Source organism: Oncorhynchus keta, chromosome 11 (genome assembly GCF_023373465.1).
Source record: "Oncorhynchus keta strain PuntledgeMale-10-30-2019 chromosome 11, Oket_V2, whole genome shotgun sequence".
NCBI lineage: Eukaryota > Metazoa > Chordata > Actinopteri > Salmoniformes > Salmonidae > Oncorhynchus > Oncorhynchus keta.
The window spans coordinates 51,396,540-51,684,897 of NC_068431.1; the positions used below are offsets into that span (position 1 = coordinate 51,396,540).

At 42.5% G+C, this 288,358-nt stretch overlaps 5 protein-coding genes, 2 long non-coding RNA genes and 1 pseudogene across 18 annotated transcripts; 4 read left to right on the forward strand and 4 right to left on the reverse strand.

Annotated features, from left to right (window-relative positions):
• Positions 1-1,369: 1,369 nt before the first annotated feature.
• LOC118390785 (uncharacterized) lies at positions 1,370-5,881 on the reverse strand. 2 transcript variants are annotated; one of them, XR_004826999.2, is made up of 3 exons: positions 4,749-4,887; positions 3,725-3,871; positions 1,370-2,560 (listed from the first exon to the last, which is right to left on the reverse strand). It is a non-coding gene; the product is annotated as an uncharacterized LOC118390785 (long non-coding RNA). The 2 variants fall into 2 exon arrangements; XR_004826998.2 differs by lacking the exon at positions 4,749-4,887 and adding an exon at positions 5,489-5,881 and having other exon boundaries at positions 1,371-2,560.
• Positions 5,882-6,357: 476 nt separating this feature from the next.
• Positions 6,358-114,125, reverse strand: LOC118390553 (bifunctional heparan sulfate N-deacetylase/N-sulfotransferase 1-like). Of its 4 annotated transcripts, none has more exons than XM_052457439.1 (16): positions 113,979-114,125; positions 79,858-80,026; positions 40,810-41,798; positions 35,821-36,306; positions 25,113-25,200; positions 24,634-24,788; positions 24,245-24,430; positions 21,156-21,284; positions 20,746-20,928; positions 19,413-19,509; positions 12,048-12,171; positions 11,246-11,420; positions 10,759-10,929; positions 10,381-10,490; positions 9,722-9,824; positions 6,358-9,012 (listed from the first exon to the last, which is right to left on the reverse strand). In XM_052457439.1, the coding sequence occupies exons 3-16, from the start codon at positions 41,362-41,364 to the stop codon at positions 8,893-8,895; spliced, it is 2,682 nt and encodes an 893-aa protein (XP_052313399.1). In that variant the 5' UTR covers positions 41,365-41,798; positions 79,858-80,026; positions 113,979-114,125; the 3' UTR covers positions 6,358-8,892. The 4 variants fall into 4 exon arrangements, with proteins under 4 accessions (XP_052313399.1, XP_052313400.1, XP_052313398.1 ...); XM_052457440.1 differs by lacking the exon at positions 113,979-114,125 and adding an exon at positions 112,568-112,585; XM_052457438.1 differs by lacking the exon at positions 113,979-114,125 and adding an exon at positions 112,181-112,560.
• Positions 114,126-114,171: 46 nt separating this feature from the next.
• On the forward strand, positions 114,172-120,367 carry LOC118390554 (pre-mRNA-splicing factor RBM22). 2 transcript variants are annotated; one of them, XM_035781230.2, is made up of 11 exons: positions 114,172-114,278; positions 114,652-114,705; positions 114,887-114,916; positions 115,187-115,319; positions 115,490-115,590; positions 116,671-116,843; positions 117,051-117,251; positions 117,388-117,552; positions 117,757-117,848; positions 118,082-118,207; positions 118,400-120,367. In XM_035781230.2, exons 1-11 carry the CDS (start codon positions 114,180-114,182, stop codon positions 118,540-118,542), a joined length of 1,317 nt encoding a protein of 438 aa, XP_035637123.1. In that variant the 5' UTR covers positions 114,172-114,179; the 3' UTR covers positions 118,543-120,367. The 2 variants fall into 2 exon arrangements, with proteins under 2 accessions (XP_035637123.1, XP_035637124.1); XM_035781231.2 differs by lacking the exon at positions 114,172-114,278 and adding an exon at positions 114,317-114,386.
• A 4,449-nt stretch (positions 120,368-124,816) lies between these two features.
• Positions 124,817-130,345, reverse strand: LOC118389730 (ADP-ribosylation factor-like protein 3; annotated as a pseudogene).
• Positions 130,346-137,499: 7,154 nt separating this feature from the next.
• Positions 137,500-164,665, forward strand: rgs14b (regulator of G protein signaling 14b). 3 transcript variants are annotated; one of them, XM_035781233.2, is made up of 16 exons: positions 137,500-137,733; positions 138,175-138,297; positions 139,099-139,120; positions 141,097-141,269; positions 150,768-150,860; positions 150,963-151,106; positions 151,290-151,490; positions 152,228-152,354; positions 152,471-152,541; positions 152,631-152,819; positions 154,054-154,130; positions 154,246-154,372; positions 154,470-154,551; positions 156,515-156,573; positions 163,271-163,385; positions 163,509-164,665. In XM_035781233.2, exons 1-16 carry the CDS (start codon positions 137,671-137,673, stop codon positions 163,889-163,891), a joined length of 2,049 nt encoding a protein of 682 aa, XP_035637126.1. In that variant the 5' UTR covers positions 137,500-137,670; the 3' UTR covers positions 163,892-164,665. The 3 variants fall into 3 exon arrangements, with proteins under 3 accessions (XP_035637126.1, XP_035637127.1, XP_035637125.1); XM_035781234.2 differs by lacking the exons at positions 137,500-137,733; positions 138,175-138,297 and adding an exon at positions 138,319-138,905 and having other exon boundaries at positions 152,634-152,819; XM_035781232.2 differs by lacking the exons at positions 137,500-137,733; positions 138,175-138,297 and adding an exon at positions 138,320-138,905.
• On the forward strand, positions 160,757-162,796 carry LOC118390557 (uncharacterized). Its single transcript, XR_004826961.2, has 2 exons — positions 160,757-160,921; positions 162,201-162,796. It is a non-coding gene; the product is annotated as an uncharacterized LOC118390557 (long non-coding RNA).
• A 70,766-nt stretch (positions 164,666-235,431) lies between the features above and the next one.
• On the reverse strand, positions 235,432-240,385 carry adra2db (adrenergic, alpha-2D-, receptor b). Its single transcript, XM_035781496.2, has one exon. The coding sequence runs from the start codon at positions 240,073-240,075 to the stop codon at positions 238,786-238,788; it is 1,290 nt and encodes a 429-aa protein (XP_035637389.1). The 5' UTR covers positions 240,076-240,385; the 3' UTR covers positions 235,432-238,785.
• Positions 240,386-271,294: 30,909 nt separating this feature from the next.
• On the forward strand, positions 271,295-284,364 carry cnot6a (CCR4-NOT transcription complex, subunit 6a). 5 transcript variants are annotated; one of them, XM_035781235.2, is made up of 13 exons: positions 271,295-271,343; positions 271,683-271,760; positions 275,646-275,767; positions 275,917-276,103; positions 277,340-277,425; positions 277,705-277,806; positions 278,036-278,104; positions 278,262-278,419; positions 278,634-278,788; positions 278,988-279,142; positions 279,251-279,484; positions 279,569-279,771; positions 279,972-284,364. In XM_035781235.2, the coding sequence occupies exons 3-13, from the start codon at positions 275,656-275,658 to the stop codon at positions 280,182-280,184; spliced, it is 1,674 nt and encodes a 557-aa protein (XP_035637128.1). In that variant the 5' UTR covers positions 271,295-271,343; positions 271,683-271,760; positions 275,646-275,655; the 3' UTR covers positions 280,185-284,364. The 5 variants fall into 5 exon arrangements, with proteins under 5 accessions (XP_035637128.1, XP_035637129.1, XP_035637130.1 ...); XM_035781236.2 differs by lacking the exon at positions 271,295-271,343 and adding an exon at positions 271,375-271,522; XM_052457442.1 differs by lacking the exon at positions 271,295-271,343 and adding an exon at positions 271,381-271,582.
• Positions 284,365-288,358: the final 3,994 nt, after the last annotated feature.

Genomic DNA, 288,358 nt, shown 5'->3' on the forward strand with positions numbered 1-288,358 from the left:
CACAAATGTACTTTTAACGAGATGGGTGTCCCTAAACCGGGATGGATGTTACTAACGTGCGCTAGAATGACGTTGAATACAACAGCCAACTTCCCAGGACATAGACATGTGTTATATGGGCAATTACGCTTAAATTCTTATTAATCTAACTGTACTGTCCAATTAATTAACAGTAGCTATTACAGTGAAAAAATACCATGCTGTTGTTTGAGGAGAGTGCACAACAACAAAAAACTTGTATCACTGGCTTGATACATTCACCTCTGAAGGTAAATAATGTACTTGCATTCAGTACTCTTGCTCTGGTTTGTCATCCTGAGGGTCCCAGAGATAAAATGTAGCATCATTTTGTTTTATAAAATCAATTTTTCATGTAGGAACTGGGGTCTACAGTTTGACCCCACTGCTGTCTCTTGCTCCACACCCACCACGACCGGCCATCGAGATGTGTGAAAGTTATTGTATAAGCTAATGTTCCATCATGTATGATATTCCTGGGAGTGTGTAAACTTAACTAGTTTATTACCATAGCATACCATATCATGTTTGTATGTGCTCTATAGTTATGTACTTGAAAATGTATGAATTGACCAATTCGGCACATTTGCGCAAACTCCTGGCAGACTTGATACAAAATATTGTGCAGTAATGTAATTCTTCACTGGATCAGTCTGAAACGTTGCACACACACTGTTGCCAATTGGTGGCCAACATCTAAATTACACCTAGACTCCTATCTGAAAGTATGGCCTTTCTCTTGCATTTCAAAGAAGATGAAAAATGTAAATAAATAAATAAACGCTTGTCTTATTATTTTGTATTTTCTTTTACCAGATCTAATGTGTTATATTCTCCTACATTCATTTCACATTTCCACAAACTTCAAAGTGTTTTCTTTCAAACGGTATCAAGAAAATGCATATCTTTGCTTCAGGTCCTGAGCTACAGGCAGTTAGATTTGGGTATGTTATTTTAGGCTAAAACTTTTAAAAAGGGTACAGTCCATAAGAGTCACACCTGTTAATTGAAATGCATTCCAGGTGACTACCTCATGAAACTGGTTGAGAGAGTGCCAAGCGTGTACAAAGCTGTCATCAAGGCAAAGAATATAATTCGATTTTTTAAACAGTTTTTTGTTTACCGCCATAAACAGTTTTTTGTTTACTGCATGATTCCATATGTGTTATTTCATAGTGGTGATGTCTTCACTATTATACTACAATGTCGAAAATAGTAAAAAAAAAAAAAGAAGAAAAACCCTGGAGTAAGTAGGTGTGTCCAAACTTTTGACTGGTACTGTATATATATACATACCTACTCATTCAAGGGTTTTTCTTTATTTTTACTATTTTATACGTTGCAGAAAAACAGTCTTTCCACTAAATGTTGGAACATTGCTGCAGGGAATTGCTTCCATTCAGCCACAAGAGCATTAGTGAGGTCGGATGTTGGGCGATTAGGCCTGGCTCACAGTCGACGTTCCTATTCATCCCAAAGGTGTTCGATGGGGTTGAGGTCAGGGCTCTGTGAAGGCCAGTCAAGTGCTTCCACACGATCTCGACAAAACATTTCTTTATGGACCTCGCTTTGTGCACGGGGCATTGTCATGTTTAAACAGGAAAGGGCCTTCCCCAAACTGTTTCCTCAACATTGGAAGCACATAATCATCTAAAATGTAATTGTATGCTGTCACGTTAAGATTTCCCTTCACTGGAAGTAAGGGTCCTAGCCCAAACCATGAAAAACAGCCCCAGACCATTATTCCTCCTCCACCAAACTTTACAGATCGCACTATGCATTCGGGCAGGTAGCGTTCTCCTAGCATCTGCCAAACCCAGATTTGTTCCAGCCGATGCTTGGTATTGCGCATGGTGATCTTAGGCTTATGTGTGGCTGCTTGGCCATGGAAACCCATTTCATGAATCTCCCGATGAGTTATTGTGCTGATGTTGCTTCCAGAGGTAGTTTGAAACTCGTTAGTGAATGTTGCAACCGAGGACAGATGATTTCTTACGCGTTACGCATTTCAGCCCTCGGCAGTCCCGTTCTGTAAGCTTGTGTTCTACCACTTCGCGGCTGAGACGTTGTAGATCCTAGATGTTTCCACTTCACAATAGCAACACTTACAGTTGACTGGGTCAGAAATGTGACGAACTGAGCTGTTGGAAATCTGGCATCCTATGACAGTGCCACATTGAAAGTCACTGAGCTCTTCAGTACGGGCCATTCTACTGCCAATATTTGTCTATGTAGATTGCATAGCAGCTCGATTTTATTTACCTGTCAGCAACGGGTGTGGCTGAAATAGGCGAATACATTAATTTGAAAGGGTTTCCACATTCTTTTGTAAATATAGTTTATGTAACAGGAACATTAATTTAGTGATACTTAGTAGTCATGGTAATAAAACGTTCGAATGAAACGACTCAAAACACTAAACACATTTAATCCAATTAATTCCATTTTTTGCTCCCATCACTTCTTAATTCAGCCATGTTATTGTTGTAAGCCATTCCCACGTGTCCATTTGTTGAACCAGGTAAGGACTTCATGACAGAATCTGTGGAGGGAATGCAACAAATCCAAGATAAATAGCACATAGAACAGTTAGGGGTTGGGTTAGGGGTCATACATGTTTTTTTCTGGTTGTTTTTTTCCAAAAGCTTATCAGATTCAGTTGAATAAGAAATCCTTGACCATTAATGCCCTATTTGCAATGATTAAATTAAGGGATAGTTTTTTTTACACCTTAAAGTCAGTAAGAGGGTTCCTTACCCTGAAAGTAGTCCATGGGCCAGGAGAAACTGTAATCCATGGTTCAAAGATTTTTAAATAGCCACTATTGACTTGAGGGGATTTAGCAATCTGACTATAAACTCAAAAAAAAAAAGTAAACTATCCCTTTAACATCTTAAATTTGTTGAATGGGGGAAAATAAAATAATCTCGAAATCAGTGTCTGGAAAAATATTCACCATTCTTTCTGCCATGAGTCATTTAGAAGTGATATTATATTTTAGAACAATATCATGACGATACCTGCACACTGTCAAATGCATATTTGTAATCGATGAAGAAAAAAACCTGCTCACCTGTTATTGTTAGCACTTTTTCAGGATCCAATCTCTTTTGTCTCCCATTTTAGCTTTACCACTTAGAATTGTTCAAAACAAATAAGTTCAATGTGTCATAATTAATGACACAGCCAAATATTTAAATTTGAGTTCGGTCTAAAGATAATGACTCTGGTTTAGCTGTACAACGCTACAAATAATACATACATATATATACATACTATACCACAGCCCCCACACCTCTCTGATTCAGAGGGGTTGGGTTAAATGCGGAAGACACATTTCAGTTGATTGCATTCAGTGGTACAACTGACTAGGTATCCCCCTTTCCCTTTCCATAGTCCCATAGAATTAGAATGAGTAAAATGGACATTCCCATCAGAAACAGTGTTGGTTTGCGTGAACAGCAACTAGCCTCTTTCACAGGCGATGTGCCTCCGGTTACCTGTTATCCTTAAATGTGCATTCTGAGATGGAAACCCCCCAAAAATGACCCAATGTGATTAGAACTTCTTCAAACTTGGAGATGAAATTCGACTGAGCCTGAACATGCTTCTCCATCACCTGCAAGGCCCAGCCCTTCCATGATCTAAGGGCCTTTGACCCTTATAGTCATTCTAATTCTACGGTCTATACGATCTCTGTACATACCTCTCAGGTTGCTCTTCAGCAACATGTCAACATCAAAAGCACCCAACAGCAGCTCTTGCCATGTCAATGTAACTGTTGGCCTAGTTGCATGACTGCCCTCTAGACGTTCTTTGGGACCGTAACGTTTGAGCCTGGGTGAATTTTGATCTGCAAAACATGAATAATTCAGTCAGATGCTGTAAAAGACTAGAACGTACAGTAAGTACAGTAACATAATACATTCTCTTTATTTAAAATAGTCATGCCAGCTAATACACTGACTTGTATTTAAAAATACACCATTATCTTAAGATTATATAAAAGTTAACAAACATGTACTGTTTCAATAACAATAAATACACATATAAGAAAGTCTGTTTTAACCTTTATAGCTAAATAAAAAATAAACAAAATCAGCCATCTCAATACTCAGCAAGCCTACAGTAGCACTAAGCTAATAGCAACCCTATAGAATTGACAGGCTAGTATTAGCGCAGTTAGCTTAGCGTTAGTGTATACCCTTTAAAAAAAAAAATACAACTCTGTAATATATAAAACTTGAAATCTGGAGATGTCAGGGCATAGAAAATATAAACGGAGTAGATAAACCACAATATTATCTCAGAGAAGCTATGAATCAATAAATTCAAACCAGAATATTAGCTGGCACCATTTCTTCATGTTATTCTTTGGGCTAGGCTAGCTTGGCCGCAAACCATCTCATCTCTATGTCAAGATCACTTACAGTTTTCACTCGATCAATTGACACATTTCAACTTCACAAGTTCAACATAAAAGGTAAATATCACTCAGAACACCATTTAGTCTCCAACATTTTCTATAAATAAATTGCTTGTGTACAGTAGCGATGCGTGGGTAAAATCACTGGGGAAGCTAAACCAGAAAAAAAGCCATATTACAACCTAGTATATGGGTTGTGATAATTGAGTTGTTAGCTCTGTTAGTTCATATGCCTTGACACCGTGAAAAATAGGCTTAAGGCCGAGACGATAAGAAGACAGTGGCAGAATAAATTCAACCACACCTTTGTTTCATCACAGAACTGAAATCAGAAGAGCAACCTCTGTCCGGTGAAGTCCACAAAGCACATTGCATGTAACAGGGAAGGGAGACTCTCATACCGCACCCCCTGCTGTTGGCAATATGCATAAACGATTCCCGATGGAAATTCTGGGAGGACTCAGTCCAAAATAATAGGTAATTACAACCCGACTGCAGTCATTAGTTAGAACCATAATATCTAAACCATGTTTTATAAATCCAATGTGATGCCATAAACTTATGGGCAGCCACAACTACAGTGTATGACAATAAACAGGTTTCTGTGCATTTTCAAAATGTACATAAATTATAAACCTACAATAGTTGTCTACCCAATCTCAATCTATTCTCAAAATGATGGCAAGTATCATCTACAGTAGCTACAAGAAACAAAGTAGTAATAATGTTGCCTAACATCAAATGCAATGACTAAATAATTAATCCCTACATGTGAGATTTATGTATGGTTTTTAAATATGCGATGTAAAAAAAAAACTTCCAAGGAAAACATTTCAGAGAAATAAATCCATTGAACAAAAAAATAATCCATGTACATTTTGCATGAGGAAAATAATAAAATATATTTTAAATTGTCTGTCACGTTCTTTGATATTTATGGGCATACATTACTTTCCACTATCCTGTTCCGTCAGGATTCAGCTCAAATTAAGCACTGGATTTACTGTTATATGACAGCTAAGAAGACTATTTACAGTCACTCACCGCGTTTCCATCCAGTTATGAAAGTAAAGTCATCTTATTTTGAAAAAAATCACGACAGCTGTGATAGAAACAGGTAATTTCGGTATAATTTTGATAAATGCCGACAGATAATTTGTTTGACATGGGATCTTTTTGCGTCGGTGAAATGAATTCACAGAAATTGTGGTGGAAACGCCCTTATGCGCAAATATTATATAATAACCATCAGATCGAAGTAAACTTGGAGTCAACGCGATGATACGGTGTGTGGTCCTCCCAATACGACTCAGGACAGACACCGTGCAGTTTATTAGGCTACAGATGAAGTTATGAACTTCACAGGATGGTGAAAGTGCACGATGATCTTGATGCTCCTTTCCCAAATATATCGAGGGTCTCATTCTGGTGACATGATTGATGCTTGCCTGCCGTTTGACAAATAAAACTATTCTCGCTCTTATCCATAAACAAGCCTACCCGGACTGTATCTGCGTGCGGTCGGCTAGAGTTAAAATGCCAGGGCCAGAGTATCTGTATTAGCTATTTAATGCATAACTCGGTAGAATTGACTCCGTAGAATTTAAAATGCGACGGAAACACATGTAACTTTTATTATTTGGTACATGAACATTTAAGGGGGAAAAAAATACATTTATGCACTGTCATCACGCACTGAGTTTTTTCCTCAACAAATCCGTTTGGAGCGAAAATGCGGATATTTTCTTGGTGATTTTTTAGAATATTAGCATGAAAATCTGTCGCCAGTTGGATGAAACCTCGTTTATGTGCCACATTGGTTTTCAGGTTGGGTCCCTGTCCTGCTCTTATCACATTACATATTCCAAGAGATCGTCATCAACTACATGTAAAATAAAAATGCATGACAAAAGTTTAAAAGACAGTGGTTTCTTTATTTGTAAATTAAAAATCACAAAAATATTAGCTACAAACAATAAAAAATATTAACAACAATTGGTTGATTGTACAGTCCAGATGATTATCATTTCCTTATAGTTAATGATCACTACTCAATGTCCAACATTATCATACAGAGTGAAATTCACTGGGACTCCTGCTGAGTGAGTGGGGGAGAGAAGGAACTGCCCAGACATGGGAACTCGCTCGGCCCATCTCCTGACCATAGTGTCTAGGCTCAAACAACACAACATCCTCCCTGATACTCTGAACCAGAACACTTGTACATTATATTGCATTGTAAAACAGCTCAAAAGCAAAAGGAAATGACAAGACAAAGGATTTGTGACTATATTACAGCTCCTTGAACAAATTGAAATGAGAGCAGCATTTGTGCATGCGTGGTGTGTCACCACACAAGGTGCATGATTTGGTACCTTAAATACAATTAATCTAGAATGGACCCATAAGACCACACTTCTTTACAAGGGCCCAAGTAATACAAAATGCTTAATGGACCCTCGTATTCTGGAGCACTGCAAAATCCCTCACACAAACAAGGACGGTTCTCTTTAACAGGAAAGTTCTACCAAAACCTTCTTCTTACACCGTGTTGAGAAATAAATACTGTGCTTCTAGGAGAGCATGGATTCAGAGTAGATCATGTATTTGTACATACCGGATTGTAATACAACAAAGAAACAACCTCCCAGATTATGTTCATATTATTCGTATATGCATCCATAGCAACTGACAGGAGATAAAATTGAGTTTACATTCCTATAACCTTGACTAATAAACTGAGAAAAGAAAAGGCTCTCAATGTCTCCTGTATAGAGCACCCCAGCTCCTCCAGAGGGTGGGATTAACAGTCTTGAATTTGCAGCTTCAAATCCAATTTCACCTCTTAATTTTCCCAAAGTCTTTGCAGAACACACCTGATTGGACACTATGAAAGTGGGCTAGGACTATAAGCTGCGTTGATGACGTGGGACAGTGTGAACCTTTAAGAGCCATCCAACAAGGAAGGATAAGGACCACTTCTTACAGGCTGCCATTTACACGACCAACTGATCCAGTGGGCTTGGGTTCAAAGGGCATACTACATCAACCGCTGCAGAGCTAGAGATATGTTGCTGTGACCTACGCTCCCCAGGTGTGTTGGTTTGACCACGTGGCAAAGCCATTCCAAGTGGAAGGGAAGACCGTGTTGTCTGTAACTGGAAACTAGGAGACAAGGGCTAGGGGTACCAGTATCCTTCCCCCATTGGAGCCGATCAAAGGATATCCTTCTATTCTGCACTCACCTATTGTACAGGCACAATAGGAGTAACAAATCAAATGACAGAATGAATAGGGAAGTGATTGAGCTCGAGTCAGTTGAGTTGGGAGAGACCGGGGAATCAACATCCTGTTCTCCTTTGCTCTATTAGCGGAAAATCAAGAGACGTGCTCGGTACAAGTTGGATGGCGACGAGGATGCCCGTCTCCTTGGAGTGAAATTGCAATATCCACTTTAAGGCCTTTAAAACATGCAGCTACATTTTTCATGTCACATTTACGTTCAGTTTGTAGTGTACTCTACAGACATGGTAGGGTCCAGCTGTATTTAGGAATGGGTTTTCAATATTTCATTATTAAGGCAGTTCCGACCAAGGACAACGTTCCACTGACCAAAACAAAGCAAGCTGGTCTCATTTGGAAATATTACCGTTTTCACTTTTTTTTAAATCCCACTGTACTGTGGATTCATTCAATTGAAGGTCTTAGAGACCCAAAGGTGATTTGACTTGATAAAGGTCAAGTATCAGTGTGGTCTGTAGGAGCAGTTCGTGGACTCCAGTTATGTTTTCAGATGAACACAGATTAAAAACATGGGACAGTTGAAAGGAACATACAATGCTCGAAAGAAACAGACATCCAGCAGTATATGAGTGTTAAATGATTCAAATATAAATTCAGAAATACTTTCAAATTAACAATCCACTCCGGCACTTGAATATCCATTATTGGCTAGTGTATTTTTCCATTACTGGCACAGAGAAACAAAGTCTTTCTCCGCCCTCTGCAAAGCGCACAGAGAGTGAGTGTGTCTGCCTGTCTGTGTGAGAGACCGAATAATAACATTGGTTCTCCTTGAGGAAATGATACATCTCTTTGATCCCTCCCTCCTCTCGCTTTGCCCCAGCGTTGCTGTGTGCATGTGCCCATGGTCAAGACGGGTACTTTGTCATTCTTTCGGGAGAAAGAAATAGAGCAATCCTAAACACAGTTCATGTCTCTCCTTCACCCCTGCCTCTTTCCCTTCTGGAGGCCCACACCCCAAACTGGGGTCATTGGGGGCCACTGGGTTGAGTGGGCATGGAGGGCCTGCTGTGTCTCTCCCGCTTCCTCAGCTCCTGGTCACCCCGCGTGGCGCTGGCTGGCTGGAGCGGAGGGGAGAGTGCACCCCCTATGTGTGGGCAGGCTGGGGTGGCGTCTCTGTCCTTGTGTCCCTGGCCATGCTGAGGCTACCTGGTGTGGATCAGCTCCTCCCTGAGCCAGCTGGGCAGAGGCTGGCCCATCTTATAGAGCAGCTTGGACAGCTCTATGTTGTGGTCCCTGTAATGCTCCCTAAGGAAGGCGCGAGACTGCCACAGGACGAGGGGGAGAGAGAGAGAGAGAGAGAGAGAGAGAGAGAGAGAGTCAAATATAGAGTGATATAGTTACACGAAAAATTTGAATAGACCAATACATCATTTATAGTTCCCACCCTGGATACGGTAATTGCCCATTTAAGGTGGTGTTCAAAATATATTAAAATATTAAAATGTTATCATGAATATCTAACTTTTATGCACAGGGAACAATACCACATTACATTGTCTATGATCTGTAGTTAACTTAGTGTGCAGAGATTTTTTTGCCCAGATACTGAGCAACTCAGGCAGCGGGCACTTGCAGCTCTGTGAGTCTCATGAGCCCTGCCATTCTGACTGCAGCAGAGAGAGAAAAATCACCCGCCATTACCCAGCTAATTACCACCGAGGTGTCTGTGCCAAAACAGTCAAGGTAACTTCAAGGACCTGAGCTGTGCCCACTGCCCACCCTGCCCCCCCTCACAACTCCACTCTATGTCTGCTCATTAGACACTCTGCCCGATCTGGTGGCTTTCCAAACCCAGCCTGAAAGGAGCGGAGTCTGTCACAGACAAGCAATGATAAAGCAGCACTGACTGTAGGAAATACACATTTTTTTCTTCTATAAAATCTAAAAATACTTGCTTTTCAAGGTGACAAAAGTGAAATAAGTGTGGAATAATTTAATCCACTTTTCTTGAGGGAAAGGTTCGTAACTTACATCTGTGTCCATCTCGGGGTATCGCCGTCCTTTACTCTTGCCCAAGCATTTGGTCTTCCCCCCATCTAACAACTGGCACCAGAACCCTTTTTTGGGATCAAACCTAGAACAGAGGAACACAGAACCATAAAACAGAGGAGGGGCCCAGTCAAAAATGATGAAAATAAATTCCCAACCTAATCAAAAATCCTGAACAGATGGTTTGCGGCTCTTCGTGTTTAGAGAAGAGATGCGGGACAAAGCATATCCATTGTCTACAGAGGATGTGGCTGACAGATGTGGCTGTTTACAAGGATGGCTGAGTGATTATGTGGTCAAGCATCAGAGGCAGAAACAGAGATATGGGGGGGGGGAGCTGGAGACCAGGGGGAGGCAGAAGAAAGGGAATAGGTTGGCAGAGAGATGTCAAAGCGATGGTAATCCCTCCAGAAGGGAACATTCTGAAAAATCACATCAAAGCTGTTTACAAAGCAAGCACCTCTGCTCTTAACAGGAAAGATAGGCTCCTGCACAACCACACGGGTGTTGGCCAGCTCAATGCATTAATACGCATAATGTTACATTCCACAACGGTTAGGGAAACAAAAGCCTTCATTTGCCACGTGTTGGCTCCAGCAAGTGGGTCTACAGTGGTTTCGAAGCCCGAATAAGACACTCACGCTAGGATCTTGTGGTAGTTCAGTGTGTTCGTCAGCCCAAGGAACTTCTGGATCTTGTCCATCAAAGCAAACGGCTCTGTTCTCAGCACCTGACCGTCCAGAACCAGAATCTGAAAAACCAGTCACAACAGCACAGTAGGTCAGATAGACTAGGTGAGCGGTCTTAAATTCAACACCGACAACCCGACAGCCTATACACACACGCACGCACACACACACACACGCACGCACGCACGCACGCACGCACACACACTGTACTAACCACGTTCACATAGTATATGCAGACTGAATAAATGTTTGTTTCCATTTAAGCACAATCACTGTAAAACACACATGAGTATAAGCATGCACACCTGGGACCCGGATGACCAAACATACCTGGCTGAGGGGGTAGTGGTTGAGCCAGCGGCCCAGATGGGTGGCGTACCAGCCCGGTACCAGACAGCGGTTCTGGAGCACCCTCAGCTTGATGGGGGCATTGCGGCCAGCAGTGATGACGTCGTGGAAAGTATACTTCAGGGCGACTGAGTCACCATGGGCACGTTGGTGCTGGGGCAGAACAGACAGATATGACGTCACAGTCAGCCCACCTTGCCAGATTCCTCCAGAGTGCTGTGTCCTTGCAGAGGGCATTCCAACTCATTTCACACTCCTACAAACCGGTACATCACCTATTTCTATACCAGGATATTAGATACTTTATTTGCAAGCTCAAGGGAAATCAGCAATGCGGCTGACCTGGAAAAGGAGTAAAGCTACCCTCAAGCCACCCACAGCATTTCACCCAATTGCTATCCCTATAATAAGAGTCTGGTGTTGGAAATGGAACGATGGGAAGTGTTTTTTCTCTGGGAGGGAGGCTCACCTGGTACCATGAGTAGGCCCTGTCTGCAGGGTTGATGAGGATGGTGATGATTTTGGCCTTGGGCAGGAGGGCGGCAGCCCGGCGTGCAGCCACCTCCGAGTCAAAGTAGTTGGCGCTCTTCTCAAAGTAGTAGTCTGAGCTGGTGTTGGAGGGTAGGGGAAAGTACTCCATGTACCTGTTCCAGCGAGGACAAACAGACAGAGCAGTTTGAAACGGATTAGATGAATCTGTCACCAAAAGACAATTCATTATCACCATTTAAAGTACAACAACAATTGCTTGACAAAAAAAGGATCAGAATGATTCAAGATAAACGTCATTCTTGTCCATATAACAAATAGCAACATCCTACGTAAACAACACAGACTAGTTTTATTTGTCATCAATAACTATGAAAATGATTAAATGTTCTGGATAAAGCATATGACTGCACCGGCAAAAACCAGTCACTAGCAGAAAGAGACCAATTTTCCACAACCGAGCCCACCACACATTAATACAATGGTCTGCTTTCTGTTAATCAATGATTGAGCTCAGAGGGGGATGAACCAAAGCCTCTCCCTTCGAAGGATGAAACATTCCTCTAAAGCCCAAAATACTAACTGGAATATGTCTCAAAACAGTTGGTTTAATACACTATGAAAAGCATGGCGGGTTAACATTAGCCATTTCTCTTTCCATTCTAACATGCTGACCCCAAAACACAACCAGGAATGTTGGAAATGTCTTGGAGGAAGAGGAATTAGTGCCGTAGTGGTGGCGGCAATGAAAATTATAAAGTAGAACAAGGGAAGTCACGTACCAGTCGATGCCTCTGTGGTAGTTGTGGCCATTGAAGAATTGGATCTCCTCAAAGGTCTCCTTGCTGGGGTAGTTACTGGTCAAATCAGGATGCATCCCCAGGAACAGATACAGGGCTGTGGTGCCTGCACAAAGACCAGCAGTTTTCATGAGTATTGCTGATACAAATATCCAATATAGATACTATTAGGCAATGTAAATACATGTTAGATATTAGACATAGTGCCTTCAGAAAGTATTCGCACCACTTCAGTTTTTCCAAATGTTGTTGTGTTACAAACTGGGATAAAATATATTTAATTATCATTTTTTTGGTCAACGATCTACACAAAATACTCTATAATGTCAAAGTGGAAGAACAATTCTTACATGTATTAAACATGAAAAATAGAACACTAATATATCTTGATTAGAGTAGTATTCAATGTCGTGATTAGTATTAGTATTCGTCTTGGCAAGAAACTCCAGTGTATATTTGGCCTTGTGTTTTAGGTTATTGTCCTGCTGAAAGGTGATTTCATCTCCCCGTGTCTGTTAGAAAGCAGACAGAACCACGTTTTCCTCTCTGATTTTGCCTAGTCTTTGCCGATAACAAGCATACCTCACAAAACGATGCAGCCACCAACATTCTTGGGGGGTTCCCAAAAATAACCCTTTGTATTCAGGACAAAACGTTTATTTGACACATTTTTAAATTTAGTACCTTGTTGCAAACAGGATGCATGTTTTGGAATATTTTATTCTGTACAGGCTTCCCTCTTTTTACTCTTGTCAGTTAACTTAGTATTGTGGAGTAATTACAATGTTGTTGATCCCATCCTCCGTTTTCTCCCATCACAGCCATTAAACTCTGTAATTGACTGGAAACCCTGAGTGGTTTCCTTCCTCTTTGGCAATAGAGTTAGTAGTAGTGACTGGGTGTATTGATACACCATCCAAAGCGTAATTAATAACCATGCTCAAAGGGATATTGTCTATTTATTTTTTTACCCATCTACCAATTGGTGCATTTCTTTACGAGGCATTGAAAAACCTCCTTGGTCTTTGTGGTTGAATCTGTGGTTGAAATTCACTACTCAATTGAGGGACCTTACAGATAATTGTATATGTGGGGATTGTGGAGATTAGCTAGTCATTTAAAAATCAGGTTAACCACAATTATTGAACACAGGGTCAATACAACTTATGAGTGGGTTGATTCACTGTTGTGGTCATCCTGTCTGGGTTGGCGCCCCCCCCCCCCCACTTGGGCTGTGCCGTGGCGGAGATCTTTGTGGGCTATACTCAGCCTTGTCTCAGGATGGTAAGTTGGTGGTTGAAGATATCCCTCTAGTGGTGTGGGGGCTGTGCTTTGGCAAAGTGGGTGGGGTTATATCCTTCCTGTTTGGCGCTGTCCGGGGTGTCCTCGGATGGGGCCACAGTGTCTCCTGTCCCCTCCTGTCTCAGCCTCCAGTATTTATGCTGCAGTAGTTTGTGTCGGGGGCTAGGGTCAGTTTGTTATATCTGGAGTACTTCTCCTGTCCTATTCGGTGTCCTGTGTGAATCTAAGTGTGCGTTCTCTAATTCTCTCCTTCTTTCTTTTCTCTCTCGGAGGACCTGAGCCCTAGGACAATGCCCCAGGACTACCTGATATGATGACTCCTTGCTGTCCCCAGTCCACCTGGCCATGCTGCTGCTCCAGTTTCAACTGTTCTGCCTTACTATTATTCGACCATGCTGGTCATTTATGAACATTTGAACATCTTGGCCATGTTCTGTTATAATCTCCACCCGGCACAGCCAGAAGAGGACGGGCCACCCCACATATGCTCTCTCTAATTCTCTCTTTCTTTCTTTCTCTCGGAGGACCTGAGCCCTAGGACCGTGCCCCAGAACTACCTGACATGATGACTCCTTGCTGTCCCCGGTCCACTTGACTGTGCTGCTGCTCCAGTTTCAACTGTTCTGCCTTGTTATTATTCGACCATGCTGGTCATTTATGAACATTTGAACATCTTGGCCATGTTCTGTTATAATCTCCACCCGGCACAGCCAGAAGAGGACTGGCCACCCCACATAGCCTGGTTCCTCTCTAGGTTTCTTCCTAGGTTTTGGCCTTTCTAGGGAGTTTTTCCTAGCCACCGTGCTTCTACACCTGCATTGCTTGCTGTTTGGGGTTTTAGGCTGGGTTTCTGTACAGCACTTTGAGATATCAGCTGATGTACGAAGGGCTATATAAATAAATTTGATTGGATTTGATGTGATTTGTTAAGCACATTTTTACTCCTGAACTTATGAAGGGGTTGAATACTTACCGACTCAAGAGATTTTAGATTATACATTTTTTATTGATTTCCAAAAAGTTCTACAAACATTATTCCACTTTGACATTATGGGGTATTGTGCGTAGATCAGTGACAAAACATCTAAATTTAATACATGTTAAATTCAGGCTGTAACTCAAGAAAATGTGGGGGGGGGGAAATCAAGTAGGTGAATATTTCTGAAGGAATTGTAAATGCCAGGGGTGTAAAGTATTTAAGTAAAACTACTTTAAAATGACTACTTAAGACATTTGAGGGTATCTGTAAATGTACTTTTTTATATTTGACAACTTTTACTTCACTACATCCCTAAAGACAATAATGTACTTTTTACTCCATACATTTGCCCTGACACCCAAAAGTACTCGTTACATTTTGACAGGAAAATGGTCCAATTTATGCACTTATCAAAGAGAACATCCCTGTGCTATAGCTTTAAATAGCAACAGGCCTACCTAGAGGCTGAGACCCCAAAACACTCAACTAAGTAAGAGATAAAGTGCCAGGTAAAGAGGAGCGGTGGATGTAAAGTTGACAGACAAGATGGCTGATGAGACTATAGTGAATGCTGGTGCAGTTTGGTAATTACAATGGTGAAATGTGGAAATTTACTCTCAGACCCAGCCCCCTAATCCGTTTTTATTGAAAAGATTAACATTGTCATTTTACAGCAGTCTCAGGAGGGCTATCGCTCCCTTAGGACATCTTTAAGAAGTTTAATTAGGCTACGCACTAAACCTGAAATTCCCTTTTAGTGGGAAGCAGTCAAGGTTACAATAAAACCCAATGACTGACTGCTTGACTGCCTCTGTGGTGATCCTATAAATTAAATAAAGTGTGTGACACTCCGTAAATGACTGCCCAGATGCCAATTATCCATCCCTTCTCTCCTTGCTGTCAATAAACAGAGGTTCAAGGCTGTTCCATGCCAGGCAGAGAAGCGGTTGTCCTTCTGGTGCAGTGGATCTAGTACAGTTAGCCATACCCTAGTGGTGTGTAGAGTAGACTATCTGAGACACAGTACATTATCTAGAACCCCCAGCTGCACCTGGAACGAGCTCAGGTCATGTCTATGGATGTACAGGTAACTGCCAAAATAAAGGAAACACTTGAGTAAATGGGGGATACAAAGTATATTGAAAGCAGGTGATTCCACATAGGTGTGGTTCCTGAGTTAATTAAGCAACTAACATCCAATCATGCTTAAGGTCATGTATAAAAATGCCCAGTTGCCCATTATTTTGGCTACCATGGCTAGAATAGGAGATCTCAGTGACTTTGAAAGAGGGGTCTCAAAGGAGTATAGGGGGTTTAAATGGTGTTTGTTTCTCAGTCACCAGATCTCAACCCAATTTAACACTTTTGGGAGATTATGGAGCAGTGACTGAGACAGCGTTTTCCACCACCATTGACCATACACCAAATGATGGAATTTCTCGTGGAAGAAAGGTGTCGCATCCCTGTAATAGAGTTCAAGACAATTGAAGAATCTATGCCATGGCGCATTGAAGTTGTTCAGGCGGCTCGTGGTGGCCCAACGCCCTATTAAGACACTATGTTGGTGTTTCCCTTATTTTGAAAGTTACCTGAATGTTAAAAGACTACCGCAGAGGACATTGCTGCCACTATTTCAATGTAATTTCCCGTCATGGAACCTAAATGTGCATTTCCTGCTCTACCTCTGGGGGATGACGAAGGCTTCTTATACATATTCACAAATTGGGAGATGGAATTTCGACGTGGCGTTGACAAACATCCACAAATAGGGCACTGACAGCTGTCAGCTAGCATGATTACCTTATCTAGATAGCTAGCCAGCCATCTTGCTAACCTTATCTGGAGCATATAGTGACTTTTAGTGGTCAAATCCTTTCTTCTTGGGGGGACGGGGCAAGCGGGTTTTGCAAAAATGCCATCCTATCACGCAATTAAACCATTTATAAAACGGTCAGATATATATTTATAACACAGAATAGCCAAAAAAATAAGTAAACATTTATTTTCTTTCTCCAATGGATTTGGATAATTTTTAAATGGTATAACAAAAGTGAAGGTGGCCAATAACTTTGCAGCTGTTTCTAATTAACAAACAATGCCATGCTGGTGGCTGGTAACAAAAACACCCCAAAAATATCAAATTTGGACTCCAGACCAAAGAAGGTGAAGGCCTGATTCAAACAGTCTCCTCTGAACAGCTGATGTTGAGATGTGTCTGTTACTTGAACTCTGAAGCATTTATTTGGGCAGCAATTTCGGAGGCTGGTAACTCTTATGGACTTATCCTCTGCAGCAGAAGTACTCTGGGTCTCCCTTTTCTGTTGTAGTACTCATGAGAGCCAGTTTCATCATAGCACATAATGAGCACATAATGGTTTTTGCGACTGCACTTGAAGAAGTTCTTGAAGTTTTCCACATTGACTGACCTTAATGCCTTCCAGTAATGATGGACTGTCATTTCACTTTCCTTATTTGAGCTGTTCTTGCCATAATATGGACTTGGTCTTTTACCAAATAGGGCCATCTTCTGTATACCACCCCTACCATGTCACAATACAACTGATTGGCTCAAACGCATTACAAGGATAGAAATGAAACAAAATGACCTTTTCCATGTTAATGAAATGCATTCCATGACTACCTCACCTCATGACTGAGAGAATCATTGCAAAGCTTTCATCAAGGGAAAGCGTGGCTACATTGAAGAATCTCAAATATCTGTATTTGTTTAACACTTTTTTGGTTACTACATGATTCCATATGTGTTATTTCATAGTTTTGATGACTATTATTAAACAATGAAGAAAATTGTACAAATATTTTTTTAAACCTTGAAAATCTAAACGTTTGACTGGTAGTATGTGTATATACATACACATATATATATATAAAAAATATATACATATAAATAAATATATACACATATATATATATAAAAAATATATATAAATAAATATAAATAAATATATATAAATAAATATATATAAATAAATATATATAAATAAATATATATAAATAAATATATATAAATAAATATATATATAAATATATATATATATATATAAATATATAAATAAATATAAATATATATAAATATATATATAAATATAAATATCTAATCCACTTCATGATTGTGTCCCACTTGTTGTTGATTCTTCACAAAAATACAGTTTTATATCTTTATGTTTGAAGCCTAAAATGTGGCAAAAGGTCGCAAAGTTCAAGGGGGCCGAATATAAGGCACTGTATATATAAATACATATATATAAATAAAATATAAAAATAAATAAATATAAAAATAAATAAATATATAAATAAACACACACACACACACACACACACACACACACACACACACACACACACACACACACACACACACACACACACACACACACAGTTGAAGTCAGAAGTTTACATACACCTTAGCCAAATACAATTAAACTCAGTTTTTCACAATTCCTGACATTTAATCCTAGTAAAAATTCCCTGTCTTAGGTCAGTTAGGATCATCACTTTATTTTAAGAATGTGAAATGTCAGAATAATTAGTAGAGGGAATGATTTATTTCAGCTTTTATTTCTTTCATCACATTCCCAGTGGGTCAGATGTTTACATACACTCAATTAGTATTTGGTAGCATAACTGATGGTATAACTGAGTCAGGTTTGTAGGCCTCCTTGCTCGAGCACGCTTTTTCAGTTCTGCCAACAAATTTAAGCCATTTTGCCACAACTTTGGAAGTATGATTGGGGTCATTGTACATTTGGACAATTTGGAAGAACCATTTACGACCAAGCTTTAACTTCCTGACTGATTTTCTGAGATGTTGCTTCAATATATCCACATAATTTCCCCTCCTCATTGAGCCATCTATTTTGTGAAGTGCACCAGTCCCTCCTGCAGCAAAGCACCCCCACAACATGATGCTGCCACCCCGTGTTTCACGGTTGGGATGGTGTTCTTCAGGTTACAACCCCCCCCCTTTTTTTTCATCCTCCAAACACAACAATGGTCATTATGGCCAAACAGTTCTATTTTTGTTTTTTGTTTCATCAGACCAGAGGACATTTCTCCAAAAAGGACGAGCTTTGTCCCCATGTGCAGTTGCAAACCGTAGTCTGGCTTTTTTTATGGCGGTTTTAGAGCAGTGGTTTCTTCCTTGCTGAGCTGCCTTTCAGATTATGTCGATATAAGACTCGTTTTTACTGTGGATATAGATATAGTACCTTCAGGTGTTTGGAAATTACTCCCAAGGATGAACCAGACTTGGAGTTTTTCTGAGGTCTTGGCTGATTTCTTTTAATTTTCCCATGATGTTAAGCAGGCACTGAGTTTGAAGGTAGGCCTTGAAATACATCCACAGGTACACCTCCAATTGACTCAAATGATGTCAATTAGCCTATCAGAAGCTTATAAAGCCATGACATAATTTTCTGGAATTCTAGCTGTTTAGAGGCATTCAACTTAGTGTATGTAAACTTTTAACCCACTGGAATTGTGATACAGTGAATTCTATAATTCTGACACAGTGAATTCTGTAAACAATTGTTGGAAAGATTACGTGTGTCATGCAAAGTAGATGTCCTAACCGACTTGCCAAAACTATAGTTTGTTAACAAGAAATTTGTGGAGTGGTTGAAAAACTAGTTTTAATGACTCCAACCTAAGTGCATGTAAACTTCCGCCTTCGAATCATATGTCCATGACCCACCAAACTGTGCTTCTTGACACCCGCCAGCTTAACCTGGAAGCCAGCCGCACCAACGTGTCTCAGGAAACGCAGTTCAACTGACAATCGAAGTCAGCCTGCAGGCGCCCGGCCCGCCACAAAGAGACGCGAGAGTGCGAAGAGCCAAGTAAAGCCCCCCCAGACAAACCATCCTATAACCTGGACCACGGTGGGTCAATTTTGTGCCGCTCTATGGGACTCGCCGGTCACAGCCGGTTGTAACACAACCTGGGATCGAACCTGTAGTGTCCCTAGTGACGCCTCAAGCACTGCGATGCAGTGCCTCATGAGATATCATATTGTACAAAAACAATATCTGTTGTTTACTGCTCACCTGTCTTCTGTGGTCCAATGATGAGCAACTTCGGGAATCGGTCACACGTCTTCTCTTTGGACCAAATGTCTTTGTGCCTTTTGTCCTCACAGGGGTCCTGTAGTGACAAAGTTAGATCACCTGGAAGTTCAGTTCAGTAAACGGTAAGGTGCCTCAGGATAAGTTGCCATGGATGTGACTCTCACACACACACACACACACACACACACACACACACACACACACACACACACACACACACACACACACACACACACACACACACACACACACACACACACACACACACACACACACACACACACACACACACACACACACAAGGCTCCAGTATCATATCTAGCGGCAGTCTGTTTGTAATTAAAGTCCACCACTGACCTAGCCAGGGGACTTCAGTGTTACGTGATTAAAGCCAGCCAAGAAAGCAGTGAGGGGGTGTACAAACATGCGGCACAATGGTTACAGGCAACCGTATCCACCCTGTGGGACCAACGATGCCTATCGGAGGACATGTAGCTTTTAATTCCGCTCAAATGAACCCAACCAGTCTAGTCCAACAGAGGTTTGAGGGAGCGGACTCAAACCTTTGGTTACTGATTCACCCCTTGATCAATTACGCTTGTACAAGAAAGGACTTGGGAGAGAACCCGTAGTCAGTATCAGGCAGGCTGCCTTTTCATTGGTCTTCCTGAGCGGTAAGTAGCCTTCAGTGGATCTGCGTGGAAAATAGTTCAGAGCCGCCCTGCGAGGCGAGCATCTTCATGTGCCTCGGGGTCAATCTGCATGTCAAGCGGACGCCAACTGCCTTCAATCTACCTGCCTCCTTCCCCTCAGTCCCCACTGACATCTATGAGGTGACCAGGATATCACATTAATCCCAAGACACTTAACACGGTGCTGTGATGAAGAAGCCTTTGGACCCAGGCAGGCACAAGTTTGCTCCAAACTTCAAAGGGAGCCGGCCGGCACACATTAACCTCTCCACTTTGTGAGAACTCAATATTGACAGTCAGTATGAGCAACTGCCAAGATGGCACTTGGACCTCTTCGGGAAGGAAACCTGTCTTCTCTCTGCGTTGATGGGAAACGGTGTCGGAGAGTGGTACTGTGGAAGCAGGAGCACCACAACACCACAGTTCAAAGAGCCAGCCTCTCCTAAGCTGTAGCTACCAAAATAAGATTTGCACTGTATGACGCAATGGAGTCAGAAGGCAACATCTCTTCTATCTAGCCTTCTCTTAAGTGACAGCCTGGTTTATGATAGTCCCGAGTTCCAAACACCCAGTGACCCCACAGCTCTCATGGCCTCTCACACAAACACACACACACACACCTGCCAGATGGGGTCCCTCTCCTCGGGGAAGATCTGGAAGTAGCGCTGGGCCAGCTGCACAGGCGCCAGGGTCTGCAGCCGCAGGTTGGTCCATGTCTGGAGGAACTTCACCAGGTTCCTAAAGGTGTACAGACCGAGACGGTCGTTCCCGTAGTTGGACAGGTGGGTCATAAAGATGCTGATCTGTGAGGATGGAATGGGAAAAAAAAAAAACATAAAAAAAGAGAACGACATTCAGAGGGGGAAAAAAAAGACCACGCAACGCACTGTCGTCTCCAACTACCCTAGCACAAAATGCATTTCAAAAAGGGGGGGGAGAAGAAATAAAAAGGTTTTCAAAACAGCACAATCCGTGATGGCGAAATGCATTTAACTCCTGATGCTAGTGGTGGAGGTGTGTCTGGTCTCACCGGGTTGAGGAGCACCGTGAGGAAGAGCTCCCCTCCGCTGATGAGTTTGTCCAGCTCCTTGGGTCCTCCAGGATACTCGTTGTAGAAGATGGTGTGAGTGAACAGGCCACACGTCTGCCTGGGCAGCACCTGCAGTGCATTAACACACACACACACACACACACACACACACACACACACACACACACACACACACACACACACACACACACAATCAATATTGCATAGCAACACATCTGCACAGTGGGGAGTGTACGAATAGAAGCAGACCCTGATACCCAGTGGATAACTAATCAAATACACAAAAGTCCAAACATGGCCACTCGGTCAGAAATGCTTGAGGACACTCTTTATTCCTCTGGGTTGTCTACACTTCCAGCTCAGGTGGTTCAATATCATTATCCCAATAAGCTAGAGTGGTCACACTGTCATTGTGGAGAATGAAATATGACGTAGCTCAATTTAGTCCGTCAGCGAACCCATTTCTCGATCCTAATACAAAGTCTCTGTCCTAACATAGTTAAAACACAACAACCCGCAAATCGGTTCGCATCTGAGCACACAATCACAGGAGCAGAACGACCTGAAAAAGCATCGCTCAGCCGAGGTGCACGGTGTATCAAGTCGTGCCCTGTCATAGCTGGGGCTTTTCTCTCTCTCTCTCTGATTTTTTAAAACACAGAGTGGCTAACGGCCCCGCGCTAACGGGAGCCACAGACTGCTGATTAAGGGGTAAAGAGGGAGTGGAAGAAAGAAGAGGAGGGAGAGAAAAATAAATAAATCTAGGTTTACACCTCAGAGGATCTCTGCCAACTACCCAGTGAATATTTCACAGGGACGTGTGGAGGTCGGAATTAACGTCTCCGTGACATCCTCGCACTCCTCCACCAGACAATGAATAAATAACTGAAAACGGCTGGTGCTAGAAAAGGGGCCTTCTAACAGGGATCAGAAGTTAACATCCTAAACACATTGTGTATAAAGAAAATACAAAAAGTCTTTCAGCTTTAAAATGTATGAGACATTTGAGTGTAAATATCTTACCCATGCCAAGCATATGGACAGAAAACGACACTTCGTAGAGATACCGTAAATAAATTGGCATGGACAGCGATATTACATTTGTCTGAAAACGACAACGTTTCTCGTCACTTCACAAGCCAAGCAGTTGTCTTTGTTGATTTTGGCAGGGGCTGTCATCGCCGGTGAGATTTGTCATGTAGAGAGAGCTTAACATAGCAATGTCCATTATGATCATTCACACGACTGTCTGTGTCAGCGGGCTTCATTTCCTGGGAAGGGGAGGGAGGGGTAAAACACTGATGGAGAAGGGGAGTGAATAGACCACGCCAGCCTCACGGCGTGGCAGCATGTCTACTTCGGCACGACTGCGTCTTCCCTTTCCTTCACGCTCCTCAGCGCCGTTACCACGAGATACACCAAACATGTTCAGACACACCGAAAACAAAGCTTTGTCCTCTGAAAGGCACATGCCTTTCAATATCAAGCACTTACCAGGAGCCAGAGATTTTATCGATTAACATAACTGGGCGACCTCTGAACCAGAGTTAAAAGAATCAAACAACCTCAATTTAATACTTCTCGTTAAATTATGGAACACAAAACCAAGTCTTTGACAACACAGATCATTTCAAGAACAGCTAGTTTATACAGTGGGGCAGAAAAGTATTTAGTCAGCCACCAATTGTGCAAGTTCTCCCACTTAAAAAGACGAGGCCTGTAATTTTCATCATAGGAACACTTCAACTATGCCAGACAAAATGAGAAAAATACATACAGAAAATCACATTGTAGGATTTTTAATGAATTTATTTGCAAATTGTGGTGGAAAATAAGTATTTGGTCACCTACAAACAAGCAAGATTTCTGGCTCTCACAGACCTGTAAGTTCTTACGGTGAGAACGGTGAGCAAAATCCCAGAACCACACGGGGGGACCTAGTGAATGACCTGCGGAGAGCTGGGACCAAAGTAACAAAGCCTACCATCAGTAACAACCTACGCCGCCAGGGACTCAAATCCTGCAGTGCCAGACGTGTCCCCCTGCTTAAGCCAGTACATGTCCAGGCCCGTCTGAAGTTTGCTCGAGTGCATTTGGATGATCCAGAAGAAGATAGGGAGAATGTCATATGAAACCAAAATATAACTTTTTGGTAAAAACTCAACCCGTCGTGTTTGGAGGACAAAGAATGCTGAGTTGCATCCAAAGAACACAATACCTACTGTGAAGCATGGGGTGGAAACATCATGCTTTGGGGCTGTTTTTCTGCAAAGGGACCAGGACGACTGATCAGTGTAAAGGAAAGAATGAATGGGGCCATGTATCGTGAGATTTTGAGTGGAAACCTCCTTCCATCAGCAAGGGCATTGAAGATTAAACGTGGCTGGGTCTTTCAGCATGACAATGATCCCAAACACACCGCCCGGGCAACGAAGGAGTGGCTTCGTAAGAAGCATTTCAAGGTCCTGGAGTGGCCTAGCCAGTCTCCAGATCTCAACCCCATAGAAAATCTTTGGATGGAGTTGAAAGTCCGTGTTGCCCAGCAACAGCCCCAAAACATCACTGCTCTAGAGGAGATCTGCATGGAGGAATGGGCCAAAATACCAGCAACAGTGTGTGAAAACCTTGTGAAGACTTACAGAAAACATTTGACCTCTGCCATTGTCAACAAAGGGTATATAAAGTATAGAGATAAACTCATTAAAAATCCTACACTGTCATTTTCTGGATTTTTTTCCCTCATTTTGTCTGTCATAGTTGAAATGTACCTATGATGAAAATTACAGGCCTCTCTCATCTTTTTAAGTGGGAGAACTTGCACAATTGGTGGCTGACTAAATACTTTTTTGCCCCATTGTTCATAGAACCTAGTGTGAGAGAGAGAGAGAGCGCGAGCGAGAGAGAGAGAGAGAGAGAGCGAGAGAGAGCGAGAGAGAGAGAGAGAGAGAGAGAGAGAGAGAGAGAGAGAGAGAGAGAGCGAGAGAGAGAGCGAGAGAGAGCGAGAGCGAGAGAGAGCGAGAGAGCGAGAGAGAGAATTAGGATAGGGGGTGATTGGGCCGAGTCCTTACACTGATGCCACTGTGGTAGAAGCCTCGTCTGAAGCGGGCAGGTTTGAGGTGGGGGTACTCCTCCGTGCTGGTTACCTTGATGCCCCACACCTTCTTCCAAGCGTCGTACAACTGGACGTGGACGGGGTACACCCCAGAGTGGTGGGGAGCCACAGCGTAGCCCATGTTGGTGGGGATGCCATGCTCCTGGGCGGAGAGAAGAGGTTGATCCAACACATTATCATTTAATTCACCCATGCTATTTTTCTACTTAAAAAAAAAAAAATCAACCCTAACAGGAACATGCATTTTTTAACAGCCACCCATCTCTCAGTATCAATATAACAAAACCCTCAGTGTGTAGAATATATAGAGTGTGTGTAAAGACTGCAGAGGCCACCCCAACCTACCTGCGCAAACCTCCTGTTGAGCAGCATCTGTTCGGCCAGCACGGATTGGTTGTGGAAAAGGTGGGGCTGCATGTGGCTCCACATGTGGGGGAACCACCAGAACTCTTTCCCATAGGAGAGGAGCAGGTCATCACCCAGGTCCTCCTCATCCGTACCTGGAGCATAGAGACAGAGAGAGACTGGGAGTTTAGTCTAGTCTACACATACGCAGGCATAGGTGTGTGGTGGTGATGAAAACCTAGCTATTAGCGCCGTGAAATTTGGAAGTTGATTCATTAATAAGCATAAAAATGTGCATTTTCTCCCCCTGTTGTTGACAATCGATTTATACATTTTCTTGGTGATATACCTCATGATGAATGGTATGCTCTGGAACATGCGAGGCTTGGATTGTCTGTCGTGAAACATTCTATTATAAGCTCTGCCCTGGGTTTGCCTATACAGTCATACAGTGGGTAACCAACTGCCTGTCCACTCACCAGTATGGAAGAACTTCCCAGAGAAGCCCAGGTTGAAGGTGAAGTTGGGGACGACGGTTCGGAGGTAATTCTGGGTCTCCAATAGGGCCTGGACAGAAGGGGACATGGATAACTGTTAGGAGTCATTCACATGCATTACATAAATTATACACACTGCCGTTTAAAAGTTTGGGGTCAATTGGAAATGTCCTTGTTTTTGAAAGAAAAGCACATATTTTGTCCATTACATTTTTTTTATTTCATCTTTATTTAACCAGGTAGGCTAGTTGAGAACAAGTTCTCATTTACAATTGCGACCTGGCCAAGATAAAGCAAACCAGTTCGACACATACAACAACAGAGTTACACATGGAGTAAAACAAACATACAGTCAATAATACAGTAGAAACAAGTCTATATACAATGTGAGAAAATGAGGTGAGATAAGAGAGGTAAAGGCAAAAAAAGCCATGGTGGCGAAGTAAATACAATATAGTGAGTAAAACACTGGAATGGTTGATTTGCAGTGGAAGAATGTGCAAGGTAGAGATAGAAATAATGGGGTGCAAAGGAGCAAAATAAATAAATAAATACAGTAGGGAAAGAGGTAGTTGTTTGCGCTAAATTATAGATGGGTTATGTACAGGTGCAGTAATCTGCTCTGACAGCTGGTGCTTAAAACTAGTGAGGGAGATAAGTGTTTACAGTTTCAGAGATTTTTGTAGTTCGTTCCAGTCATTGGCAGCAGAGAACTGGAAGGAGAGGCGGCCAAAGGAAGAATTGTTTTTGGGGGTGACCAGAGAGATATACCTGCTGGAGCGCGTGCTACAGGTGGGTGAAAAAAGTATAACATCAAATTGATCAGAAATACAGTGTCGACATTGTTAATGTTGTAATTGACTATTGTAGCTGGAAACGGCTGATGTTTTGTGGAATATCTACATAGGCGTAGAGGCCATTGTCAGCAACCATCACTCCTGTGTTCCAATGGCATGTTGTGTTAGCTGATCCAAGTTTATCGTTTAAAAAGGCTAATTGATCATTAGAAAACCCTTTAGCAATTATGTTAGAACAGCTGACAACTGCTGTGCTGATTAAAGAAGCAATAAACTGGCCTTCTTTAGACTAGTTGAGTATCTGGAGCATCAGCATCCGTGGGTTCGATTGCAGGCTCAAAATGGCCAGAAACAAAGAACTTTCTTCTGAAACTCGTCAGTCTATTCTTGATCTGCGAAATGAAGGCTATTCCTTATGAGAAATTGCCAAGAAACTGAAGATCTCGTTGATCTTCATTGTAAAGGGTTTAAACACTGTTTCCCATGCTTGTTCAATGAAACAAACAATTAATGAACATGCACCTGTGGAAAGGTCGTTAAGACACTAACAGCTTGCAGACAGATGGCAATTAAAGTCACAGTTATGAAAACATAGGACCCTATAAAGGCCTTTCTACTGACTCTGAAAAACACCAAAAGAAAGATGCCCAGGGTCCCTGCTCATCTGTGTGAACGTGCCTTAGGCATGCTGCAAGGAGGCATGAGGACTGCAGATGTGGCCAAATGCAATAAATTGCAATGTTCGTATTGTGAGATACCTAAGACAGCGCTACAGGGACACAGGAGAGACAGCTGATCGTCCTCGCAGTGGCAGTCCATGTGTAACAACACCTGCACAGGATCGGTACATCCGAACATCACACCTGCGGGACAGGTATAGGATGGCACCAACAACTGCCCGAATTACACCAGGAACGCACAATCCCTCCATCAGTGCTAAGACTGTCTGCAATAGGCTGCGGGAAGGTGTACTGAGGGCTTGTAGGCCTGTTGTAAGGCAGGTCCTCACCAGACATCACCGGCAACAACGTCACCTATGGGCACAAACCCACCGTCGCTGGACCAGACAGGACTGGCAAAAAGTGCCCTTCACTGACGAGTCGCGGTTTTGTCTCACTCGGGGTGATGGTTGGATTCGCGTTTATCGTCGAAGGAATCAACGTTACACCGAGGCCTGTACCCTGGAGCTGGATCGATTTTGGAGGTGGAGTATCCGTCATGGTCTGGGGCGGTGTGCCACAGTATCATCGGACTGAGCTTGTTGTCATTGGTGGCAATCTCAACATTGTGCGTTACAGGGAAGACATCCTCCTCCCTTGTGCCCTTCCTGCAGGCTCATCCTGACATGACCCTCCAGCATGACAATGCCACCAGCCATACTGCTCGTTCTGTGCGTGATTTCCTGCAAGACAGGAATGTCAGTGTTCTTCCATGACCAGCGAAGAGCCCGGATCTCAATCCCATTGAGCACGTCTGGGACCTGTTGGATCGGAGGGTGAGGGGGCCATTCCCCCGGGAACTTGCAGGTGCGTTGGTGGAAGAGTGGGGTAATATCTCACAGCAGGAACTGCCAAATCTGGTGCAGTCCATGAGGAGGAAATGCACTGCAGTACATAATGCAGCTGGTGGCCACACCAGATACTGGCTGTTACTTTCGAGTTTGACCCCCCTTTGTTCAGGGAAACATGATTCCATTTCTGTTAGTCACATGTCTGTGGAACTTGTTCAGTTTATGTCTCAGTTATTTCATCTTGTTATGCTCATACAAATATTTACATATTTACACACACACACACACACACACACACACACACACACACACACACACACACACACACACACACACACACACACACACACACACACACAAAAAAAATCAGTATTCAGAACCCTTGACCTTATCCACATTTTGTTACAGCCTTATTCCAAAATGGTTAAAATATGTTTTTTCCTCAATCTTCCTCAATCTCCACCCAATACCCCATCATGACAAAAACAGGTTTTTCAAAATGTTTGCAGGGAGGTGACCAATAACCCAATGGTCACTGACAGGGTTCCAGAGTTCCTCTGTGGAGATGAGAAAACATTCCAGAAGGAGAACCATCTCTGCAGCACTCCATCAATCAGGCCTTGATGGTAGAATGGCTGGACGGAAGCCACTCCTCAGTAAAAAGCAAATGACAGCCCACTTGGAGTTTGCCAAATGGCACCCAAAGGACTCAGACCTTTAGTTTTGGAATTGTTAGTTAGATTACTTGTTGGTTATTACTGCATTGTCGGAACTAGAAGCACAAGCATTTCGCTACACTCGCATTAACATCTGCTAACCATGTGTATGTGACAAATACAATTTGATTTGATTTGACCATGAGAAACAATAGTCTGGTTTGATGAAACCAAGATTGAACTCCTTAGCCTGATTGCCAAGCGTCACATCTGGAGGAAACATGGCACCATTCCTACGGTGAAGCATGCTGGTGGAAGAATCACGCTGTGGAGATCTTTCTCAGAAGCAGGGACTGGGAGATGAGTCAGGATCGAGGGAAATATGAACAGAGCAAAGTGCAGAGAGATTCTTGATGAAAACCTGCTTCAGAGCACTCAGGACCTCAGACTGGGGCGAAGGTTCACCTTCCAACAGGACAACGATCCTAAGCACACAGCCAAGACAACGCAGGAGTGGCTTTGGACAAGCCTCTGAATGTCCTTGAGTGGCCCAGCCAGAGCCTGGACTTGAACCTGATCGAACATCTCTGGAGAGACCTGAAAATAGCTGTGTAGCGACGCTCCCCATCCAACCTGACAGAGCTTGAGAGGACCTGCAGAGAAGAATGGGAGAAACTCCCCAAATATAGGTGTGCCAAGTAGCGTCATACTGTACCTAAGAAGACGAGGCCGTAATCACTGCCAAAGGTGCTTCAACAAAGTACTGAGTAAAGGGTCTGAATACTTATGTAAAGGTGTCATTTCAGTTTTTGCTTTGTCATTTTGGGGTATTGTGTGTAGATTGATGAGGGAAAAGACTATTTAATCCATTTTAGAATAAGGCTGTAAGGTAAGAAAAAAGTAAAAACGAAATACTTTCCGAATGCACTGTACATGAACTCTTTTGGATGTTTACTGGACAGAGATATTGGGGTGAAAGGTAGGCGAGAGATCTGAAAGAGCCTTTTGCTCTACATCTTCCATGTGACTTAGATCGCTAGACCACCCCAGGCCACCACATATGCATTCTTTATCGGTCAACCCAAGAAGCACTGTAGTTAGCAGTAGTATTTCAGTCCACACATTTTCCCACCGGCACAGACAGACACATGCACTCTCCCTCCCTCTCTGACAAACACACACTGATGTGAGTTGTTTATTGTGCCTCCAGCATCTGTCTCATCATCCCTCTATACTTCATTACCCTGTCCACATTCACTTTGCATCTGGGTCTATTTGCTTTTTTTGAGGTTTAGCCCCTCTCTGCGACAGCTCAAAGCCTGATTCATATTTAACACTGTGGTGGCAGACAAGACAACACTGCTTTGATTGTGTTTGTGTTTCATTCCCTGATCTCCCCCCCCCATTCACAGAAAAACAGTCCATTGCACCGGAATGGGCCTCTCAGACGAAGAATACGAGAGGAGAGATAAACAACACAAACGACGCAAAGCTGCGTCTGTATCAAATATTCATGCTGTAGGGCCAGTCTGCGGACGCCCCTTGAACAGTGACTCATCACAAAGCAAAGCCGAAGATGGTGGTTGAGCTGAGCTTCACACCCTGCTGCTGCTGCTGTGGCAGGGAGGGGGTGTTAAAAGGCCTGGACGGCTAAGAAAGGCTGGATGGACAAAGGCTGTCCTCTGGGTTGGAGGGAGAGAGAAAAAGATGTGGACAAACACTGGAGGGCGGTTCCTGACCTTCAGTTTGAAACAAGTGTTTGACTGGGGAGGAGGCTGTATGGGATTCCAGTCTCACAGTCTTATTAGACATAAGGTGATGGGTCAGGTAATAGGTTAGGTTTAAATGATAAAGTCAATATCAACGTGACTTGAATTTAAAAGAGATAGCGCCTAGACTGGTGCAAGGGATATGGTAGAACGGAACTCTTGCCAATGTTTACACCAATCCCATGCTTCAACTTTAGTGGGACATGTCAGAAGAATCAAGAACGGTTACCTTTATCTGAAAAAGGTTTCAGAGCAATCCTCTACGGGGCTTTGCTGTTATCGACCGACCACTGGAGGTTCACGGTTTGCTATTGCTTAAACTCGGAGTTCGCCCTTTGGCTAGGTCATCTACCTAGCGTATTTCTTCCCTTTTAGCTAGCTTGTGAGCAAGCAAGGTCCATTTCAAACCTCACCATTTCCTGACAGCATTTACCAGACAGATTCAGTGGCTTGAAACACCTCAAAGCATGAAAGCCCCATGAAGGTTTTGCACACAGTTTAGGAGAAAAAAAAAAAAACTAAAACTAACATAATTCACAATGGTTTTGTTTTGGAGTCAAAGATAGTTAATTATTTTATTTCAGTTTACTAAATAGTTTTTTTATGACTAGTTTTAGTCTTAGTTTACTATAATAACCTTGGCACTATCACACAGTAAAGCTTTCTGGGAATATGTATGCCAGCAATAGAAAAGGGCAGATTGATAGACAACAGATTAGTGATTGGCAGAGGTGTGGAGTCGAGACACAAATTTGATTACTTGAAACTCGAGTTGATAGGAGAAAGAAAACTTCAATTCATCAGTCTGAAGATTTATCTGACCAAGTTGAATAACCTTTTGCAACTCATTTTGTGGCACAGAGTCTCCGTGGATTAGGGTAATGTGGGGTAACAAGCCCCCCACACGTGAGAACAATGTCCAATTGCTGGCACAGTTTGGTATGTGGATGATGATCAGGCTTAGGCCAACAAACTATGAAGGGAAATAAGTGACTACAGTTTACACTTATTTAATTAAAGTTTTTTTTTTTTTTAGAAAATGGGCATTTTCCCCAAGTACCGAGGTAACTGCATCTTGAATGTTGACCAATGACCAGTCATTAGCATTAGTGACGGGCACACATTAGTGTTCAGAAAGCGCTCGTTTCACTTTCTCAGTTTTTCCCTGGCACAAAACAGTAGCCTACCTATATTAATATTATCTATATAAAGTACCATTTGGCAATCTGCCACAGACGCATCTTTGCCACAACAATAGGCGACAAATGGTGATTTCATTGATCATTTTCACATTTCAGATCGGCCTCGTTTGGGTGGGTTTTAATTCTATACCTCAGGTGGTGGTACCGGCTATATGTCTAAAGATGGCTGTAACGTCGCACTACCTTCAATACTTATGGGATGAAGAAGTAACTAGGGCTGTTACGGTGACCGTATTACCGCCACACTGTCAGTCACTCGTCATGACGACCGCAGTTAAATTCCACGTGACCGTTTAGTCACGGTAGCTAGGCTTCTCCAACCTCTGATGCTGCTGATGGTCAACATCCCGCAGATGGTCTATATTGCTCAACTTTCCTCATATTAAGCACATTGCTTATGTTTACAGCAGGAGGATAGCCTACCTGGCTGGCATGAAAATTAACCATGAGAAAAACATCCTCCATTCCCTATTTAAGTGCATTAGATGACATGTATTTTCCCCGTGCCCATGTTCTGAGACAGGTGCCTGATACTGGTCCATTTTAAATCAAAACTCATTTCAAAAAAATATTACGTAGTATATGTAAAGACGAGATTCAATTAAGAATAGTCTGATGGGTGACAATTACTAGCCTTTCACTCGTGAATGATGCCCAACTTGTGCGCAGTAAGGCAAGAAACAGTGCAGGCCCTTTGCGACTTTTTGAAATTGTAGTCACACACCTCATGTAGCCGAGCCCATAGGCCTATATGTTTTGATACGATTTGTATCACAACTAAAGTGGCCAAATAACGTCTTAAAATTAAAGCACATGAATCCACTTTACAACCAATGTAGTAGAGCTTAACTGGCATACATAGGCGGCGGCGCATGAGTTTCAAGTTTGAGGTCACGTTTGAGAACGGTGTTTTCCCACTACTGGATTGCATTTTGGAACATTCACGCGTATAGCCTAGTGCCGCGTGCGCATTGCTGCGCTTATTATGTGAAGAAATAGCCTAATAGTTTATCAACATTTTTAAACTTAATGTTCTGATGTGTTGCATCAGCCCCATTGCTTTTTTAAAAATGTGACGTGAGTGGTTGTATTAATTTGGGATCGATCGCATCCCACGACTGTCCGAGACGATGTTTGGAATTTATCTTTCTCGCAATAGAATAGGTCAACTTTTGGACTACGGGGGATAGTAGATTGACATAGGCTAGTTCTTTTGCTGTTCGTTAGGCCTACTCATCTTGTTGGCTAACAAAAAGTAAATGTGGACAGTTCTAACATCTTCAATTAATTCAATAAGGTTGAGCGCAGTTGCGTTCCCGATGTGTCTGTCTTCACTTGTAGTCTACTTCGGAGCTGAGATGCCTGTGAGAAGGACCCGATCACGTGACATTGGCTAATAATAATTGCGATATCTGAGAGAGCCATGTGAGTGAAAGGTTTTTCGGGGCAAGGCGATTGGCAGCCGGGAGAATGGAATTTTAATTATTATATTCAGACCAAGAGCACAATGGCCGCAAAAGGCATGGATGTTTTTAAGGGGCATTACGGCTACACGAGGGGGATGCCTCAGGGAAATTTGAGGCATAATCAAGTGCTTGTCAAATTGTGAATGAGAGACTGATGAAGTGTGTGCAGCCTGTGCAAGAAAAGCAGAGCTCATGCCTTTTAGGGAAGGTTTTTTTCGAATGACCATTGTAGACGCATCACACAGCCTTAGAATGAATAAAAAAAAATCTAAACATATAGCCCAATGTTTGTATGACAACTAAAGTTGCATAAGTAATTCAATATAAAGCATAGAGGAGGACCTGTTTCTTCGTTAACCGCTGAAGAGAATAGCCACATGCTCGCACTTCCTCAGATATCGTTCAGAGAAAATATCCTTTCCATTTTATTCCGCTATGTTGAATTGTATTCTTCAAACTACAAAATAATATAAAATAATGCCACGGAATTCTAAGCAAATCTTGTCTGCTAAATTAGCTAGTGTAGCCAACAGCCATGGCTCAGATCAGGGCCTACCATAAGGACACTCATAGTAAGGTATTATGTTCATCTGAAATAACTACATTTTCTTCATATCATATTTCTTTGGACCGGTCTAAAATAAATAACGGATTTACTGTGATGGCGTAGGCTACATTAATTGGATTTACTAGACGTTTTCAAAATGTAGATGTTCCAAAAGTCTTCATCGGTGGCTTGAAGGCTACGTATGCATGGAAGAAAGGAGATGCTACAGCTGTTGATGTTAATTAACGGTCAATTACCGTGAGACCGGCAGCTATTTGCTTGACAATCACCGGTCGATTCAATTTCCTGACAGCCACAGCCCTAGATAACATAAAATCGGTCTAATTAATAAGGATATTTGTACAGAAGAAAAAGGTCTACGAGACAGATCATGCTCTCCATCCGATCCCATAACCTCCACTGCATACAGGGAGGCCCGTATTATCCTGCTTGCTCTGGAGTCCAGATAAGTGAGAAGGTGACATGATATCCCTAGTTGATATTGACTGCTAACATGAATGACTTTTCAACAACAAAAAAAGAATATGCAGGTGTAAAAGCAATCTATTTCTGTATCTTCCATTTTGAAAATGCATGACCATTTATGGCTACAATGACAGGTTACAGTGCATTTGGAAAGTATTCAGACCACTTGATGTTTACAGCCTTATTCCAAAATGGATTCAATCTTTCTTTCCCCCTCATCAATCTACACACAATACCCCATAATGACAACGTGAAAACAGGTTTGGACATTTTTACAAATATATATATATAAAATTAAAATAAATGGAAATATGACAAGTATTCAGACCCTTTACTCAGTACTTTGTTGAAGCACAGTTGGAAGCAATTACAGTCTCGAGTCTTCTGTATGATGCTTCAAGCTTGGCACAAGCTCTGCAGATCATCTCTGCAGATCCTCTCAAGCTCTGTCAGGTTGGATGGGGAGCATTGCTGCACAGCTACTTTTGAGGTCTCTCCAGAGATGTTCGATCGAGTTCAAGTCCGGGCTCTGGCTGGTCCACTCAAGGACATTCAGAGACTTGTCCCGAAGCCACTCCCGCACGTTGTCTTGGCTGTGTTCTTAGAGTCGTTGTCCTGTTGGAAGGTGAACCTTTTCCCCAGTCTGAGGTCCTGAGCGTTCTGGAGCAGGTTTTCTTCAAGGATCACTCCGTTCATCTTTGCCTCAATCCGGAGTCTCCCAGTCCCTGCCGCTGAAAAACATCTCCACCGCATGATGCTGCCACCACTATGCTTCACCGTAGGGATGGTGCCAGGTTTCCTCCAGACGTGACACGTCGCATTCTGAGAGTCCTTTAGGTGCCTTTTGACAAACTCAAAGTGGGCGGTCATGTGCCTTTTACGGAGGAGTGGCTTCCATCTAGTCACTCTACTATAAAGGCCTGATTGGTGGAGTGGCGCAGAGATTGTTGTCCTTCTGGAAGGTTCTACCATTTCCACAGAGGAACTCTAGAACTCTTTCAGAGTGACCATCAGGTTTTTGGTCACCTCCCTGACCAAGGACCTTCTCTCCCGATCGCTCAGTTTGGCCAGGCAGCCAGCTCTAGGAAGAGTCTTGGTGGTTCCAAACTTCTTCCATTTAATAATGGAGGCCACAGTGTTCTTGGGGACCTTCCCCAGTTCTGTGCCTCGATTACAATCCTGTCTCGGAGCTCTACAGACAATTAATTAATTTGACCTCATGGCTTGGTTTTTGCTCTGACATGCACTGTCAACTGTGGGACATTATATAAACAGGTGTGTGCCTTTCCAAATCATGTCCAATCAACTGAATTTACCACATGTGGTAAGTTGTAGAAACATCTCAAGGATGATCAATGGAAACAGGGTGCTCCTAAGCTCAATTTCGAGTCTTATAGCAAAGGGTCTGAATACTTGTGTAAATTAGGTATTTCTGATGTATTTATTTTGAAATCATTTTAGAATAAGGCTGTAACGTAACAAAATGTGGAGGTCTGAAGCGGTCTGAATACTTTCCGAAGGCACTGTACATTTGCGCAGCGATTGTGCGTGCGTGTTCGCCCTGTGCACGCGCATGGGTCGCAAACTTTGAACCACTCCTTTTTGGGGGTCTCGGGTCAAAAAGTTTGAAAACCACTGAGCTAGTGAAGAAGTTGCTGATTTGCTTTACAGGTATAGGATCTGGAGCGGCGTAAAATACAAATTGTAGAGTGAGAGGATTGCCATAAATTAATAGCTCCAAAACCTTTTGGGTGATCAAGGATATGAACCATTACGAACCATTACCATTACCATACTAGAATAGACTTACTGGTCTTTGCATGTCAAAATGTATTGAAATGTATAATTTACATATGAAGCTTGCATTTGGAAATTATATGTATTATTACATAATCAAAATGTGTTGCAGACAAAATAATGAAAAGGGCCGTCTGGTAGCCTCAAACAGAACCATTTGTAATTTCCTGTACAGTTTTTAATAAAAAAAATAAAAAAAACTTGACTTATGACTCGACATGCTCTTAGAATGCACGACTTGGACTCGACTCGACCCATTCTACTTGAGACTCGGACCTTGTGACTTGAGACTCGAACAATAGTGACTTGGTCACACCTCTGGTGATTAGCCTACTTAATGAACTAAATGTAAATAGATACACAGTCATATCACGCACAGAAACACACTGCCATGAGTAAACACACTTCACAAACAAAACCCCCCTTTACAAAGACCAGTAAGTACACTGCGGATGCTTACCTTGACGTCTGAAACCTTCATGCGGGTGCCCTCCTTGCCCACGAAGATGTCATCGATGTCCACCAGCAGGTAGCGATCTAGAGCCAGAGACAGCCTCTTGCCCGTCAGGAAGGCCACAGCGTCCACAAACACCAGCTTGTGCAGCCAGAAGTTGAGGTTGTTGCCGAAGAGCACCCGCTGGATGCCGTCGTGGAGCCCCAGGTCCTGGACCACAGAAGCATGGAGGGGGGCGCCCACCCCCACCCCGGACGGGCCCAGGTCAGCCACCCGGGTCCTGGCTAGGAGAACAGGCTCGTAGGTGGAGTGGTTGGACTGGAAGACGGTCCAGTCGTCCCCGGGTAGGGGGCCTCGCTCCACCTCCCGGGCCTTAGTGATGAGGAGCAGGGGGGACTTGGGGTTGACGCTGCAGTCCCTCAGGCCCAGGTTGGAATGGAGGAAGAGAGGGAAGCCCTTCAACTGGGCACTGAGCAGGCTGTTCTCATTGGCCTGGGAGAGAAGAGAGGGGAGAGATGGAGCCAGGTCACAGCGGGCATTTCAGTTTACAGTTTCCTCCACAACTCGGTGGCCTCAAATTCTCTTCCAATGCTGAAAACATTGACCAAAAGAGTTACGGGCTTTGGCCATGTGTGGGTTGCGCAAATCTCTGTTTGTGTGAATTTGTGCAGGAGCGAAAGAAAAATGCAGGTGAAACCTCTGCCCCTTATTTGTTCATTTACATTCTGAGCAGGAGCCCCATAAAGCTTGTATCGATTGGTGATAAACAGCATTTGGTAATTCGACACAATCAGAGTCAACAGCCATAGCCGGTCCGAATCTACCAGACTCACATCCAAACCAAACTAGCAAATCATTCAGTGGCTTAGCAGATGCTGCTCTATTCTCAAGAGCCACTGGCAATATCTGACTTTGGAAAATAGGATTTACTATCCATCTATCTGGCTGGATATTGACTTAAGGAATTCAACACCATGCAATATATATGCCTGTAGCCACCCTTTACACAAGAGCCCCTCAGTCAGATGCAGAGACTTGGGTGGTTATCAGCTATTAGGCCGAGCTTTCAATGAGTCTTGGCCAGTGCTGGAAAAAGTACCCAAATTGTCAGTACTAAAGTACAGACACCTCGTAAAAAAAACAAGTAAAAAAAAAAAAAATACTTTGAAGTAATACTTTACGACACTGGTCATGGCAACATGGCTACTAGCCCAGGGACACTACGGGGTTGATTGGCCAAACGCCCACAGCAAGAAAAGGGGGCAGTTCTTAATATAGCCTAGCCCTGGGTGAATTATGAGGAGACCGACTCTAGTGCTAGTTCAGGAGGGGAGGATTTATTCCAATTACACAGCAACAACATGGATATAGGATTAAGCTCAAGGACTAATGGGACGACGAGAGGGGCTTAAAGCAGCCTCTATCCCTGCCTGGGTGTAATTAAAAGTGAGGGTGCTGGTTAGCAAATGGCCCGAGCTGGCCTTTCAGGTTGTGAAAACCCTGCTCTAGTGCTTGGACTAGACCCTGTCTGTCAGCTCTGGGACAAGGCGGGGCGAGGCCACTTAGCCCCAGTGTTGTGGTACTAACAGGAGGGGGTTTACTTCAGACCCAACCAAGGGGAATTAGGCAGGCCAATTTACTGTAGCAGCCAAGCAGCTGAGTGAGTCCCACTCCCACCCCTGGTGAATTTGCTGAGCCATGTTCCAGCAGGGCCATTATCAGCTAAGCTTCGGGCCTATGGTCGATGAGCCATGACAGGACCACTGCACTAGAGGAACGGCAGGGTAGCAACCAACCACAGGCAGAGACTCTGTTGATAGACCTGTGAGTGTGTGTGTGTGTACTGTATTATACTGTACGCACTGAACACAGAGGTAGACTTCCAGGTTAGACGACACCCTCAAGGCGGAACCTGCCCGCCTTTTACACAGTCGGGAGTCATTTAAAATCAACGAGCACACATTTCATTCAGACACTTTTATTGCAAACCACTAAATTCCCCCTCGGCTTCAGGGCGGACCGGAGAATTCTGCTGTCTCGCAGCTCACGGTCCACTTTTCTACTCATCCGACTATGTACTCACACAAACCAGTGTGTCCACTTTCTCTGACCTGACCTCCAACAATGCCTGCCTATCCCAGACTATGAGAGGATGCTTAGTGGTTAGGAGGACCTCTTCTCGTCTATATGGTGATTGTAGCCTGAAGCAGAAAGAGGGCCAGTGATCAAGTCAGGGTGAGGAGATTTTGAGTGGAGGCATGGTGATAAATCTGATTACTTTTTTTCAGCATGATGAACCAGGGATCAGATTGAACACAGAAAAGGTCTGACACAATCAGCACAAGTGCTCCTGCCCGGCGAATCAGTATAATTTCTATAGCGCTTCTTAGGACGCATTGTTTCTTTACACAGCTGGTTAAAGATACTTGAGATAGGTGTACATTGCTTAACAATCTTACCAGGCTGCAATCAGTGACTGGCTCTCACTTTAAACAACCCTATGATCCCCACTCCGTAGTCCACACAGTACTAACCTTAAACACTAGGCCAATGGCGCCTCCTTTGAACATCAACATTCTGCCAGTCAAATTAATAGATTTCATATATGCGATCGCAAAAATATTCATTTTGGTTGTGTTTATGAAGGTCTTCGCTATCAGGAAGAAAAAAAAACAATTTCATGAAGAACATAAATTGCATTTATTTGTTTATGTTACCCTAAAAACAAAAAAACAACACTAAAACCACGGCAGTTCAAGAGTTAAATCCATCACAAAAAAATATATTAAAATTTACTTAAGAAACATTATAGAAATAAGAAAAAGTACTTCAAAATAACATATTTTAATTGTGTTGAGCGATTAACTAACACTTTGGTTATTTTAAAACAACTAATTGAATTCCATATATTTATTCATTTTTTCCTGCGAGTTTCTCTAGAGATAAATCAGAGTAAGCCCGAACTGTGTGATGTAGTTGGGAGTTGTAGTTTCCAACAGGTCAATATTTGATATAGTTTAGTGCAGAAAACATAGTAATTAACTACAATGACCACGCCTACTTGTCCGGTCTGAGAAAATACACAGAAAAACGTGTGATCGAGAGGTATAGAGAGCAGTTTCTTCGTGAAGTACAGTGCCTTCAGAAAGTATTCACACCCCCTGACTTTTTCCACATTGTTGTGTTACAAAGTGGGATTAACATTTTTTTTAATGGTAATTTGTTGTCAATGATCTACACAAAATAATCTGTAATGTCAAAGTGTAAGAAAAACTAATCTGTAAGACATTTATGGAAAAAAAATACTAACATATCTTGATTATATAAGTATTCAACCCCCTGAGTCAATACATGTAAGAATCACCTTTGGCAGCAATTACAGCGGAGTCTTTCTGGGTAAGTCTCTAAGAGCTTTGCACACCTGGATCGTACAATATTTGCACATTATTATTACAATTCTTCAAAGCTCTGCCAAGTCTGTATAGCAATGACCAGCAACTGTCATTTGCAAGACTTGCCATTTATATAAGCCTATTTAAGTTAGAACTGTAACTAGGCCACTCTGGAATATTCAAGGTCTTGCTGGTAAGCAACTCCCGTATATATTTGGTCTTGTGTTTCATGTTATTGTACTGCTGAAAGGTGAATATGTCTCCCAGTGTCTGTTGGAAGGCAGTTTTCCTCTAGGATTTTGCCTGTGCTAAACTCTATTCCGTTTCTTTTTATCATAGAAAAAACTCCCTAGTTCTTGCCGATGATTAGCATACCCATAACATGATGCAGCCCCTACCGTGCTTGAAAATATGAAGAGTGGTACCCAGTGATCTGTCATTTAGGTTAGTATTGTGGAGTAACTACAATGTTGTTGATCCATCCTCAGTTTTCTATCACAGCCATTAAAACTAAATCTAGAATCGGCTTCCTATTTCGCAATAAAGCCTCCTTCACTCATGCTGCAAAACATACCCTCATAAAACTGACTATCCTACCGATCCTTGACTTCAGCGATGTCATGTACAAAATAGCCTCCAACACTACTCAGCAAATTGGATGCAGTCTATTATAGTGCCATCCGTTTTGTCACCAAAGCCCCATATACTACCCACCACTGCGACCTGTATGCTCTCGTTGGCTGGTGCTTACTACATATTCGTCACCAAACCAACTGACTCCAGGTCAAGTCGATGCTAGGTAAAGCCCCGCCTTATCTCCGCTCACTGGTCACCATAGCAGCACCCACCCGTAGCACGCGCTTCAGCAGGTATATTTCACTGGTCATTCCCAAAGCCAACACTTACTTTGGTCACCTTTCCTTCCAGTTCTCTGTTGCCAATGACTGGAACAAATTGAAAATATCACTGAAGCAGGAGTCCTTTATCTCCCTAACTTTAAGCATCAGCTGTCAGAGCAGCTCACCGATCACTGTACTTGTACACAGCCAATATGTACACAGCCAATATATGCACTCTCATCTACCTCATCCCCATATTGTTGCTTATCCTCCTGCTCTTTTGCACCCCAGTATCTCTACTTGCACATCATGATCTGCACATCTATCACTCCAGTGTTAATGCTAACTTGTAATTATTTCTTATTATTGCCTTACCTCCAGAATATTCTAGATTTTTCTATTGCGTTATTGACTGTACATTTGTTTGTGTGTAACTCTGTGTTGTTGTTTATTCACACTGCTCTGCTTCATCTTGGCCTGGTCGCAGTTGTAAAACGAGAACTTGTTCTCAACTGGTCTAACTGGCTAAATAAAGGTGAAATAAGAAAAATAAAAATAAGGGGGGAAATAAAATGACATGTCCAATTTAACGATAAGAGAAATTATGTTTGTGATATTAAGATTCTAACAACGACAGTCTGTTAAATGCACTTATTTAGGAACCGTGAAGGGGGGAGGGGCATTCATTAAAATGGCAGAGTAATTCAAAAAGTCAATTTGTTTTGAGTCACTATGAAGCTCATTACCACCCACACAGTACTGACCTTAAAGAAGCCTATGATGCCCACGCCGTACTCCACACAGTACTTGTCCAGCAGATCTCTGTTCCAGGCGTCCAGGTTGACGTACTTCAGGACGTTCTCGTAGATGACCAGCGTGAAACGGCCTCGGTCCTTGTCTGTCAGGGTGGGCATGTCCCCCTTCCCCGGGGCGATCTCGGTCCGGTAGCGGAAACGGCCGGACTCTAGGATTGCCACAATGTCCTGGCCCAACTGGGAGTACAGACTCTCCACAAACACCAGCACCACAGGGTCGGTGCGTGACGCGTCTGAGGGCCTGGCCGTGCGTGGAGGGAGAGCTCGGGAGGAGGTGGAGGGCGTGGTGGCCCGAGGGTCGTCCCAGTCGGCAGTGCCCTCCTCTGGCCCTCCTACGCCCCCCGCAGCAGGCTCCAGCTCCCGCTTGACTCCGTAGAGGAAGTAGGCGGAGACCAGAACGCTGACCATGCAGAAGAGGAAGAGGAGCAGCAGGCTGGTCTGGAGAGTGAGGGAGTGAGATTGACGGAAGAGCCGCCGGAGGCGACCGCATGACTGTAGCAACATCACCCTGCGCAGAATCAGTCACAGAGTTGAGGTGAAAGCAATCGGAATGCAGCAGTTGCTTCAGAGGTGGCAGAGAATCTTCTTCCAAAATACAATAGGCCCCTTCAAGTCACATACTCTCATGTCACCATTGCAGAGGGGTGGTGGGAGCAACATGGGCAGGGGACACCATCAGGGTGGGTGGGTGGCTCGCTGGCAGAAGGGATGTGTGCCTTTCCTCCATCCACCAGCCCAGGTCCCCTGCCCTCCCCACCCCCCCCCCCCCACCCCCACCCCGAGCTCCAACTGCTCACACTAAGTCTTTAGGCTTTCCGCAGCACTGACAGAGGGGCGAAGGTGGCGACGGGGTAAAGATGGTTCTCTGGGGTCAGATGGGTTGTCCAGCAAGGTGCTGCTCTTCCAGCAGTTCATCCCCAAAACATTCTCCTGGAGACCTGGAAGGCAAAGACAAACATACACACAGTTGAGAATAGGACTGTTCAGTGTTCCAGTTCTCTCCACCTTTTACTGAGCTCACCCTCCATCCCACTCTGCATTTCTTTATTGCATCTTTAATTCATTCTTTTTTTTAAATGTTGTTTAATGACATCCATTTTGAATAAACTAAAAGTCTCTCCTAAGCTTAGGCCACACTGATCAAAATGTGTTGGAATTGTGCCCGTGTTTACCTGATTGCTCAAGGAAAGTGTTCAACATGCTCCCAGGGACATCAACAAGCTAATATCAGATCCCTTAGAGTGGTGGTTCCCAAACTTTTTATAGTCCCGTACCCCTTCAAAAACATTCAACCTCCAGCTGTACCCCCTCTAGCACCAGGGTTAGCGCACTCTCAAATGTTGTTTTTTGCCATCATTGTAAGCCTGCCACACACACACACACACACACACACACACACACACACACACACACACACACACACACACAATATATTTATTAAACATAAGTATGAGTTTGTCACAACACGGCTGATGGGAAGTGAAAGAGAGCTCTTATAGGACAAGGGCACAAATAATAAATCAATAGTTTTGATTTATTTTGCACTTTTCATACAAAACTTTATTTGTTCATCAAATTGTGAACAACTCACCACATGTTAATGAGAAGGGTGTGCTTGAAACACACAATTGGGTTGGGTTGCAATGTTGGGTTGTATTGGAGTCTTAGAATCATTTCCCACACACAGTCTGTGCCTGTATTTAGATTTCATGGTAGTGAGGGCCAAGACTCCACTCTCACATAGGTACGTGGTTGCAAAGGGCATCAGTGTCTTAACAGTGCGATTTGCCAAGGCAGGATACTCTGAGCGCAGCCCAATCCAGAAATCTGGCAGTGGCATCTGATTAAATTCAATTTCAGAACCATTTGTTGCAATTTCGATGAGGCTCTCTTGTTCAGATATCGGTAAGTGGACTGGAGGCAGGGAATGAAAGGGATAATGAATCCAGTTGTTTGTGTCGTCCGTTTTGGGAAAGTAACCGAGTAATTGCGCACCCATCTCACTCAGGTGCTTCACTACATCACATTTGACGTTGTCCTTAAGCTCGAGTTCATTTGCACACTAAAAATCATACAATGATGGAAAGACCTGTGTTGTTGTCCTTGTTAATGCAGACAAAAAAAAGAAAGAAAAGAGTTTCAACTCCTTTAATCGTAGCCTCAATTTTATCCCGCACATTGAATAAAGTTGCAGAGAATCACGGTAATCCTAGAATCAAATCATTCAGGCGAGAAAAAACATCTCCCAGAAAGGCCAGTCGTGTGAGAAACTGGTAATCATGCAAGCGGTCAGACAAGTGAAAGTTATAGTCATTAAAAGAGAACTTTAAGCTCGTCTTTCAATTAAAAAAATGGTCAATACTTTGCCCCTTGATAACCAGCGCACCTATATGTTGTAAAAGCGTTAAATGGTCACTGCCCATATCATTGCATAGTGCTGCAAATACACGAGAGTTCAGGGGCCTTGCTTTAACAAAGTTAATCATTTTCACTGTAGTGTCCAAAACGTCTTTCAAGTAGTCAGGCATTCCTTTTGCAGCAAAAGCCTCTCGGTGATGCTGTAGTACAGTACACATAAACACATCTTGACCACCAAAGTCCATTTGAAGTCACAAAGATGTCCAGGGACTTTAAAAATATCCTCTCCTGTTGTCCTGGTTTCCAGAAGAGGATGTCCTCCTTAACTGACCCCCATAAACGTAACGGACATATACCAGGCCCTGGTCTGTTGACTCATCCAGCTGTAACGCATATAATTCACAGGCTTCTATGTAAAGCAGTAATTGTTTCAAAACATCTCCTGCCATGTCACTGATGCCTTTTCCTCCAGCATTGTCCCAGCTATATCCGCGGCAGTCCTTCACAATCGCATGGGACTTGCCTGTCCTAGCCACTCGGTAGCTCACCATATAAGATTCTTCTAGCCCCTTCTTATTCATGGTATCTGTTGCTGTTATACGTCTTACTACTCAAAAGTCGTCTTAATTCTCTCTCAAAAAACTCGAGGCTTATTTTTCAAAATGGCATGAGTTGTTTCTAAATGTCTGCGCAAGAGTAAAGGTTTCATTGAGTTGTGAGATAGTACTCCTGCACTTAACACACTGTGGGCTGTGGAAAGGCACTACTCCCAATATCAGTGAACCCCAAAATCATCATAGTTTCACCTCTTCGATGGTCCAACGTCCCCGTCTGTTGGTTGCTTTCCCGTGTAAATGGGGCAGTAGCTCTTCAGCTGCATCAAATTCACAACTGTCCGTATCCATGCTAGCTGGGCTAACAACATATGTAGAAGTACTGATGCTAGCATTGGATGTGCTCGTGGAAGCAGAACAACTTGTGTCGTCAACAGGTGCAGGTTTAGTACTGCTGGTAGAAGTGGTACTGGTATGTGTCTATGCATGTGGGCCTTACTTTAAAAAATGTTTATCAATTTACGAGCAAACAGAATGAGCAGCAGCTACGTTTGGCTGCATTCGGACCATTAGTGGAATTCCCGCGAGAGAGTAACGGTTAATGTGATTGGATGTTCATTATTTGACTAGGCTACCTGTATTTGACATTGTGTTATTTCGCTGAACACTAGATAGTTTAATTTTATTTTTGGCAGTGAAACAAGGCTATTCAGGCGAGAAAAAAACCTCACCCAAATGTGTAGCCCCGTTTGAAAACAAACAGAACTTTTGTGTTTTTTTGAATGTGAATCACATTTTTATACCCCAGACGGCATTGTGCGTGGGGGATTCTAGGGGATACCTGCCCTAGAAAGAGGCGCATTCCAACACGTACAGTAAGGTGATGATTCTGACTGGTGCTGCCCCATCATTTTTTTCATACCGTTTGACAAAGAGAAATGTATAATGGGTTTTTAAAAAGGAGAGCAGAAGACCCAGTCAGTGAATTAATGTGCTGATGTCACGAGATCCCGGCGTTCAGGCATTCCTCTCAGAGAATACCAAGAGGATCTGGGACAGGCCAATTCTGGATTACAGGGTAATGACAGCCGCTGGAATTGATTAGCAGGGGCTTTCACAAAATGATCCCTGCGCTCTTCAATTCACTTCAAAAAGGAACTTTTTTTCCCATCCGTAAAGTCAAAAACTAAAAACTTTAAGAAGCGAGTGTGGTACAAGTAAAAGAGAGGGGGTGGAGCAGAATATGAATGACCTCTAGTCTCTAGAAGCCTGCATCATTGCCAGGATGGACAGCCCCGTCCGCAATGTCTCCATCATGTCTCCGGAAACCAAGCACCCATCCAGGGTCATGTCATTGTATCATTTCAGCTGGAAATGTTTCAACGAGCCTAATCTGTTACGACATTCCGGTTTCAAATGAACCCCCAAAAAGGTCGAGCGAGTCTGTAGTGAAGCTAACAAACACAGATCTGAAAAACAGAACTTCTATTTACCCACCCCCAAAAATTCAAACACACAAAAACTAGTACATTTAACCTGCCTGGGCATGTTCTATAGGGTTGCTTGTTTAGAATGGCCGCACCTCATTTTTTTTTTGTCTTCCTCTACAAAGCAACAATTTTCAGAGGACAAATACACAAGCTTAAAACGAGAGCTTGTTCAAACTTTGGAAAGGGCTGAGGTGACAGGGGAGAAAACAAGATCCAGCGTGCCTGAGGTGAGATCCAGCCAGTCACCACAGATCCATTAATATATGGAAGGTGGGAGGGCGCATGGGAAAAGAGCATTGAACAAAGAATCAAAGCCTGGCAGGGGTTACGGGGATAAAAATGCATGAATAGCAAAGCAAAGCAAGAGCACAAAAAGTACATTTATAAAGATGAACACAGGCAAGGCCATGGAGAGGATAGGAGAGGAGGGCCAGGGAGAAAGCCATTTCATCACTTCAAAAGGGTGCTGGGAGCAGAGCATGTGAAAGACGCCCGAGTCGCCCTCCCTTCGGTGTGAGACGCAGCTGTTCGTGTTCGAGTCCGTTAAGCAGGATCCAATATCCCCATCGGAAAGTTTAGGGGCTAGTTTCAGGAAGCAACAAAGCAAGAGTAAATTCCAGAAGGGGTTCTAAGGATGACGTGCAGGCATTTGAGCCCTTTTTTTTTTTTTTTTTTTTTACCCCACTCCCTACCCCCTCCCCAGCCCCCACACCCAGAGTCTAAGCTCCAACCACAATACCTGTCACTTGGCTCCCATTGTGGCCCGAGAGAGTGACGTGAAGGTCTGTCACCATGTCATCTGGACCAGGATTTTTTTTTAAAGGGACAGGGGCTCTGCTATTCATACACAAGTTATTTAATATGCACCAGGCAGACGCCGCGACGGGAGTAGCCAACCCTTTTAAAATGTGTAAAGGATTATGAAAACCTCAGTATGATTCAGATGACACAATGCATTTGTCAAGTGAAACAAAAATGGGATACACCCCCCAAAAACAAAAAAAAATACATGGGAGTGCAACAGCTGCTCCTTCATAGACAGCAGGTTCTACTGTAGGACGGGTCTGGGCTACACAAGGTAGCTATAGCTAAAGCGCGTATAAAAAAAATGGAAAAGTATAAACGTAGAGCTGGGCGATATGGACAAAAATCCATATGGTGATAAATTGCCCGAATTCACGCGATAAATAAAAATATAAAAGTTTATAACAATCACCCGTATTAGCGAACTTATTTCACTTCAAAATGTCACATTTCACTAGCGCAGGCGACTTATCGTAATGATCGATACCAGCAAAATCCTGCAATGAAATACGTTGGTTTTTTGTTGTCACATGCGCCGAATACAATAGGAGTTGAAACGCTTATTTACAAGCCCTTAACCAACAATGCAGGTAAGAAAAATAAGTGTTAAGTAAAAAAAAATTGACGGGTAAAAGAATGACAAATAAGAGTAAGAAATAATTAAAGAGCAGCAGTGAAATAACAATAGCGAAGCTATATCCAGGGGGTACCGGTACACAGTCAATGTGCGGGGCACCAGTTAGTCGAGTCGCTCTGGATAAGAGCGTCTGCTAAATTACTTAAATGTAAATGTAATATGTACATGTAGGTAGAGTCAAAGTTACTAAGCATAGATAATAAACAGAGTAGCAGCAGTGTAAAAAAAAAAAAAGGGGGGCGCAATGCTAATAGTCTGGGTAGCCATTTGATTAGCTGTTCAGGAGTCTTATGTAGAAGCTGTTAAGAAACCTTTTGGACATAGACTTGGCACTCAGGTACCGCTTGCTGTGCGGTAGCAGAGAAAACAGTCTATGACTAGGGGGGCTGGAGACTGACAACTTTTAGGGCCTTCCTTTAACACCGTATAGAGGCCTTGGATGGCAGAAAGCTTGGCACCAGTGATGTACTGGGCCGTACGCACTACCCTCTGTAGTGCCTTGCGGTCGGAGGCCAAGCAGTTACCATACCAGGCAGTGATGCAACCAGTCAGGATGCTTTCGATGGTGCAGCTGTAGAGAACTTTTTGAAGATCTGAGGACCCATGACAAATCTTTTCAGTCTCCTGAGGGGGGAATAGGCTTTGTCGTGTCTTGGTGCGTTTGGACCATGATAGTTTGTTGGCGATGTGGACACCAAGGAACTTGAAGCTCTCAACCTGATCCACTACAGCCCTGTTGATGAGAATGGGGGGCGTGCTTGGTCCTCCTTTTCCTGTAGTCAACAATGATCACGTTGAGGGAGAGGTTGTCCTGGCAACACACGGCCAATAAGTGATTGGTATGGTCGGTTTATTGTCCCAGCTCTAGGATAAGGTTTGAATATCTGTGTCGTCTTGTTCTCTGGCAGTAGAGATACAGTGCCTTCAGAAAGTATTTCGCACCCCTTGACTTATTCCACATTTTGTTGTGATAAAGCCTGAATTAAACAGATTGAATAGATTCTCTCAACCATAATGACAGTGAAAACATGTTCTTAGAAATGTATTGAAAATGACATACAGAAATATCTCATTTACATAAGTATTCACACCCTATGTGTCAATACTTTGTAAAAGCTATTTTTTTAATATTTTTATTCTGTACAAGCTTCCTTCTTTTCACTCTGTCAATTAGGTTAGTATTGCAGAGTAATGATTCATCCTCAGTTTTCTCCTATCACAGCCATTAAAACACTATATATATGGTTTTTCTTAAGCCACCATTGGCCTCATGGTGAAATCTCAGAGTGGTTTCCTTCCTCGCTGGAAACGGAGTTAGGAAGGACAACTGTATCTTTGTAGTGACTGGGTGTATTGATACATTATCCAAAGTGTAATTAAAAACTTCACCATGCTCAAAGTGATATTCAATGTCTGCTTTTTATTTTTTTCTTTACCAATAGGTGCCCTTCTTTGGGAGGAACTGGAAAACCTCCCTGGTCTTTGTGGTTGAATCTGTGTTTGAAAATCACTGCTCAACTGAGGGACCTTGCAGATAATTGTATGTGTTGGGTACAGAGATCATGTTCAAAACACTATTATTGGACACAGTGAGTCCATGCAACTTATTGTTACTTGTTAAGCACAGTTTTACTACTGAACTTATTTCGGCTTTCCATACAAAAGGGCTTGAAGAGAGTCAATAAGCTTTTATTTTTGAATTCATAGGTAAAAATTAGAGGTCGACCGATTATGAGTTTAACGCCGATACCGATTATTGGAGGACCCCCAAAAAAAGCAGATGCCGATTTAAATAAAAAAAATACAATTTGTAATAATGACAATTACAACAATACTGAATGAACACTTATTTTAACTTAATATAATACATCAACAAAATCAATTTAGCCTCAAATAAATGTTCAATTTGGTTTAAATAATGCAAAAACAAAGTGTTGGAGAAGAAAGTAAGAGTGCAATATGTGCTATGTAAGAAAGATAACGTTTCAGTTCCTTGCTCAGAACATGAGAACATATGAAAGCTGGTGGTTCCTTTTAACAATATTCCCAGGTAAGAAGTTTTACGTTGAAGTTATTATAGGAATTATAGGACTATTTCCCTCTATACTATTTGTATTTCATTAACCTTTGACTATTGGATGTTCTTATAGACACTTTAGTATTGCCAGGGTAACAGTATAGCTTCCGTCCCTCTCCTCGCTCCTCCCTGGGCTCGAACCAGCAACACAACAACAATTAGCGCGCGCTAACTAGCTAGCCATTTCACTTCGGTTGCACGAGCCTCATCTCGGGAGTTGATAGGTTTGAAGTCATAAACAGTGCAATGCTTGACGCACAACGAAGAGCTGCTGGCAAAGCGCACGAAAGTGCTGTTTGAATGAATGTTTACGCGCCTGCTTCTGCCTACCACCGCTCAGTCAGATACTTAGATACTTGTATGCTCAGTCAGATTATACGCTAGACACGCTAGATAATATCTAGTAATATCATCAACCATGTGTAGTAAACTAGTGATTATGATTGATTGTTTTTTATAAGATAAGTTTAATGCTAGCTAGCAACTTACCTTGACTTACTGCATTTGCGTAACAGGCAGTCTCCTTGTGGAGTGCAACGAGAGAGAGGCAGGTCGTTATTGCGTTGGACTAGTTAACTGTAAGGTTGCAAGATTGGATCCCCCGAGCTGACAAGGTGAAAATCTGTCGTTCTGCCCCTGAACTAAGCAGTTAACCCACCGTTCCTAGGCCGTAATTGAAAATAAGAATTTCTTCTTAACTGACTTGCCTAGTTAAATAAAGATCTAAAAAATACATTTAAAAAAAATACAAATTAAAAATAAAAAAAACAGCAAATCGGTGTCCAAAAAAAAAACGATTTAATCGGCCCTTCCGATTAATCGGTTGACCTCTAAGTAAAAATGTCTAAAAACATTTGTCCACATCGACATTATGGGGTATTGTGTGTAGGCCAGTCACAAAAAAAGCTACATTTAATCCATTTTAACTTCAGGCTGTAACACAACAACATTTTGAAACAGTCAATGGGGGTGAATACCTTCTTAAGGCACTGTAAGTGACATGAGTCACAGTGCCTGAGGCAAATAGCAGACAAAATAACAGAACTTTCACATCTCCTCCAGATCAATACACCTCGCTTTTCCTTCACATCAATTGTCTCTTCTGAGAAACTGAATACCAGGCTGAAATGACGGCAGATAGTCTTACAAGGCGAGTGACAACGGCTTTCAGGAGTGTTCCTTTTGTTCCATGTACCTGACAAAAAAAAAAACAGGGGAAATGGAAGGGAAAGAGTGGTGTTCCTGGCATTTGAGTCTTATGTGTATCTATAGCGCAGAGAGTCGATCCGAACTTTGAGCAATGATACCTTTAGTAATAATAGCAGGAGCAACGTCAAATGAGCACGAGTAGAGACTGGCTGTCTGCGTCACCAACACACCTCTCACTCCACCAACGCTCACAAATGGCTTTTTGTGTCACAAGTTTCCAAAGCCTCTACAATGACATACCAAAAATGCTGAGATGGTGGGGGGGACAGGACTGTTAGAAATGTGGGAAAATGAGGACCTTGACATTTACCAATAAGTCACCAACTCCCAAGTTCCCAAAGTCCTTTTTTTTCCTTTTCTTCTTGCAGTCAGAGAGTTCTGACAGACGTGAAAAGGAGCTGGGGGCCTCCGGGGAAAAAACACACACACACACACACACACGCACACTAGGAGCATGATCAGTGCTAGCATAGCACACACCCTACCCTCAGGGCATCACATACGTCATGCATCATGTGTTCCTAGAGAGGGACAGCAATACACTCTTAGCTCTCCCCCTGACCCACATACAGTACAAAGGCCCTTACGACACATTAAGGAACAGATGTGGAGAGAACCATTAAGTACGGACTCATGTCCCACCAACTCCAAGAATATCATCTTTAATGTGGCTAATCAAAACGAGGACAAGAAGTTGTATTTTAAAACGTAGGCCGCCTATTTTAATTGTTTGAATGTAATGTCAGGATAACCTCAGGTATGTGAGGAATCTGTATCAACTACCCTTCTTAAAGTAGTTCAAATTGGAACGCCGCTGCACCTAATCAATCGCGTTGTTAGAACGTAATAGACGGTCAGAGATCTTAATGTGCTGGAATTACTGGTCATCCAATTCAACCAATCAATGGGATTTTATTGGAGAATAGAGACTAGAAGAGGGAAGAGGTTAGAATATCAACACATTTAGGAGACGGAGTTCTCCTTGCATACGAGGGGCTGTATGACACAGTGGAATAATTTAAGACAGAAAAAAAAGTTCAAAGATCGAGTCTTCAAAGCCTCTCTGCCTTTTGCTTCATCTTAGTCAAGGCTTCTTCTCAATCCTTTCTTTTTTTATTTTCAAAGCAAATTTGGACAGTGGAGACGGGCTACTGAAATGAAAAAGGTAACGTGAAAAAACAAAGGTGTCGCACCTCAACACTATTAGCGAGCCACTGATTGGAGCGTTAGAGCCAGTAACACTGGAACACTTCCTGTAATGAGCACCGTGGGTAACTGCGCCAGAGGCTTGGGCTACAAGACAATCCCTGGCCGCTGGCCCTGGGTGGCTAGCCTTGCAGGACTGCGTTCTCCTAGTCTCAGGCAGCCCCAACTTCAGATTCACAGCGTGTACCCTGGCCTACTCCCCCTGGGCCCAGTGCCATTTCACAATGACATACATTGTTTGAAGCACATGACGACGGACTGAGAATCCGGTCCTTGCTCAAGCATGAGGGGGTTAGCAGACTTGAGACTAATGCAGGTTTTAATGGGCTTCCCTTCCTGCCTCAACTTTCGTCTCCACTGTACCCCTAAAAAAAAAGAAGAAGTCAGGGTGGATCTAGTCGACACAGGGCAGAGGGAGTGGTTCGGCGGCAGGACGAGGAGCAGCATGTTGTGAGAGACACTTTAGAAAATACCTCTTCAAAAGCAGGATGTGGACACGGATGTTGCTTCCTGTTCCAGAGGTTGTGTTATTGCAGCTCTCGCAATCAATACGTCGCTAAAAGGAAATGAAATAGTGGAGAGCTGGTGTAGAGTGAGGAATGTGCTCATGATGTTAATGCTTGTACTAAAATGCAACTGCCAGCCACTGATTATGTGCAATTAGCCAGGCTCTGTATTCTAAGGCACTGGGATAGTTGCTGCTAATTAGTCTTCGGACTAACTACTATCATCACGTAGGTCTGATTCATTTCCCTGTAAGTTGTGAATGTTTCTGCTTCGGACAAACTACTATCATCACCGAGGTCTGACTCACTTCACTAGAAACTGTGAACGTTTCTGAATCATCACAGCGTTGGACTGTCTGGGTTATGGGTAATAAGACCGTGGCTTAGGTTTACAGATGGACCAGCTTAACTACGATGGGTTAGGAACCAAACGGGTTGCTACGGCTAAACACGACCCAGGTGAATAGCCATTGCAGAGGGACCCATGCTAACTGGACAACATAAGCTGTTACACACAGACCGAATGCATGTTGAGGTCAACGTACATCACAGAGGGAGGGATATGACTTACGAGAGTCTGGAATCCTCCACATGGACCAGAGTTGAGATATTCGGCATACCATAGAAGTCTCACACGAGTGAGGAATTTTTCTGCCAACACATACACGAAGAACATAAATATTGCTGACTGTGGGGCAGTATCTGTACATATACGGGTTGAAAATGGCAGATTTGGGCACAGATAAACACCTACATTGGACTTACAGTAACATGATATGCATGACGTCAGAGCTCCGGCTCTGCGCTCCACAGCGCTGTAAGGGTTTTTGACTTGACAGCCGGTCTAAAATTCAGCACCTCGCTCATGTTATTTCCCCATTATCCTCAAACTGTTCCCTTTCAATTGCTACCATGGTCATTTACGCATGTGCATTTCATATTTCTTCCGTAACAAATATGACAATTTAGCACAAAAACATATAGGTCAATTCCCACAAGTGTAAAGGGTTAAGTAAATAGGGGGAGGACATAATCGATGTGAAAACGAGGCCGAAAAAAAAGGGGGAAAAAAAGCTTTTGGTTGGATCAACTGTTCCAGCTACCACTTCTAAGGAAGAGCACAACCACGTCATCCTTCAGAACGCAGAAGTCAAACTGTGTCCTATATCAGACATCACCACAAAGTCTGCGGTCTCCATATGAATTTGAATTATCTTGTGGAGAGCTGGCAACTGCCACCCGTGAAAACAGACACTGCAAAACTTCAGATGAGATCGTGCAGAGAAATGCGATCAGCCGCTGTAACAAACAGAAGTTAAAAAAAATTTTTTTTTTTTAAATGGTATTAAGAGTGCCAATGCCTTCTGATAGCATCTAAATCTGTTTGACTGAGGAGCCTGAAATCCCAGCGCTGAACTTTTATCTATTGCACAAAGGAATTTCTTAGTTCTGTGCCTCTTAATATGACATGCCATGAATGTAGAGCACCATAATAACTACTAGAGTGTGTCGTCTTTACTATGGTAGGACTGAAAAACTAAATGAAATCCCTAGGTTTTTACACAGTTGTCCTCACTTGCTTATTAATTGGCAATAAAAGTCAGCCACAAACACAACGCTGTTTAACTGCCTTCACGCAGCCATTCATTTAGCGCAGTCACTATTCTTGCTTGCTAAATAGTGCAATTTCTTATTGTTATGCACAGATTCAGGCTGTTCTAAAAAGGTGTACCATGAAATGGCCCATGGAGAAGCAATTTTCAAAACGGACAAGAAAAGCCACTGAATATAAAACCAATATCCATTCAAATGCTGTGAGACACAGAATCATTTGTTTCTCCCCAGGTCATCAGCCACCCAATTGGATATCAATCAATGTGACATTGGGTTGGTCTGGGTCTGAGGCAGGGTTAAAACAAAGCATTAGCAAATCTGAAAAGGCCTAGACCAGCACAATACGGAGAGGGTCAGGGAAGTGTAATCCTAAATATCTAATCCTGTTTATCTAGACGAGAGCAAAATGCGCAAACAAGCGGCAGATGAAGACCGACAGAGCCGAGTCAGTGGCCACAACCTGGTGTCCAACATGGGACACCTGCATAGATGGATCCAAAACATTTCCAGTAAACATAATTCATCAATTTGAACTCTAAAGGATTCAATGGGAACCAGTGAATAACATTTGTTCATTATAAGCCTACAGAGAGAACATACAGTGCCTTCGGAAAGTACTCACAACCCTCGACTTAGTTCCACATTTTGTTGGTGTTGCAGCTTGAATTCAAAATGGATGAAAACATTTTCCCTCACCCATTCTATTTGCACACAATACCCCATAATGACAAAGGGAAAAACATGTTTTTAGACATTTTGGCAAAAGGTTTTGAAAATGAAAATACAACAAAATATCTAATTTACATAAATAGTCACGCCACCGAGTCAATACGTGTTAGAATCACCTTAGGTAGCGATGACAGCTGTGAGTCTTTCTGGGTACGTCTCTAAGAGCTTTGCACACCTGGATTGGGCAATATTTGCACATTATAATTTCAAACAATTCTTCAAGATCTGACAAGTTGGTTTTTGATCATTGCTAGACGAACATTTTCAAGTCTTGGCCATAGGCTTCCAAGCCGATTTAATTCAAAACTGTAACTAGGCCACTCAGAAACATTGCGTGTCCTTTTGATAAGCAGCTCCAGTGTATATTTGGCCTTGTGTTTTAAGTTATTGTCCTGCTGAAAGGTGAATTTGTCTCCCAGTGTCTATTGGAAAGCAGACTGAACCATGTTTTCCTCTAGGATTTTGCCATTATCACTGTTGATGGGTATCCTATCACATGCTTACAAATATGAAGAGTGGTACCCAGTAATGTGTTGTCTTGGATTTGCTCCAAAAATAACTGTTTTCAGGACATAAAGTTAATTTCTTTGCCACATTTCTTGCAGTTTTACTTGTGTGCCTTATTGAAAACAGGATGCATGTTTTGGAATATTCTGTACAGGCTTCATTCATTTCACTCTATCATTTAGGTTAGTATTGTGGAGTAACTACCATGTTGATCCATCCTCAGTTCTCCTATCATGGCCATTCAACTCTGTAACTGCTTTAAAGTCACCATTGGCCTCATGGTGAAATCCCTGAGCGGTTTCCTTCCTCTCCGGCAACTGAGTTAGTAACGACACCTGTATCTTTGTCTTGACTGGGTGTACTGATACACCATCCAAAATGAAATTAAAAACTTCACCATGCTCAAAGGGATATTCAATGTCCCCTTTACATTTTTAATTTTGTTTTTACCCATCTACCAATAGGTGCCCTTTTTTGCCAGGCATTGGATAACCTCCCTGGTCTTTGCAGTTGAAATTCAATGCTGGACTGAGGGACCTTACAGAGATAATTGTATGTGTGGGGTACAGAGATGAGGTAGTCATTTAAAAATCATGTTAAACACTATTATTGCACACAGAGTGAATCCATGCTACTTATTATGTGACGTGTTAAGCAAAATCTTTTGTCCTGAACTTATTTAGGCTTGCCATAACAAAAGGTGTTGAATACTTGATTCAAGACAATACATCTTATCATTTAATTAACTTGTAAACATTTCTAAAAACACAATTCCACTTGGACATTGTAGGTTAATGTGTGTAGGCCAGTGACGCAAAATCTCAATTGAATCCATTTTCATTTCAGGCTGTGACACAACAAAATGTGTAAAAAGTCAAGGCGTGTGAGTACTTTCTGAAGGAACTGTAAGTGCCTAGCCTCCATAAGACCAATCAATCCCTTTTCTCCTCAATGGAGCTACTCTGCAGGAAAGCATCAGCCACAGTACCTTGTGAAGCGCATCTGGAGAGCTCGATCCTCCCATGTCCACCTCTGCACCTTCGAGGGCCCTCCAGCAGCATGTGTGTGCCCCTGCCAGGCCAGTCTCTGTTCGTGCTCCACTCTCCACTCTGCTAGCTAATGCTGCTGCCTACCTCCACATGCGCTCTGCTCTACTCTCTGAGCTTTAGCACCACTTCACCACCAGCCTCACTAAGCCGGGCTCTGAGCTCACACACACACGCGCTGCTTACATCTGGTGACAAACACACACAGTCCGCCAGCCCAGCACACACTGTACCACCAATAGTGGTGCACGGGTCAGCTGTTTGTTCACCCGCCTGCAATTGCTAATAACCCACCCATAACCGCGCGACGATTTGTGATAGTGAAAATCTTGAGACCCGGACCCTAATTGCTGATAGAGAAAAGGGACTGTATTCTACAGTCAGATGGCGGAACGATTTTGACAGAGGATGCAGGATTTATTTTTGCCTGATTTAGATATGTATCCGTTTATCACTTTAAACATTTTGGTAGGCTATTTGTTAGTCAACTTGCCTAGAATTAGGAACATGCCGTTTCTCTTCTGTCATTACAAGTTGCCCTAGAATACTAAATAAACCCTTTGCTCACCAGAATGATGTCATAAATCGATAAATGAGTGCTTCAATCTAGTTGACGTCGGTAAAGTTCTGTCCTCTCTGCTTCTTTTGCGGAGCAAAAAGACGTTTTGGGACTGGGGAGAAAAATAAATAAATAAATAAATAAATATTTATATATTTAAAATATTTGATTTATATATATATATATAAATAAAATCAAATATTTGCTGCCCAAAATGATATCCGTTTGACCGGTTGTAAAGGAAATAGAAAGCTTTGAAAATGACCCAACATGTTTCTAATAAGACTTCAGTTTGGCTTGGATACATATTTTATGTGGTTTAAACACACAAAAAAACTGCTTTTATGATGTGGATAAAACAGCACCTCTACAGGTGGTATATAACTGTGAATTCTGTGAAGAAAGAAATATAATTTTTGCCCACATTTGGTGTATAATTGTACTACAAGGAATGCTTAATTCTGTTGGAGTGAATAGTAAGGTTATGTGAGAGGTTATAGACCTACAATCAGTGTCCAGATGTACCCATCTAAACAGTAGGCTACAGTTCCCTTGATGTGCCAAAAGGGCTATTTGAAGTCCCCATCTTGTGACAAGTCAAACTTTGTATCGCGCCTCACAAATCGTCACACATATCACTGATATCTAACTTTTTTGTACCACTTCACCAAATCTAGCCCAAACATGACATGACTTACCCTTCTTTATTTTCAACTCTCCGTTTCGCAGCTTTCCTGTTATTGAATTCAACTCCGACGTTGATCCGCGGAGGCTAAAAAGGACAAAATGTTAACCTTCTCTTCTCATTCCCAAAAGCGTTTGGCGTTAGGCTGTAGGCTACTTGGCACACGTACATTAAGGCCCTAAAGCTTTTTTTAAATGTTTTTTTAAAGGTATCGTTTTCTCTTTATTCTATCTGCCCGCCACCCATCCACACAAATATGGCACGACCCTAAACCCGGCCCCGTGGATATACAGTAACCGCGGGGACTGAGGGTTATGTGTCAACACACTCGTCAATAAGCACCACGACTGCTCTGCCGGTCCCTCTGCCAACCCTTAGAGAGGACTTGCTTGGACAGAGGAGCGGGTTCACCCCCCCCCCATGCACAGCATGGCCAGTGTTTGGTGTGAGCGGAGAGCCCACCCCGCTGCTTATCTAATGTGTGTTAATCTCCTGTCATTGGGACGGTGCTAACCCGGTGAGCTGTACCCCTGACATAACCCCCCTATGGACTGACTCCGGCGTGAGGGTAAGGGGATTACTGCCCGTTTGGAGGTGTCCTGTTTGTCTCCCGAAATGAAAAAGAAAGTAGGGCAGGGGACAGGGGAAAACGTCTGTGTTTTCAGAGATAAAGACCGGGGGGTTGGGTCTAAATCCAATATGATACACCACTGCACGCTTGTGCAATGTAGTTCACTTTGAATGCTATACTGAAACAGAACAAATATGAAACATGAAACAGAGACCGTAAACTGAAAACAGCCATAACTGCTGAGCACTCGTCAGTATTCCAGTGACATTCAACAACCACTTGACTCATAAAATGCATCATTGAATTGGGCCGCACTCAATCCATCTGTGACCATGATGAAATATCGCGCCCGCAGATGGCCTGACAAGCAGACAGACAGACAGACCGAATCCAACTACTGCTGCGGCTAGAGACGGATGTAGCAAATGTGGTTCCAGCATGCAGTCACACTCCGATAAAGCACTACGGCGAAACAAAAAGGTAGGAGGCTAAATCAGTTCCAGTGGGTACAACCGATCCACCTGCTGCTGTGGCGCTCAGGTCTCCAGTCAATCTGAGAGGAGTGTTGACGTGACGTCCACTACAACAGGTTGAGAGCAACAACAACAACAACAACAAAGGGCCAACTCTTGTTCTTTCAATTTCCATTTTCATTTGAAAAAGAAAGAAGAATATAGCGTTCCACTGGAATTTCGCTGTGGGATAGTCGTGTTGTTGAGTTAGAACATATCGCATCCTGCAGTGTGCAACGAAGAGGCGGTGCTGCCGCCACTTCAAATGCCTTATACCTTATGTTGTGCAAGTGATCATTTCTGTCTGTCACCTCAATTAGGGCGACATGGCCTAAAAAAAAAAAACATCTAAATTTTATTTTTAATTTTTATTATGACCGGTTCACAATATACAATACCAGGCAAACGTTTGGACACACCTAATCATCCAAGGGTTTATCTTTATCTTTACTATTTTCTACATTGTAGAATAATAGTTTAGACATCAAAATGATGAACACATATGGAATCATGTAGTAAACAAAAAAAAAGTGTTCAATAAAAATCGATTTTATATTTCAGATTCTTCAAAGTGGCCACCCTTTGCCTTGATGACAGCTTTGCACACTCTTGGCATTCTCTCAACCAGCTTCATGGCGTAGTCACCTGGAATGTATTTCAATTAACAGGTGTGCCTTGTTAAATGTTAATTTGTTTGAGCCAATCAATCAGTTATGTTGTAACAAGGTAGGGGTGGTATACAGAAGATGAGTCCAAATTTCAGATGTTTGGTTCCAACCGCCATGTCTTTGTGAGACGCAGTGTAGGTGAATGGATGATCTTCGCACGAGTGGTTCCCACCGTGAAGCATATAGAAAGTGTGATGGTGCTTTGCTGGTGACACTGTCTGATGTATTTAGAATTAAAGGCACACTTAACCTGCATGGCTGCCACGGCACTCAGCAGCGATACGCCATCCCATCTGGTTTGCGCTTAGTGGACAATGACTCAACACTTCCAGGCTGTGTAAGGGCTACTTGACCAAGAAGGAGAGCTGCATCAGATGATCTGGCTTCCACAATTACCCAACCTCAACCCAATTGAGATGGTTTGGGATGAGTTGGAAGGCAGAGTGAAGGAAAAGCAGGCAACAAGTGCTTAGCATTTGTGGGAACTACTTCAAGACTGTTGGAAAAGCATTCCAGGTGAAGCTGGTTGAGAGAGTGCGTCATACCCAAGAAGACTCGAGGCTGTAATTGCTACCAAAGGCGCTTCAAAAAAGTACTGAGTAAAGGGTCTGAATACTTATGTAAATGTGATCAGTTTCTTTTATTTATTTATACATTTGAAAAAATTCTAAAACAACATTTTTGCTTTGCATTATGGGTCATTGTCTGTGGATTGATGAGAACCCCCCACAATTTAATCAATTTTAGAATAAGGATGTAACGTAACAAAATATGGAAAAAGTCAAGGGGTCTACTTTCCAAATGCACTGTATATGCTACCTCTTCCAAATCAAATGAGCTAAAAAAAAATAAAAAAAGTTAATATTGTTTTGTGTGACTACTGCGGCAGTGATGAAACAAAAATAGAGACACGTTCTAATTACGCGAGGCGTCAAAGCGGACAACACGCATGCCAACTTCGGTTGGGTCATTATAATTCAAAACAAGTAATTCTAAAAATAAATCACACATGCCTCACATGCTCGCGTTTGGTGAGTTTAGGCCATAATTCGGCCAGTCCTAACCTCAATTAAAAGTCATAGCAGAGTAAGCAGAAGTGCTCCCTTTTCTCACCTTCTTCCTGTCTAACCCTTTTGAAGACCATGCGCATAAAGCAAAGCTAAATGGGTTTACATGCATCTTTTTTTTGCTGTCAAAGTCACAGTGGTTCGAGCTCAAAGGTGGGCAATAATTGTGGTCGAGGGTCAACATCAAGACTTTGAAATTCAACAGAGGCCCACTGTTTATTTTTGGGAGACTGATTTGTTCGTCAAACATCTGTTTGCGGGCCATCATTTTCCTTATCTGTATGTTAAACATGCTGACCCTCATCTCCATCCACTGTCTCTGTCAAAAGTATTCCCCTAGGAGCGAAGACCGAGGCAATTACTTAGGGAACAGCAATAGGAACCATTTAGCCATTCTGTGTCCAATTTTTAACTGGCTAAATTGATTCTGGAAACACAACGCCAGAGCTATTACCATAAATCAAGCGAGGACTGGAACATGACTGTCTCAGACAGACACAAATCTACATTCTTCACTGGTTTACTAAAAGTGGGATGTATATTTCTTCCCCAGCCTTCAGAAAGATATTGGGAGGCGATTTATTTGAATTTGTTATTGGGAGGCGATTTATTTGAATTTGTTATTTTGTTAAGTGATTTTTTTTTGTATTCTTTTAAAAACTTGTAAAAAAAAATTCAGGGATTGTTCCTTTAAAGTTGTATTAACTTCAGTCTGTGATTCCTGTGGGAGTACCCTTGGATGTTGGAGGATCACACAAGACATACCACGTTACTGGGGATAATTGGAAGCGGTGAGCAAATACTAGTGTGTATGAACGGGGTAGCCATTCAGCGCCAAACCCAGATGCTTGGGAGCACCTTCGTCCCCCTTCTTAATTAGGCTGCACAACACGGCAAAAGGCCGCTATTTATAGCTGCTTTAACAACTGACAGATATCACCCAGAGACAGAGGCAGGCTGGGGGAACACACAAATCTTACCTTTATTAGAGGACATTGCCACTTTTTTTTTTTGCTATGGCCTCTGAATTTGAGAGAGATTCAGGCTACGGTCATCGGAGTTGTGGCAAGTCACACCTAACATCTTATTTTCAGAGAGGTTGGGAGGATACAAAGTCTATCTGCCTTTGTTAACCAATGACAAGACTGCACTATCCAGCATACAGTGGCACTTCTACACACCCGGACCAGTATGAGATAAAGGTCTTTAAAATGGTTAATTCATAATCCCTATAATGACACCCTTGACATTGCTGTGCCCTTGACCCGCCTGGATTACAACGCACAACAACTCATTAAAACAGCTTCTATCTGGCTGAGACCAGCCAGCCAGCCGTCTGAGTGATGCCAGGTAGGCCCCCCCCCAGAGGACGATGTATACATACACACACAACTAAACTTATCCTGATCCCATAGCTTCACATCCTGCTCTATTGATTGGAACCAACTGCACAAACAGCACACGCATACATGCCTTTTCTTTACCCATGTTGGGGGTTTTGTTTAAATAAGCCTAAGGGAGCCATCTGTTCCATTACCGGCGATTAGACCAGGGCTAACATGATTGTTTAAGTCGTCAGCATGCTTTCAGTTGGGCTGCCGGCTAGCTGAAGTCGGCTAGGCGAACCAAACGAGTGTGCTCGCATACTCCCTTAAGACCTTTCCCTTAAAAAAAAAGAGAAAAAGCAGCAATAGTACCATTTGCCCATTTTGAGACGACGTAGCCAGTATGCACTTCCTCAAAATAGTCAAGAATTCATCTAATATGCACGAACTCTATCGAACTGTTTCGGCTGGAAAGCATGCGGACTCCTTAAGTGGATTGCTCGGAGCGTGGGTGTGCAGATATGTCCGTTATGCGAGACACAACCCGGATGTCTAAACTAAAACCCTTTTAAGAAACTCAAAACCTCCCCTGGTTCATTTGCCCACTACCTCAGTTAATCAGGTTGCTTCCTGAAAGAAAAGAGGATCTGAGACAATAGCACTGTATTAAATCATGGCAGAGGCTGCAGATCTTGTAGGTAGCCGCCACGTCCCGTCGCCCTGGGTCCCTTTTCCCAAAATCTGAAGATCCGAATCACAATCTGCGTTGTGTTTCAAAACCTCTACTTTACGCACCAATTGTTGTGGTCACCCTCCCTTCCCATTTCTGTACATTTTTTATGATAATTCTTCAAGTTTTACCAGTGAAACACCCATGTGGCATCTACATACCAACCATTTGATCTCAATCGGTTTCACGGGGATATGCATTTAGGTCTGGAGTTAGTGTTGTTTTGAATTATGTACAGTGAGCAAATATTTTTAGCAAATGGTGTTAAACTATAGCATAGCCTACCTGTGTTTAGCTGCAATCAATGCACATAATTTGACTAGTGGAGCAAACCAGAGCCACTCCGTGAAATGAATAGGCTTAACTTTCTCCTCTGAACCGTTTGTATTGTTTTCATTTCCAGTTAACCTCTTGAAGCTAGGGGCACCATTTTTATATTTGGAAAAATAACGTTCCCAAAGTAAACGGCCTATTTCTCAGGACCAGATGCTAGAATATTCATATAATTGACAGCTTAGGATAGAAAACACTCTAAAGTTTCCAAAACTGTAAAAATATTGTCTGTGAGTATAACAGAACTGATATTGCAGGCGAAACCCTGAGGAAAATCCAATCAGGAAGTGCCTCTTATTTTGAAACCCTTCTGTTCCAATGCATGCCTATCCTCCATTTAAAGGGATATCAACCATATTCCTTTTTCCTCTGGCTTTCCTAAGGTGTCAGTCTTTAGACACAGTTTCAGGCTTTTATTTGAGCGTGAAAGATCACATTGCGTAAGTGGATAGGTGTGGGCTCTCAGAGTGGGTTTTTGCGCTACAGAGTAAAGACGCCATTGTTCCTCCCGCTGTTATTGAAAAACGTACACACTCGGTTGATATATTATCGAATATATATTTTAAAAACTACCTGAGGAATGATTATAAAAAATGTTTGACATGTTTCTGTGGACATTATGAAGACTATTTGGAATTTCCGTCTGCGTTGTCGTGACCGCACTTTCCTGTGGATTTCTGAACATAACGCGACAAACGGAGGTATTTTGGCTATAAAAAATTATCTTTATGGAACAAAAGGAACATTTGTTGTGTAACTGGGAGTCTCGTGAGTGAAAACATCTGAAGATCAAAGGTAAACGGTTAATTTGATTGCTTTTCTGATTTTCGTGACCAAGCTTCCTGATGCTAAGTGTACATAATGCTATGCTAGGCTATCGATAAACTTACAAACGCTTGGATTGCTTTCGCTGTAAAGCATAATTTAAAAATCTGAGACGATAGGTGGATTAACAAAAGGCTAAGCTGTGTTTTGCAAAATTGCACTTGTGATTTCATGAATATTAATATTTTTTTGTAATATTATTTGACTGTTGCGCTATGCTATTCAGCGGTTGCTGACGAAAATGATCCCGCGACAGGGATGGGTAGTGTCAAGAAGTTAATCAGCTCCCCTCTACCTCAGAGGCAGCCATCATCAACTGTAGTTTGATGTAGAATTAAGCTTTGGTTTTCCACAAGATTTTCAGTGGGAGAAGCAAACATACAACCTAGGCCTCTGTGGGAGTTCAGCGATAAGGAACCGATTTCTGTGGAAAAGGGCTAGGAAGGAATGCAGTCCGGAGAACTCACCCATACTAGCTTGGATGTGTGTCCGTTGTAAGGCTAGAAGGTGAGAATTACAGAAAGCATGTTGCTCATCCCACTGTCCCCCCCTCTAAACTTCAGCAGAGAGCCAATTTACAAAATCTATTTTGGTCCCAGCTGGCACCCGCACTTCCTCATTAATCTTAATTTCAGAGAGGTGGAAGAACAGACATCACCAGATACTGGTAACCTTGTTACCCAGCCATGAAAAACAGCAGACAAATACAAAAATATGTTCCAAGATGACACTCAATTCATTCTAGAAGAACGTGTGCATTATTTAACCAGGGCAGGATATTAATATACATTTTAATATCCATTTTAAAATGAAAAGAGGGTGTATGTGCGCACCTCTATCGAGGGTCCTGCTACAGGAAAACATCCACAGCACTAGTGTTTGTCAGCTTCCATATCCCCATTAGCTGTAAACAATGAACAGGCAGTGAACAGACGAGAGAGCGTGAGGAGGAAGTATACTATACTAGGACCAGAAGACAGAGGTTGGTAAAGGTTTAAGAGAAAGGGAAATAAGCTAAGGAATGGCAAGATTGACACATCGGCTCGTCGTGATCCATGCGTATAGGAGGCAGAGTTTACGCAAATGGATTGTAAAGGAAAACAATAGGATTTGCCTTCCCAGAGATGTATCACGAGCACTACCAATTAAAACGTCAGGAGCTCTCACAGTCATTGATCTTTTACAGGAGAAATCTTTTGTTACACCTTCATTGATGCATAGTGAATTCAGGAAGTGTTCAGACCCATTGACTTTCCACATTTTGTTATGCTACAGCCTTATTCTACAATTGATTAAATAAAAATAAAAATCCTCGATCTACACACGATATCCCATAATGACGAATGTATTACAAACAAAAAACAAATACCTGAATTACATAAGTATTCAGACCCTTTGCTATGAGACTCGAAATTGAGTGCATCAGGTGCATCCTGTTTCCATTGATCATCCTTGAGATGTTTCTACAACTTGATTGGAGTCCACCTGTGGTAAATTCTATTTATTGGTCATGATTTGGAAAGGCAAACACCTGTCTATACAAGGTCCCACAGTTGACAGTGCATGTCAGAGCAAAAACCAAGCAATGAGGTCAAACGAATTGTCTGTAGAGCTCCGAGACAGGATTGTGTCGAGGCACAGATCTAGGGAAGGGTATCAAAACATGTCTGCATCATTGAAGGTCCCCAAGAACACAGTGGCCTTCATCATTCTTAAATGGAAGAAGTTTGGAAACACCAAGACTCTTCCTAGAGCTGACCCCCCAGCCAAACTGAGCAATCGGAGGAGAAGGGCCTTGGTCAGGGAGGTGACCAAGAACCCGATTGTCACTCTGAAAAGAGCTCTAGAGGTCCTCTGTGGAGATGGGAGAACCTTCCAGAAGGACAACCATCTCTGCAGCACTCCACCAATCAGGCCTTTATGGTAGAGTGACTAGATGGAAGCCACTCCCCAGTAAAAAGGCACATGACAGCCTAGTTGGAGTTTGCCAAAAGGCACCTAAATGACTCTGACTATGAGAAACAAGATTCTCTGGTCTGATGAAACCAAGATTGAACTCTTTGGTCTGGAGGAAACCCGGCAGCATCGGTGAAGCATGGTGGTGGCAGCATCATGCCATGGGGATGTTTTTCAGCGGCAGGGACTGGGAGACTAGTCAGGATCGAGGGAAAGATGAATAGAGCAAAGTACCGAGAGATCATTGGAGGAAAACGTGCTCCAGAGCACTCAGGACCTCAGTCTGAGGCAAAGGTTCACCTTCCAACAGGACAACGACCCTAAGCACACAGTCAAGACAATGCAGGAGTGGCTTCGGGACAAGTCTCTGAATGTCCTTGAGCGGCCCAGCCAGAGCCCAGAATTGAAGCAGATCTAACATCTCTGGAGTGACCTGAAAATAGCTGTGCAGTGACGTTCTCCGCCCAACCTGACAGTGCTCGAGAGGATCTGCAGAGAATAATGGGAGAAACTGCAAATACAGACGTGCTAAGCTTGTAGCGCCATGCCCAAGAAGACCGAGGTTGTAATCCCTGCCAAAGTCGCTTTAACAAAGTATTTAGTAAAGGGTCTGAATACTTACGTAAATATGACATGTTTATTTATTTTTTTATAAATGAGCAAAACATTTAATTCATTTTAGAATAACGTAAAAAACGTAAAAAATACATTTTAAAATGTAGCTGGGGGAAACAAACAACTGCAGACAACTCTTAGTCCACCATTGTATAGAGATACATATATGGCAGTTTGGCCTCCTTGAAACCTCGGCTCAGTTCTCTGAAAATGCCGTCACACTCGCACACACCGCCACCCCCTAAAAAAAAAAAGTGGCACATTGAGCGCCAATAGCACTCACACTGCGCCTGTAGATTTGCAACAGTGGAAAACCCATTTGTGCTGAAAAGCACAGCAACACAGATTAATTAAGATGAGTTGAGAGGTTATTAGAATCGGCCCATCTGTGGCATCGGTTCAACAAACACAGACTTAAGAAGCAATTAAATAATCACCAGCTAACAGATGGTAGGCCAAGTGCTGGCATACCTACCTGCTTTCTTCTCTGTATTGCTCTAAGTGGTTTGTACCCTGTCTGCCCTGACGACATTTACTGACACTCAAGAGAGACAAGGCACCATAGTACGCACTACTCACACAGCCCTGATCATAACCACTTGCCAAAACATGAGCTTCCTCTGTAGTCTATACCAGCAGTATTCAACTCTGACCCGACGTGGTCTGGAGCCTGCTGGTTTTCTGTCCTACCTGATAATTAATTTAACCCACCTGGTGTTCCGTGACTAAAGCAGTCCCCGATGAGAGGGGAATCTTTTTTTACATATTTTAAATACAGCGGAACTGGCTTTGGAGGTCCAGAGTTGAGTTTGAGGGATCTATACAGCTGCATTTGTTATCTTAAATGGCTGAAAAATAAGTGGTGCGCATCTCAATTTACAGTGGACAATAAGACGGAAAAGGGGCGTTATCAACATCCCCAAACAGCTCTTTCGGGGCCCATTGTTTAAGTCTATGATCGAAGCATGCGGACTTGCTCATCCTCAATGGCACTTGTAGTCACAGTGTCCTGTTTGAAACTCATGAACGTGCATTTAGAACCACAGGCATGGGCTTCACCACTAACCATTTATCATATCCATTAGCAGGGTTCCCTGTGGAGACGACATACCGGTACTTTATTACATACCAGATGCCATACATTCTTAAGGCTGTGGTTGAGAGGGTTGTTTCTCCCATAACCCGGTTCTCACCTCCAACCCTCTCTGGCAAAGCCTCATGGGGTGGAAGGGCAAATTGAGTGTTTCCTTAACTATCCATTAGGCCAATCTTTACACTACTGGCTTTGACTTTTGGCTCAGTCAAACCGCAACAAGTCTAGACTGTTTTGTAACAAACTGAGGCGAAAATAAATATACTCTCACTATAAAATGGAGCACAGTCAATAAGAACAAAGTAGGAAAAATAGGGCTGCAAGAGTCAATTGAAGGTGCACAGCGGAAACGTGTCGATTGCATGTCAGCCCTTTCTCAGAACTCTGAGCGGGAGATGGACAGCGGTGAGATTTGTGATTGCACGTCTTCTTGAATCAGCGATGCCGTTATGAAACACGAGGGATGGCTCGGGCTGCAGCACGCATCTTAAAAACATCCAGATCAATGACACTCACTCGCTGGCTCCTCAAATCAGAAACGCAGGGAGACTGCCGCACCTTTTCTCTTCCTCTCTAACCATGAGCAAACACAACCAATATCTTCCACTTTGCCGGGTCCCTTATCTTAAATGACTGAGATTGGCTTACAAATTAGACAGATCAGATCAAAAACTCAATAGCTACTACATATTTCGACCCTGAAGAAATAATTATGAGTCATTCAGAATGTGCAAACCTTGCCTAGCCAGTAGGCGCAGAGCGAATTGACATTTTAGAGCCACTTGTAGTCACCAGTCTATTTCCCTTAACGGAGAACAGCAATGTGCTGTTATACTGAATACTACTAAACCCCATTTCCTCTCCGATTGTGTGTCCACCATGATACTAAACATGCCCTAGGTTTTTCAAACTAAGTATTTATTTTTATTTTTTAGGGGGTAGATCAGCTTGAAAATTGCAGCTAGATTGTGGCTTCAATCAATGTTGTTGTTGTTGTCTGCATAATTTCCAATCCCCCATATTTATTTTGTAAAATATACAGTACCAGTCAAAAGTTCCAAGGGTTTTTCTTTATTTTTTTACTAATTTTCTACATTGTAAAATAATAGTGAAGACATCAACACTACGAAATAACACGTATGGAATCAAGTAGTATCCAAAGTGTAAAACAAAACAAAATATATTTTATATTTGAGATTCTTCAAAGTTGCCACCCTTTGCCTTGATGCCAGCTTTACACACTATTGGCATTCTCTCAACCAGCTTCATGAGGTAGTCACCTGGAATGCATTTCAACAAGTGTGCCTTGTTAAAAGTTAATGTGGAATGGTCTTTCCTTCTTAATGCGTTTGAGCCAATCAGTTGTGTTGTAACAAGGTAGGGGTGGTATACAGAAGATAGCCCTATTTGGTAAAAGACCAAGTCGATATTATGGCAAGAACAGTGCAAATAAGTAAAGAGAAATTACAGTCCATCACTATTTTCAGACATTAAGGTCAGTCAATGTGGAAAACGTCAAGAACTTTGAAAGTTTCTTCAAGTGCAGTCGCAAAAACCATCAAGCGCTATGATGAAAGTGGCTCTCATGAGTACTACAACAGAAAAGGGAGTCCCAGAGTACCTCTGCTGCAGAGGACAGGTCCATAAGAGTTACTAGCCTCACCAATTGCAGCCCAAATAAATGCTTCAGAGTTCAAGTAACAGACACATCAACTGTTCATAAGAGACTGTATGAATCAGGTCTTAATGGTCAAATTTTTACTAAGAAACCACTACTAAAAGGACACCAATAAGAAGAGACTTGCTTGGGCCAAGAAAAATTAGCAATGGACATTAGACCGGTGGAAATCTGTCCTTTGGTCTGATGAGTCAATTTTTGAGTTTTGGTTTGAACCGATGTGTCTTTGTGAGACGCAGAGAAGGTGAATGGATGATCTCCGCATGTGTGGTTCCCATTGTGAAACATGGAGGTGGTGGTGTGATGGTGCTTTGCTGGTGACACTGTCTGTGATCTATTTACAACAAGGCACATTTAACCAGCATGGCTAACACAGCATTTCGCAGCGATGCGCCATCCCATCTGGTTTGCACTTAGTGGGACGATCATTTGTTTTCCAACAGGACAATGACCCAAAACACACCTCCATGCTGTGTAAGGGCTATTTAACCAAGAAGGAGAGTGATTGAGTGTTGCATCATATGACCTGGCCTCCACAATTCCCCGACCTCAACCCAATTGAGATGGCTTGGGATGAGTTGGATAGCAAAGTGAAGAAAAAGCCACCAACAAGTGCTCAGCATCAGTTTGAACTCCTTCAAGACTGATTGAAAAACATTCCTCATGAATCGGATTAGCTCAAACATATTAAGGAAAGAAATTCCACAAATTAACTTTTAACAAGGCACACCTGTTAATTGAAATGCATCCCAGGTGACTACATCATGAAGCTGGTTGAGAGAATGTGAAGAGTGTGCAAAGCTGTCATCAAGGCAAAGGGTGGCCACTTTGAAGAATCTTAAAATCTAAAATATATGTTCATTTGTTTAACACTTTTTTGGTTACTACATGATTCCGTATGTGTCATTTCATAGTTTTGATGTCTTCACTACTATTCTACAACATAAACCCTTGAATGAGTAGGTGTCCAAACTTTTGAAATTATATTTTCCCCTAGCCCTACCATTCCTCGTCTAATTGGAGCAAACTAATGAACAACAACACTTAGGCTTCTACTTATAGATTATACATGCATTTTACAGACAGACACAGTACATTTCACAATGGAGGTTTTACGGTTTTACTACGTATTCTATTGAAAAATAATGCCAGCTCCCAGAGCAATCCAAAGGAAACAAAGGGAGAGGGCATTCCGTGCATTATATCTGTGGCGTTAAATACTCACAGCGATTAGAGGCCTTGACTGTACCGTGTGACCTCACTATCAAGTTTCACAGGGGATACAAAGTTACACCACTGTTAAGGTTAAGATGACAAGGCGCTGCGACTGGAGAAACGGAGCGTCAATGCACTTGGGAGCAATTGGCATCATGGCAACAGCATCTGACTAAAATGGGGTCATTTCAGCCTGAAGTTCATCCACTTTAAGGCCATCACATTCCCCCTGCTCCAATGGTGTCCCAGTTGGGGAGAAGAGGAGACGAAGGGTGGGGCGAAGGACTCAAAAAACGCACAGGGAGTCCAGTCTGGTGGGGAGGGAGGGGGGCCTGCAATAACACTTCGGTGGGTGAGGCATGTTCAGAGGTAGCTGACTGGAGCACACCACAGGGAGAAGACTAAGTGGAAGAGGGCATTTTCCTCAGAACCTAAAAATATTATTTTTTTCCACTACACGATCCCCTTTCACCAGTGGTGTAAAAAACACATTGAAATAGGAAAACGCAGTCTGTATCCCTTGATACATATTTTATTTATTTAACCAAGTCAGTTAAAAACATATTCTTATTTACAATGACGGCCTACCGGGGAACACTGTGTTAACTGGGGGGCAGAACGACAGATTTTTACCTTGTCAGCACGAGGATTCGATCCAACAACCTTTCGGTTACTGGTCCAACGCTCTAACCACTAGGCTACCCTGCCGCCCCAATGAACATTGATATTTTTCCAAGTCGGGAGATTTGAATTTCTATGAACAATACTCTCACGACAACACAATCTGTTGGTATTACAGGAACAGCAGAAACACAGACAAATAACATGACTGCTATTTTCATCCTGAAAGAACAGGTACATACAGTGCCTTGCGAAAGTATTCGGGCCCCCTTGAACTTTGCGACCTTTTGCCACATTTCAGGCTTAAAACATAAAGATATAAAACTGTGTTTTTGTGAAGAATCAACAACAAGTGGGACACAATCATGAAGTGGAACGACATTTATTGGATATTTCGAACTTTTTTAACAAATCAAACTGAAAAATTGGGCGTGCTAAATTATTCAGCCCCCTTAAGTTAATACTTTGTAGCGCCACCTTTTGCTGCGATTACAGCTGTAAGTCTTATCAGTTTTGCACATCGAGAGACTGACATTTTTTCCCATTCCTCCTTGCAAAACAGCTCGAGCTCAGTGAGGTTGGATGGAGAGCATTTGTGAACAGCAGTTTTCAGTTCTTTTCACAGATTCTCGATTGGATTCAGGTCTGTTTATTTTTTAACTATTCCATTGTAGATTTTGCTTTATGTTTTGGATCATTGTCTTGTTGGAAGACAAATCTCTGTCCCAGTCTCAGGTCTTTTGCAGACTCCATTAGGTTCTTCCAGAATGGTCCTGTATTTGACTCCATCCATCTTCCCATCTTCCGTGTCCCTGCTGAAGAAAAGCAGGCCCAAACCATGATGCTGCCACCACCATGTTTGACAATGGGGATGGTGTGTTCAGGGTGATGAGCTGTGTTGCTTTTACGCCAAACATAACATTTTGCATTGTTGCCAAAATGTTCCGTTTTGGTTTCATCTGACCAGAGCACCTTCTTCCACATGTTTGGTGTGTCTCCCAGGTGGCTTGTGGCAAACTTTAAACGACACCTTTTATGGATATCTTTAAGAAATGGCTTTCTTCTTGCCACTCTTCCATAAGGCCAGATTTGTGCAATATACGACTGACTGTTGTCCTATTGACAGAGTGTCCCACCTCAGCTGTAGATCTCTGCAGTTCATCCAGACTGATCATGGGCCTCTTGGCTGCATCTCTGATCAGTCTTCTCCTTGTATGAGCTGAACGTTTAGAGGGACGGCCAGGTCTTGGTAGATTTGCAGTGGTCTGATACTCCTTCCATTTCAATATTATCGCTTGCACAGTGCTCCTTGGGATGTTTAAAGCTTGGGAAATCTTTTTGTATCCAAATCCAGCTTTAAACTTCTTCACAACAGTATCTCGGACCTGCCTGGTGTGTTCCTTGTTCTTCATGATGCTCTCTGCGCTTTTAACGGACCTCTGAGACTATCACAGTGCAGGTGCATATATACGGAGACTTGATTACACACAGGTGGATTGTATTTATCATCATTAGTCATTTAGGTCAACATTGGATCATTCAGAGATCCTCACTGTTGTTATTGACCAAATAATTATTTTCCACCATAATTTGCAAATAAATTAAAAATCCTACAATGTGATTTTCTGGATTTTTTCCCCCTCATTTTGTCTGTCATAGTTGAAGTGTACCTATGATTACAGGCCTTTCATCTTTTTAAGTGGACGAACTTGCACAATTGGTGGCTGACTAAATACTTTTTTGCCCCACTGTATATATAAAAAAAAAAATACAAAACGATTAAGAGAAAACAAGCAATTGTTCAGACATGACAGCTTGAGCCACCAATTTGAGCATATGTGACTAAAGCAGGATTACCACACAAAATATCTTACATAAACTACCATATGCACATCGTTCTGTAAAAATAATACCAGACATATAAAATACAACCAAAACTAAATAAAAAGGAGAATAGAAGCTTGACTCCGAGCAAGAGTATAGAGGGAGCTTGAGAGGGGAAAGGGAGAGCAAGAGAAAGGAGGTGAGAGTGAGTCACCTTTACTATTTAATTTGGCTTGGTGCAGAGGAAGGCAGGTGAGGGAGGGGGGTAGTTTAATGTGGCCCCCTCCTCCCCCACCATTGTAATTGCCAGCTTGCAGAGAACTCCTAAACACAACATGCCATTATTAAAAGGGTACAGGCTAGTACTCAGCCATTCAGATAATTGAGTTGAACAGCAGCTGAAGAGAATGGCGATGGGGTCTTGTTCGAGCAGTGCCGTGGGGGTAGGGGTGGAGGGAGGGAGGGGAGGCGATGGAAACATTTCCACTCTCTCTCTTTCACAGCATAACCGACGACGTTCATGGACTTGTGTTCCTGCTTTTTCTTCTCCGAGTGCGTTACGGATATGGAACTAATCTCTTACGTGTCAGTATTTGGCTCGGAGCGTACAATAAAATATTCAATGATGTGAAGACTGCCTTAATGCTCGGGGAACAGAGATGGAACCCAAAGAGCTGGTGATAAAAAGCAGGGCCTTGCAAAAGTAGAATTGTCTGTATCTCTCCGTCGGAGTGTCTGTGTGTGTGTGTGTGTCTGTGTGTGTGTGTATTCTAAAAGAAAAGGCATGCACACTGAAACAACGTGGAAGACTACCTTTCAGGGTGAAGCAAGCAGGTACTAGGCCAATAATCAGCAGCATCATCATCTCACTCTCTGAAAGGGGCCCTCCTTTCATTCTCACTTTCTTGCATTTAGTGCTGAGCAATTGAACATTTTATTTTTCATTTTATAAACAAGTAATTGACCGTCATTGGTTCAATTATTTGAATTCCATTTCGTTCAGGGTTTCTCTCTGAGCTCAATGCGCAGTCTCTCTCAGACATGGCACTACAGTGCAACCATTTTACTCATATTTGTTGCTAAATATTTTGCTGTGCGACCTGGAATTTTTATTTAGGAGTACCTAAATTACTGGGACGAGAAAAAATTGATTGTGTATGTGTGCCATTCAGAGGGTGAGTAGGCAAGATAAAGGATTTAAGAGCCTTTTAATAGGGTATAGTAGTAGGTGCCAGACGTACCGGTATGTGTCAAGAACTGCAACGCTTCTGAGTTTGAAGTTTCCCGTGTGAATCAAGAATGGTCCACCACCCAAAGGCCATCCAGTCAAATTGACAACTGTGGGAAGCATTGGAGTCAACATGGGCCAGCATCCCTGTGGAACGCTTGATACCTTGTAGAGTCCATGCCATGACAAATTGAGCCTATTCTGAGGGCAAAGAGGGACACACTCAATGTTAGGAAGTTGTTCTTAATGTTTTGTAGACTCGGTGATCATGTGATCGAGAGGGAGAGAGCAGTTGCTTGACTGCTTCGCAATATATCTCTGCCTGAAAATACATGATCTAAGTGATCGCAAGTATTGAAGAACTACTAAAACTGTGATTTTGTCGTATAGCATAGGCAGCAGCTCTACAGAGATGAGATGACTTGGAATGAAATAATAAAGTCATCAAATAAAACAAATGTAATATATACAACGAATATTTTATTAAAGTAATGTGAATAAACTATGGTTTAAGTGATAAGCAGTAATGCAGTCATTACCATCATAGGAGTTCCATTAATTGTTTTTAATAAACCGAAGTCTGTGATTATTTTGTAATAGTTGAACTGAAACAGACCTCAAAAAGCACTAAATCACTCAGCAATACCTGCATCTCTTCCCAATGGGTAGCCAACCCTTTCCCCAACAAGCTACAACCACTGTCTGTCCACTGGGGAACTCTGCTGTGCTCTCATTAACAACAGCTAAACCAGTTCTGATGTTTGGGCAGCAAAGCAACCTCTCGTGGAACACATTCAGGTCAAATTTAAGGACGGCTGGTGGGGACGACATGCGGTCATATTGTAACAGGTGCTGCAGCACATACCCTACCTGCAGAAGAACCAGGCCATTCAGAACACAATTGATCAATCAGGGCAAACAAGGGAGAACAGGGATGACATCAAAGGCTGGCCGTCTGGGGTGAGGTAGAGGGCACAGCAGAGCAACACACACACACGCGCCCAGCACAGAGACCATCTGCCAGCTCGCGGTCTGTCGAGGGGGCATGGATCTAAAGAACGCCACACCAGACTGCTGGCGATGCTCAGAATAACCTGCTTAAAGGCGTTTTTGTCGTTTGTCTCCCTGCTGATCTCAAAAAACCCTAACCAAGTGTCATTGCATCCAGTGTCAAAGACACTAATATTTTGTAGGAGACCCGATTGATTGACTGTCTTCTCTTTAATTATGTGCCAAAGTTGCATGGCTGTGATTTAGCGCCAGCCCACTACTTAAACGGACACAGCTCCCTCCGAGAGTGAGCCTGGTGGTGCCAAGTCAGAGCCGTCATGCCTATTCCAAATCTAATTGTATTTGGCACATGCTCCAGATACAGCCCTTAACCAACAAGGCAGTTAACCAGGATGCTCTCGATGGTGCAGCTGTAAAACTTTGAGGATCTGAGGACCCATGCCAAATCTTTTCAATCTCCTGAGGGGAATAGGTGGTTTTGTCGTGCCCTCTTCACAACTGTCTTGGTGTGCTTGGACCATGTTATTTGTTGATGTGGACGTCAAGGAACTTGAAGCTCTCAACCTGCTCCCCTCCAGCCCCGTCAATGAGAATGGGGGCATGCTCAGCCCACCTTTTACTGTCGTCGTTTCGCGTCGTCTCTCATCCTTCCAGGCTTTTTCTTCTCGACTTTATATTGCGATTGACAACTTTCATAAATTAGGGGCATTACCGCCACTGACCTCGCATGTCTTTCAGTCACCCACATGGGTATAACCAATGAGGAGATGGCATGCGAGTACCTGCTTCTATAAACCAATGAGGAGATGGGAGAGGAAGGACTTGCAGCGCGATCTGCATCAGAAAGAGAACTGCCTTCTATTTTATCCCTTGGCAACGCAGACGCTCGTTGCCACGCGCGAGCAGTGGGGGTGAAATAATTGCATAATCTAAATCTCTAAATTTATTTTGCAATGCTCGCGTGAGGGGCCCGCCGTGATGAGGATCAGAGTGGCGGATGTGTCGTTACCTACCCTTACCACCTGGGGGCAGCCCGTCAGGAAGTCCAGGATCCAGTTGCAAGAGGGAGGTGTTTAGTCCAAGGGTCCTTAGCTTAGTAATTTAGTATTTCCCCAACACATTCTGATACACACCAAATAGCCATAGTGTAAGACAGTTCAATGATTCATGGACATTTAGGATAGTTATTGGAAAACACTAGAAAAACTTATGGTTATCACAATGTGCTCCCACTCTTCTCTCAAGGCGTTTATGTATTCTGTGCGAGTATAGGCCCATTTTAAGGGGTAAAGCCAAAGGCAAGTAAAACTCACACTAGAGTGCTGCTGCTGATCTCTTGTCTCCTCGGCTCTATCAAGCCTTTGTGCACGTAAATGCCAACCTTCTGACTGGCTTGTCAGTATGAACTATCACACTGCACTCTGCAGTTTAGTGCCACCTGGGTCCCATCAGTTTAGTGGATGTCCTCAGCATCTTTTCTCCTGTGTGAGCATTTGTGTTTTAAAGTACCCCCCTGGGGGTCAAAGCTCTGGGCTGGTGCTTTGGAACGAGGCCCGAGAGCCACAGGTACCGAGTCAGGGAAAGGGACTGAGGCGAGGCGGCCAGGCTACGGCCAGACAGACAGCAGCCGTCAGTACCCCTGCTCTGGGCCAAGTCCAAAGAATCGCCGTTAAAATGTTTATGGATTGCAGTCTGGGTGAAAGAATGAGTGAAAACAAAGAGTGTAGAAGGTGCACCATGTCTGTTTGGATATGCATTTAGCCCATGTATCGGTAGTGTGCTTGCATATGTTTTTTTCTGAGACTGCTCATTCATTATTCATGTGCAATCGTGATAGTGACGGCCTCAGAGGTTGTTATGACTGGGAAAACAAGTCTCCGCATTCGAGTCCACTAAGCACATCTCCGTCTGCAGCTATTCTGTGGTGGAGTAGGTGAGTTTTGCCTGTGCCCTCTACAGAGTTACTGGTCCAATTACGATCAAAAATGACATCAAGAGGTCTTGAATATGCATCATCTGACAAAGTTATGTCTGTCCAGACTGGCTAATCTCCAGCCTGAAGAAACCTTGCAGGATCTGGCAGAGTTGCGAGTTAATCCCAGCACAGCAACCGGCTCCAGGAGATGCCTTTCTCACATTAATTATTCAAACCTGCCAATCGCTTTCAATTATTCATGAAAGTTCATAATTCATCCTCCGCCATCACTTCCCTATAGAAGGTGAAGAACATTTCAAGTTGTTGAGATAAAATGTCTATCTATGAGCCAAAATGCAATTTCTTTCATTAATGCAGTACACATGAATAGTCGTAGAACTTACCTGTGGTGTCGTACAACAATAACTTTGTATTTGTTAACACCAGACATTTAGAAATTGTGTTCCTAAGAGGATATAAACAGACTGGGTTATAACGTCAACCCAACAACAGGCTACGATTAAATAAACTTCTCTATGAGAACTAATAAACTCAAAGCAGCTAGATCATGGATGGACAACAAGTGATGGGGGTGAAGGCCACGAAAATTGCACAATTGCTCGCGGGTCTGCATATCCACATCCATACCCACACATGCAGTCAGACAGCCCTAGCCTTTTGGGGGGCCCCAAGGAAAATGTGCATTTTTAGAGTGAATTTCCTGCAATTCTACACATTTACATTTTGCAGTTTAATTTAATTTCATGCATTTTGCCATGGGGCTGAGAGAAAAATGTGCAGTTTTACAGCATATTTTCTGAAATTCTACACATTTTGCTAAAAGGGTGGAGAGAAATGCTTGTCGTTTTTAATATGATATGACTGATAGGGACAAAAAAAAATCAAATGAGGGCACCCCTGATTGGTAAGTTGACCATGATAACTAAAAGTTTAGATAGCTGGTCGTAGTGCTTCATTTGTGCTGGATCCTGCCGGAATAGAATCCAGCACCTCTCAATTTTTAACTGTTTTGTTCCGGAACCCATTTGCCAGGATCCAGTACCTCTCTTAGCATGAAAACTCTTTTTCACTTGTTTGCAATGTAAAAATTCTAATGAAATCAGAGTTAAATCCTCTGTAATTCTCCTGCCTCATAAAAAATACAATGTGAAAACCTGATATTCTTAGAATTGTTTTGCGTTAGACTGGCCCGAGTTTATGGTTGGCACAACATTGTGGTTTTGAGAGAGAGAGAGAGAGAGAAGCGTGCTTGTATCTAACAGAACTAGAATGAGATTCACTTTCTATGATTTCGCTCCCCCCCTGTCTGGTATGACAGACATGAGCCTGAAACTGTCACCTCACCAGCATTGCACTTCTTCATTTATTTCCTTATAGAATCATAACCGTGGGAAGTGTGCCGGAGATGCCGCAGCACCCCGGATAAATTTAAATACATTTGCCAAAGTTATAGAATTACTGTGGTCTGTTCAGAAATAAATGAAAGATTTCAGAATACTACACTAGGAGTAGGACTATAATTTAGCCACAGTATATCAGTAACTTATTTTTCAAAAAATGGCCTTGGATTGTGTGTAGCTCAATCACAAGGTATGGCTACAGATGGGAATGTGCATCAAATCTGTCAGTGAACTCAAAACAGGCATTTGACAATATTTCAAATACAATCGCAGGGGAAACAGGTTGGAAAGCAAATGGATTATGCTGAAAAGAGGACTTGAATATAACAGGCCTTGAATTTCCCAGCGGCATCGACGGCCATGCCCATCAATGTCCCCTTGCGTGGCAGTAATAGCCCCTAAAAAAAAATCTATGCCTTGTCCCGAATAATAATTATATGCAAATGTATGCAAAATTCAAATCAAACGCTTCATGAGAGCCCATGAGCTCATGTTGCGCAACATTTATAAAGGCTATGCAATTGTGGGAGAAAACAAGAGCGATGGCTTCTACTAAATAGGGGAGGATGTAATCAGCTTTCTATAGGCTAGGCCTACTATATTAAAATTTTTTAAATGTACTAATATTAAGCACATTTCTTATATTTACAACAGGAGTATAGTCTACCTGGAGGGCATGAAAATCAACCACGGGAAAAGCGTCCTCCATTTGCTATTTACGTGCATAGATGACATGTATTTTCTCCCGCTGCCCGTGTTGTTTCGATACAGGTGCATGATAACAGTCCATTAAAAATCATAACAAATGTCACACATATACTAAATAATATATGTAAAGATTGAATCAAGAATAGTCTGATGGGTGACAATATTAGTATATCATTCACAATTGATAGGCTATCACTTGATAGTATATAATGAATGATGCCCAGCATAAGAAACAATGCCTTTTTTTTTGCGACTTGTACAAATCATACTCGCACACCTCATGTAGCCTAGCCCATAGGCATATATGTTTTGATTAGGTTAGTATCGCAGCTAAAGTGGTCAAATTGCTTAATTGTAAGAAGTTCTTTATCCACATTACGTTTTTCACCATAAAATGCACCTTTATAATAAAAGCATTACATGCATAATTGCATTTGCGGTTACTTTTGGTAATGGTGTTTTCCCCTAATGGAACATTTGCTCTTATAGCCTATAACCATGTGCGCATTGCTGCGCTTATAATGTGAAGAAATAGCCTAAAGGTTCATCAACATTTTAAGCTAAAAGTTCTGATCTGTAGCATCAGCCACATTGCATCAAAAGGTAGTTTTTTTATGCTAGTGGTTGTATTCATTTGGGATCTATCGCATCCCAGGCTGTTTGGAAAATGTATTTCTCGCACAGAATAGGTCGACTTTTGTAATATGGGGGATAGTAGATTTTTGCTGTTTGTTAGGCCTACTCATCTTGTTGGCTGACAAATGGTTAATGTGAACAGTGCATCCAATGTCTTCAATATGCACCTCGGAATTGGATAAGGACGCACGTAGTTGTGTCGGTCTTCACTTGTAGCCTGTGAGAGAGACCCGATCACGTGATAGAGAGCCGTGTGAGTGAGAGACGCTTCGGATTGTGCAGCACACTCAGGGAGTAGGGCACAATGCAACTCTCCTGGACGCAAAAGGCATGGTTTTTTTTAGGGTGCATTACGGCCACAAGGGGATGCTGGCTTGAAATGCAAGGCATTATCAAGTGCTTGTCAAATTGTGAATGGTTATAGGCTATAAGAGCAAATGTTCCATTAGGGGAAAACACCATTATCAAAAGTAACCGCAAATGCAATTATGCATTTGCTTTTATTATAAAGGTGCATTTTATGGCGAAAAGCGTAACGTGGATAAAGAACTTCTTAAAATTAAGCAATTTGACCACTTTAGTTGTGATACTAACCTAATCAAAACATATATGCCTATGGGCTAGGCTACATGAGGTGTGCGAGTATGATTTGTACAAGTCGCAAAAAAAAAGGCATTGTTTCTTATGCTGGGCATCATTCATTATATACTATCAAGTGATAGTATATTGGTCTCACCTAATGATTGTGCTTGATTGAGCATGGATCATTCCCCAAAACTTTAATTCACAAAACGTTTAGTCATCGTTGTCCTAGATTTGCATGCTTCTACATTTCTACTTAGGAACACACCATGTACTCATTGTACAAAAATCCCTTAGTTCATTAGTTTCTCCATGACGACACCCTCATTCCCATTGAACTGATCTCAGGATGAAACTAAGCCTTGTCTGAGACCAGAGTGGCCCATAGGGCAGGACCCTCTCTCCTGTTTATGTAGAGTGAGGGAGCTTGATGTAGCCTACCACCCCCTGGACAGGACGCTAGTCAGGATGAAAGTTCTTACCCTTTTCCAAACAGTGGAGTGGATGTATCTTCCCTAGAAGTCCCCAGCCACGGTGCAGTGGTACTCTGTCTTCTGGAAGAGCATCAGATATAAAAACACGCTTCAAGTCTAGTCAGGGGACCTTGGTGATGTGGACTAATGTTCCTCTGGGACACACCACAGTCAGGCACTAAGAGGAAAAACACAAGGAGAAGACATTCATTAAATGAGATGTAATATACAAACAATAATAATATAAGCCATTTAGCAGACACTTTCATCAAAAGAGACTTAAAGTGATGCATGGTTCTTCTTTTTTTTGTCCCGGGAATCAATCCCACTATCCTGGCATTGCAAGCGCCCTGCTCTACCGAACTGAGCTACAGAGGACCGCCCTTGCAAAGCATGTAGCCTACGCATGAGAAGAGGCTGTATGGAGGACACAGAGCAACAAGAGTATTGGGAAAAAAGCTCCATTGCAGATAATTATGACATAGGTGGGGTTACACAACAACAGTTATGTGGGTTGGGACAACATGGCATAGCTTATATCAGATGTAACTATATTGTTGTTGCTTTCATGAAAAATATTTATCAAGCGGACGTACATTCAAATCAATTGAATAACACATTTGATTGCACTGGTATATACCAAAGTGATTATCATTGTCAATATTAACACTGTACAGCTTCCTGCAAATCAACCCTGCTGATATAGTGTTCTCGACGGTTTAATGACCTAAACCCCCCTTAAGATAGAGGAAAGAGTACCATTATAAACAGCAGTTGCAGCAGCCGTCGGATTACAATTGGGTCTACTCAAATCGCTCCGTCTTCTGTGCATATACCAGTGCAATAACAAGAATGAAAGCGGAATCGGGAATAAAGCAGTGTTAATTTTGGCGCTTACATTTTTTAAAATAGATTGTCTAATCTTAGTCATTTTGACAACAAAAAAATGTCTTAGTCACATTTTTGTTAGTTGAATAGTGATTTAGTCTAGTTAGTGTCAAAACGATGAAAGAAAGTTGGCCATTTTAGTAAACTAAATGACATTTAATGAGTCACATTTTTAAACATAAATCACGGAGTTCCATGTGCACAAACATACACAGCCTAGTCTTCCCCACAAAACTTATTGACAGGCTCCAGACTAACATTTTCCCCTCATGTCACAAACTTTCAGTTGGTGGCACCAGCCCACGATTTGGTCACACCAACTTTTTTTCCACGGCATCACGCAATAGAAAAAAAATTGTGATCGTTCACCTTACAAAGTAATTCACAGTGCTTTAGATTGTGTAAGATTGAGACCGTAGGCTATTCATGAAATAAGCCATTTCATCCAACATGCATGACTCAACATATTTTGATGTGCAACCGAATCCAGTGGTTGCCATGAATTGTGGGTTGACAATAGGGCATTGTTATTATATTTGACTGTTGAAATAAGTCTCCAGAATTTTCTAGATTTTGTTGTTCAATAGTGATGAATTTGCATACATCTTTATGTGCAGTAATATCATAGGCAAAGTTATTTTGTGGCCAATTCACCACGAGGAAGTGAAAACTCGAAATACATTAGCTAGATCGCTAACACTAAATATAAACACCCACTGCTAGTAATCATGTCTTAATTGAATTTAACAGTACATTTAATGGTCAACGTGCAATCGCAATGGCCGATGTGCAATTGCGCATTTCATATCTTAAAGCAGTGTCAAATATCTTGGTTTTAAAAATAGTTGCCATTGAGGCGAACAATATGAATAAATTACAAATAGAAAAGTATATACCCATAGAAAACTGAGAACAGTGTCTTCCAAAAGACGTGCATTTCCCGCAATTGGATTTTGAAATGTTATAGAATCAGAAGCTTTTTTCCCCCCTCTCTCCAGAGTGCACATTAAGCAGATTGCTCCCTCACAGCAGCAGGCCCCAGCGAAACGGGCCCAGGGGCAGGGCAGACACGTTCATTAAAGGAATCATGGGGATAATGCACTTTACTGCCAGACCAAATCATGGTTTCAGCCTCGCCCCAAAAACCAAGACGTTTCTAAAGTTTTCAGTGGACTCCCACAGCCATGTCAAAAGGGTCGAAGTTCTGTCATAAGTAGTGGTCTGATAGTGCTAGCTAGTAGTTTGCTGGAACCAATCAATCTGATATTAACTCAACATATACACCAAGTGTACAAAACATTAAGAACACCTTAATAACATGGAGTTGCATCTCCCCCCTTTCGAGCTTAGAATAACCTAAATTCGTCTGGGCATGGACTCTTCAAGGTGTCGGAAGCGTTCCACAGGGATAATGGCCCATGTTGACTCCAATGACTACCACAGTTGTGTCAAGTTCGCTGGTTGTCCTTTGGGTAGAGGACATCGTTTTGGACTGGTAAGTTTCTCATGCCAATGCCGTTGTTTGAAATTAATAATATAAAATATTATTTGTGAAATGAAATAGCCTATTTGAGGCTGTTGAGGGGAGGGCAGGCCCACAACAATGGCGAAAGTGAAATGGAGACAGTAGATACAGCTGGTCTGTTGTAATATAATAAAGACAGTAGATCTAGCTGAAATGTCATAATATAAAATAGACAGTAGATCTAGCTGAAATGTCATAATATAAAATAGACAGTAGATCTAGCAGGTCTATAATAATATATATTCAACCTTATGTTCCCTGTGCTCTATATATATATCTGTTTATTATACAGGGCTCATGTGAAACTATTAACTGAACATTTTCTTTCCCTAGTGCCAAGATGTCCATCCCCCACTGAAGCTGGTTCATCCAGCTCCTGCCACAAGTGGTGTTCATCTGCCCAAATGTATTGCTGCAGGCATGGATGTGCCTCAGGGCCAAAAGAGCACAGCATGGAGGCGTCGCTGTGTTAATTGCAAAATGAAGTCCCTCATCACCTGTACCACATGCTTGGTGACCCTCTGCTTTACAGCAGAAAGAGACTGCTATGGCACCTGGCATCAGCAGCACAATATTGTGTAGGGGACTGGAGGGTCTTCCAAATATTGAAAGTGTTATTTTGTAAATGTATATACAGTGGGGCAAAAAAGTATTTAGTCAGCCACCAATTGTGCAAGTTCTCCCACTTAAAAAGATGAGGCCTGTCATTTTCCTCATAGGTACACTTCAACTATGAATAGAATAGAATTTTGGTATTTTGTATGTAGTTATTCCATTCAAAATGTATAACATCACCAATTTGGCCACTTGGGTACATTTGGGCTACTTGTGTGGGACACCTGGGTGACTTCATGATAAATGTCATGTAGCACACTCATTTTGGAAGTTATCATTCTGAAACTTTGCACAAGTACTGTTGCCCTCTTATGTTTTTCACTGGAATTGTCCCCATCATCCTGTTTCAATGAAAAAACGTATGTTTTTTCATTGTATCATCTAAACCAGATCTATTGTGTTACATTCTCCTACATTCAATTCACATTTACACAAACTTCAGAGTGTTTTCTTTCAAATGAAATAAAGAACATGCATATCCCTTGGTTCTGAGCCTGAGCTACAGGCAGTTAGATTTGGGTATGTCTTCAGGTGGAAATTGAAAAAAAGTAGGGGGGCGGCTCTAAGAGGTTAACCAACAATGCTTTAAGAAGTTAAGGGGCCTCCCGAGTGGCGCAGTGGTCTGAGACACTGCATCGCAGTTGGTAGCTAGAGATCCTGGTTCGAGTCCAGGCTCTGTCGCAGCCGGCCGCGACCGGGAGACCTACGGGGCAGCGCATAATTGTCCCAGCAGCATCCGGGTTAGGGGAGGGTTTGGCTGGCAGGGATGTCCTTGTCCCATCACGCTCTAGCATCTCCTGTGGCCCTTTGGACCTAGACTTGTCGCTCTGAAACCACTTGCCGTGCGGTAGCAGAGAGAACAGTCTATAACTAACAGTTTTTAGGGCCTTGTATAGAGGTCCTGGATGGCGGGAAGCTTGGCTTCAGTGATGTACTGGGCCGTACGCACTACCCTCTGTAGTGCGGTCGGAGGCCAAGCAGTTGCCATACCAGGCAGTGATGCAACCAGTCAGGATTCACTCGATGGTGCAGCTGTAGAACCTTTTGAGGATCTGATGACCCATGTCAAATCTTTTCAGCCTCTTGAGAGAGAATAGGTTTTGTCGCGCCCTCTTCTTGGTGTGCTTGGACCATGATATTTTGTTGGTGATGTGGGAACCAAGGAACTTAAAGCTTTTACTCTCCTCAACTGCAGCCCCGTCGATAAGAATGGGGGCATGCTCGGTCCTCCTTTTACTGACGTCCACAACCATGTCTTGATCACGTTGAGGGAAAGATTGTTGTCCTGGTACCACACAGCCAGGTCTCTGACCTCCTCCCTACAGGCTCATCGTTGTTGGTGATCAGGCCTACCAGTGTTGTGTCATCAAACTTAATGATGGTGTTGTAGTCGTGCAGTCATGAGTGAACAGGGAGTAGTGGAGGGGACTGAGCACACACACACACACCCCGTGTTGAGGATCAGTGTGGCGGACGTGTTTTTACCTACTTTTACCACCTAGGGGGCGGCCCATCTGGATGTCCAGGAACCAGTTGCAGAGGGAGGTGTTTAGTCCCAGGAACCTTAGCTTAGTGATGAGCTTTGAGGGCACTATGGTGTTGAACGCTGTCTCAAGGCTTAAAAATCCTTCTTTAACCTATCCTACCCTTCATCTACACTGATTTGAAGTGGATTTAACAATTGACATCAATAAGGGATCATAGCTTTCACCTGGATTCACCTCGTCAGTCTCATGGAAAGAGAGAGAGCAGTGGGTTAACTACCTACCTTCAGGGACAGAACGACAGATTTTTACCTTGCCAGCTTGGGGATTCGATGCAGCATCCTTTCGGTTACTGGCCCAACGCTCTAACCACAAGGCTACCTGCCGCCCTTTCTCCTGTGGAAATGTGGCATTTGGTCTTGTTTGAATCTGTGGCTCCAAATATTGCCCATTTTTCTACAAGGAGATTGTACCACCGGGAGAGCAGCCAGAGCGTGTGCCTTATCAATGATTTGTGCTTTGGCAAAGTGGGTGGGGTTATATCCTTCCTGTTTGGCCCTGTCCGGGGGTGTTATCGGATGGGGCCACAGTGTCTCCTGACCCCTCCTGTCTCAGCATCCAGTATTTATGCTGCAGTAGTTTGTGTCGGGGGGCTAGGGTCAGTTTATCTGGAGTACTTCTCCTGTCCTATCCGGTGTCCTGTGTGAATTTAAGTATGCTCTCTCCAATTCTCTCTTTCTTTCTTTCTCTCGGAGGACCTGAGCCCTAGGACCATGCCTCAGGACTACCTGACATGATGACTCCTTGCTGTCCCCAGTCCACCTGGCCGTGCTGCTGCTCCAGTTTCAACTGTTCTGCCTGTGGTTATTATTATTTGACCATGCTGGTCATTTATGAACATTTGAACATCTTGGCCATGTTCTGTTATAATCTCCACCCGGCACAGCCAGAAGAGGACTGGCCACCCCACATAGCCTGGTTCCTCTCTAGGTTCCTTCCTAGGTTTTGGCCTTTCTAGGGATTTTTTCCTAGCCATCGTGCTTCTACACCAGCATTGCTTGCTGTTTGGGGTTTTAGGCTGGGTTTCTGTACAGCGCTTTGAGATATTAGCTGATGTACGAAGGGCTATATGAATACATTTGATTTGATGCCGCCAGATTGGAGAACAGTTGCGGGCGAGTGAATGACCTGGGCATGGTAAACTATATACAAAAGTATGTGGACACCCCTTCAAATGAGTGTATTTGGCTATTTCAGCCACACCCATTGCTGACAGATGTATAAAATTCAAGCACACAGACATGCAATGTCCAAAGACAAACTTTGGCAGTAGAATGGCTCATGCTGAAGAGTTCAGGGACTTTCAAAGTGGCACCGTCATAGGATGCCACCTTTCCAACAAGTCAGTACGTCAAATTTCTAGGAGCAACAACGGCCCAACCATGAAGTGTTAAGACACAAAACAGGACTGCCGAGTGTTGAAGCCCGTAGCTCGTAAACATGATCTGTCCTCGGTTGCAACATTCACTACCGAGTTCCAAACTGCCTCTGGAGCAACGTCAACACAAGAGCTGTTCGTCAGGAGCATCATGAAATGGGTTTCCATGGTCGGGCAGCAGCACATTCCTAATATCACCATGCGCAAAGCCAAGTGATGGATCATGCTTCACTATCTGGCAGTGCAACGGACAAATCTGGGTTTGGCGGAAGCCAGGAGAGGGCTACCTGCCCAAATATATAGTGCCTGCTGTAAAGTTTGGTGGAGGAGGAATAATGGTCTGGGTCTGTTTTTCATGGTTTGGGCTTGGCCCCTTGGTCCAGTGAAGGGAAATCTTACCACTACAGCATTCAATGACATTCTAGGCGATTCTGCGCTTACAACTTTGAGGTAAGTTTGTGAAAGGCCCATTTCTGTTTAAGCATGTTATAACAGAAAAGGGGGGACCAACTCCATATTAATGCTTATGATTTTGGAATGACAAGCAGGTGTCCACATATTTTTGGTCATGTGGTGTATTTATTTTCCACTAACAGCATTGCAACATTGCAATTCTGCCTTAAAATTCTGTTAAATAGGCTTGGGCGGTATCCATATTTTCATATTGTTCATGTCCTCTCATCCCAGGATTTACGGTATTACCTACATAGCACACAAGGGGGCGCTAAAAATGCAAGTCCATTGGGTCTCTTATCAGAATGCTAAATTAGCACAAACTAATGGCAACATCACAGATGCTGCTGGCTAATGGCCCTCTCGCTCTAGAACAATACTGCTCACTTACATAACACTACCAACACACACTCGTGTTGGACATGTGGTTAATGGTTACTGGGCAGATCACAATACGGGGTTTGAAAGGGCTAACTGGGTAACCAAAAACCCCAATCTGTAAACTAGGTTTTGAAGTAAAACGTGCCATTTTCCTGTTATGATAGAAACCCATATGGGATGGGTTCTATTTAAAATGATAACATCCATCACTTCAAAACTCCAGTCTTGGAACAAACAGTATTTGCCAAAGACCACGCTTGTCCCAGTGAAAAGGTTATGGGATGGTCCACGTCCCTGGCAATTTACTGGGACCACAAGGTCTCATCTGCCTGACCTGCTGACAGCCAGCATGCCTCCCCATAGAGACAACTTTCCATCGAACATACCATATGACAGTGAGCGTGAGCAGATTAAAAACATACTTATATTCCATGGGGAGAGGGGGGGTACGGGTAGCATGCCGAAGGTTATTTCAGCTGTTCAGGGCTAGGACCCCTTTATTTTGGGTTGGCATCTGTCATTTTTAGAGTAACGTAACACTTCGGAGGTGAGAGAAGGGGAACAGCCAACAATAACAAAACCAGTCTGGACAGCAGTCAGAACTCACAGCTGACGCCATCTGTCTCCAGCTCTGATGGTAATGTCTGATTGTTTTGTCCTTGGTTTCAGGATGAGGCATTTATCTATGAAACAAATAAGAGACTCGGCAGCACTCGGCAGTACCATTCTGTGAGCTTGTGTGGCCTACCACTTCGCGGGTAAGTCGCTGTTGCTCCTAGACGTTTCAACTTCACAATAACAGCACGTACAGATGACTGGGGCAGCTCTAGCAGGGCAGAAATTAGACTACTATTAAACTGACTTGTTGGAAAGGTGGCATCCTATGACGGTGCCACGTTGAAAGTCACTGAGCTCTTTAGGCAGTTGAATGGCCTGTACTGCGTTTCTCTCTGGTGATTGCATGGCTGCGTCCTCGATTGTATACACCTGTCAGCAAAGGGTGTGGCTGAAATAGCCAAATCCACAAATTTGAAAGGGTGTCTACATACGTATGTGTGTGTGTGTGTAATATATATAGTGTACTTCTAAGTTGGTTATTTATAGTCAAATATATATAGGATTTCCTATTTTGTACGAGGTAACCTAAATCCTTCAGCACATATGGAAAGACGTACTGTATGGGATCACTATTCACAGCAAGGAAGCATGTTGTTTGGGAAAGGTGTGGCGTGAGTGAGCGAGCGAGCGAGAAAGGCATATGGAAAAGAAAACGGCAAGAGAATCCGACCTGTATGACAATAAACGCAAATCACCTTCGTGGAAGGCTACTAATTTAAAATTTTCTTCCCTAATTTTTTCTCTTTCACACGCACGCACACACAAAGCCAGAACAGATAAATGCACTTAAGGCAAGAAGTAGAAAAATATATTTCACTGCTCTGTTTAACTACCAAGAAGAGGAATATCGTTGAGTTGAAACCATGCATTATAATGTGGGCGATTCCAGCGTCATGGTCATTAATGTCTCACAGAATGGACAAACAAAATATACATTTGACTTTTGATGTGTGTCTATAGTATCTCTGGGGGAATGTATACTGAAGAAAGCAGACTTCTAAATATTGGCATGTTGGAGAAATAAAGCACATATGGAAAACCATTTTTGGGCTCAATTGATGCCGGTTCGATACTCACATTTTTTGCATGAACACATTCATTTTCCATTAATATCTGCTGATGGGAGCTCAGGAGCTGGATCTGGCTGAGATGAATTCTCTAAACTGAGTGTCTCTGTCTGTCTGTGTCTGTGTCTGTGTCTGTGTCTGTGTCTGTGTGTGTGTGGCCAGCTGGGCTGAGCCATAGGGCAGACTGAGCATCTTTAACCGTTTAGGGTTGGGGACAAAAAAAGTAACGATTTTACTGAGTTACAGGAAATCAGACAATAGGGAAAAAATGTATTAGCCCCTGATCTGTGGATTTCAAATAACTGTGCAGGGGCACAGCCATGGGTGGGCCTGGGAGGGCATAGGCCCACCTACTGAGGAGCCAGGCCCAGGCAATCAGAATGTTTTCCCACAAAAGCGCTTTATTACAGACAGAAATACTCCACAGTTTTATCAGCTGTCTGGATGGCTGGTCTCAAACGATCCCCGCAGGTGAAGAAGCCCGGATGTGGACGTCCTGGGCTTACGTGGTTACATGTGGTCTGCGGTTGTGAGGCCGGCAGGATATACTGCCAAATTCTCTAAAACAAGGTTGGAGACAGCTTATGGTGGAGAAATGAGGGATGCACGATATATCCGAAACGGACGATATCAGCTAAAAAAAAAAAATGCCAAAACCAATGTGAAACTTGAAGTGCATACCTATATAAAACGTAGGTACATGACGCCACGTAAAATTTTGCACTACACGTGCCACACAGCATTCCTAACCTAGCCCACAATGTCTGCTGCGTGGACCGAGCAGTCAACAAGTCGAGCAAGCCATTTGAAAGAGAAAGAACATTTCAGCGAGACAACTCAAAGGCGAAATCCATTAATGCCAAGATAATGGAATTCATTGCCCTTGACAATCAACTGTTCTCCGTCGTGGGTGATGTTGGCTTTTGCCGACTGGTCGAGCACCGGTACACACAACCAAGTGCGCTATTTTTCAGATGTTTCCCTACCGGAGATACACAGTAAAAGCGTCACTGCTATTAGCTTCACGACTGACATTTGGACCAGCAATATCAGCCCCATGAGCATGCTGAGTCTGACAGCACAGCGGGTCGTCGCGGCTTTCGTACTGAGGAAAGTCGTATTTCATACTCATGAATGTGCTGGTTGTCATACCGCTGCTGCCATTTCAATGTCATTTGAGAACATGTTTGAAACATGAACACACTAGCTAGCTCCATTCTAACAACTGACTGGAGAAATAAGCTCATCGACTGCGCCTGCAGCAGACGTGATACCCTCTGTCATGGCATTGAAACAGCTGCTCAACGGAACTACCGACACAGGTTGTGAACAAGCAACTCGGTGGCACTCTCTCTTTACTGTGTCGCCACCAAGCTCGATGCTAGGTACGAGGACCTCTACTTCGATGCAGACAAGAAACAGAGTTTATGCGAAATATTACATACACAGCTGGATAAGATGGAAACAGACACTGTGCGCACCGAGGAAGAGGCCACGGACAGACAAAGCTGAAAATTCACTGCTTGACATGTATGATGAAATCCTGGTTGAGAATGAAACGATAAAACAGCACAGCAATTAAGTGAAATAAATAGGTTTTGATTAAGTTCTTCTGGTAACGGGGACATCCGTAAATGCCAACAAAATTACTTTTTGGTTAGTGTGGTGTGTAACCTTTATTTAACTAGGCAAGTCAGTTAAGAACAAATTCTTATTTACAATGATGGCCTACTCCGGCCAAACCCAGACAACGCTGTGTCAATTGTGCGCCGCGCGATGGGACTCCCAATCACGACCGTATATGATACACCCTGTATTCAAATGGACTGTAAGTCTCGCCTCTGGCACTGAGATGCAGTGCCTTAGACCGCTGTGTCCGCGTAACCATTTACCTGTACTAGAATGCTTAAAAAGGCCGCTAGAATTTTAAATATTGGTATCGTTTTCTTTGGCAAGGTAGATTAACATTCAATTCTATGGCAACAGCTTTGGTGTACATTCCTCCAGTCAGCATGGCAAATGCACGCTCCCTCAAAACTGTGTGACAAAACTGCACATTTTAGAGTGGCCTTTTATTGTACCCCAGCACAAGGTGCCCTTGTTTTAAAAAATTAATTAAAATCATGATCATTATTAATCAGCCGCTTGATATGCCACACCTGTCAGGTGAATGGATGATCTTGGCCAAGGACCAAGGCTCACTAATAGGGATGTAAACATTTTTTTCACAACATGCGAGAAGTAAACATTTTGTGCATATGGAACATTTCTGGGATCTTTTATTTCTGCTCATGAAACATGGGACCAACACTTTACATGTTGAGTTTATATTTTTTGTTCAGTATAGTTAGTTAGCTAGCTTGCTAGCTACATTTCATCATCTGAATACCCACATTTAGAAGACTGCATTTATTTGTGTTTGGTAGGATGGTTGGACCAGGTCCGCTAAATTCAAAAGCTAAGATTTAACACAACTATATCCATCACATCCACAACAGGTATGGATGCTACAGATATCATAGTGCCGGGAAAAAAAGGACACTCGCAATGAAGAGAGAGAAACCAAATATAGACTAAATAAGCTTTACAGATAAAGTTATGGTACGAAGTACGCTGCATGTAAAAAATAAATAAAAAAATTCATAAGATTCATATTTATTTGTGGATGTTACATTGCCTGTCTCAGTCACCCCCATATCTTTACAATACTGTAGAACACGCAAACAAAACTCAAGATATTTAAATATGGCTCATGGTTCTCACACCCTTCCATAGACTTACACAATAATTATGAAGAGTTCCGGAGGACGTGCTCCAACCTATCAGAACTCTTGCAGCATGAACTGACATGGTGTCCACCCAATCAAAGGGTCAGAGAATTAATCTAGTACTGAAAGAATAACCAACAGCTAGCTAGCACTGCGGTGTATACAATGTGGTGAGTAGTTGACTCAAAAGAAAAACACAATAATTGAACAGTTTAAAAAAAAATTTGAGGAGCAGCAGAGAGATTGAATTGGATTTTTGTTCACTTTCAGAGTAAGCTAATGCAGCTAGCTAATTTAGCCTACACAAACACCCGGGCTAAAATAGACAGGAATGCTATTTATGTTAGCTAACTGGCTAAGGTTATCCAACACTGGCACTCTTCCAAGTCAAGGTAAGCTTTCATTTTTGTTAAATTTATTGCAACTGGGGCCCGCTAAACTGCTTGTTGACTGTAGCGGGTTACATAGCTACTAGAACTATGATGTTAGCCAATATGGTGACCACGATGTAGGCTATGTAGCAGTTAGCAGTTAAGGTATGCAGATTTGGCTTGGGAAGGTCACATACAGCAGGTGTGTTGTGCACTGAAGTCCACAAGCGAAAAGGTGGGAGGTGAGCGTGTAGATGCGAGACGGAATTATAGAACAAACAAGGTGAGCATGCTGTTTGTATGTGGCTGCTATGAAAGTGAACTGTGTGTGCGGGTGATCAGGGTGTATTCATTCCTCCGATTCTGTTGAAAAGCATTTCTTAAACGGAAGCAGGGATAAACCTAACTGAATTTGTCCATATGAAAACTCGAATTTGCAACTGTTTGGACTAATGATTACACCCCAAATCAGCAAGATGAAGGCAAATGCGTGCAAGACGGTATTGAATGTGTCACAGTCTGTCCGTCACCTTGATTACTTCAATTTGTTTCTCAAATGTGTGCACCTACGTTATAAACTTTCATTTGTAGGCAACCTCATAATGGGTATAAGGAAAATTCAAGTATCATGTAGTAGCCTAAACCTATTGATGTTACATTGAACTGGGTGAATGGAATATGAATGACAGTCATCCAATATGGTGTAATAGAAATAAGACCACGCTGATCTTTTTTTTTTTTAAGTTAGTTTTTTTACTCGCCCTCCCTAATCTTACACAGCACTGACCGCCACTGCCCTATGCTAAACCCTAACTTTAACCCCTACCCTATCCATAACCCTTACCGTAGTCATTTTACATTTCTACTTCAATTGGGTAGGGACGTCCCAAGGATGCCGGATAGCAAAGACCATTCACTGAGGCAACGCTTTGGGCAAATTTTGTGATTGATGTTTTTCCTTTCAAGTGAGAACCAATGTTCCCTCTAAGCTGCAGCCGCACACAGCTCCCCTGGGACTGCCGGGCAGAAGAAATATCAACCCGCACAGAGAAGCATATTCAAAGCTCAGAGGGAGAATTTTCCCCCTTAGTTATTAACACTATCAACGTTTCCCTTTACTATTGGAATTGTGATGGAATCAACGCAATATTATCCACTTTCAATGCAACACACAAACAAAACTTCTGTTGGCAGAATGCATTGGAGTAGGATTCTATTGCATTGACATGCACAACAGCCATACTCTGATTGGTTATGCCGCACAGACCGGTGCGGCATAACTAATCAGAGCTGCAATAGGCCTATATGCAAATATACCATTGCCATTCATGGATCTGTGCCATTGACTTTGAACTGGGCTGTGTTTACAGCATGAGCAGTAGATGTGCTTGTTTTGACATCAAAGCGAGAGCTGCATGTCACCAGGTGTGCACATTTGTTCCTATCCTTTGCTAGCTAGTGAGTCAAGGCCAGTTAGACAATTTGTAGTCAGAAATGGGGAAAGTCATTGCTTCCTACAAGAGCATAAAATGTGTACATGTCTAGATATCTTTGAAAAGCGAGTCTGGTAAAGGCAGTGTTGTATTTTGAGACAGGCTTGACGAAGCTAAGTAGCCAATAGGCAGAGAATTACATAATTTGTCGTCTCGGAATAATACATTTGATATTGGAAAGATGTTTCTTGCGTCAAACAACATTTTCATTCACCTGGTCTGAAGGACAAGTGGATAAACACGTTAATGTTAAGCCATGTCAATTACAAAGGCCTACGGTGAACACATTGGCTGCTACTGTAGGCTCAACGATAGCTGTTCTATTTCCATGTTAAAATGTTATGAGATGCATTTTATCCATTTTTTTGTAGGCCACTCTACATTATGACCAAATAGCCACAGTAGCTTACTTGACCACTGTCTGAATCTGTAACGTAAAGCAGGTACAGATTGTACAAGAGATGAAAACATAACTAAATACCAATACATTGAAAATGTGTCCCATGTCATTGTTTTCCCAGATGGCTAGCATGAGAAAGCTCAGTTTTCAGAGTTCAGACAAATGTTTTGCTGGAATTTAGTGCAGCTTAGAGTAACACACAGTCGCCCCCCTCTCTCTCTTTCCTCAAATTTAAGAAACCAGTTTATACACTGCCATTCAAAAGTTTGGGGTCACATAGGAATGTCCCTGTTTTTGAAAGAAAATCATTTTTTTGTCCATTAAAACAACATCAAATTGATCAGAAATACAGTGTTGACATTGTTAATGTTGTAAATGACTATTGTAGCTGGAAACAGCAGACTTTTTTATGGAATATCTACAAAGGTGTACAGAGGCCCATTATCAGCAACCATCACTCTTGTGTTCCAATGGCACGTTGTGTTAGCTAATCCAAGTTTATCATTTTAAAAGGCTAAATGATCATTAGAAACCCCTTTTGCAATAATGTTAGCACAGCTGAAAACAGTTGTCCTGATTAAAGAAGCAATACAACTGGCCTTCTTTAGACTAGTTGAGTATCTGGAGTATCAGCATTTGTGGGTTTGATTACAGGCTCAAAATGGCCAGAAACAAAACTCTTCTGAAACTCATCAGTCGATTCTTGTTTTGAGAAACCAAGGCTATTCCATGCGAGAAATTGCGAAGAAACTGAAGATCTCGTACAACACCGTTTACTACTCCCTTCACAGAACAGCGCAAACTGGCTCTTACCAGAATAGAAAGAGGAGTGGGAGGCCCCGGTGCACAACTGAGCAAGAGGACAAGTACATTAGTGTCTAGTTTGAGAAACAGACGCCTCAAGTTCTCAACTGGAAGCTTCATTAAATAGTATCCACAAAACACCAATCTCAACAGTGAAAAGGCGACTCCGGGATGCTGGCTTTCTAGGCAGAGTTGCAAAGAAAAAGCCATATCCCAGACTGGCCAAGTAAAAGAAAAGACTAGGATAGGCAAAAGCACACAGACACTGGACAGAGGAAGATTGGAAAAAAAGTGTTATGGACAGACAAATCTAAGTTTGAGGTGTTTCGGCTCACAAAGAAGAAAATTTGTGAGACGCAGAAAAAAAATGTAAAGATGCTGGGAGGAGTGCTTGACGCCATCTGTCAAGCATGGTGGAGGCAATGTGATGGTCTGGGGGTGCTTTGGTGGTGGTAAAGTGGGAGATTTGTACATGGTAAAAGAGATCTTGAAGAAGGAAGGCTATCACTCCATTTTGCAACACCATGCCATACCCTTTGGATGACACTTAATTGGAGCCAATTTCCTCCTACCACAGGACAATGGCCCAAAGCACAGCTCCAAACTATGCAATAACTATTTAGGGATGAAGCAGTCTGCTGGTATTCAGTCTATAATAGAGTGGTCAGCACAGTCACCGGATCTCAACCCTATTGAGCTGTTGTGGGAGCAGCTTGACCGTATGGTATCTAAGAAGTGCCCATCAAGCCAATCCAACTTGTGGAAGGTGCTTCAGGAAGCATGGGGTGAAATCTCTTCAGATTACCTCAACAAATTGACTACTAGAATGCCAAAGGTCTGCAAGGCTGTATGTTGCAAATTGAGGATTCTTTGGTGAAAGCAAAGTTTGAAGGACAATTATTATTTAAATTAAAAATCATTATTTATAACCTTGTCAACATCTTGACCATATTTCCTATTCATTTTGCAACTCGTTTCATGTATGTTTTCATGGAAAACAAGGACATTTCTAAGTGACCCCAAAATTTTGAACCGTGGTGTATATCGGTTATCTGTGAATATTTCCACTCTAAAAATCGGATCAAGAAAATCCCATAACGGTCGGGCTCTAGAGTCACCCACGTTCTCAGCTAGAGCAACGCCAAGGTTTGGTCGCAGGCTCAGGTAACGCACACAAGTTTTCCATAGACCTCAACAACCGACAGGCCAATCATTTCATGACATTTTGTAACCATGACAATGGCCCACAAAGAACACAAAAACGCTGAGGTGAGTACAAATTGTAATTGGGCTTCAGTCCTTTCTTTTCTTTGCCTTTTGGATCATCATGTGCTTTCTTTGTTGTGTCTCTAATTTCCCACCAAAAACACTAGCATGTTGTTATTATGATAATAGCCATTCATTTGCTTTAGCCACGGCAAGGCATTAGCCTAATTCTACTCTGCTATAACAAAATGTATTTATGAAAAAAGGTCATTCATTAAATGCAATTATATATTTTTTTACCAAAAGCTTAATACAAGCACAGTTCTGAGCCACCTCTAGGCCTATCCTTTAGCAGCTGTTAGTGCTGATACAACTGGGAACATGTGGCATTGTCCTCCGTAGCACAGTTAGTAGAGCATGTCACTTGCATTGCCAGGATAGAGGATTCGACTCCCGGGGCCACCCATACGTAAAATGTATGCACGCATGACCAAGTCGCTTGAACAACAGCCTCTGCTTAAATGGCATATATTAATATGTAGGATGAGCCAGGCGGGCAGTTTTCGGCATTTCAGCTACATAGTGCCTCTACCTCACAGTTCAATGAAGCTCACCTTCCCCAGGTGGACTGGGGTATAAACATGTAATCAAATCAAGATACAAAAAAAAAAAATTGTAATTGGTTTATAGGCCTAATCAAGTGTTAATTAGTAAGTAAATGTTGAAGTAAAAGGCAGGTAAGTAAGCATAGCAGGTGTATATGACAGCTCAATTCCTACACCCACCAAAAGAAACTAAACCCACATCAGTTTCTCTGGAAAACAAAACCAAGAGAACCTCTCCTGGCAACCTCACCAGAAACGGTAGAAAAGCTTAGGGCTCCTTTAAAACAACATTCCTGTGCTGCATGAATGAGGGCTTAGACTTAATGAGAAAAACAATGGTTTGTGTGAAAATTTAGCAGTACCCCCACAGTGCTAGTTTATCCTGAATAGGTCAAGACTGAGGCAGCAGCTGACGCAAAAGCAACCTAGAACTAAACTCACGCATGGACGAGGAGCTTCATCAAAAGCAGATTCCGCTGGCATTCCAGGTGACGCAGTGGTTAAGGGCGCTGTACTGCAGCGCCAGCTGTGCCACCAGAGACTCTGGGTTCGCGCCCAGGCTCTGTCGTAACTGGCCGTGACCGGGAGGTCCGTGGGGCGACGCACAATTGGCCTGGCGTCGTCCGTGTTTAGGGAGGGTTTGGCCGGTAGGGATATCCTTGTCTCATTGCGCACCAGCGACTCCTGTGGCGGGCTGGGCGCAGTGCACGCTAACCAAGGTTGCCAGGTGCACAGTGTTTCCTCCGACACATTGGTGCGGCTGGCTTCTGGGTTGGATGCGCGCTGTGTTAACTTCTTGCGTCGAGCCAACCCGGATCCGGTATCATGACTACAGCCTCAAGCCCATTACCATAATGCAACGTTAACTATTCATGAAGATCGCAAATGAAATGAAATCAATATGCTAGCTCTCATGCTTAGCCTTTTGTTAACAACACTGTCATTTCAGATTTTCAAAAATATGCTTCTCTACCATAGCAAACTAGCATACAACATTTTCGCAAAAACATTCAATAAATCATTTACCTTTGAAGAACTTCGGATGTTTTCAAAGAGGAGACTCTCAGTTAGATAGCAAATGTTCAGTTTTTCATGAAAGATTTTTTGGGCTGGAGAAATCGGTCCGTTTGGTGCGTCACGTTTGGCTACCAAAAAAATCCCGAAAATTCAGTTATCCAAACACCAAACTTTTTTTCCAAATTAACTCCATAATATCGACTGAAACATGGCAAACGTTGTTTAGAACCAATCCTCAATGTGTTTTTCACATATCTCTTCAATGATGTATCGTTCCTGGAAGTATGAGTCTCCTTCTGTATCGCATGGTAAAATAATTGCCACTGGGAATTACGCACCAAATTAGACAAAGGACACCGGACGGCCCCCTGGCAAATGTAGTCTCTTATGGCCAATCTTCCAATGATATGCCTACAAATACAGCATATTCACAGCCATATAAGGAGACCAGAGTAAAACAGAGCGTCAAAAATCCTGCTCATTTCCTGTTTGAAGTTTCATCTTGGTTTCGCCTGTAAAATCAGTTCTGGGGCAATCACAGATAATATCTTTGCAGTTGTGAAAACGTCAGTGTGTTTTCTTTCCAAAGCTGGCAATTATATGCATAGTCGAGCATCTTTTCGTGACAAAATATTGCGCTTAAAACGGGCACGGTTTTTTATCCAATAATGACATAACCTCTTCAACCTATGGGGGCGCTAAGAAGCAGTGCGGCTTGGCTGGGTTGTGTATCGGTGGTCGCATGACTTTCAACCTTAGTCTCTCCCGAGCCCGTACGGGAGTTGTAGCGATGAGACAAGATAGTAGCTACTAACAATTGGATACAAAAAAAAAAAAAAAAAAAAAAAAAAAAATATTAAAAAAAAAAATAAAAAATTGGGGAGAAAAAGGGGTAAAATTCAACAACAAAAAAACAGATTCCGGAAGGAGGTCATATGCATGTGTGACAAGTTTACTGACAACTGGCCTAGATGCTCAAGATTAAAAGAGTCAAAAATTTACAGGAGTGGAGCTCATCATTTACATGTACGGCCCCAAAAACAAACAAGCTCTAACCCATATCTGTGTGCGTTCCCCTGAGCCAAAGAGCCATGTTCCAATCGAATCTCAGAAAATGTAGAAGAGCTTCACCAGCTCAGAGCGGCTAAAAACAGTGTCCTATAATGAGGCATGTCGACATCCATTGATTGCGGCTCACATTTAGTGCCCCATGCTATGTCAGCTAAACATAATGTAAGCTTGGCCACAAAGCCTATTACACAACTCCCACAGAACCTTGATCGCCCTGTTCTCACAAGAGAGCTAGTCTGCTTTCTTTTTTTACCGGTTTTCACATTTGAATTTATATAACACATTCTAAGTAGTAAGTCATGAAATATTAACACAAATTACATTCCAAAGTAAACATATATTTTAAGACTATCAAAAGGAAGCAGCCTCATGTTTGTAACTGATAAGTGGAGCTCGTCTCCCACCTGAAGGCCCAGAGGCAAATGAGGAAAATACAGTATCTTCCAGATGGCACATTCAATCTCTTCCCCATGTAGTGCCAGACAACAGAGGGAAGCAGGAGAAATTACACACACACACACACACACACACACACACACACACACACACACACACACACACACACACACACACACACACACACACACACACACACACACACACACACACACACACACACACACACACACACACAGCACCAGTGTCGCTCCATATCGGATGTGCCCATGGGTGAGAGTGGAAAACTAGAGCAACAAAAGGCAGACAACTTAAATTCAGATGAGGGAAAGACAACCGTCCTTGAGTCAGCAGTTATGCTGCACAGAACATGCTAACAATCAGGGCTGAGATCCTGGGCTTATTTATACACACACACAAGACTGAGGGAAGCATGTGGGTCTGCAGAAAGGCACAGGACAACTGCTTAGGCACATTTGCGGTGCACAAGCACATGCTGATCATGTTTTGCTTTTGGGAATAAAACAGAACATCAACTTTTCGATTGCAAGACCATTGAGTCTCCAGAGATGTAAAGGGAAATAATTAAGCCATGTTAAATGAACTAGAAAAAGGAGGCTGGCGCAGAATTCCTTCCATCTAGACTCTCCCTTCTGACAGTACTTCTGAGAGAGAAGGGGGGCACACAAAAAATGTCCTGGAATAGAAAGCTCAAATCTGTCTTTCCCAGAAGACGGAAGATTGGATAGGACATTCCAGCACAATTTAATAAGAAAATGGATCAGATGTCCATGTGGGATGGGTGTGTCGCAGGGCGGAGGGGCTCTGGTACAACCAAAGGTCTTAGGCTCCGCGCCAGCCATAGCAGTGGAATTACATCATGTGGGGAATCGTCTCTGGCGTTCGAGGGGCTGAGAGGCTACCACAGTCTAGTCTCTCCTCTGTTGCATCAGCCTTTCCTCCCCATGACAACGCCACCTTTGTCAGCTCTCCAGGTGAAATAACACAGACAAGGAAGCAAAAACAAGTCAGTCATTTTGTCACCGCTCGACATTTGAACCCAATTTCTTCCATCCAGCAGCAATGTAATTCAAACAGCTTGCTTGCCTGGCTGGAAGAGACAAGTGTATCACACTTGGGCTGACAAAGGGGGGGGAAGCAAGCGACAGAAATAGCCATCTGCGCGCCGTGTGCAAGCATTGAGATGAGCAATATCAGTTATCCAAGCACACGTTGTGCGTCTGAGCAAGTTAGAGAAACTCGTTTTGAAAACCGATTTTTCTGCGACAAAGTGCCAATTCTGGCCTTGACCCCTGTCTGGAATGAATATTTCTTCCAGGCATACGCTATGTGATGCAGTGACCTTTCTCTGCTTGCTCCCATTGTTTTCTCTGTCTGCACTCTTCCCTCAGCCCTGTGCAAACACATTGACACAATCTCACAGGGCACCAACTGGAATGGAACAAGTACACAGGCTGAATAATCAAATGATTTCATTAAATTCCACTAAGAGGAGCAATTGCTATGTAATACCTAACTCACGATATGTTGCCTCTAAAAACAATTGGGCAATATTGTCATGAACCCCTTTTCAAAACAGCCCCATTGTTACCTTTCTTGTTGGCATTCACCGTCTATAGAGCCATTGCTTTGCCGGCATCTGAGCAAAGAGACATTCGAGTTTGACCCTGTTGTTGCAATCGTTATCATGGTACCCTGACATGACAGCAAGCAGTATCAAGTGCTCAATATCCTCAGAGCGCACTGCTTTCATTTCTTCACAACAGCGTGTGAGAAGCTGGCCATACTTGTAAATAATTCCCTTGTATAATGTGTAAACTTTCCTGTTATGGTGAAGAAGAAGTTGGCTCCAGTTACACTAAAAACGTTTTCAGATATGTTCTGGTAATTATATGCGCTGGCTAGCCAGACAGTTGATAGCTAGCTAGCTAAAACATTGACTGGAAAGTTCCTCGTATTAGTTGCTGTTTGAGGAAACGTTTGATGTCGGACAACGACAAAATAATGTTCTTGACTTGATGCGGGCCAAAGCTGTTTCTACAGTCGCACCATTGAGAGCATCTTGAAAGCTGCATCACTACTTGGTGTGGCAACTGCTTGGCATCCAACCGCAAGGCACTACAGAGGGTGCTGTGCATTTCCTTTTTTATGCCCCCCCCCCCATTTAAAAAAAACTTTTCAGAACTCTGCATTGTTGAGAAGGACTCGTTAGTAAGGATTTCACAGTAAAGTTTACACCTGTTGTATTCGGCTCATGTGACAAATGAAATTGGACTACGTCGGTTGCCAGAAATATACACGGAGTGTAAAGAAAAAACATTAGGTGACACTGGTTAAAGATGGATTTTTAAGCCTCGAGACAATTGAGACATGGATTGTGTGTGCCATTCGGAGGGTGAATGGAATGGACAAGACAACACTTTCAAAGTTCCTTTGAACGAGGTATTCTCGTTGGAGTCAACATGGGCCAGCATCCCTGTGGAACGCTCTCGACACCTTGTAGAGTCCACGCCCCGACAAATTGAGGCTGTTCTGAGGGCAAAGCGGGGGTGAAACTTAATGTTAGTAAGGTGTAAGTACAGGCTTTGTTTGCGGGCAATTACTTTCAGAAATAAAGAAAGCAAAAAGCGTCATGCTAAAGTTGCCAGCTTTTCATCTTGGTTCGAAAGGGGTATAAATTGTAAAACTGTGAATGACAAATCACTTCAGTTTTTATTTAATTGTATTTAAGTGGACCACTGTGGAATGCAGAACAACATGCTCAGCCACATCTGCTTTCTGCAGCTAATACCCATGAAGTCACTAGTGCCTGAATGGCTCATCATTAGGGATGAGTTGAGCTGCTTGTTAAGACATAAAGCTACTTACTGCACAATCGACGTAAGGCAACTTTCAATTTCCATTTCAATGGAGAATCCATTTACTGGCGCGGACAGGGCTGCATACCAATAGAGTGACTGACTGCACCTAAGACACAAGGGGACAGGAGGCAGCTCTACAGCCATGTGGGAATACAGTCTATTCCTGCTGGGAGAGACCGGTCCTACAGTCTGACTGAACACTACAGCTACCTGAATGCTTTTCAATTATTCACAGTTTCAGAAAAAGCCATTACATAATTTCCCTGACTGCTAAAACAAATCTAAAACTAGCTTGAAGCGGTCACTCATTGTGACAGTTCCATAGTCTGATACAAGAGAGAGGTGGAAGCCTGGCCTGGGAGACTGATGTAACAACGGGAAACTAAAGAGTAAGGCTGGTTGATATGGACCAAAATCCCCAAAACATCATATCAATAGAATATGGAACTGCAGAGGCATTGTGTTTAGAATAGATAGCATGGTGTAAATGTGAATGTAACGGTAATATCATACAACACTGAAATCACACAAACCTAATACATTTTCTATTTCACCTTGATTTAACCAGGTAGGCCAGTTACAACAGCAACCTGGCCAAGATAAAGCAAAGCGACACAAACAGAGTTACATGGGATAAACAAACGTACAGTCAATAACACAATAGAAAAATCTATATACAGTGTGTGCAAATGGAGTAAGATTAGGGAGGTAAGGCAATAAAATAGGCCATAGTGGTGAAACAATTACATTTTAGCAATAACACTGGAGTGATAGATGTGCAAGTAGAGATACTGGGGTGCAAAGAAACCAAAAATAAATAACGATATGGGGATGAGGTAGTTGAGTGGGCGATTTACAGATGGGCTGTGTACAGGTACAATGATCGGTAAGCTGCTCTGACAGCTGATGCAAAAAGTTAGTGAGGGAGATTTAAGTCTCCAACTTCAGTGATTTTTATTTGTTGCAATTCGTTCCAGTCATTGGCAGCAGAGAACTGGAAGGAAAGGCAGCCAAAGGAGGAGACCAGTGAAATATACCTGCTGGAGCGCATGCTACGGATGGGTGCTGCTAAGGTGACCAGTGAGCTGAGATAAGGCAGGGCTTTACCTAGCATAGACTTATAGATGACCTGGAGCCAGTGGGTTTGGCGATGAATATGAAGCGAGGGCCAGCCAACGAGAGTATACAGGTCGCAGTGGTGGTGACAAAACGGATGGCACTGTGATAGGAAATTGGATGCAGTCTGACTAGAGTGTTGGAGGATATTTTGTAAATGACATCGCCGAAGTCAAGGATCGGTAGGATAGTTCGTTTTACGAGGGTATGTTGGCAGCATGAGTGAAGGATGATTTGTGGCAAAATAGGAAGCCGATTATAGATATCATTTTGGATTGGAGATGCTTAATGTGAGTCTGGAAGGAGAGTTTACAATCTAACCAGACACCTAGGTATTTGTAGTTGTCCACATATTCAGAACCATCCAGAGTAGTGATGTTAGACGGGCGAGCAGGTGCGGGAAGCGATCGGTTGAAGAGCATGCATTTAGTTTTACTTGCATTTAAGAGCAGTTGAAGGACACAGAAGGAGAGTTGTATGGCATTGAAGCTTGTCTGGAGATTAGTTCACTGTGTCCAAAGAAGGGCAAGAAGTATACAGAATGGTGTCGTCTGCATAGAGGTGGATCAGAGAATCACCGGCAGCAAGAGCGACATCATTGAAGTATATAGAGAAAAGAGTCGCACGAGAATTTAACCCTGTGGCACCCCCATAGAGACTGCCAGAGGTCCGGACAACAGGCCCTCCAATTTGAGACACTGAACTCTGTCTGAGAAGTAGTTGATGAACCAGGCGAGGCAGTCATTTGAGAAACCAAGGCTGCTGAGTCTGCCGAAAAGAATGCAGTGATTGACAGAGTCGAAAGCCTTGGCCGGGTCGATGAAGACGGCTGCACAGTATTGTCTTTTATCGATGGCGGTTATGATATCGTTTAGGACCTTGAGCGTGGCTGAGGTGCACCCATGACCAGCTCGGAAACCAGACTGCATAGTGGAGAAGGTACGGTGGGATTCGAAATGGTCGGTGATCCGTTTGTTAACTTGGCTTTCAAAGACTTTAGAAGGGCAGGGCAGGGTGGATATAGGTCTGTAAAAGTTTGGGTCTAGAGTGTCACCCCCTTTGAAGAGGGGGATGACCACGGCAGCTTTCCAATCTTTTGTATCGTCTGAGATCCCTAAAGAGGTTGAACAGGCTAGTAATAGGGTTGCAACAATTGTGGCGGATAATTTTAGAAAGAGAGGGTCCAGATCGTCTAGCCCAGGTGATTTGTAGGGGTCCAGATTTTGCAGCTCTTTCAGAACATCAGCTATCTGGATTTGGGTGAAGAAGAAGTGGGGAGGCTTGGGCAAGTTGCTGTGGGGGGGTGCAGAGCTGTAGAACAGGGTAGCCATAGAGAAATGCTTATTGAAATTCTCAATTATCGTGGATTTATCAGAGGTGACAGTGTTTCCTAGACTCAGTGCAGTGGGCAGCTGTGAGGAGGTTCTCCTTGGACTTTAGTGTCCCAGAACTTGTTGGAGTTTGTGCTACAGGATGCAAATTTCTGTTTGAAAAAGCTAGACTTTGTTTTCCTACCTGCCTGCGTATATTGGTTCCTAACTTCCCTGAAAAGTTGCATATCGCGGAGGCTATTCGATGCTAATGCAGTACGCCACAATATGTTTTCGTGATGATCAAGGGCAGTCAAGTCTGGAGTGAACAAAGGGCTATATCTGTTCTTAGTTCAATTGTTTTTGAATGGGGCATGCTTATTTAAGATGGTGAGGAAAGCACTTTTAAAGAATAACCAGACATCCTCTATTGATGGGATGAGGTCAATATCCTTCCAGGATACCCGGGCCAGGTTGATTAGAAAGGCCTGCTTGCTGAAGTGTTTTAGGGAGTGTTGACAGTGACGAAGGGTGGTCGTTTGACCGCGGACCCATTACGGACACAGGCAATGAGGCAGTGATCGCTGAGATCCTGGTTGAAGACAGCAGATGTGTATTTAGAGGGCAGGGTGGTCAGGATGATATCTATGAAGGTGCCGTGTTCATGGATTTAGGGTTGTACCTGGTAGGTTCCTTGATAATTTGTGTGAGATTGAGGGCATCTATCTTAGATTGTAGGACGGCCGGGGTGTTAGCATATCCCAGTTTAGGTCACCTAACAGTATGAACTCTGAAGATAAATGGGGGTGGAATTAATTCACATATGGTGTCCAAGGCACAGCTGGGGGCTGAGGGGGTCTCGAACAAACGGCAACGGTGAGAGACTTGTTTCTGGAAAGGTGGATTTAGAAGTAGAAGCTCAAATTGTTTGGGGACAGACTTGTATAGTAAGACTCCGCCCCCTTTGACAGTTGTATCTTGTTGGAAAATGTTATAGTTAGGGATGGAAAAATCCTGGAATTTGGTGGCCTTCCTAAGCCAGGATTCAGACACGGCTAGGACATCTGGGTTGGCAGTGTGTGCTAAAGCAGTGAATAAAACAAACTTAGGGAGGAGGTTTCTAATGTTAACATGAAACCAAGGCTTTTACGGTTACAGAAGTCAACAAATGATAGCGCCTGGGGAATAGGTGTGGAACTGGGGGCTCCAGAGCCTGGGTTAACCTCTACATCACCAGAGGAACAGAGGATGAGTAGGGTATGGGTACGGCTAAAGGCTTTGAGAACTGGTCGTCTACTGCTTTGGGAACAGAGAATAAAAGGAGCAGATTTCTGGGCGTGGTAGAATAGATTCAGGGCATAATGTACATAATGTGGAGGTAAACCTAGGCGTTGAGTGGCGATGAGAGGTCTCGTCTCTGGAGGCACCAGTTAATCCAGGTGAGATCTCTGCATGCATGTGGGGTGGGACAAAAGAGCTATCTAAGGCATGTTGAGCGGGACTGAGGGCTCTACAGTGAAATAAAACAATGAGAACTTGCCAAGACAGCAGTAGACAAGACATATTGACAGAAAGAGGCATAAAGAAAATCACAGGTGTTGACAACAACAGGTAAATGGCGATGAATGGGTAGAGCGGGTCAGTTAGGTACATACAGGACCTGAGTTCGAGGATGGGGCCAACAGGTAAACAAAATGAGGAACCGTGTTATTGAAACAGTCCAGGGGGTACCAGCTGTGTAGCCGAGTGATCATAGGGTCAAAAGAGCAGCAATAGGTGAGTCAGGGTGCCGTTCGGTCACTTCTATGCTAGACGAGCAGGGGACACAGCGTTCAGAACAGTTAGCGGGCCGGGGCTAGTAGAAGGTTCTTCGGCGACATCGTGACAGAATAGCCTGTTGAAACCACATCGGGCGATCACGTCGGCAGTCCAGTTGTGATGGATCGGCGGGGCTCCGTGTCAACAATAAAGGGTCCAGGCCAATTGGCAAAGGAAGTACTGTAGCCCTAGAATTAGCTGTTATATGGGCCTAGGTCGAGGCTAGCTGGTGTTTGCTTCGGGACAGAGGCATTAGCTAACAGTAGCCACTCGTTTGCAGCTAGCTAGCTGAGATGATACGGTGTAATGATCCAGAGCGGCAGGAATCCGGTGATGTGGTAGAGAGAAGCAGCCCGATACGCTCTGGGTTGATATCTTGCTGTGCAGACTGGCAGGTATTTTCCGAGCTAAGGCTGGCTGATGACTGAGAAAAAAGGTGAAGACCGCCAGCCGTGGCTAACAATGTATCTAGTTAGCTTGCTAGCTCCTGGTGGAAGTTCCACCAGGAATAAAAATAGCAGATCCATACCACATTAGGTGAGGCGGGTAGCAGAAAATTATATTTAGTTCCTAGATAGAAAGTGAGATTAAGATATCCTGTGTGAATAGCAAAGATAGCAAAGAAAACAAAGACAAACACACGCGTCCGACTGCTACAACACCTTGGATCAGAAAATACATCGCTAAGCTCTACTGCAGACTGGTACCATCATGCCAATCTCACATTGGGGTAAATTAACAAGCAGCAGATTTCCTACTGTATCACAGCTGACTGAAAATGAAAGGAATGGCAGCCTGATACCCAGGGGATTGTATGCCACTGTGTGTGTGTGTGTGTGGCGACATTTACAGAGTCAAGGACATGTAATTCACGCTTGTTGCGTGGAGATGTGTTTATCTGGATCCATGTGATTACAGATGCAGGGCTAATACAACCACCTGCAGTGGTCGAGCTGCAAGGCTCATGCCCACGGGATTATCGGATCATACTCAGATTAACATCATACTCAGCATTATTCCTGTGACATTTTCACTGCTGGCCTGGGCAATGACCATGACACTAACATGTGCATTTTAGACCTCACTGGTTTGTCAGATCAGTGGATTTGACTTGCTGGTAAATACCGGTTGTTGCTATTGACATGCCAGTATGTGTTGTTGCTATTGCCATTTAATTATCCTTACAGTGTGAAAATGTACATAGGTATTGAGAGAGCATGCATTGAACATAGTGTGTTTATGAGAGCATTGTTGTTGCAACTGTGAGTGCAAGCTGGCAATGGCCAATCGAGTAAACAGCAGCCCATCTAGCCTAGCTGTGCTAATTTGGCACACACTGAAACATGGTGGCTCATGTGTCAGAGGCTCTTTACTTAGTCAACAACGCTGTTCACATCAGCTGTGACAACAACAATGGCAATGTGGATATGAGAGGGGGGGTGGGGGTGGGGGGGGTGATTGGATGTTTTCCCAAATGCTGCCCATCTGTCAGGAAATGTAGAGACATTTTTTCAGCCAGATCTAACTCGGCGCACTGATTTGTTGGTGAGAATCTTCTCTGATCTATTCTCATGAAATCAATCTGGACCTGCATGCCTGATGCTCTGCCGGGTCAAACAGGACTAAATCAGAAGACAGACTGGCACAAACACTGTTGGATAAAAGAGCAGAACCATACGGTCAACAAACTTCATTAACTATAGTCTCCACAGACGAATAAGTGACTCACAAGTATGAAACAGTAGCACATTCTTAGAGCATTTAGTGTCACTCTTTGTCATACTACCATGAACTGCATTCCAAACATGCAAGCAGACAGTGAGTCCCCATTGTTCTATCACGCTACTCTCAATCAATTCTAATTTCAGTTTAACCAGTCAAAATAATCCAGTAGTGTAAACCTAAGGAACTGATCTCTGTCAAACAAATTACATTAGTGTGGTTTACAATAGTAGCAAGGACCCCTGGATAATCATTAGTCTAAGATGATGGATCAACAGAGTAATCCCAGTCATTACAGAGAATCAGCTAGTTGGCTCGTGTACACGCGCAGACACACACAGAACCAGGACTTTGAATACAGTATGTCTGACTTGGAAGGTTTAACAACAGATGGGGGCTAGGCCTTTTATCTACCTAAAAGCAAACTGTGGCAAACTAGGCCTATCATTTGCCCTATGCCTTACTTCAGAGCAGTTAGACATCATATCGTTATCCTTCACTGTCTGAACTTTGACCCCACACACTTCCAGAACAACACATGCACCTTATTAATGAAGTCAAGCGGCTCACTGTGCCAAGAGATAAAGAGGCCAGCTGCTGATGTATTCTGCCGCGAATGAGAAGGAGTTGATACTTGGGTGAGTTGAACACAAATATCCCTGTGTTGACAGAGAGGCAAAGTGACAGCTTGCTCAGTGTCGGTTCCAGCAGGGAGGGTGGAGGGAGATACTGGGCCAGGCAGAACTTGGCAGTGCCCCTGCGAAGAAGACAAATTGTTATGCAGTCCCTAGATTTGGCACGCTCCTCCTGGAGATTAATTACTCTTTCCTCCGTGTCGAACAGAATCAGAGCTGGAGGAGAGGCACTGGCTGGCTGGCAGCATGGGGACTGGGGAGAGGACCAGTGACAGGCACACAGGGCCATAGGCATTATGTGGTCCGGTTCCTTTACTCCTGATTACCAAAACCACAAGACGGGGACAACCAACCCTCCTCCTGACCACCACAAGTGGCAGTTATGTGGTTAAGTTCGTGGCCATTTAATTGTTTTGGTAAATTGTTTTGCCTTAGAAGGAATGTATGGAATTGAGTTAAGCGGCAATGAGTATTGCATGTGTACAAATATAGTTGGGCCTACAGACCCAATAGTGGAATATCATGACTAGAGTACATCATCTTACCAGTACTACTTTTTCACTCATGGACCATGTAGAACACACCCTGATGCAAACAGTCTACTGTTCTACTGAGCCAATCTGAATGGAGGGGAGGTACTTAACTTGTATTCATCATACGTTCCAATAATTTGTAATATTACTGCACGATCAAACAATAGATGGCTTGATGAGCAACCAAGGTCATGCTTCACAGCCCCAGGGGTTCTTCAAAGCTCAAAATGTAACAGAGAAGTGTATGTTATAGATGTCACTCATTGGAAGCAAGTCTAAGAAGTGGCAGATCTGTTCTATGTGCTCTATTTCTATGCTTCCAATTCTAAAGTTCCATTTTTCGCATCTTTTACTTCTGGTTTTGCATATCAACTTCATACTGCTGAATAAAAAATATATTTGAAAGCAGTTTAGATGGTACAATGATGCTCTACACTATACATTGCTTCTTTTGTCATAAACCGAAAATAGGTGAACTTTTAGTATTTTTGCAACCATGAAATGGTGGCGCAATTTCTGCATATTGCACCTTTCAGTAGATTGTTTCACCATCAATTAGGGATACATTCGAACTCAGTTGACCAATATTGCAACCGGACACTGACAGGTCATGGGAGCAGGGACTAGATGCCATTAATGAGGGGCATAATCAATCTGCAGTACACTATTACATAACCATCTATGGTAACAGTTTAATGGAATATACTAATGGATACTGCACAAGTGGAGGATGATCTTGATCATACCTGCAAAAAGTAGGCTTTTTAAGAGCATTTCAAAGCCGAGGTATAATTCAAGTACACTAACAAAATCTACAGTCCGGTCCATAAAACATATTAAAAGATTAATAGTGTAAAAACATCTGGTCTTCATTTTGCTAAAAGTCCATTTCACAGATTATACCACCACAAGATGGGCCAAAACATAATTGCTTATGACCAAAAAGTCACTAATGGCGGCTTAAAGGAGAGTCTTGGATATTATTTACCATCCATTACAATCAATCATGTAGGTGAAGCCTTTCCGTGGTTACAGTCAATAAGTGAAATAGATGAGTGATATTTTCGATCTCCATTCGCCCTGGATAAAAATGTTAAAACTAGTGTAGCCTGAGTCCTGGCAACCATGACGAAAAGTTACAAACACATCATTAGTGGGGCGCTCGAACTGCTGTACAATGACTGTGGCCAGTCAACTTCAGGCCTGTAACATCCAGCAGCACATGTGTTCACCAACCTAACATCACAGTGAAGTCTAGAGGCAGAAAGTTGGCAGAGCGAAGGGACTCTCTCTCCATACAATGATGTGTTTCATCACAGACGAGCAATTAATTCATGTCAGTGCGTCATGTCAGGCAAACAAAGTGCCTTGTGAGAGGGGAGCATACATCATGGACTTGGGAGGGCAGAGGGTGGGGTTTGGGTTTTAGGAGATTCAGAGCATAGGCTACTGCAAAAACTGGAAACCAACATCTGTTGAATGCAGTAAAATACCAATTCCACATAGTGGTTTACAATAACATAATATGTGTGCATGAACGGTACCATTGTCTAATGTTATGGCATGAGATATGAGTGATGGCAGATTGACATAAAATAGATGAAATGAGATCCATTTGAAAAATGTACCTTTAGATAAATCTGTCAAAAAAAAAAAAAATTAAAGTCTAAAACAGAATAAATATCATTATGTAAGACACTAATCAGGTCAGGTGCACCCTAAAACATTATTTTAATAAATGTAATGTCAACACCCTTTTGAATAGACTTACGTAACATCAGAACCAAATGTTTGCATTTCAATTTTATTTATGTAGCCCTAGTCATCATCACTCTACAAATAAGCCATCTCCCGGGGAGGTGGAGGGGGGGGTAGAAATAGGGCTATGAGCAGATTCTGATTAATTTGCCTAAGTGCTGGTGGTGGACTGTGACCCACTATAGTAGAGAGGGAAGCACCCTGTGGAGTAGCACAGCAAGTGCTCGGTGAGGGAGGTTTAGACTAGAGGTCCAAGGATTGGAAGGTTGACTGGGTCCAATCCCGTGATAAAGGAAAGCTTAACCTGACACGGCGAGGGAACATTTTCTGTGTTGCATGTGCAGTGTAACTTATGATAAGCCCTCACTGATGGAGCTATCGAATAATAGCTCAAACAGTTGGTAAGTTGTCAAGGATGTTGGTCACGTGTGTCTGCAAGCAGAGGATCACTGGTTTGAGCCTGGTATGGGGACAGGGACAGCGGAGGAAGCTAAACTGTCTCACAACATGAAGAAAAACACATTGTATACATAAGTATTCAAAGGGAACCTGTATACGTATGCAAAGGGAACCTCTTGATGTTTCTATGTATAAAATAAAACATATATTTAAAAAATATAGGTTTATTTTATTTCCAAATAAAGTGTGTTCTAAGGTTTAAAACATTCCTGAATACAGCCATATGAAGTGATCACTCCTGAAAGTGTTCAGCAAAAAGCAATCTGACCCAGTGCACTGACAACTGACCAACAGGAACAGAAAGAAGTAGACAAAGCATATTGCTATAGGAAATGGCATATGCCTGAATCTCGACACAAGAAAGGAATACAATATGGTCAGAACTGCTCTGCTAAAACAATTTCAAGAGGGAGAGTGACCAAGGCAAAAACATATTGCAGATCCTCTGAGAATATGAGTGCAAAGAAAATGGGGCTCCCGAGTGGCGCAGCGGTCTAAGACACTGCATCTCAGTGCTAGAAGCGACCCTGGTTCGATTCCAGGCTATCACAACCAGCCGTGATTGAGAGTCCCATAAGGCGGCGCACAATTGGCCAAGGGTCGTCCGGGTTAGGCTGGGGTATGCAGTCATTGTAAATAAGAATTTGTTCTTAACTGACTTGCCTAGTTAAATAAATAAAAAAAATACAATTTAAATAAAGGAGCTTACACACGCCATCCATAAATGTATTTGTAGTTGGCTTCACATCTATTATAACACTCAAACTGTGTGCACAATTTGGCAACATTGTTAGCTAGCTAGGGTCAAGTATAGACAAAACAGGACATGCTGCTGTTTACGTGTGCATTGCATTGCAGTAGTAGGCTCCATCACTGGGGTTCTTAAATGGTTACATTTATTAAGCACTGGCATAATAAGATGCATTCAACATTAATACCCATGTTACTATGTTGTATTATATTCATCACCGCAAAGTGAGTCTTCTGGAGATAAAACATTCACTCGGCAACTGTGCACGGACACAAAAGCTGTAACGTTAAATGCTATCCTCCCTGGCTAGTTAGTTAGCTTGATCGATTCTGTACACCGAAAATAGCTGGCTGTTTTCAACTCATAGTTTGGCTGGCTAACAGAACTAACGTTAGTTCGCAGGCTAGCTGATTCAGTGTGAAGCTAACGTTACCAGATAAGCTAGCTATCATCATATGCATTAGCATTGCAGTTTACCAGGCAAAAAAAAAAACTGTAGTCTTTGTTTTATTGTTATAAATATAGGTATTTATGATTTTGAACAACCGTTTAAAAGGGTATACATATCTAACTAACGATGTCCTCGTTTATCTGTCGTTGTAGCTACAGTAGCTGACTCCCCGCTTCTCCAAATTCGAGAATTTGGAGAAGCGGAGACTTTCAGAGGCTAACCTTAAGTACAGTAGCGTTCTCCGGGAACGCGTGTGCTCCCTGCAGCACGCTTACTACACAAACCCATTTAACTTACCCACTTGATTGTTTCATCGACACGACCAAAGCTTGGTGTATAAAAGCTGGATTTGGTATTCGGCTTTAGGCAGTAGCTTTAACAGAAATGGGGCGTCCCGGTTTAGATTTAGACTACTCCTAGGGTGAGAGAGAAACACGAGTGAGCTCGCCTCACTCCTTCTACTTGGGAGTATTCATTAAGCCGATTCTGTTGCAAAACCTTTTGTCTGTTGTTAAACGTTTTGTAACAGACCCCGTTTCCTCCAAACTGGAAATGCTTTGCAACGAAAACGAGAGTTTATATTGGACAAATGCAGGTAGGCCCCGCAACGTTTTGTTCCATTTGTTCTGTTTGGTTCTTAAAATGTGAACGGTTTACGTTTCAATACGCAATGAATACACACACCCCTGGTCGCCTTCTCGGAAAGTTGCGAATGGTCGATCGATGACGTAAGAATACCTCGACTGATTCCCCCCCTAAAAACAAAACGTCAACAAGCTGCTGAGGCTCATTGCAACATTAGTTTGGGATTATATATATATATAATAAAACAACAATATTATATTGTTGTTTTATTGAATACAGGCTGTTATTAAAAATTCCACATTCCACTGAACATTCACGATGGGATAAGAATCACAATCATCTCTATCTCTTCTCTCACTCGCTCCATCTCGGCCTCTCCTCTCTCTCTGAAGGCATGGGTTTCATACTATATAGTATTGTGATTATGACACGAATGGGGCAGGGATCCGAAGTCTTCTGAGAGAGTTGATCCATTGCTCTTCAACATAAACATACCTCTTTACACCTGTGCCTTGCTATAATGCATTTATGAAATCACTAAAATGCATAAATGTGTTAATCCCTAATCCTGGTTATTCTTACGGCTTTACAGATAAATAGTAGTATCTTTGACCTCTGCTCAGGACATGCCGTTAATCATCACGGTCATGGCCCAGTTTTTCAAAACTTTTTATCTGGATCAGAATTATCCGTATTTGTAATCGTCTTTTTTGCTATTCAGGATCAGATCGATCTAGCTGTTTTTTTTTTAGCCATTTTCCCCCAGAAAATAATCAGATAGGGTCTGATCTAGATACCACAATATCAAGATCACAAAATCTGGATTTTCAGTGCTTTGAACAGGCCTACACTTTGCCATCTACTGGACAGGTAGGCTACTTTGTCTACACTTTCATAGGAAAACAGAAATGACTAAACTACATGAATAAATGTATGGTTAGTGCTATCCGGGGTCCTTGGGACATCCCTGCCCTAAACCCTTAGCCTAGCCATAACCATAACCTTTACTTAAGAATTTAAAATGTCAACTTCAATGGGGTACGGATGTCCCAAGGATAAAATAAGTATAGAACGCACATACTTGCATTTACTAGACACTTCTCAAAATAACTGACCACATAGCCTACCTATACCGCAGTTCATTTAACATAATTAACCTTTGGTTTTCAGATGTAAGAACTTCTTAAAACTCCTCACCTTTTAATATTACATTAATATTTATTGGTTTTAGGGCATTTCACCTTTCTAAATCCACCCTTCCAGTGGGATCAAAATAATCAACATTTTCGCATCAACATTTTCCTAATCAATTTCTTTGAAAAACGCAACAACAACATATAATCCTGTTTAAAGGTCAGAATGGGTTACCAAATCCTTATAATAATATATATGTTTTATGTTTTAAAAACCCAATTCTAACATTTAATCCCATCTGATTACCGAAATCCGATCAGATAATTTAACAAAAAAACAAAAAAAACACATGAGAGACTGGGGGTAAATTACTTACCCCTTTCCTCAATGAGCAACCGCTATATACGCACAACCGTGCTGGTAGAAGTATTCACGTTACACATTAAAATTATCCACACATTAAAATTATCCAAATAATTGTTGTAGATGTTGTTTCGACTGTGAAATAATAGTTATACACTTTTATTAAAAAGTGTGTGTGAACGCGTGTGCGTGTTTTTGGGTCTGATCACGTGAGATGCTTTTGTGCTGCATTGCATGCTGGGAAGCAAACTTTTTGAAAATGGCGACATCTTTAGGAGCTAATATTTACAACAGACAAAATTGGGAAGACGCGGTATGTTTGAAATGACATTTTCAGTTAATCAGAATTATTTGAAAGGAACATGTCATTGTAATTCCGTGACATTGACTGTGTCAATAAGCGGTGGTAGCATTGTACTAGGCAAGTGTTGTCATTTGAGCTCGCTTAGCTAGCTAATGTTAGCTCATAGGTAACTGGCATGGAATCGCCCAATATTAACAGTGCAAATCAGATATGGTTTCTAGCTAGTTTACCAAGTCGTTGCGCTAGCAAAATAAAACATTCACAGCTACGTAGCTAGCTAAACATGTGAACATAAATTGGTTCGAGCTAACCTTAGTAAGTTTGCTAACTGACATTAATTGTTTTGTTTGTTGCTGTAATGTACTAATCTTCCCTTGCACAGGATTTTCCTATTCTCTGCCAGACATGTCTTGGAGAGAATCCTTATATTCGAATGGTAAGTTTAATCAATTGTCTTTTGGTTATTGTTCTGTAGGGGTTAACTGTTAACAATGTTATGCTAAATTTCATATGAAACCATCTCTCTATGGCTGAAACCTGTTATTTTGTTTTACATGTTCTTCTAGTTATGGTTGTTTTTAAAAAACTCGCCCTGTATCACACTTTATGTTTGATAGACCAAGGAGAAATATGGCAAGGAGTGCAAGGTAAGAAATTAAGTTAATTAATTCTTAGTTGAATAATCAGTCACTGTTTACTCATATAGCAGAGTTCTCTAACTTAGGTTCTGAGGAGATACTGTGTGTGCAATCTATGACTAGCTGATGTATTTGTATGAGCTACTGCCAGGCTGGAAAGAGAGCCTGCACATACATCAGCTCTCCAACACTGGAGTTAAAGAACCATACTAAAGTACAGAGTATGAAACTGTGCAATCTAAACAGACTGACACACTGCTACCGCTGTGTCCTGCTTAGATATGTGCCAGGCCCTTCACAGTGTTCCGATGGTGTCCTGGGACCCGCATGCGATTCAAAAAGACAGAGGTGTGCCAGACCTGCAGTAAGATGAAGAATGTCTGTCAGACGTGCCTGCTGGATCTAGAGTATGGTGAGTCAACAAAGACAAAATTTTGGAACACTCATCCTCTGGCCAGGTTATGCCTGTTACCATCCAGAGAATGACCATACACATAGTTGTACGGGTATAAAAGAGAGATATTGCACTTCAGACATGTTCAGGGTGGCTGTTGTCTAAATTGGCATTACTCCTTCATCTAGGCTTGCCAATACAGGTCCGAGACACTGGGCTGTCAATCAAGGACGACGTGCCAAAATCCGATGTGAACAAGGAATACTACACTCAGAACATGGAAAGAGAGGTGATGTATTTTCCCTTATTTAAGATAAAAGGTCAGTCCTAACATTAAGATCTGAGTCCCGTGAGTAAACTTCTAATTGTGTCATTAATGTTGTCAGACAGATCTACGTTTACATTCTGTCATATAACTTGGCTTGCTTCGTAAATACCCTTACAGCATGTTCATGCCAAGAAGGTTCAGATAGCACCCTTTGACCCTTCTCATTTTCCATTGGAAAGATTCCAGACAATGTTTACTCACTGATTTGAGTTCCACCCAAAAATATTTGCTCTTTGGACCTATGGTCTGAGTTGTGTACCTTCATGTCCAGGTCATTCATCATTATTTCATTCTTCATGAGGTTTTCCTGTTAAATCGAACACCCTGGTTTTAATTAGAGGTCGACGAATAAATAGTTTCACCGATATTATCAGCCCGATACCGATAGGAAATATCATGCTTATCTGAGTACTTGTTGAATAGGTATCCACATTAGCAGTGAGCACTGCCAATTATTAATTCATGGGTTTGAATTGTATGTCGGGGGCAGAGGTGATCTCCTCACAAACAATCTCTTTTATAGTAGCGGACAGGTCTTTCTGTTGTCTGGTGCTTCCCACAGTTTAATTGTGGACGGACAGATTCTAGCTGCTGGAGCGAAATAGACCTGCTAGTTATTTCTTGTCGCACAATAAATGTCCCACACCTTAATATTTTTTTTAGTATTGCCAAGTTTTAAGAAATTAATTAATGAATTCATAGTAATTTGCAAAAGAAAGCCATGCAAATGCCATGCGTTTCCATGGATCGAACCGGAAACCGATCTGATCACTTTTGACCATTCATGATGTGTCATTACTGTCACAATGTAATAATTCAACATTTGAAACCTAGGACTTCTACAATTGCTCTTTTGGTTGACAATTTATGAGAACTTGCTGTGTAAAAATCTTGCCTTTTCATTTCTTCTGCAGATGTTGTCTAAGTTGTCTCCCCAAAAATCAGAATTGGTATCAGACCCAAAATACCAATATCGGTAGGGCTTTAGTTTTAATGGAACCAAAATGCACCCTCTTGACAGTAGCTCTTTCCTGACCGCAGATAGGGAACTCTGATGGTACACGGCCAGTGGGTCTCCTGGGTAAGGCTCCCAGCTCTAGTGACATGCTGCTGAAGCTAGCCCGCACCACGCCTTACTACAAGAGGAACAGACCACACATCTGCTCCTTCTGGGTGAAGGGAGAATGTAAGAGAGGAGAAGAGTGTCCCTACAGGTGAGCAACTGTCAACATCAAGAAAACAAAGGTGCAAAGAGAGACTTGACACACGTGTTAAACATCAGGCAGTTGTTGACTTATGAGCCAATGGAAAAAGTAAACTTAAGGTCTGATTATCTACTTTGTCCAAGATAAGATTGTTTCCAAGGATGTTGACATATGTTTTGCTTTAACTTTCATTAACTGTGAATCACTGAACTCCAGGCATGAGAAGCCAACTGATCCTGACGATCCCCTGGCAGACCAGAACATTAAGGACCGTTACTATGGTATCAATGACCCTGTGGCTGACAAGCTGCTGAAGAGGGCCTCCACCATGCCTAGACTGGATACGCCAGAGGACAAGTCCATCACTACGCTGTATGTGGGGGGGCTCGGAGATTCAATCACTGACTCAGAGCTCAGGTGAGTGTCTGCTCGGGAATTAATGTAGTACATTTTACCCCAAATGAAGCATATAAAATTTTGTCACGTGTGCTTTGCTGAATGTTTACAATGGTTGGGTGCAGCAGTCATTCTGTAACCGCGTGCCTCCAAACAGAAACCATTTCTACCAGTTTGGGGAGATCCGGACCACCACCATCGTTCAGAGGCAGCAGTGTGCCTTCATCCAGTTTGCCACCCGTCAGGCTGCAGAGTTGGCTGCTGAGAAATCCTTCAACAAGCTCATTATCAAAGGTCGCAGACTCAACGTCAAGTGGGGCAGGTAAAGTCCCACCCTCTGATATGACAATCTCATACACTTACACCTGTGGTTTGTAATACTAGTGACATATGGCTGTGCCAGCAGGTGCCCATTCGTCTGTTGACTGATTGCTCTGTTATCATAGATATTACAAGCTGTGCGTTTTCAACCCAGTATAAATGCCCACAGTGTGACATTAATTGATTGATATGTGTTCTGTCCCAGGTCCCAGGGAGCGCGGGGGAAGGAGGGAAGGGAGAGGGAAGGGGTGACTGAGATGGGGATGAAGTTGGAGCCGGTACCTGGACTGCCTGGAGGTGAGGGCAATTAATCACATTTATTTTATAAAGACTTTTTAACGTTAGTAGTTGTTACAGTGCTATACAGATACCAGGGGGGAAAAAGCCTAAAACTCCAAAAAGCTAGCAATGCAGATGTAGAAGCACGGGACACACTAGAGCTATACTTTTATCTTTTAGTAGTCAAACTCTCACATTTTTACCATACACTTCAATAATGTGGTTGTCAATACTGACCCTCTGTCCTGCAGCGCTACCTCCGCCACCTGTGGATGAAGACGCCCCTACCAACTATTTCAACCTGGGCCCTAACTCAGCCCCTCCTGTCATGAACATCAGTCTACCCCCACCCCCCGGCGTGGCTATGCCCCCTCCAGGTAAACAAGAGTCCCGTGAATACTTCTCCCACCTTTTCCCATACTTTCCCCCCCTGTAGAGGACCACATTTGAAATGAGTGTTTTGTTATCCTGAGTCCTAATGTACCCCCATCTATCTGTATAAGACTCTTTGTTTAACCTCGAAAGCAGATCAGCAGCACTTATAACTTGTGGTGCTTCCATCCCGACAGGCTTTGGCCCACCTATGTTCCACTCGATGGACCCCATGGCGATACCCCATCCCATTGGGATGAGGCCTCCTGGCCATGTCCACTACCCCTCCCAGGATCCACAGCGCATGGGTGCACACGCCAGTCGTCACGGAGGCTCCTAGGGCCTACTGGTTATAGCGATTGCTGTTTTTAATGACATTTTGATTTAGTCTTATACCAATTCCTTACCAAATGACCAATTCCACCCTATAAACAAACCAGGCACAGTGACTGTAGACATGTTTCACCGATGTGAGATCCGTGTTCTAAGCGTTATAGAGGATGACCTCTGTTTGTGCACCCAGCAAGGTCTCGCTGGTTAGGAAAAGTGAGTTCTGAACAGTGTAATTTTTAATGGTTCCTTAAACCTTCCCCCATTTGAACCTATGTTCTAACTAAGGGTTGGAACCGGTTCAGGGAGCAGAACCGAAAATAAATTATTTGAGGAAAAGAACCCCAAACTTGAAACCGTGATCTATAGTGGTCCGGAACAGTCCACAAACATCGCAACGAAGCACTTATGCAAAGCCCTCTGTCACTCAAACTTATTCCAGCGTCTGCCTTCCATGTGGAAATCTTTGCCAGTGGGTGTGTGTGTTGGCTACTTGCCCCTCCCCTCTGAATCATAGGTTACTGTAGTCTACTGACAACGTTACACGCATCATTCAGAAATTAGGGAGATATGTTTATTTAAAGAATGAATTTACTTTTTCAATGATAGTTAAGGATACTATTGTTTTCACACCTCACATTGGATTTATTAACTACAAAAAGGTAAGATGTGTTTTTCATTCTTGTGCTGCTCTGCACACACATTAGCTTGTTAGCTAATGTTTGATATGGTCCAACATTAAACCAACTCGGCAGTTCAATGACATTCAACGTTTCTCCATAGAAGTCATTCCTCCGTAGGTATAATTCTGTTGACCTAATTCAGATAATGCATGTCTTAACAAGATGCCCAGGGCTTGAAGGCAAGCTTCCTCCATCCTCTCTCACCCTCAAATGTTCTGTTGCATTTCACGCAATGCACACAGTGTGTGTGTGTTTGTCTTTCATTATGACTAAACCATGCTGTTATGGCAAAACACTATTTGCGCTTAACAACTTTCCTATACAGATTAAGTCGCTTACTCGCTCCACAGCAAGCTGCTCTATCCGCACTGATTGGTGAGCTAAATATAAACAAAAATGTATTTTTCAGAGGTTTAAAAAGGAATATGAAGGCAGCTATATGTTGGAACCGGTTCAGCACTTTATTTTGCTGGTCAGAACAGTGAAACGGGATGGAAAAAAAAGAATGGTTCTGTTAAAAAATGAAACGATTGTCAAATTATTTATATTCCAACCCTTGGTTCTAACTCTGATGGCTTGTAGATTTGAAAGGAGGGAGGTTTATGTTTGCAAAATGTGCATATTGTACAAAACATTTCTTATACAAGAAAATGTCAAACTATTTCCCTCCGTACAAAATTATTTTATATCATGAAGTTTGTGCAGAATTGTCATGTTAAAGATGGAGTCCTCATTAGGGCAAACAGCTCCTTTATTTATTTTGTTGTTGTTGATGAAATGGAGGTGAGCATTGTGGGAATTATTTTTATGCAGTACATATTCTGCTCTATTGTGTGTGCAACAGTGTCAAAGGGGGGGGGGAGTATTCATTGTTTTCTGTATTTTTTGTTGTTGTAATATCCCAAACGGACATGGCAATTTCATCAAGTATTACAGCTTTAACGGTCTTCAGAAATTCCAATTGTTGGCACTATTATCTAAATATTGCTGAAGTTGTCCATGTCTGTAGAATTGTAAATGTCTATGTTTTAATAGAACTGTGAAGTGTATGGTTGTCACATTTTAGCTTCATGAATATTATCATTTCATTTGAAAAGTTCTGTACATAGTTTACCAAGTTCTGTCCTTGATAAAGAATTACCTGGTTTAAGGCATTCTTGATCTCATTAGTTGTGGCAGAAAAACACAGGGGAGCGAACAACATTTTCTCAAGAAACACAGTAACTATCCACTATTTGGACTCTCAGTTTATGTATGGAAGAGTACAAATATAAGTCCTCTGCAAATCATTTTGTCGTCTAAATTCTACAGCGGTCTTGGTGTCACCGGTATGAAGTCTTAATTTTATCAGCGTATTGGGTGGCCCAGCCCCTGGGGGTGCAGTTGAAGTTGCGCCGGTCACACATGCTCTCCCAGGTCAGACTGGGCTCAGCACTGGCCTACAGAAGCTCAAACCCAGGCAGGGGGAACATCCACACACAACCTGCTGTCCCTCCAAATTGCATTGGGGCTCTTACAGAAATAAATGGGTCTCAGGATTTGAATTACTAAGTATAACCATGTTTATTATTATATATTAAATTTGCCCTCCTTTTTTTCCTCAAAAGCCCTCTAGTGAGTGGGTGAGTGGGTCTTGGTAGCATGGTGTGAAGCCACTGTCACAAGCTGGAGTGTGTGTTTTTTTTTTTCTCCGACACGTAGGCCTACAGCCAACGTTCAATGTTCCGTATGTCTTCTGTGTTCCATAGAATATGACCGACTGGCTCTAACTGTGCATGACTGAATTGCAGACACTAATCATGTAGCTAGCCTCTCACTGTTTGTAACAGTGTCTGAGACAGGCACATCATACTTTTTTCCCGATCATCAACGAGGATGATTACTTCAAGAATGTTTGATTACTACAATCAAGTCAAAAAAACATTTCTATGCCCCAGTAGATATGGAATATATTAACTTTTTGTAATCAAATAGGATTGAATCCAAAGATGATCGAATTCTCTAATAAAGTGCAATGTGGCTTTCTTTTTGAGTAGCCCGTCATGATTACACACACTGTGTGTGTGTATATTTATACATACACACACAAGTGTGTGTGTGTAATGTGAGTGTGTATAAATATACACACACACAGTGTGTGTAATGTGTGTAAAAACACACACACTCCGACATTGCTCGTCCTAATATTTATGTATTTTTTTTAATTCCAATCTTTTACTTTAGATGTGTGTATTGTTGTGAATTGTTAGATATTACTGCACTGTTGGAGGTAGGAACACAAGCACTATATTCGCTACACCCGCAATAACATCTGCATAATGTGTGTGTGTATATATATATATATATATAGCGGTCTCTATATATATATATATATATACAATCATTCACACACACACAAAGGAATAAAAAGAAACATTCCTTTTTCAGGACCTTATCTTTCAAAGATAATTAGTAAAAATCCAAATAACTTCACAGATCTTCATTGTAACGGCTTTAAACACTGTTTCCCATGCTGAACCATAAACAATTAATGAACATGTACCTGCAGAACAGTTATTAAGAAACTAACAGCTTACAGACGGTAGGCAATTAAGGTCAGTTATGAAAATGTAGGACACTAAAGAGGCCTTTCTACTGACTCTGGAAAAACACCAAAATGAAGATGCCAAGGGTCCCTGCTCATCTGCGTGAACGTGCCTTTGGTGTGCTGCAAGGAGGCATGAGGACTACAAATGTGGCCAAAGGCAATAAATTGCAATGTCCATACTGTGAGACGCCTAAGACAGTGCGCCTAAGACAGCTGATCGTCCTCGCAGTGGCAGACCATGTGTAACAACACCTGCACAGGATTAGTACATCCGAACATCACACCTGCGGGACAGGTACAGGATGGCAACAACAACTGCCCAAGTTCCACCAAGAACGCACAATCCCTCCATCAGTGCTCAGGCTGTCTGCAATAGGCTGAGAGGCTGGACTGAGGGATGGTAGGCCTGTTATAAAGCAGGTCCTCACCAGACATCACCGGCAACCATGTCACCTATGGGCACAAACCTACCATCGCTGGACCAGACAGGACTGGCAAAAAAATGTTCTTCACTGATGAGTCGCGGTTTTGTCTCACCAGGGGTGGTGGACGGATTCGCGGTTATCATTGAAGGAATGAGCGTTACACCGAGGCCTGTACTCTGGAGCGGGATCGATTTGGAGGTGGAGGGTTTGTCAGGGTCTGGGGCGGTGTGCCACAGCATCATCGGACTGAGCTTTGTGTTATTGTTGGCAATCTCAATGCTGTGCGTTACAGGGATGACATCTTCCTCCCTCATGTGGTACCCTTCCTGCAGGTTCATCCTGACATGACCCTCCAGCATGACAATGCCACCAGCCATACTGCTCATACTGTGTGTGATTTCCTGCAAGACAGGAAAGTCAGTGTTCTGCCATGGCCAGCGAAGAGCCCGGATCTCAATCCCATTGAGCACGTCTGGGACCTGTTGGATTGGAGGGTGAGGGCTAGGGCCATTCCGCCCAGAAATGTCCGGGAACTTGTAGGTACCTTGTTGGAAGAGTGGGGTAACATCTCACAGCAAAACTGGCAAATTTGGTGCCGTCCATGAGGAGGAGATGCACTGCAGTACTTAATGCAGCTAGTGGCCACACCAGATACTGACTGTTACTTTTTATTTTGACCCCCCCTTTGTTCAGGGACACTTTATTCCATTTCTGTTAGTCACATGTCTGTGGAACCTGTTCAGTTTATGTCTCAGTTGTTGAATCTTATGTTCATACAAATATTTACACATGTTAAGTTTGCTGAAAATAAACGCAGTTGACAGTGAGAGGATGTTTATTTTTTTTGCTGATTTTAAATACGCACACACACACACACACACACATACATACAGTGCCTTCGGAAAGTATTCAGACCCCTTTTTCCACATTGTGTTACGTTACAGCCTACTAAAATGTATTGTCATTTTTTTTTTTTTTAAGAAAAGCAGGCCCAAACCATGATGCTGCCACCACCATGTTTGACAGTGGGGATGGTGTGTTCAGGGTGATGAGCTGTGTTGCTTTTACGCCAAACATAACGTTTTGCATTGTTGCCAAAAAGTTCAATTTTGGTTTAATCTGACCAGAGCACCTTCCACATGTTTGGTGTGTCTCCCAGGTGGCTTTTGGCAAACTTTAAACAACACTTTTTATGGATATCTTTAAGAAATGGCTTTCTTCTTGCCACTCTTCCATAAAGGCCAGATTTGTACAATATACAACTGATTGTTGTCCTATGGACAGAGTCTCCCACCTCAGCTGTAGATCTCTGCAGTTCATCCAGACTGATCATGGGCCACTTGGCTGCATCTCTGATCAGTCTTCTCCTTGTATGAGCTGAAAGTTTAGAGGGACGGCCAGGTCTTGGTAGATTTGCAGTGGTCTGATACTCCTTCCATTTCAATATTATCGCTTGCACAGTGCTCCTTGGGATGTTTAAAGCTTGGGAAATCTTTTTGTATCCAAATCCGGCTTTAAACTTCTTCACAACAGTATCTCGGACCTGCCTAGTGTGTTCCTTGTTCTTCATGATGCTCTCTGCGCTTTTAACGGACCTCTGAGACTATCACAGTGCAGGTGCATTTATACAGAGACTTGATTACACACAGGTGGATTGTATTTATCATCATTAGTCATTTAGGTCAACATTGGTTCATTCAGAGATCCTCACTGAACTTCTGGAGAGAGTTTGCTGCACTGAAAGTAAAGGGGCTGAATAATTTTGCACGCCCAATTTTTCAGTTTTTGATTTGTTAAAAAGTTTGAAATATCCAATAAATGTCGTTCCACTTCATGATTGTGTCCCACTTGTTGATTCTTCACAAAAAAATACAGTTTTATATCTTTATGTTTGAAGCCTGGGGGGGGAGCAGTGGAACCGGCTTCGGGCCAGATTGGATTTGAATGAGCATAGTCTATAGCTAAACAGATACTTCTCGTTCAGTTGTTCGCTGAGCCCTCATCGTGTGTGTGACAGGAATGTACATTTACTTGCAATGTATTTGACACAGCCCATGGATTGTATTTTGTGAGTTTGCCATTCCTGGCACAGGTGTAAGGATGACAGTCCCCCACTGTGTGGCAGCACTGACTTACTGTCTGACAGCAGTGACAAACAGGAAGGGGATGGAAGAGTGCTTGCCTATTGCTGGAATTGATGTTCTACTAAACATTCATTTTAGTGGGACTATTTGCCCATGAAATGCTCTGTCCCTTGGAGTACTTGTGCTCTTCCAGAATATTTTTTTCTTCCATAGACTTATATCAAAGAAAGTATCATTACAGAGCATTAACCCTTCATGGGACTGGGAAAATAAGTGTTTTTTTTCTCTTCTTGATGGTTTCTGTTGTGACCCCCTCCTTCAATCCATTGTTCTGTGGCTGGATTTGAGAAGCCAGAAAGATCTCAAATGTTTTCGGGCATCTTCAGAGAGCTGGCTTCATCTATAAAACCTGTCACCATTGCATTGGATGTCAACATTTGTACAGAGTTTTCATGAAACACACAAAAGTATGTGTCCACAAAGCAGCATGTTGGATATTCAGGGTTTAGTCAGCTTTCTTCCTATTCACAATGGTGTTGGGAATCCAGTTCAGGCCGTCCTGTGAGAACAAAAAGATTACACATGACATTTTAAAAATTACAAAGCAGTTACAGCATATACTGTACCGGTCGTAGATGTACAGTATATTGCAGCTACAGTGTTACGCATTTCATTGGACATATAGTCAGGTGTTATGTTGGGGTCTGACCTCCTGACCTGATCCTCTAGGACAGTACTCGGGCAGATGCTAATCTGAAGCTTTACACAGCGTTCGTGTTGTGTTATGACGATGAGGCAAAAGCATTAGTCTTGCCTTCCAATAGTTTGTTTAAGCTCTTCCTTTTCACCCCTACTGAGATGTTGCCCTGACAACCCTGCTGTAAACTGTAATGACATAATCTGCTGCACACTATGTGGAACCCAGTTATAGGTTCTGAAAAGATCCTACTAATGATATGGTGGCTAACAGAGAAGAACTTATTCTCCTGTGGGCTCCATTTATTTTACTACATGAACAGTGAGAAGAGGATGTGTTCTGGAGTACACACAGCACTCCCCTTTTACTACATGAGGAGGAACAGAACATGAACACCCACTGAGTCCACTGAATTGGCACTTGATGTTGCCTTTAATATGTCTTGTGTTGTACAGTTATTTTATATTGTGATATGGTGTCCCTTTAACTTCATTGAATCTTAGCTGGGACATGATCTGTCCTATTTTCAGAGCTGTTGTGGCCTACCTGTACTTCCTCTCCAGAGAAAGGGGAGCAGGCCTGGATCTGCCATTCGCGGTCGCGGTACGTGTCCAGGCTCAGGCCCTCTGCAATTTCCGCTGGCAGGCGAGGCCGTGGCCGTGGCCAGGTCCTGCTTGTTGGCAAAGCTGAGCACTGGAACCCCCTTCAGGTTTTCGGCAACGATCAGCTCTGACAGCTCCTGAGGGGTCAGCAGTGTTATTTCAGAGAGGAGCATAGTGTGTGGAAAACATCTCTGTGTTGTCTGCAATTACTGGTTTGCTTATCCACTGTTATAATACAAGGCCTACTGTTAACATTAAAGTTTTACACGACAATGTTTGGAATAGAGAATGACTGCTATTTCAGTTGGACTCACCAGTCCAGTTTCTTCAAACCGCTTCTTGTCTGCACTATCTATGACATATCTCTGGAGGAAAGAGGAAATAGGGGGGTAATTTATCATCTTGTAACACATGTGATTAATTCTCTATTTGGTATCTCACTTTTATTGAGATTGAAGTAAACTAATGCCCAAGCAATAAAACAGACTGTAGTCTAAACCTAACTGTAGTAAGTGGCTTCTATTTTACTCTCTGAAGCACATTACAGATACAGTGCCTTCACAAAGTATTCATACCCCTTGACTTATTACACATTTTGTTGTTACAGCCTGAATTCAAATTGGTTTTAAAAAAGTATAATTAAATCTCACCTTTCTACACACAATGACAAAGTGAAAACATGTTTTTAGACATTTTTTGCAAATGAATTGAAAATGAAATACAGAAATATTATACCTCTGAGTCAATACATGTTAGACTCATTTTTGCCAGTGATTACAACTGAAGTCTCTAAGAGCTTTGCACACCGGGATTGTACAATATTTGCCCATATAAGTCCTCAAGCTCTATCAAATTGGTTGTTGATCATTGCCATTTTCAAGTCTTGCCGTAGATTGTCATTCCGATTTAAGTCAAATCTGTAACTAAGCCACTCAGGAACATTGTATGTCCTCTTGGTAAGCAACTCGTGTTTTAGGTTATTGTCCGAAAGGTGATTGTCTCCCAGTGTCTGTTGGAAAGCAGACTGAACCAGGTTTTCCTTTAGTATTGTGCCAGTACTTAATCTTTTTATCCAAAGAAACTCCCTAGTTCTTGCCGATGACCAGCATACCCAAAACATGGTGCAGCCACCACAGTGCTTGAAAATATGAAGAATGGTACACAGTGATGTGTTGTGTTGGATTTGCACCAGACATAACGCTTTATATTCAGGACATAAAGTTAATTCCTTTGCCACATTTTTTGAAGATTTACTTTAGTATGTTATTGCAAACAGGACGCATGTTTTTGAATATTTTTATTCTGTACAGGCTTCCTTCTTTTCATTCTGTCATCTAGGTTAGTAGTGTGGAGTAACTAAAATGTTGTGGATTCATCCTCAGTTCTCATACCACAACCATTAAACTCTTTAGCTGTTTTAAAATCCCCATTGGCCTCATGGTAAAATCCTTGAGTAGTTTCCTTTCTCTCTGGCAACTGAGTTAGGAAGGACGCCTGTATTCTTGTAGTGACGGTGTATTTCTTTCTTCTTATTTTTTTAACCAATAGGTGTTCTTCTTTGCAAAGCATTGGAAAACCTCCCTTGTCTTTGTGGTTGAATCTGTGTTTGAAATTCACTGCTCTTGTTATGTGACTTGTTAAGCACATTTTTACTCCTGTTTTTGTTTTTAGGCTTGCCATAGCAAAGGGGTTGAATACTTATTGACTCTAAGACATTAATTTGTAAACATTTCTAAAAACATAAATCCACCTTGACATTATGGTGTATTGTGTGTGGTGACACAAAATCTAAATTTAATCCATTTTAAAATCAGGCTGTAACACAACAAAATGTGGAAAAAGTCAAAGGGTGAGAATACTTTCTGAAGCCGCTGTATAATAGGACAAAGTGAGAATCTGCTAACAGAATTTACACACCACCAAATTTGTGTTTTCCAAATATGTCTTCCAGAAGGGCCGAATCTTCCTCTGTCCTCCAATGTCCCACACGTTCAGTGTCATTCCGTGAGACGTGAGACTCTTATTGTTGAAGCCCTTTGGGATCAATGGAGGTGCAGAATTTGGAGGTAACACAGTTCAGCAGAACACAGCCTTAATCTTGTAGGATCCATGTGTCTCTAAATAAGCATCTGTTTATAACATTCTGACATTACAAGATAGACAGGACTACCTGGCATGTGGACTCCTTGCTGTCCCCAGTCCACCTGGCCGTGGTGCTGCTCCAGTTTCAACTGTTCTGCCTGCGGCTATGGAACCCTGACCTGTTCACCAGACGTAGTACCTGTCCCAGACCTGCTGTTTTCAACTCTCTAGAGACAGCAGGAGCAGTAGAGATACTCTTAATGATCGGCTATGAAAAGCCAACTGACATTTACTCCTGAGGTGCTGACTTGCTGCACCCTCGACAACTACTGTGATTATTATTATTTGACCATGCTGGTCATTTATGAACATTTGAACATCTTGGACATGTTCTGTTATAATCTTCACCCCGGCACAGCCAGAAGAGGACTGGCCACCCCACATAGCCTGGTTCCTCTCTAGGTTTCTTCCTAGGTTTTGGCCTTTCTCGGGAGTTTTTCCTAGCCACTGTGCTTCTACACCTGCATTGCTTGCTGTTTGGGGTTTTAGGCTGGGTTTCTGTACAGCACATTGAGATATCAGCTGATGTGCGAAGGGCTATATAAATACATTTGATTTGATTTTGATTTGATGTACATTGATAATAAACCTAGACCCTCTGCTTTTAGCTAGGCCTTGCAAAATGTGTGTCACACCCTCTCTGCCTTAATGGTTAAGTAATCTTCAACCCCTGGATTAAAGTCACAGCCTGGTCTCAATTCTTAGTCTAGCTAAATATACTATTGTTCATGTGCTATTTTGTGCAAAGTCTGCATAAACCGACTGCTTAAACAAGCACGGTCTGTGATTGCCTTTGACAAACCAAACCATACAACACTACTATGATGAACTTGAATAGACAACGTGTCGATATTTGATGATACTGCTTGTTTATTTCCAAAGCCCCTTAGCTCTTGGTCAGAGGGAAATGCTACAAAGCAGGACAATGAGTTAGCCATGTGTTTTTGGTTGTTGAGTTAGTTAGACCATACCCATTTCAAGCTCATCTTTCAATAAAGTGAACGTTTTACCAAATGACTCTTTGATCCTGCTCTGTGGTGTAACCCTCCGGAGTGACCTGACCCTTGTGAAGTCATCGGTACAGCCAGAAGGGGACTGGCCAGTGGTCATACCTCGGAGACTAGTTTCTTTCTAGATTTCTTCCTAGGTTCCTGCCTTCTAGGGACTTTTTTCCTAGACACTGTGCATCTTCATCTGCATTGCTTGCTCTTTGGGGTTTCAGGCTGGGTATTTGTAAAGAACTTTGCTGCTGTAAAAAAGGACCATAAAATACATTTGATTTATTGATCTGGGATCAGGCCATTTATCTCGCTTTCCATGTCTGACTCAGGCCATCTATTTCCCTTTCCATGTCTGACATGGAAGTGTGACAAATCTTTGCATCTATTTGAACTGCTAGAAGGGACGAGCGGCTTTACTTGCTACCAATGGAGTGACAATTGGGTTAATATGCCACTGTTTTCTCAAATGTCACCCATTTCGAGATCCAAGAATGACTATAGCTTGGTAGAAGACATTGATATGATCAAAGATCCGTTTTTGAATCAGCAGGTTAAAAAAAGACCTGACATCCGGCTTCCATTGAGTAAGTGTCGTTCCGTGTAAGCCTTCGGGCAACAACCCGAGGAGGGAAGTGTAACATCCTGCCATGGTGGCGGGTCACAGAGTTGTCATTACAAAACCACAGTGGGCCTGCTTATGTAAGTTCAGAGCATGTCAGGATTGCATCTGACCTGTGTAGGAGTAATGGTGTTGACATCCTCGGATGAAAGCTGTTGTAGTAGCAGAGTTGTTTTGCCAGCGTTGTCTAAGACCCAGAAGGACTATCCGAAGTTCCTCTTCTGTAGTTCCTTTTCATTTCTGTAGGACTGAGAAAAAACCCTGACAAAAACAAGATATAAGAGCATATGGCAAACAGACACAGAATAAAAGCAATTAGAAAGCTTGTAAGAGACGACTAGGCATTTTTTTTAGCTGAGATTGTGTCAAATCGTCAGTTAGTTTGTTATTGAAAATGGAAAACAATTTGTCCCTGAATAACCCTTTAGGACTTATCAAGATGTGCATTTCCATTCAACTCAAAGATCGGCAGCAGAAGGATGACCTTTTGAACTTCTCCCGTGTTGAATGATGTGCTTCAGACGGTGGGGGAAAAGACAGGTAAGAGGGTAAATCCTCATTCTATGGTGAATCTTCAGAGTTGAGCACAGCGTTGTCCAGGTACCTAGTAAATAGGCCTAAAGGTATCTCCTCGGTACCCCTTACATCCGTTTGAAGCGTCCAGAGCCAGGGTGGAGTCATCTCCTGCTTGGCCTCCCTCAGCAGCTCTCCCTCAAGAGAAGGAGTAGGTAGGGGCCAGGGAAGGATTACCAGGCTACAATTAGCCCTCCCTGTTTTGCACACCTTTCCCCTGACGCCATTGGCCCCCACCCCTCCCTTGTCCTTTCTGTGCCTACCTCCATGCATTAGGGAGTTTACCTGGATCATCCTCCCCACCACCTGCCACACGGGAAGCCCAGAGCTCTTCATCTGCTGCCTTTCTCTGGTCTCTGCCCACTATCCTCCCACCCCCCCATCCTTCTCCCTCCTCCATGTTCCTCCCAAATTTTTTTTGTGTTTTCCTTACAAATCAAATCACATTTCTTCCCAACAATGAAGAGAGAAAAATAGACAAGTAATAGAAAGATAACACAAGGAATAAATACACAACGAGTAATAATAACTTTGCTATATAGACAGGGTACCAGTACTGAGTCAATGTCCAGCAGTAAGACATATTGAGGTATATACTGTATGTACATATAGGTAGGGATAAAGTGACTAGGCAACATGATAAATAATAAGCAGTAGCAGCAGCATATGTGATGAATCAAAATAGTTAGTGCAAAGTGGAGGTCAATGCAGATAGTCCGGGTAGCTATTTGGTAAATGTAGCAGTTTTATGGCTTGGGAGTAGATTCTGTTCAGGGTCCTGTTAGTTCCAGACTTGGTGTATCAGTACCGCTTGCTGTGCGGTAGCAGAGAGAACAGTCCATGACTTGGGTGGCTAGAGTCTTTGACAATTTTTAGGGCCTTCCTCTGACACCACCCGGTATAGAGGTCCAGGATGGCAGGGAGCTCGGCCCAGGTGATGTACTGAGCCATACGCACTACCCTCTGTAGCGCCTTGCAGTCACATGCCAAGCAGTTGCCATACCAAGCAGTGACGCAGCCAGTCAAGATGCTCTCAATGGTGAGGCTATAGAACGTTTTGAGGATCTGAGGGCCCATGCCAAATATTTTCAGCCTCCTGAAGGGGAAGAGGTGTTGTTATGATTTCTTCATGACTGTGTTGGTGTGTGTGGACCATGTTAATTCCTTAGTGATTTGGACACCGAGAAACTTAAAGCTCTCGACCCGCTCCACTACAGCCCTGTCTCTGTGGATGGTGGCGTGCTCGACCCTCCATTTCCTAGTCCACAATCCGCTCCTTTGTCTTGCTGGCGTTGGGGTAAATGTTGTTGTCCTGGCACAATACTGCCAGGTCACTGACCTCCTCCCTATTGGCTGTCTCATTGTCGTCAGTGATCAGGCCTACCATAGTAATGTCATCAGCAAGCTTAATGGTGGTTTTGGAGTCATGCACGGCCACACAGTTGTGGGTGAACAGGGAGTACAGGAGGGGATGGACGGCGGCTTATCAGGAAGTCCAGGATCCAGTTGCAGAGGGAGATGTTCAGTCCCAGGGTCCCGCGCTTAGTGATGAGCTTGGAGGCTCATCACTATGGTGTTGAATGCTGAACTGTTGTAAATGAACAACATTGCAACATAGGTGTTCCTCTTATCCAGATGGGAGAGGGCAGTGTGGAGTGTAATAGAGATTGCATCATCTATAGATCTGTTGGGGTGGTATGTAAATTCGAGTGGGTCCAGGGTATCTGGGCTGATGGTGTATGTGAGCCATTCCTAGCCTTTCAAAGCATTTCATGGCTACAGATGTGAGTGCGATTGTCGGGGCGATTGTCATTTAGACAGGTTACCTTGGCGTTCTTGGGCACAGGGCCTATGGTGGTCTGCTTTAAACATGTAGGCATTACAGACAGGGTCAGGGAGAGGTTGGAAATGTCAGTGAAGTTACTTGCCAGCTGATCAGTGCATGCTCTGAGTACGCATCATGGCCAGCCATCTGGCCCCGCGGCCTTTTGAATGTTAACCTGATTAAAGGTCATACGAGATAACACAGTCGTCCAGAACAGCTGGTGCTCTCATGAATAGTTCAGTGTTGCTTGCCTTGAAGCTTGCATTTAACTTGTCTGGTAGGCTCGCTTCACCAAGCAGCTCGTGGCTGATAGTGATAGTTTGCAAGCCCTGCAACATCTAATGAGCGTCAGAGCCTGTGTAGTAGGAATCTATCTTAGTCCTGTATTGAAGCTTTGCCTGTTTGATGGCTTGTCGGAGGTCATAGCGGCATTTCTTATAAGCGTCCGGATTAGTGTCCCACTCCTTGAAAGCTGCAGCTCAGTGTGGATGTTTCCTGTAATTCAGGGTTTCTGGTTGCTATATGTACGTATGGTCACTGTGGGGACGTCGTCGATGCACTTATTAATGAAGCCAGTGACTGATGTGGTAAACTCCTCAATGTTATCGGATTAAACCCAGAACATATTCAAGTCTGCGCTAGTGAAACAGTTCTGTAATTTAGCATCCATTTCATTGGACCACTTCTGTATTGAGCGAGTCACTGTTACTTCCAACTTGAGTTTTTGGTTGTAAGCAGGAATCAGGAGGATCGCATTATGGTCAGATTTGCTAAAGGGAGGGCGAGGGAGAGCCTTGTTTGCGTTACTGTGTGTGGTGTAAAGGTGATCAAGAGTTGTGTCGCCTCTAGTTGTGCAGGTGACATGCTGGTAAGAATTAGGTCAAACGGATTTCAGTTTAGCTGCATTAAAATCACTGGCAACGAATGCCGCCTCTGGATGTGCATTTTCAAGTTTGCTATACAGCTCGTTGAGTGTGGTCTTAGTGCCAGCATCTGTTTGTGGTGGTAAATAGACAGCTAAATATAGATTATCATGAGGTATTCTAACTCAGGTGAGCAAAACCTGGGACTTCATTAACATTAAATATCACGCATCAGCTGCTGTTAACAAAGAGACACTCTTCACAGCTTAGTTTTCCCGAGGAGAAACCCGCAAGATAAAATGTAAAACAGCTGCTTTCCATTGCAGCACCATCTTAAAGGATGAGACATACATAAGTCTTTAAGGCAATTTTTTGAAATGATGAATGCCATAACATATGACAATTCATTCATTGGTGGCCTCTGACCTAAATCTTTGATTCCCCTGGGTCATGCTCAAGCAGCTGGAGAATACAATGGTTATGATGAGGTACTGCTTGTAATAGAGTTTGTAAATGACTATTAGTGCAATGTTGCTCCTATACAGTAGGGGGTGTCAGCATACACTGAGTACATGGAGATGACTATTAGCAGGACAGAAATTTGACCAACTGACTTGTTGGAAAGGTGGCATCCAATCCTATATGCAATCTGGTTTCCGCTCAGGTTATGGATGTGTCACTGCAACCTTAAAGGTCCTCAATGATGTCACCATTGCCCTTGATTCTAAGAAATGTGATGATATATTTATTGACTTGGCCAAAGCTTTTGATATGGTAGACCATTCCATTCTTGTGGGCGAATGCCCCTCTCCCCACCGGTGTGATTACTACCTCTGAGGGTTTAGAACTTGCGAACTTCATGTACTTGGGAGTATGGCTAGCTAGACGGTACACTGTCCTTCTCTCAGCACATATCAAAACTGCAGGCTAAGGATAAATCTAGACTTGGTTTACTCTATCATAATCACTCCTCTTTAAGCCCAGCTGCCACACTAACCCTGATTCAGATGACCATTCTACCCATGCTAGATTACATATAATTAATTTAGATCGATAGATAAGGGTGCTCTTCGAGCGGCTAGATGTTCTTTACCATTCGGCCATCAGATTTGCCCCAATGCTCCTTATACGACACATCAATGCATTCTGTACTCCTCTGTAAACTGGTCATATCAGTTTACCGGTCGCAAGACCCACTGGTTGATGCTTATTTATAAAACCCTTTTAGGCCTCACTGCCCCCTATCTGAGATACCTACTGCAGCCCTCATCCTCCACATACAACACCCGTTCTGCCAGTCACATTCTGTTAGAGGTCCCCAAAGCGAACACATCCCTGGGTCACTCCTCTTTTCAGGTCGCTGCAGCTAGCGACTGGAACGAGCTGCTACAAACACTCCACCTGGACAGTTTTATCTCCATCTTTTCATTCAAAGATTCAATCATGGACACTCTTACTGACAGTTGTGACTGCTTCGTGTGATGTATTGTTGTCTCTACTTTATTTCCCATTGTGCTGTTGTTTGTGCCCAATAATGTTTCTACCATGTTTTGTGCTGCTGCCATGTTGTGTTGCTACCATGTTGTTGTCATGTTGTGTTGCTACAATGCTGTGTTGTCATGTGTTGCTGCCGTGCTATGTTGTAGTCTTAGGTCTCTATGTGGTGTTGTGGTGTCTCTCTTGTTGTGATGTGTGTTTTGTCCTATTATTTTATTACATTTTTTTTTTATCCCAGCCCCCCTCCCCACAGGAGGCTTTTTGCCTTTTGGCAGGCCGTCATTGTAAATAAGAATTTGTTCTTAGTTAAATAAAGGTTAAATAAAAATGTTTAAATAAAGATTAAATAAAAGGACGGTACTATGTTGAAAGTCACAGAGCACTTCATTAAGGCCATTTTACTGCCAGTGTTTGTCTATGGAGATTGCATGGCTGTGTGGTCGATTTTATACACCTGTCAGCAAAGGGTGTGGCTGAAATAGCTGTATCCACTATTTTGAAGGGTTGTCCACATACTTTTTATATATAGTGTATATATAGTATATGATATGCTGTAATATAAAAAACAACACTAGCAGCCAACCTGCTTGCACCAATCCCATACAGTTAAATACAAACCTGCCTTCCCTCAATGAATTTAATTAATTAATTCAACCATTAATTCATTCATTTCAATTACCGTAAAAAAACAAAACACAGTAAGAGTATTGGTACCGGAAAACAGATTACAGTAACATGCTGTACTGTACATTTACAGCATTATATTGGCATCAGAATTGCCAGCAAAATACTTCATTATATAATATCCTATAGCTGTGTTGCTGTAATGATTACCATTGGCTCGTTTACAGTAGTATGCAGTATTGTATAATACAGCACTGTTTTTCTTACTGAAAACATGTTACAGCATCCCTGCTGTAAATCAAAATTACAGTATTTAACTGGCAACTGCCATTATAATGGTGTAAATCCACAGGGAAAGTTTGTTTTACAGTTTACAATAGGACCATCTGGAAGCTGTAAGAGGCATAGCCCATGTATACATTTAGACTGAGTGGTGGAGTGCCCAGGGGGATCAACCGTTGTCACTCAGACACATACATTTCCCTAATTTGTGCAAATGCACTCCAGGATGTGTCTGAATCAATGAAATACTCAGGGATTGTTAGTGAATAATATCAAGGGAAACACAGTCAGAGTCAAGCTGGGGTTCATTAGTCATCGTCAGAGGATCATGTTTGACATCACACGTTTTTGTGTGAGGAGAATACAACATAGAGTTTCTCAATTGGGATTTGTGTTTGGAGTAAAAATAGCTTTCTGAAAGAGTTTCACATTTCAAATCACGACTCCGTTTAACCCTCTCAGAGGACCATTTACTCAAGGATTAGTAGCATGAGTGTCCTCTCCCTCTCCCAGTACAAAAGCCCGCATTCCTCTGGTCTGGGTCTATTATCAACCAAGGGGGTAATCTTTGTTATTAACGGTCCTGTAAAATGGGACAGAGGCTTAACCAGTCTGTCAAAGTGACAAAACTAAGATGTATTGCTACAGTTTACACATTGCAGTCCGGCACAAACGTCTCTATATGTTCGACACTCAAAAGAAGATTGCACATTATCTTGGAATCCTGTCAATCTTAAAGATAAAGCAATCCTGAGTAAGACCGAATGACAACTATATGCAAACCCTACCAACTGCACTAGTTATTATACCTTTTTGGCCTCATTGCTTATTTGCTGCAATACAAATACCTGGGCTGCTAAGAGGAGAGAGAGGGTGTTGTCAAGGTAATCCTAGCGGTCACACTACCTCTCAGTCTCCTGGCCTGATGCTCCTAGAGTGAGAGCGGAGAGCCCTAATAGTGCATGTTAGTCCAGTTTGATGATCCAGTCTGCTCCAGCTGTGGTCAGTTCAAAGCTGTATTGCTGCTAATGCACTGAGCGAGAGGATAATGCAGATATAGGGTATTCATTTGATCACCACGTTACGGAAGAACATTCCTGCAATGCAGGAAATGCGCAACTTGTGGTATATTTGAAATGTAAAAAGTCTTCTGAAGTTTCTAATTTCCACTTTGAAATTTCAGACTTGATTTTCACTTGTGAAAAAGAAAATGTATCAACCACTACAAAAATGTCCATTAACTGTAATCCACATAATAATTCACATTTCCTGTTGCAACAGGATTATGTTCCCACTGGAGCAAACTGATTCAGATGAAGATCCTACATCTACACCATACAAGGAGAAAAGGGGGCTTATTCTCATGATACCATACAATAGAAACTGCGGAGACATTTGTGTTTCATTGCACCTGTAATCTCTTGGTTTTTCGCTTGCCAATAAACTCTATTCTATCGTAACAAGCAATGTTCTCTTGAGTCACAAATTCAAAGCAAATCTTGGTTTCAGTATTTCCTCCTCTTCCACTTATGCATCATCTCGCCATGAGTCAGATTTGTCTGACACCCATTCGCACTCTTATCCATCAGTTACCTACTCTATTATCATTCTCTATGCACCATGCCCTGCAAGCCGAAGCGCTCATCTTTTCTCCTCAGTTCCTCGCTCAGTATGATTGAGCCACAGGCAGATTGAACGTTTAGGTTAGCATTTCCATTGTCGTTGCACTTGGATTCAGTAGCAACTATGAGTCACATTAATATTATGAATAGCACTGAGGTCAAATGGCAGAATCAAGGACACGGGTGGTTCCTAATGTTGTGAGATTCTCGCTAGTGTTCACAGAAAAACTGGTTCTGAGAGATTAGGATCAGGACCTGCAATTGTAACAGCAACTGCTACAAAATGGAAGACTGCAGTGTAGCCTTTATTATGAGTACATGTAGCATGAATTGCTACGGCATAAGTATATGAAAGTGTGTATTATTATTTAAAATGTATGTGATTCTCTCGTTCAGCTGTCATTGTCTATTAGTATTATGTAGTATTTTATGTTTTGTGTGGACCCCAGAAAGAGTAGCTGCATCTTTGGCTATAGCTAATGGGAATCCTAATCAAATACTACTAAAATACTACTAGTTTACTGCAAAAAATGAAATGTTACAGTGAATGGTGTTATATACAGTTTATTACACAAGGATGAAGGTCAATCTTATTTTCTTGAATTGTGAAATAAAAACACGGTATGCACAGGTCTATATTGTGTATGTAGAAATGGCCATATGGGCATGCAGGCTGGTTTATGTTAAAATGGGTAATGAGTGGGTTACATGCGGGCTGGTTCGCACAGTTTTAGGAACAGACAGTCACTGTGAAACTGGAATGGAGGAGGAGACAACCTGAGACTTCCCCTTGAGTGGTTGCTGTGTTTATCTATCTGTGTCCCACCCATTGATTTTTATATCCATGTGAGCTGTGGTTTATGGCTGGGATGTTGTTTGTTCAGTGATAAGCCATCATCACTGCGGGCCCCAGACCAGTCCCCTGGCATCAGCCGCCCAGAGCTGTTAAAACTCTCCTTTTCTTTCCTTTCCTTTCTCTCTCTGTCTATTCCAAGTAGGCTCCACCAATGCCATGGAGACCTCTGCATCCTGCCACTGTCCTTTGAGGAAAACAACTGGAGAATCCAGAGAGAAGGTACAATACTTTTCCATTCATTTAATCATGTGCAGTAGATATTCTGTATCGTGAGGATTGTGACTTTTGGGGGAATTTCCTGTGGTGCCTTTTGTAGCACTTGGGGATAGCTAGGAACAGATTTACCCGCAGCCCTTGGGTGTCATGGAAGTTCAAGATTTTTAGAGAGTATGAAAACGTGCTCAAACAAGTCATATTATAGTTGAGCCAAGTGTGACGTAATTTATCTGATCAATGTTGGATTGTTTTGAATTGGTGGTCCTGTAGCTCAGTTGGTAGAGCATGGCGCTTGTAACGCCAGGGTAGTGGGTTCGATCCCCGGGACCACCCATACGTAGAATGTATGCACACATGACTGTAAGTCGCTTTGGATAAAAGCGTCTGCTAAATGGCATATATTATTATATTATATATATATATATATTTGAATTTGTCCTACAGAAAACAATGATGTTCAAAGAGTTCACCAAAGGATTCTCTCAACTTGCCCTGAGATCCTCTCTCCGAAGGAGACTTGGACGATACAACAATGAAACCAGCATTAGACCACTGAATCTCACAAGGGTAAACCTATACTAAAATTCTCTTATAGATAATTAACTTAATTCACTTATGGATAATCATTTCCTAACTAATTATTAACTAATATTAGACGACAATACGTGAGCTGAGGTTTATGGTGGTGATGGCGTGTGTTTAGTCACTTACAGCTGGTGGCAATTTATCATGGTTAAGCATAGAGATCCTCCTAATTCTATATGGTTAAGATCCAGTTTTATGCTAATTAAAACACATGACCAATATTTGTCTAGAGAAACTCAAACACCACAAACTGTTGTCAAACGGTAATCAACAGTGTATTCATTTCATGTTTTGGTGTGTTCTACTGTCTGCATGAATGAGAATGGTATTGCTTTCGACAAGGGGGTAAAGAAAGACGAGGGTTTGTGTAGAGTGCACACACATCCTCTTGTGGTCATGTTGCTATGGCAAGACTTCCTGTGCAGTCAGGAAGTGGCAGTCACTGCAAAGCAAGTAGGTTCAGAGAAGAACATTACCGGAACCCTTCTTCAGTGATCTATCAATGTCTCTCCTGGAATCTTTCAATTAACCGAAGCGAAACGGCAATGTTCCTAACACATAAAAACCTTGGAATACCGAATGGACGTGCAGTAAGTGGGCCTAGATTGTCTGTCTGTCTTTCTGTCTCACAGTCTCACTGTCTAAGCTCTAAAGTCTTCTAAAGATTAGAGGTTTTACGCCAACTAAAAACATGTTACTTTAGATATAAAATCATTGTGTATCTGATTGTTGTTACCCTAATCCAAAGCAGATTTATTCACTAGTCTATGTTTGTGGTTACAGAGTCTGGCAGTGTCGGACGGAGGTGAGTTGAAACATGGACACATTCCGTTTTTTTTTTCACTCAACGTGTTGGACCAGACAATAGAGGGTCTGCTTTCTCCCAGTTATACATATGGATTCACTCGCTCACTCGCTCTTCTTCTGAGTGCTTTGAGGAGCTGTAAATCAGAGCTGTATGTGAATAAGTAAATGGCCCTGTAGCACAGTGTCCTCCTCTCAACATGTTTCACTCATATACAGTTAGCTCCAAAAGTATTGCAGTGAAACAATGAAATGATACAATGACTGTCAGCTTTACGACAAAAGTGACTCCAGAAGGACAACACATTATTTACCATTCATTTCTATTGGGCACAAAATAATCTGAAACAACCAAAACTAACAGCAAATGCATCCAACAAGTTTGTAGAGTCACAAGCTTGATGTAGTCAATGCATGCTAGGAATATGGGACCAAATACTAAACTTTTGCCTACATTAATATACATAAGTGAATTAGTCCCAATACTTTTGGTTCACTAAAATGGGGGGGACTATGTACAAAAAGTGGTGTAATTCTAAACGGTTCACCCGATATAGATGACAATACCCTCAAATTAAAGCTGACATTCTGCGCTTCAACCTCATAGTCAATGTATCATTTCAAATTCAAAGTGCTGGAGTGTAGAGCCAAAGCAACCACAAAAATATCACTCTCCCAGTACTTGTAAGTAGTGTTTACTGTTTGTAAATGCTAAAGAATGCACTGTCTGTTGGGTTCACCTGCCAGTCTGGCTCTGAAGTTCCGGTGTTACCACAATGACTTCCTCCTCAATAGCTGACAGTCGTATGTGAGAGAAAGTCACGCGAGGGAGTTGCTCACGACTTGTTTCCTTGTACAATCATCTTTTAATTCCCTGTACATTTTCACAACTCAGTAATTAGAATAAAGTGTTCGGTATTCAAAATCACATTACTATGTTCAAGTGCAGGAGAAGACACAAATAATATTTCAAAGTGAATAATGATGAGTGAGCAGAAATATCACCCCCCCCTCCCCTAACGACAAAAAAAATGTGTTAAGCTCCCCTGTTGCCGTAATGGAGAAGTTAGCATGTCTTGGGGGTATGATATTTGTGTGTCTAACTTTCGCACTCATCATTATTCACGATTCATTCAGGACTAGCCGTAATCGTGGTAGCATCCACATGAATGTAGAAGTGTTTAGAAACATATAATATTCTTATTTACATTCAAAAGTGACTCCAAAATGACAATCCATTAATTAACATTCATTTCTATTGGGCACAAAATATTCTGAAACGCAACCCAAAAAAAACAGCAAATGCACCCAACAAGTTTGTAGAGTCACAACAAGCTTAATGTAATCATTTTATGCTAGGAATATGGGACCAAATACTAAACGTTTGACTACGATAATACACATAATTGAATTTGTCCCAATACTTTTGGTTCCCTAAAATGGGGGGACTATGAACAAAAAGTGATGTAATTTCTAAATGGTTCAACTGATATGGATAGAAAATACACTCAAATTAAAGCTGAGAGTCTGCACTTCAACCTCAGTCATTGTATCATTATGCTGGAGTACAGAGCCAAAACAACAACAAAAACGTGTCACTGTCCCAATACTTTTGTAGCTCACTGTAAGTAGTGTTTACTGTTTGTAAACGCTAAAGAATGCACTGTCTGTTGGGTTCACCTGCCAGTCTGGCTCTGAAGTTCCGGTGTTACCACAATCACTTCCTCCTCAATAGCTGACAGCCGTATGTGAGAGAAAGTCACGTGAGGGAGTTGCTCACGACTCCTTCCCTTGTACAATCGTCTTTTCATTTTCTGTACATTTTCACAACTCCGTGACTAGACTAAAGTGTTCCGTATTCAAAATCACTTTACTATGTTCAAGTACAGGAGGAGACACGTAATCATATTTCAAAGTGAAGCATACATGGTGGTTTCTGTATTACATCCAGTGCAGCCCTGTTGTTAATGTCTCCAGAGCTGAATGTGGTACCAGAGGAACGTGGAGCCAGTGTGGGCCTGTGTTCCAGCAGTAACTCCAGTCTCCCCACCGTGCCCAGTGATGGAGCCAGTGGCGTGGGGAAGGTGGCCAGCTGGGCTGTGAGCTTTGAGAGGCTACTACAGGACCCAACTGGTGTCCTCTACTTCACGGTAGGACCTAAACCCGACTGTACACAATCTTTCAGGTTTATTCATGATGAGCTTTAGTATGCACTTTGTGTTTATGGGTCTTGTGTGTTTGTTTCAAGCAAGAGTCCATTGTTTTGGAGAGATAAAAGAAGTCATTTTGAACACTTACATTGTCATGTAAAGGAAAGACTATGATTTTGTGTTGATTATTTTGCCATTATTTAACCGCTGTCTCAGGATGTCATCGCCATCTTAGACATGGCAACACTGCTTCTAGCTGCTAAACAACTTTGCAGTATTTTGCTTTTTTGTGCCATTTCTTACACTATTAGCCCAGAATGTTTTTTGTGTTATTGCATACAGCTGGAAATAACTTTTGGATATCAGAGTGGCGGTAACTCACCAGACTATTACGACCAGGAATTTCCCGAATTGGATCCTTTGTTCTTACCCATCAGGGCAATTTAACTTATCCCAGAGGCTGCTCCAAGATGCTGCTCAATGGAGAAGATGTATTCGGAGTGGACTTCTAGTCCGACTCAGGAGGCGGGCACACCATCCACCGCTTCTGAGTATATTTCTCGCTAATGTTCAGTCTCTGGACAATAAAGTGAACAAGCTCAGGGTGAGGATCTCCTTCTAGAGAGACATCAGGGACTGTAACATACTCTGTTTCATGGAATCATGTCTCTCTCTGGATATACTGTCTCCGTCCATACAGCCAGCTGGGTTCTCAGTACATCGCACAGACAGGAATGAAGAACTCTCCGGGAAGAAGAAGGGCGTGGTGTATGTTTCATGATTAACCACTCATGGTGTGCTTGTGATAACGTACAGAAACTCAAATCCTTTTGTTCACCCGACGTAGAATACCTCACAATCAAACGCCGACCGTATTACCTTCCAAGATAATTATATTTTGTTATAGTCACGGCTGTGTATATTCTCCCTCAAGCCGATACCCCAACGTTCCTCAAAGAACTACACCGGACTTTATGCAACTGGAAACAACATTTATTATGGCTGGGAATTTTAATAAAGTAAATTTGAGGAAAACGCTACCGAAATTCTACCAACACATTGACTGTAGTACTCGTGCTGGAGAAACACTCGACCCCTGCTATTCTCTCTTCCGGGATGCCCACAAGGCCCTCCCCCACCCTCCCTTCGGCAAATCAGATCATGACTCCATTTCTTTCCTCCCTTCCTATAGGCAGAAACTCAAACAGGATGTCCGTGCTAAGGTCTATTCTGACCAATCGGAATCCATGCTTTAAGGTTGTTTTGATCATGGGGACTAGAATATGTTCCGGGTAGCCTCGGATAATAACATTGATGTATACACAGACACAGTGACTGAGTTCATCAGGAAGTGTATAGGGGATGTTGTTCCTACTGTCCCTATTAAAACCTACCCAAACCAGAAACCATGGACAGATGGCAGCATTCGCGCAAAACTGAAGGCGCAAACCACCGCATTTAACCATGGCAAAATGACTGGGAAAATGGTTGAAATACAAACAGTGTAATTATTCCCTCCGTAAGGCAATCAAACAGGCAAAATGTCAGTACAAAATCAAGTGGAGTCGCAATTCAATGGCTCAGACAAGACGTATGTGGCAGGGTCTACAGACAATCACAGATTACAAAGGGGAAAACCAGCCATGTCGCGGACACTGACGTCCTGCTCCCAGACAAGCTAAACACCTTCTTCGCCCGCTTTGAGCATAACACAGTGCAATCGATGCGTCCCACTCCCACGGACTGTGGGCTCTCATTCTCCATGGCCGATGTGAGTAAGACATTTAAGCGTGTTAACCCTTGCATGGCTGCCAGCCCAGACAATATCCCTAGCCGCGTCATCAGAGCATGCGTAGGCCAGCTGGCTGGAGTGTTTACGGACATATTCAAGAGGAACACCTATGTAAGAATGCTGCTCATTGACTACAGCTAAGCCTTCAACACCGTAGTAACCTCCAAGCTTATCATCAAGCTTGGGGACCTGGGTCTGAACCCCGCCCTGTGCAACTGGGTTCTGGACTTGCTGACGGGCCGCCCCCTTGGTGGTGAAGGTAGGAAACAACACCTCCACTTCACTGATCCTCAACACAAGGAACCCCACAATAGTGCGTACTCAGCCCCCTCCTGTACTCCTTGTTCACCCATGACTGCATGGCCACACATGCCTCCAACTCAGTCATCACGTTTGCAGATGACACAACCATAGATTACAGGGAGGAGGAGAGGCCCTGGCGGAGTGGTGCCAGGAAAATAACCTCTTCTTTAACGTCAACAAAACAAAGGAGATGATAGGGGTCTTCAGGAAGAAGCAGGTTGGAGCACGCCCCTACCACATTGAAGGGACCACAGTGGAGAAGATGGAAAGCTTCAAGTTCCTCGGCATACACATCTCTGACGATCTGAAAAGGTCCACCCACACAGACAGCGTGGTGAAGAAGGCGCAACAGCGCCTCTTCAACCTCAGGAGGCTGAAGAAATTTGGCTTGGCCCCTAAGACCCTCACAATCTTTTACAGATGCACATTTGAGAACATCCTGTCAGGCTGTATCACCGCCTGGTACGACAACTGCACCGCCCGCAACCGCAGGGCTCTCCAGAGAGTGGAGCGGCCTGCCCAATGCATCACCAGGGGCACACTGCCTGCCCTCCAGGACACCTACAGCACCCGATGTCACAGGAAGGCCAAAAAGATCATAAAGGACACCAACCACCCAAGCCATGGACTGTTCACTCCGCTATCATCCAGAAGGCGAGATCAGAACAGGTGCATCAAAGCTGGGACCGAGAAACTGAAAAACAGCTTCTATCTCAAGGCCATCAGACTGTTAAATAGCCATCACTAGCTGGCTACCACAGGTTACTCAACCCTGTACCTTAGAGGCTGCTGCCCTATATACATAGACATGGAATCACTAGTCACTTTAATAATGTTTACATACCGCTTTACTCATTTCATATGTATGTACTGTATTCTACTGTATTTTAGTCAATGCCACTGACATTGCTCGTTCTTATACTTATACATTTCTTAATTCCATTATTTTACTTTTAGATATTTGTGTATTGTTAGATATTACTGCACTGTTGGAGCTAGGAACACAAGCATTTCTCTACACCCACAATAACTTCTGCTAAATATGTGTATGTGACCAATAAAATTGTATTTGATTTGATTTGATATAAGCTCTGCATGAACACATCAAAAAACAACAATTACACTATATCTACACTACCTCCACAATCACCCGACCTCAACCCAATTGAGATGATTTGGGATGAGTTGAACCGCAGAGTGAAGGAAAAACAGCCAACAAGTGCTCAGCATATGTGGGAACTCCTTCAAGACTGTTGGAAAAGCATTCCAGGTGATTGAGAGTAGGTTGAGAGTAGGTCAAAAGTGTGCAAAGCTGTAATCAAGGCAAACGGTGGCTGCTTCGATGAATCTCAAATATAAAATATATATAGATTTGTTTAACACTTTTTTGGTTACTACATGATTCCATATGTGTTATTTCATAGTTCTGATGTCTTCACTATTATTCTACAATAGTCAAAATAAAGAAAAGCCCTTGAATGACTGGTACTGTATATACACATCAATTACACAATACATGAAAAGCAAACACAATACATTATTTGAATGAAAGCATTTTACTGACTGGGAGACAATACAAAACCCTGCCACAAAGATTGTTTGTCAAAATGCCCAATAAATGAAAGTGAGAATAAAGTGAGAAAGAGGCCCACGCAAGAGTCCCTTAAATAGTCAGAACCACATGGGCGTCTGATTTTCTCCTGAGGGCTGGAGGATTTCTGGGAAAAGAGATGAGATTCACCAGTTTGGATTACGAGGCCTGTGGAGAGCAGAGGAATGTGTGTGAGTGAGACAGAAATATCAGAGTAAACAATACCCAGCAAACTGAGAACATTCCCAGGACATTAGCTAACATTCCCATTAAGTTCTAGTTAGGGTTTTATCGAACATTAGGATGATAACGTCCCAAAAACATTCAAGTAATGCTCTTGATAAGAAAATGTTTTAAACGAAATATCCATTGAACGTTCTCCTAACATTCACTAAACTGTTGTGCACAACATCTGTAACAACAACCACAGAACATTGCCCTCAGGTTCTGATTAGGTTTCCAGGTGATGTAGTAACAAAATGTCTTCTGGGAACGTTCTTGCAACATCAGACAAATGTTTTGTACAAACATTGCATAATCATCAGCACAACTAGACCGTTTTCAAATCAAATCAAATTTTATTTAATAATAATAATAATCACATACACATGGTTAGCAGATGTTAATGCGAGTGTAGCAAAATGCTTGTGCTTCTAGTTCCGACAATGCAGTAATAACCAACAAGTAATCTCACTAACAATTCCAAAACTACTGTCTTATACACAGTGTAAGGGGATAAAGAATATGTACATAAGGGTATATGAATGAGTGATGGTACAGAGCAGCATAGGCAAGATACAGTAGATGGTATCGAGTACAGTATATACATATGAGATGAGTATGTAAACAAAGTGGCATAGTTAAAGTGGCTAGTGATACATGTATTACATAAGGATGCAGTCGATGATATAGAGTACAGTATATACGTAGGCATATGAGATTAATAATGTAGGGTAAGTAACATTATGTAAGGTAGCATTGTTTAAAGTGGCTAGTGATATATTTACATAATTTCCCATCAATTCCCATTATTAAAGTGGCTGGAGTTGAGTCAGTGTCAGTGTCAGTGTGTTGGCAGCAGCCACTCAATGTTAATGGTGGCTGTATAAATCCTCTTAAGGAGAAGCTGCGAATTTTCGCAGCTTTTTGTTAAAAATCGGGCAACATTTCAGTGTCCTGCTACTCATGCCAGGACTATAGTATATGCATATGATTAGTATGTGTGGATAGAAAACACTCAGACGTTTCTAAAACTGGTTAAATCACGGCTGTGACTATAACAGAACGTGCGTTTCATCGAAAAGTGCAGGAAAATCTGATCACTGAAAATGGGAAAATATATCCATGCGCAACTTCAAGCAATTGTTAAAAGTGACCCACATTAAATGGAGCTGAGGTTGCAATACCTACAGCTTCCACACAATGTCAACAGTCTTGTCATTTGTCTCGGATTTGTTTCTTGGTCAAACGGACACAAGGGAGCCGATTTCTTCCGGTCTCCGACAGGATGTTTTGGTTGAGAAATATCCGGACATCAAATCAAATCAAATTTATTTATATAGCCCTTCGTACATCAGCTGATATCTCAAAGACTGGGGACAGCAAGGAGTCATCATGTCAGGTAGTCCTGGGGCACGGTCCTAGGGCTCAGGTCCTCCGAGAGAGAGAAAGAAAGAAAGAGAGAATTAGAGAGAGCATATGTGGGGTGGCCCGTCCTCTTCTGGCTGTGCCGGGTGGAGATTATAACATAACATGGCCAAGATGTTCAAATGTTCATAAATGACCAGCATGGTCGAATAATAGTAAGGCAGAACAGTTGAAACTGGAGCAGCAGCATGGCCAGGTGGACTGGGGACAGCAAGGAGTCATCATGTCAGGTAGTCCTGGGGCATGGTCCTAGGGCTCAGGTCAGTTGAAACTGGAGCAGCAGCATGGCCAGGTGGACTGGGGACAGCAAGGAGTCATCATGTCAGGTAGTCCTGGGGCATGGTCCTAGGGCTCAGGTCCTCCGAGAGAGAGAAAAAAAGAAGGAGAGAATTAGAGAACGCACACTTAGAATCACACAGGACACCGAATTAGGACAGGAGGGGTACTCCAGATATAACAAACTGACCCTAGCCCCCGACACAAACTACTGCAGCATAAATACTGGAGGCTGAGACAGGAGGGGACAGGAGACACTGTGGCCCCATCCGAGGACACCCCCGGACAGGGCCAAACAGGAAGGATATAACCCCACCCACTTTGCCAAAGCACAGCCCCCACACCACTAGAGGGATATCTTCAACCACCAACTTACCATCCTGAGACAAGGCTGAGTATAGCCCACAAAGATCTCCGCCACGGCACAGCCCAAGTGGGGGGGGGGGGGCGCCAACCCAGACAGGATGACCACAACAGTGAATCAACCCACTCAGGTGACGCACCCCCTGCAGGGACGGCATGAGAGAGCCCCAGTAAGCCAGTGACTCAGCCCCTGTAATAGGGTTACATTTACATTTAAGTCATTTAGCAGACGCTCTTATCCAGAGCGACTTACAAATGGTGCATTCACCTTATGACATCCAGTGGAACAGCCACTTTACAATAGTGCATCTAAATCTTTTAAGGGGGGGGTGGTGAGAAGGATTACTTTATCCTATCCTAGGTATTCCTTAAAGAGGTGGGGTTTCAGGTGTCTCCGGAAGGTGGTGATTGACTCCGCTGTCCTGGCGTCGTGAGGGAGTTTGTTCCACCATTGGGGAGCCAATGGGTTAGAGGCAGAGAATCCCAGTGGAAAGAGGGGAACCGGCCAGGCAGAGACAGCAAGGGCGGTTCGTTGCTCCAGAGCCTTTCCGTTCACCCTCCCACTCCTGGGCCAGACTACACTCAATCATATGACCCACTGAAGAGATGAGTCTTCAGTAAAGACTTAAAGGTTGAGACCGAGTTTGCTTCTCTGACATGGGTAGGCAGACCGTTCCATAAAAACGGACATGATTTCAAGACGTGGGGCTAAAGAATATACATCGCCCCGTGATCATTTTGATAGATTATTAACGTTTACTAATACCTAAAGTTGCATTACAAAAGTATTTCGAAGTGTTTTGTGAAAGTTTATCGTCAACTTTTTTAATTAAAAAAAATGACGTTACGTTAAAAAAACGCTATTGTTTTTGTTGATCACACAGTCTTCATAGATCGATATCTAGGCTATATATGGACCGATTTAATTGAAAAAAGACCCAAAATGATGTTTATGGGACATCTAGGAGTGCCAAGAAAGAAGCTCGTCAAAGGTAATGAATGTTTTATATTTTATTTCTGCGTTTTGGTTAGGACCGGCTACCGCAAAATCTGTCGTTTTAGATGAAGTTCCAGTACTTTTGGGTGCATGCTATCAGATAATAGCTTCTCATGCTTTCGCCGAAAAGCATTTTACAAATCTGACTCGGTAGCTAGATTCACAACAAGTGTAGCTTTAATTCAGTACATTGTATGTGCATTTTAATGAAAGTTTGAGTTTTATCAAAAACTATACGTGGCGCACTTGAAATTTCCGCTGATTTGATCCCCACAGCGGGAACACTTCCCTAACAATTAGCAGTCTGATGGCCTTGAGATAGAAGCTGTTTTACAGTCTCTCAGTCCCAGCTTTGATGCACCTGTACTGACCTCGCCTTCTGGATGATAGCGGGGTGAACAGGCAGTGGCTCGGGTGGTTGATGTCCTTGATGATCTTTATGGCCTTCCTGTAACATCGGATGGTGTAGGTGTCCTGGAGGGCAGGTAGTTTGCCCCCGGTGATGCGTTGTGCAGACCTCACTACCCTCTGGAGCACCTTACGGTTGTGGGCGGAGCAGTTGCCGTACCAGGCGGTGATACAGCCCGCCAGGATGCTCTCGATTGTGCATCTGTAGAAGTTTGTGAGTGCTTTTGGTGACAAGCCGAATTTCTTCAGCCTCCTGATGTTGAAGTGGCGCTGCTGCACCTTCTTCACGATGCTGTCTGTGTGAGTGGACCAATTCAGTTTGTCTGTGATGTGTAGGCCGAGGAACTTAAAAAACTTGCTACCCTCTCCACTACTGTTCCATCGATGTGGATAGGGGGGTGTTCCCTCTGCTGTTTCCTGAAGTCCACAATCATCTTCTTAGTTTTGTTGACGTTGAGTGTGAGGTTATTTTCCTGACACCACACTCCGAGGGCCCTCACCTCCTCCCTGTAGGCCGTCTCGTCGTTGTTGGTAATCAAGCCTACCACTGTTGTGTCGTCCGCAAACTTGATGATTGAGTTGGAGGCGTGCGTGGCCACGCAGTCGTGGGTGAACAGGGAGTACAGGAGAGGGCTCAGAACGCACCCTTGTGGGGCCCCAGTGTTGAGGATCAGCGGGGTGGAGATGTTGTTGCCTACCCTCACCAGCTGGTGGCGGCCCGTCAGGAAGTCCAGTACCCAGTTGCACAGGGCGGGGTCGAGACCCAGGGCTCGAGCTTAATGACGAGTTTGGAGGGTACTATGGTGTTGAATGCCGAGCTGTAGTCGAGTAACAGCATTCTCACATAGGTATTCCTCTTGTCCAGATGGGTTAGGGCAGTGTGCAGTGTGGTTGAGATTGCATCGTCTGTGGACCTATTTGGGCGGTAAGCAAATTGGAGTGTGTCTAGGGTGTCAGGTAGGGTGGAGGTGATATGGTCCTTGACTAGTCTCTCAAAGCACTTCATGATGACGGAAGTGAGTGCTACGGGGCGGTAGTCGTTTAGCTCAGTTACCTTAGCTTTCTTGGGAACAGGAACAATGGTGGCCCTCTTGAAGCATGTGGGAACAGCAGACTGGTATAGGGATTGATTGACTATGTCCGTAAACACACCGGCCAGCTGGTCTGCGCATACTCTGAGGGCGCGGCTGGGGATGCCGTCTGGGCCTGCAGCCTTGCGAGGGTTAACACGTTTAAATGTCTTACTCACCTCGGCTGCAGTGAAGGAGAGTCCGCATGTTTTCGTTGCAGGCCGTGTCAGTGGCACTGTATTGTCCTCAAAGCGGGCAGAAAAGTTATTTAGTCTGCCTGGGAGCAAGACATCCTGGTCCGTGACTGGGCTGGATTTCTTCTTGTAGTCCGTGATTGACTGCCACATGCCTCTTGTGTCTGAGCCGTTTAATTGAGATTCTACTTTGTGTCTGTACTGACGCTTGGCTTGTTTGATAGCCTTGCGGAGGGAATAGCTGCACTGTTTGTATTCGGTCATGTTACCAGTCACCTTGCCCTGATTAAAAGCAGTGGTTCGCACTTTCAGTTTCACGCGAATGCTGACATCAATCCACGGTTTCTGGTTAGGGAATGTTTTAATTGTTGCTATGGGAACGACATCTTCAACGCACGTTATAATGAACTCGCACACCGAATCAGCGTATTCGTCAATATTGTTATCTGACGCAATACGAAACATATCCCAGTCCACGTGACGGAAGCAGTCTTGGAGTGTGGAGTCAGCTTGGTCGGACCAGCGTTGGACAGACCTCAGCGTGGGAGCCTCTTGTTTTAGTTTCTGTCTGTAGGCAGGGATCAACAAAATGGAGTCGTGGTCAGCTTTTATGGCAACCTAATGAATGTCCTGGGAACGTTCTCAGAACCAGTTTTGGTTTGCAGGGTAAGTCAAATTTAAGGTGGTGTTAAGGTCCAATAAAAAACACAGTGGAAGAGGTTTTCCCCCCTTAACCCCTTAAGAAACTACCCACAGTTTTCAGACAGTCAAAACAGGCTGAAGATTATGCCTGGTGATAAGGCATTGTGGTTGGGTAAATATTGGTGACAACACTATTTTTCTGCTTAAACCCACAGGCTTTCCTGAAGTCGGAGGTCAGTGCTGAGAACATCTTATTTTGGCAGGCATGTGAAAAGTTCAGACAGATCCCAGCCAATCAGAAAGAGAAGGTACTTCACAGATGAAAATGGGTTTCTGACATCTTCAAGATTACCCATCTTCAAGAGGGGTCTCTATCGGTCAGGGTTTGACCATGTTCCTTTTCTGTCCAGTTAAACCAGGAGGCTCGCTCCATCTACAGCAGTTACCTCTCAGGCAGTGCCTCCCATCCCATCAACATTGATGACAAAGTCCGCATCGAGGAGTGGGAAGTGAGAAACCCTCACCCTGACATGTATCACAAGGCTCAACAACAGGTACACCATCATGGACGCATCATCTACTGTAGCAAGCCTCCATTAGAAAATAATGAAATATTCATACAGTAGCATGGCCATCTTTTGCTGTGGGAAACAGCAGGAAAAGTTTAGTAACAAAGATGGTTGTGTTGCCTGACTTAACAAGGCTTCCTCTCGCTCTCTCCCTCTTCCTCACTTCAGATCTTCAAGCTGATGAAGTTTGACAGCTACACACGCTTTGTTCGCTCCCAGCTCTATCAGGGCTGCATGTTGGCCAATGTGGAGGGCAGGCCTCTACCTGAGCTGGGCCCCCGCTCGAAGAGCACAGCAACCAGAAAGACTGCCGGGACTGACATCCCCTCTCATAGTGACAGACCCAAGGCTGACCAGAAACCCAAAGAGGTACCGTACACAGGGCCGGCACCAGGTATAAGCGTACAAAAAACAAACAAAAAAATACAATTGGAACTCAGTTGGGGTTTCAACTTACTGTTTGTTGATAGTTAGAACAGTAGAATACACAAGGTGCAGTTTAGAGATATGGTTGTGTATCAGCAGTTTTCCTCTTGTTATGTCAGTCACTGACAGTCACTCAATTATCCCAAGTCAGCTAAATATTTTTAGATTGGAAAATTAGTCTAGCAAGCTATCTGAACTTGTAGTAATCATGTCCGAATTAACGACCGGGTAAGAACAGCACGTTCTCAGGGGCCCCCATTGATTTTGTTAGTCACTCTCATTCAGATATCATATTAACATGGAATAAGTCATGGAAAAATGTGTAGAATTGCAGGAAATTAACTGTAAAACGTAATAATGTTCTCTCCGCCCGGTGGCTAAATTAATAGAATTGCCTGAAGTTAGTTATAAAATGGCAAAATGTTATCTCCACCTCATATTATTATTATTATTATATTATGGCAAAATGTGTAGAATTTTGGAAATGTACATTTATCTCAGCCGTCTGGAGGGGGGCCACTAAAATGTTTTGCCTGCGAGGTGTGGGGCCCCTCAACTAAATCTCGTTTCGGGCCGCCAAAAGGCTAGTGCCAGGCCCTGACCATACAGTACTGTAAAAATGTGCTATAACGTTTGTGCATAAACCAACACATCACTTCATAACTGAGTATTGTTCATAGAAACCAAAGGTCAAACCAGGAAAGTCTCTACCTTTGGATTTGGACGAGGGAGCAGAGAAGAGAAAAGGAGCTCCACAGAACAAGCTGACCAGAGAGAAAGGACAGGAAAAGAGGGGATCATGGGGAGGTATAATACAATAGGGATAGCATTGTTTCAGAATTTACATTACAGTCTAGTACTTTTCTGGTCTGATGACATACAGTATACCTGCAGCTGAATATACCCCCTGCCCATTCCCTTAGCTGAGCTTGCTGACCATGCTGCAGTCTTACAGAGCACAGCCAGGTCGGGATCCCTCCTCACTGCAGCAGAGGTGAGCACACAGACACCAAGCTCTGACTATCACATAATACTTATTTCGACTTTGAATTAACTTGTGCCTTTTACCCCCTTTCCCCCCAGAAGTTGGAGAAGGAGCGTTGGCGTGCGGGCCAGGCAGAGAAGTACTGTTGTGTGTTCCTACCTGACGGCACTGCATCCCTGGCTCCAGCCCGACCTGGCCTCTCTATCCGCACTATGCTCACTGGGCTCTGTGAGAAGAGAGGCCTCCCCCTCTCGGATGTCATAATCTACCTGCAGGGCAAGGACAAGGTAAATGTCATCTCTGTTCATCGGTTCTGTTTTATTGTCATCACATGTTAAGTTTGAGCACTGACAGTTTTGTAGCTTCAATGAAGCTGAGCGATCCTCAATCGCTTATGCAAATCCCAAAGTTGGAGTAGTTACCACATTGTTACTATATGTATTCAGCAATATTAATATTATATTCGAATATGTAACATGCCTAAATATTTGAGGAAAATGTACATTTGCAGTGTATAAACTTAACATTGCGAAAAATAATGGCAAAAAATATATATAGTAAAGCCACGCCTCCAATAAGCCACGCCTCCAATCTCCTGATAGGCTGCCAGCTCTACAATATATTATTAAAAAGGTTCAACATTTAGTACCACGGTACCACTCTTAAACCTGGACTGGAAATGGTTCCAATCGCCTTTCCACCATTAATTTTTCCCTCTGGGGTTTAAAAGCTACTTCATATAGGTTCTGTGTTTCGTGTAGGCTTACCCTGGTGTGACGTTTTGATAACCTTGCAAATCTCTCTCGGTGTGACAAGGCAAGTTTCATCGATAATTGTCATTGCACATTTTTTAGAGTAAATTGAGGTGAATATGTTGATAAAACTCACCTTGTCTGAGAGAGAATTACACAGCTATCAAAACGTCTCATCAAGGTAAGTCTACAGCAAACACAATTCATTCAATTTTTTTGTTTTGTTAAATTCACGATGTGAAAAAATGTGTGGCGGAAAAACAATTGGAACCATTTCTGTGTTTTTATGGGTATTATGACGCGTCCACTGTGGAGGACTATTGAACCCATCCCATCACAAAAAGGTTCCGTTTTGAACCTTTACACAGGGGTTCCTCCAAGACCCTTTTCAGAGGGGTTCCTCTGGGAACCTTTTTGACCTGGAATGGTTCCACTGGTGTGGCAATTCTTAGAACCCCAAAAGGTTCTTCCAGGCACCTTTACTTTTAAGAGTGTAGAGTGTGTACCACAATAAGTCAGACTTTATCCTGTAATCCCTGACAAGTTTGAATATGTACTGTGTCTATATGTATTTTTTGTTTTTAACTGGCTTATAAAATCAATCAATTAATCAAGCAACCTCTCAAGCAGGCTATTGGTTTTACCCAAAATGGTGTCTGTCTGTCACTCAGCAGCATCTTAGTTGGAGGACGAGGGAGAATCCTCTATGCCAAGTATAGTTGATGTACTGGGTTCATTATTCACCTTCTGTTCTCCGGTCTCTCCCCAGAAGCCCCTCTCTCTGGATCAGGACAGCTCAGTTCTGAAGGAGCAGCAGGTCTTCCTGGAGCTCAGAGTGACTTTTGTGTGAGTGTCCACATCCCGATATTTTACGACATGTTCACTTTTGTATTTCCTGTAGTTAAATGAACCCGACAAACAAACAAAATCATACCAATGCCAAGTTGTGTCTATTTCTCAGGGTGGAGATAGTGTCCACAGGGAAGACAGTGGGTATTGTGGTAAAGTCCAGCAAGTCTCTACAGGAAGCACTGACCCCAGTGCTCCAGAAGCAACGTCTGCGACCACAGGACGTCATAGTCACCATGGTGAGTCTAACTATGGGACTCTGCGTGTGACGTTCTATACTGTTGCATAACCTATAACCCCTCTGATGTTTTCTCTCCATACTCCCTTTTATTTCAGAGTGGGAGCAAAGAGTCCCTAAGCATGAGCACGGCCGTAACCTCCCTGGCCGACAAAAAGATAACACTGGACAGAGTGAAAGGCTAGTATGCTGCAGAATTCTGTTTGTTTTCTGTTTTTTAAAATTGTGCGTATGTGTGTGCAGGAGAGAAACCTAGACGGTGAGATTGCTTGTGCTCTTGTGCTCAAAACTTATACTGTATCCACGAAGCTTTATGCGTATATCTCCCAAAGGAGTCAGTACAATCTTCTGGAATACGCTATGTCCTAACACGTCAAACACTATGATTTCCAATGAGAATATTCTGTAAATCATGATAATTGACAGTGCTTGTTTAGCCAGTGTTTGTCTGGTATTTACTCAGAACTTCATGGTCACCACTTCCAAGAGGACAGCACAATTGTCAATACTTAGTGGTGCTTGTTTGGTTTTAATTATTTGGGATTCATTGCAAAAACAATACTTTTTTTAGGTAATTATTATGTAATTAGAGTACCTAGTCTAAGTGCCAGTCTGTTTGTGCTATCATGCCAACTCTGTATCACTAATTGTCTTGTTTTGCTTGACAATGACAGCTATGGAGTTGGACAATGTGATTTCAATGTAAACAGCAACTAAATATCTGACGGTAAAATAAAAGATAATATTATCTTTAAGTGTCACTGATCTACATGCATTTGATCTATACCCCATAATGTCAAAGTTGAATTATGTTTTTAGAAATGTTTTAAATGAATTAAAAATGAAAAGCTGAAATGTCTTTAGTCAATAACCATTCAACCCTTTTAACGAGTCACAAAATAAGTTGCATGGACTCACTCTGTGTGCAATAATAGTGTTTAACATGATTTTTAAATGACTACCCCATCTCACATACAGATAAATGTAAGGTCCCTCAGTCTAGCAGTAAATGCCAAGCACAGATTCAACCACAAAGACCAGAGAGGTTTTCCAGATAACTGAGGATGGATAAACAACATTGAAGTTACTCCACAATACTAACATAAATTATAGAGTGAAAAGGATACAAAATATTCCAAAACATGCATCCTGTTTGCAATTAGGCACTAAAGTAATATAAGTAAAAGTAAAATATTTGGAAATAAAGTGATCCTTTTTGTCCTGAATACAAAGCATTATGTTCGGGGCAAATCCAACACAACACATCCCTGAGCACCACTCATTCATACTTTTAAGCATGGTGGCGGCTGCAACATGTTATGGGTATGCTTGTCATTGGCAAGGATAGAGGGTTTTTGTGGGATAAAAAGAAATGGAATAGAGCTTTAGCACAGGCAAAATCCTAGAGAAAAACTACTTTCAGTCTGCTTTCCAACAGAGACACAAATGCACCTTTCACCAGAAAGACTCACAGCTGTAATCACTGTAAAATGTGATTCTAACATGTATTGACTAAGGGGGTTGAATACTTATCTAGTTAAGATATATATATATTTTTTTTCCACACATTTTTTGTTCAAATTTTCGAATTTTTCTCCACTTGGACATTAGAGTATTTTGTGTAGATCGTTGACAAAAAAAATGACAATTAAATCCATTTTTATCCCACTATGAAAAAGTCAAGGGGTGTGAATATATATAGGCACTGTACTACTGTAGACGTCCTTGTGAGTGTACTTGCTTCGTTTACAGTACATTATCTCATCATCTTTTACTTATGTGCATCAGTTACCAAAACAGTTTTTTTTTCTCATAATACCAATGACAGTGGGACATTTTCTTCATATCATCTATTCTTTAAACCTGTCGAAAATAAATAATGGATTTATTGTGAAAATGTAGGCTATATTACATAGATGTAATCGACTTTTTAATATATAGATGTTCCAAACGTCTGCATCAGTGTGGAAGCCAGGAGATGCTAAATGTGTTTATGTTAATTAATGGTCAATTACCGTGAGACCGGCAGTTATTTGCTTGACAATCCCCGGCTGACGAAATTTCGGGATCGCCATGCGTCTAAATTGTTTTCCCTAGATTTGTTTTTGAGATTGAGAATATTTGATCCTATTATTTTCCCCAGGTACTGAGCAGAGCAGCAGCTCAATGGTGTGTGGTAGCTCCTCGGGCCCTGTGTTTCAGGTGAGTGGTACTTGTCTGCCTGTCTATCTGCCTGTCCGGCTGTCTATGTATCTGTCTGTCTGCCTGCAAAGCAGTTTCAATGTTTTCTATTTAGGCAATATCTGGAGGTAACTGCATTGGAGCTGTAAAAATCAGGATACCGCTCCTGGCGTTATACCCACATGAAAAAATATCATAGTTTTACTGTGTTATTAAAACTTTAGTATTAGTATATTTATAAACAGTGCCCTCTGTAATTATTGGGACAGTGACATTTTTTTTCTTTGTTTGGTTCTATACTTCAAAACTTTGGATTTGAAATCAAACAATGCGTATGCAGACTGTTAGCATTAACTGATGAGTGAATTCTCATCCATATTGGTTAACTATTTAGAAATTACAGCACTTTTTGTACATAGTCCATTCATTTTAGGGGAACAAAATTTCACAAGCATTTGCTGTTTGTCTTGGTTGTGTTTCTGATTATTTTGTGCCCAATAGAAACTAAAGGTAAATAATGTATTGTGTCTTTTTGGAGTCACTTTTATTGTAAATAAGAATATGTTTCTAAACACTCCGACATGAATCTGGATGCTACCCTGATAACGAATCATCCGGAATTAATCATGAATCACGTGAGAAAGTTATAGACGAGCAAATATCATACCACTGAAAAAATGCTAAGCCCCCCTGTACCTCCCATGTAGTGTCTGTAACTTTTTCACTCATCATCCAGGATTCTCCGTAATCACGGTAGCATCCACATTACTGTTGAAGTGTTTAGATGCATATTCTATTTACCATTCATTTCTATTGGGCACAAAATAATCTGAAATGCAACCAAAACAAACATGCAAATGCATAGAACAAGTTTGTAGAGTCACAAGCTTGATGTAGCCATTGTGTGCTATGAATATGGGACCAAATTCTTACGTTTTTAGTACTTTAATAAACATATACGTGAATTTGTCCCGATACTTTGCTCCCCTAAAAAGGGGGGACTAAGTACATAACCTAAAAATGAAAGTTGAGAATCTGCACTTTAACCTGTTACTCCTACCCCCTACTTTTTCGAACATTCTGTTAAAAATCGCGCAACATTTCAGCGCCCTGCTACTCATGCCAGGAATATAGTATATGCATATGATTAGTATGTGTGGATAGAAATCACTCAGACGTTTATAAAACTGGTTAAATCACGGCTGTGACTATAACAGAACGTGCGTTTCATCGAAAAGCGCAGGAAAATCTGATCACTGAAAATGCGAAAATATATCCATTATATATCCACTAGAACCCATTGTTGAATGTGAACCACATTAAATGGGGCCGAGGTTGCAATACCTACAGCTTCCACACGATGTCAACAGTCTTGTCATTTGCCTACGATTTGTTCCTTGGTCAAACGGACACAAGGTAGCGCCTTTCTTCCGGTCTCCGACCGGATATTTTGGTTGAGATTTACCCGGACATTATTTCCAGACGTACAGCTATAGAATATACATCGCCTCGTGATCAATTTGATCGCTTATTAACGTTTACTAATACCTAAAGTTGCATTACAAAAGTATTTCGAAGTGTTTTGTGAAAGTTTATCGTCGACTTTTTTAATTTAAAAAAATGACGTTACGTTATAAAAAGCTATTTTTTTCCTTGATCACAGTCTTCATAGATCGATATCTAGGCTATATATGGACCGATTTAATCGGGAAAAAAGACCCAATAGTGATGTTTATGGGACATCTAGGAGTGCCAACAAAGAAGATGGTCAAAGGTAATGAATGTTTCATATTTTATTTGTGCGTTTTGTGTAGCGCCGACTATGCTAATTATTTTGTTTACGTCCCCTGCGGGTCTTTTGGGGTGTTACATGCTATCAGATAATAGCTTCTCATGCTTTCGCCGAAAAGCATTTTAAAAATCTGACTTGTTGTCTGGATTCACAACGAGTGTAGCTTTAATTCAGTACCCTGCATGTGTATTTTAATGAACGTTTGAGTTTTAACGAGTGCTATTAGCATTTAGCGTAGCGCATTTGCATTTCCAGATGTCTCGATGGGACGCCTGCATGTCGGGTACGAGCAAGAGGACTTCATTGTCATTGTTTGACTTCAAATCCATACTTTTGGACTATGGAGCCAAAAGAAGAAAAAAAAGCTTTACTGTCCCAATATTTTATGGAGGGCACTATATTATAGTATTCATTGTTGTATTTTACGGACTTAACTGAAGCACAGCAGTTTTTTTCTCTCCCAGAAACATTACAGCACATACTGTAGTATTTACTCTTGTGTTTTTGCATTCATTACTCCAGCATACTGTAGTAGTTTCTGCAGCATTATATTGTATTATTTCTTGTTGCAGTTTTGCAGACACTACTGTAGTATATTGTAATGTTTCTATTGAACAAATACTAAAACAGCAAACTTGCCATAACCTTCAAGTAGGTCAGAATGAGAATAAACAGATCATTGGGAAGAATCAGATTGTTTGGAACAACAATATATAATCTATACTTTGTATGTAGGTGTCTCACTCATGGGAGGCAGAAATTGGCACATAGGGGAGGGGATTGGGGTATTTGCAAATTATACATTAGCCTATCAATGGAGTGAGTAGAGTATAGTGTTTTACACTGTACTACAGTTTACTACAGTGTACTAAATCATTTTATAGTAAGTACTGTAGTATTCTAAAGTAAATTACAGTATTTTTTATGAGGTAAACCATTATTTATTTCCATAATGAAAGGATTTCCAGCTTTCCACCATGATACATCAGATGTATTCAATGGCTACATATTTACAGTATAGCACATTCATTGTGTATATGATTGTCATAGCACAGTAGAGTAATATGGATAAATAATGACCATTATTTACAAAGTTATCATAGGCCTAACATAGTGTTCACCACAGTTTACCATGGTAAACTATAGTACATAATATAGGACATTATGGTAAAATTAGTAAGTGCTAGTTCAGTTTTTCTGAATCACGTACAAGCCTATTTTTTGAAACAATGTTGTCGATATTCAAAACATAGAATTGTGTGGCCTTTTGCTTTTTCTGTGGCCTTTTGCAAAACAATAAATGTGTTTTCAGAATGTAGTTGCCTTCTCAAAACATAAATACGTATATCAAAACTCTATTATACAGTCAAAATTGCAAATACAATTCATAAAAAGAACACAACTGCCTGCCCCCAAAAAATGTGCGCCACCATCCTTTTCTCTTAAATCTAAGCAGACAAAACAGAAAGCTCGTCTGTTTTAAAAAAACATTTAATCAAAAATAAACACATTGTGTGCAGGATTCATTCATCGGTATCATCACAACTCAATTCCATGTATTCAATACAACGTTTTGTTTGCTCATAGTTTTGTAGACTTTCCATTGGCGCACAGAAACACAATAGAACTAAGGAAAGGTGAAGACAGTGGAGAAACACAAGGATATGAATGTATAGGCCTAAATCCACACCAAAGAAAAGCTCTAAGGAAGGTCACAATGTTGGACATGAGGATTTAGGAGTAACCCAAAGTTACTTAAAAGTAAACCAACTTCATTCTCTGCATCTCTGCGAAATTTTAAAAGATCATAACAATTGGACAGTCACCATTGCCTAGGTCTTTCCATATATGACAGTGATTGGATGATTTAGAATTTTGTGCAGTAGTATGTACATATTGCCTGAAACAGTGAATACAATTGTACACATTTCTCTTCTGATGAAAACAATGTGTTAAAGCTGCAATATGTAACTGTTTGGGTTACCCGACCAAATTCACATGTAAACGTGAGTTATAGACTTGTCATTCTCATTAAAAGCAAGGTGTAAGAAGTGTTAGATTTGTTCTTTGTGAACTATTTCCATGCTTCACGTTTTTTAAGTTTCGTTTTTGCGTCTTTTACTTTTGGTTTTATATACCTGCTTCAAACAGCTGAAAATACAATCTTTCTGGTGTTTGAAAAGATATTTCACGGTGGTTTAGATGGTGCAATGATTCCTTACACTATGCATTGCTTGTTTTGTCAACAAACCTGAAATCAGGCAAACTATTAGAATTTTAGCAACCAGGAAATGGTGGAGCCATTTATGCACCTTTATTATTATGTCAACAAAACACATTTTGTATTCACTGATGACATTTGTGTTTAATTTTTTGGGTACTGTCACGCCCTGACCATAGAGAGCCCTGGGCGTAACTAGGGGGATGTTCTAGTTTTCCTATTTCTATGTTTTGTTTTGTTGTATAGTTCCCAATTAGAGGCAGCTAATTGTTGTCTCTAATTGGGGATCATACTTAAGTTCTCCATTGTTCCCACCTGGGTTGTGGGATATTGTTTGTATGTGCTTGTTGCACCAGGTAAGTCACGTTTCGTTGTTTGTTTTATTGTTTTGTTGGAAGTCTCACCGTGAAATAAAATGTGGAACTCAAATCATGCTGCGCCCTGGTCCGTCACTCATCACGAAGGTGACAGTGGTTTTGGTTCAAAGTGATATGTAGGAGATTCAGGCCCCTGTATTAGGATAAAACGAGGCCCTCAAAATAAAACTTTTTTTATAGTAACATATTCGTGAAGCCAATGGGACCAAGAAAGGATGAATGCAACAACCATGTCTCTGTCACTAACAAATACAGTTATGTAACTCTACAATTTACTTGAAAGGCAAGGCACTAAGCAGTGTGTTGATTTAATTCAACACTGTTCCGGTGTCTATATGGGTCCACAGACGCAACACTTTCAGCGTTGATTTAACACGCTCAAAGTTATAAATAAAAAATGAACACTGGATAATTTGTGTAGTATTGTACAGTATACTACAAAATGATAGAGTAAGCACTACACAATTGAGGAATACTACTACAGCGTGTACTAATGGGTGTGTTCCTTATTCCCACTGGAGTGCCAAAGTGCGCTCTGGGCGGTCATAAATTCAGATTGTTGTCAGTTCATAAATTCTGAGCATTTTGTTCATGCAGTGTTCAGAGTGCACACTGGACGCTTTGGCTGAGGAGTAGGGTTGATCTGAGAATTCTGACCCCGCAATGGCATTCAAGCACCCAAGCTAACAAGCTAAAGTTGGCTAGCTTGCTAGCTACTTCCAGACACAAATGAGAGAACACCTCACACTGACCATTTTTCTTGCCCTAGCAGAGCTGGTTAGGCTGTTTTCACGTTATATAGAGCGTTGGTGACTGACTGTGTTGCTGACAATTGAATTCGTTTTTTTTTTGCCAACCTTTATATTCAACGGGTGTTGCGCGTTTGTAAATTCATCAGTTATTCTGCGCTCTGGCGCACTCAGACGAGAGTGCTCTGAAATTGTAATAGATAGCCAGAGTGAATTAAAGAAAGCCCCCATAGTATTCTACAATTCTATGGTAAGTACTACACATGATCCAGGGATACTGGTTCTGTGGTTTCCAACGCGTCGTAAGGCAGCCTAAACAGAGAGCTCTGGAATTTAGTACATATTCTAGTTTTTGATAAGGCATTGAATTGTTGATTGTATATATCTGGTTGTTTTTTACCCACGGAGTTGCAGGACTGATGGTAGATTGATTTGTCTGGTTTTGCTAGCTGGCTAATGTTGGCATGCATTTAAATGATTTAAATGATTTAAATGCATTTAAATCTCAGCACCGGCTGCTTCTTGATCAATGAGACCCGACTGCAGTGTGGAAATGGCAGAGCGCTCCCAGTGAGGACCACTACTGCTTAGGACTGATGCTTATTGGGCTGTGGCAGAGGCATCGCCCAAGTGTGTGCTGGACGTTGGACGTGGAGGAGAATGAAGTCCAGGCTACATCGAGGCTGAGCTGAGGACGACATCAGGGTCAGCAAGCCAACTCCGTCAGCATCATCTGGCATCCCAGGCTACAGAGAGGCCAAAGATAATATCAGAACCGACAAGCCATCTGCATCATCATCATCATCTGGCGTCCCCTGACGTCGCCATAATTAAACCATCATTTAACTTGGTTTCGGAGCCTTAGATCGCTGATCTACTGAGGGAATCCTGACATTGTTTTATTATGTGATATATGTGTAACCAAAGTATGGCTAGTAGGCTAGGTCTACTGTGTAGCCTAGACCTACTATGTTTAAGTGTGCAATGTTTATTTCATACATTTTCAAACTTTTTTTTGTGTCATCCTTGATGATTTTAAATGCATTATCCACATGTGTGGTTGTATTGTGTTTTAAAATGGTCAAATAAATGTCTATCAACTACAGTGTGGAGTACAGTATACTACATATTCTAGTAAGCACTATAATGTTCCATATCAAACTGTAGTATTTTGTTATGTGGGTATCGCGGACATTGCCATTGGATGCGCCGAGTCACCTTAGTAATAACCCCCATGCAGCCTTGTTACAAGTTTGAACACTGGAACGTGTGTTGCAATCTCCACCCCGATTAGGCTGATATAAATCCTTATTTCTTTAATGATTTTTCATTATATATAGCATACACTTTCTTGTTCTGAACTTTTAAAGTGAGTTGGTGCAATTGTAGCTTTTTGTGACAACCACATGAGCAACCGCTTACCAATTTGACAGCTCTAATGCAGTTACAACTCCGACACCGCCAAAATATCAGCTATGCGGGAGTCCCCTATCACCGGCTAACACTTGATCTGATTGAATCTACCCTTCAAAATGTTCTTGGCATTTCAAACGACGTGAAATTTCTCTATATTGGTTAGGGAAGAAGATCAGCTGTTGTAGAGATGGATACTAGCTCCCTCTTTAGTGCTGACAGAGTCCGGACCAACACCAGGCTGAGAAACCCTGCTGCTAGAAGAACCTATGACATGGATGGTAAGGGAGTGGTTTGTGTGGGAACCTACTAGAGATTCTTGCAATGATCAGCTGTTCTCAGGTATCTATGTAGCTATTACACTTAAGACATGAGCCTGAACATGATTTCTCTGTTGTCTGCAGGTCTGATGGAACTTCTGTCCAGAGCCCAGTGCTGCAGTGTGGATGATCAGAGAGGCCTGCTGAAGAAGGAGCAGCTGTGGCTTCCTCAGTTCCTACAGCTCCCTCTGGCTGAGGCGCACGAGGAGCAGGACCAGGAGGAGGAGCAGGGGAAAAGAGGAGGAGGAATGGGGGGACTGCGGGGTCAGGATGGACTAGGGCTCACCGAGACAGAGCTGGGGCCATCTCCTGTCCACTTCCATGCCTTCCCTGGGCCCTTTCAGCTTCCCTCTGGGCCTCCACTGCAGGTCTCAGACACAGGAGAGGGAGGGGAGGAGCAGACCAGACCACCCTCCTCAGACAGCCAGCTCTCAGACCCTGACCCTGGCCGCGAGACTGTGGTGTGACCGAGGGAAAAGAGAAATGCTGTGGATGAATGGATTATGAATTAGCCTGGGTACAAGTCTGTTTAACTAACATTCCTCTGTCATTGCTAAACAGACTGGTACCCAGGCTAGTTAGGAATGGGTGTTTTACCTTATTTATTAAGCTGGATTACAGTACTGTGCCTTCGATTGCCTCATGTTGTTTACCTGACCTTTGGTGTGAACTGACATTTTCACTTTGCTTAAAGGCTCAGTGCAGTCAGAAATGTGATTGTCCTGTGTTTTATATATTTCCACATGATGAAGTTGGAATAATACTGTGAAATTGTGAAAATTATGATAATGCCCTTTTAGTGTAAGAGCTGTTTGAAAATACGTGACATTTCTGCCTGTTTAGGTGGGATGGAATGTTGGCCATCCATGGTGTCATCACCATACAGTAAATTAGTTAATAGACCAATAAGAAAGAGTTCCAAACCTCTCTGCCAATAACAGCAAATGTTCAATTTTCCCCTCCCCACTCATACCACTTCCAGACAGTCCTAGCTAAATTCTTGCTTGAGAAATTACTCCTTTGTAAGAAGCTATTTTTTTCTTTTTTTTACCATTTTAATTGAAAACAATCACAGTAAGGAACTTAACTGTTACCCCCCCAAAATGATTTGATATAAAAATGTTTGCATCGGACCTTTAAATGCACAGTATAAATGGTTACCTATAGTGTCTGGATGTTTTTACTGTTGCTCTGCTGTTTATTTTGCCTGGGAGATAATAAATTGATGTGTTGATAACCTACGGTGTAAAGTGTCAATCAATTTATTGTTAGGTCATTGGAATACAACGTTTTCCACGACAATTTCATCACTGGAAATAATCCAGTGGAGAAATGAATGCATCTCTTGCTTGGTGAAGAGATACTGTAGAGCATAACATTGCCTGGGAATGTAGCAGCCTTTTATGTTCAGTCTCCTTTGGCGTGTTGTTAGTATTCATTGCAAGTGAGACACAGAGAGCAGACACAGAGAGCAGACACAGAGAGCAGACACAGAGAGGGGAGGAGAGGGAGGAAGAGTAGAATTATTAGCCATCCCACTTAACCATCCTCAGGCACGTCTCTTAGCCTTACACCTCAAGTAGTCCTGCATCTAGTTGTAGAAAAGAGTACAAGTAGTCTACATCTTCTCAGAGAGAGCACTGTCTATGTACTATAATAAAAATATATATTTAAACCAAGCATACACAAAATAGGAGATACATGTAAAACGCAAGCCCACTGTAGATAATGGGCAAATTGCAACGTCACCTGAATTCAAACAACTCTCCCCCTCCCCTCCCCTCACCCACTCCTTACAATATATCTCAGTACCAGTAATGGTGCAGTCAATGGATTACAGTAACAACATTGGTACCATAAAACTGCCAAAAGACAGGAAGTTTGCTAAATGGCATATATATATATATATATAATATAACTGAAATATTACATTTACGTAAGTATTCATACCCTTTATTCAGTACTTTGTTGAAGCACCTTTGGCAGCAAATACAGCATTGAGTCTTCTTGGGTATGTCGCTACAAGCTTGGCACACCTGTATTTGGGGAGTTTCTCCCATTCTCAGCAGATCCTCTCAAGTTCTGTCAGGTTGGATGGGGAACGTTGCAGCACATCTATTTTCAGGTCTCTCCAGAGATGTTCGATCGGGTTCAAATCCAGGCTCTGGCTGGACCAATCAAGGACATTCAGAGACTTGTCCCGAAGCCACTCCTGTGTTGTCTTGGCTCTGTGCTTAGGGTCCTTGTTCTGTTGGAAGTTGAAACTTCACCCCAGTCTGAGGTCCTGAGCACTCTGGAGCAAGTTTTCTTCAAGGATCTCCCTGTACTTTGCACCATTCATCTTTGCCACGATCCTGAGAGTCCTTTAGCTGCCTTTTGGCAAGCTCTAACCAGGCTGGCATGTGCCTTTTACTGAGGAGTGGCATCTGTCTGGCCACTCTACCATAAAGGCCTGATTGGTGGAGTCCTTCTGGAAGGTTCTCCCATCTCCACAGAGGAACTCTGGAGCTCTGTCAGAGTGACCATCAGGTTCTTGGTCACCTCCCTGCCCAAAGCCCTTCTCCCCCAATTACTCAGTTTGGCTAGGCGTTCAGCTCTAGGAAGAGTCTTATAGTGGCCTCCGTTATTCTTATATGGAAGAAGATTGGAACCACTGTGTCCTTGGACACCTTCAATGCTGCTGAAATGTTTTGGTACACTTTTCCAGATCTGTGCCCCGACACAATCCTGTCTCGGGAGCTCGAGTGACCAAGTTACCTGATGCTAAGTGTACTTATTGTTTTGTCGAGCGATCGATAAACTTACACAAACGCTTGTATTGCTTTCGCTGTAAAGCATAATTTCAAAATCTGAGACGACAGGTGGATTAACAAAAGGCTAAGCTGTGTTTTGCAATATTGCATTTGTGATTTCATGAATATTTTCTTGTAATATTATTTGACTGTTGCGCTATGCTATTCAGCGTTGCTGATGACAATTATACCGGATCCGGGATGGGTAGTTCAGAGAAGTTAAAATAATGAGAATATATTTTAGAATGAGAATATCATTCTAGCTATACTGGAATGACAATTTCTTCAATCTAGTCTGTATTGCGTAACCAGAGTTCTGAATCTGTAACTCTAGTTCCCATTCGATGTGGAGATCAATGTATTCCTCCCTATACGAATCTTATCAGATGTCTACATCAACAGTAGTCTGACAGTTTAAGCATTTTCCATGGGCTGTCACGTTTCCTTGACTTTGTAACCACTCGTTTTGGTTCATTCAAGGTCATACAGTCTCAGTAATGCACTTATGCTCATGAAGTGTTTGCTGAATTCTTTACGCCTTCCAAATTAGTAGCCTATTACAGACTGAGTCAACTGCAAAACATCAGAAACCTCCACCACGAAACTTACAATGCACTGTTTCCATTTACAACTTTACATCACTGAGAGGACCTGATCCAAGAGAAGCCCCAGTCTGCCCAAATGACCTGGTTTCTTGTTGACTGTTGTTTTTAAAGCAGAAGAACAGTTACCGGTTGCATCGAACAACAGCCTGTGAACTACAGACTCTGCACATGACCTGTGTCTAGAAGAAACTACTATGAAGTCGGCACAGAATAAAGTTAGCTGGCAACTTGTGTCAGTTGCTGTCATCATCCTGTCTGAACAAATGGCATTTTTTGCTTGTTTTGATTTATCCCATGCAGGCTCAACCAAACCTCTCCTCATAAACACACAGTGAAGAACAAGTCAACAGATGAGGTTCAACAAAGCCATAAAGGTAGATGACCTTGTACCATCAGTCAGTCTACTCATGTGTATCCAACAGCATGTTTCTTGATCCATCTCATTGTACCGCAGCATTTCCATAGCTAAGAGTGCCCCCTGCTGGTGTGTTGAAACCTCTTGAGCTGCAGGTATTCCTTTCATGATAAAAATGTGGTATGTTATGTCAGACGGAGAGAGCGAGAGAGACATAGCCCTGTTTACATGTACAGTATATCCGCCAATCAAGCCTACACTGACACTTACAAACACTCACCCACTTGTAACGACTGTCTTCGGGTGAAAGAGAGGAGGACCAAAATGCAACGTGATGAAACTCCATATTTAAGGGGAATACTTAAACACCGAACAAAAACAACAAACCGACAACAGGAAAGAAGACGAGACAGTCCCGTCCCGTGAACACTACACACTGGAACAGGAACAATCACCCACAAAATACCCAAAGATTATGGTTGCCTAAATATGGTTCCCAATCAGAGACAACGATAGACAGCTGCCTCTAATTGAGAACCAATCTAGGCAACCATACAAAACACCTAGATAGGTAACACCCATAAACATACAAAACCCCTAGACAAGATAAAAACACATACATCACCCATGTCACACCCTGACCTAACCAAAATAACAAAGAAAACGAATACTAAGGTCAGGGTGTGACAATACTGTTCACTGTACACACGCTCACAACCACACACCCACACACCACTTATGCTGCTGCCATGTTGTTGACGATTAGTACTATTATTGTTTATCCAGCTACCAGTCACTTTCTCCTAATCCCTACCTACATGTTCATATCTATCTCAACTACTCCAGTATCCTAGAACATTGTAAAATGTGGTACTGGCACTGAACCTGTATTTAGCTTGCATTCTCCAGCTTTTCTTTCATTCCTGTCTTATTTCTTATTTCTCCTGTTTTTTGTTGTTGTTATACTACTTTGATTTTGTATAATGCACTGTTGGTAATTGCTTGCAAGTTACGCATTTTCACTGTGACAAATACAACTTGAAACTTGGAAGAACTGTTTATCAGAGAGATACAGTACTTTTTGGCTGTTTTCCTTTTGTTGGTATGAAAGTCTCTTTTCCAGTCCTTTCACACAACACTGAAATCATTGCCAGGAAAGCCTATTAAATGTATTCTTCCCTGAAAATGACCTGATTAACCTACCGTTATTGAAAATGGTCAAAATGCCTACATCTGTATTCTTCACATCATATATTCATGCAATGTGAGCATGCATGCATGCGTGTGTGTGTGTGTATGTGTGTGAGAGAGTGTGAGTGCGTGTATGCTCTGTCCGTGGGTGTAACCCAAAGAAGTTATGGAAAACGGTTAAAGACCTGGAGAATAAACCCTCCTCCTTACGGCTAGCTACCCATGTCCCTTAATGTTGACGATGTGGTTTTTACTGACAAGGAGCACATGGCTGAGCTCTTTAATTCCCACTTCATTAAGGCAGGATTCCTATTCGACTCAGCCATGCCTCATTGCCCGTCCAACATCTCCTCATCTCCCACCCCTTCTAATGCGAATAGCCCCGCTCCTCCCTCTTTTTTCCCTGCCCCGCTATAAAGTTTATACTTTATCTAAAGGGGGAGATCTAACTGTTACAGGCCAATTTCTATTTTGCCCTGTTTATCAAAAGTGTTGGGAAAACGTATTAATAATCTTAATAATCAACTGACTAGACATCAAGAATGCCAATAGTATTCTCTCTGGTGTTCCACTCAGGTTATGGATGTGTCACTGCAACCTTAAAGCTCCTCAATGATGTCACCATTGTCCTTGATTCTAAGCAATGTTGTGCTGCTGTTTTTATTGACTTGGCCAAAGCTTTTGATACAGCAGACCATTCCATTCTTGTGTGCCGGCTAAGGAGTATTGGTGTCTCTGAGGGGTCTTTGGTTTGGTTTGCTAACTACCTCTCTCAAAGAGGGCAGTGTATAAAGTCAGAACATCTGCTGTCTCAGCCACTGCCTGTCACCAAGGGAGTACCCCAAGACTCAATCCTAGGCCTCACACTCTTCTCAATTTACATCAACAACATAGCTCAGGCAGTAGGAAGCTCACTCGTTCCATTTATAAGCTGATGATAGTCTTATACTCAGCTGGCACCTCCCCAGATCTCTACAACAAAGCTTTCTTATTATTTAACTAGGCAAGTCAGTTAAGAACAAATTTGTATTTACAATGACAGCCTACCCCGGCACTTTCAAATGTTGTTTTTTGCCATCATTGTAAGCCTGCCACACACACACTAAACAATACATTTATTTAACATAAGAATGTGTGTGAGTTTTAGTCACAACCCGGCTCGTGGGAAGTGACAAAGAGCTCTTATAGGACCAGGGCACAAATAATAATATAGTAATAATCAATCATTTGACTCTTTATTTAATTTGACTCTTACATATAAAACTCAAAAATTGTGAATAACTCACCACAAGTTAATGAGAGGGGTGTTCTTGAAAGGATGCACATAACTCTGCAATGATAGGTTGTATTGGAGAGTCTTAAATAATTTTCCACACACAGTCTGTGCCTGTATTTAGTTTTCATGCTATTGAGGGCTGAGAATCCACTCTCACATTGATATGTGGTTGCAAAGGGCATCAGTGCCATAACAGCGCAATTTGCCAAGGCAAGAAACTCTGAGTGCAGCCCTATCCAGAAATCTGGCAGTGGCTTCTGATTAAATTACATTTTCACAGAACCGCTTGTTGCAATTTTGACGAGGCTCTCTTGTTCAGCTATCGGTAAGTGGACTGGAGGCAGAGCATGAAAGGGATAATGAATCCAATTTTGTCTCGCACATTGAATATAGTTGCAGAGATTCCCTGTAATCCTAGATTCAGATCAATTAAGTGTGAAAAAGATAGGTCAGTCGTTTGAGAAACTTGTCATCATGCAAGAGGTCAGACAAGTGAAAATGATGGTCAGTAAAGAAAACTTTAAGCTCGTCGTTCACTTCAAAAAAGTGTCAATACTTTGCCCCTTGATAACCAGTGCACTTCTGCATTTTGTAAAAGCGTTACATAGTCGCTGCCCATATCATTGACTAATGCAGAAAATACACTAGAGTTCAGGGGCCTTGCTTTAACAAAGTTAACCATTTTCACTGTAGTGTCCAAAACGTCTTTCAAGTAGTCAGGCATTCTCTTGGCAGCAAGAGCCTCTCTGTGGATGCTGCCATGGCTTTTGCGCCATCAGTACAGATACCAACACATCTTGACCACCAAAGTCCATTTGATGTCACAAAGCTGTCCAGTATCCTCTCCTGTTGTCCTGTGGTTTGCAGGAGAGGATGTCCTCCTGAATTGATCCCCCATAAACGTAACGGACATATACCAGGAGCTGTGCCAGGCCTGTTGACTCATCCAGCTGTAACGCATATAATTCACTGGCTTGTATGCAAAGCAGTAATTGTTTCAAAACATCTCCTGTCATGTCACTGATGTGTCGTGAAACAGTGTTGTTTCATGAATGCATTGTTTATATAGTTTTTGTTGGCCTTTTCCCCCAGCGTTGTTCCCAGCCACATCCACGACAGAAGGAAGAATGAAGTACTCCACAATAGTATGGGGCTTGCCTGTCCTAGCCACTCAGTAGCTCACCATATAAGACGCTTCTAGCCCCTTCTTATTAATGGTATCTTTTGCTTTTATACATGTCTTACTACTCTAAAGTAATCTTTCTTCTCGCTCAAAAAACTCCTGTGGCTTATTTTTAAAATGGTCATGTTCTGTTTCTAAATGTATGCGCAAAAGTGAAGGTTTCCCGCAAGAGAGTAACGGCTAATGTGATTAGATGTTAATTATTTGACTAGGCTACCTGTACTTGACATTGTGTTGTTATTTCACTGAACACTAGATCGTTTAATGTTATTTTAGGCAGTGAAACGAGGCTCCTCAGGCGAGAAAATACCCAAATGTATATCCCTGTTGGAAAATATAAATGTGTGCCGTACCCCTGTAACTGTACAGGGATACGGCATTGCGCGTACCCCTGGGTGGGAATACTTGCTCTATCGTAATTGGTCCTCTTTCACCCCAGCTGCCAAACTAACCCTGATTCAGATGACCATCCTACCCATGATAGATTACGGAGAAGTTATTTATAGATCGGCAGGTAAGGGTGCTCTCGAGCCGCGAGAAGTTCTTTACCATTCGGCCATCAGATTTGCCACCAATGCTCCTTATATGACACATCACTGCACTCGATACTCCTCTGTAAACTGGTCATCTCTGTATATGTCCCGATCGTTATAAGGAGTGGACCAAGATGCAGCGTGGTATGTTTCCATCCTTTATTATGAAAGAGAAACTCAAAGAACAAAAACAATAAAGCGAAAAAACGAAACGTGACGCTCAAAGTAGTGCTCGCAGGCAACTATACCTAGACAAGATCCCACAAAGCACAAAGGGGAAATGGCTGCCTAAATATGATCGCCAATCAGAGACAACGATAAACAGCTGCCTCTGATTGGGAACCATACCAGGCCAACATAGATCATGAATCACCTAGATAACCCACCCTAGTCACTGTCACGCCCCAATCAACATAGAGAATATACAGCTCTCTATGGTCAGGGCGTGACAGTATACCCGTCGCAAGACCCACTGGTTGATACTTATTTATAAAATCCTCTTAGGCCTCACTCCCCCCTATCTGAGATACTTACTGCAGCCCTCATCCTCCACATACAACACCCTTTCTGCCAGTCACATTCTGTTATAGGTCCCCAAAGCACACCCATCCCTGGGAAGCTCCTATTTTCAGTTCGCTGCAGCTAGCGACTGGAACGAGCTGCAAAAAACACTCAAACTGGACAGTTTTATCTCAATCTCTTCATTCAAAGACTCAATCATGGACACATAGTGACAGTTGTGGCTGCTTCACGTGATGTATAGTTGACTCTACCTTCTTGCCTTTGTGCTGTTGTCTGTGCCCAATAATGTTTGTACCATGTTTTGTGCTGCTACCATTTTGTGCTTCTGCCATGTTGTGTTGCTACCATGTTGTTGTCATGTGGTGTTGCTACCATGCTGTGTTGTCATGTGTTTCTGCCATGCTATCTTGTTGTCTTAGGTCTCTTTTTATGTAGTGTTGTGGTGTCGCTCTTGTCGTGATGTGTGTTTGTCCTATATATATATTTTTTTTTATCCCAGCCGCCGTCAACGCAGGAGGACTTTTGCCTTTTGGTAGGAAGTCATTGTAAATAAGAATTGGTTCATTACTGACTTGCCTAGTTCAATAAAATAAATGTGTATGTGTGATCAATGATGTCTGTTAACTGGGTTAGATCTGTATGTGACTCACCATGGTTGTCCTCTCTGTGTGACAGAAATGGGACGTTTCTCTCCAGGAAGCAGATTCACCAGGGCTATGACATCATTCACCCCCAACTATTCCTGTCCGGAGTGACCTTACAAGTAGTGGGCAGCCATTTGGCTCAATAGAGATGAACGTTCGCCTGCCTCTCCAAGTCTGACCAGGAGGTGTCACACTTTACATTCAATGTCAGCATTAAAAAGCCAGAGCAAAGATGAGAACGCTTCCCATCCCTCGTACACTGTCTTTCCTCAAGAGAGTTGCAGCATTTAGGCATTTCACACATGATCAATGAACTCTCCCCTCCTATTCCACTGATTATTATTTAACCACCTGGAACACATTAAGGGTTTGTGGTTAACCACATGAGAGGTGCTACTTTTAGACTTTGCAACCCAGACCTACGAAGCCCGGTCTTTCTCCTTCACACACTGTCAAAAGAGGAGTGTTCTGTAATTGTTCGGTGGTAAAGTGTTGAGAATAAGACGGCAAGACAAGTCTATCTACTAGCTGTCACTAATCTAACCAATGTTTTCATGACAAAATAATGAAAACGATCTTCTCTCTCTGTGGCCCCTGTTAACATTGTCCATTTGTTGGATCTAAGCTAGCATGGGCTATGTAGATATTCATTTTGAGTCAAAGGGGATTCGAGAGAGTTTGAGTGACATTGGAGAGTACTTTTTGTACCCACAGATGTAAAGCCTTTGAATTATTTAAGTGGAAGACTAATGGCTTGATGATCAGCCTCCTCAGCAGCAATAAAGACAGTGACGACAGGCTCTAACCCTTTCATGGACCACCAGGCTTTATAATGCCTCTACGCTTTGCAAAAACAGTTTTGTGGCAGCGTTTTGATCTGCATTTCAAAAGCGGTAGATCCATACAAAATACTCCTTCCTGTATAGGGGCCTCCTAATTGAGGTAGACATTCATGAAGTTAAGAGCAAATGCAACCAAATATTTTTAACAGGCAAATGTAATTTGACTTTACTGTGGTCACTAATGTCATTTATATTAATTTGAAACTGGAAAGAGATTCTTCTACAATAGGTGTCATGCCCTGGCCTTAGTATTTTGTGTTTCCTTTATTATTGTGGTTAGGCCAGGGTGTGACATGGGTGATTATGTGAGTCTTGTCTAGGGGTTTTGTAGATTGATGGGGTTGTGTTTAGTATAGTATTCTAGGTAAGTCTATGGTTGCCTAGAGTGGTTCTGAATCAGAGGCAGGTGTTTATCGTGGTCTCTGATTGGGAACCATATTTAGGCAGCCATATTCTTTTGGTATTTCGTGGGTGATTGTTCCTGTCTCTGTGTTTTGCACCAGTTAGGACTGTTTTCGGTTTTCCACGTTTTCTTATTTTGTATTATACATTGTTCAAGGTATCATCTTTCTTAAAGATAAATAACCACGTTGCGTTTTGGTCCGCCTCTCTTTCACCAGAAGAAAAATGTAACAATAGGAATCAGGCCTCAACACAACAGGACCATGACAGCATGCCCCTCCAGGACTCATCATGTGCTCCAGTGCAAGGAGGAATGGACCGAGATGATGTGTCACACCTGGAAGGTGACATCCTTCCAGACTCTGGAAAATGCTGTCCTGAATCCCCCACACCAAAAGCACATGGAAAGGTGGAGGCACTTGGAACACTCCAGGCATAATGTTGAAAAGTTAAGCATTCGGAATGAGTGTTTGAACACGGTTAAGGCAAGAAAAACCTGTTCAACAGGGAATATGTATTGGGATCAAATTTGGGATGAAACTATTACAGACCTGTGAACAACATCTAAAGACCTGCATCAAGAAAAGACCAGGCAGGCACAGTGTTAAATGCTGTTAGCGCACGGTGTCTCCAGTGCGGGTGCATAGCCCTTTAAAATGCGGGATGCGTGACTACAGCCTCAAGCTCATTACCATACCAGCAACATTAGCGATTTCTAAAATGGGCAAATGAAATGAAATAAATATGCCTGCCTTGCGCGGTATCCCTTTCTTAACAATCCTGTCGGACTCTCCAGATTTTCAAAATGGCAGAACCAGAGAAAATCAATAATTTGTGTAAGAGTGGTGATAGCTAGTTAGCATTTAGTGTTAGCATCCAGTACCACCTCCACATATTCCAAAAACCAGCAAAGGGACCAAATAAAATAATTTACCTTTGAAGAACTTCAGATGTTTCAATGAGGAGACTCTCAGTTACATAGCAGATGTCCAGAGGCCTGAAAGATGCTTCGCCTGTAGGACACAAGAGCCTTTTGTTACTATGCAGCGCTGCCGGAGTCTAACCGAAAATTCAGTCAAGATACAGTAGATTTTTGAGTGCAGTATATAATATGAGATGAGTATGTAAACAAAGTGTTTGCCGCATAGTTAAAGTGTTTTGTGATACATGTATCTTCATTGAAATGCCGTCCCTGATATAGCGTACAGTCTTCTCTGATACATATGGAAAAATACTGGTAGCTGACTTTTAAACATTATATTACGTAGACATTGTTTAAAGTGGACACTGGTGATATATTAGTCTCTTTGGTCAATCTTCCAATGATATGCCTACAGTTGACGTCACAATGCTGCAGACAACTCAATGTTAGGAAGTGTCCGTTCATTCCTGTGGCATTCACAGCCATATAAGGCTGATTTTGGAGTCGTGCCTCCCAGAAATCCTGTTGATTTTTGATGTAGCGGGCTCAAACATCTTGGTTTTGCCTGTAGATTTTGTTCTATGACCTTCCTGTGACATCGGGTTTGCAGTTCTGAAAGGTCAGAGTGTCTTCTTTCCAAAACTATCAATTCCCTCTAGTCGAGCATCTTTTTCGTGACAAAATAGTTGCCGTACCAGGCGGTGATTTAGCCAAAAATGAAATACTGCCCCTATAGGCATCTGTAACAGGAGAAGTGCTTTTGGTGACAACACACACACATTTCTTCAGCCACCTGACACACACACACACACACACACACACACACACACACACACACACTTTGTGTGGGTGGACACAACACACACACACACTGTAGTATATTGCACACTTGCACTCTATTGCACCCTAGCAACTGACTAAGTTCAATACAAGAATATAGGATATTTGTTGATGTGTTTCCTTTGAAGAAATATACTTTGTAATATAAGTGAATGTGGAGGTTATTTTCCTGACTACTTGCTTGTGTAGTCCTCAATGTGAGGCCGTCCATCTCGATCATCATTAAATTACCACTTTTGGGACACAAATGCTTTGTTTGAGTTTTGGAGTGTGCTGACTATCTGTGGAATACATGTAAACAATAGTGCAGTCTGGTTTGCAAGTACAGGAGAGCGCTCAGAACGCACCCTTGTGGGATTTATAGTGATTTTACTTTTGAGGATCAAGTATATTTTAACAATTGCATTGACTTTTGATACTGAAGTATATTTAAAACCAAATACTTTTTCTCAGTAGTAGGGCTGGGGTCACTTTTACTTGAACCAGTGGCAACCCATCATTGAGGGCAGCTGGAGCAGGCAACCTATGGTTTAAAGCCACATCTGTTTAGCAAAAAGAAAAAATGTTATTTTTGCATCCAGATGATTCAGTGTGCAGTTTGGTTCAGTTTGCAAACAATGTAAAAAATTGGCCGCAAATCAAATCACGTTATATCTACCCTAGCTTTGATTATACTGATCATGTGAACATCATGCTTTCAAAATCTTAGCTAGCAAGCTAGACAAGCAGTCATCTTTATGCATCAAGTTGGCAATCTACTGGCAAATCCTTTTCAATCCTTGTCATAATATCAAGATAAATTATAGATACAACTATTGGTGCTTGTCGGCAATTGGACATTAACATTACACAACAAGTTGGAAATCATAAGTTCAACAATGAGTGGTTTGGAAGGAATCAGTGCTTAACTGCGAGCGTTGGAATGCAATCCCGAGCCTGCTTTCCAGTGGAGAGGGTGTGTGGTCAATGTTTGGGTTTAGAGTGCATTCGGAAAGTATTCAGACCCATTGACTTTTTCCACATTTTGTCATGTTATAGCCTTATTCTAAAATGTATTAAATATTCCCTCCCCCCTCATCAATCTATACACAATACCCCATAATGACAAAGCCAAAAAAGGGTTTTTACACATTTTTGAAAAATTATAAAAACTCCCCCCGGAAAAATCACATTTACATAAGTATTCAGACCTTTTACTCAGTACTTTGTTGGCAGCGATTACAGCCTTGCTTCTTCTTGGGTATGACGCTACAAGCTAGGCACACCTGTATTTGTGGAGTTTCTCCCATTCTTCTCTTCAGATCCTCTTAAGCTCTGTCAGAACGTTGCTGCACAGCTATTTTAAAGTCTCTCCGGAGATCTGGGATCTGGATGATGCTGTCACCACCATGCTTCACAGTAGGGATGGTGTCAAGTTTCCTCCAGATGTGACGCCTGAAATTCAGGCCAAAGAGTTCCATCTTGGTTTCATCGGACCAGAGAATCTTGTTTCTCATGGTCTGATACTCCTTTAGGTGCCTTTCGGCAAACTCCAATCGGGCTGTCATGAGCCTTTTCCTGAGTAGTGGTTTCTGTCTGGCCACTGTACTATAAAGGCTTGATTGATGGAAATGGTTGTCCTTCTGGAAGGTTCTCCCATCTCCACAGATGAACTCTGGAGCTCTGTCAGAGTGACCATCAGTTTCTTGTTCACCTCCCTGACCAAGGCCCTTCTTCCCCGATTGATCAGTTTGGCTGAGCGGCCAGCTCTAGGAAGAGTTTTGGTGGTTCCAAACTTCTTCCATTTAAGAATGATGGAGGCCGGGGGATGGTAGGGGACGCCATGTGCGACTGGCGTGTTTTCCGTTTGCTCCCATGGTATTCTTAAAGTTTATGTGAATTCTGCAGCAGAACCGTATTTATTTTCAACTATTAATTTGGTGATCCCTTTCTGTAAAAAACAAGACTACTTTGCTTCCGAATGTCAGCATGACTTTGAGAAAACCCGGCCTACAAGACCCGCTCTCATCACCGCCCTCTCCTGAGTCTGAGGGCCCGGGGACGCACACTTTAACCGGGGGCGCGGCTTGGCCTGGCGGCGCTGAAATGAACATTCTCGAGGCCATCAAACTACTACGCTCTGAGATAGTTGAAATGAAAACACAGGTGGTTGCTACGATTGAGGCCAGAATACAGGAGGTTTCTGATACTTTAAAAGCAGATTTAACCATCCTGCGGAACGCGGCTGTGCCAGCAATCACAATACTCAAAACAACAACTGCGTCACACACTACAACGATTGCGGCACTGGAGGCCTCCACTACTAATGTCTCCGATTTAACTACATCCCTGGAGGCTGAAGTTAAACGCCTAGCTGCGGATTTGAAAAAGGTGAAGGAGAGCTGCATGAGTCTAGAGGGATTCTCTCGCCGCAATAATCTGAGACTTGTATCGGCCCCAGAGTCCGCCGAAATGCATCGCGTCACGGATTTCGTTTCGGGGCTGCTGAAGGATGTTCTTGCCTTAGATTAAAAGCCAATGATTGATCGAGCCCACCGGTCGCTGCGCCCAAAGCCCCGGGATGGGGAGAGGCCTCGTGACATAATTCTTCGGGTGCACTTTTTTCATGAGAAGATGGAGATCCTCCGACGAGCCCGCAATTACCACTCTGTGTAATGGCGTTCTTCGTTTGTAGAAAGAGAGTCGGACCGAAATGCAGCGTGGTGGTTACTCATGTCTTTAATAAATGAAGAGCGATACATGAAATAACTAAATACAAAAGCAAAACAACAAACGGAACGTGAAACCTAATTACAGCCTATCTGGTGAAACTACACAGAGACAGGAACAATCACCCACGAAATACAAAGCGAAACCCAGGCTACCTAAATACGGTTCCCAATCAGAGACAACGAGAATCACCTGACTCTGATTGAGAACCGCCTCAGGCAGCCAAGCCCATACAACACCCCTACTCAGCCGCAATCCCAATAACCACAAAACCCAAATACGAAATACAACAAAACAAACCCATGTCACACCCTGGCCTGACCAAACAATCAACGAAAACACAAAACACTAAGACCAAGGCGTGACACTCTGAGCTTTCAAGGACAGAGCTTTTCCATCTACCAGGACTACTCCCCCACTGTTTCCAGGCAGCGTGCAGCTTTCGGACAGGCCAAACGAGTACTTCGGGACCATCCAAATGTGAAGTATGGACTGCAATTCCCGGCAGTTTATGGATATCTCACGAGGGTAAAGACTACACATTTGAATCTCCGGATGAGGCTATGGCTCACATTCAACGTCACATCAAGAAGTCTTGAACATGCTCACAGTTCAGCAACTGTTGCTTGCGTACTGTGGATAGTAAGTAACCCACTTGTGGTACAATTATGCTTAGACATAACAGGCTAGTCTTGTATAGTTGGTGAAACTATTCAGGCTTATTTGAGTTGATCTAATGTTTTGATCGTCTAGTGTGTGTGCCTTATCTCGCTCACCTATTTAGTTTGTTTACACATTGTCTCGGTGACTCAAAATATTTTTGGTTATTTGTTTACTGTATCCGTTTGCATTGACCCAGTTAACAGTAAATGTCTCCCGAGGCTACACGGTTTTTGGGGCCTCACTTTAATTTTAAAAGTTTTGAGCAGTCATTTATGCCCAGCAAACGTTCAACGTTGCGCACACATAGTTTTTTGGTATTGGTTGTAAGCTGTCTCAGCTTCAACTAGAATACTATTACAATGACTATTATTTTTGATTGTCTTACTATGATTTCCTTACTTCAAATTAGATTTTTGCCTGAAAGCCTTTATACATTTGATTTATTTTCCCTCTCAATGCCTGTTATAAGACTGGCAATACAATTATATACATCTACAAGCGGTGCTTTTGTCATTCCGTTTGCACAAGGGATTCGCCTTTTTTTTATTTGAAAAAATACATACAAATCTTTCTTCTTGCTGCTTGATCCACTAACAATACGCAACTTTAAAGAGCGGGACTGTGGGTTTAGGTTTAAGACCGCACTCTCACAGACATACTGTGCGAAGAGAACATGTTCTATTTAGGCTTGTACCTCGTTTGGGGAGGTATTGTCTGGGATGGGGGGAGGGGGGAGGGGGTGGGGGGGGCAGGTTGAATTGTTCAGTTCTAATGTTGTCATTCTGTCTTTTTAGTTTTTTTATCTGTTTTTTTTCTGTACTTTATCCAAACATTTACCACCGTACATTATTTTTCTGAGACAAGTTATTCTGGGGGTTTTGGGCGCTCATTGCTTTTCCATTCTATGCTCTAATGACAGGGTTGAATAACGGGAATGCCCAGAGGGGCCGAAATAATACGATCAAGTACATTTCTTGGAATACCAAAGGGGTTAACAACCCGGTGAAGCGTAAGAGGGTGTTGACACACTTAAAGGGTTTGAATGCAAATATTGCATTTCTACAAGAGACTCACTTGAGGACTGGTGAGCATTTTAGGATGCGTAAGGACTGGGTTGGTCAAGTGTTCCACTCAAACTTTCATAGTAAATCAAGAGGTGCTGCTATTCTGGTTGATAAAGCTACTCCCTTTGTAGCTTCTGAGGTTATTGCTGATCCTAAGGGAGGATACGTCATAGTAACCGTTGAACTGTTTTCTACCCCTCTTGTTTTGGCTAGTGTTTATGCTCCCAATTGGGATGACACAAGTTTCATTTCTTCCTTTCTGTCTACTATTCCCAATTTAGATTCTCATTTGTTGATTTTAGGGGGGGATTTCAACTGTAAAATGTAGGACTTGACAAGTCCTCACAAACAAATACAGGCCCATCTAAATGTGCCCTACTTATTCAATCCTTTCTTCAGAAATATGCTATGTTTGAGGCCTGGCGTTTCCTACATCCTACAGATAGACAATATTCCTTTTCAAATCAAAATCAAATCAAATCAAATTTATTTATATAGCCCTTCGTACATCAGCTGATATCTCAAAGTGCTGTACAGAAACCCAGCCTAAAACCCCAAACAGCAAGCAATGCAGGTGTAGAAGCACAGTGGCTAGGAAAAACTCCCTAGAAAGGCCAAAACCTAGGAAGAAACCTAGAGAGGAACCAGGCTATGTGGGGTGGCCAGTCCTCTTCTGGCTGTGCCGGGTGGAGATTATAACAGAACATGGCCAAGATGTTCAAATGTTCATAAATGACCAGCATGGTCGAATAATAACAAGGCAGAACAGTTGAAACTGGAGCAGCAGCACAGTCAGGTGGACGGGGACAGCAAGGAGTCATCATGTCAGGTAGTCCTGGGGCACGGTCCTAGGGCTCAGGTCCTCCGAGAGAGAGAAAGAAAGAGAGAATTAGAGAGAGCATATGTGGGGTGGCCCGTCCTCTTCTGGCTGTGCCGGGTGGAGATTATAACATAACATGGCCAAGATGTTCAAATGTTCATAAATGACCAGCATGGTCGAATAATAGTAAGGCAGAACAGTTGAAACTGGAGCAGCAGCATGGCCAGGTGGACTGGGGACAGCAAGGAGTCATCATGTCAGGTAGTCCTGGGGCATGGTCCTAGGGCTCAGGTCAGTTGAAACTGGAGCAGCAGCATGGCCAGGTGGACTGGGGACAGCAAGGAGTCATCATGTCAGGTAGTCCTGGGGCATGGTCCTAGGGCTCAGGTCCTCCGAGAGAGAGAAAGAAAGAAGGAGAGAATTAGAGAACGCACACTTAGATTCACACAGGACACCGAATAGGACAGGAGAAGTACTCCAGATATAACAAACTGACCCTAGCCCCCCGACACAAACTACTGCAGCATAAATACTGGAGATTGAGACAGGAGGGGACAGGAGACACTGTGGCCCCACCCGAGGACACCCCCGGACAGGGCCAAACAGGAAGGATATAACCCCACCCACTTTGCCAAAGCACAGCCCCCACACCACTAGAGGGATATCTTCAACCACCAACTTATCATCCTGAGACAAGGCTGAGTATAGCCCACAAAGATCTCCGCCACGGCACAGCCCAAGTGGGGGGGGGGGGGCGCCAACCCAGACAGGATGACCACAACAGTGAATCAACCCACTCAGGTGACGCACCCCCTGCAGGGACGGCATGAGAGAGCCCCAGTAAGCCAGTGACTCAGCCCCTGTAATAGGGTTAGAGGCAGAGAATCCCAGTGGAAAGAGGGGAACCGGCCAGGCAGAGACAGCAAGGGCGGTTCGTTGCTCCAGAGCCTTTCCGTTCACCTTCCCACTCCTGGGCCAGACTACACTCAATCATATGACCCACTGAAGAGATGAGTCTTCAGTAAAGACTTAAAGGTTGAGACCGAGTTTGCTTCTCTGACATGGGTAGGCAGACCGTTCCATAAAAATGGAGCTCTATAGGAGAAAGCCCTGCCTCCAGCTGTTTGCTTAGAAATTCTAGGGACAATTAGGAGGCCTGCGTCTTGTGACCGTAGCGTACGTGTAGGTATGTACGGCAGGACCAAATCAGAGAGATAGGTAGGAGCAAGCCCATGTAATGCTTTGTAGGTTAGCAGTAAAACCTTAAAATCAGCCCTTGCTTTGACAGGAAGCCAGTGTAGAAAGGCTAGCACTGGAGTAATATGATCAAATTTTTTGGTTCTAGTCAGGATTCTAGCAGCCGAATTTAGCACTAACTGAAGTTTATTTAGTGCTTTATCCGGGTAGCCGGAAAGTAGAGCATTGCAGTAGTCTAACCTAGAAGTGACAAAAGCATGGATTAATTTTTCTGCATCATTTTTGGACAGAAAGTTTCTGATTTTTGCAATATTACGTAGATGGAAAAAAGCTGTCCTCGAAATGGTCTTGATATGTTCTTCAAAAGAGAGATCAGGGTCCAGAGTAACGCCGAGGTCCTTCACAGTTTTATTTGAGACGACTGTACAACCATTAAGATTAATTGTCAGATTCAACAGAAGATCTCTTTGTTTCTTGGGACCTAGAACAAGCATCTCTGTTTTGTCCAAGTTTAATAGTAGAAAGTTTGCAGCCATCCACTTCCTTATGTCTGAAACACATGCTTCTAGCGAGGGCAATTTTGGGGCTTCACCATGTTTCATTGAAATGTACAGCTGTGTGTCATCCGCATAGCAGTGAAAGTTAACATTATGTTTTCGAATAACATCCCCAAGAGGTAAAATGTATAGTGAAAACAATAGTGGTCCTAAAACGGAACCTTGAGGAACACCGAAATTTACAGTTTTATTCTCATGGTCATCAAACATACTCCCGGATTGATTACTTCTTTTTGGACAAAAAACTTCTGCCTAACCTTCGGCAGTGTACTTACGAGAGTATTGTTATCTCTGACCATTCACCATTAGTGCTTGAACTAGAGTTTCCCCAGCGACCTCCTATGTGTTATCAATGGCGTCTCAACCCCATTTTACTCTCAGATAAGGAGTTTGTCAATTTCATCTCTTCACCTTGTTCCTAGAAACTAATTCAACACCAGGTATGTCCTGCTCTACCATTTGGGAGTCTCTCAAAGCATACCTACATGGCCAAATTATTTCTTATACAGCCAACCAAAACAGAGTTCGCTCCCAGCGACTTCGGGACCTGAGCGAGTCCATAGCCACACTGGATGAGAAGTATGCTAGTATGCTACGGATCCTTCCCCTGATCTGCATAAAGAGCGCCAACTACTCCAATCTGAATTTGATGAGCTTTCTACCAGGCAAGCTGAACAGTTACTCTTGCGAGCTCGATACAAAGTCTATGAACAAGGCGACAAGGCCAGTAAACTCCTTGCGCATCAGATCCGTAAATCTGAGGCCTCACGTTTAATCCCACAAATAAGGACCCCGTCTGGTGCCACCACAGTTATACATAAAGAGATCAATGATCAATTTAAACAATTTTACTCAGCGCTATACACCTCTGAATCCCCTCAAGACCCCTTGCTGATTGATTCCTTCTTTAATGGCTTGAATATGCCTTCAATTGATACAGACTCCCATGACTATCTAGAAGAAGAATTTACGCTTGAGGAGATTGCAACAGCAGTGTACGCAATGAAAAGTGGTAAATCACCGGGTCCGCACGGTTTTTCAACCGAATTTTACAGGACGTTTTCTGGTCTGCTTTTCCCATTCTTGTCTCGACTATTTGCAGAGTGCCTCAATACTTCAAAGCTACCGCCTAGTCTTTATCAGGCTTCAATTTCATTACTGCTAAAGAAAAACAAAGACCCCCTGGAATGTGGATCCTATCGCCCAATCTCGCTTTTAAACTGTGATTACAAAATCCTAGCTAATCCTAGCTAAGCTTTTAGCCATCCGTATGGAAGGCTTGCTGCACCAAGTAATACACTCGGACCAGACTGGCTGAGAAATAGGCATTTATTTTTCAATATTAGGCGCCGAGAAGACGTTCAAACTTGACTATCTAGAGGAAGTAAAAGTCGTAACAAGGTTTCCGTAGGTGAACCTGCGGAAGGATTAATATTCCCCATTATTATACTGTACTCCCCAGCATCGGAGGACCCGAAGGTGGTGGTCTCACTTGATGCCGAAAAAGCGTTTGACCGCGTTGAGTGGGATTCATTGCGTGGATAAAGATTCTTTATTTTTCCCCCATGGCTTCAGTACGGACTAATAACTTGTCCTCTAACTATTTTCCCTTGCACCGCGGATCCAGACAGGGTTGCCCACTCTCCCCCTTGTTGTTTGCTTTGGCAATCGAGCCTCTTGCCATTGCACTACGCTCTAATGATGCCATTCAAGGCATAATCAGGGCGGGCTGGGAGCAGAAAGTCTTGCTATATGCTGACGACCTCCTTTTGTTTATCTCCAACCCCGATACCTCATTGCCACGTGCCCTATCTGTTCTTAAAAAGTTTGGATCAATCTCAGGGTACAAGCTGAATCTAGGCAAGAGTGAGCTTTTTCCGGTAAACAAGGCTGCTTTAAAGTGCTCTTTTACAAGTTCTCAGTTTAGGATTGTCCGGGATCAATTCACTTACTTGGGAGTAAAAGTGACAAGGAAATATTCAAATTTGTTTCAGGAAAACTTTGTTGCTCTAGCAGACAGATAGAAACAATATTTCACTTTTTGGAATTCGCTACCCCTTTCTCTTATCGGAAGGATTAATGTAATTAAAATGAATGTGTTGCCCAAATTTTTATATTTATTTCAATGTTTACCCATTTTTATTCCAAAATCTTTTTTTATTTCACTGGATCAAACATTCATGCATTTTATTTGGGATGGCAAGGTACCACGGATTGGTAGAAAACATTTACAGAAGCCTAAGTCATTGGGGGGTTTAGCTCTACCAAATTTTCAGACATACTACTGGGCTGCAAATTTCAGAGCCGTTCTGTACTGGCTGCAGACTGATCCTACTGGCCCTAGACCACTCTGGGTCCAGATGGAGTCTGAATCGTGTAAACCTGCAGCCCTTTCCTCTGTGCTGTGCTCATCTCTCCCAGTGTCCCTAGGCAAAAGGTGTGTCAACCCAATTGCAAAGCAGTCTCTTAAAATTTGGAATCAGTTCCATTTAGCCTTTAACCTCCGAGGCTTTTCTCTATCAGGCCCAATCAATCAGAACATTTTATTTCCTCCATCTTTGAATGATGGGGCTTTTGGCATTTGGCACTCGCTAGCCCAATTATTCTTTGATTATACATTTGCCTCTTTTTCTCAGCTGCAGGAAAAGTTCAATCTCCCCCAATCCCACTTTTTCCACTATCTCCAGATTAGAAACTTTGTCAGGGCTAACACACCTGGATTTCCCAATAGGCCTGCGAATACAGCTATAGAGAGCATCTTGGAGCTGAACAAGCTTCCTAGGGGCGCAATTTCAGATGTATATGCAATCATTCATGACTTACAGAACCCTTCTTTGGTGCCTTTAAAGACTCGATGGGAAAAGGATTTGGGGGAGGAACTTGGGGAAGACGCCCTGGGAATCTGTGCTACACAGGGTGCACTTGTCCTCTTTTAGCACTAGCCACAGCCTCATTCAATTCAAGGTGGTTCACCGTATCCACTGGTCGGGGGCCAAACTTGGAAGAATATTCTCTGATTTTGATCCTACCTGTGTCAGATGTAAAGTGGAACCAGCCACACTGTTGCATATGTTTTGGGGTTGTCATAAACTGTCAGGTTTCTGGGAATTAATATTTAAATGTTTCTCTCATATATATGACACTGTTATAGATCCGTCTCCCCTTACAGCCCTTTTTGGAGTACTGCCCATGGGTACCCCCCTATCAAGAATCCAGTCAGACACTGTTGCTTATACAACTCTTTTAGCTAGACGGCTAATACTACAGAACTGGAAGATTGCAGCTCCCCCATCTTATAAATATTGGGTGAGGGATGTGTTGTGCTCTCTGAAACTAGAAAAAATCTAATTCAATTCACGTGGGAACCCCAAACTGTTTAATGAGGCTTGGGCTCCATTCCGGTCTTACTTGAAACAGTCCATCCTCTAATGGCATTCCAATTAATACTAAAATAAGTCTGTGACTTAAGGGTTGGAGGAGCTTCTCTCTGTGTTTTTGCTGGGGGGGGCATTAAGGTCCATGTGCTTATTGATTGTGATCCGCAGATGCCTTGTTCATCTTGCTCGGGCAGAGACTGAAGTGTGAGCTTGTTTTTCCCAGTTATTTTTACACTTTGTTCACGCCTACATGAATAATCATTTTATTTTTTTATTATAAAGCATTGTAAAAAAAAAACTGTCCAGTGGATGGTCGGTCTGTGGCCATGACTCTCTGTGAGTGGTTGCATTTCTCCACCCTTATCCCTTGACTGTTTACAGGAACAATGATGAGGTGTTTGCTCTGTCCCTGTACTATAGATTGCCCTTTAACCTCTGTAGCCTTCTGCCTGGTATGTTTAACTTGTCTAAAGTATGGTACCTTTAAAGCTATTTTTTTATTTGTATTTTTATTTGTATTTTTTTTTCTAGTTGAGTATATTATTTATATTGCTTTGTCTTGTCTATGTGTGTGTGTGTGTAAAACTTAATAAACAGAGTTTTAAAAAAAAAGAATGATGGAGGCCACTGTGTCCTTAGGGACCTTCAATGATGCAGAAAAGTTGTGGTACCCTTCACCAAATCTGTGCCTCAACACAATCCTGTTTCGAAGCTTTTTTCTAAAGCTTTTGCTCTGACATGCACTGTCAACTGTGGGACCTTATATAAATAGGTGTGTGCCTTTCCAAATCATGTCCAATCAATTGAATTACCACAGGCAGACTCCAAAACTTGTAGAAACATCTCAAGGATGATCAATGGATGCAGGATGCACCTAAGCTCATGGGGCCTCCGCAACCGGGAGGCCCCATGGACCTCCCGGTTGCGGCCAGCTGCGACAGAGCCTGGGCCCGAACCCAGAGTCTCTGGTGGCACAGATAGCACTGTGATGCAGTGCCTTAGACCACTGTGCCTCCCGGGAGACCCCATGTTTAATCAAAATTAAGGATTGCCTCTTATCCGCTCATTGTTCCCTTATGCCATAGTTTGTAAAGCTCAACTATCAACAGAATCCCCATTTGTTTAAGCAAGTCAGCCACATCAGCTATGTTTATAAAAAAGGCAGTAAATGAGGCTGGATGAACAGTCTTTCCGCCAAACAAGGCTCCGCTGATTGCCAGGTGTAGCAGTGGTAAGGATTCACTCCGTGGTGCTGAAAGAAAGCTCTGCTGTTGGGACAGCTTTATGTAGGCCCTAACAGTTTGTGGGCACCGTTTTGTCACCGTTACAGTGCAACTAATGTATTGTTTAGTGTTGTGTTGTGTTGTAGCTTTGCTGGCATGCACCCCCCCGAACATTTGTTTTGCCCCACCAAAATTGACATGCTAAAATCGCCACTGATTAAGGTATTTTTTTAAACTTTTACTCAAGTATGACAATTGGGTAACTTTTCCACCACTGGAAATGGTTGTGTATCCTCCTGTCCTGTAATGCTTTAGGTGTTCCTGGAGAGCTAACCTCCTGTAGGTTTTCACCTCAACGCCAGTTGGAGCTAACCTGATTCAGCTCATCAAAATGCTAGATTGGGGTCGGAGCAAAAACCCACAGGATGGTGTGGCTCTCCGGGAACAGGGCTGGCGAGCCCTGCCTTAGAAAACCCCTGAATCAAGTACCTCTACAGTTTGGCATCATGCATGATCTGCAGTATCATGGTCTGTTCATTGCAGGGCATTTGCATGGCTGTTTAAACGTTTTGGTGCTGCTGCCACTAGAGGCAGCTACAGGCCTGCTGAGGAGACTGTCTCAGGCCATGGTGGACACCTTCCACAGCTCTGGAGAGGAGTCCCAGGAGCTGCTCAAGGTCATCACCGAACCACTCAGCAAACTCATCATCCAGGTATTGCAGGGCTTAATGTGTGGGCCAAACAGGCTGTACGTTGCTCACATGTCCAGGAAACTGGAAAGACTTGAGTAATGAGCTTGGCTGTGAATCACTCCTGCTTCCTTTGATCACTTTGCAATAGGTTTGATTCCTATTCTTCCTTGCAGCTGGATAAGTTTGTCATCACAGGCATCGCCACGGGAGACGAGGGCATGAGTCTGGTGAGGGTGAGGTCTAAGAACCACATCCTTACTGTTAGCCCATGGCTGCTCTTGATGTGTAATATATTTGGAGTCACCAGCTGGTTTCAAAGACAGATGTTTCTCTCCTCCTTAATCCCTCAACTGTACATCAATACAAAGCAATGCAGCTATCACATGAAAATATGTGAAAGTCATGCTGATTCCACTACAGTCCTGGGGCCCTAGTGACGGTCTTTACAGAAAAAAGTAGCAGAATAGAATGACTGACCCAGTTCTCTGCTCTGCTGATGCCCCAAGGCTGGCATCTGTTAGTGTAGTGGCTCCCAAACATTTTATAGTCCCGCACCCCTTCAAACATTCAACCTCCAGCTGCGTACCCCCTCTAGCACCAGGGTCAGCGCACTCTCAAATGTTGTTGTTTGCCATCATTGTAAAAAATCTAAACGGATAACTAAAAAGTTATTTTCAACACATGAACAAACATAATAAAAAAGTCTTATTTCAAGCTGTGTGCTTTCTGCTCCCCAAGAGCCATCCACACACACATTTACATTACATTTAAGTCATTTAGCAGACGCTCTTATCCAGAGCGACTTACACCATACGATACATGTATTAAACATAAGAATGAGTGTGAGTTTTTGTCACAACCCGGCTCATGGGAAGTGACAAAAAGCTCTTATAGGACCAGGGCACAAATAATAATATAATAATAATAATCAATCATTTTGCTCTTTATTAAACTTCTTCGGGATCGGTGTCCCGTCCAGGGGACGGTTGACATTACGTAGGCTAATGCAGTTAGCATGAGGATGTAAGTAACAAGAACATTTCCCAGGTTATTAAGACATATCTGATATTGGCAAAAAAGCTGAAATTATTGGTCATCTAACTGCACTGTCCAATTGACAGTAGCTATTATAGTGAAAGAATAACATGCTATTGTTTGAGGAGAGTGCACAATTCTGAACATGAAAAGTTATTAAGAAACAAATTTGGCACATTTGGGCAGTCTTGATACAAAATTAACAGAAATACAATGGTTCATTGGATCAGTCTAAAACGTTGCACATGAGGGCAGAGAATCGACTCTCACATAGGTACGTGGTTGCAAAGGGCATCAGTGTCTTAACAGCGCAATTTGCCAAGGCAGGATACTCTGAACACAACCCAATCCAGAAATCTGGCAGTGGCTTCTGATTTAAATTCAAATTTCACAGAACAGATTGTTGCAATTTTGAAGAGGCTTTCTAGTTCAGACATCGGTAAGTGGACTGGAGGCAGGGAATGAAAGGGATAATGAATCCAGATGTTTGTGTCATACATTTCAGGAAAGTACCTGTGTAATTGCGCACCCAAATCACTCAGGTGCTTCGCTATATCACAATTGACATTATTCGTAAGCTTGAGTTCATTTGCACACAAAAAATCATACAATGATGGAAAGACCTGTGTGTTGTCCTTGTTAATGCAGACAGAGAAGAGATCCAACTTCTTAATCATAGCTTCAATTTTCTCCCGCATATTGAACATCGTTGTGGAGTGTTAATCTCAGATTCTGATCATTCAGGCGAGAAATAACATCTCCCAGATAGGCCAGGCGTGTGAGAAACTCGTCATCATGCAAGAGGTCAGACAAGTGAAAATGATGGTCAGTAAAGAAAACTTTAAGCTAGTCTCTCAATTAAAAAAAAACATGTCAATACTTTGCCCCTTGATAACCAGCGCACTTCTTTCTGTATGTTGTAAAAGCGTTACATGGTCGCTGCCCATATCATTGCATAATGCAGAAAATACACTAGAGTTCAGGGGCCTTGCTTTAACAAAGTTAACCATTTCACTGGAGTGTAAAAAACATCTTTCATGCTGTCAGGCATTCCCTTGGCAGCAAGAGCCTCTCGGTGGATGCTGCAGTCTACCCAAGTGGCGTCGGGAGCCACTACTTGCACGCACGTTACCACTCCACTATGTCTCCCTGTCATGGCTTTTGCGCCATCAGTACAGATACCAATACATCTTGACCTCCAAAGTCCATTTGATGTCACAAAGCTGTCCAGTACTTAAAAAATGTCCTATCCTGTTGTCCTGGTTCCAGTGGTTTGCAGAAGAGGATGTCTTCCTTAATTGACCCGCCATAAATGTGACAGACATATACCAGGAGCTGTGCCAGGCCCTCCACGTCTGTTGACTTGTATGCAAAGCAGTAATTGTTTCAAAACATCTCCTACCATGTCACTGATGTGTCGTGAAACAGTGTTGTTTGATAAATACATTGTCTGCATAGTTTTTTGGGCTTTTTCCCCCAGCATTGTCCCAGCCATATCTGCGGGAGCAGAAAGAATGAAGTCCTCCACAATAGTATGGGCCTTGCCTTTCCTAGCCACCCGATAGCTCACCAATTAATTAATGGTATCTGTTGCTTTTATACATGTCTTACTACTCGAAAGTCGTCTTAATTCTCGCTCAAAAAACTCCTGTTGCTTATTTTTCAAATGTGCATGTTTTATTTCTAAATGTCTGCGCAAGAGTGAAGGTTTCATCGAGTTGTGAGATAGTACTTTTACACATATAACACACTGTGGCTGAGGAAAGGCACTACTTCCAATGTAAGTGAACACCAAATCAATGTAGTTCTCATCATATTTGCGCCTCTTCGGTCATCTAATGTCCTTCCTTGTCTGTTGTTTGGTGCTTTCCTGGGTAATGGGGCAGTAGCTCTTCGGCTGCATCAGATTCACAACTGTCAGTGTCCATGCTAGCTGCTGGTAGTAGCAGTACTATCAGTAGAGCTGGTATGTGTCTCTATGGATGTGGGCCTTACTTTTTTTGGGCATTTATCAATTTTTCTAGCAAACGAAATGAGCAGCAGCTACGTTTGGCTACATAAGGACCGCTAGTGGAATTCCCGCGAGAGAGTATCAAATAAAATAAAATAAAATGTATTTATAAAGCCCTTCTTACATCAGCTGATGTCACAAAGTGCTGTACAGAAACCCAGCCTAAAACCCCAAACAGCAAGCAATGCACAGTGGCTAGGAAAAACTAATCTAGAAAGGCCGGAACCTAGGAAGAAACCTAGAGAGGAAGCAGTCTATGAGGGGTGACCAGTCCTCTTCTGGCTGTGCTGGAGTTGCTTACCAAGGTGACAGTGAATGTTCCTGAGTGGCCAAGTAAGAGTTATGACTTAAATCTACTTGAAAATCTATGGCAAGACCTGAAAATGGTTGCCTAGCAATGATCAACAACCAATTTGACAGAGCTCTAATTAATATTTTACAACCCAGGTGTGGGAAAGCTCTTAGAAAGACGCACAGCTGTAATCACTGCCTCTGTGCTTTTACAAAGTTTTGACTCAGGCGTGTGAACACTTATGTACATTTCATTTTCAATACATCTGCTGAAATGTCTAAAAACATGTTTTCACTTTGTCATTATGGGGTATTGTGTGTCAATCAGTGGAAGTTCCTCCGAACTGGAGGACCATACTCCTCATGGAATTTGCATAAGAATTAAAATAGGGAAACATGTTACATTGAGCTGGGTGAATGGAAATGCAACGACAGTCATCCAATGTGTTGTTATAGAAATAAGGCAATGCTCATAAAATAAAATAAAAAAAAACTTCCCTCATCTTAAATGTCACCGACCGCCACCGGTGTGGATGGGTGAGGGAAAAAAAGTATATTGAGTCCATTTTTAATTCAGCCTGTAACACAACAAAACGTGGAATAAGTCAAGGGATATGAATGCCTTTTTTTGGGGGGGAATCACTGTGGTGTATGATTGCAGTGAATATCTATTTGACATGGTGCAGATTTGAGTTGGCGTCGATTGGCTCTGCAAAGCTTATTTGAGGTGGTGTGCATAGGCCCTGCAGAGCTTTTACATAGGCACTACAATATAGCTGACATACTAATTTAGCAAGCATAGCTACATTTAGGTTGTATGAGGAAATCCCGTAAGTATAAGCAAAGCTTAGACAAATCTGTAAACACAGAGCTAGGTTAAACAGGATGCAAAATAACAACAACAATCCCCTGAAAGTTCATTGTTGAAACTTCACATACAGAAAGTAATATGAATCCCCCCTCCAGACTCCCCCTACCCGTTTAGTTTGGCATCCTGGTGGGGGCTGGCACGACCTGGTCCAGAGGAGTCCAGTGTTCTCCTCTGCCATCACTCCTCTCACAGGCGAGAGCGACAAATACTGACCCACTAACATGCTGACTCACAGATCGTATTCATAATGATCTAAAATACAAAAACTGATCCGAGATCAGCACTCCTACTCTGAGATGCTTTAATAATATGGGCCCTGGATTCTTCAAAGCTACTATGGTATTCTATTACTAATTCCTCTGGTGACACACATTTGAGTTCCTGAAGAAGTTGTACTTCACCTTCAAGCTTTGGCATGGCAACACTTTCTCAAACCCCTCGAAGTCAGTGGGACGTTCGCCCAATTGAAAAATGCAGTTCTTGTTCGACTCTCTTTGTTGATAAGAATATCCTGGCGATGAAATGCTTACAGGTGAAACAAGCGGTCTATATTAATATGAATGAATCATGTGCGTCTGGTGACTTCAGAGAGTGGAGGATCCGTTTCATGCTTTTTCACCAAGCCCCCCCTAATCGCAGGCCCTCTCTGGGGAACACACCTGCCTCAGTGTTCTGAGATCAGCAATAATTAACTGCAGTGTTGCTGGACTCTCCAGTGGAGCACGGTAGGGAGCTGTGGCTCCATGGAATCCCAATTACTGGGCTGGTTAATCCCCTGGAGTTTGGGATCCGCTGTGCAGGTCTTTCTCAGACAGCAAATCACAGAGAATCTCATCGCAGAATTGACAGTTCTTTCACAGCGGGAGCCAAGGCAATTCCCTAACTAGAACTAGATAACTTACCATCTGATTTCTATACTAAACAAAGATTTACTCTATGGAGTTTCAGTCCCATTACATGGCTCTGTGATGACAAGACATTGCACTGTGATTTGTTGTGTTGTCAGCTTTTGAGCGTGCCTACCCTTTGACACTTGGGGTCAAACATTGGGACAACCCCCACAGCTATCCTGGCAGCATTGGCAAGCTGGCTGCATTGGCATGCTGAATGCAGCTTTCCAGGTACATAAAACGAATCCCTCACATAGCTGTTTAAAAAAAAGGGGTTTCCGTGTTTACAGGGTCTTCTGTCCCAGTATTATCTTGTCATAGCTCTCGTATTACCCAGGTCTGTTCTAGAGGTTGCCTTGTGTCATTTATTTTTCAACATATTGGGTATTCTGCTGTGGTACCCTGCGCCCATCACCGGCCTGCCCACCCATATGGCCAGGACTTTATGGCAGTGCATGACCAAGTACCGCTGGTTCGCTGTGCTCTACCTGCTTCTGTGCTTCCTGCTCCTGCCCTCACTCATCTTTGCCCTAAAGTGTCTGCACACATTATTTTAAATGGTGTCTCTGCACTGATCAGTGGACTTTTAGGAGAAATGTCTCTGTCCTTCAGTAATATGAAAAAGTGACAATATGGTACTGTCACTGAGTATGATCATATTTATTTTACAGCTATAAGAAATGTGAAATCTTATAGTAAGTTGTTTAAAATGTGATTGTTACTACATTTAGAAAGCATTTAATTCATTTCCAAACCAATTTTGCCCACTTTTGTTGAATAAGAAAAAAACTCATACACCGTATACCGTCCTTCGTGACAGACAGATTTGGGCTTTTTGGCAATATAAGGCACGGGACCCTACAGTGTTCACAGAGCGCTTTGGACACCAAAATGTTAGTCGAAACCCATCTAGGGACTGCTTGATATCTAAGAGAGGACATTTCTGGCACTTTTCAACATCATATTCATTATCTACAGCACCATACCAGTGTCTACAGTGCCTTCAGAAAGTATTCACACCCCTTGACTTTCCACATTTTGTTGTGTTACAAAGTGGAATTAAATGGATTTCATTGTAAAAAATGTTGTCAACGATTTACACAAAATACTTTAATGTCAAAGTGGAAGTAAAAATGTGAACATTTATTCTTTAATTAATGGAAAAATAAACACATATCTTGATTTGATAAGTATTCAACCCCCTGAGTACATGTTAGAATCGCCATTAGCCATTTGCAGCGATTACAGCTGTGAGTCATTCTGGTTAAGTCTCTAAGAGCTTTCCACACCTGGATTGTACAATATTGGAACATTATTCGCTAAAACAATCAACCTCTGTCAAGTTGGTTGTTGATCATTTCTAGATAGCCATTTTTCAAGTATTGTCATAGATTTTCAAGACGATTTAAGTCAACTGTAACTAGGACATTCAATGTCGTAAGCAACTCCAGTGTATATTTGGCCTTGGGTTTTAGCTAATTGTCCTGCTCAGTGCCTGCTGGAAACCAGACTGAAACAAGATTCCCTGTGAGATTTTGTCTGTGCTTAGCTCTATTCCGTTTCTTTAATTTAAAAAAATACTCCCTGGTCCTTGCCGATACCAAGCCTACTCATAACATGAGTGGCAGCCACCCCCATGCCTGGGAATACGAAGAGTAAGCCTCAGTGATGTGTTGTGTTTGATTTGCCCCAAACATAACACTTTGTAATCAGGCCACAGTAATACATGCCTAATGCACATTAGGGGGAGGTTGCTTTGCTGAGGTCTGTTTTTTGTTAACAGTAATACAAGCCTAATGCACATTTTTATTGTTTTATTATTTAATACATTTTGTATATTCATGTTTGTTTTATTGTGATTTATCAGGGGGTGCTGCAACACCCTCAGTACCCCTACTTCCTGCAGCTATGCACAAATCTTTCATAAGGTAGAACGTTTTTTATTATACCCCCCCATTTTACATTTTCAAATATGTAGACAATGGTATTGTGCTGGAGATAACGAAAATGAGAAATGGTGGAGTTGCCTTTCAATAGAAAATGACTCGAGTAAAAGTGAAAGTCACCCGGGAAAATATTACTTGAGTAAAAGTCCAAATGTAAATATACTGGTTTTAAATATATGTACGTATCAAAGGTAAATGTAGTTGCCAAACTATACTTAAATATCAAAAAGAAAAGTAAATGCTATAAATAATTTAAAAATAGTAATATTAAGCAAACCAGACTGCACGATTTTCTTGTTTTTAATTTATTTATAGATAGCCAGTGGCACACTCCAACACTCACACATCATTTACAAACGAAGCATTTGTGTTTCGCATGTCCTCCAGATCAGAGGCAATGGGGATGACCACATGTTCTCTTGATAAGTGCGTGAATTGGACCATTATAAATAGTAATGTGCATATACCCCAAAAACCTACTACTAAAGCACTTCAAAGCATTTTTACTTAGTTACTTTACACCAGGGGTTCCCAAACTTTCTTCCTCTGAAAAACAGTGCAGATATCAAAAGTATGTTAAAAATGTGCTATCAGTCCTTATTAGCGGCAGTAAATGTGTCTCTTTCCTGAGAATGCAGGATGTCTGATTGAATAGAACCAAAAAAAAACTCACTCAGCCAAGTAGAAGGCCTTGAAAAATCGTATAAGTTATGCATATAAATGACTGACTAATTGATTCACGCTATTCAGGAGGCAATGGGCACATCCACTCGCTAATTATATAGCAACGGGGGGTTGAATAGTTGTTCAATCCATTTGGTGACATTATGGCAAGTGATTTCCACAGTTTCAATACACGTTAGACTTTACCGTCTCCTCGCTTCTCAATGAACAATTGGAACTTTTAAATATCAGTGTCACGACTTCTGCCGAAGTCGTTTGCCTCTCCTTGTTCGGGTGGTGCTCGGCGTTCGACGTCACCGGTCTTTCTAGCCATCATTGATCCTTTTTTCATTTTCCATTGGTTTTGTCTTGTCTTCCCACACACCTGTTTTCAATCCCATTCATTACCTGTTGTGTATTTAACCCTCTGTTTCCCCCTCATGTCTTTGTCAGAGATTGTTTATTGTCAGTGTAGTGTTGTTTGTTGTATAGGTGCGCGTCGGGTCTTCGTACCCATATGTTGTTTATGTTCTTTTCCTGTTTAGTGTTATGGAGCATGTTACTAGGACATTATTAAAAGACTCCATTTTACACTCCGTTTGACTCTCCTGCGCCTGACTTCCCTGCCACCTATACACATATGCCTGACAATCAGCCCCAACCACATGCCAATTCTAGACAGTAAAAATGTGGTGATTTTGTCATTTTTGTTTAAAATCCCAATTATCGTATACACACTGTGTACCAAACATAAGGAACACCGTTCTAACATTGAGTCTCACCCCTTTTGCCCTCAGCACAGCTTCAACTCGTCGGGGCGCGGACTCTACATGGTGTTGAAAGCGTTCCACAGGGATGCTGGCTCATGTTGACTCCAATGCGTCCCGCAGTTGCGTCAAGTTGTCTGGATGTCCTTCGGGTGGTGGACCATTCTTGATACACACGGGAAACTGTTGAGCGTGAAAAACCCAGCAGCGTTGCAGTTCTTGACACACTCAAACCGGTGCGCCTGGCAGCCTACTGCAACACCCCGTGCCAAAGGCACTTCAATCTTTTGCCTTCTCCATTCACCCTCTGAATGGCACACACACACAAGCCATGTCTCAATTGTCTCAAGGCTTAAAATTCCCTCTTTAACCCGACTCCTCCCCTTCATCTACACTGTTTGAGATGGATTTAATAGGTGACATTAATAAGGGATCATAGCTTTCACCTGGATTCACCTGCTTCGTCCATGTCATGGAAAGAGCAGGAGTTTCATATTTGGTAGAAGATGGGAAGCAATCGTGAGGCTAAATGTGTCAAGTCAACTACGTGTAACAACGTAAAATATGAATCTGTCTTTCCTATTTCAAGACACAACAGAGCAGGGCAAATGGCTTTTCACCAGATCAGACCAGTAGTAGTTTTTCCATGACAGACAATCCATGATAGACAAAATCCATGATAGACAAAGATTATACACTGAACAAAAATCTAAACGCAATATGTCAAATGTTGGTCCCATGTTTCATGAGCTGGAAAAAAATATCCCTGAATTTTTACATACAATAAGCAACTTTCTCTCAAATGTTGTACACAAATGGGTCTACATCCCTGTTCGTGAGCATTTCTCATTTCCAAGATAATCCATCAATTTGACAGGTGTGGAATATCAAGAAGCTGATTAAACAGCATGATCATTACACATATGCACCTTGTGCTGGGGACAATAAAATGCCACTCTAAAATGTGCAGTTTTGTCACACAACACAATGGCACAGATGTTTAAAGCTTTGTGGGAGCGTTCAATCGGCATGCTGATGGCAGGAATGTCCACCAGGGCTATTGCCAGAGAATTGAATGTTAATTTCTCTACCATGAGCCGCCTCCAATGTCATTCTAGAGAATTTTGCAATACGTCCAACCTGCCTCACAACCGCAGACCGCATTTAACCACACCAGTCTAGGACCTTCACATTTCGCATGGATGATTTTAGTCAACACTTGACCAGGTGTATAAACTGTACATTTGAGTTAATTTCACCATGTATGATTCACATCAGTATAGGAGTATGCAGAGGGAGGGAGGTATACAGTAAACAAAATATATTCTCAAACTGTCGCATATCCCTTGTCAAGGCGCATGTCTTGAAGCCGGAAGCTGTATCAATCCTGAAGCTGGAAAAGGCGAATACAGGACCTGGAGTCAATTCAGTCAGCTTGGATTAGTTGAAATATGTCAATGGTCATAGGTTTACATGTCATATGCAGCACACTGTAGCAGTTTTAGACTGCTCATGTTCAAACATGAGACAAAAACAACAGTGTACAGATATCGGATCTTAATTTGACCAGTTTAATTTCAGGGGTAAAATAATCCTGCAGAACGATTTGATTATTTTCAAAAAGGTAATCATTTTTAACAGGAAATTAGTTTTCATAGGCTACCGTCTGCTTTTTTTAGGTGTAACCTAAACATTTCGGATACACTTGTACGTCATAGTGGAGACCAATATCTATCCTGTGTTATTAAGCTATATTTACATTTACATTTACATTTAAGTCATTTAGCAGACGCTCTTATCCAGAGCGACTTACAAATTGGTGCATTCACCTTATGACATCCAGTGGAACAGCCACTTTACAATAGTGCATCTAAATCTTTTAAGGGGGGTGAGAAGGATTACTTTATCCTATCCTAGGTATTCCTTAAAGAGGTGGGGTTTCAGGTGTCTCCGGAAGGTGGTGATTGACTCCGCTGTCCTGGCGTCGTGAGGGAGTTTGTTCCACCATTGGGGAGCCAGAGCAGCGAACAGTTTTGACTGGGCTGAGCGGGAACTGTACTTCCTCAGTGGTAGGGAGCCGAGCAGGCCAGCGGTGGATGAACGCAGTGCCCTTGTTTGGGTGTAGGGCCTGATCAGAGCCTGGAGGTACTGAGGTGCCGTTCCCCTCACAGCTCCGTAGGCAAGCACCATGGTCTTGTAGCGGATGCGAGCTTCAACTGGAAGCCAGTGGAGAGAGCGGAGGAGCGGGGTGACGTGAGAGAACTTGGGAAGGTTGAACACCAGACGGGCTGCGGCGTTCTGGATGAGTTGTAGGGGTTTAATGGCACAGGCAGGGAGCCCAGCCAACAGCGAGTTGCAGTAATCCAGACGGGAGATGACAAGTGCCTGGATTAGGACCTGCGCCGCTTCCTGTGTGAGGCAGGGTCGTACTCTGCGGATGTTGTAGAGCATGAACCTACAGGAACGGGCCACCGCCTTGATGTTAGTTGAGAACGACAGGGTGTTGTCCAGGATCACACCAAGGTTCTTAGCGCTCTGGGAGGAGGACACAATGGAGTTGTCAACCGTGATGGCGAGATCATGGAACGGGCAGTCCTTCCCCGGGAGGAAGAGCAGCTCCGTCTTGCCGAGGTTCAGCTTGAGGTGGTGATCCGTCATCCACACTGATATGTCTGCCAGACATGCAGAGATGCGATTCGCCACCTGGTCATCAGAAGGGGGAAAGGAGAAGATTAATTGTGTGTCGTCTGCATAGCAATGATAGGAGAGACCATGTGAGGTTATGACAGAGCCAAATGACTTGGTGTATAGCGAGAATAGGAGAGGGCCTAGAACAGAGCCCTGGGGGACACCAGTGGTGAGAGCGCGTGGTGAGGAGACAGATTCTCGCCACGCCACCTGGTAGGAGCGACCTGTCAGGTAGGACGCAATCCAAGCGTGGGCCGCGCCGGAGATGCCCAACTCGGAGAGGGTGGAGAGGAGGATCTGATGGTTCACAGTATCGAAGGCAGCCGATAGGTCTAGAAGGATGAGAGCAGAGGAGAGAGAGTTAGCTTTAGCAGTGCGGAGCGCCTCCGTGATACAGAGAAGAGCAGTCTCAGTTGAATGACTAGTCTTGAAACCTGACTGATTAGGATCAAGAAGGTCATTCTGAGAGAGATAGCGGGAGAGCTGGCCAAGGACGGCACGTTCAAGAGTTTTGGAGAGAAAAGAAAGAAGGGATACTGGTCTGTAGTTGTTGACATCGGAGGGATCGAGTGTAGGTTTTTTCAGAAGGGGTGCAACTCTCGCTCTCTTGAAGACGGAAGGGACGTAGCCAGCGGTCAGGGATGAGTTGATGAGCGAGGTGAGGTAAGGAGAAGGTCTCCGGAAATGGTCTGGAGAAGAGAGGAGGGGATAGGGTCGAGCGGGCAGGTTGTTGGGCGGCCGGCCGTCACAAGACGCGAGATTTCATCTGGAGAGAGAGGGAGAAAGAGGTCAGAGCACAGGAGCAGAACCAGCGGTGTCGTTTGACTTAGCAAACGAGGATCGGATGTCGTCGGCCTTCTTTTCAAAATGGTTGACGAAGTCATCTGCAGAGAGGGAGGAGGGGGAGGGGGAGGAGGATTCAGGAGGGAGGAGAAGGTGGCAAAGAGCTTCCTAGGGTTAGAGGCAGATGCTTGGAATTTAGAGTGGTAGAAAGTGGCTTTAGCAGCAGAGACAGAGGAGGAAAATGTAGAGAGGAGGGAGCGAAAGGATGCCAGGTCCGCAGGGAGGCGAGTTTTCCTCCATTTCTGCTCGGCTGCCCGGAGCCCTGTTCTGTGAGCTCGCAATGAGTCGTCGAGCCACGGAGCGGGAGGGGAGGACCGAGCCGGCCTGGAAGATAGGGGACATAGAGAGTCAAAGGATGCAGAAAGGCAGGAGAGGAGGGTTGAGGAGGTAGAATCAGGAGATAGGTTGGAGAAGGTTTGAGCAGAGGGAAGAGATGATAGGATGGAAGAGGAGAGAGTAGCGGGGGAGAGAGAGCGAAGGTTGGGACGGCGCGATACCATCCGAGTAGGGGCAGTGTGGGAAGTGTTGGATGAGAGCGAGAGGGAAAAGGATACAAGGTAGTGGTCGGAGACTTGGAGGGGAGTTGCAATGAGGTTAGTGGAAGAACAGCATCTAGTAAAGATGAGGTCGAGCGTATTGCCTGCCTTGTGAGTAGGGGGAAGGTGAGAGGGTGAGGTCAAAAGAGGAAAGGAGTGGAAAGAAGGAGGCAGAGAGGAATGAGTCAAAGGTAGACGTGGGGAGGTTAAAGTCGCCCAGAACTGTGAGAGGTGAGCCGTCCTCAGGAAAGGAGCTTATCAAGACATCAAGCTCATTGATGAACTCTCCGAGGGACCTGGAGAGCGATAAATGATAAGGATGTTAAGCTTGAAAGGGCTGGTAACTGTGACAGCATGAAATTCAAAGGAGGCGATAGACAGATGGGTAAGGGGAGAAAGAGAGAATGACCACTTGGGAGAGATGAGGATCCCGGTGCCACCACCCCGCTGACCAGAAGCTCTCGGGTGTGCGAGAACACGTGGGCGGACGAAGAGAGAGCAGTAGGAGTAGCAGTGTTATCTGTGGTGATCCATGTTTCCGTCAGTGCCAAGAAGTCGAGGGACTGGAGGGAGGCATAGGCTGAGATGAACTCTGCCTTGTTGGCCGCAGATCGGCAGTTCCAGAGGCTACCGGAGACCTGGAACTCCACGTGGGTCGTGCGCGCTGGGACCACCAGATTAGGGTGGCCGCGGCCCACGCGGTGTGGAGCGTTTGTATGGTCTGTGCAGAGAGGAGATAACAGGGATAGACAGACACATAGTTGACAGGCTACAGAAGAGGCTACGCTAATGCAAGGAGATTGGAATGACAAGTGGACTACACGTCTCGAATGTTCAGAAAGTTAAGCTTACGTAGCAAGAATCTTATTGACTAAAATGATTAAAATGATACAGTACTGCTGAAGTAGGCTAGCTGGCAGTGGCTGCGTTGTTGACTTTGTAGGCTAGCTGGCAGTGGCTCCGTTGATGACACTACACTAATCAAGTCGTTCCGTTGAGTGTAATAGTTTCTACAGTGCTGCTATTCGGGGGCTAGCTGGCTAGCTAGCAGTGTTGATTACGTTACGTTGCGTTAAAAGAACGACAATAGCTGGCTAGCTAACCTAGAAAATCGCTCTAGACTACACAATTATCTTTGATACACTGACGGCTATGTAGCTAGCTATGTAGCTAGCTACGATCAAACAAATCAAACCGTTGTGCTGTAATGAAATGAAATGAAAATGTGATACTACCTGTGGAGCGAAGCGGAATGCGACCGGGTTGTTGAGTGCGGAAGTTCTATTCAGTAGACGTTGGCTAGCTAGCAGTGTCTCCTACGTTAAGGACGACAAATAGCTGGCTAGCTAACCTCGGTAAATTAAGATAATCACTCTAAGACTACACGCTCTAAACTACACAATTATCTTGGATACGAAGACAGCAAAGACAACTATGTAGCTAGCTAACACTACACTAATCAAGTCGTTCAGTTGAGTGTAATAGTTTCTACAGTGCTGCTATTCGGTAGACGGTGGACGTTTGCTAGCTGGCTAGCTGCTGGGCAGATAGCAGTGTAGACTACGTTAGGACGACGAAATACGAAGTTGCAATAGAAGTGCTGACTGTTTCACTTTGTTGTCCTCTTTCTTTTCCTTTTCTTCTGTCCTTCTTTTGTCCTTATTTTGTCTTCCTTTCTTCTGTTAACTAGATATTTTTTGTTGTTATTCTTTGTAAGCTAGCTAGCTTCTTCCAGGAGAGTCCCTAGCAACTGCTTAGCAACAAGTAAACAATTCTGCTAGCAATTCAGCTAGCTAAGATAACTGTACAATTTTATGAAAAATAGTTAATTTTTCAAAAGCCTGTTTTTTTGGTTTGTTCCTTGTTTTGTCTTCTATTGAGTCTTGCAGTTCTCTTGATTTTTTTCGATTTTTTCACTCTAAAAAACATTTAAATCTCAATATATACAGGAGCTCATTTTTCAGCAGCTGCTCAAATTTAGAACATAATGATATGCTATGTGGTTTGTAAGGGCAGCGTAGCTAACAAATTATCAGCCAACATAACGTGCTTGGTAACTTATTTTGAAACATATGTAGTTAAAGCAATGAATTTGTGTCTGCTCCGCTGCATGTTTTCTACCATTTTCTTCAGATCTGAAAACACACATTTCCTGAAGAATTGCACTACGTATTATATAAAACAAAGGTTGTTTGAATGTCGCAGTAGTAGGACCTACAGTAGTAGGACATGTATTATGTCTGTTGCATTAGCGTTTGAACCAGCGAGAGAGAAATAGAACTGCAGGTTTTCAGTGAATTTATGTAAATCACAACGCTCATTTCAAATTCTCATTGACAACAGAGTGATCGAATTGAGATACCACACTTGTAGTTTTCTGCCATTCCTCCTGTGTTATGTCCAAGTACCTTGAGCTCTACCCATTTTCGAAATCACATATTGTGCCATTCCCCGAAAACAGACCGTGGATCTAAACACGTCAAATAAAACAGCCATAATTACATTCCCTCTTTGGCTAGCCATTTGCATTCAATTTCTCTTTCAGACACTCTGACTCTATATAGCTATTTTAACAGAGTCAAATGTTACCTTTTAAGCCTTTTTAAGTTGGTGAGATCAGGGGGCTTGCTGTTGCTGAGCTCTTGTGAGCTCCTCCCACTCACTCTCCAGCATGAAGTGTCTAGTAAACTCCAGCCGTATACAACTCAGATAGAAACAACAAGCCCCTCTCCTGAAGGGAGGACAGGGGATGTATTTAGGACACCTTGAACCACTAGATACATCTGATAGTGTTGATATGTGGATTGGAAACCTGTTTGTTGTTTATAAATCTTTATATTATTAACGATTTTTATATGATAAGTAATAAGGTGTTGGATTATAGTATGTTCACAATTCGTAAATAATGTACTTATAAACCAGTTCTTTATAAGTTATTTGTTAATGGTTTGACCATTTATATACATCTCTACATAGACATATTTTATACCATGAATAGGATATTTATTAATTGTAAATAGTTTAATTAATTTATTAATTAAGAGTTTTTGTAGACGCGAGTGTATGCACTTACTAATACATCAGTTGATGGTTAATATAGCTCCTTATAAACAATTGACAAATTATTAAGAAACAATTTTGCATCCCCTGATCTAAAGTGTGCACTATGTATACTTTATAAACGTTTAAAATGATTTGTTACTTCCCAAAAGCTGACCACAGAAGACAATACCTGATTCTCCAAGAGGCTGCCTGGATTTTTAATTTAAAGACCCTTGGTCCCAACATTGACTTTGATAAGAAACCATTCTTGTGATTATTGTGATTTTGCTATTCATTGTAGATGTTTGTAGGTCAATGTTGCCAAATTGTATCTATGATCGTACGCTATCCATTTATGTTTTTTGTATGCTATTTTAATATATGAGAATTAACCAATGATATCAGGCCACACCCGGCCATGATTACAGACACCTGTGTGTGTCTTTTGACACTATATAAATGAGTCACCCCACAGTGTTTGTCATTATACCCTGATGAAGACAGCTTGTCTGTCGAAACGTTCGACATTATATTTGTAAGGGATTTCCTCCTCCTCTTCCGAAGAGGAGAGGCGAAAAGGATCAGAGGACCAATATGCGGCGTGGTAAGTGTCCATGGTTCTTTTAATACGTAAATGTACACATGAACAACTCAATACAAAAACAAGAAACGTGGAAAACCAAAACAGTCCTATCTGGTGCAAACACAGAGACAGGAACAATCACCCACCCACACATAGTGAAACCCAGGCTACCTAAGTATGATTCTCAATCAGAGACAACTAATGACACCTGCCTCTGTTTGAGAATCATACTAGGCCGAAACATAGAAATACCCAAATCATAGAAAAACAAACATAGACTGCCCACCCCAACTCACGCCCTGACCATACTAAATAATGACAAAACAACGGAAATAAAGGTCAGAACGTGACAATATTTTTGCGTCTGAGCTCCTAGGGTGTGCGGCTCTCCTTTATTTATTTTTTAAAAATGTCATGAAGGTGTCCACCAAATGGCAAAAAACGGACCTAAAAAATGCAATGGTAAAAGAAGTACACAACACAAAGACTGTGGGGGTTCCATGAAAAACGTGATGCCTAGTGTTTCGGGTGAGTTGCTGACAGAAGTGTTGTGGAATAATCCAATGGGCTGGTTTAGCATTAGCTAGCCTAGCATGCCGATGATAAAGTCAGTTTAATAGAAAACAAGCAGTATTTCAATCTTCTCGATTTTGCGGCTTGGATAATTAGGAATAGAGCGGCTCCTTCCATCCCTGGATTGAGATATGTTCATATCCCTCACCCGTCACCACGGTGAAAACATATTGGCATATTCGACTTGAAGGCAGACTGAACATCAAGTCGAACTTTGGCTAACTTAAGCACAGTAGCATAATTAAACTGAAAGTATGCTCATCTAATATTCTGGTATTTTCTTGATATTTTTTTTCTTCTTAAAGCTGAGATCTGCATTAGGGGAAACAACTCCGGCGTGGTGGTAAAAAAAAAAATAGTACATACTCTGCTGTTCTATCGCACGTGCAAAGATGTCCGACGAGTAACAAGTTATTTATAAACATATCTAAAGTATACATAGTGCACATTTTAGATTAGGGGCTGCAAAATAGTTTATTAATAATTAGTAAATGAATTAGGATCTACATGAATGATCAACTGATGATTTCTTAGGGGCTGCAAAATAGTTTATTAATAATTAGTAAATGAATTAGGATCTACATGAATGATCAACTGATGATTTCTTAAGTTCCATGAACTCACATTTACAAATGCACTCATTAACAATGAACAAATATCCCATTCATGACATATTTAAATATATTATGTAAATATGTATGTCAATTGTGAGTCAAAGCATTTACCGAACCATTAACAAATGACTTATAAATAATAATTTGAGTTGACAATAACTCCTTTATACGTAGTTTATACGTATATTAGTAGTACATTATTAATAATTTACAAATGGTGAATATACCTTTTTAATTAGCTTTAAAATTATTAAGAAATCATAAAGAAATAGTAATTTGCTCATTTATAAACACTATTTAAACATGGTTTATTGACATTTAGGAACAATGATTTATAAATAGTAAGTAAACTCTTCACAAATGGTTTATAACTGGATTAATGAGGGACCTTAATATAAAGAGTTATCGTCATTTTTATTTGATTAGGGATGGCAGGGTAGCCTAGTGGTTAGAGCGTTGGACTAGTAAACTAAAGCGTTGCAAGTTCAAATCCCCGAGCTGTCAAGGTACAAATCTGTAGTTCTGCCCCTGAACAGGCAGTTAACCCACGGTTCCTAGGCCGTCATTGTAAATAAGAATTTGTTCTTAACTGACTTGCCTAGTTAAATAAAGGTAAAATTAAAAAAATAAAAAAATTAATGTGAGTATGACACAAACACAGTGAGATTTATGTGGCAGTCATGTGAGAACGTGGCTTTTTGTGAATATACTTAAATATTTCAGAACCTTTTCCATATCGCCATAAGGAATCCACCTCTGTAAATATGTAGATGCTGTTTCCAAATCTACTGAATTTATGACAAAAACATTCCAAGTTGTTTTTCCTGGCACTGAGTACACTTAGCGCCTTAATCACAACTAATCTACATCTCACTTATTGAGTCCCCTACTGGAGTACTAAATGGTGTAGAATAGAATATTTATGAGGAGAGCTGAATGTAGTCATCCTCTCCCACACAACAATATTCACTAGGGTCAGAAGGGTTGTGTGGAAAGTAATCCGCTGCACTTTATTCCCAAAGTCCTCAATAGCATATATTAAATTAATTCTATTAGAAAGTTACAAAATGCCCCCAGGTATTGAAAATGAAATTGACCTTAGAACTTTCAGTTTGACATCGTCAAATCGTCTATTTCATCTTTGTATAAATGTTTTTAAATGAATTCACCGTATACTGTTCATTAGCCATTCATGCTGCCATGCGAGCTATGAATTCTGGACGTTTTGAATTACATTAGAAAAATGTACAGTATTTATGTAATTTCCCCATTATAATAGTTTCCTAATAGAGTAGTTACTACACAAAACTTACCTAATTGATGGAGTAAAAAGAAGGAAGCCTGTGCAGGTAAAAAAAATATGACAAAAAAAATGCATCCTGTTTTCAACAAGTAAACCTGCACAAAAAGTGGCAAAGCAAGATTTTTTTTCCTGAATACAAAGTGCTATGTTTGGGGCAAATCCAATACAATATATCACTGAGTCGCACTCTCCATATTTTCAAGTGTAGTAGTAGCTGCATCATGTTATGGGTATGATTGTAATCGTTAAGGACTGGTGAGTTCTTCAGGATAAAACATAAACGGAATGGTGGTAAGCAGAGGCAAAATCCTAGAGGAAAACCTGGTTCAGTAAGCTTTCCACCAGACACTGGGAGATTAATTCACCTTTCAGCAAGACAATAACCTAAAACACAAGGCAAAATCTATACTGAAGTTGCTTACCAAGAAGACAGTGAATGTTCCTGAGTGGCCAAGTCACAGTTTTGACTTAAGTCTACTTGAAAATCTATGGCAAGGCCTAAAAATGGTAGTCTAGCAATGATCAACAACCAATTTGACAGAGAATGAAGAATTTTGAAAAGAATCATGTGCAGTCCAGGTGTGGAAAGCACTTAGAGACTTACCCAGAAAGACTCACAGCTGTAATCGCTACCAAAGGTGCTTCTAGAAAGTATCGTCTCAGGGGTGTGAATATTTATGTAAATGAAATATTTATTTATTTAATCTTCAATAAATGATAAGAAATCTCCAAAAACATGTTTTCACTGTCATTATGGGGTACTGTGTGTAGATGGCTGATGAATTATTATTTTTTTAATCAATTTTGAATTCACGCTGTAACACAACAAAATGTAGAATAAGTCAAGGGGTGTGAATACTTTCTGAAGGCACTGTATGTTTTTTATGTATTCCCCATTCCCACAGAGAAACATATTTACACATAATTCGAAAATACGCTCGGTCTTTCTATCTTATTCAGATTTCTCCAGGTTTAAATCCATGGCTATGTTACATCAGCTAAGGTCTTTATGTTGATGGGATTTTTTTTTTTTTTTTCACCTAGATATTTTCACTCTTGGCCACATAAATGTATATATTTCCCTGCATGTTATTTTCACACACATTTTGAAACTATTTCTGTGCGGATTAATCCAAATCTCGCAAGTACCTGAGAGTATATTGTCTCTCTGTGGGTGTTGATTGGGTTAACCGTTACAGTATAGGGCCCTTGAGGAAGGATCCGGGTTTTCCTTTTGTCCTTTCCACTGGTTTCTCATATATTACGAAGACACATAAGAGTATTGGGTAAGAGGAATTTATTTGCATATTGAGTTGAGGGCTATTAATACATGAGCTCAGTCTCTCTATGTTTTCAGAACCAGGTTTACCTTGGTTTCACAAACAAATGTGAAAACATAAGACGAGTTATCTATGATGTGTTTTGTTTTATGCATAAATATGTCCACCTTATCAGCCCATGGGTCAGGGAGGTAGGAACGGGGGAGGGAAGGAGAGGGGAGACATTTTAGGAAGGGAGGGGGGTGGATAGAGGGAGTGGGGGAGGAGGAATGGTTCACACCTACAGAGAAGGGAGAGAGAAAGGGGAAATGGATGAACAGAACAATTATTGACTTGTTTAAAAAATTGTGATGTTTGTTGTTTAGTCTTGAATGCAAGTTTTTATTTTATACTATCTTTTGATTCTTTGTCTATGGACTTTCTGAATAGTATTGCCTGTCTGTGATCTGAAAAAGTTGGCCACATTAAGTTAAATCAAATTCAAATGTATTTGTCACATGCACCGAATACAACGTTTGTATTCTCGCTATACACCAAGTCACTTGGCTCTGTCATAACCTCACATGGTCTCTCCTATCATTGCTATGCAGACGACACACAATTAATCTCTCCTTTCCCCTTCTGATGACCAGGTGGCGAATCGCATCTCTGCATGTCTGGCAGACATATCAGTGTGGATGACGGATCACCACCTCAAGCTGAACGGCAAGACGGAGCTGCTCTTCCTCCCGGGAAGGACTGCCCGTTCCATGATCTCGCCATCACGGTTGACAACTCCATTGTGTCCTCCTCCCAGAGCGCTAAGAACCTTGGCGTGATCCTGGACAACACCCTGTCATTCTCAACTAACATCAAGGCGGTGGCCCGTTCCTGTAGGTTCATGCTCTACAACATCCGCAGAGTACGACCCTGCCTCACACAGGAAGCGGCGCAGGTCCTAATCCAGGCACTTGTCATCTCCCGTCTGGATTACTGCAACTCGCTGTTGGCTGGGCTCCCTGCCTGTGCCATTAAACCCCTACAACTCATCCAGAACGCCGCAGCCCGTCTGGTGTTCAACCTTCCCAAGTTCTCTCACGTCACCCCGCTCCTCCGCTCTCTCCACTGGCTTCCAGTTGAAGTCGCATCCGCTACAAGACCATGGTGCTTGCCTACGGAGCTGTGAGGGGAACGGCACCTCAGTACCTCCAGGCTCTGATCAGGCCCTACACCCAAACAAGGGCACTGCGTTCATCCACCTCTGGCCTGCTCGCCTCCCTACCACTGAGGAAGTACAGTTTTGCTCAGCCCAGTCAAAACTGTTGCTGCTCTGGCTCCCCAATGGTGGAACAAACTCCCTCACGACGCCAGGACAGCGGAGTCAATCACCACCTTCCGGAGACACCTGAAACCCCACCTCTTTAAGGAATACCTAGGATAGGATAAAGTAATCACCCCCCTTAAAAGATTTAGATGCACTATTGTAAAGTGGCTGTTCCACTGGATGTCATAAGGTGAATGCACCAATTTGTAAGTCGCTCTGGATAAGAGCGTCTGCTAAATGACTTAAATGTAAATGTAAATGTTGTAGACTTGTGAAATGCATACTTACAAGCCCTTCCCAACGTTGCAGAGTAAAAAAACAAGAACATTTCATATAGTAACACAAGAGGAACAAAATACACAAGATTTAAGCTATATACAAGGAGTACCAGTACCAGTCAGAGGTTGTAACCAGAAAACATTTATCAAGGAACAGAAACGGAACCTAGAATGAAAGTGATCCACATAACTGTTATTTTAAAAGCATGGGATCCGGTTCATAACACCCTTTTATGTTCCAGGCATTTTTTTCTAGTCCCACATTGAAATGCAACAAAGCGCCTATACAGAGCCCTTACTTTTTCACTCAGATACTCATTCCAGTGTCTGCCTGCAAGCTGAAAATCTTCGTCTGTGCCTGTTTAGGCTACCTTTATATTTATTTATTTTTTATTTCACCTTTATTTAACCAGGTAGGCAAGTTGAGAACAAGTTCTCATTTACAATTGCGACCTGGCCAAGATAAAGCAAAGCAGTTCGACACATACAACAACACAGAGTTATACATGGAGTAAAACAAACATACAGTCAATAATACAGTAGAAAAATAAGTCTATAAACAATGTGAGCAAATGAGGTGAGATAAGGGAGGTAAAGGCAAAAAAAGGCCAAGGTGGTGAAGTAAATACAATATAGCAAGTAAAACACTGGAATGGTAGATTTGCAGTGGAAGAATGTGCAAAGTAGAAATATAAATATTGGGGTGCAAAGGAGCAAAATAAATAAATAAATAAATACAGTAGGGGAAGTGGAAGTTGTTTGGGCTAAATTATAGGTGGGCTATGTACAGGTGCAGTAATCTGTGAGCTGCTCTGACAGCTGGTGTTTAAAGCTAGTGAGGGAGATAAGTGTTTCCAGTTTCAGAGATTTTTGTAGTTCGTTCCAGTCATTGGCAGCAAAGAACTGGAAGGAGAGGAGGCCAAAGGAAAAATTGGTTTTGGGGGTGACCAGAGAGATATACCTGCTGGAGCTATATACCTGCCCTGAGATGTTTGATTAACTTTTTCATTGCTTTTTTCATTGCTAGTTAAGGATTCTACAGGCCTAGTTATCACATTTAATGTTGGATTTATTAACTACAAAAAGGCAAGACAGGTTTTTAATTTTAATGCCACTCTGAACACACAAGCTTTTAAGTTAGCTAGCTAGCTCAAAGGACTTTCGAAGTTCCTCCATTGAATCCTCTCCTCCTAGGTATAATTCTGTGGACTTAATTTATATAAAGTCAAAACAAGATAACCAGCGCTTCAAGCCACCTCCTCAACCCTCTCTTGCTCCGTCCCAACCTGACAAATTTCAGTCACATCTTGCACCATAGGCTACACTTGTTTGTCCATCATGCATGTAAACAACTAGCTTGCCTGCTCTATCTTATGGCTTGGGGGTAGAAGCTGTCGCTGAGCCTATTGGTCCAAGATACAATTTTCTGGTACCATTTGCCAGATGCTAGTAGAGTGAACAGTCCATGGCTTGAGTGGCTTAAGTCTTTCGTAATTTTTCAGGCCTTCCTCTGACACCGCTTAAAATAGAGGTCCTAGATGTATTGGGCTGTCAGCACCACCCTCTGTTGTGCTGTGCGGTTGAGGGCGGTGCATTTGCCATACCAGCCAGTCAAGATGCTCTCGATTGTGCAGCTGAATAACTTTTTCAGGATCCAAGGGCCTATGCCAAATCTTTTCAGCCTCTTGAGGGGGAAGAGGTTGAAAGGAAACTCTCAAACGAAACTCATCCATCTTATTCTCGAGTGACTGGACATTAAAATGGAGGGGGGTGCCGGTCGATTTCTCTCTTCGTCTCAGACCAGTACGCCAGCCCATCGACTTTGTCTACGCCTGCAGCATTTTGGTAGCCCAAAGGAGTATGGTCCAGTGTGAACAAGGGAACAGCTGGAGTAAGTCGAAATCGAGGATAAGTAAATGATCTGATGTCCAAAAGTGCTTTGAGAATATATGAGAAAATAGTATGAACTTTTTATACAACAAAAATTAAAGATAAGCACAAAATAAGTCACTAAATAGCGAAGTCGGGTTGGATCTCATAAGACCTTCTCTTTTGGCGCCATCTTGTTTTAGTAGACAGTACCTGGTACTCCGTCAATGGCCCAAAATATCACATAGATATGTTTAGCAGATGTTATTGCGGGTGTAGCGAAATTCTTGTGTTTCTAGCTACAACAGTGCAGTAATATCTAACAATTTCACAACAGTACACACAATACACACACATCTATGTAATTAAGAAAATGTAAATATTTGGACGAGCAATGTCATAGCCGCATAGACTAAGATACAGTAGAATAAAATAGATTACAGTATATACATATGAGATGATTAATGCAAAGTATGTAAACATTATTAAAGTGACTAGTGTTCCATTTTTAAAGTGGCCAGTTATTTCAAGTCTATGTATATAGGGCAGCAGCCTCTAAGGTGCTACAGATGGCTATTTAACAGTCTGATCAAAATCAAATCACATTTATTGGTCACATTCACATGGTTAGCAGATGTTAATGTGAGTGGAGCAAAATGCTTGTGCTTCTAGTTCCGAGAGTACAATAATATCTAACAAGTTATCTAACAATTCCCCAACATCTACCTAATACACACAACTCTAAAGGGGTGAATGAGAATATGTACATATAAATATATGGATGAGCGATGGCCGAGCGGCTTTGGCAAGGTGCAATAGATATAAAATACAGTATATACATGTGATATGAGTACTGTAAGATATGTAAACATTGTGGCATTATTTAAAGTGGCATTGTTTAAAGTGACTAGGGATCTATTTATTCAAGTGGCTAGTGATTGGGTCTCAGTGTAGGCAGCAGCCTCTCTGAGTTAGTGATTGCTGTTTAGCAGTCTGATGGCCTTGAGATAGAAGCTGTTTTTCAGTCTCTCGGGTCCCAGCTTTGATGCACCTGTACTGACTTCGCCTTCGGGATGATAGCGGGGTGAACAGGCAGTGGCTCGTGTCCTTGGTGATCATTTTGGCCTTCCTGTGACATCGGGTGCTGTAAGTGTCAGGGAGGGGAGGGAGTTTGACCCTGCTGATGAGTTGGGCAGACCGCACCACCTTCTGGAGAGCCCTGGATTATGGGTGGTGCAGTTGCTGTACCTGGCGATGATACAGCCCGACAGAATGCTCTCAATTGTGCATCTGTAAAAGTTTGTGAAGGTTTTAGGTGCCAAGCCAAATTTCTTCAGCCTCCTGAGGTTGACAAGGCACTGTTGCTTCTTCTTCTCCACATTGTCTGTGTTGGTGGTCCATTTCAGATCGTCAGTGAGGTACTTGAAGCCTTTCACCTGCTCCTCTGTGGTACCATCAATGTGGATAGGGGCGTGCTCCCTCTGATGTTTCCTGAAGTCCACGATCAGCTCCTTTGTTTTGTTGACGTTGGGCGAGAGGTTATTTTCCTGGCACCACACTCCCAGGGCCCTCACCTTCTCCATGCAGGCTGTCATAGTTGGTAATCAGGCCTACTAATGTTGTGACATCTGCAAACTTGATGATTGAGTTGGAGGCGTGTGTGGCCATGCAGTTATGGGTGAACAGGGAGTACAGGAGGGGCCTGAGTACACATCCTTTTGGGGCCCCCGTGCCGAGGATCAGCAAAGTGGAGGTGGTGAAGGTAGGAAGTCCAGAACCCAGTTGCACAGGGTGGGGTTCAGATTCAGGGCCTCAAGCTTAATGGTGAGCTTGGAGGGTACTAAGGTGTTGAATGCTGAGCTATAGTCAATGACCAACATTCTTACATAGGTATTCCTCTTGTCCAGATGGGTTAGGGCAGTGTGCAGTGTGATGGCGATTGCATCGTCTGTGGATCTATTGGGGCGGTAAACAAATTGAAGTGGGTCTAGGGTGTCAGGTAAGGTAGAGGTGATATGATCCTTGACTAGTTTCTTAAAGCACTTCATGATGACAGAAGTGAGTGCTACGGGGCAATAGTCATTAAGTTCAGTTACATTTGCTTTCTTTGGTACAGGAACAATGGTGGACATCTTGAAGCCTGTGGGGACAGCAGACTGGGATAGGGAGAGATTGAATATGTCTGTAAACACTCCGGCCAGCTGCTTTGCGCATGCCCTGAGGACGCGGCTAGGGATGCCGTCTGGGCCGTCGGCCTTGCGAGGGTTAACCCTCTTAAATGTCTTACGTCGGCCACAGAGAAAGACAGCCCATAGTCCTTGGTAGGGTGCCGCGTCGGTGGCACTATGTTATCCTCATAGCGGGTGAAGAAGGTGTTTAGCTTGTCCAGAAACAGGACATCAGTGTCCGTGACGTGGCTGGTTTTCCCTTTTGTCGTCCCTGACTGTCTGTAGTCCCTGCCACATGCGTCCCGTGTCTGAGACGTTGAATTGCGACTCCACTTTGTCTCTATACTAACGTTTTGCCTGTTTGATTGCATTACAGATCAAACGGATATCACAACACCGGTATAATACAAAACATTTATTTTGTAGATGACATGAAAATGTGTCCCTAGCGTTGGGTTAGTTGCTGCCGGAAGTGTTGTGGAATCCAGTGGGCTGCTTTAGCATTAGCTAGCCTAGCATACTAGGAAAAAAAGGAAGCATTTTAACAAGATAAATTGTTGCAAAATATGTGCCTTTACCTTTACCTGGTTCCAGTCATTATGACAAGGTTTAGCAATTGCTTTTTTAATCACAACCTGGTTGATACTAGGATCACCCAGTGGAATTGCTTCACGCTGACAAGAACTCAAGACATACCCAGAGAATATTCTGATACTTGAATCAAAGAAGCAGCTGGCCATATCCCTGTCTTGGACAAGAGTTCCCATTTACTGTCGAAAAGGTGAAATGGAATCACTTATGTACTGTCAAGGCTTTTGGGCTTTGCATATCGTTTGTGCCCGAGCAGGTTCAGTAATTGTGGCGAGTGGTGTGTAAATTCATGGATATACAGTATGTGTGTTAATGAGTCCTGCTGGCACATGGTAATTGAGATCCACCAGGGAATTGTTTTTCATTCAGCCTTTATTAAACCTGCCTGGTCTGACTATGGCTGACAAGTTACAGTGACCACGTTTACATGCACAACAATACCCCGCTTACTATTCAGGATACTGAAGTATTCTGTCTTTGAGTTGACTCATATAAACGTCATACACTGTTTTCAATAACCCCGAAAAAGCTTGTATCCCTGTTATGAGAAACCTGGATATGATGCCTGGGATGTGTTGATTTTAGATGGGATATTGTGGCATGTAAAAATCTTATCCCATTCACATTTTTTTTGCAGTATGCGCAGGCTCAGTTTCACATATCATGGGTGTTGTGTGATGATGTTTTCATCTGATTGTCAAACAAATCACTTCAAAAAGTTGGCTACGAGCGCAGTTGGGTCCAGCATAATTCCATAATAATTTATTTTGCTGATACTCCGTACTGGACCGTATAGTCTACTGGCTACTTTCACCCCTAATTTAGACACGTTTCTGCTTATAATTTCCGACATTTGGTGTAACATATTATAATTTCCGACATTTGGTAAGGCATTTGTTTGTCAACTATAGTTAGATACATGCAGCTTCTCTTCTGTCATAACTTGTTGCCCCATGAAGACTTTAAAGTAGTATTCACCAGAGTAATGTCTTATATTGATAGAATTAATGCATTAGTTATCTAGTTAACACCGGTAAAGTTGTCAGTTTCATTTATGGAATTGGGGAGATTATGCAATAACTCCAAAACAGTGGAAAGATCGGTCCTGTGCAAAATGTCATCAGTTTGACCAGTTTGAAGGAAATTAAAAAGCTGAGAAAACAAGACCTCAGTTTATCTTGGGTGCATATTTTATGTGGTTGAAATACTGTTTGCTTGCATAACAGTTTAAAAAAAAGGGCTTTATAAATACATTTCATGAATTTGATTGATTGATCAATCACAGCCATAGGCAGGCAAAAATATTCCGCATTTTTGCAGTTTTTATCTCTGAGCAAGAATCAATATACTTAAACTATCTACACCACTGAGCCAAATGCTTTAGGTTTTGTATTTTGATTTTAGAGATGTCGAAGGGATTTTGTTTGTGTATGATGGAAAATCCATTTTGGAAGAGAATTTGGCAGTGAAGGTCAAGGCACAATGGTTGTCCCTTAGGGGATAGCGTACACATACACATACTAGTACACATAACACCATACACATACTAGCACCTCTCACAGCTCTCAACCGGTGTCATTGACTGTAATGGAAAATAATTCAGTGGCCATCATGGTATGAGGCTTCAGTCGAGTCAGAGCAATGCTATGGAGCCAGCAGTATAGTAATTGCCCATGAGTGGGAAGCTTTTCCCAGTGTACGTTCCTCTCATGGCTTCATCCCCCCCAGTCACAGATGAATGCTATTGATTTCCCATACACAAGTCTATGTGCAATGATTGTGGATGGAGCACGTCCTCGTGTGCAACATTTGCACGTTTCAGAGCATGACATTTTCCGGGCTGCAAATCCACATAATCAAAAGGCTATCAAAAGGATGATCCCATATGAATGAAGTGATGCTGGTTTCGAGGTTCGATTCAGCTCTCATTAAGCGTTCTCACCTGCTGCTGCTCATGGAAAAACATAACGTCAATTACGTAATTGCACTCAATTGACTGAAAGGCAGTCAAAAATAAAGCCCTTCAATTGCATTCGACATACTTTGAGTGTCCAGTGACAGATCAATTTAAGTGGACTTTGAATTCAAACCTCCAATCTGGAAGAATCTCATGCTGGCTGTCTTTTCATTTACGACCCTGTCAACATAATTAGATGAACCTTTCTCAGCTGTCTTCATCTCGCAGTGTTTTACAGCTGCAATATAACTGTATTAATCTTATATACCTTTCATACAGAACTGAATGCTCAGCACTCCATAATACTCTCTAATTACTGAGGTAGGTTTTGTGGTCTGTGCATCCTCGACTTTAATGAGAGTGCTCATATTTAGTGGCACATTGGATTTGTCATTGGAACCAGCACTCACAAGGCTAGTGCCCATAATTGTTCACTATTCCCCCTATACTGTTTGTGCTTAAAGCGGCACAATGGACACACTTGTTGTATGCTGAAGTATTTGTTATGTTGTGCGGTCATGACATTTTGTCAGCCTGTGATTGTCAATCAAATAACTACCGGTCTACCGGTAATTGACCGTTGATTAACATAAACACATTTAGCATCTCCTGGCCTCCACGCATAGCCTACAAGCCGCTGAAGCAGACATTTGGAACATTTACATTGGAAAAAGTCTAATAATTCCATTTAATGTAGCCTACACCATAAATCTTTTATTTATTTTAGACAGGTCTAAAGAAACATGATATGAAGAAAATGTAGTCTATTTCAGAAGAACAGAGTAGCATACTATGAGTAATCCTTATGTTCGGTCCTGATCTGGCTATGCCATATGGCTGTGGGCTACACTAGTTCATTTAGCAGACAAGATTTGCTTAGAATTCTGTGGCATTGTTTTTGTTATGTGATTTTATAATATGAAGAATACAATTGAACACAGCTTAAAAATAGAAATGATATTTTCTCCAAACCTTTTCAAAGGAAGTGTGCACATGCGGCTTCTCTGTGGTGAGCGGTTATGAAACTGGTCCTCCTATATGCTTCATTTAGTTATTTATGCAACTTCAGTTGTGATAAAAATATTGGGCTATATGTTTTGATTCGTAATACATTCTAAGGCTGAATGATGAGACTCTAATGATGATTTGAAGAATGTTGCAAGCTGCACTCTCTTCATCAGTCTCTCAATCACAATTTGACAAGCACTTGATAATATTCTCACCAGGCCTCGAATTTCCCAGCGGCATCGCCCTTGTGTGGCCATAATGCCCCCTAAAAGAAATGAATGCCTTTTGCGGCCACGGTAGCCTTTGTGCCCCTGGGCTGAATATAATCATTATAATTCCCGGCTGCCTTGCTCCGAAGCACCTCTTCCTCACATGGCTCTCTCAGACAAAGCCAATGCCTGTCACGTGATCGGGTCCTTCTCACAGGCATCTCAGCTAAGAAGTAGGCTACAAATGAATGAAGGCAGACATATTAAAGATGTTAGAACTGTCCACATTTAGCCTACTTTTTTGGTCAACCAAAAAAAATGATTAGCCCTAACGAACAGCAAAAGCACTAGCCTATGTCAATCTACTATCCCCCGTTGTACAAAAGTTGACCTATTCTATTTGTCAACGTGTCTTTCTGTGCAATAAATAAATATTCCTACCATACTCTGGGACAGTTGTGGGATGCGATAGATCCCAAATTAATACAATTAATACAGCTTAAAATGTTAGGCTATTTCTTCACATTGTAAGCGCGGCAATGTGCACATGGCAATAGGCTATGTTCCAAAATGCAATCAGTTAGCGGGAAAACACTGTTTTACGAAAGTGATGGCAAATGTGATTATGCAAGAACAAAGTTCTTTGAAGAACCTTAGGGTTCTTGGCACTGAAATTTTCCCCCAAAAGGTTCTTCCAAGAATCCCATAGCAGGTGGGGTTCATCGAGAGACCTCCTTAGTTGTTGGGGGTTCTTGCAGGAACCTAACTGCCCAACTGAAACATTTGGATTTGAATTTGAAAGGACAGCAGGTGCAGACACTTAACAAAGAAATTGAGAGATCTCCTCGATTTAAGGTAAGGTTTGTCCCCTGTATGATCTAAATTGATATTGTTTTACGAGTGGTGCAGCGGTTTAAGGCACTACATCTCAGTGCAAGAGGTGTCACTACAGTCCCTGGTTCGTATCCAGGCTGGATCACATCCGGCCGCGATTGGGAGTCGCATAAGGGCGGGGCACAATTGGTCCAGCGTCGTCCGGGTTTGGCCGTGGTAGGCCATCATTGTAAATAAGAATTTGTTCTTAATTTGACTTACCTGGTTAAATAAAGGATAAATAAAAAAATATGGACACAAATTCAATGGATATCAATCAACAAAGAGGTAAGAATATGTATGCTATAAGAATATGTTAAAGGCTAGATGTAATTGGGTGCAGATGACTGAACTGCTCACTTATGTGTCTGTGCCTGCAGGTATACAGACGAGGAGGCATACAAAGGTATGTCAATTGGTATTGGCATCGGTATGTAATTCAGATCACATGTTCCATCCTCCTCCCTTACCTCTTCAATGAAAATCCCATTTGCCTCTACATTATGGCCAAGGTATGTGTATGAAAACCATTATCAAAACAGTTTTTTTCCCCCTTCACATTTACCACTAAAACCAAAGTGTGAATACTGTCGTGTGCATGTTTTGTTAAACATCTGTTTAATTACTATTTTGTGGGATTCACAGACTTCACCCTCCCAACACATCTGATGAATATAACCGGAAACCTGTTCCATCACCATACACTGCAAAGCACATGCCCCTTTGGCCTTCCAGTCTTAGAAGTGCCCTTTTGGGTGGTGGTATTTATATATATTTTTTTTAAAACATTTTTTACATTTTTTATTTGTCATTATTGTTCTGAACCAACTGCCCTCAAGTTGTAATTCATTTCATATCCATGCTTCAGAAACAAAAATGTGCAATTTTTGATTGTTGACCAATGACCAATCATCAGAATTGGGCGGGCACTCATATCTAGACCAGAAACAACTTTGTTTCCTCCAGTTTTGCCTGGCAAAAACAGAGTAGGCTTACGTTTATCATCCATATACATATCCAAAATACAGTTTAGCAATCTACTACGGACTTATCTTAACCAGAACAATAGCCTACCTTGCGATTTGACTGATCATTTTCAGATAGCCCAGTAGCCACCCAAACTAGGCCTAGACGTCTAAAGATAAGCTGCCCCACAAGATCTGTGGGCATGACAGAGATTGGCCACAGATTTAAAGGAAAGAATACATCTCTGCACTTTGCTAAAAATTGTCCAGAATCAAAGTAAATAATAGCACTTGCCTTCAATATTATGGGATAAAGGTGTAACTGTCTGGCGAACTTATTAAGATATTTGTGAGGAAGAACAGGGCTACCCGGCTGGCAATGAACACTCTGCAGGCAGGCTGCCCACCAAAGTGATGGTGCGATGCAGACAGAACATACTTTCCAACCGACCCTGCAACCACTGCTACAAGTAGGCCATATGATGTATTCCTCTGAAATGCAGAGAAGTGACATGATACATCCCTAGTTGATATGTCAGCTAACATGAATGACTTTCAGCTCCAAATGCGGGTGTACAACGCAGTTTATTTCTGTATACTATCTTGCATTTTGAAAGCGCATCACAGTTTATATCTACAATGACAGGCTACATTTGCGCAGCAATTGTGCGATGTGTGTGAGTTGCATTCCCGTTTGCCCTTAGAACAGCCTCAATTCGTCGAGGCATGGACTCTACAAGGTGTCAAAAGCATTCTACAGGGACGCTGGACCATGTTTCCCACAGTTGTGTCAAGTTGGCTCGATGTCCTTTGGGTGGAGGACCATTCTTGATACACACAGGAAACTGTTGAGTGTGAAAAACCCAGCAGTGTTGCAGTTCTTGACAGACTCAAACCGGTGAGCCTGGCACCCACAGTACCAGTCAACATTTTGGACACATTTACTCATGAAATAATTTTTCTTTATTTGTACTATTTTCTACATTGTAGACATCGAAACTATGAAAGAACGCATATGGAATAATGTAGTAACCAACAAAGTGTTAAACAAATCTAAATAGATGTTACATTTGAGATTCTTCAAAGTAGCCACCCTTTGCCTTGATGACAGCTTTGGTTACTACATGATTCCATATGTATTATTTCATTGTTTTGATGTATTCACTATTATTCTACAGTGTAGAAAAAGTACAAATCTAGAAAAACCCTTGAATTAGTAGGTGTGTCCAAACTTTTGACTGGTAATATACTACCATGTTCAAAGGCACTTAAATATTTTGTCTTGCCCATTCACCCTCCGAATAGCACACATACACAATCCATGTCTCAAGGCATTCTTCTTTAACCTGTCTCATCCCCTTCATCTACACCGATTGAAGTGGATTTAAGAGACATCAATAATATATCACAGTTTTCAACTGGATTCACCTGGTCAGTCTATGTCATGGAAAGAGCAGTTGTTCCTAATGTTTTATACACTCAGTGTATATCTACACATTCTCAAAATTAGGGTTCGGTTAGGGTACAGGGTTGTTCACCGGGGTATAAAAGTTCAAAGGTACACATAAAATACCTTCAGAGGTACACATGGTACTGGTCGGTTCCTTTTAGGGCACATGTGTGGACAATCTAGTATAATGGTGAAACATTTTGGCAAATATTTTAAACTTAAGGTACAATCATCACTGTGCTTTTTAAAGGTAGGTGGGGTGCATTAGCATGTTTAGGGGCATGGTCTAATAATATATTTATGTGCCAACCATCAGTGGAAGTCTTGTATCAGTTTAAGTGGTTGATGGTTATGGTGGGCATACTATTTTAAAGAGCTGCACTGATAAGAATTCGCTGTGCATTTCACAGTAACTTAATTGAACTTGTCTGGAAGTTACTGTGAAATTTGGTTCCCTAACTACCAATCAACTGTCAGTAAGTTATTGTATAATTCAGACTAACTTAATAGCCAGTAACTGCTAGTAATTCACTGGCTATTAACTGCTAGTAACTCACTGGCAATTAACTGCCAGTAACATACTGGCAGCTTTACTGGCATCGACTAACGGTGCCTCAATGACATCAAAGTGAAAAACCGCTACCCACTACCAATCATCTCCTCGGGCCTTCGAGCCGCTCCAGGTAGGGGGAAAGCCAGCACTCTGGCTTCCCCCCTGTCTGAACACATCTCTCCGAAGGTCCTTTCACATGGTCCCCAGCTGCTGACCGGGCATTCTGGGACCTCAAACAAGTTCATCCTGACATGTCCCGCCAGTTTGTGGTGGAGGCCGATGTCAGAGTGGTGGAGTCGGATGTCGGAGTGGTGGCAGTTCTGTCCCAGCTTTCGGCCCTGGACCTCAAGTTACATAGCACATTTTTAAAGAGAAATGCCAAGGCGGGCCCGGTGCAATTTTCACCCATGACATCGTTTTCAATGTGCCCAATTTTGCAAGAAAACCACAAACAGGGCAACACTGGTCATGCTGTGGACGTTTGGTAAGGACGTGTCATTTTAATTTGTTCATTTTGAGAGACTCATTACTAAGCACTTCCCCACTCAAAATACATTGTGGGAGCTCCTCGTTCTTTCTCAAAGTTTGAATGAAACGAAGAGAGAGAAAGTAATGACTGTATTTGCTTTTCATGGCGATTGAGCTCAGTCAACTTAGGCAGCGGGCAAGTGGGAATGTCATTGGCTGAACGACAGCACTGCAGTGTTTGGGTCGCAGAGTGATCTTCAAGTAAACTGCAGAAAAAACATCTAGGAAAACACAAAGCACACGGCTATATCTCCCTCCCACTCCCATACACCTGCCACACTGACACCGCTAAGCAGAGAGCGCACTGAACACAGAGCGCTGTTGCACTTGGCCAAAAAACAAGAAAATGTTCACCCAGAAGCGGTGCTCCTACTGAAATCCATTTGACCTCATTTCTACAAGCATGTCACCTGTCATGACTCTCCTGTGAGGATGCAAAGGATCAGGTTACAGTGGATCAGCTCCACAGTACACTCTCGCTCCCGCAGAGGGGGAGAGGGATGGATGTAGGTGTTTTATGACACCTCACTTGATCATAAACCATAGGCAGCAGACCACTTTGGGGCCTAGTTTGGGTGATCGGAATGTCTGTATGCCTTATGAAGAGATTACCGCTCAAGAACTTCAACATCAAACAATGGACACCGGGACAATATATTTAATCTTCTGAATGTTGGTAATGATGAGAAATGGAATATGGGAAATTAATGTCTATTTTGTGATTGAAATTATCAGAAAGATGTTATAACGGGAACATTATAACTTTAAGAGCTTTCATACGGTATATATCAGATTTACATCTAAATGTTTTAAAAGTTACATGATTAAATATGAAAGTATTTGTGAAAAGATATAAATGTGATTTTAGTCATCTAATAAGATAATGGTTTTTCATGTCTGCTGCGCACTAACTAAGCCACCCCCCTAATGAGGTCAGAGTTTGTGTCTACATGATGGAACCGCCTTCCAGGCCAGAGTGCTTGAAAGGACTTGCTGAGAATTTAAATACAGACCAGAGAACGTGAGGACGTGGTCCACACGTTGAAATGGTTAAAACTACAAGACCAGAAAATGTTAAGACCCTCTGAAACTCTCAATGAGTGAAGAAGTTGAAGACAAAAACATGCACCGTCTGCAGGTCTGCATGTAAAGTAGTCTAGAACAATTGATCAAGACGGGAGGGAAGACAGATCCCTCTCACCACCACGTGGTACATCCAATATAACCGTTCTAAGAACACTCCAGAACAAAAGCAGCCTACAACTAAGAAGGACATTGTGATCTCTGGTGGACAACCAGAGACTTACATCAAACTACTTCCCATATACAGACCGAGTGCTTTCAACAGAGAGATGACAGAGAAAGACATCTACACGTAAATATATGTTGCATTTCTAATCGGAATGAGCGGTTGTTAGGGTGCTAAATATTCATATTTGCGGTGAGCGTAGTTTCCAAATGTATGCACGATAAGTCTACTCTCTTTGTCTCTCCCGCGCTTTATCTTTCCCCTCCCCTTTATCATTGTGTAACAAGCCGTCATATCGGGTTAGTCCACTAGGGACTTTTCATTGCATTATGTTAGTAATCAATAATCTGTACCGTGTGTGTTAATGTATTTCTGTGTGATTATTTAGTTGGTTAGTAAATAAATAATTAAACCAATTTGTGTATCGCTGATTCATCACTCAGGTTATGGTTCGTGCAGATTTACCAAGTCAATGACGTTCAGAATGAGACTGATATTAGGAAATTATTAATTGATGACTGATATGATATCGATATATTCTTGAATTAATTTGGGAAACGGTAACTCATTAAATATTTTTTTCCCGTGGTACCCCAAATTCCTAATGAGTTAATTGTTACATGATTCATTTAATCAAGTAATAATTAAACGTAGTAGGTAATTATTCGATGAATTGCAGTCATCACATTAATGATAGTCACGACACACCTGTGCAACTAGAGACAAAAAAACTCTAGATCAATTTTACTCTACACAAAGACACATAAAATGCTCTCCCTTGCCCTCCATTTGGCAAATCTGACCATAACTCTATCCTCCTGATTACTGCTTACAAGCAAAAACTCAAACAGAAGGTAACAGTGATGTGCTCAATCCAGAAGAGGTCTGATGAAACAGATGCTAAGCTACAGGACTGTTTCGCTAGCACAGACTTGAGCATTGAGGAATATACCACATCAGTCAACGACTTCACTAATAAGGGAATTGACAACGTTGTCCCCACAGTGAAGCCGTGGTTTACAGGAAATATCCGCACTGCGCTAAAGGCTAGAGCTGCCGCTTTCAATGAGCGGGACACTAATCCAGATGCTTATAAGAAATCTGGCTACTCCCTCTGATGAAACATCAAACAGGCAAAGCTTCGATACAGGACAAAGATCGAATCTATGTTAGTAGTAGCTGTTTTGTTCCAGTACCATAGGTGGCAGTGTATGCACCTTTCAGCATATTGTTATGTTGATGAAGGTTGAGGGCAAAGGCGAGGAGCAATAGTGGTATGCACTGGGCGTGGACAAATGTGCAGCACCAGCAACTCCCAGTGCATACCACCATTTCACCTCGCTGTAGCCCTCAACCTTTATCAACATAATAATAAAAGCAAATAAAGTGGTTCAACACTTCCACTAATGGTTGGCACTAATACAACATATTTTAGACCATGCCCCCAAATATACCAATGAGCCCCCACCAGCACATTGCCCTCACCTTCATTTCAAACAAAGTGCAGTGCATGTAAGGTAAACAAAAAGTCATTTTACAGGTCATTTTTAACTGTGTGCCATAAGCACATATGAAGTATCCTATACGCATAACTATAGAAGCTGCCATTACTTCTACCTGGAACCAGAGGGTTTTTAATGATCGGGTTCTAAATGGAACTCAAACGGGTTCCCCTACAGGGACAAATCAAAGGGTACTACGTGGCACACACAAGGGTTCCCCCACAGGGACAAATTGCATAACTCTGTAACCAGAGGGTTTTTCATGACAGGGTTCTATGTAGAACCCAAAGTGTTCCCCTACAGGATAAAAAAAAAGTATCTTAGGGTTCTACGTGGCACCCAAAAGGGTATCCCCATAGGGACGAATCACAATGTCTATTGGTTCTAATCTTTTAACAATCTTTATCATACCCACAGAGCCAGTGGTGTAGCAGGAAATAGAGGTTGTGAGTTCAAATCCCAAGTGAGGTATATTTAAGAAAAGTCTAGGGTTGCCAATATATTTGGCCGCAACTGTACTTATGTATAACTTACCCTCCTTTCCCCAGCATTCTACAATTCTCTCGGGGTTTCTTAGAGCCCTTGGGGTTTGCGAGCGAGAAGTGCAGCCTTTCTTTTTCCATGATGCCAATGGTCCACAGGCTCCAGGTTTTAGTTCCCTGTAGCTCATAAAGAATACTGTGTAGAGAGAGAGGGAGAGAGAATGAGAAAGAGACAGGATACATTGCAGCACAATGGTCAAAATGGAATAGTTATATGGGTGTCTAAGAGAGTTGCTGTTGCCTTTTGTTTTTGTTTTGTTTGGTGTCTCTGGCAACTGTAAGTGTGCAGTGGTATTTCATTTCCATATGACCTTCCTGGCCTGTCACCTACTCCATTGTTGCGATGTGCCACCTGCTGTAATCAGCAGAAGTTTATGGAGTTTTGTTTGTAATTGGCTCGGGTGCCCCCACAATTAGCTCTGTGACTAGAGACACAATGACACAGACATGGCATAGGAGAGTAACCTTTGGTTACCTTAAAATGTCTCCAATTGTCATTTGAGATGTTTTACAGCCTGAAAAGAAAATATGACACCATTGAAATGCATCCTTCAGGGTTGATTGATAGGCTCTTTTGCTCTCCCAACTGAAATATATAAATCAGTAGAATCATCACAAATCACTCTCCTCATCCCTGCCTTCTTATGAGAATCTCTTCTAGTGTAGTGTCAGCCCGTGTATATTGTTGGGCTTTGCTTTTATTGATGAAAGCAGAATGAGACATTTCACATTCTAATTATAATGTTTTAGTGATGACCCAACCATGCCTGGGCAAATTCTAAAATACCAAATGATAATATACCATAAAGATCAATGTATCAAAATAAACAAAAAAATACTTATTTTGAAATGTAGTTAACAAATATACATTTGCAAGTAGCCGGTCCGAACAGCAACAACATTCTCAGCAATGGTCACAGAAATGTTTTACTTGCTATGACTGCGATATGTTGTTTTTTATTTACGTAAGTTGAATACACTGACTGTAATGTAAGTCACTCTGGATAAGAGTGTCTACTAAATGACCAAAATGTAAGTTTGCAAGAAAGGCATTTTACTGTACTTGTGCATGTGACATTACAACCTGAAACTTGATATGTGAAAAATGAACATGCCAAAATGAACGGCAAAGCACACTTAGGTATTATTATTGTCCTTGTTCCGGGACGGAGCTCATTCGAATAATACTCAGCATGCTTTGCATTTGCTCATTTTTACACATATATTTATATTTAGTTCATTTAGCAGATGCTCTTATCACACCATAGTGCCTTCAGACATAATATTCCAATGCATGGTGAAAGGGTGGCACAACCGCTATAAAAAAGGGTATAGAAAAGTATTTTTTTATGAAAAAGAATACAAATTACAGCTCTCGAGAGTATCTTGTTACAAAATACATTCAGCCCAGTGGAATACAAATGACAGAATACTCAGAAGTAATTGAAATACATATTTTATTATACTCAGAAGTAACAGAAATACTGCCCATCACTGGACCCAGCAAACCGGAAACATTCCCAGAACATTAGCTAACATTCCCATTGAGTTCGAATTAGGCTTTGAGCTTAACATCAGGATGATACCATCCCACAAACATTCAAATGTTTTTGATCACCAACTATTTCTTATAAGAAAATGTTGAAAATGATATATCCTTGGAATGTTCCCCTAACATTCACAAAAATGTTGTTGTTCAAAACAACAACGACAGAACATTCTCCTAAGATGCTCATTAGGTTGCCGGGGAACGTTCAGGTAATGTTCTTAGAACAAACTGCCACAACAAAATGTTGGAGTAATAGAAGTGGTTCTGAGGAAACATTACAGGAATATTCTGCTAATGTTGATGGTTATATTATTAAAAACACCCCTTACAACAAGCAGGGAATAGTCCGACAATGGCCACATAAAGTGTGACGAGTGTTAAGCTATGACATGACGTTCTAAAAAACATTCCCTGAACATACTTCAGCAACTATGTCTGGATTCAATTCAATTGGTTTCCCGAGAAAACGTTTCAGGAATGTTCTGCCAATTTTCATGAAGACGTCATCCAAAACACCCAGCACACCATGCTGGCAAGCATAGTCCTCCGAGACACTGTGGGCTTTCTTTGTTCTGTGTTCTGAGTGTATGTCATGTGTTGTGTCATGTGCTATGAGTGCACATGTTGAATACATTGTGAATGCATGTTGTGAATGCATTGTTGTTTTATCTGCTTCACTGATAACATTTGAGTGTTGGATATTCTATATGCTTCAGGCAAAAAAATTTATCGTCCAGAAACTAGGTCAGGAAATGCTGTCCGGTGTGCTGCAGATCAAGTTTCCATGTACACTGTATCATTAGGTGATGGTTTGTTTTATTGGCCTTTTTATTCTGGGCCATTGCCAGAATAACAGGGAATATTATAGAAATAGAGAGAGAGAGAGAGAGAGAGAGAGAGAGAGAGAGAGAGAGAGAGAGAGAGAGAGAGAGAGAGAGAGAGAGAGAGAGAGAGAGAGAGAGAGAGAGAGAGAGAGAGAGAGAGAGAGAGAGAGAGAGAGAGAGAGAAATACAGTGTGAGGGAGAGACAAGATTAACGGTGGCACAGGCTCTTTGTATAGTTAATGTTTTCAGACATGGAAGACAGAGAGGAGATTTATGTTTCTGGTGAGATTGTCTGGGGGAATGAAGAAAGAGGTCAATGGTTCAAACATTATATTGAGGGAAGAGCAGAGAATAAGTTCATTAGAGTTACCAGCCTCAGAAATTGCAGCTGCTTCACATTGTTCAAGTAACAGCCACATCTCAACATCAACTGTTCAGTGGAGACTGTGTGAATCAGGCCTTCATGGTTGAATTGTCACAAAGAAACCATTACTAAAGGGCACAAATAAGAAGAAGATAAGAAGAAGGGACTTGCTTAGGCCAAGAAACACGAGCAATGGACATTAGACCGGTGGAAATGTGTCCTTTGGTCTGGAGTCCAAATTTGAGATTTTTGGTTCCAACCACCGTGTCTTCGTGAGACGCGATGTGGATGAACGGATGATCTCCGTATGTGTAATTCCCACCGTAAAGCATGGAAGAGGAGGTGTTATGGTGTGGGGATGCTTTGCTGGTGACACTCTGTGATTTATTTAGAATTCAAGGCACACTTAACCAGCATAGGTTCCACAGCATTCTGCAGCGGTACGCCATCCCATCTGGTTTGGGCTCCCATCTGGTTTGGGACTATCAGTACACCTCCAGACTGTGTAAGGGCTATTTTACCAAGAAGTAGAGTGATGGAGTGACGCATCAGATGCCCTGGCCTTCACAATCCCCCGACCTCAATCATATTGAGATGGCTTGTGATGAGTCAGACCGCAGAGTGAAGGAAAAGCAGCCAACAAGTGCTCAGCAGATGTGGGAATTCTTTCAAGACTGCTGGAAAAGCATTCCAGGTGAAGCTGGTTGAGAGAATGCCAAGAGTGTGCAAAGCTGTCATTTGAAGAATCTCAAATGTAAAATATATTTTGATTTGTTTAACACTTTTTTGGTTACTACATGATTCAATATGTGTTGTTTCATAGTTAGATGTTTTCACTATTATTCTACAATGTAGAAAATAGGTAAAAAGAAGGAAAACCCTTGAATGAGTCGGTGTTCTTAAACGTTTGACCGGCAGTGTATTTGACATTTGGAATTCATACATCAACATATGCACAGTGCCAGCAGTTTACTTGACCACAGGACAATGCTCAGGCATTTCTCATTCCACGGTAGCAGATTGGTCCGCTTGGAGATGTATACAAACACAACCAAGACCTCGACACACCCCAGAGTCTGGTCTCGAAATGTGGGGACATTTGCATCCCATTTGAGCGCTCTGCCACGATGCATGTTCAGCAACTAACTCATAGTTTTGAACTGATATTGTAGTGAAAATCTTGAATATTCTCTCCCCCGTTCCATCTCAAATCTGAGTACACCAACATTTGTTATTAAATATTTTCTAATCACATCTTCCTATGCTTCTGCTGCTATAGGACCAAAAGGCTTCCCCGAGCTTATAACCCCAAGCCATAAGACTGCTGAACTGTTAACCAAATAGCCACCGCATCTCTTAGTTGTCCTCTCCTAAACTGGGTCTGTATAAAGAGATGTGGTGGAGGGAGGTTCAGTTCCTCCAGACGCCTCTGCAGCAGCTCTCCACTCTGACAGCATGTCATTTCATACTAGACCCGGCTGGACACTATGTATCGATGGGGGGGGGGGGTCGACTAGGTTCCACAGCCGGGTGTGTAAATGTGCTCGGGACTGATAGGCATGCCTTTAACACGATGAGACGTGACACTTTCTGCTGGTAGCTCGCTACTTGTTTTGTGCTCCTTGGCAGATTGGTTGCAGGTTGAAAGACACCTTGAATGTTGTCCACCACAAGCCCCTTCCCTAAGGTATATCCCTAGCTCCCTTTGATGGTTTGTTTTCTATACAGTACTAGTCAAAAGTTTGGACACACCTACTCATTCATGGGTTTGCAAAGCTATCATCAAGGCAAGGGTGGCTACTTTGAAGAATCATAAAATATATTTTGATTGGTTTAACACTTTGTTTCCTACATGATATTTGTTATTTCATAGTTTTGATGTCTTCACTATTATTACACAATGTAGAAAATAGTACCAATAAAGCAAAAACCTTGAATGAGTAAGTGTGTCCAAACTTTTGACTGGCACTGTGCACCTGTGTCACTCCAACAAATGGGTTTTTGGTGATTCACATTTATCTTTGTATGTATGGCTTCCTGCCTGGTGGCCCCTGAAGTTACATCCACAGAGAGAGGACAGGTGACAGTGCAGATGACAGTTGTAACCTTTTCAAAGGTACAGTATCTAAGACTGGTTATATCACGGGCATCTCTTGATTCTCGAATTGTTCGATAGAAGGAAGAAAAGGAGGACAATTAGGAGGGAGTGAGCAAAGGGTTGTAACAGTCTGTATTTCTTTTAAACACTTAGATATGAACAAATGATTACAATCTAATTGGACTCAGAAGCACAGTCCGTCCCCAACACCAAACATATTCCCTAAATAAGAAAGGTAACTGTGAGACAACAATCCAGGATTAGCCAACACTCTCTGGGGTCCCGTGCCCAGTAGAAACAGTCAGAGCTGCAGTGCAAGACACAACTATTCCCGACAGCATTGCCATCTCACATAGCAGTCTGGAGGTAGACAGCTTTCAGTAACCAAATCAAGCTTACATTCACACTCCATTTGCAGCTTCCTGTCTTTCTTTTCTAATAGCCAAAAGGGAATTCGAGGCAACAGAGAGACTGTGTTTCAAATTGCTTTCAGTCTGAGTGTAATATACTGTACAATGTCAGAGTGTCTCCTCATAAACTCACTGAGTTTTTGAGTGGGTGACGAATAGGAAAACAGAAGGTGTGGTTGGAATGGGATCTATTCAGTGACAGCATTTTTAAAATCGTGTTTTGTTTCGTCTGTACAAAGTAAATGAACAAACATTACTAAACATCAGTGTGTGCATGCATAGGTGCGGTCCCGTGTAGCTCAGTGTGTAGGTGCTTGCAGCGCTAGGGTTGTGGGTTTGATTCCCATAGGGACCAGTATGGGAAAATGTATGCACTCAATACTCTAAGTCACTCTGGATAAGAGTGTCTGCTAAAATGACTAAAATGTAGGAAGGCTTAACTCAGTTTCTTGCCCAAGTTGAGCCATCTCTGACATACATCATGGATGAAGGCTGCACAGTCATGGATGGATGAAGGCTGCACAGTCATGGATGGATGAAGGCTGCACAGTCATGGATGGATGAAGGCTGCACAGTCCTGTCCTGTTCCGTCTCACTAGCTTCCTCCATCTGACATCACTTCCCTGCCATGGGCCAACCAATCACTGTTACAATGGCATCGGACCTCCCTCCTACGCGCACACACACACTCTCTCTCATTACACGGCTCATTAATGATTTAATAGTCCAATGATATGCCAGGCCATTCTGTGTTTACGAAGTCAGGTTGGGCCAAAGTGAACTTTCCTGAAAGGTCAGCTGATCCTCTGAAATTAAATCACAGATCAGAGTGCGTGATATGATTTATATAAAAATGATTTATTGGGGAATAATTTAACAACACATGATAATGTGATGCACCTATACACCTACAACACAGGGTTATGGGCTTTAAAAAAGAAGAAGACACATATACCACTCTACCAGATATAGAGTTGAAATGTATTCAATTTTGAGTTTGCATCCCAATGTTACACTTTATATGCATCACAGAACACTGAAATATAACAAAACTGTTTGACATAGAAACACAGGATTTTCATTTATTTATGAAATTATGATTTTTTTGGGGGGGGATAACATTCCACCCATGAGGCCAAAGAGGGCGTTTTTGGTCATTGACTGCAGGAAAGGGCTACAGAAGGAAGGCAACTCAATAGTAGGAAGGTGTTCTTATTGTTTTGTACCCTCAGTGTATACTCAAAGCAGGTGCTTCCACACATGGTTCCTGAGTTAATTAAGCAATTATAAAATGTATACAAATGTTGACCAGGCCATTATTTTGGCTGCCGTGGCTATGCCGCCATAGGATGACGATGCCCCCATCTACAGGATATGAGTGGTCACTAAATGGTTTGATGAGCATGAAAACAATGTAAGCCATATGCCATGGTGGTCTCAGTCACCAGATCTCAACCCAATTGAACACTTCTGGGAGATAAAAACAAAACACCAAATTATGGAATTTCTAGTGGGAAAATGGTGTCGCATCCCTCCAATAGAGTTCCAGACACTTGTAGAATCTATCCCAAAGTGCATTGAAGCTGTTCTGGCTTTTGGTGGCCCAACGCCCTGTTAAGACATTTTATGTTTCCTTTGTTTTGGCAGTTAGCTGTAGTTAGACAAGTTAGATACTCTAACTTGACAGCCTGAAATGGCATATTGGTAGCTAGTTATGAGGTTGGAAGATTTGGAACCTATCTGGGCTAGCGAAAGCCAACTTCATAACATTTCTAGGTGGCTAGTACTATTACAGAGAAACGACAACAACAACAACTTCATATATGTCTTTTTTTGAACAGGATAAATCTGAGGGGGCACGTGCCCCTGTGCCCCCCTGCAGGGCAGAGTGATACAACATGGTCCTCTACAGATGTAGGATATTAATGTTACCCTGTTGCAAGAGAACATCCCTGCAATGCAGGACATTTAAAACTTGTATTGTTTTTGAGGTTTAAAAAAGGCTTCTGAAGTTTGTAATTTCCACTTAAAACTATCAGACTTGATTCTCCATCTAGAAGAATGTATCCACCCCTGCACAAATGTCCATGAATTATAATCCACATCATAATTCACATTTCCTGTTTCTGCAGGATTATTTTCCCGCTGTAGCAAAACTGGATCAAATTAAGATCCTACATCTGTACATGTCACATGCAGTTAGTTACATGTAACAGATATTAAGAATTAGTCAGCCCCCCCACCCCCACCCACCACAAAAAAGCACCTTTACAGCTAAATCATTATGCCCTACATTGGAGTGTGAGTCTAGGTAACACTATTGTTGGGGCCATACAGTATATTATCATAAAGCATACAGAAGCATTTTCTGATTCCAAATTCAAATGTGTGGCATAATGGTAGTGATGAGTCACTTGGACCTACAATAAGCAGGATTTTCCATAAAATGTGTCTATCTGATGCAACCTTATCAGGCACAAAGACGTAGTGTTTCTATGTATTTGCATGAAAATAAGCCAATAATACCAAATAGCAGAAAATAAAATGAGAGAAAAAAGCTCATCTCTTGCCTTCTCTCCAAAAAAAAAAAAAAACATGTTTTCAAAGGTGAGTCAAACATAGTTTGTGTAACCCTTACCCTCTCTGGTGGTGGTGGAGATGAAATCAGTCTCTCGTGCTGTCTATTTTCCCGGCAAGCAAAAACCTTCAAAAGGTAGAGTGCAGTACAGTGTGTACCCATTCTCTCCTCTAAAAGTCTATTTGATGAACCTGGTTGGTGCCCCCAGCCAGGCAGCCAGCCTCCCACTCCCACTGCTTCCTGGTAAACAGAGAAGAATTTATATCATTGAGAGTGGCGGGAGCAGTGAGTCAGTGGGAGTGTTATGGAGTGGGCTCGTGGATCACAGCTAGCTTACCATCCTCAGAAGACAGTGCAGAGTCTCTGCACAATTATCAAGCATGCTGTGGCGTAAAGGCTAACTTTGTACTTTATCTCACTGTTTAGGTATTCAACTCACAAAAACAGACAAACAAACACACACTGGCATTGTGATGAACATTCTGTCAATTAAAAATGAATGTGCTGAGACAAAAGAAAAAGCAGCCTTTCCCTGGTGTACGAGAACAACACATAGACAGGACCAGATCTGGCTGTTCCCGGTTGTATGGGTCATGTTGTTTTTCCAGGTAGAACCCCTCGGAACTATCCGGCCCTGTGCACTGAAGGACTGTCTGGAGATTCACAGCTTGAAGGTTTTCTCTCATCGAATGGTGCATAGTATTCAAAGAGTTTGTGGTGCCAGTGTTATAGCTACTGTATCTGAGTTGAGTGCACTGAATTAGTTGTTGGATTGTTGTGAAGTATATGTATGTCCCACAGGAAGCAGAATTTAGACTGAATTTGAATTGAAGGAAGTAGAATTTAAACTGAATAAAAATATAAACATAACATGTAAAATGTTGGTCCCGTGTTTAATGAGCTGAAATAAAAGATCCCAGAAATTATCCATACTCAAAAAAAAGCTTATTTATCTTAAAATTAGTGCACAGTTTTGTCACACAACACATTGCCACAGATTGCTCAAGTTTTGAGAGAGTGTACAACTGGCATGTGGAATGCCGGAATGTCAACCAGAGCTGGTGCCAGAAAATGTAATGTTAATTTCTCTACCATAAGCCACCTCCAATGTCATTTTAGTGAATTTGGTAGTACGTCCAATTGGCCTCACAACTGCAGAGCGGTTTGTGGATGTTAACGTTGTGAACAGAGTGCCCCATGGTGGCGGTGGAGTTATGCTATGGGCAGGCATAAGCTACGGACAACTGCAACATAGACACTGGGAGTCGAGAAGCAGGTGGTAAGTTTAATATAACAAATAACATGGCACGATACAACGTAGGAGTATCGTCTAGACATTAACAACAGAAGCAATAGTGCCTGGGGAAGGAACCTAAGGGATAAAGGGGAGGTAATTAGTAAGGTAATGGAGTCCAGGTGTGCTTAATGATGAAGCGCAGGTGTGTGTAATGATGAAAGCCAGGTGCGCTTAATGATGGTTCCCAGGACCAGTGGTTGGCAAACCGGCGATGTCAAATGCCGGAGGGGAGGAGCGGGAGTAGGTGTGACAACAATGAACACAATTACATTTTATGGATGGTAATTTGAATTCACAAAAATACAGTGACGAGATCCTGAGGCACATTGTGACGCCCATTTTTTAAAGGTATCTGTGACCAACAGATACGTATCTGTATTCCCAGTCATGCGAAATCCATAGATTAGGGCCTACTTAAATTATTTCAATTGACTGATATCCTCATATGAACTGTAACTCAGTAAAATCTTTGAAATAGATACATGTTGCATTTATATACTTGTTCAGTATAATTCAAAGCAATTCAAAGAGATTCAACTGAGACATAAAACATGAAAACCTCTTTCATTTGACTTATTAAGGCAAAGAATTACACATCACTAATAGTATATGCATACCATTTTACAGTATTTATCTTGGTCATGAGATGTTAGATTGTTCCCTTCAATACTACAGTGTTTGATCTAATGTATTCTGGGAAACAATTTGTATCTGATATTTAAAGACATGGGAATTATGAAATATTATATTAACAACCCACAACATAGCTAATCTTAGAATATATCCAAACCACTGTAATTATTTAAAATTGTTTAATGAGAATGAGTTTTAAAAATGAAATGTTTCAACCTTATGCTACATGCTATTGGTAACCATACTTCAGGGTTATTCAAGCCTTACACTAAGAGCTCCGGAGCCTGCTGGTTTTCTGTTCTACCTGATAGTTAATTGCACTCACCTGGTGTCCCAGGTCTAAAATGAACAATGAAAAGAAACGTGATTGATGTACCCAGATTGGATGATATACCCAGATTGAATGAGATGAGAGCATTTGATCTTCCTGTGTTATTTCAGACAGAATGGAAACCTTGGGAGCATAAAAAGGCACCTGGTTACAGTCTCTCCTGTCTGTCTGATATTGTGTGGTGCTTTACTCTATACGGCTGCCTTGAATGGCAGGAAGTAAGAAGCTTATTGACTGGCTGGCTAGTTGGCTTGGTGGCTGAATAGCTGACTGGTTCAAAAGAGAATAGAGAATGCAGGAATGTCTGAGTATGTATGGAGGAGATGTGAAAACATTGGGGTTCAGGGACATAACATTGCCCATCTTATTTATGCATGTCATTTGATGCAGAGAGACATTTCAAGGGATGGATGAATGCTTCATAATAAACAGACTATAGGTCAACACTGTCAGACACATTGCCTCTGTGAATATTGCAAGTGAAGCAAAGTAACTTTCGCAATTAATGCTAGTAAATATCCTATGTGGGTTCAATTTGCAATTGCAAACAAATGATACAGAGTGTAAATAGGCAGCTGTGAATCAACTATTGGGTATGATTTTTGTTCTCAAAGAGATGTGACAAAACATATGATATTGGACCAATATGGCTTTAGCCAAGGGGCATTTTCCATTGAAAATTACCCATGAGCACCAACATGAAGTTCATAGGAGCATATCAAATTGGGTGTCAAATAAGGGAAATGTAGGCATAGATATAATTTTCAACCATTTTCCATCTTAACATTAGGCATAAGTATAAGCTTTGATCTCTGGACAAACAGATGGAAAAGGTGTCTTCGAAAACATCTACCAGAAAAGTCTTAAAATGTAGCAGAAATACATCAAAACACAATTATGTTGACATAAAGACTAATCGGTGGCGTGTATTTGTGGATGCCAAAGGAAGCCAGGCTTCACAATAAAATGTACCAAGAAAAAAACATACAAAATAATTGATCTTTCGTCTCTCTCTATTTCATAAATGTCCTTCAATACGTAAGAAGCTGAATGTATCTGTAACGCTCGTTGTCGTAAGGAAGAGTGGACCAAAACGCAGCGTGGAAAGTGTTCATGATCTTTATTGTCAAGAATCCCTCAGTTCCATCAGGCACAGATACTAAACGGAAAACAACACCCCACAAAACCCAAATGGAAAATGACAACTTATATATGATCCCCAATCAGAGACAACGATAGACAGCTGCCTCTGATTGGGAACCACACTAGGCAAAAACAACAAAGAAATAGAAAACATAGATTTTCCCACCCGAGTCACACCCTGACCTAACCAAACATAGAGAATAAATAAGGATCTCTAAGGTCAGGGCGTGACAGTATCTCACCGGAGAAAGCATCCGAGTAAACGAAACAGCACCCCTCTGTCTCAGTATGTGTAGTGTATTTATCTGATGCCGTCTGGTCAAATAGAGCATGCCATTGTTGCCGCCTGTAGCATTCAACGAAAGGAAAGCCGGTTTGGATTTGGCTTCAGACCAATCACAACACATCAGAAGCCAAACATCATTGACAGAAAAAAAATTGAATTGCTGCATCTCGTTGTGTCGTTGTCCTACGATGGCTAGCTAACTAGCTAAAATAGTCCCTTTCCTAAATTAGCCAACAGCCATGGATGAAGATAGGGATTTGGACTTGTGGTTTTACTTAATTCTCCGTACTGGCCAATGATTATAACTGTGATTCTGATCCAATCATAAATTAATACATTGTGCCCTGGCCTAAGAGGTTGGAAGTTCAACATGTAGCTAGATGTAGTATGTTAATCATAACTAGCTGGCCTGGCGCATCGTTGCCCATGAAAGGAAGTTAGGCTAGTGAGCAAGCATGAGATAATGTTGAAATGTTGTAGTTGAAATGGTGCTGGAATAGTGAAGGCAGCTCCTATTTTATTTGAGACTTGCGGTAACTCTCTGTTGTGCTAAATCACTACTTGTTTAGAAGTCCAAAATGTCTGTTTAATTTACACTATATACAGTGCATTTGTAAAGTATTCAGACCCCTTGACTTTTTAAACATTTTGTTACATTACAGCCTTATTCTAAAATCAATCTAAACACAATACCGCGTAAAGACAAATTAAAAAACAGGTTTGTAGAATTTTTGGGCTAATTTATTAAAAACAATAAACTGAAATATCACATTTACATAAGTAAATGGAAGCACCTTTAGCAGCGATTAAAGCCTCGAATCTTCTTGGGTAGGACGCTACAAGCCAGGTACAACTGTATTTCGGGAGTTTCTCCCATTCTTCTCTGCAGGTCCTCTCAAGCTCTGTCAGATTGGATGGTGAGTGTTGCTGCACAGCTATTTTCAGGTCTCTCCAGAGATGTTCGATCTGGTTCAAGTCCGGGCTCTGGCTGGACAACTCAAAGACATTCAGAGACTTGTCCCGAAGCCACTCCTGCGTTGTCTTGGCTGTGTGCTTAGGGTCGTTGTCCTGTTGGAAGGTGAACCTTGGCCCCAGTCTGAGGTCCTGAGCTCTCTGGAGCAGGTTGTCATCAAGGATCCCTCTATACTCTGTGCCGTTCATCTTTCCACCGATCCTGACTAGTCTCCCAGTCCCTGCCGCTGAAAAACATCCCCATAAGCACAATGCTGCCACCACCATGCTTCGCCGTAGTGATGGTGTCAGGTTTCCTCCAGACATGACGCGTGGCATTCAGGTCAAAGACCAGAGAATCTTGTTTCTCATGGTCTAAGAGTCCTTTAGGTGCATTTTGGCAAACTCCAAGCAGGCTGTCATGTGCCTTTTACTGAGGAGTGGCTTACATCTGGCCACTGTACTACAGTATAAAGGCCTGATTGGTGGAGTGCCGCAGAGATGGTTGTCCTTCTGGAAGGTTCTCCCATCTCCACAGAGGAACTCTGGAGCTCTGTCAGAGTGGCCATTGGGTTCTTGGCCACCTCCTTGACCAAGGCCCTTCTCCCCCTTCAACTGTGGGAACTTATATAGAGAGGTGCGTGCCTTTCCAAATCATATCCAATCAATTGAATTTACCACAGGTGGACTTCAATCAAGTTGTAGAAACATCTCAAAGAAGATCAATGGAAACAGGATGCACGTGACCTCAATTTCGAGTCTCATAGCAAAGGGTCTGATTACTTATGTAAATAAGGTATATCTGTTTTTTTATTTGAAATACATTTGTAATGATTTCTAAAAAACGGTTTTGCTTTGTCATTATGTGGTATTGTGTGTAGATTTATGATCATTTTTTAAAATACATTTTAGAATAAGGCTGTACTCCAACTCCTTTTCACCTCAAATTAGACCTTTTGGAAATGTTTCTTGGTAAGCCCTTCTCACCCTTTAATGTATTATTAACAGCACACTGCGAAATGAACAACACCTAAAAGCATAGCAGTGCAGGCTGACTCATGCTTCTCTAATATGTAGATCAGATACTGGTACCGATATTTGCTTTTAGTTATCAAATATGCCAATTAGGATTTTCAAACTGATACATTTAAGTACACAGAAACATCATCTGAAGGTTACAAACTCAGTTCTTCAAATTTGAAGTCCATGTTACAAGACGTAAAAAGTAGGTTAAATTTAAAAAAAAATAGTATTGCAGTATTCTACAAACAAGTGTTACACATCCCCTAAGTAGGCTAATCAATTGACAGATACTAAACGCAACAGAACGTAAGCAGGCACTCACTCCTTCCTCTCTCTATTTTATTCATTCATTCACACAGACAGACAGACAGACAGACAGACAGACAGACAGACAGACAGACAGACAGACACACAGACAGACAGACACACAGACAGACACACAGACACAGAGACACACACGGAGGGGGGGGGATTGAAATAAACGTTATGTGTGTGAAGTCTGGCATATGATCTTTTTGAAAGATCTCCGAAAATCGCGATTAAATATTGTATAAATTATAGGGTTCACTGAACTGTTACAGTAACCAATCCAGAAAAACAGATTGAAGAGAGCATCCGGAATCGGGCAACTATCTCTGCATATTGCGTGCAGACTGTATGTAAAAAAGAATGGGAACCAGCAGAGTACAAACACCCCCATCACCACTGCAAGGACAAATGTAAAGCGCTTTTCACGCATCTGTGCCAGTTTTGTCTTTGACAGTGACATCTGTCTCGTCCTTTGCTCCTGAGAGAGCTGTGCGTTGCGTTTCGAAGCCGATGGCGCGCGGCAACTCTGTTTTGTGAACGTGTTCGCACCCTCCACTTTCCCTCTCTTGGAGAAGTGGCATTTCTTGGGTTTGCTATCGGGGGCACAGGTCTCTTCCAGGTCTATATCGTCCAGCTCTCCTTTCCGTGGGTGGCCACCTAAACTGGGGCTGCTGGGGCTCTCCACCTCAAATTTCCCCCTGGGCACAAAGCAAGTTTCCGACTCCAAAGGCTGTCTCTCCATCCCGTTCTTGGCCGCAAACACGGTCGATGCGCGCTGCTTGGCCACTCTATATATTTTACAATACACCAGAATCATGATTAGTCCAGGGGCGAAAAATGAGACCAGGCAAGACGAGAGAATATACCATGTTTCGTTGTTGAGCAAGCACTCGTGCTCGTCGTGTTTGGTCATAAGCAACGGTGGGAAAGAGATGACCGCAGATATGACCCAGACCACGGTGATCATACACTTAATACGCTTTGGCGTCCTCTTCAGGTTATAGCTAACAGCTTTGGTTACAGACCAGTACCTGTCCAGGCTTATGGCGCAGAGGTGCACAATGGAGGACGTGCAGAAGAGGACGTCAAGGGCCAGGTAGAAGGCACACCAGGTGCTCCCAAAGTACCAGTAACCCATGACCTCGTTGGCGAGGGAGAAAGGTATGACCAAGGTAGCCACTAAGATATCTGCCGATGCCAAGGAGACAAGGAAGAGATTCTGCGGCGCACGGAGCGCACGGCTGGTGAAAACGGCCACCACAACCAGTACATTTCCCACGATCGTCACCAGAATGATAACAGTGACCATGAGCACGATGAAGACGGCCGCGCTCTGGGAGTGAGGCAGAGGCCTCGGGGCACTCGTGGAATTCGTATCCTCTGATGAGTTCGGCGCAGCAAAAGTTGTTGAGGTTATATCCATTCTGGATAGACAAATCGGTTCCTCCCCATTCTCCTCTCGCATTCCAATCAGGGATAGACAGAGCGAGGATCGCAAATTGCAGCAGTTTGATCAAAGTAATCTTTCATCTAACCGCTGTACAGATGACCCATTATGTGGAAACATCACAGTTCAATCGAAATCACAGACGAAATGACCAGGAAAAGTAACATCCTTCCAGTGTTTTGTTTTCAGTGCAAGCGCACAAGTTGCCGGCGATTCCTGGCCACGCTACAGTTTGTATTTGTGCAAGGAAATAATAATGTTTGGAATGCATGGTTCCCTTGAGTACGACGGCACTCCAAGAAACCAGGGTCAGATGGCAGCCTGAAGTTCCCTCTTTAATCTGGTTGATGCGCATTGGCCGTGTTCCCTAGTAGTGTAGTGTAGTGTGGGAGTGGAGAGGGGTATCATTTCAGAGAGAGAGGGTGAGGGAGCCAGAGAGAGAGCGAGTGAAAGATGGAGAGAAGGAGAGCTAGAGAGAGAGAGAGAGCGGGAGTAGAGCGAGAGAGAGAGATACTGCGGAATTATGCACATGATTAAACTTTGGAATAATGTAATAATGGCAGTAAAGACGGGTGAAAAATAAAACATTTAATATTTATAGTCCTGTTATTATTAGTATTCTTTTGGAATCGTATTAATTGTCAAAGGAATACAACATCACTGTTTGACAATCGGTGTCAGGCTATCAATGTTCTAGTTATAAGGCGTAGGCTAACGTAACGATAATTGACCAACGCGGGTGCGTGCAGTTTCATGGTATTCAATCAATAAAAAAATCCACATTTAATTAGAATGCCATTAACTTTCAGTCCATAAACATGTCAAGTCGTAATAAACAATAACAGGCTGGTAATAGACACGAGTTCTGTGGAGGTGACGTTTTAGATATCTCATGTCTGAAGCCTGAAGGCACACACACACACACACACACACACACACACACACACACACACACACACACACACACACACACACACACACACACACACACACACACACACACGTGTGCGCGCGCGCGCACAAGCACACAAACTTAAACTCAACTGACAAACTATGACACCTGTTTTAGGGATTAACATAAAGGTGGCTGCCCCAGTGGACAGGTGCTTTCCTTAAGTACTGATAACAACCAAAAACCCTAAGAATTCCAGTCTGGTCTTTCTGGTTCCTCCCCTCTGTGTTGGTGAACATAGCTTCATTGCTTTTCAGACCTTATTGTAAATCCCTGTGAAACATGATGACCAACAGCACCTGATAATTTTATATGTCAAAACCAGGGGCACAACGTTCCCTGGAGACGGGGGGACATGACCCCTCCACATTCTAAAAGTGTGTTTTTGTCCCCCCCCCCATTTTTATCATTGCACTGTGATACTAAAAGCGGCATCGGTGTGCTTTAGGACCGACCATGCGGAAACTACAGAGTGTGCAGAAAGGCTGTATGAAGGCAAAGCTTCTGAAAGACACGGTTGCTGCTCTCTGTAGCTGCTGTCTCTGTGTGTGTTGCACTTTCCTCTGGGTTGTAAAAGCAAGCAGAGCAGAAACTGGCTACTCTTTATTTGACTGATGTACAGTAGCTGGCAAGGTAACTTCTGTTTTAATTAACATAAAAAGTTCTGAACTAGTAGTGTAACTGACATGTAACGTTAGCTACAGTAATATTTAATCCCCTCTCGACTGAAGTTATGTCTGAAGAGAATGAACTAGCTAGTAGCTAACACAGCCGGATCAGCTCTAGCCTCTAGCTGTCTGTCAAGTAGCAGTATCTAACAGCTGTTATGTGTATGGAAACGCTTTGTAACCTCTTTGTCCCGTCTTAACAGAAGGCATTTAATGTTTTTTTAGAGTGAAGTACATCGAAAAAAATCAAGAGAAAACTGCAAGACTCAATAGAAGACAAAACAAGGAACAAACCGAAAAAGACAGGCTTTTGAAAAATTAACTATTTTTCATAAAATTGTACAGTTATCTTAGCTAGCTGAATTGCGAGCAGAATTGTTTACTTGTTGCTAAGCAGTTGCTAGGGACTCTCCTGGAAGAAGCTAGCTAGCTTACAAAGAATAACAACAAAAAATATCTAGTTAACAGAAGAAAGGAAGACAAAATAAGGACAAAAGAAGGACAGAAGAAAAAGGAAAAGAAAGAGGACAACAAAGTGAAACAGTCAGCACTATTGCAACTTCGTATTTCGTCGTCCTAACGTAGTCTACACTGCTATCTGCCCAGCAGCTAGCCAGCTAGCAAACGTCCCCCGTCTACCGAATAGCAGCACTGTAGAAACTATTACACTCAACTGAACGACTTGATTAGTGTAGTGTTAGCTAGCTACATAGTTGTCTTTGCTGTCTTCGTATCCAAGATAATTGTGTAGTTTAGAGCGTGTAGTCTTAGAGTGATTATCTTAATTTACCAAGGTTAGCTAGCCAGCTATTTGTCGTCCTTAACGTAGGAGACACTGCTAGCTAGCCAACAGCTAGCCAACGTCTACTGAATAGAACTTCCGCACTCAACAACCCGGTCGCATTCCGCTTCGCTCCACAGGTAGTATCACATTTTCATTTCATTTCATTACAGCACAACGGGTTGATTTGTTTGATCGTAGCTAGCTACATAGCTAGCTACATAGCCGTCTGTGTATCAAAGATAATTGTGTAGTCTAGAGCGATTTTCTAGGTTAGCTAGCCAGCTATTGTCGTTCTTTAACGCAACGTAACGTAATCAACACTGCTAGCTAGCCAGCTAGCCCCGAATAGCAGCACTGTAGAAACTATTACACTCAACGGAACGACTTGATTAGTGTAGTGTCAACAACGCAGCCACTGCCAGCTAGCCTACAAAGTCAACAACGCAGCCACTGCCAGCTAGCCTACTTCAGCAGTACTGTATCATTTTAATCATTTTAGTCAATAAGATTCTTGCTACGTAAGCTTAACTTTCTGAACATTCGAGACGTGTAGTCCACTTGTCATTCCAATCTCCTTGCATTAGCGTAGCCTCTTCTGTAGCCTGTCAACTATGTGTCTGTCTATCCCTGTTATCTCCTCTCTGCACAGACCATACAAACGCTCCACACCGCGTGGCCGCGGCCACCCTGATCTGGTGGTCCCAGCGCGCACGACCCACGTGGAGTTCCAGGTCTCCGGTAGCCTCTGGAACTGCCGATCTGCGGCCAACAAGGCAGAGTTCATCTCAGCCTATGCCTCCCTCCAGTCCCTCGACTTCTTGGCACTGACGGAAACATGGATCACCACAGATAACACTGCTACTCCTACTGCTCTCTCTTCGTCCGCCCACGTGTTCTCGCACACCCCGAGAGCTTCTGGTCAGCGGGGTGGTGGCACCGGGATCCTCATCTCTCCCAAGTGGTCATTCTCTCTTTCCCCTTACCCATCTGTCTATCGCCTCCTTTGAATTTCATGCTGTCACAGTTACCAGCCCTTTCAAGCTTAACATCCTTATCATTTATCGCCCTCCAGGTCCCCTCGGAGAGTTCATCAATGAGCTTGATGTCTTGATAAGCTCCTTTCCTGAGGACGGCTCACCTCTCACAGTTCTGGGCGACTTTAACCTCCCCACGTCTACCTTTGACTCATTCCTCTCTGCCTCCTTCTTTCCACTCCTTTCCTCTTTTGACCTCACCCTCTCACCTTCCCCCTACTCACAAGGCAGGCAATACGCTCGACCTCATCTTTACTAGATGCTGTTCTTCCACTAACCTCATTGCAACTCCCCTCCAAGTCTCCGACCACTACCTTGTATCCTTTTCCCTCTCGCTCTCATCCAACACTTCCCACACTGCCCCTACTCGGATGGTATCGCGCCGTCCCAACCTTCGCTCTCTCTCCCCGCTACTCTCTCCTCTTCCATCCTATCATCTCTTCCCTCTGCTCAAACCTTCTCCAACCTATCTCCTGATTCTGCCTCCTCAACCCTCCTCTCCTCCCTTTCTGCATCCTTTGACTCTCTATGTCCCCTATCTTCCAGGCCGGCTCGGTCCTCCCCTCCCGCTCCGTGGCTCGACGACTCATTGCGAGCTCACAGAACAGGGCTCCGGGCAGCCGAGCGGAAATGGAGGAAAACTCGCCTCCCTGCGGACCTGGCATCCTTTCGCTCCCTCCTCTCTACATTTTCCTCCTCTGTCTCTGCTGCTAAAGCCACTTTCTACCACTCTAAATTCCAAGCATCTGCCTCTAACCCTAGGAAGCTCTTTGCCACCTTCTCCTCCCTCCTGAATCCTCCTCCCCCCCTCCTCCCTCTCTGCAGATGACTTCGTCAACCATTTTGAAAAGAAGGTCGACGACATCCGATCCTCGTTTGCTAAGTCAAACGACACCGCTGGTTCTGCTCACACTGCCCTACCCTGTGCTCTGACCTCTTTCTCCCCTCTCTCTCCAGATGAAATCTTGCGTCTTGTGACGGCAGGCCGCCCAACAACCTGCCCGCTCGACCCTATCCCCTCCTCTCTTCTCCAGACCATTTCCGGAGACCTTCTCCCTTACCTCACCTCGCTCATCAACTCATCCCTGACCGCTGGCTACGTCCCTTCCGTCTTCAAGAGAGCGAGAGTTGCACCCCTTCTGAAAAAACCTACACTCGATCCCTCCGATGTCAACAACTACAGACCAGTATCCCTTCTTTCTTTTCTCTCCAAAACTCTTGAACGTGCCGTCCTTGGCCAGCTCTCCCGCTATCTCTCTCAGAATGACCTTCTTGATCCAAATCAGTCAGGTTTCAAGACTAGTCATTCAACTGAGACTGCTCTTCTCTGTATCACGGAGGCGCTCCGCACTGCTAAAGCTAACTCTCTCTCCTCTGCTCTCATCCTTCTAGACCTATCGGCTGCCTTCGATACTGTGAACCATCAGATCCTCCTCTCCACCCTGTCCGAGTTGGGCATCTCCGGCGCGGCCCACGCTTGGATTGCGTCCTACCTGACAGGTCGCTCCTACCAGGTGGCGTGGCGAGAATCTGTCTCCTCACCACGCGCTCTCACCACTGGTGTCCCCAGGGCTCTGTTCTAGGCCCTCTCCTATTCTCGCTATACACCAAGTCACTTGGCCCTGTCATAACCTCACATGGTCTCTCCTATCATTGCTATGCAGACGACACACAATTAATCTTCTCCTTTCCCCTTCTGATGACCAGGTGGCGAATCGCATCTCTGCATGTCTGGCAGACATATCAGTGTGGATGACGGATCACCACCTCAAGCTGAACCTCGGCAAGACGGAGCTGCTCTTCCTCCCGGGAAGGACTGCCCGTTCCATGATCTCACCATCACGGTTGACAACTCCATTGTGTCCTCCTCCCAGAGCGCTAAGAACCTTGGCGTGATCCTGGACAACACCCTGTCGTTCTCAACTAACATCAAGGCGGTGGCCCGTTCCTGTAGGTTCATGCTCTACAACATCCGCAGAGTACGACCCTGCCTCACACAGGAAGCGGCGCAGGTCGTAATCCAGGCACTTGTCATCTCCCGTCTGGATTACTGCAACTCGCTGTTGGCTGGGCTCCCTGCCTGTGCCATTAAACCCCTACAACTCATCCAGAACGCCGCAGCCCGTCTGGTGTTCAACCTTCCCAAGTTCTGTCACGTCACCCCGCTCCTCCGCTCTCTCCACTGGCTTCCAGTTGAAGCTCGCATCCGCTACAAGACCATGGTGCTTGCCTACGGAGCTGTGAGGGGAACGGCACCTCAGTACCTCCAGGCTCTGATCAGGCCCTACACCCAAACAAGGGCACTGCGTTCATCCACCTCTGGCCTGCTCACCTCCCTACCACTGAGGAAGTACAGTTCCCGCTCAGCCCAGTCAAAACTGTTCGCTGCTCTGGCTCCCCAATGGTGGAACACACTCCCTCACGACGCCAGGACAGCGGAGTCAATCACCACCTTTCCGGAGACACCTGAAACCCCACCTCTTTAAGGAATACCTAGGATAGGATAAAGTAATCCTTCTCACCCCCCCCCCTTAAAAGATTTAGATGCACTATTGTAAAGTGGCTGTTCCACTGGATGTCATAAGGTGAATGCACCAATTTGTAAGTCGCTCTGGATAAGAGCGTCTGCTAAATGACTTAAATGTAAATGTAAATGTAAATTTAACATGGTTAGTTTTGGTCAGTTGATGTACCATTAGAACTAGCCAAAAGTTGGCTAACATCAGCTAGCTAGCTTACTAACTTGAGCTATTATTTTTGCCCCAATCACACTAGACCTGAATCAACGATGACAACCAGCGGCCAAACGATTGAAGACTAATATTCTGACATTTTTTGACAGCGCAATGTGAGTTTTTATTAGAGTCAGTATAGCATTGAGCTGTCCCCATCTAATTCCCTACTTTTCACACTGACACGGTATGAACAGCCCTACAGACTACACTGTCATGATGCACAATAAGTACACAACACTATGCTCATTATGTCTTAGCAGAATCAGATGATAACAGGTGTCCCAGCAGGGTCAAGACAGCCAGTGAAGACCAGTCTACGGAGCTCAGGTGAATTTTGCAGTTTATTATAACAATCAGTGACTGGATAAATAGTCCCATCTTGAGTTGATGGGTAGGCTACAGTCTGAGATCTGGGAATAATGGTGATTTCAATTATGGAACCATTGATTCTATTCTTGGATAATATAATGTATAAATGTACACCAAGAGAATTCTTTGTCATGCCTCATCTGATCAGGATCAGATGGTGACAGGGGTCTCAGCAGGGTCAGGCAACCAGGGAAGACCCGTCTGTGATGGTGCTGAGGTGAACCTCTGCAGTTACTCTACAACACAGATACTCTACAACACACAGTGCAGCAAACACTGGACAAGCCAGAAGCTTAAAAGATATCAAAACTATTTTAAGGCAGTCTGACAAATCTCAAGTGGATTTCCAAACTGTGTTAGATGTTGATAGAGGCTTTTCCTGATGACGCTATCAGGGCACAAAGCAAGACCCAGATGCAGACACAGGAGGCAGATGGTTAGAGTCATTGTAGTTAACTTATACTCCAAAAGGAGTAGGCAAGAGAATGGTCGTGGACAGGCAAAAGATCAAAACCAGATTCTGAGTCCAAGAGGTACAGAGTGGCAGACAGGCTCGATGCCAGGGCAGGCAGAAGGGTCAGGCAGGCGGGTACGGAATCCAGAAAAAAACAGACAAGGGTCAAAACCGGGAAGACTAGAAAAAGAGAATAGAAAACAGGAGCACGGGAAAAACACGCGGGTTGACTTGAAAACATACAAGACGAACTGGCACAGAGAGAAAGGAAACACAGGGATAAATACACTGGGGAAAATAAGCGACATCTGGAGGAGGTGGAGGTGGAGACAATCACAAGAACAGGTGAGACAGATCAGGGCATGACAGACACAAAACATGTCAAACAAAAAATGATAGGAAGTCCTGGGAGACCCTATCGATGATGAAGAAGGGATACAGATATGTTTGAATACCCAGTCATTTTCACATAATCTCAGACATAAATTACTGAAGATCCATCCATAGAACTAACTATATACCAGTTAAACTGAATATCATGCACTCTGAAATGTAATTATTCTTCTGGAGTTGTAAAACACAAAAGGGGACATGTTTGCAAATGTTATGATCTTGTGAAAGCTGGCTGAATTTCTGGCAAAGAGTATGTTATTTTATCTCAGCACGTCTACAGACTCTCCCTGTTTTTGTTTGATTGGAAAAGTTGATACTGGAGACTGTTATCAGAAGAAACTGAGCAACTTAGCATTTATAGCGACTAAGCAAAGCAATGCCGTTAATTGGAAGGTTGGTTATCCTCCCACAATGTCACATTGGATGGCAGAAATGCTATGTATCACTAGATTTGATTTATTACAAGATTAAGGGTATACTGTGCAACTTTCATAAGGTCTGGGTGCCTTAAATGGGATACTGTATGACAAAAGGCGCCTTTTTTTGAAAACATAGATTTTTTTTTTCATTGCACTCAAGACACCTGTCTGATTTGCGCCTGTCTCAGTGGACCAATCCATTGAGGAGGCTGTAGGGATGATACAATCCAAGAGAATGGGGAATGTGGCTCAGATGAACAAGGCACGTCTCTCTCCAGAATGCGCTCTCTCCCGCCATTTCATAGGTATTCATTGTTTCATAACTTAATTGTACGCATTGTTTGCTGTGTCTATCAATTCCCCATGACATATATCACCAGCAGTAGCCCTACATTTACCGTTCTAATCTGCAATGTTTGGTTACGGTAATTTCTGTTAATGCATTCAATATATTATCATCGGATAATTAAATGGGGCACATAAGCAGACAATGAAAGCTCTTACAATATTAGATGATGACATTTCTCTGAAACAGACTATAGGCTACAAGTCAGAACAGTAGGCTAAATTATGAGGGGAAAAGGGACCAAATTATTAGGATGAGGCACATGGGCTACTAACAGCTTACTACAAAACATAAACATAGTATTACTTTCTTAGCTACAGTATACATATCTCCTAGCATATTACATTTATACAGCAGCATGTAAGACATTTTTGGACTCATCTTTTTGTTCTGTGCTTACTTGAACAGGAAGGTGGCATGGCAGTCCTTTGTAGGCAAATTTTGTCATCAAACTTTATTGGCACGACTTCCGCCGAAGTCAGTCCCTCTTCTTGTTCGGGCGGCGTTCGGCCGTCAACGTCACCGGCCTTCTAGCCATCGCCGATCCACTTTTCATTTTCCATTTGTTTTGTCTTTGTTTTACACACCTGGTTTAAATCCCCCAATTACATGTTCATTATTTAACCCTCTGTTTTCCCCATCGCTTTTGTGAGTGATTGGTTTATTTTATGTTCGGTCCGATGTTTGTGGGCTTGGTATTACTTCATGTATTTGGATATTTTCAGTAAAGTTCCTTGTTTTACTCATCTCTACTGTCCGGCTCCTGAATCCTCTGCACCAGCTACACCCAGATCCTCACCCGAAAATGGAGTCAGCAGGAGCAGACAACCCCCCTTTGGCGGTCGAGGAGCACGTCCAGCAGCATGAGACCATCTTGCAACATCTCGGCACCGCCATGGATCGCATGCTGCAGACAATGGGCCGATGGGGGTGAGGAGGAGTTCAGCCAGCGCCTCCACCGGTACCACTACAACACCCCTCCTTCACCCGGTCTCAGTGGGATTTGGCTCCGAGGGAGTATGATGGGACAGCTGCCGTATGCCAGGGATTCCTACTCCAGCTGAAACTATACCTGGCGACCGTCCACCCGGTTGCTTCGGGACGTGACAGCGTGTCCACCCTCATCTCCTGTCTCTCAGGGAAAGCCATATGGGGGGAAGGAGAAGCGGTGTTGGACAATTACGCAGAGTTCACCCGCTGCTTTCGGCAGTTTTAGACCACCCACCTGAGGGTAGAGCTGCGGGTGAACATCTGTTCCACCTGAGGCAGGGGACAAGGAGCACACAGGAGTTCGCCTTGGACTTCCGGAACCTGGTCGCCAGCGTGGGATGGAACGACAGGGCCCTGATCGATCACTACCGGTGCAGTCTGCGTGAGGATGTCCGTCGGGAGTTGGCCTGCAGGGACACCACTCTTACGTTTCCCTGTAACGGTTGTCTTCCTCCTCCTAGTAGGAAGGATCGGAGGACCAATGCGTAGCGTGGTAGGTGTTCATGATGTTTATTTGCCTGAACACTAAACGAAACAAACGAAACAGTCCCATGTGGAACAAACACTGACGCAGAAAATAATCACCCACAACTCAAAAGTGAAACTGGGCTACCTAAGTATGGTTCTCAATCAGGGACAACGATTGACAGCTGCCTCTGATTGAGAACCATACCAGGCCAAACACAGAAATCCCAAATTATATAAAAAGGAACATAGACTGTCCACCCCAACTCACGCCCTGACCATACTAAAACAAAGACAAAACAAAGAACTAAGGTCAGAACGTGACATTCCCACTTCCGAGTTTTCAGTTGTTTTGAACGCGGCAGAAGTCATGCTGGATTGACAGCATGGCCAATGTTGAATGTTTATCCATTAAAGCTTGGAAAAGAGACCCTTAAACCCAGACTTGGACCATACATCCACTCCACTGAATAGTAGGCGAGTGATTGCTTTGCAATGCTTGCAGTTAGCCACCTATTCCTTACAAACCACTCATTGTGGAATTTGCAATTTCCAACTTGTTGTGTAATGTTTATGTCCAATGGCCGATGAGCACCGATACGTTTTATCTATAATTTCTTCATATGACAAGGAAAAGGATTTGCTAGTAGATTGTTGACTTGATTAATGATGATGACAGCTAACTTGCTTGCTAAGATTTTGAAAGTATGATGTTGACATGATCAGTCCAATCAAAGCTGATATAATGTGATTTGAAGTCATTTTATCTGTGGCCAATGACCTTGAGACTTTTTGGATGGGCACTTCTTATGTAACTATGCCAGCACCAAAGGGGCTTGAATTTTTAGCTCTACCCTTAGATTTGGCAGTGATGTAGTGTCCCAATGAGTGACAGAACACTGAGCCAATCACTGCGCAACCAGAGAACATTACCAACCCCTGTGGTGGTGGCTGCCCCACCACCAGAGAAACTGCCTTACTCAAGAAAGCAGTATTTTGGAACTGCCTTACTCAAGAAAGCAAAAAAGAGACCATGTTTGTATTCAGCTTTATTCCTGATTTTGTTAAGCTAAACAGGTGGGGCTCAAAATAGGCTCTGCCCCACCTTACCTGAATGATGGGTCGCCACTGCACCTGAGCCTTTAAAAATGTTCACCTGCCCCTTTAAGGCGGGAGGTTACCATGTTAATGTGACTTGAAAGTCATGTGCCTGTGAGATTAAGAGTCTGACTAATAGCTGCGTTGTCTTCTCTTCCCTAGCAGTTGAAACTCAATCATTGAAAAACAATTTAGCTTGTGAACAAAACAATGCAAATAGCCAAGAAACACAAGGACAGTCTCACTTCAGTAGACTTTTGTTTCAAGTAAATTAGACCAACTGTTATGCCTGTGGACAGTCAGCTCTTCACGTGCACTGTGCACAGCCCCTAGCCAGGCAGTGTTGCAGCTCAAGGTAGGTAGGATAGGCTATAGGATTTGTAGTTCTTTGACTTTGTGCAATTAATTTACCAGCTATGAAACAAAATGCAGAAATAATTTGAAAACAGCTACTGCAGCATTTACTGTGCTATAAATGTGATCATACTTTGTTATTCAGAAATGTGAGTGAAGTGCTCGCACTGTGGAGCCCAGACCACCTGCCAATGTGGCTGGTGAAATTGCCATTTTTACCTGCCAATGCCAAAATCTACCTGCAGGTGGCGGGTGTTCATTTTTGTTGTGTAAAATTGCAAGCTTATGTTATAATGCTTGTATTGCATTATAATGGTTGTTTTATTCGACAGAATAGAGTATTCTGTTAACTATTGTGTGTGTGTGTTCCACTGAGGATGGGCCTCTATGAGATAGCATTGACAGAGGAGATTTACAATGTCTTTGGGTGATTAAACCTAAAGAGCATTCCAGATAACATGAGGTACTGTCTTTGTGCTATGAAGTACCAAGAACGAGATTAGAACCTCGCCCCAGGGACCAAACTGAACGATAATTTATAGTGAATGTTATCTGGCTAAGGGATACTCTTTTCTCAATTATAAAGTCCCTTTGTGAACTGTTCCTAAGATCTGTGGTTCGTCATGTAGAGTGAGAGGGGTGTATCTTGGCTATAAAAGATCTTTGTACTTCTCTGTTGTGACTTTCAATGGTTCATTAGAGATAGCGCATCATTGAAAGTCAAAGGCTATTGCAAAGCTCTTATTATTATTAAAAATGTAGTTTAAGTATAACTCTGATTGGTGTGTGAAGTTTGTTATTCTTCATTTGTTAAATACAGAAATAAGCCACCACATTTTACACCCTGTAGAATTGTTATAGTCATTTAGGACTACAGTACTCGTAGTTGGAGTGGACATGTGTTTTGCAAAACTCACAACCTATGCTACATTTGTGAGAAAAAAGTTTTTTTTTAAAATGTCTTTCCTTTTATGAGTTGTCAATGTATTCATCTTTTGTTTTAAAAGCTGCTGTCAATGTTGAGTAAGGATGCACACCTGATTATGCATATAGAAGTAGGCTTGTCTACATGGCCTGCTCGCAAATGTAGGCCTATAAATGTGCCCATTTGGGGATGTCTGATAGTATTTCTGATTGTCTCACCACCGCTAATGAGCTGTGGAGTTTCTCAAAGTAATTTTTCTTCATCTCAAACAGCAAGTTAACAAAGTCTGTTTTTACAATAGCCTACAGCTGTGTCTGTCCCGAGGTCACTGGCATGGGAAACTCTGAGGGCATATTTTATATAATTTCTATATTTTATTTAAAGTTTTCTCCCTCGAGTTTCAGGCGACCCAGTTGATAGTTGCTAAAAATATTTCAAGTTATTTGCAGACAGGCCATGTGTAGCCAATGTGATTTTTGGATTTCAAAAATCTATATATCAGGATATTTTCTACCTGCAGGCTGTAGACTATTTTTACATAGTTGGCAATGGCATTAAGTTACTTTTAGATTTGTATAATTTTCATTTAGATTCAGATAGAATGTACACCGAACAAAAATATAAACTCAACATATAAAGTGTTTCATGAAAGATCCAAGAAATGTTCCATACGCAGAAAAAGCTTATTTCTCTCAAATGTTGTGCACAAATTTGTTTACATCCCTGTTTAGTGAGCATTTTTCCTTTGTCAAAATAATCCATCCACCTGACAGGTATCAAGGAGCTGATTAAACAGCATAATCATTACACAGGTGGATTTTGTGCTAGGGACAATAAAAAGCCACTCTAAAATGTGAAGTTTTGTCACACAACACAATGTTTTGAAGGAGCGTGCAAATGGCATGATGACTGCAGGAATGTCCAACAGAGCTGTTGACAGAGAATTGAATGTTAATTTCTCTACCACAAGAGTTTGGCAGTACGTACAACCGGCCTCTCAACTTCAGACCACGTGTAACCACACCATCCCAGGACCTCCACATCCGGCTTCTTCACCTGCAGGATCGTCAGAGGAGTGTAGGGGGGTGTTGAGGAGTATTTCTGTCTGTAATAAAGCCCTTTTGTTGGGAAAACAAATTCTTATTGGCTGGGCCTGGCTCCCACGTGGGTGGGCCTATGCCCTCCCAGGCACACCCATTGCTGTGCCCTTCTCTGAACGTTACAAAAGTTTTCTTGTGGTTTTTATGGAAGGTTTTCTTAATGATCTCGGAAAAATCTGAGAACATTACTTCAAATAGAACCATGAGGAAACCTGTACAAAACGTTATGCTGAAGTACTGTATTTCCCACAGAAGAACGTTGTTTCTTAATGTTCTCTGAACAATTTGAGAACATGACTTTAAATAGAACCACGAGAAAACCTGTAGGAAACATTATGCTGAAATTCCCACAGAAGAACGTTGTTTCTTAATGTTCTCGGAACTATTTGAGAACATTCCGAATGTCAAACCACTTGGAGAACATTCCTAGAACATTACCAAAATTGAAATGAAATGTAACCATCTTTGAACATTTAGAAAATGTTCTGTTTAAGTACTAAAATACAAAGAAAAAAATATAATTGTGAAGGTCCTTAAATTTGCTGAGAATGTCTTAAAGCCAAGCAACTATCCTGGAATATTTCCAGAAAATTGTGAGAAGTGTCACGTTCTGACCTTAGTTATTTTTGTTATGTCTTTGTTTCAGTATGGTCAGGGCGTGAGTTGGGTGGGTAGTCTCTTCTTTTTTCTATGTTGTCGTTTTGTGTTTGGCCTGGTATGGTTCTCAATCAGAGGCAGGTGTCGTTCGTTGTCTCTGATTGAGAATCATACTTAGGTAGCCTTTTCCCACCTGTGTGGTGTGGGTGATTATTTTCTGTCTTTGTGTATGTCACCAGACAGGACTGTTTCGTTTCATTCTCATTGTTATTTTAGTTTTAGTGTTCTGAGTTGAATAAAATAAACTTCATGAACACATACCACGCTGCGCATTGGTCCGACATTTCATACTCCTTGTCAGAGGAAGATGACAAGCGTGACAAGAAGGTTATGTTCAAAATATCCATAGAACAACCACGCTCTCACCAAGCTCCATGAAACATGTGGTTCTCAGAATGTTATGTGTTAGCTGGGAAGCCCTTGAATTGTATAATTCTTAAACACCAAATATTGGTTAATGTTGGCCTTGTTGGTAATTTCATTCGCATTAGGATGTCAAGGAATGCCTTTCTATACAGGGCTCGAGGGTCGAGAGATATCATTTTACAAAACAAAATAAGATTCAAACAAAATTGCCCCTTCATATAGATCATGATTATTCTATTGGGGATTGCATGGAGCCTATGCTATCTTCATGAGTTGGGCACGTATGGTGGATCTGGGAGATTGCGCACAGAATGGGAGGGACGTTAATGTCCTTCGTGCGTGTAAAGCACTGCTGGTGGAGGCAAGCTGTCCCTGCCAGAGTTGTGTGCCTGTAATTACTCTTGTGATGTGGATGATCAAACAGCCAGAGACAGAGAGAGCTGAAGGGGATGTTGTGTGTGCTGGAGCCAGTATTCCCATCTCATCCCACTCCTCTCGTCCCATCCTCCCTTTGCTCCTTCTAAAAATGTTCTTCATTGTGCCTCACGTTGGCTGCTTGATATCATGTGGTAAAGTTGAAGATGCCAATCCCTGTGTTTTTTGCTGTTGTAAAATGGTATTACACTTCAAAGAGAGCATGCCCTGTACAGTACTATCAGAAAGTATTTATACCATTTGACTTTTTTCAAATGTGGTTATGTTACAGCCTTATTCTAAAATTGATTCAATTAAATGTTTTCCTCATCAATCTACCCACAAGATCCTGTAATGACAAAGCGAAAAAAAAAGGTTTTAAGAAATGTTTGCGCATTTTTTTCAAAAAACTGAAATACTTTATTTACATAAGTATTCTGACCCTTTGCTATGAGACTCAAAATTGAGCTCAGGTGCATCCTGTTTCCATTGATCATCCTGGAAATGTTTCTAGAACTTGATTGGAGTCCACCTGTGGTAAAATCAATTGATTGGATATGATTTGGAAAGGCACACACCTATCTATATAAGGTCCCACAGTTGGCAGCGCATGACAGAGCAAAAACCAATCCATGAGGTTGAAGGAATTGTCCATAGAGCTCCGAGATAGGGTTGTGCTGAGGCACAGTCACTCTGACAGAGTTCCACAGTTCCTCTGTGGAGATGTGATAACCTTCCAGAAGGACATCCATCTCTGCAGCACTCCACCAATCAGGACTTTATAGTAGAGTGGCCAGACAGAAGCCACTCCTCGGTAAAAGGCACATGACAGCCCGCTTGGAGTTTGCCAAAAGCCACCTAAAGGACTAAGGCCATGAGAAACAAGATTCTCTGGTCTGATGAAAGCAAGATTGAACTCTTTGGCCTGAATGCCAAGCGTCATGTCTGGAGGAAACCTGGCACCAGAACTTCATAAGTGTTGCTCTCCACTTTCTGGTCGACTGAGTTTTAAAATCAGTGGAATTAGAGTATTATAGCTAAGGAGATGGAGAAAAAATCTTGGGTTTGATTGCAAATATGGAGACAGAGTCAAAAGGAGAACACAGATGGCTGTTGTATAAAACACTGGTCTCCGGATTACATCTTCAAACTAAGGGTAACCATAGAATCCGTGACAGAGAGGGAGAAGTGTGCATCCATGTATACAGGTAAGAGAGTCTAGCTAGCTAACGTTAGCTGACTGGGTCACTAGCTAACGTTACAGGTAATATTATTCGTATCTCATTTGCATAGCCAGCTAACATTGAACCTGGTTGGTTTGCTACCTGCAGATTCATACAGGTTAGTAACGTTATGAGTTGGGATTATGGTTAATTGTTTAGCTAGCTAGCCAGCTACGTGTCTAAACAAAATATTCCACTATGCGAGTAACCCCTTCAATAGAATGGTCATGATGTCACTGCGACAACTGTCAATAGACATAGCTGGTAATGAGGTAGCACATTTACGAATGCTGGTGTCAGTAAATGTTGGCAAAAAAGTGTAATTAAATTGTTGCCAGCAGCACAGCTGCAGTCACCAACGCTCTGGATAACATAAAACAGCCTAACCAGCTCTGCTAGGGTGAGTAAAATGGTTAGTGAGCTGTTCTCTCATTTGTGTCTGGAAGTAGCTAGTAATCTAGCCAATGTTAGCCAGTTAGCTTGGGTGCTTGACTGCTGTTATTAGGTCAGAATGCTTGAGTCAACCCTAGTCCTTGGCCAGAGCATCTAGTTTGTACTCTAAACGCTCCGAAAACAAAACTCTCTGAATTTATGAATGGGCAATCAGCGAACGCTCTGAGTTAACGAACACCCAGAAAACCCTCTGATTAAATTTACAAACACACCCGTAGTATAAACCAGCCTTTAGTCTTAAAATCTTTGGTGGCCTCGTGAATCCTTAAAGAGATGGGTGGGGCTAAAGCTTAAGTAGATGTGAAGGATGTGAATAGGCGTAGACAAAGAAGAGCTCTCCAATTACTGTACCAAAACATTCAAAAGTTTATCAACTTTAAAAGCAGAATTACTTTCCCATTGTCCCTCAACTGTAGTGTATGATATACTATTTTGAAGCTCTGAGTCTTTGATTTGATCTAATGTGAAAAACACAATTTCAAAATTTTGCTACATAACAATTAGGGAGCAATGTTCCCTCTAAGCTGCGCGTGTGCGTTGGCGCGCAGTAGCTTCCCCAGGACTGCCACACAGAAGAAATATCAGCCTACAGAGAGAAGCACGAGGTTGAACTTCACTCAACTTTCCCCATTGTGGTTTAGTCTTGTTTGATACATTATGTACACACCGTTAGAATACTAATGAAATGCACATAGTTATATTTGGTAACACTTGCTTATTTTCCCTCGACTCCAACCCCATTGGATGCGTTGAACGGATGTGGGTGGAGCAGTGTCTACATAGGGTTGCAGGTTGGGAACACTCACAAAAGCTCTGACGAGGGCCTTGAGGCCGATACATAAAGCTTAATAAAGAGCAATAATACTAGCAAGAGCAGTGTGCAGATTTCTTATTTTTTTCTCATCTTATTCAACCGTTTGATTTGTTACCATGCACCTGCAACAAAGATAGATGTGCGAGTGCCCTTTGAATTTCAAATCATATGAGCAAAGAATATTTTGCTTTATCTGGGACGCTAAACCAGACAAGATGCATCGTGCATATCTATATAATGAATATGAACTGGGTGGGTTGAGATGATTAAATATAAAAGCACTAAACCTCTCTAAAAGCTTCACTTATACAAAAGTTTTACTTGAATCCTAAATGGTTCTCAAATAGATTACTAAGAAAAGCTCATCCATTGTTTAAAAATGGCCTTTTTGCTTTTGTGCAGATTGCCATGTCTCGTTTTCGATTAATTCAAAATGAAACCTTTTTCAAAGTATCTTTTTCAAACAAGTATTGCAGAGCTGGTTACAATTTCATCCCCCTGAAAATATATAACAATTATTTTGGCTGAACTCAAATATGCTGGTTGATAAAATACCTACATTTATGGAAAATATGTTTGTAAAGGGTATTTTGTTTTTAAATGATATTGTAAATTGGAATGGTAGAGGTATGTCTTTCATGGAGTTATCAGAATTGTATAGAAAGGTCTGCTCAATCCAAGAGTACAACCAATTGATTACAGCATTACCCCAAAAATGGAGGCAGGTGGCAGCAGGGAACTGGTCTGTCTGCCCAATAATAAGGATCCAAACTGGAGGAGGAATAAAACAGCATAAATAGGTAAGTATGCCAGTTTCATTTGAGGACCAGGATGTTGACAGCTGTGCCATACAGATGACAAAATAGTTGGGAAGAGATATTTGATGTACCGATTCCATGGTACAGGGTGTATGAGTTGATATATAGAATTCCGCAAGATTCAAGACTTTGTGCTTTTCAGCTAAAATTATTGTACAGAATTATTGACACCAACAAAACATTTACTATTTGGGGAATATAATAATTAGAGTTCTGCAGATTTTGTTATGAGGATACAAAATCAATAGACCATTTGTTTCAGTTTTCTCCCCTCAGGTAGCTTGTTTCTGGTCTCAGGTTCAGGAATGTATCATGACACAAGACGAGACCCAGATGCAGACACAGGAGGCAGATGGTTGGATTCTTACAATGTTTATTAATCCAACAGGAGTAGGCAAGAGAAAGGTTGTTGACTGGCTAAAGGTCAAAACCAGATCAGAGTCCAGGAGGTACAGAGTGGCAGACAGGCTTGTGGTCAAGGCAGGCAGACTGATCAGGCAGGCAGGTACAGAGTCCAGAAACAGGCAAGGGTCAAAACCGGAGGACTAGATAAAGGAGAATAGCAAAAAGCAGGAGAACGGGAAAACCGCTGGTTGACTTGGAAAACATACAAGACGAACAGGAAACAGGAAACACAGGAATAAATACACTGGGGAAAATGAGCGAGATCTGAAGGGTGTGGAGACAGGGACAGGTGAAACAGATCAGGGCATGATAGAATGGCTGATAAAGCTTAACATTAATCTAAAATTGACCCTAGAAATAGCATTGTTGGGAGATCTGAAGAGATCTGGTCAGTCAATTACTAATAATCTTAGTCAAAGTATTTATCTTCAACTCTGTGGATTCTATTTGATTAGATAGATTCAAATTATATGTCAAACATCACAGCATAGTTGAAAGATATATAGTGCGTAGAAATCCGAAGTGAGTGGCCAGCAGAGATAGGTGGGAGGGGCTGAGGGAAGCTGAGGGTTGGGATTTGGAATTGGAGACAAGTGGGAGTGGAGTTGCTGGGCGGGGATAGAATCACGGTCAAAGATAAAAGTTTTTTTTTTAAAGTAAGTTTGAATGACACAGAGGCAACATTTTTACAGTTAATGCCTGTTTGCCTGAGGCTAATGCCACACAGGTGTTTGTACACATGCATATACACATACTCATTCAATGTAAATAGTGCCATGCATGTACTCAAACATATTCAGTTGGCCTTGCTGTTATGATTTTTGTTGTCCTTGATGTCTTTTGTTGCCTGCATTGTTGTTTTCGGTTTTCCTTCGTCTCTCTTTTTATTTTTTTGTTAATTGTGTTGTTTGTTGGTGCATTGGAGGATGGGGACTTGGTGGGGGGGTCTCAGATGGTTGAGGGGCAGCTCTTGAGGAACTGTGGAGGGGATCTTGGAGGACTGGTGGCCTGGCGGTTGGGAGCTTTGGCCGGTGGCTGATAGTTCGATGGTTCGGGTTCCCGTTTTTGACCTTGACCTTGAGCATGGCGTTGACCCTGGTTGCTTCTGTGGGTCTCTCTGGATGGGCGTCTGTTAGATGACTGAATGTAATGTAAATGTTGAGCCGCTTCACTGCCAGTAGATTGTATGTTTTAATATTGAATAAAATTGAATAAAAAAGTTAGAAAATAAACTTCATAGGAACGTACATCTTCCTCAACGAGGTCTATCCTGAAGCTGTGTGGCCGAAGAGGAAAGAACTTATCCCATCCATAAAAACTGCCAGAGAACGGAGACATTCCTGAAATCCTCCATGACAGGCTCATTGTTCACCCTCCATCCCAAAAGCCTGGAAGGGATGAGAGAGGCAAGCCTATAGGTTCATAGCTTCAACCCCGCAGCACACACACATACTTACACACACCGACTGATTAATAGACCACTAAATGTAAAAAATACATGTATTTTGCTTTGTTTGTTCTTTTCCATAGTATTATCTCTGATAAGCTACCCAGGAAAGGTCTGAACAGAGCCCATATGAATATAATGTAGCTTTAGAAATAAGGTTTGCGAAATTAATAACTTGCTAATATCCGATAACAGTCATATACAGTATTATTCTTTTTTTCCTCTCTCTACATTTTTTTTTTACCCCGTTTTCTCACCAATTTCATGGTATCCAATTGGTAGTTACAGTCTTGTCTCATCGCTGCAACTCCCATACGGAGTTGGGTCGAGTGCCATGCGTCCTCCGACACCCCACAACCCAACCAATCCGCACTGCTTCTTGACACAATGTCCACTTAAACCAGAAGCCAGCCACACCAATGTGTCGGAGGAAACACTGTGCACGTGGCCACCGTGTCAGCGTGCATTGCGCCCTGCCCGCCACAGGAGATGCTAATGCGCGATGGGACAAGGGCATGCCTGTCAGTCAATTCCTCCCCTAACACGGACGATGCTGGGCCAATTGTGCGCTGCCCCATGGGTCTCCCGTTCGCGGCCGGCTGCAACAGGTATTAGCCATTTGTGAGACTCACTTAGATAATTCCTTTCATGATCGAGCAGTAGCAATACAAGGATATAACATCTATAGAGGAGACAGGAACGCTTACGGGGGTGGTGATGCTGTACATATTCAGAACCATATCCCTGTAATGGTTAGAGAAGATATGATGTCAAACATTATTGAAGTGTTGTGGTTGCAGGTTCACCTCATCTAAAGCCTATTATTTTGGGGTGTTGCTATAGGCCACCAAGTGCTAACAGTCAGTATCTAAATAATGTGTGTGAAATGCCTGATAGTGTATATGATGTCAACAGATAGGTCTACTTTCTTGGGGACCTGAATATTGTCTGGTTTTCATCACGCTGTCCGCTCAAGAGGAAGCTTCTCACTGTAACCAGTGCCTGTAATCTGGTTGAGGTTATTAATCAACCTACCAGGGTGTTTACAAACACTACAGGAACAAAATCATCCATTTGTATTGATCACATTTTGCTGTGATTTATGTGGGTGATGTAAAAAATGTTATTAATAAGGAGCATCCAGATGCTGCATTTGAGAATTTATAAAATTGCTTCTTCCAATGATTGATAAACAATTATTGATAAACATGCACCTGTTAAGAAACTGACTCTTAGAACTGATAAATCTCCATGGATTGATGAGGAATTGAAAAAAAATATGGTTGAAAGAGATGGGGTCAAAAGGAGTGGCTAATAAATCTGACTAGATCACTTACTGCAAATTGAGAAATTATGTGAAAAAAAATACATTATGAAACCAAGACCAATGGTATTTGGAGGCAAATTCAACTCCATTTTTCATCGAATCAGATGCCTTATTCATCATAAAAACATCTAATGTATGACAGAAAAGCATTGTAAGTTAGAATTTTGTGGGAGAGGTGGAAAACATATTGTTATCCATCAATAATGACCTTCTGGCATTGACAACTTAGATGGAAAGCTACTGGGGATGGTAGCTGACTCTATAGTCGCTCCTGTCTGTCATATATTTAATCTGAGCCTAGAGGAAAGTGTTTGTCTTCAGGCCTGGAGGGAAGCCAAAGTCATTCCGCCACCCAAGAGTGGTAAAGCGGGCTTTACTGGTTCTAACAGCAAATATATCAGCTTAACACCAGCTCTTAGCAAACTGTTGGAAAAAAATGTATTTCACCAAAGATGGTGCTATTTGTCTGTAAACAAATTAACAACAGACTTTCAGCATGCTTATCAAATCAAAACAAATCATACTTTATTTGTCACACGCGCCGAATACAACAAGTGTAGACCTTACCGTGAAATGCTTTACTTACAAGCCCTAAACCAACAGAGCAGTTCAAGAAGAGTTAACAAAATATTTACCAAATAAAATAAAGTCAAAAATACACAATAACATAACAATAACGAGACTAAATACAGGGGGTACCGGTACCGAGTCAATGTGTGGGGGTACAGGTTAGTTGATGTAATTTGTACATGTAGGTAGAGGTGAAGTGACTATGCATAGATAATAAACAGCGAATAGCAGCAGTGTACATTTGATTAATTGTTCAGCAGTCTTATGACTTGGGGGTAGAAGCTGTTAAGGAGCCTTTTGGTCTTAGACTTGGCGCTCCGGTACTGCTTGCCGTGTGGTAGCAGAGAAAACAGTCTATGACATGGGTGACTGGAGTCTCTGACAATTCTATGGGCTTTCCTCTGACACCGCCTATTATATAAGTCCTGGATGGCAGGAAGCTTGACCCCAGTGATGTACTGGGCAGTGCGCACTACCCTCTGTCGTGCCTTACGGTCAGATGACGAGCAGTTGCCATAATAGACGGTGATGCAACCGGTCAGGATGCTCTCAATGGTGCAGCTGTAGAACTTTTTGCCATGTCGTTTCATTCTCCTGAGGGGAAAAAGGTTTTGTTGTGCCCTCTTCAGGACTGTCTTGGTGTGTTTGGACCGTGATAGTTTGTTGTTGATGTGGACACCAAGGAACTTGAAACTATCGACCCACTCCACTACAGCCCCATTGATGTTAATGGGGACCTGTTTACATTTACATTACATTTAAGTCATTTAGCAGACGCTCTTATCCAGAGCGACTTACAAATTAATGTTTGACCCACCTTTTCCTGTAGTCCACGATCAGCTCCTTTGTCTTGCTCACATTGAGGGAGAGGTTGTTGTCCTGGCACCACACTGCCAGTTCTCTGACCTCATCCCTACATGCTGTCTCATAGTTGTCGGTGATCAGGCCCACTGTTGTGACGTCAGCAAACTTAATGCTGGTGTTGGAGTCGTGTTTGGCCACGCAGTCGGTCGTGTGTGAACAGGGAGTACAGGAGGGGATCAAGTAAACACCCCTGAGGGGCCCCAGTGTTGAGGATCAGCGTGGCAGACGTGTTGTTGCCTACCCTTAACACCTTGGGGTGGCCCATCAGGAAGTCCAGCATCCAGTTGCAGAGGGAGATGTTTAGTCCCAGGGTCCTTAGCTTTGTGGGCACCATAGTGTTGAACGCTGAGCTGTAGTCAATGAACAGCATTCTCACAACAGTGTTCCTTTTGTCCAGGTGGGAAATTGCAGTGTGGTGTGCGATTGAGATTGTGTCATCTGTGGATCTGTTGGGGCGGTATGCAAATTGGAGTGGGTCTAGGGTGTCTGGGAAGATGCTGTTGATGTGATCAATGACCAGCCTTTCAAAGCACTTCATGGCTACCGACGTGAGTGCTACCGGGCGGTAATAATTTAGGCAGGTACTTTCGCTTCCTTGGGCACAGGGACTATGGTGGTCTGCTTGAAACATGTAGGTATTACAGACTCAGTCAGGGAGAGGTTGAAAATGTCAGTGAAGACACTTGCCAGTTAGTCCAGGCATGCTTTGAGTACACGTCCTGGTAATCCGTCTGGCCCTGTGGCTTTGTGAATGTTGACCTGTTTAAAGGTCTTGCTCACATCGGCTATCGAGAGCGTTATCACACAGTCATCCAGAACAGCTGGTGCTCTCGTGCATGCTTCTGTGTTGCTTGCCTAGAAGCAAGCATAAAAGGCATTTAGCTCGTCTGGTAGGCTCGCGTCACTGGGCAGTTCGTGTCTGGGTTTCCCCTTTGTAGTCCGTAATAGTTTTCAAGCACTGCCACATCCGACAAGCGTCAGTGCCAGTGTAGTAGGATTTAATCTTAATCCTGTATTGACACTTTGCTTGTTTGTCACGCCCTGACCTTAGTATTCTTTGTTTTCTTTATTATTTTGGTTAGGTCAGGGTGTGACGTGGGTGATGTATTTGTTTTTGTTCCTGTCTAGGGGTTTTGTATGTCTATGGGTGTTTACTAGTCTAGGTGTTATGTACTGTATGTCTATGGTTGCCTAGATTGGTTTTCAATTAGAGGCAGCTGTTTATCGTTGTCTCTGATTGGGAACCATACTTAGGCAGCCATATTCCTTGGGTATTTTGTGAGTTATTGTCTATGTGTTAGTTGCCTGTGTCTGCACTAATCATATATAGCTTCACGTTTGTTTAAGTGTTCTTTGTTTCATTAAATAAAATAATGTATTCACATCACATTGGTCTCCTCTATTCAACGAACGTGACATTGTTTGATGGTTTGTCTGAGGGCATAGCAGGATTTCTTATAAGCGTCCGGATTAGTGTCCCACTCCTTGAAAGCGGCAGCTCTAGCCTTTAGCTCAATGCAGTTGTTTCCTGTAATCCATGGCTTCTGGTTGGGATATGTACGTACAGTAGCTGTTGGGACAACGTCGTCGGTGCACTTATTGATGAAGCCGATGACTGAGGTGGTGTACTCCTCAATGCCATTGGATGAATCCCGGAACATATTCCAGTCGGTGCTAGCAAAACAGTCCTGTAGTGTAGCATCCGCGTCATCTGACCACTTCTGTATTGAACAAGTTACTGGTACTTCCTGCTTTAGTGTTTGCTTGTAAGCAGGAATCAGGAGGATAGAATTATGGTCAAATTTGCCAAATGGCGGGCAGGAGGAGAGCTTGCATGCATCTCTGTGTGTGGAGTAAAGGTGGTCTATAATTGTTTTTCCTCTTGTTGTACATGTGACATGGTGGTAAAAATTTGGTAAAACTAATTTAAGTTTGCCTGCATTAAAGTCCCCGGCCATTAGGAGCGCCACTTCTGGATGAGCATTTTCTTGTTTGCTTATGGCCTTATAGAGTTGGTTGAGTTCGGTCTTAGTGCCAGCATGGGTCTTCGGTGATAAATAGACGGCTACGATCTCTCTTGGTAGATAGCGTGGTCTACAGCTTATCAAAAGGGACTCTACCTCAGGAGAGCAATACCTCAAGACTTCTTTAATATCAGACATTGCGCACAAGCTGTTACTGACAAAAAGACACACACCCCCACCCCTTGTCTTACCAGACGTAGCATCTCTGTTCTGCCGGTGAATGGAAAATCCCGCCAGCTCTATATTATCGATGTCATCATTCAGCCACGAATCTGTGAAAGAATCTGGTTGACTGGCAGATCTATAAGATCATGGCTGACTGGCGGATCTAGCTGCTCTATGCAGACTGACAGCTCTGGCTGCTCCATGCAGGCTGACAGCTCCTTGCAGACTGACAGCTCCTTGCAGACTGGCAGCTCTGGCTGCTTCATGCAGACTGACAGCTCTGGCTGCTTCATACAGACTGACAGCTCTGACTGCTCCATGCAGGCTGACAGCTCTGACTGCTTCATACAGACTGACAGCTCTGGCTGCTTTATGCAGACTGACAGCTCTGACTGCTCCATGCAGGCTGACAGCACCCTGCAGACTGGCAGCTCCTTGCAGACTGACAGCTCCTTGCAGACTGACAGCTCCTTGCAGACTGGCAGCTCTTTGCAGACTGACAGCTCTGGCTGCTTCATGCAGACTGACAGCTCAGGCTGCTCCGAACAGGCAGGAGGCTCCGGCAGCGCTGTAGAGGAGGAAGGCTCTGATAGCGCTGAACAGGCGGGAGACTCCGACAGCGCAGGAGGGAAGGAAGGCTCTGATAGCGCTGAACAGACAGGAGACTCCAGCAGCGCTGTAGAGGAGGAAGGCTCTGATAGCGCTGAACCGGCGGGAGACTCCGACAGCACAGGAGAGGCGAGGCGCACTGTAGGCCTGATGCGTGGTGCAGGGAGCTGCTACCGGAGGACTGGTGTGTGGAGGTGGCTCTGGATAGACCGGACCGTGCAGGCGCACTGGAGCTCTTGAGCACTGAGCCTGCCCAACCTTACCTGGCTCGATGCCCACTCTAGCCTGGCCAATACGAAGGGCTGGTATGAACCGCACCGGGCTATGCACCTGCACTGGAAACACTGTGCGCTCCATAGCATAACACGGTGCCTGCCCGGTCTCTCTAGCCCCCCGGTAAGCACAGGGAGTTTGCCCAGGTCTCCTACCTGGCATAGCCATACTGTGAACCCCCCCCCAATAATTTTTTTGGGCTGCTTTTCGGGCTTCCATCCACGTCGCCGTGCTGCCTCCTCATACCAGCGCCTCTCCGCTTTAGCCGCCTCTAGTTCCTCCTTGGGGCGGGGATATTCACCAGGCTGAGCCCAGGGTCCTTTTCCGTCCAGTTCTTCCTCCCATGTCCAATTCTCCAAGTGGTGCAGCCTCTCCCACTGCAGCTGCTTCTGTTGCCTCTCCTTTGGCTCCTGCCTGTTAACACGCTGCTCGGTCCGTGTGTGGTGGGTGATTCTGTAATGGCGTTACAGAATCAGTTACATGGACCCACTCTGTGTGCAATACTAGTGTTTAACATATTTTTTTTTATTGACTGCCCCATCTCTGTACCCCACACATTCAATTATCTATAAGGTCTGTCAATCAGTGAATTTCAAACACAGGTTCAACCACAAAGACATGGGAGGTTTTCCAATGCTTCACAAAGAATGGTACCTGTTGGAAGATGGGTAAAAATAAAGAAGCAGACATTGAATATCCCTTTGAGCATGGTGAAGTTATTAATTACACTTTGGATGGTGTATCAATACACCCAGTCACTACAAAGACACAGGTGTCCTTCCTAATGTAACGGATGTGAAACGGCTAGTTTAGTTAGCGGTGTGCGCTAAATAGCGTTTCAATCGGTTACGTCACTTGCTCTGAGACCTTGAAGTAGTAGTTCCCCTTGCTCTGCAAGGGCAGCAGCTTTTGTGGAGCGATGGGTAACGATGCTTCGAGGGTGACTGTTGTCGTTGTGCGCAGAAGGTCCCTGGTTCGCGCCCGGGTATGGGCGAGGGGACGGTTTAAAATTATACTGTTTCACTAATTCAGCTGCCAGAGAGGAAGGACTGCTCAGGGATTTCACCATGAGGCCAATGGTGACAATTACAAGGTTTAATGGCTGTGATTGGAGAAAACTGAGGGTGAATCAATAACATTGTAGGTACTCCACAATAGTAACCTAATTGACCAAGTGAAAAGAATGAAGCCTGTACAAAATAAACAATATTCCAAAACATGCATTCAGCAAAGCATTCAGCAAAGCAATTCACTTTTTGTCCTAACTACAAATTGTTATGTCTGGGGCAAATCCAATACAACACATTACTGGGTACCGCTCTCCATATTTTCAAGCATAGTGGTGGCTGCATCATATGCTTGTAATCGTTAAGGACTAGGGGAAAACCTGGTTCAGTCTGCTTTCCACCAGACCCTGGGAGATGAATTAACCTTTCTGTAGGACAATAACCTACATTACAAGGCTTACCCCGAAAACAGCGAATGTTGCAGAGTTACAGTTTTGAAAATGCTTGAAAATCTATTGCAAGGCCTGAAAATGTCTGTCTAGCCAATTTGACCAAATTTGAAGAGTTTTGAAAAGAATAATTAGCAAATGTTGCACAATCCAGGTATGCAAAGGTCTGAGAGACCGACCCAGAAAAACTGTAGTAGCTGCCAAAGGTGCTTCTACAAAGTAATCAGGGAATGAATACTTATGTAAATCAAATATTTCTGTATTTCATGTTCAATAAATTAGCAAACGTCCTAAAAACATGTTTTCACATTGTCGTTATGGGTCATTATTACATTTACATTTACATTTAAGTCATTTAGCAGACGCTCTTATCCAGAGCGACTTACAAATTGGTGCATTCACCTTATGACATCCAGTGGAACAGCCACTTTACAATAGTGCATCTAAATCTTTTAAGGGGGGAGGGGGGGGTGAGAAGGATTACTTTATCCTATCCTAGGCATTCCTTAAAGAGGTGGGGTTTCAGGTGTCTCCGGAAGGTGGTGATTGACTCCGCTGTCCTGGCGTTGTGAGGGAGTTTGTTCCACCATTGGGGGGCCAGAGCAGCGAACAGTTTTGACTGGGCTGAGCGGGAACTGTACTTCCTCAGTGGTAGGGAGGCGAGCAGGCCAGAGGTGGATGAACGCAGTGCCCTTGATTGGGTGTAGGGCCTGATCAGAGCCTGGAGGTACTGAGGTGCCGTTCCCCTCACAGCTCCGTAGGCAAGCACCATGGTCTTGTAGCGGATGCGAGCTTCAACTGGAAGCCAGTGGAGAGAGCGGAGGAGCGGGGTGACGTGGGAGAACTTGGGAAGGTTGAACACCAGACGGGCTGCGGCGTTCTGGATGAGTTGTAGGGGTTTAATGGCACAGGCAGGGAGCCCAGCCAACAGCGAGTTGCAGTAATCCAGACGGGAGATGACAAGTGCCTGGATTAGGACCTGCGCCGCTTCCTGTGTGAGGCAGGGTCGTACTCTGCGGATGTTGTAGAGCATGAACCTACAGGAACGGGCCACCGCCTTGATGTTAGTTGAGAATGACAGGGTGTTGTCCAGGATCACGCCAAGGTTATGGGGTATAAATCAATTTATTCCATTTTGAATTCAGGGTGTAAGACAACAAAATGTGGAATAAGCCTAGGGGTATGAATACTTTCTGAAGGCACTGTATAAAATGTCCCAAAACAGTGTTTGCGATTTTAAGTAATGGTAGCCTATGTATCTGACCGATATATCCCATTCAAAAACGTAGAGTTCTGTTGGAACGGCTTCATGTCCATGGTTCCGTGATCAAGATTTTAAGTAAGTACAGGAAAGGTTTCCAGTCACATTTCTTGAAATATCATTGCAATCAGCAGACTTTATGGAACCCCCATATGACAGTTTATACTGTTGAAATGTAAAATGTTGAAAATGAGGATGAAAATATATTCAGGAATCAGTAATCATTTTCACTGCATTTCTGCATCCATTTTTAAGGATACATCCAGTGCATTCGTAAATTATTCAGACCCCTTGACTTTGTGAAAATGTTGTTACGTTACAGCCTCATTCTAAAATTGATTGAATAATTTATTTTCCTTATCAATCTAAACACAATACCCCATAAGGACAAAGCAAAAAACATTTTTTATAATTTTTTGCAAATGTATTAAAAATAAAAAACTGAAATATTAAATTTACTTAAGTATTCAGACCCATTACTTAGTACTTTGTTGAAGCACATTTGGCAGCGAATACAGCTTCAAGTCTTCTTGGGTATGACGCTACAAGCTTGGCACACCTGTATTTGGGGAGTTTCTCCCATTCCTCTCTGCAGATTCACTCAAGCTCTGTCAAGTTGGATGGGGAATGTCGCTGCATAGCAATTTCTCGCGAGAGATGTTAGATCGGGTTCAAGTCCGGGCCACTTAAGGACATTCAGAGACTTGTCCTGAAGCCACTCCTGTGTTGTCTTGGCTGTGTGCTTAGTTGTGTGGTTGTTGTTCTGTTGGAAGGTGAACCTTCACCTCAGTCTGAGGTCCTGAGTGCTCTGGAGGTTTTCATTAAGGATTTCTCTGTACTTGGCTCGGTTCATCTTTCCCTCAATCCTGACTAGTCTCCCAGTCGCTGCCGCTGAAAAACATCCCCACACCATAATGCTGCCACCACCATGCTTCACCGTAGGGATGGTGCCAGGTTTCCTCACGACATGACACCTGTCATTCAGCCAAAGAGTTCCATCTTCGTTTCATCAGACTAGAGAATCTTGTTTCTCATGGTCTGAGAGTCCTTTCGGTTTCTTTTGGCAAACTCCAAGTGGGCTGACATGTGCCTTTTACTGAGGAGTGGCTTCCATCTGACCACTCTACCATAAAGGTCTGATTGGTGGAGTGCTGGAGAGATGGTTGTCCTTCCGGGAATGTTCTACCAACTTCACAGAGGAACTCTGGAGTTCTGTCAGAGTGACCATCAGGTACTTGGTCACCTCCCTGACCAAGGCGCTTCTCCCCTGATTGCTCAGTTTGGCTGGGCAGCCAGCTCTAGGAAGTATTGGTGGTCCCAAACTTCTTCCATTTTAGAATGATGGAGGCCAATGTGTTCCTGGCGACCTTCAATGGCCTCTAGCCCTGCTCAATATGCCTTAACTAACCATGTTGTTCCACCTCCTACATATGCGATAACATCATCTGGTTTAAACGTCTCTAGAGACTATATCTCTCTCATCATTACTCAATGCCTAGGTTTACCTCCAATGTACTCACATCCTACCATACCTTTGTCTGTACACTATGCCTTGAATCTATGCTATCGTTCTCCGAAACCTGCTCCTTTTACTCTCTGTTCCAAACGTGTTAGACGGCCAGTTCGTATAACCTTTAGCCGTACCCTTATCCTACTTCTCCTCTGGTGATGTAGAGGTTAATCCAGGTCCTGCAATGCCTAGCTCCACTCCCACTCCCCAGGTGCTCTCCTTTGTTGACTTCTGTAACCGTAAAAGCCTTGGTTTCATGCATGTTAACATTAGAAGCCTACTCCCTAAGTTTGTTTTACTCACTGCTTTAGCACACTCTGCCAACCCGGATGTCTTAGTCGTGTCTGAATCCTGGCTTAGGAAAACCACCAAAAACCCTGAAATCTCCATCCCTAACTATAAAATTTTCCTCCAAGATAGAACTGCGAAAGGGGGCGGTGTTGCAATCTACTGCAAAGATAGCCTGCAGAGTTCTGTCTTACTATCCAGGTCTGTACCCAAACAATTCGAGCTTCTAGTTCTAAAAATGTACCTTTCCAGAAACAAGTCTCTCACTGTTAATAATATTTATATACCATAATATTTTCCTGTATAGCTCTTCTACCATGCTATTACACAAGGTTGTATCTTGATCTTACTGGATCTGACAGGCAACTGATTTTAAAGGATTTAGAACCTCCATATCATGCAGTCACATGAAATACTGGTAGCATTTCATCAGGGAGAATAACTAACTTGCCTCTTGCTCAAAAATCTGTTGGTTCACTGTCTGATTTTCATGCTTTTTATGTGATGCTTATTATTGCAGATCTCATTATCCACAATCTAACTTTAATTGTTTTCTGGAAGGGTGTGGATTGGCTCTGCTGTAATTGAAAACCACCTAATCACAGGCTAAATGTACTGTAGGTCACTCTTTTCTCAGAAACTTTAACCAACTCTGAAAAAGTACCTAACCCCAAACAGATCCATAAGTAACCTTGTTTATCAGTGAAATTTTGAGTAAAGTCGAGAGGGAGGAGAGAAGCCCTAATATTATGACTTTTCTATCCGCATCTAACAGATGAATGCCTGGAAGATCAGGCTAAGAGTGGGACAGAATGAGCCTAGAGATGAGCAAATTTAAAAGTAAATATTGTACCACAGTCAGTCTTGAGATATTTGGGCTTTTGTATCCTGCTCTTTGTACCTTACCAAAATGCCAGAGGTAAAACAAAATTATGTATCACATACTACCCTTGAGATTAGGAATGATAAATTAACCAGACATTCAGATTTTGCTGAGCATGTATCAGATTTTATGTAAAAGGTGTATGGGCATATGGGCTTTGGATTTGACAGACCTTGTAATTAACATCATTATCGTCTTCAGGTTGCAATTAAAAATGCAGAATATAAAAATGTGTACATGTTTTTGGTTTGATGGATATTGCACAGCGCTGTCAGTTCTACCATCTGCGGTTCTCTGCTGCTCCCCACTGGGGCCAGAAAATATTGCAATTATCGTGAGAATAGGACTTCACAGTTGCTATTGCACTGATATGGTATACAATAGCCCAGCTACATTTATTTTGCATTACTTTGGGTTTTTGATGCAAGTTTTATGCAAGGGGGATTGAAACGTAGTACAAATGAAATTATGCATTAGGCTTTACGATTTTTTAAAACTTAATTTGAAGACTCAGAACCTGTAAACTGTTATACTGTATCGGATGTCCACGAGGTGAATGAGATCATTTGATCCAAGTTCACAACCCATTTAGATGGGAACAACAACAGTTTTGTATGTACCATTACCAGCGTAAACTATTCGGAAGCGACGACGAGCGCTGTTATCACAGACCACAAATCTAACGGACGCCATGATTCTTGTTTTCTTTCAGTGGGTAACAGCTGACACGAAGTGAATTAGAAACAAAGGAAACACGCACTCGCCATAGCTGACTGGTATGCTCATACAGGTAAACCATCAACTTCTCATTTAAAGGTACACATTTGTTTAAGCGTACGAAAACAACGTTGTGTGTTTTGTGAGATGTATTAGCTAGCATAGACAACCCCACCAGTCAGTTAAATTAACCGAGTTAGCTAGCTAACCGAGCTAGCTAGCTAACAATGGGTACCTAGCGCGCTAGCTGTCAAACTAGCCATCTAAGCTCAACTAGCGTTTTAGTTATCAAGCAATGAGCTAAACGTGCTAATTCACGAGGGGCACGTTTCCTCGTTGTTAATTATTGATTTGTGTTGCGCTAACTAGACGTTGAAGTCAACTAATATTAGCTAGCTAGAAGTCGCTGTACTTACGTGGATGTGTACGGGGATTGACGCTTTAGCTGGATACATTGTCATCAAGCTATCCATTTATCGTCTGCCTGTGTTCTGTGTGGTTTAGTAAGTTAAATGTCGAATATCTTAAAATAAACACATTCAGCTAACGTTAGAGCATAGTTAACGTTACCGGACGTTAGTTAGATAATTAAACGAGATTAGACTATAATTTGAGCGTTACTGTCTGTAGCCAGTATGAAAATCAAGTAGAATGGAATAGCCAAAGAGAGCTCGTTAACTAAACATTAGCAAATATGATAGCTATCTCACAATTTTCGTTTGGATGGTATGTGGTTAATGTTAGGTATACAATGGACATACTAAGTTAGCTTACCACTACCAACTAACGTTAGTGCAGTTAGCTAGCTAACGTTACAGATATCGGGTAACTGTTCAAAACAATGTCCACTGCTGAAAATTGATTTATGCTAGCTAGCTACAGCTTGTTTGTAGCTAGCTAGCAAGATCAGCTAGTTTGTGACTTCAATGATTTATTGAAACAAATGTTTGAACGTGCTAACTAGAGTATCAACACGAGGACAAGTTGTTTGAGAAAGGTACAGCGATTTTCAGGAACATCCTATCTTTTGCCATTACTCGATAGCGCCACTTAATCAAGTCTACTTTTGTTGTGCTTTTGTGGTCGCTCCTAATTTAGCACATGTAGAGTTTGATGAGTTAGTACAGCCTTCATGACCCTGCCCGTGTCAATCTGTTCATGTGTTAATCTGATTGTGGCAAATGTGCAAAACAATTACATTGTGGACAAAATTGCTAAGTGTTTTTCTACGGCCTCCTAAATGCTCATTCAACATCTTGTTTTAGGGGGTCTTCCAATTGCCATAGGGCGAGAATTTGTGAATCATCTTTAGCGCTAAATGTATAGCAGTTTGGAGTAGCTGTCTACAGAGTGGTTTTACTAGAGGTTAAATTTAGTTTCAGAAACCCCCAGTAGTCCACTTCTTTACATGTTTGGAGACTCATAGTGTGAAAGGGTATCTTCGTGTAATGAGTGGCGAATTGTGATAATGTTAGGCTAAACATGGATTTTTTTTTTTTACTGGGTTGTACATATTTGGTGTCCTAGGAAATGTGTGTTAGACCAGTGGTTCCCAAAATGTGTATAGTCCTGTACCCCTTCAAACATTCAACCTCCAGCTGTGTACCCCCTCTAGCACCAGGGTCAGCGCACTCTGAAATGTTGTTTTTTGGCATCATTGTAAGCCTGCCTCACACAAACTATACAATACATTTATTAAACATAAGAATGTGTGTGAGTTTTGTCACAACCCGGCACATGGGACGTGACAAAGAGCTCTTGTATATGACCAGGGCACAAATAATAATCATTTTGCTCTTTATTTAGACATCTTACATATAAAACCTTATTTGTTAATTGAAAATTGTGAATAACTCATCACAGGTTAATGAGAAGGGTGTGCTTGGAAGGATGCACATAACTCAATGTTGGTTTGTATTGGAGAGAGTCTCAGTTTTAAATTATTTCCCACACAGTCTGTGCCTGTATTGAGTTTTTATGCTAGTGAGGGACGAGAATCTACTCTCACATAGGTACATGGTTGCAAAGGGAATCAATGTCATAACAGCGCGATTTGCCAAGGCAGGGTAGTCTAGCGCAGCCCTATCTAGAAATCTGGCAGTGGCTTCTGATTTAAGTTACATTTTTACAGAATGCAGACAGAGAAGAGCTCCAACTTCTTAATCATAGCCTCAATTTTTCCCGCACAATGAATATAGTTGCGGAGAGTCCCTGTAATCCTAGAATCAGATCATTCAGGGAAGATATAACATCACCCAGGTAGGCCAGTCGTGTGAGAAACTCGTCATCATGCAAGCAGTCAGACAAGTGAAAATTATGGTCAGTAAAGAGAACTTTAAGCTTGTCTGCCCATATCATTGCATAGTGCAGAAAATACATCAATTTTCAGTGTAGGTGTCCAAAACTTCTTTCAAGCTGTCAGGCATTCCCTTGGCAGCAAGAGCCTAACGGTGGATGCTGCAGTGTTCCCAGTGGTGTCGGGAGCCACTGCTTGCACGCGCGTTAACACTCCACTATGTCTCCCTGTTATGGCTTTTGTGCCATCAGTACACATACCAACACATCTTGACCACCAGAGTCCATTTGATGTCACAAAGCTGTCCAGCTGTCAAATACACTCTCCTCTTGTCCTGGTTTGCAGAAGAGGATGTCCTCCTTAATTGACCCCCCGTAAATGTAACGGACATATACCAGGAGCTGTGCCAGGCCCGGCACGTCTGACTCATCCAGCTGTAACATATATAATTCACTGGCTTCTACGCAAAGCCATAATTGTTTCTAAACATCTCCTGCCATGTCACTGATGCGTCATGAAATAGTGTTGTTTGAGGAAGGCATTGTCTGTGTAGTTTGTTTTTGGCCTTTTCCCCCAGCATTGTCCCAGCCATATCTGCAGCAGCAGGAATAATTAAGTCCTCCACAATAGTATGGGTCTTGCCTCCTAGCCACTCGGTAGCTCACCATATAAGACGCTTCTAGCCCCTTTTTATTAATGGTATATGTTGCATTTATATATGTCTTACTACTCATCTTAATTCTCTCTCGAACTCCCGTGGATTATTTTTGAAGTTGGCATGTTTTATTTCTAAATGTCTGCGCAAGAGTGAAGGGTGTCATCGAGTTGTGAGAGAGCCACAGTGTGTTATGTGCAAAAGTACTGAGGAAAGGCACTACTCCCAATATAAGTGAACCCTAAACCAATGTATTTCTCATCATATTTGCGCCTCTTCGATGGTCCAATGTCCCTGTCTGTTGTCCTGTGCTTTCCAGGGCAAAGGGGCAGTAGCTCTTCGGCTGCATCAAATTCACAACTGTCCGTATCCGTGCTAGCTGGGCTAACAACATATGTAGAATTACTGATGCTAGCATTGGCTGTGCTCGTGGAAGCAGAACAACTTGTCGTCGACAGGTGCAGGTTTAGTACTGCTGGTAGAAGTGGTACTGCCAGTAGAGCTGGTATGTGTCTCTATGGACGCGGGCCTTACTTTTTTTAAGCATTTATCAATTTTCGCACAAACAGAATGAGCAGTAGCTACATAACGGCCCATTAGTGGAATTCCCGCGAGAGAGTAATGGTTAATGTGATTGGATGTTAGTTATTTGACTTGGCTACCTGTATTTGACATTGTGTTGTTATTTAGCTGAACACTAGATGGTTCGAGGCTACTCGGGCATGGGGGAAAAAACTCACCCAAATGTATAGCCCCGTTGGAAAATCTAAATGGGCTGTTTTTGAAGATGCGAAGATGCATATGGTAAAAAGTGAATCACCTTTTTATTTGGCGTACCCCCGACGGCATTTCACGTTCCCCAGTTTGGGAATACCTGTGTAAGACTGACTGACAGACAATCTCTAGGATGTATCTAAGGGGGTATGGTTTCAAATCGACCATGCAAAGTTTCTGGTTCAACATTTTGTTTCAAATTGATCATGCAATCTGTTTTTTTTTTTTTTCAGTATTATAGGGATGCCCAAGGAAAAATATGATCCGCCAGACCCAAGGCGGATGTACACAATAATGTCCACTGAGGAGGCAGCCAATGGGAAGAAGTCATACTGGGCTGAGCTCGAAATTAGTGGTGAGTGCTGGTGGGGGCGATGGCTTCCACATGTTGGCCTAATGGGTGTATTCTTTATTTCCATTTAAGTTGAGTAAGGGTATATTTCTGTACTCCTTTTTTCACTGAGTCACTCTTTTGTCCCCTGGTTTCCCCACTTGTTTCGGCAGGTAAAGTGAGGAGTCTGAGCACCTCATTATGGACGTTGACTCACCTCACTGCTCTTCACATCGGCGATAACTCCCTCTCTCGTATCCCGCCCGATATTGCCAAACTTCAAAACCTGGTGTACCTGGACCTCTCATCCAACAAGATCAGGAGCCTGCCCGCCGAGCTTGGCAACATGGTGTCTCTCAGGTCAGTCATAGTGCAAGTTGAATTGTGTCCATTGTAGGCTAAATGTTTACTCTGCTAGTTTGGAGAACCGACATTGCTGTGTCTTCCACGAGAGAAATTATTTGCACTAAAAGCTGATGATTGGTCCTGTTAAAGACAGGAGTTTGCTGTTCTTCAATAGCGTAGTCATTTAACCAGGTTTCTATTTAATTTAAACCCTTTCACAGTTCATGCTTCGAACCCTATTGTTTTGAGCGATTTACGCTATAATTGGAAATGTTAAGTGTGTTGTTCATCTAATCAACAATGCCATTTCAGCGTCCCTAGGGGATTTGGGCTGAGAGCACATTCTATAAAGTAGATGGATGAAGAGACATTTCAGCCTCCCATGCGTGGTATTAGACCTCTGTTCCCCACTGTGATTGAAATTGGTAATAGCTAGTTACTTTGTTTCAAGGAAATGTATGTTTTTGATTGTATCGTTCTTGTGTATGCCCTCTCCTGCACCCGTCCCTCAATGACAAATTGCTCATTAACTGGCTGAGTAGACACGGAAATGGCCTGAACGGATACTTATTGATTGACATGCTGACTAGACCGGGTGCGTGCACCATCGCGCGCATGTTGATTTTGTCCATCCACATCAGATGCGATCAGGACACGCAGGTTAAAATATCAATACGAACTCTGAACCAACTATATTAATTTGGGGACAGGTTGAAAAACATTAAACATTCATGGACATTTAGCTAGCTAGCTTGCTGTTGGTAACTAATTTGTCTTGTGATATCAACATTTGATTGTTATTTTACCTGAAATGCACAAGGTCCATTTTTTTTTTCTCCTTCTGTATCATTGTAGAATTTTGAGTCACACAAAATCCTGTGTTCTCTACTCCGACAATTAATCCACAGATAAAAGGGGGAACCTAGTTAGTTTCTAGTAATCTCTCCTCCTTCAGTCTTCTGTGGACTTAATATGGTGGTTGGCAACCAACTCTAAGGTGTGTTACTGCTACCGACTGGTGTGTGGACCTCAGTTCATCTTTCAATCACCCACGTGGGTATATGTTCCCAAAATCAACTTCTGTTTTAGCGCCTGGCTACGCAGACGCTTGTTGATGCGCGCAGCAGTTTGGGTGAAATGGAGAAAGCCGGTCACTTGTGTGAATACTTGAATGTTGTCTTCTGAATCTTGACCTATTGCTCTCTACTGTCTCTAGCCTTCTAAAACATGTATGTCTTACGTCTTCCACAGGGAACTTCTTTTAAACAATAACCAGTTGCGGGTTCTACCTTTTGAGCTTGGAAAACTGTTTAAGTTACAAACACTGGGGTTAAAAGGTAAGCTTTCCCTGATAGTTATTACTTTTTGGTGGTTTGTGGCATTGAAGTTGATTATTTGAAGCTGGTCTTTCTGTTCACGGGGTCTTAAACTTGCATGCAGATTATCCATTGACTCCCTGCGTTTTCAGTTTTTATAATAATCTGTTTATGCTGATTTGGTTGCACATCCAAGTGATTTCTAGAATAGTAGTCATAGAATGATAGATGTCATTGTTTTCATTCTGTATCATTGAACCTGTGTAATATCTAATTTCTTTCCACTATATCCTCCTGCAGGAAACCCACTTGCACAAGAAATATTGAACCTCTATCAGGAGCATGATGGCACGAGGAAACTGCTCAACTACCTTCTGGACAATCTGGCAGGGACCAAACGAGGTAAGTTCAAATGCAGGAAAAGCATATTGTTTTGAATTGAGTGAGGTAGATAAGTTATTATCTTCTTTGAAATTTGGTGAATGGAATGACTTGGGTCTGTCAGTTGATCTTGATGATCATATTGGGGAACAGTGGTGACTATGAAGTTGTATTTACTCTCCTTTGAATCACTCATAATGGTATTTTGGGGAGCAGTGTAAGGATTACTCATTTTCCCCCTCTGTCGCAGTCAACTCCGAGCAACCCCCACCCAGATCATGGATTGTCATGGCCGAGCCTGACCGGGCACGAACAGCAGGTAACTAACTCATCCACCGATATAAATCACTTGCAACACCTCTTCAAATTCACACACATCAGCACAAAGAACATTGTGTGTGTTATTGATCATATTCAGAGCCCTAATGAGAGACTGTAGCATAATCTCATGTCTGCGTCCCTCTGTCCTGTTCTAGCCTTGTTTTCTGTGATGTGCTACAACGTGTTGTGTGATAAGTATGCCACGCGCCAGCTCTACGGCTACTGCCCCTCCTGGGCCCTTAACTGGGAGTACAGGAAGAAGTCCATCATGCAGGAGATCATGAATTGCAACGCTGACATCATTAGCCTACAGGTGAGCAGACAGATGCTGATGCGATTTGATATTGAAAGTTACAATGAATTATAGGACACATACGTGGTACAATCAGTCTAGCATTTAAGGCGTTGTCTTACGCCTTGTGCGCTGTGGTTGCGATGTCACCTCCATAAGTTACAGGTCATATACTTTGAATAATGCACCTTCAAGATTAATATTAACCTGAATTGTCCTGTTTTTTGCTGAACAGGAAGTGGAAACAGAGCAGTACTACAGCTACTTCCTACCGGAGCTGAAGGACCAGGGTTACGAGGGCTTTTTCAGCCCCAAGTCCCGTGCCAGGACCATGTCTGAGTGTGACCGCAAGCATGTGGACGGCTGCGCCATATTTTACAGAACCGAAAAGTGAGTTCAAGCCACACTGCCTCTTGTCAGTCTTTGATTAGATCATGAGTTCAAGTATGTTTGACATTTGCCCTGTATATAGTGTTTCAGAGGTGTAATGATTCTAAATTCAGCCATTGCAGAAAAGCCTTTTTAAGCTGTCCCAGAGGCAGCACAGTGCACTCACCTGTCTGTTCTGCCTCTCCTCTCTGCTGTCTAGGTTCAGCCTGGTGCAGAAACACACGGTGGAGTTCAACCAGCTGGCTATGGCAAACTCTGAGGGCTCAGAGGCCATGCTCAACAGAGTCATGACCAAGGACAACATTGGTGTGGCCGCTCTTCTAGAGGTCCGCAAGGAGATGATGGAGCAGTCTGGTGAGTCTTTCTCACACTACACATACGCTAGCAAAAAAGCATTAATTCCATATGGCTTAAATGTTTCCATGTCAAGACGCTGGTGTTGTCCAATGTGTGTTTGTCTAGTGGGAAAGTCTCTGCACGGCATGGAGAAACAGCTCCTCCTGGTGGCCAACGCCCACATGCACTGGGACCCGGCGTACTCCGACGTCAAAGTGGTCCAGACCGTCATGTTCCTATCTGAGGTGAAAAACATAGTGGAGAAGGCCACGCGCAGCCTCAAGCTCTCCTCAGTCTCCGGGGAGACAAATGCCGTCCCACTCGTCCTGTGTGCTGACCTCAATTCACTCCCCGACTCTGGTGTGTACTGGGTCAGCAGAAAATCGAGTGTGTGTACTCTACTGTAGTGCCTTTTCTGTAATTCCTGGTGATCTGTGTGTGCAGGTGTGGTGGAGTACCTGAGCTCGGGTGGAGTGGACAGCACCCACAAGGACTTCAAGGAGCTTCGCTACATCGACAGCCTGACCAACTTCAACTGCAACGGCAAGAATGGCACATCCAACGGCAGGATCACCCACAGCTTCAAGCTGAAGAGTGCCTACGAAAACGGCCTGATGCCTTACACCAACTACACCTTCGACTTCAAGGTGAGACTGTCACATTCATGTCTTCCCGCTTCTGTATATTGCTCTTTTTGCATCGGTGTAAAATTTGTGCTCCAGAGTGTTTGTTAGCTGTTCTAAAAGACTGGGTTATTATGAAAGCTTGGGCCACACCTGTGAATAATTTTCTCCAAGCCGGGGATGTGAATGTATCGCCATCTAATGTGCCTTTCCTCTCTGTGCAGGGCATCATTGACTACATCTTCTACTCTCAGCCTACGCTCAATGTGTTGGGAGTTCTGGGTCCTCTGGATCCTCACTGGCTCCATGAGAACAATATCAGCGGCTGTCCCCACCCCCACATCCCCTCCGATCACTTCTCCCTGTTTGCACAACTGGAGCTGCTCCTCTCCTACCCGTCATCAGTCAACGGAATCCACCTGCCAGGGCGCAGGTAGTTCTCCGAGCCACAAGAGGGAGCTGTTGCTCCAACCTCGTTCTATTTTTCCTGCAAAGTTGACAAACACATTCTGTATCAATCAAAATACAATAATAGGAGTGGGATATGGCCAGCATTTTACCCCCATGGATTTTAACTGAAGCAAAAGTTCACGACGATCTCAACAATACGTCTTTATCACATTTTCTGGGCACAATTTAATGTTGTATATTTTTTTCATACCGTATCCCACGTAGCAGTCCTGGGTGTTTCGTTTTTACGTAACCTGCAGATAAATTGTTGAATTGTGTGGCAATACCATGAGGCCCACAGGGAGTGCATGCATCTGTAGAGTATTTTCCCACCTCTTATCACCAGTGAGAGATTTTTGTTGAGGGGGGATTCTTCATGTCAAAAGCATGAGCTTGTGTACACACAAAGTTAGAGCTGCTGACTAACGGCGAGTAAACTGTAGGCTATAAAAATAGTTGCACACTATATTAAGGGTAATTGATTGTGTAAAAACCAACGTTTCGGTGTTAGTACCACAGTGCCGACATGTTGGTGGTTTACTCAATAAATTACTTGGAGTGTGTGTGCATATGTGTATATATACACACACACACACACACATATGTATGTGTGGCTCTCTTTATATCCTACAGGGATTGTTCATGTCACCACAGTCCAGTCAGAGCGAGCGGCGAAATCTCAAGACGCCACCAATCGACAAGCTAAACCCACAAGGCCGATATACCAGCTTTAACCAGAGTCAGTCTCAGCCGCTCCAAATTCATTCCCTCGCATTGCTGTATCTTGCAATAAAGAGTGTAGTAGGTTTGGAGGTGCTGGAGAGAGCAGGCCAAACGTTGCACTTTTGCACTCGCTGGTTCTGAGACCACCTCTACGGGTGCCAAAAGCCTGTCCTCGAGCTCAGAGGCTCCATTTTATACTGAGTGGTGCAATCGCTCTGTGCAGCTAAAGCACAAAGGCATTTTCAAACCTCCTCTTTGAAAGACTACTGTAAAACGTCTATTTCAGTGTATGATGCTAGGGTGATAATACGTGTAACTTATCCAGACTCATAGCATTAACACCTCGGACTGGTTCTGTTTTTTTTATGGCCTAATCGCAAATCTGAACATCATCGCAAAATTAAGCGACTGCCTTTTAAATATTCCAATGCAATTTTTACTGTAGTCACGTGCCATAGAGCCATTTTGAATCTAGCATTGGATATTAAAATGTTACAAAAACCACCAGTCATTCACTGGGAATGACCTTTAGTGATCCTTAGCAATGGGGCTTAGAGATTTAGAAAGGGAAAATGGTCACGGTCAGTCTGACTTGGCAGCTTCCAAACAGGTTGTTTTATGCCAGAGACTCCATCTCTGACCCCATAGCTGTGTAGCCAAATGGAATTGAGCAGGGGCCAACTTGCTTTAAATCACATATGGTTTAAAGCAGGGTTGACCCCCAAAAAAGACATGCACCAACAGACAGGTCTGTGGTGCTGTCTTTTAGGCCAGTAGCAAACCTTCCATTACAAAGACATCCACTCTTCAATCCAGGGTTATTCCTCTCCATTACTAATAGATATTTGTTTGATACAGGAACTTGGGCTAAAATTGATTGTATATGAACTGCAGAAGTCCTAATACACTGCATTATTTTGTACCTGTAAGTATGGTCAGATTTGGAGAAAATGATTGTATTGTAAATTAAGGCTAAATTTGTATCCATTTTAATTGTTTAAAGTTAAGAAAATGTAAAAGACCAGCTTGTATAAACAAAAAAACGAAACAATAGAGGTTTTTTCAGGTTTCCGCCGTTGCACTTGACCAGGTTACATTTTCCCGATTTAACCACTTTTTTTATTTTAATTTTATTTTTTTATAAATTGAATGCATTTCAGAGGCAGGTTTCTGGCTATTTTCTCACATCTGTCTTTGGAATTTGCAGTAAAACATAAAACGTGCCTCCCTGATTCTGTTCTCTAATGCACTGCCAGTGCTATCAGTGAACACCTGAACAGCCTCCTATTTTTCTCAAATTGAAAACAACGTTTAGAAGTTTGTTTTTTTGCATTCGCTATCAAACATATTATTTCCTTGTCTCACTTAGTTGATATTTTAGAGTAATCGGGTAAAGTGGCTGTTTTTGCTGTGCTTTTTTTTCCTTTCTTCAGCTTAAACTATAAGCCGCTCTGGTCTCTTAACGTGTTTTAGATCGGTTTTATCATGTCCTTTGTTTTTGTCTTTAAGAGGAACCCGATCATGCAGAGGCCCATACTTGGAAGCCTCCCCCTCTTCCTCAGTCTAGTGTAAAATAGTTGTATCTAGAGCCACTGACTCCAACTCAGGCAATTCTCTTTAAATTTTTGTTTCATTTTGAGGTGTTTTCGTATGTCTACTGCTAGACCACAGTGATCTATTCTATTGTCTCTAGTGCCATTTGATGCATTCTACTTCAAGGCCAATTGTTAAGTCCACTTATATACTGTACAGGAAAATATAAAGGTAAAAAATCAACTAAAGGGGGCATAAAATGTTATTCATATATATTGCTCTGAGCTTGTTGTGAACCAACGCTATGGCGTGGCCCAGCTTGTTTCCAAACCACAGTGGCACTGTAAGATCAGCTACATGAAAAAATATGATCTGTTTTAAATTATTGATATTTTCTCTTAAGGCCAATTTGCGTGTTTTGTGCTCTCCTGAATTGTTTTATTTTTTATTCAATGGATTGACAAGCATTTATTGTAGATCACTAGTGCAGCTACTCATGTGGCATTTTTTTTAATGATACTTTTGCTGTTTTGCAAAAGCAATTTTTTTTAATGCATTTTACCAAGCAGGAGAAAATGGTGGAAAGGGTTCCGTCTTGGTCCTTTTGTTGTCCCTTTCAATTTTCCACCATCCTTTTTTGTTTTTCATCAAAATCAATGTATCTGGTTAATTATATTAGATTGCTGATGGTGTTGTAGCTAAAAGAGATTTTTTTGTAAATTGTGAATAAATTGTATCATTTCCTTTCATGAATTGTTTGTGTATCATGACAAATGTATGATTGGTTTGTCTTTGCTCATAGTTTTTATTTTGTAATTCTCAAACCAAATTTATTTTTGTGATAATGTTGGCACACTGAATTATAGATTTATATTGTTGCTAACTTTTGATTTAAGAGAACATGATTTGAACAGTATTTTAAACACTTGACAAACATCCTAGAGAAAACAAAGTCACAAAGATTTGTCATGGTTACCAAATGATATTCTCCAACTTTTAGCTTTATAGAACCTTTGTTATCGGATGTGGGTTCTGGTTAGGTAGAGGATGTCGGGTAGTAGCCAATGTTGAAGAGATGGCTGGTGTAAAAGACTGCTTGTAAATGTGCAGCATTTTGAGGTTCCAATGATTTAGCCAACATTTATGACCATTTGACCCAGACATTATTCCCCTGCTGTTTGATCTGTTGGCAGACCCTAGACTAGAGGGTGGGAATGGAGATGTTTGGCAGAGACTAGTCACGGCCTAGTTTATTAACATAATTTAGGCCCAACTAATCTCTGGCACTGTAGGTATCTTGCCTTCACCTTTTGATAACTGGTGCATCTATGTCCACCACAGTCCTAGTTCATAGGCAAAATATGAATTTGATGTGACTGTCAGATAATTGGCACTCAGTCTTTATGTATAGTTTACCCAAACTTGGCAATAATAATTAAAACATTCAACTTTTTTGAATTTTTTTGTTTTGTAACGCTTTGGCAGAATTTACAATTACCTGTCTTTTACATTTGAATCTGTCTCAATCTGTTTATCGTTCTCTCTCTTAAGTAGAAGTAGTAATGCAATGGGTAGGTTTGTGGCCAGCTGAAAGTAAGTGTATAGAGGTAATGTGTCACTATGTAATGCACTGGACCAACTCTTGTTTACCAGTTATGGAATACCAGCAACACACTTGCACAATGTTTTAAAGAGTTATGTATTTGGAAAAAAATATAGATATATAAAACATGGCAGCTGTTTTTAATGTAATATTAGGACATGTACAGCAACCTAATGGTAAACCATGGTCTTCATTATTTCACTGTTATCCTCTAGTCTTGGTTCTCTTGAGTAGTCGTGTTTATACTTGTTTCCTTTTACACCTCTTTTTTTCCTACTTTTGGTTGACTATAAAATTCTATATCTGTTTGTCCTTGTACTGTATTTATTGTGTGCGTGTCCTACACCGGAGTGAGTGAATCAATGACTGTGGTAATCTCTCATGGGCAGATGAAACGGTCGTCACTAGTTGCCACAAAGTCATAAACCCAACCCCTTTTCTACAATTTGTCTTCTTAAAATGTGATTTTAAACCTAACCTTAACCACGCCACACTGCTAACCTTATGCCTAAACCTAACCTTAAATCAAGAACAAAAAGCACATTTTTGTTTGAATGAATTTTCAAAATCTAGCCATTTTTGAGTTTGGCTGTTGTAACTAGTGACAACCAGATGACATGGCGAATCTGTCAAGGTTTACTTAGAATTTTATGATTACGAGCAGCAGTAGTTCCTGGTTTTGGGTATTCGTTGACTATTTGGACGAATCAGGATTGGGCTTTGGCGGTGCTTAGATTTGTGCTGATTTTCAATCACGTTTGCGGATAAGCAGTTTCCACTCGATTCCACAGCCACAAAGTCAGAATTGTCTATCATAAAAATTAATGAAAACAAACATTTGCTTCATGGCAATTGTAGAAAAGGCCCATGGAGTTGGTGGAATAATCCTTTAATTCATTGCCATTTACTCAGCTGGTCCAGGGGCGCTTTAATTAGGTCAGGTGGAAATGTCCGACAGATCTAAACTCCATAAAAGGAGGAAATTGCCATCGCCTGAACTCGCTGCTTTCTCTAGCTTAACTCCATCTGATCCAGAAGTTCTTTGCGCCCATGCATCCACGTAAGTCCACCGACTCTTACCCTTCATCTGAACTATCTGTTGCGATCCGGAGATGGGCCATCAGTTATTGTTAATAGTTATTACCGCGGAGCGCGGCTTGGAGCTCAGCTTCAAACATTGTGTAATGTGAATTGTCATTGATCACGGTCCTACGGATCCTCATAGGCCAATTATGCAATCGATATGGTTCATGTGTATTGAAATGAATTATATGTACACATGAAGACAATTGAAAGAGTGGAATAAGAAACGTAATTGTTTGCTAACTGATTGACTTTGATAATGGGGATTATAGATTGTATAACCATTCACTGTGTTCTTTCATGATTTATGATACATAGTTACGAGCCTAAATGACTCGCGGATGATTACTATTGACTTCTTAATGAACTGAACTGTTGAACTCACTAATTTATATAAATAATGAATTATCTGATTTGATCTTTGATCTTTGGTTATGAATTTGATTGGATACATGTTGTTTCCTTTGTGATGCAGCACAGACTACACTTTATGGTTAAAGGAATTCCTGCCTCAGTCTCATCCATTCCTCTGTCACCTGACACGTGACCACCTGTTCACCTTCACTGTCAGTCATCCTACCTGTCCAGCTACCCACACAGATTCCACTAATCTTTCAGCAATGATAAACATGGGTGAAATTAGCGGAAGGGAGTTTTGCCAATATATTCTGTTTGTGAAGGATTAGATTTAGCTTCCTTCCTTCGTACAACGGTAATCGCAATTGTTATCGGCATAGAGCACCCACAGTGGAGGTGTCATAATACCCATAAAACCTAGTGGTTAATCGGAAATGATTCATCGTTTTTCCACCATTCATTTTTCCCATAGAGGATTTTAGAAATACTAAATAAGGTCTGTCTTTCATGAAGGCTTACCCTGGCGTGATGTTTTGCAAAGTAGACATCATGCAAGACTAGAAATCCCTGAAAGCTCCTGCATGTGATTTCTAGCTGACACCTTTGCTAACAGTTATGTCAATGTAAAACCTTCAGAAGACAGTAAACAGAATTGTCAATTTTAAAGACCTGTAGCCCATGAATTCATTACTAGAATTAGCTAACATTGGATAGTTGATCCAGAGATTCTTACTTCTGCCTCGATTCGTCAATCTCGTCCAGTTCATCATGGCATTTGTAGTTATTTATGATAGACATTTTAGCAGCTAATTATAATTTCATTTTTTGGGGGGTAAATACAGGTGAATATATTGTTAAAGGTCACCTTGTCCTAGAGAGATTAACACGGTTATCAAAACATCACGCCAGAGTAAGCCTACACAGAACACAGCTCTTATTTTAAGTGTTTCAAAAAAATCCTATGGGGAAAATGAATGGTGGAAAAATTATTGGAACCATTTCCTTTTTTGACCTCTAGGTTTTATGGGTATTATGACTCATACTGTACTGTACTTTATTCCCAGAAGTAAAACAGAAAATGACAAACCTTCGCAATAGAATTTTACTTCTGGGTAACTGAGATTATCTCAGCGGTAACGGGGATTTGTCTTGTTCTAGTTGCAGACGCCTATTCCGGACAGGAGTGACATTGGGAGACAGATTCCATTTCGAGGTAACTCTCAATTTAGTTTATTCCTGGTTTTACAAAATTACCTTTTGGAACATACAGTACAATAGGTTGGATAAATATGCAGCATTTCTTCTATCAGAAAGTATGTAACTAACTGACGGGCAGCCAGCAGATGGTGTCCATTTGCAATTAGTTAGCCATCTACAATTCATTTGAGGTTCCCTTGCAAAAAAAATATTGTAGTTTTGAAACTGCAGTAAAACTGCAGTCAACTGGTATTTTGGATACAGTAATTACAGAATAACTGTCATTGCAGTTACACTGTTAAATTACTGCAGTAAAAAAAAAATTGGACACAGTATTTGCAGTATACTGCAATCTTTTTTTCGAAAGGGTTATTATGAATGGTATGATTTCCAGTAACTCTGTCTTTGGCCACAGTTGAATATGTAGATAGAGGTTCTGTCTGTGGATGCAATATTAAACTGGATCCCAGACTAAACTCTGTACTGACTGTGTTGTCTCTTCTCACAGATAGCCACTGTATCTCCCTGAGTCTGGTGAGAGAGACTACTGACTGTGTAGCTGCTCCACCAGTATCCTTGTCTGAGCAGCACCTGTTGCCATGGGTGAGGAGGCAAGCTGGGAGGGGCCAGGAAATGTAGAGACATTTCCGTTTCCTGGGTGGGGCATGTATGAATTTGATGTCACAATAGTTGATTAATAATCAACTCTAGTGCCAGACCCTTCTCTATGCTAGGAAGAGGGAGCTATTTCATGTATGATGGGGAACATTCACATATCATTCTGAGGAGATGTTACTGATGGCTTTGCTGTAAACGGCATGATATTCATCCATTAGCAGGTCTTCACAATAAGCACTCTCTCCACACTCTCACTCCTTCTCTCTGGCATGTCATACTGTCACCGGGACCGGTATTGTTGTCAGTACTCAAGCTGGGAAACTGACTCTCTGATCTACTTGCCACATTGGTATGAGGAGAGGCAGAGAGAGAGTCTAGAACTTCAGTACAGAGCAACAGTTTGATTCCAGCTCTGTGTAGTTAATCAACTCTCCCATTAGTCTTGAGAAGGCCAGATACAGCTCAGAAAACCCAGGAAGGTTCTCACTGGAGCGTGGCATTGGCCCGCAGAAACACAGATTGCCTCTGGCTGAGCTCTACATGGCTGGTGAAGAAACACTTCGCTAAGGTTTCTTTTTTTGCTAACATTCCCAGGAGATAGTGTTGTTATTAGAAACCCTTTGTAAATCTACGAAGTAGAAAATAAAGTTTGCATTTCAAGGCCAATAGTAGCATGACATGGTTTGGTACAAATGTTGATGTTGCACAGTGCTCTGCGAGAGATGTCAGTGGAAGCACTGAGACCCATCTGTTAGTTTCTCCCTCAGCCTCCCTGGCCTGTACTGTACTGGAGGTTCAGAGTCATTCAGCTGGAAACATCAACACCTTGAGCAAAGGTTGATTAAAAGAGGATTAGCTAGCAACACAGTGGATTGCACATTCATATTTTTCCCAGAAAGCACTCTCCCTGGCCTCCAGAGTGGCACAGCGTTCTAAGGCACTGCATCACAGTGTTTCGGCATCACTACAGCCTGGGGTTCGATCCCAGGCTGTGTCACAACTGGCCGTGACCGGGAGTCCCATAGGTGGCACACCAGGGGGTTGGCC

Excerpts from the sequence above, each read along its gene's own strand:
- LOC118390553 (XM_052457439.1), bottom strand. The coding sequence starts at position 41,364 with ATGTTGCTACAGTCATGCGGTCGCCTCCGGCGGCTCTTCCGTCAATCT. Across the intron at positions 20,929-21,155 it reads TCACGGTGCTCCTCAACCCG|ATCAGCATCTTTATGACCCA; the intron begins GTGAGACCAGAC and ends CCATCCTCACAG. Across the intron at positions 12,172-19,412 it reads CATTGGACCACAGAAGACAG|GCACCACAGCCCTGTATCTG; the intron begins GTGAGCAGTAAA and ends GTCTTTGTGCAG.
- LOC118390554 (XM_035781230.2), top strand. The coding sequence starts at position 114,180 with ATGCTTTTGTGCTGCATTGCATGCTGGGAAGCAAACTTTTTGAAAATG. Across the intron at positions 114,279-114,651 it reads GACAAAATTGGGAAGACGCG|GATTTTCCTATTCTCTGCCA; the intron begins GTATGTTTGAAA and ends TCCCTTGCACAG. Across the intron at positions 115,591-116,670 it reads CTCAGAACATGGAAAGAGAG|ATAGGGAACTCTGATGGTAC; the intron begins GTGATGTATTTT and ends TCCTGACCGCAG.
- rgs14b (XM_035781233.2), top strand. The coding sequence starts at position 137,671 with ATGGAGACCTCTGCATCCTGCCACTGTCCTTTGAGGAAAACAACTGGA. Across the intron at positions 138,298-139,098 it reads GACCACTGAATCTCACAAGG|AGTCTGGCAGTGTCGGACGG; the intron begins GTAAACCTATAC and ends TTGTGGTTACAG. Across the intron at positions 152,542-152,630 it reads CCCTCCTCACTGCAGCAGAG|AAGTTGGAGAAGGAGCGTTG; the intron begins GTGAGCACACAG and ends CTTTCCCCCCAG.
- adra2db (XM_035781496.2), bottom strand. The coding sequence starts at position 240,075 with ATGCGAGAGGAGAATGGGGAGGAACCGATTTGTCTATCCAGAATGGAT.
- cnot6a (XM_035781235.2), top strand. The coding sequence starts at position 275,656 with ATGCCCAAGGAAAAATATGATCCGCCAGACCCAAGGCGGATGTACACA. Across the intron at positions 275,768-275,916 it reads GGCTGAGCTCGAAATTAGTG|GTAAAGTGAGGAGTCTGAGC; the intron begins GTGAGTGCTGGT and ends TTGTTTCGGCAG. Across the intron at positions 278,105-278,261 it reads TGACCGGGCACGAACAGCAG|CCTTGTTTTCTGTGATGTGC; the intron begins GTAACTAACTCA and ends GTCCTGTTCTAG.